The 288,358-nt window shown below is 39.0% G+C and overlaps 5 protein-coding genes across 11 annotated transcripts; 4 read left to right on the top strand and 1 right to left on the bottom strand.

The window, feature by feature from the left end:
* Positions 1-20,177: 20,177 nt before the first annotated feature.
* Positions 20,178-21,288, bottom strand: TMSB15A (thymosin beta 15A). The gene is made up of 2 exons (XM_059050266.2): positions 21,189-21,288; positions 20,178-20,215 (listed from the first exon to the last, which is right to left on the bottom strand). The coding sequence occupies exons 1-2, from the start codon at positions 21,286-21,288 to the stop codon at positions 20,178-20,180; spliced, it is 138 nt and encodes a 45-aa protein (XP_058906249.1).
* Positions 21,289-71,505: 50,217 nt separating this feature from the next.
* Positions 71,506-195,332, top strand: ARMCX5 (armadillo repeat containing X-linked 5). Of its 2 annotated transcripts, XM_067024004.1 has the most exons (8): positions 71,506-71,756; positions 71,860-71,918; positions 73,485-73,561; positions 73,899-75,837; positions 122,980-123,047; positions 123,401-123,476; positions 195,145-195,212; positions 195,318-195,332. In XM_067024004.1, the coding sequence occupies exons 4-6, from the start codon at positions 74,401-74,403 to the stop codon at positions 123,417-123,419; spliced, it is 1,524 nt and encodes a 507-aa protein (XP_066880105.1). In that variant the 5' UTR covers positions 71,506-71,756; positions 71,860-71,918; positions 73,485-73,561; positions 73,899-74,400; the 3' UTR covers positions 123,420-123,476; positions 195,145-195,212; positions 195,318-195,332. The 2 variants fall into 2 exon arrangements, with proteins under 2 accessions (XP_066880105.1, XP_066880106.1); XM_067024005.1 differs by lacking the exons at positions 195,145-195,212; positions 195,318-195,332 and adding an exon at positions 127,917-127,987.
* GPRASP1 (G protein-coupled receptor associated sorting protein 1) lies at positions 124,126-129,259 on the top strand. The gene is given in 2 exon segments (XM_059050257.2): positions 124,126-127,656; positions 127,658-129,259. Coding segments are annotated over 2 exon segments (4,134 nt in total). The 3' UTR covers positions 128,261-129,259.
* A 258-nt stretch (positions 195,333-195,590) lies between the features above and the next one.
* Positions 195,591-199,189, top strand: GPRASP2 (G protein-coupled receptor associated sorting protein 2). Its single transcript, XM_059050258.2, has 2 exons — positions 195,591-195,635; positions 195,959-199,189. The coding sequence occupies exon 2, from the start codon at positions 196,283-196,285 to the stop codon at positions 198,851-198,853; it is 2,571 nt and encodes an 856-aa protein (XP_058906241.1). The 5' UTR covers positions 195,591-195,635; positions 195,959-196,282; the 3' UTR covers positions 198,854-199,189.
* A 2,297-nt stretch (positions 199,190-201,486) lies between these two features.
* Positions 201,487-216,110, top strand: GPRASP3 (G protein-coupled receptor associated sorting protein family member 3). Of its 6 annotated transcripts, XM_067024001.1 has the most exons (6): positions 201,489-201,581; positions 203,854-204,014; positions 208,556-208,674; positions 212,139-212,235; positions 212,583-212,658; positions 212,989-216,110. In XM_067024001.1, exon 6 carries the CDS (start codon positions 213,139-213,141, stop codon positions 214,822-214,824), a length of 1,686 nt encoding a protein of 561 aa, XP_066880102.1. In that variant the 5' UTR covers positions 201,489-201,581; positions 203,854-204,014; positions 208,556-208,674; positions 212,139-212,235; positions 212,583-212,658; positions 212,989-213,138; the 3' UTR covers positions 214,825-216,110. The 6 variants fall into 6 exon arrangements, with proteins under 6 accessions (XP_058906243.1, XP_066880102.1, XP_058906244.1 ...); XM_059050260.2 differs by lacking the exon at positions 208,556-208,674 and having other exon boundaries at positions 201,487-201,594; XM_059050261.2 differs by lacking the exon at positions 208,556-208,674.
* Positions 216,111-288,358: the final 72,248 nt, after the last annotated feature.

The following is a 288,358-nucleotide window of genomic DNA, read 5'->3' as shown; positions in this document are numbered from 1 at the left end:
AAAAAACCTTCCAACAAACAAAAGCCCAGGATCAGATGGCTTCACAAGGGAATTCTATCAAACATTTCAAGATGAGCTAACACCTATCCTTCTCAAACTCTTCCAAAATATAGCAGAGGGAGGAACACTCTCAAACTCATTCTACAAGGCCACCATCACCCTGATACCAAAACCAGACAAAGATGCCACAAAGAAAAGAAACTACAGGCCACTATCACTGATGAACATAGATGCAAAAATCCTCAACAAAATACTAGCAAACAGAATCCAACAACACATTAAAAGGATCATACACTACAATCAAGTGGGGTTTATCACACGAATGCAAGGATTTTTCAATATACGCAAATCAATCGACGTGATACACCATATTAACAATTTGAAGGAGAAAAACCATATGATCATCTCAGTAGATGCAGAGAAAGCTTTGGACAAAATTCAACACCCATTTATGATAAAAACCCTGCAGAAAGTAGGCATAGAGGAAACTTTATTCAACATAACAAAGGCCATACATGACAAACACACAGCCAACATCATCCTCAATGGTGAAAAACTGAAACCATTTCCAATAATATCAGGAACAAGACAAGGTTGCCCACTCTCACCACTCTTATTCAACATAGTTTTGGAAGTTTTAGCCACAGCAATCAGAGAAGAAAAAGAAATAAAAGGAATCCAAATTGGAAAAGAAGAATTAAAGTGGTCACTGTTTGCAGATGACATGTTACTATACATAGAGAATCCAAAAGATGCTACCAGAAAACTATTAGAGCTAATCAATGAATTTGGTAAAGTATCAGGATACAAAAGTAATGGTCAGAAATCTCTTGCATTTCTATACACTAATGATGAAAAATCTGAAAGTTAAATTAAGGAAACACTCCCATTTACCAAGGCAACAAATAGAATAAAATATCTAGGAATAAACCTACCTAAGGAAACAAAAGACCTGTATGTGGAAAATTATAAGAAGTGATGAAAGAAATTGAAGATGATATAAATAGATGTTGAGATATACCATGTCCTTGGATTGGAAGAATCAACATTGTGAAAATGACTCTACTACCCAAAGCAATCTACAAATTCAATGCAATCCCTATCAAACTACTACTGGCATTTTCCACAGAACTAGAACAAAAAAATTTCACAATTTCTATGGAAACACAAAAGACCCCGAATAGCCAAAGCAATCTTCAGAAAGAAAAACGGAGCTGGAGGAATCAGGCTCCCTGACTTCAGACTATACTACAAAGCTACAGTAATCAAGACAGTATGGTACTGACACAAACACAGAAATATATATGAACAGAACAGGATAGAAACCCCAGAGATAAACCAACGCACATATGGTCACCTTATCCATGATAAAGGAGGCACAAATATACAGTGGAGAAAAGAGAACCTCTGCAATAAGTTGTGCTGTGAGAACTGGACAGCTACATATAAAAGAATGAAATTAGAACACTCCCAAACAGCATACAGAAAAATAAACTCAAAATGGATTAAAGGTCTAAATATAAGGCCAGACACCATCAAACTCTTAGAGGAAAATGGAGGAAGAACAATCTATGACATAAATCACAGAAAGATCCTTTCAGAACCACCTCCTACAGAAATTGAAATAAAAACAAAAATAAACAAATGGGACCTAATGAAACTTAAAAGCTTTTCCACAGCAAAGGAAACCATAAACAACACAAAAAGAGAACCCTCAACATGGGGCAAAATATTTGCAAATGAAGCAACTGACAAAGGATTAATCTCCAAAGCATACAAGCAGTTCATGCAGCACAATATCAAAAAAACAAACAATCTAATGCAAAAATGGGCAGAAGACCTAAATAGACATTTCTGCAAAGAAGATATACAGATTGCCAACAAACACATGGAAGACTGCTCAACATCATTAATCATTAGAGAAATGCAAATCAAAATTACAATGAGATGTCAACTCACAGCAGTCAGAATGGCCATCATCAAAATATCTAGAAACAATAAATGCTGGAGGGGGTATGGAGAAAAGGGAACACTCTTGCACTGTTCGTGGGAATGTAAATTGATACAGCCACTGTGTAGAACAGTATGGAGTTTCCTTAAATAGCTAAAAATAGAATTACCATACGACCCAGCAATCCCACTACCTGGCATATACCCTGAGAAAACCATAATTCAAAAAGAGTCATGTACCACAATGTTCATTGCAGCTCTATTTACAATAACCAGGACATGGAAGCAACCTAAGTGTCCATCAATAGATGAATGGATAGAGAAGTTGTGGCACATATATAGAATGGGATATTACTCAGCCATAAAAAGGAACGAAACTGAGTTATTTGTAGTGAGATGGATGGACCTAGAGTCTATCATACAGAGTGAAATAAGTCAGAAAGAGAAAAACAAATATCATATACTAACACATGTATATGGAATGTAAGAAAGAAAAAAAAGCTAATGAGGAACCTAGGGGTAAAATTGGAATAAAGACACAGACCTACTAGAAAATGGATTTGTGGATATGGAGAGGGGGAATGGTAAGCTGTGACAACGTGAGAGAGTGGTATGGACATATACACACTACCAAACGTAAAATAGATAGCTAGCGGGATGCAGCCCCGGAGATCAGCTCGGTGGTTTGTGACCACCTAGACGGGTGGGATAGAGACGGTTGGAGGCAGGCAGATGCAAGAGGGAAGAGACATGGGAACATAGGTATATGTATAACTGATTCACTTTGTTATAAAGCAGAAACTAACACACCATTGTAAAGCAATTATACTCCAATAAAGATGTTGAAAAAAAAAAAAGAAAAAGGGAGGAACCCAAAACAACACTTTGCCTAAATAACTAGAATATGATAATACCTTTTACAGGAAACAAAAGAGATAAACACAAAACGAGAAAAAGGTGTGTGGGGGGGTACAAAGAAACAAGCCAAAACAAAGAATTCAGACTGAAAGTTCACATGGTCAGGAAGAAAAAAAATAGAAGAAGATGTGGCACATATATACAGTGGAATATTACTCAGCCATATAAAGGAATGAAACTGAGTTATTTGTAGTGAGGTGGATGGACCTAGAGACCGTCATACAGAGTGAAGTGAGTCAGAAAGAAAAACAAATACCATATGCTAACACATGTATATGGAATCTAAAACAAAAAAGAAAATGGTCAGAAGAACCTAGGGGCAAGACAGGAATAAAGATGCAGACCTACTAGAGAATGGACTTGAGGATATGGGAAGGGGGAAGGGCAAGCTGTGACAAAATGAGAGACTGGCATGGACATATATACACTGCCAAACGTAAAATAGATCACTAGTGGGAAGCAGCTGCATAGCACAGGGAGAACACCTGGGTGGTTTGTGACCACCTAGAGTGGTGGGATAGGGAGGGGGGGAAGGAGGGAGATTCAAGAGGGAAGAGATATGGGGACATGTGTATATGTACAACTGATTCACTTTGTTATAAAGCAGAAACTGACACAGCATTGTAAAGCAATTATACTCCAATAAAGAATTTTTTTAAAAACACATATTAATCAAACTATCAAAAATTAAATACAAAGAAAAAATATTAAAAGCAGCAAGGGAAAAGCAACAAATAACACAGAAGGAAATCCCAATAAGGATAACAGCTGACTTTTCTGCAGGAACTCCACAAGCCAGAAGGGAGTGGTAGGACATATTTAAAGTGATGAAAGAGAAAAAACTACAACGAAGGTTACTCTACCCAGCAAGCATCTCATTCAGATTTGACAGAGAAATTAAAACCTTTACAAACTAGCTAAAGCTGAGAGAATTCAGCACCACCAAACCAGCTTTACAAGTGTTAAAGGAACTTCTCTAGGCAGGAAACACAGAGTAGGAAAAGACCTACAATAACAAACCCAAAACAATTAAGAAAATGATAATAAGTACATACATATAGAAAATTACCTTAAATGTAAATGGATTAAGTGTTCCAATCAAAAGACATAGACTGCCTGATTGGTTACAAAAACAAGACCCATATATATGCTGTCAACAAGAGTCCACTTCAGACCTAAGGACACATACAGACTGAAAGTGAGGGGATGGAGAAAGGTAGTCCATGCAAATGGAAATCAAAAGAAACCTAGAGTAGCAATACTCTTATCAGAGAGAAAAGATAGTTTAGTTTGATAGGGATTGCATTGAATCTGTAGATTGCTTTGGGTAGTATAGTCATTTTCACTATGTTGATTCCTCCAATCCAAGAACATGGTATATCTCTCCAACTGTTTGTATCATCTTTAATTTTTTTATCAGTGTCTTATAGCTTTCTGCATACAGGTATTTTGCCTCCTTAGGTAGGTTTATTCCTAGGTATTTTATTCTTTTTGTTGCAATGGTAAATGGGAGTGTTTCCTTAATTTTTTCTTAATTTCTTTTTCAGATTTTTCAACACTAGTGTATAGGAATACAAGAGGTTTCTGTGCATTAATTTTTTATCCTGCTACTTTAGCAAATTCATTGAATAGCTCTAGTAGTTTTCTCGTAGCATCTTTAGGATTCTCCATTAATAGTATCATGTCATCTGCAAACTGTCACTACAGTTTTACTTCTTTTTTCAATTTGGATTCCCTTTCCTTTCCTTTCCTTCCCTGATTGCTGTGGGTATAACTTTCAAAATATGTTGAATAATAGTGGTGCGAGTGGGCAACCTTATCTTGTTCCTGATCTTAGGAAAAATGGTTTCCGTTTTTCACCATTAAGAATGTTGTTGGCTGTGGGTTTGTCATATATGGCCTTTATTGTGTCTAGGTAGGTTCCCTCTATGCCTACTTTCTGGAGAGTTTTTCTCATAAATGTGTGTTGAATTTTGTCACAAGCTTTTTTGGCATCTATTGAAATGATCATACAGTTTTTGTTCTTCAGTTTGTTAATATGGTGTATCACATTGTTTGATTTGCATATATTGAAGAATCCTTGCATTCCTGGGATAAATCCCACTTGATCATGTTTATGATCCCTTTAATGTGTCGCTGGATTTTGTTTGCTAGTATTTTCTTGACGATTTTTGCGTGTATGTTCATCAGTTCATCAGTTCATTTAATATCATCAGATATTTGCCTGTAGCTTTCTTTTTTGTGTGACATCTTTGTCTGGTTTTGGTATCAGGGTGATGGTGGCCATGTAGAATGAGTTTGGGAGTGTTCTTCCCTCTGCTAGGTTTTGGAAGAGTTTGAGAAGGAGAGGTGTTAGCTCTTCTCTAAATGTTTGAGAGAATTCGCCTGTGAAGCCATCTGGTCCTGGGCTTTTGTTTGTTGGAAGATTTTTAATCATAGTTTGAAATTAAATGTTTGTGATTGGTCTGTTTATATTTTCTATTTCTCCCTGGTTCAGTCTCGGAAGGTTGTGCTTTTCTAAGAATATGTCCATTTCTTCCAGGTTGTCCATTTTATTGGCATAGAGTTGCTTGTAGTATCCTCTCATTATCCTTTGTACTTCTGCAGTGTCAGTTTTTACTTCTCCTTTTGCATTTCTAATTCTATTGATTTGAGTCTTCTCCCTTTTTTTCTTGATGAATCTCGCTAATGGTTTATGAATTTTGTTTATCTTCTCAGAGAACCAGCTTTTAGTTTTATTGATCTTTGCTATCATTTCCTTCATTTATTTTTCATTTCTTTCTGATCTGATCTTTATGATTTATTTCTTTCTGCTAAATTTGGGGTTTTTTTGTTCTTCTTTCTCTAATTGCTTTATGTGTAAGTTTTGGTTGATTATTTGAGACGTTTCTTGTTTCTTGAGGTAGGATTGTATACCTATAAGCTTCCCTCCTAGAACTGCTTTTGCTTCATCCCATAGGTTTTGGGTCATCGTGTTTTCATTGTCATTTATTTCTAGTTATATTTTGATTTCCTCTTTGATTTCTTCAGTGATCTCTTGGTTATTTAGAAGTGTACTGTTTAGCCTCCATGTGTTTGTAGTTTTTACAGTTTTTTTTTTTTACTTTAGCTGATATGTAGTCTCATGGCACTGTGGTTGGAAAAGACACTTGATATGATTTCGATTTTCTTAAATTTACCAAGGCTTGGTTTTTGACCCAAGATGTGATCTCTCCTGGAGAATGTTCCATGAGCACTTGAGAAGAAAGTGAAGTCTTTTGTTTTTGGATGGAATGTCCTTTAAATATCAGTTAAGTCCATCTTGCTTAATGTATCATATAAAGCTTTTGTTTCCTTATTTATTTTCATTTTGGATGATCTGTCCATTAGTGAAAGTGGGCTGTTCAAGTCCCCTACTATGATTGTGTTACTGTCGATTTCCCCCTTTATGACTGTTTGCATTTGCCTTATGTCCTGAGGTGCTCCTATGTTGGATGCATAAATATTTACAATTGTTATATATCCTTCTTGGATTGATTCCTTGATCATTATGTAGTGTGCTTCTTTGCCTCTTGCAATAGTCTTTATTTTAAAGTCTACTTTATCTGTTATGAGTATTGCTACTCCAGCTTTCTTATGATTTCCATTTATATGGAATATCTTTTTCCATCCCATCACTTTTAGTCTGTATGTTTCCCTAGGTGGGTGAAGTGGGTCTCTGTACAAAAAATATATATGGGTCTTGTTTTTGTATCCATTCAGCTAGTCTACATCTTTCGGTTGGAGCATTTAATGCATTTACATTTAAGGTAATTTTTGATATGTATATTCCTATTCCCATTTTCTTAATTGTTTTGGGTGTCTTATTGTAGGTCTTTTCCTTCTCTTGTGTTTCCTGCCTAGAGAAGTTCCTTTAGCATTTGTTGTAAAGCTGGTTTTGTGGTGCTGAATTTTCTTACCTTTTGCTTATGTCACAAGGTTTTAAATTCTCTGTTGAATCTGAATGAGATCCTTGCTGGGATTTTGTTTGTAGATTTTTCCCTTTCATCACTTTATATATGTCCTGCCACTCCCTTCTGGCTTGAAGAGTTTTTGCTGAAAGTTCAGCTGTTAATCTTATAAGATTTCCCTTGTATGTTATTTGTTGCTTTTCCCTTGCTGCTTTTAATACTTTTTCTTTGTATTTGATTTTTGATAGTTTGATTAATATGTGTCTTGGCATGTTTCTCCTTGGATTTATCCTGTATGGGACTCTGTGCTTCCTGGACTTGACAGAATATTTCCTTTCCCATATTAGGGAGGTTCTCAACTGTAATCTCTTCAAATATTTTCTGCGTCCTTTTCTTTATCTCTTCTTCTTCTTGGACACTTATAATTAGAATGTTGGTGTGTTTGTCATTTTCCCAGAGGTCTCTGAGAGTGTCCTCAATTATTTTCATTCTTTTTTCTTTATTCTGCTCTGTGGTAGTTATTTCCACAATTTATCTTCCAGGTCACTTATCCGTCCTTCTGACTCAGTTATTCTGCTATTGATTCCTTCTAGAAATTTTTAATTTCATTTATTGTGTTGTTCATCATTGTTTGTTTGCTCTTTAGTTCTACCGGGTCTTTGTTAAACTTTTCTTGTATTTTCTCATTCTATATCCAAGATTTTGGATCATCTTTACTACCCTTACTCTGAATCTTTTACAGGGTGACTGCTTATTTCATCTTCATTTGTTTGGTCTGGTGGGTTTTTATCTTGCTCCTTCATCTGCTGTGTATTTCTCTGTCCTCTCATTTTGTTTAACCTACTGTGTTTGGGGTTTCCTTTGAGAAGGCTGCAGATTTGTAGTTTCCATTGTTTTTAGTGTTTTCCCCAAGTGGGTAAGGTTGGTTCAGTGGGTTTTGTAGGCTTCCTGGTGGAGGGGACTGGTGCCTGTGTTCTGGTGGATGAAGTTGGATCTCGTATTTCTGGTAGGCAGGGCCATGTCTGGTGGTTTGTTTTGGGGTGTGTTTGAACTTACTATGATTTTAGGCAGCCTCTCTGCTAATGGGTGTGGTTGTGTTCCTGTCTTGCTCTTTGTTTGGTATGGTGTGTCCAGCATTGGAGCTTTCTGGTCGTTGAGTGGAGCTCGGTCTTAGTTTTTAGACAGAGATCTCTGGGAGAGGTCTCGCCAATTGATATTACCTGAGGCCAGGAGTTCTCTGGTGGGCTAATGTCCTGAACTCAGCTCTCCGACCTCAGTGGCTCAGGCCTGACACCCAGCAGAGCACCAAGACCCTGTCAGCCACATGGCTCAGATGATAAGAGAGAAAAAAAAGAAATAAAATTTTTAAAATAAAATATTTTAAAAGCAATTTTTAAAAAAATGAAAGAAGAGAGCAAACAAACCAATAAGCAAATCTACCAATGATAACAAGTGCTAAAAAGCATACTAAAAAAAAGAGACAGACAGACTCCTAGGACAAATGGTAAAAGCAAACCTATGAAGACAAAATCACACAAATAAGCATACACATACACACACACAAAGAGAGAAAAAGGAAAAAAATTATATATATATATATATATATATATATATATATATATATATATATATATAAGGAAGAGAGCAACCAAATGAATAAACAAATCTACCAATGATAATATGCTCTAAACACTAAACTAAGATACACATAAAACGAGGAACAAATCAGATGCAGAAAGCAAACCCCAAGTCTACAGTTGTTCCCAAAGTCCACCGTCTCAGTTTTGGGGTGATTCTTTTTCTTTTCAGGTATTTCACACATGCAGTGTACATCAAGTTGATGGTGGAGATTTAAGCCACTGCTCCTGAGGCTGCATGAAGAAATTTCCCTTTCCCTTCTTTGTTCCCACAGGTCCTGAGATTCAGTTTTGGACTTGGCCCCACCTCTGATGTAGGTTGCCCTCTGGCGCCTGTTGTTCACCCAGAGAGGAGGGGGTTAAGGAGCGACTGATTAGGGAGCTCTGGCTCAGTCAGGCAGGGGGGAGGGAGAGGTACAGAATGTGGGGCAAGCCTGCGGTGGCAGAGGCTGGCATGACGTTGCAACAGCCTAAGAAGCACCGTGTATTCTCCTGGGGAAGTTGTCCCTGGATCACTGTACCCTGGCAGTGGTGGGCTGCACAGGTTCCTGGGAGAGGAGGTGTGTATAGTGACCTGTGCTTGCACACAGGATTCTTGGTGGCTGCAGCAGCAGCTTTAGCATTTCATACCCACCTCTGGTGTGCACGCTGATAGCCGTGGCTTGCACCCATCTCTTGAGATCGTTTAGGTGGTGCTCTGAATCCCCTTTCCTCCTGCACCCTGAAACAATGGTCTCTTGCCTCTTAGGCAGTTCCAGACATTTTCATGGACTCCCTCCCTGCTAGCTGTGACACACTAGCCCCCTTCAGGCTGTGTTCACACAGCCAACCCCAGTCCTCTCCCTGCGATCTGACCTCTGACACCTGAGCCTCATCTCCCAGCCCCCACCTGCCTTGGCAGGTGAGCAAACAAGCCTCTCAGGCTGTTGAGTGCTACTTGGTACTGATACTCTGTGTGGGAATCTCTCTGCTTTGCCATCTGCACCCCTGTTGTTGCAATCTCCTCCATGGCTCTGAAGCTTACACACACACACACACACACACACACACACACACACACTTTTTCCACCAGTGAAGGGGCTTCCTAGTATGAGGAAACTTTTCCTCCTTCACAGCTCCCTCCCAGAGGTGTGGGTCCCATCCCTATTCTTTTGTTTCTGTTTTTTCTTTTATATTTTGCCCTACCCATGTATGTGGGGATTTTCTTGCTTTGGGGGAAGTCTGAGGTCTCTGCCAGTGTTCAGTAGGTGTTCTGTAGGAGTTGTTCCACATGTAGATGTATTTTTGATGTATTTGTGGGGAGGAAGGTGATCTCCACGTCTTACTGCTCCGCCATCTTGAATGTACCCCCACACCATTTTATATAAGGGACTTGAACACCATGGATTTTGGCATCGTAAGGGGTGGGGGGAGGGAGACTCCTGGAACCAATCCCTTGTGAATACAGAGGAATAGCTGTACAGACTAAATTACAGCAGAGACATAGTAAGCACATATAGTAGTTTTAATTATTACTTGGTATATAAAATAAACCATGCAATAAAACTATTTTCTCTCTCACTTTCAATACTGTTCTATAATTTGTTCAAGAAGCACTATTTATAACCAAAATATAAAAAGACTCACATATAAGAATCCTAAAACTTCACCAAGAAGATGGTTTACTTATGTACGTTTACCTCTGATTTAAAAAGTCTTTCACCAAAAGTTAGTATCATCAATCCCCATCTCCTTTCTACCCTAACTAAAAAAGCTACATATGCTAAAATATAGCATCAAATCAATTCAATAAGCCATTTATTTGAGAGACACTGTGACCTAATAATTGTTCCATTCCATTTACTAGCAGTGACCCTAAATGGCCACCAGACAAACATACATGATTCAAGTTGATAATATTGTGGCTTCCAACTATTTTCCCATTTCTGTCTTCAAGAGTTTAGATCAAGTCACTACATTTGGACAGATATTCAGATTTATGCTTGGTTAAATTTACTGGAGATTTTCATAAGAGAATTGCAATTTGAGTTCCTATGTGGTTGGACTAGCCAAACAAAAACCTCAAATAAATGCCTACCATAAGATGTGGAAGAGGCCTCATGCCTCTATGTACCTGTTATTATAGATCTAAAAAATTTACCCTAGAGCAATGATAATTCTTATGTCAACAAAGTACTCCTGGAAAGAACAGAACACAATTCCAGCACTAGGTAATTAAAATTCTTTCAAATCCATCCTAGATCTATCATTTACAATCTACAATATCAAAATATAAGAATGGAACCAATTTCCCATGTTTTGAACTAACTCAGACACTCTCAGGTCTTGTCGAGCACAAGTCATTATGCTTTGTTGGCCTCTTTCTCTAGAGTTAAAATGTCTTAATTTCACTTGACAATCAGGGACCTAGGTCCAATATGTTAAGATTAGAGGGGAAAAAAGACAAGGCAAAGAATAATCTGAAAGAGCAATAGCAGAAGGATGAGGGAAAAACGTAAGGTTTGCAAGAGCCTTCTGTGCTCTTTAAAGGAACTTAAGCCATCTATTAATTTAACCTAACTGCTATCAAGCACTACCCAAGGAAGTGACAATAGAATTCTAGACCTACCAGAAGAGTGGTTATCTAAACAGAAGCTCTTGTTTTTCTGTCTCTTCCCTGGTGTTTTAGGTTTATGGGCTCCACTCTCTACTGGGATCATTCTGGAGCACAGGTTTTTCAATCTTGGATATCTTGATGTTATCTGGAATTTGGGCAAAAAGAAGAGGCAAGCTGTTGATGGTGTAAGATTTGGCTCTGACCCAGGGATGAGGGGAGGAGGGCTCTTCAACTGCCATTTTGTGCTTTGACTGAACCTGCTGGTCCAAGTTGAGGAGGTTGGAGACAAGGACTTCATGGGGCTCTTATTTGAACAGCTAGGTTCCTCAAACAGACTTGGGGGAAGGAGAACATGGGTCTAGCAGGTTGCCTTTCCTGAAATCAAAGAAGTTTAGCATTGGGCAAGCAAAAGAGAAAAATCAAGGCCCAGAGATGGACAATGACTTGCCAGAGGGCACACTGCATGGGACTGGCCGAACTGGGAGAGTAAACTTCCTCAATTCCAGCTGTTTTTAATTAGTCTGGGAATAACCCCCTTCCTCCTTAACTTGCGCCCAGACTTTCCTTTGGTTATGAAGAGGGCTGGCAGCTGGACTCAGGCAGCAAGAGACACCCCACGGCCCATGGGAACCTGGCTCCTCACGTCCTACCAGTCCTTGAACAGGTGCCCCACAGTTGTCTGTTAGTGAGGCCCCTCTGCCTCTCCAATCTGGTCCTGGGACATACCATGGAGGACAGGACAGGAGGGGAGATCAACAGGAAGGGGTTGGACACAACTGTGGAGATGATTAAACCAACCCAGAATGCACCCCTGCTAATGACTCTAGGTAGAAGAGTCCAAAACCTGAAAACAAAGAGTGGCCAGTCTCCCACGTATCAGGATGGGTCATGTGCCCAGGGTACCATGGGAACCAAGAGAGCAGGAAAGGCAAGTGGGGATGCACCATTTGGTGATAAAGGCGGGAGGGTGAGATTCTCCAGGCTACATGTTCATACCCTTCTTCAAATGCTCAAAGCCCTTCAGGAGCTTGCAATTAATCTTCTCAAGTCCTGTTCCTCCCCCACAGGCAGGGAACTCTCCAAAGCTACTATCCTCTCTCGCCTAGTGGAAAAAAAACACATTTAAATAACCATTTAGAAAGGAAAAGGAGCATTCGTTTTTGTTTGTTTCACCTCAAGCTCATGTAGCCTTTGAAATGAAGAATCTACAGGGTTACAGAAATCCAGAGTTATGTTTTTTCTTTTGTTTAAGTGAATCCTTCACACAATGTGAAGAAGACAAATAGGCTGTTAAACTTCCATTTTACAAATATGGAAACCAAGCATCATTTTAAAGGGCTGGTCATAAAAGCTTTGTGGTGAAGGGACAAGACCATAAGTCTCAGAGGGAGCCTATGTTTTAGTTTGGTTCTTCCAACTGTATTCCTGGCTTGGTCTTCATTACAATCCAATTGTGAGCCTTGGAGATCATCTAGAATGTGTGGGTGCTGGAATAGATGACCCTAAGAGCCCTCGTATTGCTCACTCATTACTCCTAGTTTACTTTTTCATTTCACTTTACTGGCCAATTACCACAGTGATTTGAGGACCCCTGGATTGGTCCATTTCCAAATTTGGGGAAAAAATTTTTTTAAAGGTATCTCTACCCTGCACTATTCCATCCTGCTCTTTTATTCTGACAATTTTTTAACCCACTAACTTCTTTTCATAAAACAAAACTATAATTTGATCAAATTCTCATCCCAATCCTGCCTTGTTAGGGTCAATAATGAAGTGTGGATATCTTACACAACAGTTATAGAGGAACGGTCCAAGAACTTTCCAGTCTAAGGAAACTCCACCAACCCTCTAGGTCCAAAAGGCTGTGAGGGCCAGTAAAGTTTCTGCTTACCTGGATAGTGTATAATACTAATAAATGCTAAATCTAAATGCCTTCCTCATCCTCTCTTGATATTTGCCTCAGTAATCTCAACTTTGAAACAAAATGCTGTCATACAAAACACAGAAGAAATGGTTAAATATATTTTTCTTGATTTGAACATCAAATTTTACATTCATAAAGCATAGGTTTCTCTAGATCAGAAATCAATTTCTCTTTTACAAAACAGGATTTCTAGTTGGTTTCTAAGAAAAATTGTCCAGAATGACACAGATTTTTTTCTCACAAAAAGTGCATTGTTTAAAAGACTCTCCTCCGTGATGCTTGAAATTCTATTAGTACTAAATTTATTTAAGTTAAACTGTCTTTTTTAAAATAGAGTATATTTTATAGAGCACTTTTAGGTTCACAGCAAAATTGAGCAGACGTTACAATAATTTCTCATATGCCCCCAGACCCTATTCATGCATAGCCTCCCCCATCATCAACATCCCCCACCAGAGTGGTACATTTGTTACAATTGATGAGATACATCATTATCACACAGACTCCAGAGTTTACATTAGGATTCACTCTTGGTGTTGTACATTCTATGGTTTTGGACAAATGTATAACAACATGTACCCACCAATATAATATCATACAAAGTAGTTACACCCTAAATATCCTCTATGCTCCGCCTATTCATCCCTCCCTTCCTCCTAACCCCTGGCAGCCATTGATCTTTTATTGTCTCCATAGTTTTACCTTTTCCAGAGTGTTATATAGTTGGATTTATCCAGTAAGTAGTCTTTTCAGATTGACTTCTTTCACTTAGTAATATGGATATAAGTTCCCTCCACTTCTTTTCATGGCTTGATAGCTCATTACTTTTTAGCTTTGAATAATATTCCATTGTCGAGATATACCACAGTTTATTTATCCTTTCACCTACTGAAGGACATCATGGTTGTTTCCAAGTTTTGGCAGTTATGAATAAATCTGCTTTAAACATCTGTGTGCAGGGTTTTGTGTGGATATTAGTTTTCAGCTCCTTTGGGTAAATATCAAGGTGTATGATTACTGGATCATATGGTATGAGTATGTTTAGTTTTGAGAGAAACTGCCAAACTGTCTTCCAAAGTGGCTGTGTTATTTTGCATTCCCACTAGCAATGATAGAGGGTTCCTGTTGCTCCATAACCTCATCTTCATTTGATGTTGTCATTGTTCTGAATTTGCCATTCTGATAGATGTGTCGTGGTATCTCATATTTTTAGTTTACATATCCCTCATGACATATGAAGTGGACGTTTTCATATGCTTATTTGCCATTTGTATATCTTCATTGGCAAGGTCTGTTAAGGTCTTTTGCCCATTTAAAAATCAGGTTGTTTGTGTTTTGATTGTTGAGTTTTAAGAGTTATTTGTATATTTTAGATAACAGTCTTTTATCTGATAACTATTGCAAATATTTTCTCCCAGTCTGTGCCTTGTTATTTCATTCTCTAAACAGTGTCTTTCACAAAGTGGAAGTTTTTAACTTAGATGAAGTCCAGTTTCTCAGTTCTTTCTTTCATGGACTGTGCCTATGGTTTTGCAACTAAAACGTCATTGCCAAACCCAAGGTCATCTAGGTTTTGTCTTATGTTATCTCACAGGAGTTTTATAGTTTTGCATATTACACTTAGGGTCTGTGATCCATTTTGACTTAATTTTTATGAACTCTGTAGGTCGGTATCTGTGTTCATTTTTTTTTTTTGCTTGTAGATGTCCAGTTATTCCAGTACCATTCATTGTGGAGACTATCTTTTCTCCACTCTATAGCCTTTGCACCTTTGTCAAAGATAAGTTGACTATATTTATGTAGGTCTATTTCTGAGATCTCTGTTCTATTCCATTGGCCCTTTATTTTGTAAATACCACACTGTTTAGATTATTGTAGCTTTATAGTATGTCTTGAAGTTGGGTAGTGTCAGTCCTCCAACTTTGTTCTTCTCCTTCAATATTGTGTTGGCTATTCTAGGACTTTAGCCTCTCCATATAAATATTAGAAACATTTTGTAAATATCTGCAAACTAAGTTGCTGGTATTTTGATTTGGATTGCACTGAATCTATACATCAATTGGGGCAGAACTGACATCCTGACAATACTGAGTCTTCCTATCCATGAATATGGAATACCTCTTTATTAACTTAGTTTTTCTTTGATTTCATTCATCAGAGTTTTGTAGTTTTACTCAAATACATATTGCACATAATTTGCTATATTTATACCTAATTATTATATTTGGGGTACTAATATAGATTTTTTTCTCCATTTCAAATTTGACTTGTTCATGGGATATATAGAAAAGCAGTTGACTCATATGTATTTATATCCAGCAATCTTGCTATTATCACTTGTTTAGGAGTTTGTTGATTCTTTCAGATTTTGTACATATATTATCATGTCATCTGTGCACAAAAGACAGTTTTATATCTTCTTCCCAATCTCTGTACCTTTTATCTTTTTTCTTGTCTTGTGCATTCACTAAAACCTTCAGTACAATGATGAGAGTGTGCAGCTTTGTCTTGTTTCTTATCTTATAAGAAAAACTTTCAGCTTTTCACTGTTGAGTATGATGTTAGCAGTGGGCTTGTCAAATATGGCCTTTATTATGTTGAGGTACATTTCTTCTATACCTAATTTGTTGAGTTTTATCTTGAAAAGATTTGAATTTTTCAAATGCTTTTTCTGTATTTGTTGAGATGATAATGTGATTTTTATCCTTCATTTTGTTAATGTGGTGTATCACATATTGATTTTTGTGTGTTGACCCATACTCGACTCCCTGTTCAAGCAGGGCTGTAAGATGGGCTCCATTGCTGGCTGGGTTCTCGGGTCAGGCTTCCTGGTCAGGTGAGACTAGAGGCTATACTCAGCAGTTGTGTAGGGCTGTGAACTTGCTTCCCTGCCCATACAAGGGACTCCACAGCCTAATGGTTCATTGGCTGAGGACTCAAATCTGGCAGAACTGTCAAGCAAGTTCCCTGGCTAGACATGGCCACCACCTCATTTCTGCAGATGGGAAGAGTCACTGGCTAGGATGCCTGCTTCAGCACCAATGTAAGCAGGAATTCAGTCTGCCTAGGTCTGAGTGCTGGTTGTTGAAAGCCCTTCTTCCCTTCTCTATCTCTATCTGTCCCCCACAGTCAAGCCCTGCAGCTTTTCCCAATGATCCCTGTGAAGTGAGACCCAAGTGAGCTTCCTGGGAAATTTCCTGCAACACTGAGAAGCTAGATGTCCACCGTTTGCTCTTTTTCCCAGTGGAGAAACTGTAAGCCCAGGAAGTCCATCTTGGTGCAGTGCTTTACCAGCCTGAGGGAAGGGCAATGTGATCAGAGTGTAGCTGCTCCTCTTGCCCTTCTAATATGTAGTCCTTCTTGGTCTCTGTGGTCCAAGTGAGGCTTCAGCCTCATCTCTGTGTTCTGGAATTTTCACAGTGGTATCTTGTCTATTGATAATTGCTAGTGGGTCTTCTTGTGAGGGAGAAAGAAGTCAGGAATGATGTATGTTGCCATCTTGATGACACCATTCCTCCAATTTTGCAATTAATAAATTGATTCAGGCCCTAAATCTCAATGCTTATAGTGCACTTACTGGGAAAAAAATATCCCCCTTGGATAGGCAAGTAAATCTAGTAACTGGAAGAGCATCCCCACATTATACATTTAAGAAAGGCAGGGTAAAACTACTCCAGGTGTGCAATCATTTTTCTCATCGTATATTTGTATGGGTATTCACTTAGCAGCTATAAGTCTTTCATCTCCTGCCACATACCTCTCATCTGCTCCCGCTCAGTTCAGCACTTACACTGCCCAGGGTGGAATCAGTACATTAATGAAAAGAATGGTTACCAGATGCAACTGAACAATGGCAGTTACTGTCCAACCCCAGCTCATCTGACGATGTTCATGCTTTCCTTTAGGCCCTTTGAAATGGACCTAATCTGGTGATTAATGCACAAACGCAGAGTTTGCTGAATTTATCATGGAATACAGCATCTTTCTCAAATTTGCAACTGGCAACACTAGAAGGAGAGTAAATGTGTTGTGTGAAAGGATCAGGATCCAAAGAGGTCTGACAATGAGCAAATTTGAGCGCGTCAGCAACCAGGGTTGTTCCTCATGCATGTAACTTGGGTCCAAAGGATCTGAGAAGTGTCATAAGGAGAAGACTTGGAGGTATGGGAGCAGGCACCCAACAGCTGTCTTTGAACACTGGAGCAGGGATTACCTATGTTGTGTGAGTCTCCAGCATACAGTCCTAGGTCTATTTGATCAAAGCTACAGGGAGGCAGGTTTAGGTACAGTATAAGTAGCAGGTCACCACAAGGGACTGAACAACTCTATTGGACAATTATTTCAAGCAAGAGGTTAGTTCTTGGTGGCCAACATGTCTGGCCAAGTCTCAAATCCTCTGACAACACTAAGACCTATGATTGTGTCACCTCATACCTACTGTTTTGCTTGTGGAAGTTTATGCTCTAGCAAAGAAAATAGCTTCCACTTCCCATAGAGGGTAAGCCATCAGAAAGGGGTGGTAAGATAATACTTGATGTTTCAAATAGGTCAAAACAGCATAATCCCTTTCTTGTAGGAAAAGATATGTATAGCTGTACCTCATTTTATTGTGCTTCACTTTATTGCACTTTGCAGATACTGTTTTTAGTTTTAGTTTTTGGGGTTTTTTTTACGCAAATTGAAGGTTTGCGGCAACCCTGTGTTGAGCCAGTCTATCAGCTCCATATTTTCCCAACAGCATTTGCTCACTTCGTGTCTCTGTGTCACATTTTGGTAATTTGCTCACTTCATATTCCTGTGTCACATTTTGGTAATTCTTGCAATATTTCAAACCCTCCACCAGCAAAAAGATTATGACTCACTGAAAGCTCAGATGATGATTAGCATTTTTTAGCAATAAAGTGCTTTTTAAAACATCTTTATTGGAGTATAATTGCTTCACAATGGTGTGTTAGTTTCGGCTTTACAACAAAGTGAATCAGTTATACATATACATATGTTCCCATATCTCTTCCCTCTTGCGTCTCCCTCCCTCCCACCCTCCCTATCCCACCCCTCTAGGTGGTCACAAACCACCTAGCTGATCTTCCTGTGCCATGCGACTGCTTCCCACTAGCTATCCACCCAACGTTTGGTAGTGTATATATGTCCATGCCACTCTCTCACTTCATCACAGCTTACCCTTCCCCCTCCTCATATCCTCAAGTCCATGCTCTAGTAGATCTGTGTTTTATTCCCATCCTACCCCTAGGCTCTTCATGACATTTTGTTAACACATATATATGGAATCTAAGAAAAATAAAGTGCTTTTTACTTAAGGTATGTACGTTGTTTTTTTAGACATAATTCTATTGCATGCTTAATAGACTACAGTACAGTTGTCCCTTGAAAAATGCACATATTAGGGGCGCTGACCCTGGAACTGTCAAAAACCCATGTATAACTTTTGATTCGCCCAAAACTTAACCACTAATAGCCTACTCTTGACTGGAAACCTTGCTGATAACAGTCGATTAAGACATATTTTCTATGTTATATGTATATCTACATATATTTTATGCATTCATGATATATCTAACTTTTTCTTAATCTTTTGATATTTCTAAGCTACATGGTTTGTCTGTGAGTTTCTTCAAAATGTGGCAAATCTCAAAACATTTTTCCACATATTTATTGAAAAACATCTGTGTATAAGTGGACTCACAATTCAAACCCATGTTGTTCAGGGGTCAACTGTATAGTGTAAACATAACTTATATGCACTGGGAAACCAAAAACTTTGTGTGACCCACTTTATTGCAATATTTGCTTTATTGCAGTGGTCTGGAACCACAATATCCCTGAGGTATGCCTATATATTAATAGACCAGAGTATGGATGGTTATACACCCAAATGCTAATGCTTGTAACTGTGGGATTATAAATGACTGGTTTTTTTTAACATCTTTATTGGAGTATAACTGTTTTACAATAGTGTGTTAGTTTCTCCTTTACAACAAAGTGAATCAGTTATACATATACATATGTTCCCATATCTCTTCCTTCTTGCGTCACCCTCCCTCCCACTCTCCCTATCCCACCCCTCTAGGTGGTCACAAAGCACAGAGGTGATCTCCCTGTGCTATGCGGCAGCTTCCCACTAGCTATCTAATTTACATTTGGTAGTGTATATATGAAATGAGTGGTTTTTATAAATTGAAAGTGATAAAATATTGCATATGGGCAGGGATTGGGACACACCCATTTATATGTCCTTGTGCTTACCATGAACACCAAAAATGATTGGTTCATAAGACAGTGGATTCTGTTCAGGACAAGAACCAGACCAGAGGTTCAGTGCTGCAGGTCATTAGCAGATATTAGATATCCGAGTTTATGCTCGATAGAAGATATGATGTGCTTAGCAAAGTGGGTATTATCAAGTGTTTCTTGCCCCCTTCCCTATCCAACCCCAGCCTTGGGGGTCTCCTCTCATCAAGTTGAAAAACACTTTCAGAAAACAAGATAACTCAGTTTAAATCCCAATCCTCATTCACCTTAAAAGATCAATTCACACCCCATGTTTTCATTTCCTCATCTCTAAGATAAGGATATGTGATAGTCCACATTACCTCCTCTCCCAAGGTTTTCAAATTCTATGATTCCAACTATGGACAAAAGCAAGTCAGAACCCACTGCACCTGGACAGAGAAGAGCCTTTTCCACATGACTATTCTGCTAAAGTGGGCTTCCTTCAGCCATTTTGTTTGGCTGAAGAGTACCCTTATTTACTTTCAGTCCTTAGAAGACCACCAACAATGGACCACCACAGGATTCTCAACATAATTATAATTATTATTTTATCACTACATTAGAAGTGAAATAAACTGTGAGAAGCTGCAAATGCATGCCACTTCATGAAGATTATGGAACAATGGAGACATCCAGTGTAGAAAGTTAAAAGTTGCTTATCCTTTAGGGATGCAAAGACTAGACACACAAATATCATCAATGGTGTGATTATTGACAGCATCAGCCAGCTGGAATTTATGCACCAATGGGAAGTTTAAGAATGAAAGTAAGGGAGCATTGGCTACCCCTGACCTCTTAGCCAGGGATTATGGATGAGAAGACATCAGAAAATGGCTAAAATCTCTACAAACACATAGGTTTACAAAAAAACATGCCTAAAACCAAGACACTCAGGCAATGTTGAAATTTGTTCTTGGGAGGAGATCCCCATTTTACGATGTTTGAACACACTCTTTCTCCCACTGGATAGCTAGGAAAAAGACAAACACAAACAATCATTAAAGGATATTTTCCTAAGATGAAGTTCAGTTTTTTCCAAGAGAGTTCTTTGCCACTCTTTGCCAGGTCATTGAAGGCTACCATACCTGCTTTAAATTTAGAATGCCAAGGCACTAACTGCAAATCCTCAGTTGTGTGTGTGTGTGTGTGTGTGTGTGTGTGTGTGTGTGTGTGTTAACCACCTGAGCATTAGAATCTGCATCAACTGTGGTTTTTTTTTCCATTTAAGAGTTAGATTTATGCTGTTGCCATTTTTTCCATAGAATATTCTGAGACTGAGGAGCAAGTGAAGTATTTTCCTCAGATTTATTTATCACTATATAATTAGGAAGTTACACCCTTTCAGACAATTTTGACTAACTTAGAAACTCTCAGATAATAGCAACATGACAAAAAGTGCCCCTTAGTTTTGTGAATATGCTTGGAGTTTCTCCATCAGGCTGTAATTCCCAAAGACAAAACTGATCCCTTCAGTCTGCAAGGCCCAAGTACACCCAAGATCTAAACTTGTTCTCTGCCTTATCTTGTTGTCAGGTACAGAAAACCAAAACTGCAGAGTTTGTATAGTTCTTTAGGAATAAGATCATGGACCTAAATTGCTAGATGCAGAAAATTCCAAATAACCATAAAATTGAAAAAATTAAGATTTTTCTAGTGCTAAGTATAATATTCCAAAATTGGTTGTAATGTGATTTTTAGTGATTTTCCAAGAAGAAAATAGTTTTTTATTCCCCCATTATTTTTTGGCTTTATCATTAAGAACCACTTATATAACCCAAGTAATTAGACAATTATTTGATATTTTTAACCATTGCATTAAATTCAGTGGCTATGTAATTATTGCTTACTTTGTGGCAAAATTTACTAGAATAGTTTACTTACTGAACCTATGAATGTTCACCATTGCTTTTCTTCACTAGAAACTCCCCTGCCCCATGACTTACTTTCTTTCGAGGGGAGAGTACTTTTTTCTTCAGTATTAGCTTTCTTCAGTTTTGACCTGTCAAACTTCTCCACTTCAGACAAGTCTGGCTTACCACTCATCTTGACTAAAAGAAAGACTGAAAAAAATGTTTTAACTTAAGTGGAAAAACTATTGTCATACTAATGGATCACAACCCAAAATTTTCACATTTAATATCAATATGTATTTTATCTTCTGATTTTCAACAAGAAAACAGCACACATCTTGGGAAAGCCATGTTTTTATCAAAATGCTTTGAATTCCCCATCATTACCCCACTTCTGATAGACAGTAAAAGCCACTGAATCAGGATGCACTAGAAACCAAGATGCTCTAAAACCCAGAGTCAATATTTTTGACTTAAAAATCACAGGGAAGGTCAAATGGAGGTGATAGAAACACAAGAGCAGATACAGATAGAAGAATAAATAAGGACTGGGCTTAACCAGGAATGAATTTGTAACAGGAGATAGCACTATTTGAGCACCTTCACTTTGTATTCAATTACTTTTGGGGGAGATTTTTCTTGGGAGTTAGGGAGCAGCACACAATAAATGGTGGCATAAGTTGTACTAGTTTCTTTCCATTTCATCTGCCTTTTCAAAGACAGTAGATTAAGGAGCTGCAATAAGGGAAAAAGGGGATTTAATCCCGTCATAACTAATGACACGTCTCATGATGGCTCTTTATGGCACTAGTTTGTAAACACTGTAAGACAGCACAGCTAATTATGATCAGACTCAGGACTTCAGCAGAATGGAATAAACCAGACACAGTTGATTTTTATTTCACCATATTTCCTCCTCAAGGGGAGAGGGGAGGAGATGAGGCTAGGAGATGCCCTGTGATCCTTCCGGCTTTGTCCAGAAGAGACAATAGGAGACCCCTGAGCCCGTGAAGTAGAGCTCTCCTACCCATGCCTGGCCCCACCCTGGCGGGGTAAGACACGTCTAGTGCCCAGACCAGGATGGAGAGGCCCTCAAGCAGCCAGACGTCCCGAATATGCTTCCCTTCCGTTTTGGTCACCCTAAGACCCTCCTTTGATGAGCGATCGGATGCCAATCTCCAGAGGTGGGGAAACAGGGACTTAAAATAATAACAGGGTTGGGCACATAAACCACTTTGTTAGCAGCAATTTGCTTAATATTTTAAAATAAATATCATCTGGGGCTTCCCCAGTGGCGCAGTGGTTGAGAGTTCCCCTGCTGATGCAGGGGACGCGGGTTCGTGCCCCAGTCCGGGAAGATCCCACATACGGCAGAGCGGCTGGGCCTGTGAGCCATGGCCACTGAGCCTGCACGTCCGGAGCCTGTGCCCCACAACGGGAGAGGCCACAAACAGTGAGAGGCCCACGTACTGAAAAAAAAAAAAAAATATATATATATATATATATATATATATATATATATATATATAAAATTGTCAGGAGCCCAGTCCAACCTAACAGCCATGGGAGGGGAGAGAGCGAAGGGCCAGCCCCAGAAGGCCCATTCCGAGCCCCACACTCCTCATCCCCTCAGCCTCGGACTTGCAGCCACAGAGGACTGGCCGCTCTGGGGGCTCCCCCCTCGGACTTTTCAGGGACAGCCCCAGGGAGGATTTCGCATTGCACTCAGAAGACAGCGCTGCTAAGACAAAGGCACGGACTCGCCAGGAGGCGCAGATACGAATTGCCAGTCCCAATTCCTGCCCCTCCAATTTCAGCAGGCCCGATACTCCAGCCCCGTGACCGCCGCGCCCTCCTGTCCCCATAGTCCTCTGGCTCTGGCGGGGCCTCACATCCTCACCTGAAGGCTCGAAGACCAGGGAAAGGCAAACCGCTGCACCGCTACCACTTCACACACAGGACGAGGTTAGCCTTCTCGTGTGGAACCCAACAGTTATAAGCTGCTTGACAGGCTCCGCCCCCAGACGCCGCTCCAGTCCTCTCAGATTGGCCAAGGGATACTAGACCCACCTCCTCGCCCCTCCCACCTCTGTAGACATGCTGACCTGAGTCCACTGTCTCCCCTCTACTCAGGACCTCACCCTTGCACCTGGGTGTTGATAGCGTCATACCAGATCTACCTATACAGATCCCATCCAAGCCCACTGATTCCCCCAGGGATTGGTGGCTGGCCTACTTCCCCTGCTTCTCCCACTACTTTCATCCTGAGGGTTCACTTCCCTTCTTCCCAAGTATGCTCACTCCTCCACGATAATAGGGGCCTACTCTACAATAAGCAGACACATTTTACCCAGTTAGCTTTGAACATCTGAAACTCGGAGATCCAAGCTGAAGGAGCCGTAATCAGGTACCCCTGGCTTTTTATAGCCATAGGAGCCTAAGTACGCTGTGACAACCAAACAGTGATTTGGAAGCGATGCTCAGTGTTCTTTGTTCTAATCCTCTGCCAGGTCATGGAGGAGGGATGTTCATGGAGAGGGTGGCCGGTTCTGGGTCATTCACCCCCACAGCTGGGCATTTCTGTGACACTGGTGTGCTCCTATGTAAAAGTCCTATTTTCAAATTTTTTCAGCCACTGACCATGGTAGCAGTCAGTTTAGGGTAATCAGAGAATCTACTGAGGCTATTCATCCTTTTTTTTAAACTTTTATTGGAGTATAGTTGCTTTAGAATATTGTGTTAGTTTCTACTGTATAGCAAAGTGAATCAGCTATTTGTATAGCTATACGTATACATATATCCCCTCTTTTTTGGATTTCCTTCCCACTTAGGTCACGACAGAGCATTGAATAGAGTTCCCTGTGCTATACAATAGTTTTGCATTAGTTTCCTATTTTATATGTAACATCAATAGTGTATATATGTCGGGCTTCCCTGGTGGCACAGTGGTTAAGAATCCGCCTGCCAATGCAGGGGCCACATGTTCCAGCCCTGGTCCGGGAAGATTTCACATGCCACAGTTCAGCTAAGCCCATGCACCCCAACTACTGAGACTGCACTCTAGAGCCCGCAAGCCACAACTACTGAAGCCTGTGCGCCTAGAGCCGGTGCTCCGCAACAAGAGAGGCCACTGCAATGAGAGGCCATGCAGTGCAACGAAGAGTAGCCACCGCTTGCCGCAACTAGAGGAAAGCCCGTGTGCAGCAAAGAAGACCCAACACAACCAAAAATAAATAAATACTTAAATAAATTTATTTTTTAAATAGTGTATATATGTCAATCCCAATCTCCCAATTCAACCCACTGCCCCCTTTCCTCCTTGGTATCCATACTTTTGTTCTCTATGTCTCTATTTCTGCTTTGTAAATAAGATCGTCTATACCAATTTTTTCACACTCCACATATATGCATTAATATGCGATATTTGTTTTTCTCTTTCTGACTTACTTCACTCTGTATGACAGTCTCTAGGTCCATCCATGTCACTACATATGACCCAATGTCATTCCTTTTTATGGCTAATATTCCATTGTATATATGTACCACATCTTCTTTATCCATTCCTCTGTTGATGGACATTTAGGTTGCTTCCATGTCCTGGCTATCGTAAATAGTGCTGCAGTGAACATTGGGGTGCACGTATCTTTTTGAATTATGGTTTTTTCTGGGTATATGCCTAGTAGTAGGATTGCTGGGTCATATAGTAGTTCTATTTTTAGTTTTTTAAGGAAACTCCATACTGTTCTCCATAGTGGCTGTATCAATTTACATTCCCACCAACAGTGCATGAGGGTTCCCTTTTCTTCATGCCCTCTGCAGAATTTACTGTTTGTAGATTTTTTGATGATGGCCATTCTGACTGGTGTGAGGTGACACCTCATTGTAGTTTTCATTTGCATTTCTCTAATAATTAGTGATGTTGAGCATCTTATCATGTGTTTGTTGGCCATCTGTATGTCTTCTTCAGAGAAATGTCTGTTTAGGTCTTCTGCCCATTTTTCGATTGGGTTGTTTCTTTTTTTGATATTGAGCAGCTTGAGTTGTTTGTATATTTGGAGATTAATCCTTTATCAGTTGCTCCGTTTGCAAATATTTTCTCCCAAAATGAGGATTGTCTTTTCCTCTTGTTTATGGTTTCCTTTCCTGTGCAAAAGCTTTTAAGTTTAATTAGGTCCCATTTGTTTATTTTTGTTTTTATTCTCATTGCTCCAGGAGGTGGGTCAAAAAAGATCTTGCTGCAATTTATGTTAAAGTGTGTTCTGCCTATGTTTTCCTCTAAGAGTTTGATAGTATCTGGCCTTACATTTAGGTCTTTATTCCATTTTGAGTTTATTTTTGTGTATGGTGTTAGGGAGTGTTCTAATCTCATTCCTTTACATGTAGCTGGCCAGTTTTCCCAGCACCACTTATTATGTCACTGTCTTTTCTCCATTGTATATCATTGCCTCCATTGGCATAGATTAGTTGACCATATGTGCATGGGTTTATCTCTGGGTTTTCTATCCTGTCCCATTGATGTATATTTCTGTTATTGTGCCAGTACCATACTATCTTGATTACTGTAGCTTTATAGTATAGTATGAATTCAGGGAGTCTGATTCCTCCAGCTCCATTTTTTATTCTCAAGATTGCTTTGGCTATTTGGGGTCTTTTGTGTCTCCATACAAATTTTAATATTTTTTTGTTCTGGTCCTGTGAAAAATGCCATTGGTAATTTGATAGGGATTGCATTGAATCTGTAGATTGCTTTGGGTAGTATAGTCATTTTCACAATAGTGATTCTTCCAATCCAAGACCATGGTATATCTTTCCATCTGTTAGTGTCATCTTTGATTTATTTCATCAGTATCTTATAGTTTTCTTCAAAAAGTTATTTTGCCTCCTTAGGTAGCTTTATTCCTAGTTATTTTATTCTTTTTGTTGCAATGTTAAATGGGATTGTTTCCTTAATTTCTCTTTCTGATTCTTTGTTGTTAGTGTACAGGAATGAAAGAGATATCTGTTTATTAATTTTGTATCCTGTGACATAACTAAATTAATTGATTAGCACTAATAGTTTTCTGGTGGCATCTTTAGGATTTTTGATGTATAGCATCATGTCATCTGCAAACAGTGACGGTTTTACTTCTTTGCCAATTTGGATTACTTTTGTTTCTTTTCTTCTCTGATTGCCATAGTTAGGACTTCCCAAACTATGTTGAATAATAGTGGTGAGAGTGGGCACCCTTGTTTTATTCCTGATTTTAGAGGAAGTGCTTTTAGTTTTTCACCATTGAGAATAATGTTTGCTGTGGGTTTGCCATATATGACCTTTATTATGCTGAGGTAGGTTCCCTCTGTGCCCACTTTCTGGAGAGTTTTTATCATAAATGGGTGTTGAATTTTGTTGAAACCTTTTTCTGCATCTATTTAGATGATCATATGGGTTTTATTCTTCATTTGTTAATGTGGTATATCACATTGATTTGCACATATTGAAGAATCCTTGCATCCCTGAGATAAATCCCACTTGATCATAGAGTATGATCCTTTTAATATGTTTTTGGATTCTGTTTGCTAGTATTTTGTTGAGGATTTTTGTGTCTGTGTTCATCAGTGATATTGGCCTGTTGTTTTCTTTTTGTGTGATATCTTTGTCTGGTTTCGTATCAGGGTGATGGTGGCCTCATAGAATGAGTTTTGGAGTGTCCCTCCCTCTGCATTTTTTTGGAAAAGTTTGAGAAGGATAGGTGTTAGCTCTTTTCTAAATGTTTGACAGAATTCACCTGTGAAGCCATCTGGTCCTGGATTTTTATTTGTTGCAAGATTTTTAATCACAGTTTCCATTTCAGTACTTGTGATTGGTCTGTTCTTATTTTCTATTTCTTCCTGGTGCAGTCTTGTGAGATTGTACCTTTCTAAGAATTTGTCCATTTCTTCCAGGTTGTCCATTTTATTGGCATATAGTTGCTTGTAGTAGTCTCTTATGATCCTTTGTATTCCTGTGTTGTCTCTTGTAACTTCTCCTTTTTCATTTCTAATTTTATTTATTTGAGTCCTGTCCCTATTTTTCTTGATGATTCTGACTAAAGTTTCATCAATTTTGTTTATCTTCTCAAAGAACAAGCTTTTAGTTTTATTGATCTTTGCTATTGTTTTGTTCATTTCTATTTCATTTATTTCTGATCTGATCTTTATGATTTCCTTGCTTCTACTAACTTTAGGTTTTGTTTGTTCTTCTTTCTCTAGTTGCTTTAGGTGTAATGTTAGGTTGTTTATTTGAGATTTTTTTCTTGTTTCTTGAGGTAGGATTATGTTAGTATAAACTTCCCTCTTAAAACTGCTTTTGCTGCATTCCATAGGTTTTGGGTCTTGTGTTTACATTGTCATTTGTTTCTAGGTATTTTTAAATTTCCTCTTTGATTTCTTCAGTGATCTCTTGGTTATTTAGTAGTATATTGTTTGGCCTCCATGTGTTTATGTTTTTTAGGTTTTTTTTGCCTGTAATTGATTTCTAATCTCATAGAACTGTGGTCAGAAAAGATGCTTAATATGATTTCAATTTTCTTAAATTTACTGAGGCTTGATTTGTGACCCAAGATGTGATCTATCCTTGAGAATGTTCCATGTGCACATGAGAAGAATGCGTATTCTGCTGCTTTTGGATGGAATGTCTTATAAATATCAATTAAGTCTATCTGGTCTAATGTTTCATTTAAGTCTTGTATTTCCTTATTAAATTTCTGTCTGGATGATCTATCCCTGGTTGTAAGTGGAGTGTTAACATCCCCCCAATTAATGTGTTACTGTCAATTTCCCCTTTTATGGCTGTTAGCATTTGGCTTATGCATTGAGGTACGCCTATGTTGGGTGCATATATATTTACAAATGTTATATCTTCTTGGATTGTTCCCTTGGTTCTTATGTAGTGTCCTTCCTTATCTCTTGTGACAGTCATTATTCTAAAGTCTATTTCGTCTGATATGAGTATTGGTACTCCAGCTTCCTTTAGATTTCCATTTGCATGGAATATATTTTTCCATCCCCTCACTTTCAGTCTGTATGTGTCCCTAGGTCTGAAATCAGTCCCTTGTAGAAAACGTATATATATGCCTTGTTTTTGTATCCATTCAGCCATTCTGTGTCTTTTGGTTGGAGCAATTAATCCATTTACATTTAAGATAATTATCAATATGTATGTTCCTATTTCCATTTTCTTAATTGTTTTAGGTTTGTTTTGTAGGTCTTTTTCTTCTCTTGTGTTTCCTGCCTAGAGAAGTTCTTTTAGAATTTGTTGCAAAGCTGGTCTGGTGGTGCTGAATTCTCTTTTTTTTTTCTTGTCTGTAAAGCTGTTGATTTCTCTGTCGAATCTGAATCAGATCCTTGCTGGGTAGAGTAATCTTGGTTGTAGTTTTTTCTCTTTCATCACTTTAAATATATCCTGCCACTCCCTTCTATCTTACAGAGTCTCTCCTGAAAGATCAGCTGATAACCTTATGGGGATTCCCTTGTATACTATTTGTTGTTTTTCCCTTGCTGCTTTTAATATTGTTTCTTTGTATTTAATTTTTGTTAGTTTGATTAGTATGTGTCTTGGTGTGTTTCTCCTTGGGTTTGTCCTGTAGGGGGCTTTCTGTGCTTCCTGGACTTGATTGACTATTCCTTTACCATATTAGGGAAGTTTTTGATTATAATTTCTTCAGATATTTTCTCAGACCCTTTTTCTTTCTCTTCTTCTTCTGGGATGACTATAATTCTAATGTTGGGGCATTAATGTTGTCCCAGAGGTCTCTGAGACTGTCCTAATTTCTTTTCATTCTTTTTTCTTTATTCTGTTCTGCCACAGTTATTTACACCATTCTATCTTCCAGCTCACTTTTCTGTTCTTCTGCCTCAGTTATTCTGCTATTGATTCCTTCTAGTGTATTTTTAATATCAGTTATTGTGTTGTTCATTACTGTTTTTTTCTTTAGTTCTTCTAGGTCCTTGTTAAACGTTTCTTGTATTTTCTCCATTCTATTTCCGAAATTTTGGATCATCTTTACTATCATTACTCTGAATTCTTTTTCAGGTAGATTGCCTCTTCATTTATTTGGTCTTGCAGGTTTTTACCTTGCTCCTTTCTGCAGCATATTTCTATGTCTTCTCATTTTGTCTGATTTACTGTGTTGTGGTCTTCTCTCTGCAGGCTGCAGGGTCATAGTTCCTCTTACTTCTGGTGTGTGCCCCCAGTGGGCAAGGTTGGTCGAGTGGCTTGTGTAGGCTTTCTGGTGGGAGGGACAGGTGTCTGCATTCTGATGGGTGGTGCTGGATCTTGTCCTTCTGATGGGAAGGGTCATGTCAGATGGTGTAGTTTGGGATGTCTGTGGGCTTAGTATGACTTTAGGCTGCCTGTCTGCTAATGGGTGGGTTTGGGTTCCTGTCTTTCTTGTTGATTGGTGTGGGGCATTCAGCACTGGAGCCTGCAGGCCATTGGGCGGAGCCAGGTGTTAGAGTTGAGATGGAAACCTCTGGGAGAGTTCTAATCATTTAATATTCCCTGGGGCCAGGAATTCTCTGGTGTTCCAGTGTCCTGGACTCGGTGCTCCTACCCCAGAGTCTCAGGCCCACCCTCTGACCTGGGAAGCAAGACCCTGCAAGCCACATGACTCAGCAAAAAAAGGGGAAAAAAGAAATGTTGGGAAGAATACAAATGAAAATAAACAGACAAACAAGACCCAAGACAAATAGCAAAGAAAAACAAGCAAACAGCAACAACAATTAAAAGCAAACAAACAAATAAATGAACAGAAAACAAAACATCAGACAAACGGTAAAAGCAAAACCAACCAAACAAAAACAAACAAAACACACACACACACACACACACACACACACACACACACACACACACACACACAAAGAAACTTAAAAAAATAGAGAAAACAAAAAACAAGAGACCAACCAGACAAACAAGAGAACCCCCAAACCAAATCAAACAATTAAAAACAAAACTAACAAAAAGAAAAAATAAAAAACAAACAAAAGCAGAATCCAAAGTGAAGGAAAAAGCAAAGAAAACAAAACAAATACACAAAAATGATTAAAAGATAAGAACAAATAGAACAAAAGAAAAAATGATAAAAATAAAACAGAACAAAGGGAAAAAACAGAACAAAAAAGTAATGTTAAAATAGAAATATGAAAAATAGAAAATGTATAAAAAATTTTAAGAAACAAATAATATAAAAAACAACAACATAACAAAACATTAAAAAATAGTAATAATTATATTTTCCTGGGGTCTCAGCTGTCAGTGTCCTTGCCCCCACCCATGAGTCACAGCCAACCTCCACCTCCCCAGAAGGCCCTCCAGAGCTCTAGGTTGGTCTCTGGTTCTTCTGTGGGCACTGTGGGGGCAGCTCAGACTCTGACCTGGCCCAACTCCTGCATGTACTAGTCTCCAAAGTCCACAGCTGCTAGAGCTTGACTGGTTTCCTTTGTGGGAACACTCTTTGTCCATTCAGATCTTCTATAGGTACAAGGCTTACCAAGCTGATCACAGGGATTTAATCTGTGGCTTGTACAGCTGTACAGACAGCTCTTTTTCCTCTTTCTTAGTCACCCCACCCCTTGGGCTCATCTGTGGTTTTAGCCCCACCTCTGTGTATGGGACACCAAAAGGAGTCTGCTCATGTGGCTGCCCTGGAGCACTTGGGTCTGCCTTGGTGAGGACATGGTGTGGAGTTGGCATGACTCTCTGGGTCACAGAGGCCCCAGTGGCAACATGTGTGTGGGAAAGCTGGTGGCCACAGGCACAAGAGATCTGACCCTAGTGGCAGCCTTTCCTAGTTCCTCCAGCTAACATAAGAGGTCAGCCTTGGTGGGGGCTTTTCTTAGTACCTGGCAGGGCACGGAGCCGGCACGTGGACAGAAAGACTGCAATGGCAGCTCCACCCCCTGCATGTCACTCAACAGTGGTGCCTTGCTTCTATGGCAGTCTGGGTTTCTTCCACAAGCATTCCCAGTTGTGGATTTCTTCCCTCTCGTCCCCTCAGGCTCTCTCCTTGCATCCAAAATCAGTCCTCTCCCTGGGTTTGCTCTCCAATCCCAAGGTTCCAGCTCTCAGCCCCCATGTGCAGCAGTGGAGACACATCCCAGTTTGGGGTACACAGGGCTATGGCACAGACCATCTGTGTAGGTATCACTCTGTCCAGTCTGCCACAGACTGGCCGTTTCACCCTCCTCTGACAGCCTCAGATGCTCCCCTTCTGTCCCAACTGATTTCCCCATTGGTGAGGGGGCTTCCCGGGATGCAGGAAACTCTCCTCTGCTTTAGCACCCAGCCCAGGGGTGCAGATCCTGTCCCACTTCTTCTCCTCTTCTTCCTCCCTTCTTTCTTTTGTCCTACCCAGTTATGCACGGATCTTTCTTGTCCTTTCCAGTGTCCAAGGTCTTCTGCTAGTGTTCAGCTGGTGTTCTGTGAGAACTGTTCCATCTGTAGATGTATTATTGATGCATTTGTGTACAGAGATGAATTCCACGTCATCCTGCTCCTTCACCATCTTGGTAGCTCCCTCCGAGGGTATTCATCTTGATTATCTCCAATCCTGATCACTTTTCTTGACCCACAGTAGATGCTTAGATAAATACCTGTCTGTAGATTGAAGTAATAAATTCAGGATAGAGCAGAATTTTTGGACAGCAGCACCACTCAGTGTCTATGCTGGGAGACAAAAAGGAGAATCCAGTAGTTACTTGAAAGATCTAAATATTCAAGGTCATTTTCTGGATACTCACCCAGAACCTTAGAGCATGAAGGTAAAATGGAGATAGGACTATGTCTTTAGCTTGCCCCCCATATTTTCCATAAGGCTCATGTATGGTGGTAGAGATCTATATAGATCAGCAATCACTCTCTCTGCAAGCATTTCTCAGGCCTTCCCCAGCTCTCTCCATTTTCTTTTCTATGTTCTTGTAGCACAATGTGCTAACTTGAGAGTTTTGTATCTTTGTTGGAGGAACTGTTAATATAGAAAGGCATACTCGTTCAACAAATAACATTCATTGAGTACCTACAATGTCCCAGGCATTAAATATAACAAACACCAGTGTTTCCACCACTCGGATTTGGATGTTGTTATAACATTACAGAAAAATTAAGGTTTCCTTGACCTTCACCCCGTTTCCATTCTCCTCCCACTTCCTTAGGGGTACTCCTATCCTGAATGTGATATATAGTTTCTAGCCCATTGTTCTTTCACTACAGATTTATGTGATCTATTTCCAGGAGCAACATGGAACATCCTGTGGACCAGTGCTCCAGGGGTAATACTGAATTTCCACATCTCTTGGAGTTGACAGGAAGCCTCAGACACTCACCTCCCCACCCTAGCCGAAACCTCAAAGTCTATCTTGAATCTATCTGCCTCAAATCCATCAGATCTCATCTCATCACAATGTCTACCCCATTTGTGCCAGCCACCACAAGATCCCCCGAATCCCCACAATACCCCTTAACTGCCACATTCTAACTTCCATAAAGCTGTCACCACATTCTCTCTTCAGTTCACTTCTCACACCCCTTCCCTACTCCTAAAACACAATGCAACCTTAATAATTCCTCCATATCCTCACCCTCTTCTCTGAATGTGCCCTTCATTGTCTTGCCCTAACAGAAACCAGGCTCTTCCCAGAGGACTCTGTGTCCCTGGAAGCCCACTCAAGAGAAGCAGATGATTTTTCTCTCCCATCAACATTGTACCACAGAGCTTGAAGCTCTGGTAAATGTCTTCTGTGTTTCTCATTGCTGCATTTAGAGCATTCCTCTCCCACATCCCTGAAAACCTCCAGCTTTTGACAGCTTATGTCACCAACTAGCCTTCATTGTCATAATCTACCAAACTCCTTTTGAGTTTTCTTCTGCCAGGAATGGGGGAGGGGGAGAAGGGACACAATCTAAGAAATGATACATGTGCTCTTCTAAGCATTGCTGTCTTGTTTCTTGGAATAAACGGGTAAGGGTGAGCAGATTTGCTTGGCACCATCCTCTGCTGTTCACAAGGATATGGAATGTGCAAGGGAAACGTGGGGCTGATATCAGGATGGCCTGGGCCAGGCTGCATCACCCAATCTTACTGTTGTGCTGTGTTCTCACATCCTGCCACTTTCCCCTTGCAATGTTAATGAAAAAAGCTTTTGATCATAAAGGTATTGTTATAAACAAATGTGATGACAGTTACTCTTAGGAGCTGTGGATTGAAGTCAGAGAGGTCAGCTCTGGACTAAACCACCCTCCTCCAATTTTCACAATGTATTGTTACTCAGTGATATATTCATTACTGTTCAAGTGTTCAATGTTAAAGGTTGTGTTTAATTTCTAAAGATTAAAAAAAAAACAAAAAAATTTGTGCTAAACTTTCACTCCTGAGCATGTTCAGTGAGACTGGTCATGCAAGCATTAACAGTGCCATGCTCTTCAAGCCTGTTTTTTTTTTTTTTTTCTTATACAAATGTTGCCCTATTTTTATTCCTCAGTGTATAGTACTTTTTTTTATTCCATTGAGGGTAGGGTAGTATACCTGCCATTTAACAAAATGAAGAAAAAATTGAAAAAAAAACAGGAAAAATACTAGTGCACAAGAGTCAGGCTAGTTAAGCCCAGCACCACAGTGAAGTGGACTCAGTGGTTTTTGGAGTGAAGAAAACGTACTCCCTGCATATTCTCTCATGCTCCCATATAAGTCCAGCAATGAATATTCTCAAGTTCCTCTTGCCTTGTCATGGGGACTCAGGAGTTGATCAAAGAAAACTATTTGGCCCCATGATGAATGGCACTGTCAGTGTCTGTCCTGAATGGAGCCTAGTCAGGAAGCAGTCTGAAAGTATACAGTTCTGGTCACCTCATGAAGGTGTGTGGCCGGTGGCTCTCAGGAAAAATACTAAGTCTGGATCATCCACATGGCAGCTTTGCATGGGGAGATGGTGGCTCTGAACTGGAACTGAGCTGCCTTCCATGCACTTGTGGCCAGTACATGTGGTGTGAATGGTACGTTTAAAGGGAAGGAAATGTTTTCTGCTTTCTTTCTTCCTTGGGCTACTCAAACTGAACAGTAGGTAACCACTATTTTAAAGGAGCAAGCTCCACTTGGCTGGATGGATCAGAGTTCATTTCATCCCTAGCCTTGAGTGCCTTTTGGTCTGGAAAGGTGGCTTTTCTCATAATATCCACAGCTAGGACATTCTTTGTAATTATGAATTGTTTTACACTAACTAAAAGAGAATGTCTTTGATCACTAGAGTTTGTCAGTGTTAGATTGTTTCCCCTGTGACATTCTTAAACTTTTTCACTTCAAAATATTAAAGCAACTCATGTTAGAGACCTTTTCAACATGAAAGGGTTTATAGTTAAGGCATTACATATATTTTATTGTTTATAATAAAAGTCATCTATACAAAAGTCCTGGGCATTAATTTTAATTTTCACATAAGATCTGTTTTCCATTATATGTTAACACCTATAATTTCACTACTTGTTGAGGTTATTTTCTATTGAGACCCTGGAGCCTAGGGGGCTATGAGGGGTTTTTTTGTTTGTTTTTTGGGGTTTTGTTTTGTTTTGTTTTGTTTTGCGGTACACGGGCCTTTCACTGTTGTGGCCTCTCCCGTTGAGAAGCACAGGCTCCAGACATGCAGGCTCAGTGGCCATGGCTCACGGGCTTAGCTGCTCCGTGGCATGTGGGATCTTCCCGGACCAGGGCACGAACCCGTGTCCCCTGCATCAACAGGCAGACTCTCAACCACTGTGCCACCAGGGAAGCCCGAGACTATGAGTTTTTATTTATTTTCACTCTTATTTCCCTGAAGCAATATACTTTGTATGGCCTTCAGTGCAAAGACTTCAGAACAATTCTTTCTGTTACAGATGACTGCCTCTTGTCTATATAACTTCTGATTGTAAATCATTTAACTCGTTAATAAAGTATGGCAAAGAATAAATCATAATGGGTAAAAAAAAAAAGGTGACTCAAGGAGGCAGGCAGAAACTCTCTGGTAGATGGAAGTCTATGGGACCTGGAGTCAGAGGACTCTTAAGGGGGAGTATGATTTCCAAACAGAGTGGTGGATTCTATTCATTGTAAGCCATTTCCTTTGAAGTTGGCTTCCTATAACTAATGAAGGTTTAGGGAACTGAACATCCATTTATCTTCATTGCTGTCAGTGCTCCTGGTTCTTCTCTGCTCCTGTAGACAAGTGATGGATGTGTGAGCACTTTCCTTCTTACCAACATTTGTGTCATTTCAGTGTATAAAGGGGCTATGTAGCAAACCCTGGAAGCAAATGGTCCTAAATCTGGACAAGCTCACACCCCTGGAGTGTTCAATCAGTTATCTCTGAGTCCTGTCTGCTCACCTAGGAGCTCCTACTCTTTACTCAGTCATGTTGGACTCCTCAACCCCTCCCTCCCACTCAGGCCTCAAAAGTCCTACCCAATGTGCCAGGTCTAGCTCCTCTTTAAGGAGTCTCTGACAACTCCAGTGAGGTTTCCTTTCTCTTTATATATTAATGTAGTTTTACAGAGGTCACCATAACTTCCACAAGGACCTAGACTTTGTTCAATGATTATCTTGATGTTTCACAGCTGGTAGGCCACAGGAGTGTTAAGAGTGACTGCACAGATGCTTATTCATTCTGGTGATGATGAAGAACTCTCTGAGAGAGAGATTATGTAATGCAGTGTTCAAGAGTCCTGACTCTACAGTCATGCCTACTGAGTTCAAATCCAAGATGTGGCCCTTACTAAGTCAACAATCCTATTGATGATGAGGATGAAAATGGTGGAAATGAAATCCTGTCCCCTTGATCAAGAGGCATGGGTGTGCTTTATATTCTGTAAGATCACTGTCTTCTTAGATCTGTTATATTCAGGCTATACAAATTCAAATTGTAATTATGATAGGTAACATTCTTTTGAGTGTTTACAAGAGCCTACTATTGTTCAAAACTTTAGATGGATTGTGTCTCATTTAATCCTCACAAAAACAATATGGTAGAGGACGTACACTTGTTTTCCCCATTTACACAAGTGGAAACTGAGGCACACAGAGGTTAGGTAATTTTCCCAAAGCACTGAGCACCATTCCTCTCTTCTCAGCTGAAGAAGTTTAAAAATAAAGTGATGCCAGATAGTTTATTTTTTAAAGTCTCAAAGGGCACTGTACTTTTTTTGTTATTGTTGTTTGCTTTATTATTTGTTTCTTCCAAATTTTACACAAAAAGAAACCGAGTTTCTGAGTCAAAGTAAATGACTCAAAGACACCCAACTAGTGATTGGCAGTAATGGAATTCAAACCCAGGAAGTCTGTTAACAATTTTTTGATCAGAGACGTATCGATACATTTTTAGAGAGTGATACAATTAACATCACTGGCCAAAGTTATTAGACCTTAAAATTGATCAAGGGTTCATTATACAACTTATGATTGTTGTTATCATTCACTTTTTGTTCCATTAGGTTTTTGTTCCAATGCTGTGCATATTATAAATGAAAGTTTATTACCATAAGATTTTCAAAAGTGACGCATCATGAAATTTTGAGTGAATAAGAATTTTTCAGTGAATTTTATGCAGATACTTTCTCTGATTGTCCGAATGACATATATACTAATGTCTCAGAAGATGACAGTTCTTCAGAATATAGTTCTCATTCAGACAATGTGAATATTAGATCAACAAAAAGACAAACAAACCTTAATGATTGATTCTGATGTGGAAAGTGAAAATGAAACTCATGGTGTGGAGAATGCTCCTTTGCTTCTACAGAAGAGTGGATTCAAGACAAGATTTCACGTAAATTAGAAGACTTTACAGGTGTGTCAGGTGTAACTATTGAATGTAATAACCTGCAGAGTGTTAGTGAAATAACAGAATTAATTTTTGGTAACAACTTTTTTGAGTTGGTCACTTCTCAAATAAACTTGTATCACCAACAGAATGAAAAATCATATAAAAAGTATGATAAGGCTTTAAAATGGACTGATGTAACCAACAGTGACATGAAGAAGTTTCTTGGATGAATAATTTTGATGGGACAAATAAGAAAGTCACGGTGGAAAGAATATTGGTCGACTGATCCCTTTCTAGAAACACCTGTCTTTCCAAAGATTATGATGAGAAGATTCGAACAAAAAATATTTCTTCACTTTAAGAGTAACTCAGAACTCCACTTCCTACAGACAGAATTTCAAACGTTAAACCTCTTTTGGATTATTTTCTACCAAAATTTCAATCGATCTATATGCCCAAACAAGAGCTATCACTTGAGGAGGCAATGATAAAGTGGAGAGGACAACTCAGATTCAAAACCTATAATCCCAGAAAACTTACAAAATATGGAATTTTGCTCAGGATGGTTAGCGAAAATGAAACTGGATATATATGCAACCTTGAGATTTACACGGGTGAAGGAAAGAAACTGCAAGAAACAATATTATCGGTCCTACAACCTTATCTTGGTTCATGGCACCATATTTACCAAGACAATTATTACAACAGTGTGTCCACATCTGAAATGTTGTTGAAAAATAAAACCAGTTTGTTAGACTCTAAGAGAGAATCATGGCCTACCAAACCAATTAAATGAGAAATCTAAAAATCTACAGAGGGGAAAAACAACATTCTCATGGAAGGGAAAAGTGATTATTCTTATATGGAAAGACAAGAGGCTAGTCCACATAGTGGCAACTATTCATGACGCCTCCATAGTATCTACAGGAAAGGAAGACAGGAGGACTGGCCTTCAGATAACGAAGTCCACTTGTATATTAGAGTATAATAAATGTATGAAAGGTGTTGATTGATCCACTCAATAACTGGCACACATCAATATCCTCCAGAAAACAGGAAAATGGTGTAAGAAAGTGGGTTTCTATTTGAGTAATTGTGGTCTATTCAATGCGTTTAAATTTTGTTGTAGCCTTAATGCACAGAATAAAATGACTTACAAGCAATTTTTGTTAGCAGTAGCTAGAGAATGGATAATTGACCATTCTGGTGAATGTAGTGGTAGTCTTGCACCTGGTCCTTCTTGTGGCGTTTCTAAAAGAGCCTCCTGCAAAGATCCACCTTGTCGACTATCAGGTAAAATAAAAAGAAACATATTCTACAGGAAATAATACCCACAGGGCTAAAAAAATGCCTCCAGAAAGTGTAGAGTCTGTTCTTCCAGGGGAAAGCACAGTGAAACACAGTATATTTGTAATAGTTCTTTCCCCTGCACAGAGGTGACTACTATACTGCATATCACACTCTAACGAAATGTTAGAATGCTTCAGTAAGACATGTACAAAGTTTCAAATAAATACATTAAGTGCAAAAAAAGTTGTTGATATTTACTCAAACACGGGTGTTTCAATATTCACTTACATAACAAACTGCCAGCCACAGCTGTTAGTTTCTGCAAAAATCCCCTGGGTCTATAATATGTTAAGAAGAAGAAAATGTCGTTTTTTGAACCGTATCAGCCCAGGAGGGCTAGAGTTAAGTAAAGCCTCTCATGCTTTGTATCAGTGGACATTTTAATTTTAAAATGAAATCATAATCTCAATGTACTATTTATAAGACAATTGGGCTGTTAAAAATGCCTTGGACTACTGATATGCCATTCTGCAAAAGGAAACTCGATAGGAACAGAAACAGATCAGAGACTGCCTGCAGGAGGTGGAGAGAAGGGTTTACTTCCAAGAGAAAAAAGGGAATTTTGCAAGGGGATGAGTAATGGAAATGTTCTGTGTCTTGATTGTGGTGGTGGTTACATTAAGGCATGTATTTGTCAAAACCCAGGGAAATGTACACTAAAAGGATGAATGCTACTCTATGTAAATTATAGCTCAATAAAACTGACACTAAAAAAAGCCTTCTGCTTACCATGAAACATTCTTCCCTCCTAAGACTCAGAGATTTCCCTGTGGAATTTCTTTACGCAGTCTTTTGTGGGATTAAGCTTATAAATTGGAAATATAGAACATTTAACACAATTTACACTGGGCAAATTCTTTGTCAATATCACATAAAATTATATTATTCTGATATTTCAATGTATTTCTGCTCCCCAGAATTTTTAAATGATATTTTGAGACACTGTTTGTAAAGACAGAAGTGTTACTGGATTTAAAAGCAGGGAACAAAGGCACCTCCTTCATTTTCTAACTTTTGGTTGTCTTGGCTTTCAGCGTGGCAATTCTGGATTTGATCAGCCTGAGACATCTGTCTCCATTTTTCCTTATCTCTTCTTTTTTTAATTAAAAAAACATAACTTTTGCAAAGATAAATCATATTTTTAAAATCAGTTTATGAAAGAGCATGTATAGTTTGATATAAATTATGTTTGGCAAATGTCTATGTATATTAAAAAACTGTAGGTGAATATACTCTGTTCCATAAACTGTTGACCTCAAGTCTGTATTTCATTTATTGATTCTCTCTCTCTCTCACCCTTTCACTCTTTCCTCATCAGTGTCTGCTAAGCATATCTACAATGTATAAAGGACCCCTCAGAGAAAGAAGTAAGTTCAAACCCCCAGGACCTCACCACTCGAAAGCCTTCCCAAAACTTTTCCTAACCCCTTGCCTGCCATCTCCTCTTCAGGCAACTGTTGTACATGTCAATACAGCTTCCCAGATAATGTTCTCTGAATCCATATATATTTACACAAAAATCTGTACACAAATGTTTATAACAGCTTTATTCACAATGAGCAAAAGACCTGGAAGCAAACCAGATACCATTCAACAGGTGAATAGGTACATTCATACCATAGAATACTACTCAGAAATAAAAAGGAATGCATTATTGATATAAGCAACAAATTAAATGGATCTCTGGGGAATTATGCTGAGTGAAAAACGACAATAACAAAAGATTACATAGTGTATGATTTCAGCCATATAGCTTTCTCACAATGAAAAATTATAGACATGAAGGATGGATTAATGGTTGCATGTGGTTAGTGATAGGGGTGGCAGGAGGGCAGTAGGTATAGTTATAAAGGGGCAATGTGAGGGGTCTTTGTGATGATGGAACTGTTAAATATCTGAACTGTTGTGTAGATATATGAACCTATGTATGTGACAAAATTGCACTACACAAAATGTGCACACACACACACAAAGGAATACAAGTAAACCTGGGTAAATCTGAATAAACTAGTGGAAATTATCAAAGATTTTATCAATTTTATCCTGGTTATAAAATTGCAATATGGTTTTGTGGTTTTTTAACATCTTTATTGGAGTATAATGGCTTTAAAATGGTGTGTTAGTTTCCGCTTTATAACAAAGGGAAACAGTTATACATATACATATATCCCCATATCTCTTCCCTCTTGCATCTCCCTCCCTCCCACCCTCACTATACCACCCATCTAGGTGGTCAAAAAGCACCGAGCTGATCTCCCTGTGCTATGTGGTTGCTTCCCACTAGCTATCTATTTTACATTTGGTAGTGTAGTTATGTCCATGCCACTCTCTCACTTTGTCCCAGATTACCCTTCCCCCTCCCCATATCCACAAGTCCATTCTCTAGTAGGTCTGCATCTTTATTCCCGTCTAGCCCGTAGGTTTTTCATGACTAATTTTTTTTAGATTCCATATATATGTGTTAGCATATGGTATTTCTTTTTCTCTTTCTGACTTACTTCATCCTGTATGACAGATTCTACATCTATCCACCTCATTACAAAAAACTCAATTTCGTTTCTTTTTATGGCTGAGTAATATGCCATTGTATATATGTGTCACATCTTCTTTATCCATTCAACTATTGACAGACACTTAAGTTGCTTCCATGTCCTGGCTATTGTAAATAGAGCTGCAATGAACACTGTAGTATATGACTCTTTTTTTTTTTTTTTTTGAATTATGGTTTTCTTAGGGTATATGCCCAGTAGTGGGATTGCTGGGTCGTATGGTAGTTCTATTTGTAGTTTTTTAAGGAACCTACACATTGTTCTCCATAGTGGCAGTATCAATTTACATTTCCACCAACAGTGCAAGAGGGTTCACTTTTCTCCACACCCTCACCAGTATTTATTTTTTTGATGATGGCCATTTTGACCGGTGGGAGATGACATCTCATTGTAGTTTTGATTTGCATTTCTCTAAGGATTAATGATGTTGAGCATTCTTTCAAGTGTTTGTTGGCAATCTGTATATCTTCTTTGGAGTAATGTCTATTTAGGTCTTCTGCTCACTTTTGGATTGGGTTGTTTGGGTATTTTTATATTGAGCTGCATGAGCTGCTTGTAAATTTTGGAGATTAATCCTTTGTCAGTTGCTTCATTTGCAAATACTTTCTCCCATTCTGAGGGTTGTGTTTTCGTCTTGTTTATGGTTTCCTTTGCTGTGCAAAAGCTTTTAAGTTTCATTTGGTCACATTTATTTATTTTTATTTTTATTTCCATTTCTCTAGGAGGTGGGTCAAAAAGGATCTTGCTGTGATTTATGTCACAGAGTCTTCTGCCTATATTTTCCTCTAAGAGTTTGATAGTGTCTGGCCTTACATTTAGGTCTGTAATCCATTTTGAGTTTATTTTTGTGTATGGTGTTGGGAAGTTTTCTAATTTCATTCCTTTACATGCAGCTGTTCAGTTTTCCTAGCACCACATATTGAAGAGGCTGCCTTTTCTCCACTGTATATTCTTGCCTCCTTTATCAAAGATACGGTAACCATATGTGCTTGGATTTATCTCTGGGCTTCCTACCCTGTTCCACTGATCTATATTTCTCTTTTTGTGCCATACCATAATGTCTTAATTACTGTAGCTTTGTAGTACAGTCTGAAGTCAGGTAGCCTGATTCCTCCAGCTCAGTTTTTCTTTCTCAAGATTGCTTTGGCTATTTGGGGTCTTTTGTGTTTCCATGCAAATTGTGAAATTTTCTTTTCTAGTTCTGTGAAAAATGCCAGTGGTACTTTGACAGGGATTGCATTGAATCTGTAGATTGCTTTGGGTAGTAGAGTCATTTTCACAGTGTTGATTCTTCCAATTCAAGTACATGATATAACTCTCCATATGTTTGTATCATCTTTCATTTCCTTCATCAGTGGCTTATAGTTTTCTGCATACAGGTCTTTTGTCTCCTTAGGTAGGTCTATGCCTAGGTATTTTATTCTTTTTGTTTCAATGGTAAATGGGAGTGTTTTCTTAATTTCACTCTCAGATTTTTCATCACTAGTGTACAGGAATGCAAGAGATTTCTGTGCATTAATTTTGTATCCTGCTACTTTACCAAATTCATTGATTAGCTCTAGTAGTTTTCTGGTAGCATATTTAGGAGTCTCTATGTATAGTATCATGTCATCTAAAAACAGTGACAACTTTACTTCTTCTTTTCTGATTTGGATTCCTTTTATTTCTTTTCCTTCTCTGATTGCTGTGGCTAAAACTTCCAAAACTATGTTGAATCATAGTGGTGAGAGTGGGCAAACTTGTCTTGCCCCTGATCTTAGTGGAAATGGTTTCAGTTTTCACCACTGAGGACAATGTTGGCTGTGGGTTTTTCATATATGTCCTTTATCATGTTGAGGTAAGTTCCCTCTATGCCTACTTTCTGGAGTGTTTTTGTCATAAATCGGTGTTGAATTTTCTCGAAATCTTTCTCTGCATCTATTGAGATGATCATATGTTTTTTCTCCTTCAAGTTGTAAATATGGTGTCACATTGATTGATTTGCATATATGGAAGAATCCTTGCATTCTTGGTATAAACCCAACTTGATCATGGTGTATGAACTTTTTAATGTGCTGTTGGATTCTGTTTGCTAGTATTTTGTTGAGGATTTTTGCATATATGTTCACCAGTGATATTGGCCTGTACTTTTCTTTCTTTGTGACATCTTTGTCTGGTTTTGGTATCAGGGTGATGGTGGCCTTGTAGAATGTGTTTGGGAGTGTTCCTCCCTCTGCTATATTTTGGAAGAGTTTGAGAAGGAAAAGTGTTAGTTCTTCTCTAAATGTTTGATACAATTCGCCTGTAAAGCCATCTAGTCCTGGGCTTTTGTTTGTTGGAAGATTTTTAATCACAGTTTCAATTTCAGTGCTTGTGATTGGTCTATTCACGTTTTCTATTTCTTCCTGGTTCAGTCTCAGAAGGTTGTGCATTTATAAGAATTTGTCCATTTCATCCATGTTGTCCATTTTATTGGCATATAGTTGCCTGTAGTAATCTCTCATGATCCTTTGTATTTCTGCAGTGTCAGTCGTTACTTCTCCTTTTTCATTTCTAATTCTAATTTCTAATTGATTTGAGTCTTCTCCTTTTCTTCCTAAATGAGTCTGGCTAATGGTTTATCAATTTTGTTTATCTTCTCAAAGAACCAGCTTTTAGTTTTATTGATCTTTGTTATTGTTTCCTTCATTTCTTTATCATTTATTTCTGATCTGATCTTTATGATTTCTTTCCTTCTGCTAACTTTGGGGTTTTTTTGTTCTTCTTTCTCTAATTGCTTTAGGTGTAAGGTTATGTTGTTTATTTGAGATGTTTCTTGTTTCTTAAGGTATGATGGTATTGCTATAAACTTCCTTCTTAGAACTGCTTTGGCTGCATCCCATAGGTTTTGGGTCATCATGTTTTCATTGTCATTTGTTTCTAGGTATTTTTAAATTTCCTCTTTGAATTCTCCAGTGATCTCTTGTTTATTAAGTAGTGTATTGTTTACCCTCCATGTGTTTGTATTTTTTACAGATTTTTTCCTGTAATTGATTTCTAGTCTCATAGCATTGTGGTCGGAAAAGATACTTGACAGGATTTCAATTTTCTTATATTTATCAGGGCTTGATTTGTGACACAGGATATGATCTATCCTGTAGAATGTTCCATGAGCACTTGAGAAAAAAGTGTATCCTGTTATTTTTGAATGGAATGTCCTATAAATATCAATTAAGTCCATCTTGTTTAGTGTATCATTTAAAGCTTGTGTGTCCTTATTTATTTCCATTTTGGATGATGTGTCCATTGGTGAAAGTGGGGTGTTAAAGTCCCCTACTATGATTGTGTTATTGTCAATTTCCCCTTTTATGGCTATTAGTATTTGCCTTATTTATTGAGGTGCTTGTATGTTGGGTGTGTAAATATTTACAATTGTTATATCTTCTTCTTGGATTGATACCTTGATCATTATGTAGTGTCCTTCTTTGTCTCTTGTAATAGTCTTTGTTTTAAAGTCTATGTTGTCTGATATGATAATTGCTACTCCAGCTTTCTTTTGTTTTACTTTTGCATGGAATATCTTTTTCCATCCCTTCACTTTCAGTCTGTATGTGCCCCTAGGTCTGAAGTGGGTCTCTTGTATACAAAATATATACATGTCTTGTTTTTGTATCCATTCAACCAGTCTATGTCTTTTATTGGATAATTTAATCCATTTACATTTAAGATAATTATGGATATGTATGTTCCTGTTACCATTTTCTCAATTGTTTTCGGTTTGTTATTGTAGGTCTTTTCCTTCTTTTATGTTTCCTGCAAAGAGCAGTTCCTTTAGCATTTGTTGTAAAGCTGGTTTGGTGGTGCTGAATTCTCTAAGCTTTTGCTTGTCTCTAAATGTTTTAATTTCTCCATCAAATCTGAATGAGATCCTTGCTGCTTTGAGTACTCTTGGTTGTAGGATTTTCCCCTTTATCACTTTAAATATGTCCTGCCACTCCCTTCTGGGTTGCAGTGTTTCTGCTGAAAGATCAGCTGTTAGCCTTATGGGGATTCCCTTGTATGTTATTGGTTGTTTTTTCCCTTGCTGCTTTTAATATTTTTTCTGTGTATTTAATTTTTGATAGTTTGATTAGTATGTGTCTTGGCATGTTTCTCCTTGCATATATCCTTTATAGGAGTCTCTTTGCTTCCTGGACTTGACAGACTTTAGTTTTCCATATTAGGGAAGTTTTCAACTATAATCTCTTCAAATATTTTCTCAGTCCCTTTCTTTTTCTCTTCTTCTTCTGGGACCCCTATAATTCGAATGTTGGTGCGTTTAATGTTGTCCCAGAGGTCTCTGAGACTGTCCTCAATTCTTTTAGTTCATTTATCTTTATTCTGCTCTGCAGTAGTTTTTTCCACTATTTTATCTTCCAGGTCACTTATCCGTTCCTCTGCCTCAGTCATTCTGCTATTGATCCCTTCTAGATAATTTTTAATTTCATCTATGGTGTTGGTCATCACTGTTTCTTTGCTCTTTAGTTCTGTAGGTCCTTGTTAAACATTTTTTTTTTATTCTTTCCATTCTATTTCCAAGATTTTGGATCATCTTTACTATCATTATTCTGAATTCTTTTTCAGGGTGACTGCCTATTTCATCTTGATTTGTTTGGTCTGGTGGGTTTTTACCTTGCTCCTTCATCTGTTGTGTGTTTCTCTGTCTTCTCATTTTGCTTAACTTACTGTGTTTGGGGTCTCCTATTTGCAGGCTGTAGGTTCGTAGTTTCTGTTGTTTTTGGTTTCTGCCCCTAGTGCCTAAGGTTTGTTCAGTGGGTTGTGTGGGCATTCTTGTGCAGGGGACTAGTGCCTGTGTTCTGGTGGATGAGGCTGGATATTTTGTTGTTGGTGGGCGGGTCCATGTCTGGTGGTGTGTTTTCAGGTGTCTGTCTCCTTATGATTTTAGGCAGCCTCTCTGCTAATGGGTAGGGTTGTGTTCCTGTCTTGCTAACTGTTTTAAATCGGGTGTCCAGCACTGTAGCTTGCCGGTTGTTGAGTGGAACTGGGTCTTGGCGTTGAGATGGACATCTCTGGGAGATTTTCACCGTTTGACCTTACATGGAGCTGGGAGGTCTCTTGTGGACAAATGTCCTGAACTTGGCTCTTCCACCTCAAAGGCACAGCCCTGACGCCTGGCTGGAGCACCAAGAGCCTGTCATGCACACGGCTCAGAATAAAAGGGAGGAAAAAAAAAGAAGATAGCAAGAAAATTAAATAAAATTTAAAAGTTATTAAAATAAAAATATTTTTTTAAAAAAATTAATTAATAAATATATAAAGAAAGAAGGGAGCAACCAAACCAAATATCAAATCCACCAATGATAACAAGCGCTAAAAAAAAACAAAAACAAGAAATGTACAGACAGAACCCTAGGACAAGTGGTAAAAGCAAAGCTATACAGACAAAATCACACACAGAAGCACACACACACACACACACAAAAAGAGAAAAAGGCAAATATATATATATATATATATATATATATATATATATATATATATATATATATATATATATATCGTTGCTCCCAAAGTCCACCTCCTCAATTTGGGATGATTCATTGTCTATTCAGGTATTACACAGATGCATTGTAAATCAAGTTGATTGTGAAGATTTAATCTGCTGCTCCTGAGGCTGCAGGGGGAAATTTCCCTTTATTTTCTTTGTTCGGACAGCTCCTGGGGTTCAGCTTTGGATTTGGCCCTGTCTCTGCATGTAGGTCACCTGAGGGCATCTGTTCTTCGCTTAGACAGGACGGGGATAAGGGAACAGCTGATTTGGGGGCTTTGGCTCACTCAGGCTGGGAGGAGGAGGGCTACAGAGTGCGGGGTGAGCCTGCGCAGAGCTCAGCATGAAGTTGCAACAGCCTGAGGCATGCCATGTGTTCTCCCAGGGAAGTTGTCCCTGGATCACTGGACCCTGGAAGTGGTGGGCTGCACAGGCTCCCGGGAAGGGAGGTATGGATAGTGACCTGTGCTTGTACATAGGCTTCTTGGTGGCTGTGGCAGCAGCCTTAGCATCTCATGCCCATCTCTGGGGTCCGTGCTGATAGCCGCATCTTGTGACCATCTCTGGAGCTCCTTTAAGCAGTGCTTTTAATCCCCTCTCTTCATGCACCAGGAAACAAGGAGGCTAAGTCTCTTGTCTCTTCAGCAGCTCCAGACATTTTCCCAGATTCCCTCCCAGCTATCTGTGGTGCACTAGCCACCTTCAGGCTGTGTTCACGCAGCCAACTCCTGTCCTTTCCCTGGTATCTGACCTCTGAAGCCTGAGTCTCAGCTCCCAGCCCCCACCTGTCCAGGCGGGTGAGCAGACAAACCTCTCGGGCTGGTGAGTGCTGGTCAGCACCGATTCTCTGTGTGGGAATATCTCCACTTTGCCCTCTGCACCCCTGTTGCTGTGCTCTCTCTTCTGTGGCTCTGATGCTTCCCCCCTCCACTACATGCAGTCTTTGCGAAGGGGTTTCCTAGTGTGTGGAAACCTTTCCTCCTTCACAGCTCCCTCCCACTGGTGCACATCCCGTCCCTATTCTTTTGTCTCGTTTTTCTTTTTTCTTTTGCCCTACCCAGGTACGTGGGGAGTTCCTTGCCTTTGGGGAGGTCTCAGGTCTTCTGCCAGCATTCAGTAGGTGTTCTGTAGGAGTTGTTCCACATGTAGACGTATTTCTGATGTATCTGTGAGGAGGAAGGTGATCTCCACGTCTTACTCTTCCGCCTTCTTAAAGCTCCTATGCAATATAGTTTTGTAAGATATCACCCTGGGGAAAGAGGGTAAAGAGTACATGAGATCTCTATGTATTATTTCCAACAACTGTATGTGCATCCATAACTATTTCACAGTAAAGAGGTTAAAATAATTTTAAAATATGGGACTAAATTAAGAATATAGCATAGAAAAAATTAAAATCTCTGAAATTTTGCTATGCTAGGACAGTAAGCTCATGACAGATACCATTTTGTGTATTTCTAAAAGTCCCTTTAAAATATGTTATTTAAACAGAAAAAAGGTCATTTAGGTGGATATTATGGAGTTTTTCATATAAGACTAACCTCCGTCTCAGTGTTCACTAAAACTGAAAAATATGATAATTCAAGTTAGTATCTCATTAGGTTTAGCGGCAGTATAGACATAGCAGAAGAGAGTTAGTAAACTTAAAGCTAAATCAGAAAAATATCCAGGCAGAACCACAGAGAGGAAAAAAAAAGAAAAAACAGGTGAAAAATACAGACAAGGCATAAAGGCCAATGTAAAATGTTCTAATATATGGGTAATTGACATCATAAGACTTGGGGGAGGGTTTGAATGGAACAGAAGCAATATTTGAAAACATATTTGATGAGGAATTTTCAAATCTGCTAAAAAATATAAAGTCACATATTCAAGTATCACTATAAAATCTATGTAGGATAAACACACACACACACACACACACACACACACTCACACATACATACCTGGGATCCTCGTCTTTTTTTTTTTTTTTTTTTTGGTATGTGGGCCTCACACTGTTGTGGCCTCTCCCGCTGCAGAGCGCAGGCTCTGGAAGCACAGGCTCAGTGGCCATGGATCACGGGCCCAGCCGCTCCGTGGCATGTGGGATCTTCCCGGACCGGGGCACGAACCCGTGTCCCCTGCATTGGCAGGCGGATTCTCAACCACTGCACCACAAGGGAAGCCCGGATCCTCATCTTAATAAAACTGCTAAAAAATAAATTTAAAACATCTGAGAATCAGCCAAAGGAAAATAGTCCATTACCATGAAAGAAGAACCAATAAAAGTGATAGCTAAATTTCAACAAAAAACAATTGGAGGTGAAAAGATAATAGAATGACATTTTTTTAAGTGGAGAAAACAAATGAGTACCAACCTAGAATTCTGCACAGAGCAAAAATAATCTTTATATATTATGTTAAAAAAAGGATTTTCAGACAAACAAAACAAGAATTCATCTCCCACAGATCCACAGCAAAAGACAGGAGTTATTCAAGAAAAATAAAAATGACCTCAGGCAGAAGTAGAGAAATGAAGAAATGGATGAAGATCACTGCAACAAGTAAAAGTGTAGACAAATGTAAATTAATGTTGATTGTATAAAACAACAACAATAATAATGTCTTTAAATAATATTTGGAAATAAAACCTCATTGAAACAGTAGCAGAAAAGACTGGAGGCATATAGTGTTAAAATGTACTATGGTCTTAACATTGAAAGGGGAAGACTAAAAAACACTCATTTATCGTAAATTTGACTAGGTCAAACCTGCATGTTGTAAAGTCTAGGATAACCTAAAGGAATGATAAAAGAAGGCACACCTAACAACTTAATAGAGGGGAAAATTGAATAATATTTTTTTAAATAATTGATTTATCCAAAACAACAAAGCAAATGAGAGAAAAATGGATCATGCCACAAGTGGGACAAATAGAAAATAAATACTAAAATGGTGGAATTAAAACCGATTATATAAGTAATCACATTAAATGAAAGTGAACTAACAGGGATGATTGTGAGGCTGAATTAAAAAAAACTATTGAGCTGCAACAAGAGATATAACATAAAAATAAAAATGCAGGAAAATTTAAAGTTAAACGGGAAAAATGAATATATCATTACAAACACTAACCAAAGTGTAACTGATGTAGCTATAATATTAAAAATGTAGACATGAAGGGAACAAGCAGCATTATAAACAGATAGAATGCTTTCATGATTAAGGGTCAGTCGTCCATGATGATACTACAATCCTAAATTTGCATATTCCAAATAACATAGTTCCAAAACATACAAAGGACAAATTTTAGAACTAAAAGAACAAATACACTGGCATTTTTCACAGAACTAGAACAAAAATTTTCACAATTTGTATGGAAACACAAAAGACCCCAAATAGCCAAAGCAATCTTGAGAACGAAAAATGGAGCTGGAGGAATCAGGCTCCCTGACTTCAGACTATACTACAAAGCTACAGTAATCAAGACAGTATGGTACTGGCACAAAAACAGAAAATAGATCAATGGAACAGGATAGAAAGCCCAGAGATAAACCCACACACATATGGTCACCTTATATTTGATAAAGGAGGCAAGAATATACAGTGGAGAAAAGACAGCCTCTTCAATAAGTGGTACTTGGAAAACTGGACAGGTACATGTAAAAGAATGAGATTAGAACACTCCCTAATACCATACACAAAAATAAGCTCAAAATTGATTAAAGACCTAAATGTAAGGCCAGAAACTATTAAACTCTTAGAGGAAAACATAGGCAGAACACTCTGTGACATAAATCACAGCAAGATCCTTTTTCACCCACCTCCTAGAGAAATGGAAATAAAAACAAAAATAAACAAATGGGACCTAATGAAACTTAAAAGCTTTTGCACAACAAAGGAAACAATAAACAAGACCAAAAGACAACCCTCAGATTGGGAGAAAATATTTGCAAATGAAGCAATTGACAAAGGATTAATCTCCAGAATTTACAAGGAACTCATGCAGCTCAATATTTAAAAAAAAAAAAAACCCAATCCAAAAATGGGCCGAAGACCTAAATAGGCATTACTCCAAGGAAGATATACAGATTGCCAACAAACACATGAAAAAATGCTCAACATCATTAATCATTAGAGAAATGCAAATCAAAACTACAATGAGCTATCATCTCACACCGGTCAGAATGGTCATCATCAAAATATCTAGAAACAATAAATGCTGGAGAGGGTGTGGAGAAAAGAGAACACTCTTGCACTGTTGGTGGGAATGTAAATTGATACAACCACTATGGAGAACAGTATGGAGAGTCCTTTAAAACTACAAATAGAACTACCATACAACCCAGCAATCCCACTACTGGGCATATACCCTGAGAAAACCATAATTCAAAAAGAGTCATGTACCAAAATGTTCATTGCAGCTCTATTTACAACAGCCAGGAGATGGAAGCAACCTAAGTGTCCATCACTGGATGAATGGATAAAGAAGATTTGGCACATATATACAATGGAACATTACTCAGCCATAAAAAGAAACGAAATTGAGTTATCTGTAGTGAGGTGGATGGACCTAGAGTCTGTCATACAGAGTGAAGTAAGTCAGAAAGAGAAAAACAAATACCATATGCTAACACATGTATATGGAATCTAAGGAAAAAAAGGGTCATGAAGAACCTAGGGGTAAGACGGGAATGGAGACGCAGACCTACAAGAGAATGGACTTGAGGATGTGGGGAGGGGGAAGCGTAGACTATGACAAAGTAGGAGAGTGGCATGGACATACATACACTACCAAATGTAGAATAGATAGCTAGTGGGAAGCAGCCACATGCACAGGGAGATCAGCTCGGTGCTTTGTGACCACCTAGAAAGGTGGGATATGGAGGGTAGGAGGGAGGGAGATGCAAGAGGGAAGAGATATGGGAACATATGTATATGTGTAACTGATTAACTTTGTTATAAAGCAGAAACTAATACACCATTGTAAAGCAATTATACTCCAATAAAGATGTTAAAAATAAAGAACAAATACACAAAAACAGAGTGGGAGGCATTAACATATCTCTCTTTGTAACTGTTGGAACAAATAGAAAAATCCAGTTGAGATATGAAAAATTTGAACAAAAAGACTAAAAAACAACCTCATTGACATAGATAGGATATTAAAATGAACAATTAAAGAATATGCATTCTTCATTATATACATTTATATATCATATTAAATACATACTTCCCACGTGAACATGGAACATTTATGAAAACAATAAAAATTTTCTCAATATATTTCTAACAATTGAAATCAACAGGCCCAAAATGCCTGTTATAAAGAAGAAAACAGAACCAAAATAGTCACTTATGCCAAGATCCTTGTTACCAAACTGAGAGTTAACTTAATTACATTTTTGGTCTCTCCCAGAGGTGTAATATAGGACCAGTCAGTCAGGAGCTGCCTGATCAGCACTAGTGAGGTAGTCTTCTTGGTAAACCCCTGTCATCTCCTAAAGGAAAGTGACCTTGCCTTCATCTGGGATATATTCCTCTGCCATCTCATTTTGTCTAAATTTCTGTGATTATGGTTTCTGTTCCACAGGCTGCAGGATTTTAATTCTTGCTTCCACTGTCTGCCCTATGGTGGATGAGGCTTTCTAAGAGGATTGTGCAAGTTTCCTAATGGGAGGGGTTGGCTCCTACCCAGTGGTGGGTACAGATTGTGGTCTTGGACAAGGTGGTCTTGTCCCTCTGGTGGGCAGAGCCATGCTGAGGGAGACTTTAAGCCACTAGTCTGCTGATGGGGGCGGTCTGTGTTCCTGCTCTGTTAATTGTTTGGCCTGAGGTGTCCCAGCACTGGAGCCTATAGGCTGTTGGTGGGGCTAATGGTGGCCTCCAAGAGAGCTCATGATGCCAACGAGTATTTCCCAGAATTGCTGCTGCCAGTGTCTTTGTCCCTGCAGTGAGCCACAGCTGGCCCCCACCTCTGCAGGAGACCCTCCAATACTAGCAGGTAGGTCTGGCCCAATCCCTTATGGAGTCATTGCTTTTTTCCCCTGGGTCCTGGTGCACAAGAGACCTTGTGTATGCCCTCCGAGAGCAGAGATTTTGTTTCCCCCTATTCTGTGGAAGTCCTGTAATCAAACCCCACTGGCCTTCAAAGCCAGAATCTCTAGGGACTCCTCCCATTGCCAGACCCCCAGGCTGGGAAGCCTGATATGGGGCTCAGAACTTTCATTCCTGTGGGATACCATCTCTGATATAATTATTTTGCAGTTTGTGAGTCACCCACAGAGTGAGTATTGATGAAACCCCAGGTGAACAAGTAAGTGAAGTGGAGATAGCCAATCTACTGGGAAAAGAATTCAGAATAATGATAATGAAGATGATCCAAGACCTCAGAAAAAGAATGGAGGCAAGGATCAAGAAGATGCAAGAAATGTTTAACAAAGAACTAGAAGAACTAAAGAACAAACAGAGATGAACAATACAATAACCAAAATGAAAAATACACTAGAAGGAATCAATAGCAGAATAGGTGAGGCAGGGGGACGGATAAGTGACCTGGAAGACAGAATGGTGGAAATCACTGCCACAGAACAGAATAAAGAAAAAATAATGAAAAGAAATGAAGACAGTCTAAGAGACCTCTGGTACAACATTAAATGAACCAATATTCACATTATAGGGGCCCCAGCACCTGAGAAAATATTTGAAGAGAAAATAGCTGAAAACTTCCCTAACATGGGAAAGGAAACAGTCACCCAAGTCCAGGAAGCACAGAGAGTGCCAGGTAGGATAAACCCAAGGAGGAACATGCTGAGACACACAGTAATCAAATTGACAAATTAGAGACAAAGAAAAATATTAAAAGCAAGAAGGAGAAAGCAACAAATAACATACAAGGGAATTCCCATAAGGATATCAGCTGATTTCTCAGCAGAAACTCTGCAGGCCAGAGGGAGTGGCATGATATATTTAAAATGATGAAAATACTCTACCCAGCAAAGCTCTCATTTAGATTTCACAGAGAAATCAAAAGCTTTACAGACAAGCAAAAGCTAAGAGAATCCAGCACCATGAGACCAGCTATGCAACAAATGCTAAAGGAATTTCTCTAAGTGGAAAAGAAAAGACCACAACTAGACACAAAAAAATTATTAATGGAAAAGCCCACCAGTGAAGGCAAATATACAGTAAAGGTGGGAAATCATCCACACACAAATATGATATCAAAATCAGTAATTGTGAGGAGAGGAGAGCACAAATGCAGGATATTAGAAATGCTTTGAAATTAAAAGACCAGCAACTTAAAACAATCTTGTTTATATATAGACTGCTATATCAAAACTGCATGGTAACTGGAAACAAAAATCTACAATAGATACACACAAAAAAAGAAAAAGGAATCCAAACACAACACTAAACATAGTCATCAAATCACAAGAGGAGAAGAGAATGAAAAAGGAAGGGAAGAAAAAAGACCTACAAAAACAAATCCAAAACAAGTAACAAAATGGCAACAAGAACATACATATCAATAGTTACCTTAACTGTAAATGGATAAATGCTCTGACCAAAACATATAGACTGGCTGAATGGATACAAAAACAAGACCCATATATATACTGTCTATAAGAGACCCACTTCAGATCTAAGGACACATACAGACTGAAAGTAAAGGGATGGAAAAAGTATTCCATGCAAATGGAAATCAAAAGAAAGCTGGAATAGCAATACTCATATAAGACAAAATAGATTTAAAATACTATTACAAGAGATAAAGAAGGACACTACATAATGATCAAGGGATCAATCCAAGAAGAAGATATAACAATTGTAAATATATTTGCACCCAACATAGGGGCACCTCAATATATAAGGCAACCACTAACAGTCATAAAGGGAGAAATTGACAGCAATGCAATAATAGTGGGGGACTTTAACACCCCACTTTCATCAACGAACAGATCATCAAGAAAAAATCAATAAGGAAACACAGGCCTCAAATGACACATTAGACCAGATGGACTTAATTGATATTTATAGAGTATTCCATCCAAAAGGAGCAGAATACACATTTTTCTCATGTGCACATGGAACATTCTCCTGGACTGACCACATGCTGTGCCACAAAAGGAGCTTCAGTAAATTGAAACAACTGAAATCATATCAAGCATCTTTTCCGACCACAACACTAAGAGATTAGAAATAAACTACAAAGAAAACTGTAAAAAACAAACACGTGGAGGCTAAACAATATGCTACTAAAATCAATGGATCACTGAAGAAATCAAAGAGGAAATCAAAAAATACCTAGAGATAAATGAAAATGAAAGCACGATGATCCAAAAACCTATGGGATGCAGCAAAAACAGTTCTAAGTGGGAAGTTTATAGCAATACAACCTTACCTCAGGAAACAAGAAAAATCTCAAATAAAAACCTAACCTTACACCTAACGCAACTAGCAAAAGAAGAACAAACAAAACCTAAAGTTAGTAGAAGGAAAGAAATCATAAAGATCAGAGGAGAAATAAATGAAATAGAAACAAAGAAAACAATAACAAAGACCAATGAAACCAAAACTGGTTCTTTGAAAAGATAAACAAAATTGATAAACCTTTAGCCAGATGCATCAAGAAAAAAAGGGTGAGGACTCAAATCAAAAAAAAACTAGAAATGATAAAGGAGAAGTTACAACTGAAACTACAGAAATACAAAGAATCATAAGAGACTACTATAAGCAACTATATGCCAATAAAATGGACAACCTGGAAGAAATGCATAAATTCTTAGAAAGGTACAATCTCCCACAATATACCAAGAAGAAATAGAAAATACAAACAGATGAATCACAAGTACTGAAATTGAAACTGTGATTTAAAAATTCCCAACAAACAAAAGTCCTGGACCAGCTGGCTTCACAGGCAAATTCTATCAAACATTTATAGAAGAGTTAATACCTATCCTTCAGAAACTGTTGCAAAAAACTGAAGAGGAAGGAAAACTCCCAAACTCATTCTATGAATCCACCATTACGCTTATACAAAATCCAGACAAAGATTCCACAAAAAAGAAAAATTACAGGCCAATATCACTGATGAACACAGATGCAAAAATACTCAAAAAACTACTAGCAATCTGAATCCAGCAATAAATTAAAAGGATCATAGACCATGATTAAGTGGGATTTATCCCAGGGATGCAAGCATTTTTCAAAATCCACAAATCAATCAGTGTGATACACCACATCAACAAGTTGAAGAATAAAAACCATATGATCATCTCAATAGATGCAGAAAAAGCTTTTGACAAAATTCAACATGCATTTATGATAAAAGAAAAAAACCTCTCCAGAAAGTGGGCATAGAGGGAACCTACCTCAACACAATAAAGGCCATATACAACAAACCTACAGCTAACATCATACTCAATAGTGAAAAGCTGAAAGCATTTCACTAAGATCAGGGATAAGACAAGAATGTCCACTATCCCCACTTTTTTTCAACATAGCTTTGGAAGTCCTAGCTATGGCAATCAGAGAAGAAAAAGAAAGAAAAGGAATCCAAATTGGAAAAGAAGTTAAACTGTCACTGTTTGCAGATGACATGATACTATACATAGAAAATCCTAATGACACCACCAGAAAACTACTAGAGCTCATTAATAAATTTGGTAAAGTCACAGGTTACAAAATTAATACACAGAAATATGTTGCATTTCTATGCACATCGATGAAAGATCAGAAAGAGAAATTCAAGAAACAATCCCATTTACCATCACATCAAGAAGAATAAAATACCTAGGAATAAACCTACCTAAGGAGACAATACCTGTACTCCAAAAACTGTAAGATGCTGATGAAAGAAATTGAAGACGACACAAACAGATGGAAAGATATACCATGTTCTTGGATTGGAAGAATCAATATTGTCAAAATGACTATACTACCTAAGGCCATCTACAGATTCAGTGCAATCCCTATCAAATTACCAATGTTATTCTTCACAGAACTTGAATTTAAAAATCTTAAAATTTGTATGGAGACACAAAAGACCCAGAATAGCCAAAGCAATCTTGATAAAGAAAGACAGAGATGGAGGAATCAGGCTGCCTGACTTCAGACTATACTACAAAGCTACAGCCATCAAAACAGTATGGTACTGGCACACAAATAGAAATATAGATCAATGGAACAGGATAGAAAGCCCAGAAATAAACCCACACACTTATGGTCAATTAATCTATGACAAAGAGGCAATACTATACAATGGAGGAAAGATAGTCTGTTTAGTCAATGGTGCTGGGAAAACTGGACAGCTACATGTAAAAGAAAATGAAATAAGAACACTCTTTAACACCGTACACAAAAATAAACTCATAATGGATTAAAGACCTAAATGTAAGACCAGACATTATAAAACTCTTATAGGAAAACATAGCAGAACACTCTTTGACATAAATTGCAGCAATATCTTTTTCAATCTGCCTTCCAGAGTAATGGAAATAAAAACAAAAATAAACAAATGGGACCTAATTTAACTCAAAAGCTTTTGCACAGCAAAGGAAACCATAAACAAAATGAAAGGACGACCCACTGAATGGGAGAAATTATTCACAAAAGATGCGACCAACAAGGGATTAGCCTCCAAAATTTACAAACAGCTCATGAGGCTTACTATCATAATAACAAATAATCCAATCAAAAAAATGGGAATACCTAAATAGACATTTCTCCAAAGAAGACATACAGATGGCCAAGAGGCACATGAAAAGATGTTCAACATTGCTTATTATTAGAGAAATGCAAATCAAAATTACAATGAGATATCACCTCACACCAGTCAGAATGGCCATCATCAAAAAATCTATGAATGATAAATGCTGGAGAGGGTGTGGAGAGAAGGGAACCCTCTTATATTGTTGGTGGGAATGTAAACTGGTACAGCCACTGTGGAGAACAGTATGGAGATTCCTTAAAACACTTAGAGTTACTATATGATCCAGCAATCCCACGCCTGGACATATATCTGGAAAAGACAAAAACTATAATTCAAAAAGATGCATACGTCCAAATGCTCACTGCAGCACTGTTTACAATAGCCGACACATGGAAGCAACCTAAATGTTCATTGACAGATGAATGGATAAAGAAGATGTGGTACATATATATATATACAATGGAATGTTACTCAGCCATTAAAACGAATGAAATAATGCCATTTGCAACAACATGGATGGACCTAGAGATTGTCATACTTAGTGAAGTAAGTCAGACAGAGAAAGACAAACATTGTATGATATCACTTATAGAATCTAAAATAAATGATAAAATGAACTTATTTACAAAGCAGAAACAGACTCTAGGCTTAGAGAATGAACTTATGGTTACTAGGGGGTAGAGTGGGGGGGAAGGATAGTTAGGGAGTTTGGGATTGACATGTACACACTGCTATATTTAAAATGAATAACCAACAAGGACCTACTGTATAGCACAGAGAAGTGTGCTCAATATTATGTAATGACCTAAATGGGAAAAGAATTTGAAAAAGAATAGATACCTGTAAATGTATCACTGAATCAATTTGCTGTACACCTGAAACTAACACAACATTGTTAATCAACTATACTCCAATATAAAATAAAAAGTTAAAAAAAGATATAGCAAAAAACAATGAACTTGCCGTAAGCAATGTCCTTGTTGCTAGCATAACTTCTTTGCCCTGCTCCCTTCACCACCATCAAAATCAAGATAAAGAATATTTCCATTATCTGAAAAAGTTTCCTCATGCCTCTTTGTGTTCATACTTCCCCCATTGCACACTCAGAAATGCAATGATCCGTTTTCTATCATTGTAGAAGATTTTTGTTTTTTCTAGAATTTTATATAAATGTAATCATATCTTATGTAGTACTTTGTATCTGGCTTAGTTTTGGGGGTATAATCTTTTGAGACATTCCAATTCCATGTTGTGGCATGTATTCATTGTATCTTTTTTGCTACATAATATTCCATTGAATGTATACACAATGTTTACATTTCTGTTCACATATTGATAAACATTTGGGTAGTGCCTAGGTTTGGTGACTATGAATTAACTTTCATGTGCAGGTTTTCATGTGAACATAAACTTTTTTCTCTTGAGTAGATATCTGGGAGTGATATTGACATATTACTTGCCATATATTATAGCAAGTATATCTTTAACTTTATAAGAAACTGCCCAACTGTTGTCCAAAGTTGTTGCACCTTTTTTTTTTTTTTTTTCAGTACGTGGGCCTCTAACTGCTGTGGCCTCTCCCATCGCAGAGCACAGGCTCTGGACATGCAGGCTCAGGAGCCATGGCTCACAGGCCTAGCCTCTCCACAGCATGTGGGATCTTCCCAGACTGAGGCACGAAACCGTGTCCCCTGCATCAGCAGGCAGACTCTCAACCACTGCACCACCAGGGAAACCCTGTTGTACCATTTTTCATTTCCATCAGAAATGTATGGTAGTATTGTCAGCCTTTTTAAATTTAGAAGTTATAGGGAATTCATACAAGTTTTGCATTTTAGTTTTAATTTGCATTTTCAGGACAATTAACAATGTTGAACATTTCTTTACATGCTCATTGGTCACTTGTATCTCCACTTGTGATAAATTCATTTGAGTTGTTTGTTCATTTGATATTTTTATATTTTATTTTGAACTTAATATTAGATTGGATTTTTATAGGATTTTAAAATATTTTTTATTTGATTTTATATTGGGCCATCTGTCTTTATATTATTGAGTTGTAAGTTTTCTTTTTATATATTCCTTTTGCAAGTCCTTTGTTAGAATCTCCAGCAAGTCTTTTTATTATCTTGGTGGGTTTTTTTCCTAAGAACAAAGCTTTTTAAGATGTCTAATTTAATTTTTATTCTCTTATGGTTCATGACTTTTTGTCCTAAGAAATATTTTGTCTACCTCTCAAAGGTACAAAAAAATTTCTCCTATGTTGTTTAGTAGATGCTTTATAGTTTGAGTTGTTATGTTTAGGTCTGTGATAGATTCCAAGTTAATTTTTGTGCAGTATGTAAGAATCTAGTTTCATTTTTTTCCCAAAAATGGACATCTAGTAAGTATCAGCACCATTTGTTGGAAGGACTATCAATTCCCTTGATATCTCAAAGTATTTGAGTACTTTTTCAAAAATCAATTGACCACTTATATGTGGGTCTATTTTGACCCTCTATTCTGCTTCATTAATCTAAATGTAGGTCCTTTAACCAATGCCTCACTTGTAGCTTGAAATCAGTAGTTTAACTCCTCCAATTGTTTTTCCTTTTCAAAATTTTAATTGCTATTCCAGTCCTTTGAATTTCTAACTAAATTTGAGAATCTGGTTGTCTATTTCTATGAAAAATATATCTAATAAGAAACTTGGATTCAGAATATATAAAGAATTCTTAAACTCAACAACCAAAAGAAAAAAATCCAATTAAAAATGGACAAAGGACTTGAATAGGCACTTCTCCAAATAAGATATATAAATGAACAATAAGCATAACAAAAGATTATCAACACCAATAAAAATTAGAGAAATGCAAAATAGAAACAACAATAAGACACCACTCTATACCCCATAGGACAGCTATATTAAAAAACAAAACCCACAGAACATAAGTGTTGGAAGTGTTAGAGAAGATGTGGAGAAACCCTTCTGTGTTGCTGCTAGGAATGCAAGAATGGTTCAGCCACTGTGGAAAACAGCATGGTGGTTCCTCAAAAAAATTAAACATAGAATTGACATATGACACAGCAATTCTACTCCTAGGTATATGCTCAAAAGAATTGAAAGTAGGGACTCAGACAGATACCTGTACACCAATGTTCACAATAGCTAAAAGGTGGAGACAACCCAGATATCTATTGACAGATGAATGGATAAACAAAATATGGTACATATTGAATACATGCAGTGGAATATTATTTAGCCATAAAAGGAAATGAAATTCTGATACATGCTACAACATGGATGAACCTTGAAAACATTATACTAATTGAAGGAAGTAAGTAACAAAGGACCATGTACTGTATGATTCCATCTATATGAAACATCCAGAATATGGAAATCCATAGATATAGAAAGTAGATTAGTGTTTGGCAAGGGCTAAGGCAAAGGGGAAATGGGGCATGACTGCTTACTGGATATGGGGTCTCCTTTTGGGGTGATGAGAATGTTCTGCAACTAGATATTGGTGATGGCTGTACAAAATTTTATTGTAATAAATGTCACTGAGCTGTACACTTTAAACAGGTTAAAGGGGTGAATTGTATACTATGTGACTTTTTCCACAATAAAAATATAGCTAAAACATGGATAAATCTTGAAGACATTCTGCGAAGTAAAAAAAGACACTTATATGAAATAGGCAGAATAGGTAAGCAACGGGAAAAGAAAACAGATTAGTGGTTGCCAGGGGCTGCGTGGAGGCGGAATGAGAGTGAGGGCTTAATAGTACAGGATTTCTGAATAATTTGTGAAACTAGATAATGATGATGATTATACAACCTTGTGGATGTACTTAATGCAACTGGATTGTACACTTTAAAATGGTAAATTTTATGCTGTCTGTATTTTACCATAATTTTAAAAAATCCACAGTGGATTCCTTTAAAAGTAATGCTGGGGCTTCCCTGGTGGCACAGTGGTTGGGAATGTGCCTGCCGATGCAGGGGACACGGGTTCGTGCCCCGGTCTGGGAGGATCCCACGTGCCGCGGAGCAGGTGGGCCCGTGAGCCATGGCCGCTGAGCCTGCGCGTCCGGAGCCTGTGCTTCGCAACGGGAGAGGCCACAACAGTGAGAGGCCCGCATATCACAAAAAAAAAAAAAAAAAAAAAAAAAAAAGTAATGCTGACTTTATCGTGAATATAATATACTTACTGTACAAATATAGAAAATACAGAAGAGTATAAAACATAGGGAAAGAAACCTCACATAATCCAGATCATAAGCACAATCACTACTGCTGATTTTTGCTTTTCTATGTACATTGCTTTTAATTATATAATATGTTCTGGATAAAATCATTTTTTAAAATATATTCTTTTACTTGACATCATTTCATATGAATTTTTCCTATGTCATTAAAATATACCTAAACATTTTTTGAAAGTCAAATGGCAAAATATGAAAAATAAACAAATAGAGAAATCAATGAAGCAAGAAGTGGCAGGAGCAGAAGATTTTGGAGGAAGACGGGTCAAGAGACTGTGTTTTCAAAATAGGAAAAATAAGGACTCTGCACTGGGAGGCCAAGGAAAAGAGTTGCTGATTGTTGGAGGTTCTTTTGGTCATTGTGGGTTTTCACAAATCCATTATGATGCTGAGAAGATTAAACTGTGTGGCTGACAAGGTCTTGATGCTCCGGCCAGGTGACAGGCCTGATGCTCTGAGGTGGGAGAGCCGAGTTCAGGACATTGCTCCACCAGAAACCTCCCAGCCCCACATAATATCAGTTGGCAAGAGCTCTCCCAGACATCTCCATCTCAATGCTAAGACCCAGCTCCAATCAACAGCCAGAAAGCTACAGTGTTGGACACCCCCTGCCAAAAAACCAGCAAGACAGGAACACAACCCCACCCATTAGAAGAGAGGCAACCTAAATTCATAATAAGTTCATAGACACCTCAAAACACACCACCAGATGGGGTCCTGCACACCAGAAAGACATTATCCAGCCTCATCCACCAAAACACAGGCACCAGTCCCCTCCAGCAAGAAGCCTACAAACCCACTGAACAAACCCTAGCCACTGGGGGCAGACACAATAAACAATGGGAACTACGAACCTGCAGCCTGTGCAAAGAAGACGCCAAACACAGTAGGTTAAGGAAAATGAGAAGACAGAGAAACACACAGCAGATGAAGGAGCAAGGTAAAAACCCACCAGACCAAACAAATGAAGATGAAATAGGCAGTCACCCTGAAAAAGAATTCAGAGTAGTGATCGTAAACATGATACAAAATCTTGGAAATAGAATGGAGAAAATACAACAAAGAATTAACAAGGACCTAAAAGAACTAAAGAGCAAACAAACAATGAGGAACAACAAAATAACTGAAATTAATAATTCTCTAGAAGGAATCAATAGCAGAATAACTGAGGCAAAAGAAAGGATAAGACCTGGAAGATAAAATAATGGAAGTAAATACTGCAGAGCAAAATAAAAAAATATGGATGAAAAGAACTGAGGACAGTCTCAGAGAATTCTGGAACAACATTAAACGCACCAACATTCGAATTATAGGGGGCCTAGAAGAAGAAGAGAAAAAAAAGGGACTGAGAAAATATTTGAAGAGATTATAGTTGAAAATTTCCAAAATATGGGAAAGGAAATAGTCTGTCAAGTCCAGGTAGTGTAGAGAGTCCCATACAGGATAAATTCAAGGAGAAACATGACAAGATACATATTAATCAAACTATCAAAAATTAAATACAAATAAAAATATTAAAAGCAGCAAGGGAAAAGCAACAAATAACATACAAGGGAATCCCCATAAGGTTAACAGCTGAACTTTCATCAGAAACTCTGCAAGCCAGAAGGGAGTGGCAGGACATATTTAAAGTGATGAAGGGGAAAAACCTACAACCAAGATTACTCCACCCAGCAAGGATCTTATTCAGATTCAATGGAGAAACTAAACCCTTGACAGACAAGCAACAGCTAAGAGAATTCAGCACCACCAAACCAGCTTTACAACAAATGCTAAAGGAACTTATCCAGGCAGGAAACTCAAGAGAAGGAAAATACATACAATAAGAAACCAAAAACAATTAAGAAAATGGTAATAAGAACATACATAAGGAAAATTACCTTAAATGTAAATGGATTAAATTCTACAACCAAAAGACATAGACTGGCTGCATGGATATGAAAACAAGACCTGTATATATGCTGTCTACAAGAGACCCACTCCAGACCTAGGGAAACATACAGACTAAAAGTGAGGGGATGGAAAAAGATATTCCATGCAAATGGAAATCAAAAGAAAGCTGGAGGAGGAATACTAATATCAGACAAAATATATTTTAAAATATAGACTATTATAAGAGACAAAGAAGGACACTACACAATGATCAAGGGATCAATCTAAGAAGAAGATATAACAATTGTAAATATTCATGCACCCAACAAAGGAGCAGCTCAATACATAAGACAAATGCTAACAGCAATAAAAGGGGAAATCAACAGTAACACAATCATAGTAGAGGATTTTAACATCCCACTTTCATCAATGGACAGATCATCCAAAATGAAAATAAATAAGGAAACACAAGCTTTAAATGAAACAATAAACAATATGGACTTAATTGATATTTAAACCACATTCCATCCAAAAACAACAGAATACACTTTCTTCTCAAGTGCTCATGGAACATTCTCCAGGAAAGATCATATCTTGCATCACAAATCAAGCCTTGGTAAATTTAAGAAAATTGAATCCATATCAAGTATCTTTTACAACCACAGTGCTATGAGACTAGATATCAATTACAGAAAAAATACAAACAAATGGAGGCTAAACAATATACTACTAAATAACCAAGAGATCACTGAAGAAATCAAAGAGGAAAACAACAAATACCTAGAAACATTTGACAAGGAAAACACAATGACCCAAAACCTATGGGATGCAGCAAAAGCAGTTCTAAGAGGGAAATATATAGCAATACAACCCTACCTCAAGAAACAAGAATCACCACAAATAAACAACCTAACCTTACACCTAAAGCAAGTAGAAAATAAAGAACAGAAAAACTGCAAAGTTAGCAGAAGGAAAGAAATCATAAAGATCAGATCAGAAATAAATGAAAAAGAAATGAAAAAATGATAGCAAAGATCAATAAAACTAAAAGCAGGTTCTTTGAGAAGATAAACAAAATAGTTAAATCATTAGCCAGACTCATTGAGAAAAAAAGGGAGAAGTCTCAAACTAATAGAATTAGAAATGAAAAAGGAGAACTAACAACTGACACTGCAGAAATTCAATTGATCATGAGAAATTACTACAAGCAACTATATGTCAATAAAATGGACAACCTGGAAGAAATGGACACATTCTTAGAAATGCACTACATTCCGAGATTGAACCAGGAAGAAATAGAAAATATGAACAGACCAATCACAAGCACTGAAATTGAAACTGTGATTAAAAATCTTCCAACAGGGCTTCCCTGGTGGCGCAGTGGTTGAGAATCCGCCTGCCGATGCAGGGGATACGGGTTCGTGCCCCGGTCTGGGAAGATCCCACATGCCGCGGAGCGGCTGGGCCAGTGAGCCATGGCCGCTGAGCCTGTGCGTCCGGAGCCTGCGCTCCGCAACGGGAGAGGCCACAACAGTGAGAGGCCCGCGTGCCACAAAAAAAAAAAAAAAAAAAAAAATCTTCCAACAAACAAAAGTCCAGGACCAGATGGCTTCACAGGCCAATTCTACCAAACACTTAGAGAAGAGTTAACACCTATCTTTCTCAAACTCTTCCAAAATATAGCAGAGGGAGGAACACTCCCAAACTCATTCTAAGAGGCCACAATCACCCTGATACCAAAACCAGGCAAAGATGTCACACACACAAAAAAAACTACAGGCCAATACCACTGATGAACATAGATGCAAAAATCCATAACAAAATACTAGGAAACAGAATCCAACAGCACATTAAAAGGATCATACACCATGATTAAATGGGGTTTAACCCAGGAATGCAAGGATTCTTCAATATACCCAAATCGATCAATATGATACACCATATTAACAAACTGAAGGATAAAGTCCACATGATCATTTCAATAGATACAGAAAACGCTTTTGACAAAATTCTACACCCATTTATGATAAAAATTCTCCAGAAAGTAGGCATAGAGGGAACATACCTCAACATAATAAAGGCCATATATGACAAACCCACAGCCAACATTGTTTTCAATGGTGAAAAACTGAAAACATTTCCACTAACATCAGGAACAAGACAAGGTTACCCACTCTCACCACTATTATTCAACATAGTTTTGGAAGTTTTAGCCACAGCAATCAGAGAAGAAAAAGAAATAAAAGGAATCCAAATGGAAAAAAAGAAGTAAAAATGTCACTGTTTGCAGATGACATGATACTATACAGAGAATCCTAAACATAGTATTAGAAAACTACTAGGGGTAATCAATGAATTTGTTAAAGTAGCAGGATACAAAATTAATGCACAGAAATCTCTTGCATTCCTATACACTAATGATGAAAAATCTGAAAGAGAAATTAAGGAGACACTCCCATTTACCATTGCATTAAAAACAGTAAAATACCTAGGAATAAACCTACCTAAGGAGGCAAAAGACCTGTATGCAGAAAACTCTAAGATACTGATGAAAGAAATTAAAGGTCATACAAACAGATGGAGAGATATACCATGTTCTTGGACTGGAAGAATCAACACTGTGAAAATGACTACACTACCCAAAGCAATCTACAGATTCAATGCAATCCCGATCAAACTACCACTGGCATTTTTCACAGAAGTAGAACAAAAAAATTCACAATTTGTATGTGAACACAAAAGACCCCGAATAGCAAAAGCAATCTTGCACAAGAAAAACAGAGCTGGAGGAAGCAGGCTCCCTGACTTTAGACTATACTACAGAGCTACAGTAATCAAGGCAGTATGTTACTAGCACAAAAACAGAAATATAGATCAATGGAACAGGATAGAAAGCCCAGAGATAAACCCATGCACATATGGTCACCTTATCTTTGATAAAGGAGGAAAGAATTTACAGTGGAGAAAATACAGCCTCTTCAAAAAGTGGTGCTGGGAAAACTGGACAGCTACAGGTAAAAGAATGAAATTAGAACATTCCCTAACACCATACAGAAAAATAAACTCAATACAGATTAAAAACCTAAATGTAAGGCCAGACACTATCAAACGTTTAGTGGAAAACATAGGCAGAACACCCTATGACAGAAATCACAGCAAGATCCTTTTTGACCCAACTCCTAGAGAAATGGAGATTAAAACAAAAATAAACAAATGGGTCCTAATGACACTTAAAAGCTTTTACACAGCAAAGGTAACTATAATCAAGATGCAAAGACAACCCTCAGAATGGGAGAAAGTATTTGCAAACAAAGCAACTGACAAAGGATTAATCTCCAAAATTTACAAGCAGCTCATGCAGCTCAATATCAAAAAAAACAAACAACCCAATCCAAAAATGGGCAGAAGACCTATATAGACATTTCTCCAAAGAAGCTATACAGATTGCTAACAAACACATGAATGGATGCTCAACATCACTAATCATTGGATAAATGCAAATCAAAACTACAATGAGCTATGATCTGACACTGGTCAGAATGGGCATCATCAAAAAATCTACAAACAATAAATGCTGGAGAGGGTGTGGAGAAAAGGGAACTCTCTTGCACTTTTGCTGGGAATGTAAATTGATACAGCCACAATGGGGAACAGTATGGAGGTTCCTTAAAAAACTAAAAATACACCTACCATGTGACCCAGCAATCCCACTACTGGGCATATATCCTGAGAAATCCATAATTGAAAATGAGTCATGTAGTACAATGTTCATTGGAACACTATTTACAATAGGCAGGACATGGAAGCAACCTAAGTGTCCATCAACAGATGAATGAATAAAGAAGATGTGACACATATGTATAATGGAATATTACTCAGCCATAAAAAGAAATGAAACTGAGTTAGTTGTAGTGAGGTGGATGGATCTAGAGTCTGTCATAGAGAGTGAAGTAAGTCAGAAAGAGAAAAATAAATATCATATGCTAATACATATATATGGAATCTAAAAAAAATGGTTCTGAAGAACCCAGCAGCTGGACAGGAATAAAGACACAGACCTAGAGAATAGACTTAAGGACACAGGGAGGGGGAAGCATAATATGGGATGAATTGAGGGAGTAGCATGGACATATATACACTACCAAATGTAAAACAGGTAGCTAGTTGGAAGCAGCCGCATTGCACAGGGTGATCAGCTCAGTGCTTTGTGACCACCAAGAAGGGAGGGATTGGGAGGGTGGAATGGAGACGCAAGTGGGAGGGGATATGGGGTTATATGTATACGTATAGCTGATTCACTTTGTTATACAGCAGAAACTAACACACCATTTTAAAGCAATTATAGTTCAATAAAGATGTTAAAAATGATTTTAAAAAATAAATACTAAATAAAGAAAATATGAGAAATAATAGCGTGCTTTATGCTGCTGGAAAGATAACTGATTACAGTGAAATAAACATAATGAAATCATTTTTGGTGAAGATATATGTGTATATTTGTGTATGCATGTGTATGTGTGTGTCTGTATAGACACAGACTGCCACTGATATGTCTGGAAGGATATATACCAAAATGTTAGCAGTATTTATCAGTGTTAGGATATGCAATACCTTTCCTAAAAGTTTTTCTTATAATTACCAATTTTTCTACTGTGAGCATATATAACTTAGGTAATAAAAAATAAGTTAAAGGATAGGGAAAATAGACATTCCCAGAAACTTCAATTTAAAAATTGCAATAGGACTTCCCTGGTGGCACAGTGGTTAAGAATCTGCCTGCCAATACAGGCACATGGGTTCAAGCCCTGGTCTGGGAAGATCCCACATGCTGCGGAGCAACTAAGCCCGTGTGCCACAACTACTGATTCTGTGTGCCACAACTACTGAAGCCCACATGCCTAGAGCCTGTGCTCCACAACGAGAAGCCACCACAATGAGGATCCCACACACTGCAATGAAGAGTAGCCCCTACTCGCCGCAACTAGAGAAAGCCTGCACGCAGCAACGAAAACCCCATGCAGCCATAAATAAATAAACTAATTAATTTTTAAAAAAATTGCAATAGAAAAGAAGTTAAATGATTTTCAGAACAAAGAACATTTCTAAAGCAGCATATGAATTCAGTTAAGAGTATAATCATGAGAACTATCTCACCATTCTTTGTTTCCTCCAATGGAAGGACCAAAATCTGGGACCACCCTAAAACAAAATAGATGCCTAAAAAGTAGAAAGCTTATCTTCCATAATCATTATTTTCAATGGCTACCCTTTCTGCTCTTTGGATATTTTCTAAGTATCAAGAGTGCTGTTTCACATCACACTTCTATATGGATCCAGATACAGTCTCCTCAATGGAAAGCAAAATTATCTTTAATAGTAGTAATAGTGTCCGTACAGCATTTATTATGGACTTAGCCAGTAAAACAGATTGTGAATCTCATAGGAGAAATGTGTAGTTAAGGGCCTCTTGGAAGTTTGTCCTTCAAATCTGGAGGATAAACCATCTACCCTCGTTAATGCCATTTCAGAATTGGAAACATTTCTAAGACAACCAGTGGGCCTTTCTCACTGTCTTTTACTAACATGGTGGCCTGGTTTAGAATCTAAGTGTGTAAGACTGAGGATTTGGAGCATTTCTAAGACTATGTGGTGTGTTTTAAATATCCTCTGATTATAAGGCATATTTTATGTTAAGTTAAAATTTATTTTTGAATAGTTATTATAAATATGAGGTTAGAAATTCGAAAAGCACACACAAAAGTTCATACAAGTAAGCCTCCAAGTCTCTTTCACATCTTTGTCTATCAATAGGTTACCCTCCAAAAGAGGCAAGCCACTAACAATGTATAAGGATGCCAGTTTTCCCACCTTTTCTCCAATCCAATTTGTTTCCAAACTTCTTGTTCTTTGCCAATATGATTGATGAGAAACAATATATCATTGTAATTATAATTTGCACTTCTGTTATTATCAGTGAGATGAAACATTTTCTCATATATTTAAGAAATGTTTATTTGTCTTTTCTTTTTTTGTGTGGTACGCGGGCCTCTCACTGTTGTGGCCTCTCCCGTTGCGGAGCACAGGCTCTGGATGCGCAGGCTCAGCGGCCATGGCTCACAGGCCCAGCCGCTCCATGGCATGTGGGATCTTCCCGGACCAGGACACGAACCCATGTCCCCTGCATCGGCAGGCAGACTATCTACCACTGCGCCACCAGGGAAGTCCTGATTTGTCTTTTTTATGAACAATCTGTTCATATATTTGCTTATTTTTCTACTGGGTTTTTGGTCATTGGTCTTTTCTTTATGATTTCATAGGGGTTTGCTATATATTAAGGAGCTTAGTAAGGCATAGTTTCAAGCATGAAAAGAAGACAGAAAAGGAAAAAAAACCTATCAAATCTAAATTACGTGTATCCTCCCAAATGTTCATTGCAAAATGTGATATTAAGATTCTCCAGGTTTCTTTCCAAAATGTATTTTTAAAAAATCTTTGCTTCCTTCCTCCACTGAAAATTATACACAGAGCATCTCCCATGTAGCAGACTCGAGGCTAAGCCTTTGGGTTACAGACATCAAAGACAAACCTAGAGATAGGCCTTGATCTGCAAACAGTAGAAGGTGCCATGGAATTGTCATGACTAAATGGCCCCTCACTTTTTTCAACTTGGAATGGAAAATCAAAAAAAAATTTACATATTCAGGGAGAATGAGCATGTGCATTCATTAGGCAGGATGTAGTGGTGAGAGAATTCAGGAGGGCAGCTAGGATATCCCTTGAGAAGTGCATGGGTAGTGTCCTTTTTTCCTTAGAGAGGATAGTGAAGAGGAGCCAGGTGAGGCCCTACCTGGTGCCTGACACCTGGCTGTGGGGTGAGACAGGGAGGGTTGTCTGAGCCGGTGCGGGTTCTGACAGGGAAAGGCCCTCTTTCCTGGGCAACTGTGGGGATGGTAAAATGGCAAAGTGTGCTACCACTGTGACTGAGAAGATGGCAGTGTGGCAGAAAGAATGACGACACTGATGCAGACAGGTGGTTTGTTTCCTCAGGCCAGAGGTCTATCTAGGGCTGCCGTCCCTCAGAAGAGGGGCAGTGGCTCGGCCTCCACGGGTGCCGCCTCCCACCTTCCTCCCATCCGTGGTCCCAGGAACAGTGAAAGCAGAACTGGGGAGGGCTTCCCAGAACCTCCAGGGTGGTCTGGCCTTAAATCGCCTCTCCTCTCCCAGCCTCCTTTTCTGATATTTCCTCTACCTCATCTGACTTTTTGTGCAGGCAATATGGTGGGTCAGGCATAAAAAGGGCCCCACAACGAGACAGTTTGGCATTTAATCCCTTCTCACTTTAGTGCTGCTTTCTTAACTCTCTTATACTTCATCTTCCTCATCTGACTTTTTGTGCAGGCAATATGGTGGGTCAGGCATAAAAAGGGCCCCACAACGAGACAGTTTGGCATTTAATCCCTTCTCACTTTAGTGCTGCTTTCTTAACTCTCTTATACTTCATCTTCCATTTTAGGTGACAAATAAGGAAACCCTGTGGTGGGGGTGTGGGGTGGGAGGTGGCTCAAGAGTACAAAAATATTTAAGTTTCACCCTCTTCCATGAGTACAGAGTTGTTTTCCACATACCCATGCTCAGGCTCCTGCATGTTTAGGTGAAGAAAATATCGTGGGCGTCAGGAGGGGAGGCAGGGCATAAGAATGCCTTATGTACACACCGGGGTAGTTTGGTATTAATATGCTTCTCTCCGTCCATCTGTGCTTTCCCTATATTCTCATCCCACCTTACCTTCAACTATTTCTGTGCAAGAAATACGGTAGGCAATAAGGGCGAGAAACTTAGAGGAGAAGAACAAGAAAAGACTAAGGTGTTTGATATTGATCAGCAAGTTGGACCAGAGCAGCTTTCCAGACGCCCGGCCCCACCCCTGCCCTTTAGTTCAAAAGGCTGACTGCTGAGAAGGACGGTTTGAAGGGGCTTCTCTCATAAAGGGGACACAGTTTTTGGAATAGATCAGAATTTACCTTCTTCCTTTAGTCTTGAGCCTCCTTTCTGACCTTCTTAACTCGGCCCCTCCCGCAACCCACCCACTAAAAGCCACAGGCTTTGGAGAAGTGAATTTGTAACAACTATATTTTGGTATCCATCCGCCTTATCAGGCCGAAGTGGATTCACTGATGCCACCTCCCGAAACCTGTATACATTTCAGTTCAGGGGAAAAGATTGTAGGTTTGGGGTGGAGGAGCTCCCTAACAGAGGGGAACTAATACCGAGACCCTTTGGTTTAGTCGGCTTCTCTCCGTCCAGCGCTGCTTTCTAAAAATCCAGACCCCGCCCCTGCCCATTCCAGTAAGGAAACAGATAGGGTAGGCGGGACGGAGCTCGCAGACAGAGAAAGCGGCGCTATGCAAGGCCTGGTATCACTCCGCTTCGTGAGGCCGAATCGCCTTCAACTCCCCGCGAGCTGCTCCCGCTGTCGGTTTTGGTTCTGGGGACGTGGAGAGACAAAGTCTGCGGAGGAAAAGGTAGCTGTTAAAAGGGTCACTAGGAGCGGGTCCCTGAGGCGTCCTGGGTAAGGAGAAGGAAATTCCAGGAAGTTACAGTCGTTTGCCAGTTACGGCCCTCCATCTGATAAAGCAGGTATCTCGTCATGAATCCGCCGTGCCGGGCCAAACCCCAAACATAGTCGCCGCCATTGTCTCGTGTCCTTGTATCCGTCTGATTGTCCGTCCCTCTTTCTTAGGGCTCGGCACCCCTCGAGGCAAGGAAATGAGAAAACTGCCTCTCATCCAAGCAGAGCAGGTCAGTGAGAAGGCGTGCATTGCTTGGGAGTGCGGATATGGGTGTCAGAGATGAACGTGGGAGATGTGACTTGGTCATGGGGCACGGGTGGTGAGAGGGAGAGAGGGACAGGGGTCATTTGAGCGGCACGCAATGATAAAATTAAAATGATCTGCCTCTTGCTAGCTTGATTTCCAGACACTGCCCTCCTCACATCCACCATGTTTGGGGAGGGAAAGGAGTGTAGTAGCGGCTTCTAGCGGAGAAATGGTGGATTACATTAATAGGAGGAGGGGCTGCTGCTGTCTGTGAGAGCAGTGGTCTGGGGAGCCCTGGGAGGGAAAGAGTGTAAAAAGAGGTTGTGTTTGATAATCAAGGCCCTGGATTAGAAAAGGGTCTCCTGTCCTGGTTACTAGGCTAACTATTAATAACCAAGTCTCTCCCACTGTCTTTTCATTGGGTCGTTGAGTATGTATCATGCGTTTATATGTGTAGGTCTGTTTCTGCATTTGCGGTACTCTATGTTTCTGTAAAGACCGGTAAGGGGCAGGGAACCTCAAAGGGTATAAGAAAAAGAAAATTGGCTTAATTTCTGTAGAGAGGTCAGTGCTTGGATGTGGTAGATGGCTAAGACTAGAGCACTTAGGGATCTAGGGGAAATTCCAGATCTCCTTTCTGCCAGCTTTCCAAACAGCCCTCCCTTATTCCCGTTGTGGTGAAGAAAATGATAGGTTTTGGGGAGAAAAAGGAAACGCAAGAACTTAGATGAAATTTGGAAATCATACTTTTCATTGATTTTGAAGCCAGTTTCCATGGTTTGAGCATTCCATCCCTACTAACACCACCACTATCTTGCAGCGATTTTTGAGTTGTCTCTGCAGGGGAATTGTCAGACTTTGAGAATGGAGCAGAGGAGCTTGGAGATTTGGGGGAGGGGAGAAAGAAAGAGAGAAATTTTTGGCAATCAGTTACTTGTATCCAGAAAGAATCAGTGTCCTACGTGCTGATCTCTACCAAGGGCTCGGTCTCCATTGTCTCTCTTTATTTATTTATCTCTGCATTTGTGAATCTTTGCGTGTAGGTCTGTCCTTAGGTCTGTGGAACTCTCAGTTGTTGTGAAGGCTTGTAAGTGGTAACCCAACTTGAAGCTAGGAAATAATGAAGAAGAGAAATATGTCCTATATATGTTTAGATTGGTGTGAGGGTAGAATGATTGAGATAGAGAATTCTGTCTCTTCTGTTTTGCCAGTTTACAGTTTACCCGTTTGGTCCCCTGCTGATTTAGTTGGGAGCCTTCCTAAGCTTTGGGGGTATAGAAGGGTAATACTTGCTTTTATTACTTCCCACTTGGTTTTCCTATTCTTATGCTTCACCCCAGCCCATTTCTGAAACAGGGAAATGCCAGGGCAGTCACTGAAGAGGAAAATGGTGGGAAACAGGGAGGAGGAGCAGTCCTGAAGCAGGCAATGGGGGAAGGGACCAGAAGGAGGGAAACACTAGACAAACTACATATATAGGGACCAGGGACCAAGGTCAGTCTACCAAGAGATCAGTTTCTAATCTTCCTGTTTGTTTATTTGTCCATAGATCTGCCTTTAGGTCTGCTGTAGGGCTTGTCATCATTGGAAGCAAGGAAAGGAGGAGAAAATTACTCCAGATCAGAGGTTAGTGTATGTGGAGACTTCATCAGTAGACCTGTAGGATGAAGTAGTGGAGATCTGCTTGGGTGCAGTAGGGGTAGAGAGCCAGTCTAGGGATTCTTCAGTCTCTCTCACTCCCATTCAGCTTTTTCACTCTCCATACTCTTGTTTTGTGTCTGGAAAAAAGATCGGTTGCAACTACAGTAGTAGGGAGCATGAAATGAAGGGAGAAGGAGTTTGCTAATTATCTACCTTTTACACTTAGCACTGAATTTTCATACTTTCCTGTCTCTCTGTGCTAATCAATATGAGCAAAAAGTTGGAAAAGACTCAAAGCCCCATTTCCTTCCTCCACCCCTAGGTCCAACTTCACTGGCAGATCTGGTGGCCTTGGAGTGGCTGAAGACCACCACCCTCCACAGGGCTGCGCTCAGGCACACAGCCATCCTTCCCTTCCCTGAGTGAGCTTCCTCTGCACGTTGTTTATATCACTGGCAGAGCCTATAGTTGGAAAGGGGGCTGAGTGACAACTGGACTTTGTATGAAAACACCAACTTGGGAGAGACCTTCAGTCAAGGCTGAGACGGGGGTGGGGATACATAACTTGGCCTTGCCTTTAACTTGGATCATGACTCGCTTCGAGGCTAAGGCAAGGGCAGAGGATGGGCTGGGGCTGGCCTGAAAGCTGGAATCAGTGGCCCTGCCAACACTAGAGCCAAGGCTAAGATCCAAGCCAAGGCAGTGGCTGAGGCAGAATCGGAAACAGGACCAGTGACCCAGGCCAAGCCTGGGGATGGAGCAGTGGCCAGGACACAGGCAGTGACCTACGCTGAGGCCGTGCCTTGACAAGGGAAGTGAGCAAGATGGAAGCTAAAACTAAGACTAGAGTTGTGGCTGAGACTAAGGCAGATCCCCCTACAGAACCTGGTATAGTGTCCCAAACCAAGTCAAAGGCCATGCCTATGTCCAGGGTCAGTGCTGTGACCAAGTATGAAGTCAATGCTGGTGCTGGAAGTGAAGCCAATATCAGGTCCTTTGCCAAGGCTGATGATAAAGACAATATTGGGTCCAGGCCCCAGAGAAGGAGAGAGGCCAGCATCAAGTTCAGGGTGGGGGACAGAGCTGGTATTGTAATTGAGTCCAGTGATGAGGCTGAAGAAAATGTCTTCTCTTGGTTTTGGACTGGAGAAGAGCCTAGTGTAGGATCCTGGTTCTGGCCTGAAGAAGAGACCCCTTTTCAAGTGTATAAGCCTCCATGTAAGATCCAGGAAAAGCCCAAACCCACACCCAAACCCAAACCCGAACTTACTATAAAGCAAAAAGCGGCAGCATGGTCAAGGGCCAGGTTTTGTGTCCTAGTCCCAGTAGAGGGAGGGGAGAGATCCTTGCCTCCAGAAGGGAACTGGACTCTGGTTGAGACCTTGATTGAAACTCCTCTGGGGATTCGGCCTCTGACCAAGATCCCACCCTATAATGGGCCTTACTTCCAGACCTTAGCTGAGCTCAAAAAACAGGTTAAGTATAGGGAAAAGTATGGGCCCAATCCAAAAGCCTGCCGCTGCAAATCACGTGTTTTTAGTTTAGAGCCTAAAGAGTTTGATAAACTCGTTGCCCTACTTAAGTTAACTAGGGATCCTTTCATTCATGAAATAGCTACAATGATAATGGGTATCAGTCCTGCTTATCCATTTACCCAAGATATAATTCATGATGTAGGTATTACTGTTATGATTGAAAACTTGGTCAATAATCCCAATGTTAAAGAACACCCTAGAACTTTAAATATGGTGGATGACAACTCTGAGTCTTCTGGAGAACCAAAAACAGGAGAGTCATATGTAAACCAAGTTTGTAAGGACATAATCTCTTATCCTTTGAACTCCGCTGAGCAACTGGCTGGACTAAAATTATTAGTGCAGCTGAGTGTAAAATTTGAGGACCACCATATGATTGTCAATTATATTCCAGATTTCCTCACCTTGTTAAACAAGGGAAGTGGCAAAACCAAGTTTTATGTTTTAAAAGTGTTTTCGCGCTTGTCTAAAAATCAAGCCAATACAAGAGAACTGATCAGTGCCAAAGTACTGTCATCATTGGTTGCGCCCTTTAACAAAAATGAGTCAAAGGCCAATATTCTTAATATCATTGAAATATTTGAGAATATAAATTTCCAATTCAAAAAGAAGGTGAAGCTATTTACCAAGGAAGAGTTCACTAAATCTGAACTTATTTCCATATTCCAGGAAGCAAAAGAGTTTGGTCAGAAACTACAAGACTTAGCAGAGCACAGTGATCCTGAGGTGAGAGATAAAGTTATACGATTAATACTCAAACTCTGAATAGCTGTATGTTCTCACAAAGCCTTGAATAATTTTTGGTGTTGTAATATGAAATGAATGCATATTATAAGTTCAATATTTATGCCATCTGTGCTGATTGAAGGAGCTAGTTTTATGGATACCAAATGATCTTTTGAGAGCTTGAATGTTTGTTGATTTTTATTGTGCTATATAAATTGAGATATTTTTAGTATTTCTGCAATATGACCTAATAATGAACTTATTCATCCTGAGTAAGCTATACTTCTGTGCGTTATATTGACACAAGTGTATTCATTTAATACTTCATTTACATGTAAATAAAGTTGCATGCTAAAACTGGTGAAAACATTGTCCTAGTTCTTCAGTTGAAGTCTAGTCAGAGGGATAAAGCACAAGTAACAGAATAATAAAGAGCACTGTCTGCGTCTGTAGTGGGGTACAAACAAAACAAGTTTACATTGAAAGATCATTCAGTTTCAGCATGTTCAAAGAGTAGAATCACTCTGTACACAAGAAGACAGGACTGTGCTACTGGCTGACATCTGGGCAGACCTGGGGAAAGGGGTGAAGACATAGACTTAGGAGTAAAGGAACACAGATGCTTTCATTCCAGTCTGAGTCCCAGAACTTGTGCTCAGCCTTTCACATAAGATGTCTCAGCAGGATATCTTGAAGCTTTTTAACCTCCAAGAAAATTCCTGTTCTCATTCCCATTTAGCAACGCCATGGAAGTGTGGTTCTAAAATGACCTAGTCCCACTGTACCCTCAACATCCAGGTACCCCATCTTGGGGTACCAAGTTTACTGCTTCATCTGAGGCTCCCTCCCCCTGTATTCCTGGGTCTCAGAGGAGGGCCTTTCTAGGGTCTAATTACAAAAATTGCTTCATGGAAAATCTAATTTTCCCCATCTTTATGACTGTTTGCTCTCATACTTGCTTTTGTTTGCTGACCAATGCTTTGGACTTGGTGATTTGCACCTATGCTTGATGACAGTGCCTTGTTTGTGCTGATCCCTTTTGATTAGAGCTCAGATCTATGAGATAGCCACAGGAGACCAAAGTCCTTTAGGAGTGTGTGGTTAGGAAGAAATTAATTCCCCTAATCCCACTATCCTATTTATTTGTGCAGTTTACAGAGCTGAAGCCATGTTGTCTATACTATCTCAGCTCCTCCTGTTTATACCTAACAAAAGCTAAGTACTGGTTAAGAGTTTGTGGCATAGAATTCCAGAGTTTAGATTGGGATCTGGGGTCCCCTCTGCCTCTCCTACCCTCTGTCTCCTTTGCTGTTATCATTCCTCTTTCCTTAACTGCCCAGAATTGGGAAATTGGGTATTGAGAAATACAGTGTACAAATACTGGTCTTTCTATTGAGCTTCCTCTCTCTCCTAACTTTTTATGTGTTTGGGGGAAGTCCTAAACCTACAAATCTCAACAAGGTGTCATGTACCCCTAGTTTTAGCAGCTATCTTTAATTTCTGTTGAGGTCAAATCTGAATCTATCTTCTGTATATCTAGGAGTTGAAATGAAAGACAACCAGCCACATTTGTGCATTAAGGGTGAAAAAATGTAAGTAGGCTTTTTGCAACATACAGTTGCAACTTAGATGATTTTTGGAGTTCTTTATAACTTGTTTTTATTCCACAAAACTCCCATAGTCTAGAATTCCAGCTGTGGGTACTGCTTTCAGAATTGGGGATCTTCACAGTATAATTGGACCAGACCCTTTGGAAATATTCTGTGTCTCAAATGCCCTATGGAGCACACACTTAATCAGTTGATGGCTGTGGAATTTTCCATTAATTAACGAGGAGGGTGAGTTTGGGGTATGTAGGTGTTTGTATCAAAGCAAGAAGCTGATGGTCTGTCCTTGAGTAGGAATTATGGAAGACAGAGTCAGTTCCCAAATTGTTCCTGGGGTGTACTCAAAGTCAAAACCCCATTGCTCATCTCTTGTTTCGTGTCCTTTTCTGGAAAAACAATTCAGGCAAGCCCATGTAGTATCAGGGCTGATCCAGATGTTACTTGTCTCAATATGTTGCTGGCTGGGGGTAAAAAATCAGTGTAGATTTCTCATCTTTCCTGTCATCAAGTAAAGCAGGAAATCTTCCTGCAACACAACTGGGCGATTAGCACCTACCGACCCTTTGCTGGGCCCTCAATTATTTATTTATTTATTTATTTACCCTCAATTTTAAATGAGGAACTTTCAGGGGAATCCATCTATATAATATCACCAAATTCCCTAGTAAGTCTTTCAAGGCTCTGTATCCTTCAGCGTATTTTAATTGTCCCCATTATATCCCACCTGCATTCAAGCCATGTGGGACTTCAGGCTCTCTGAAGCACCTTAGGTGAGAAATCCTCATCCAGAACTAATGATTCATCCCTCATTGAGCCAGTGACCAAGTACAAAAAAGCTTTTAGAGGAGGGGCACACTATCATCCTTCAGTTTTCATAACAGATAATTTCTTCTGAGTCAAAACTAGTCTGGTATGAAAAACAAAAACTTCTGTGGCTGTCATCCCTTGGTGTATAAATATCAAGTGGATAAGAAACAAGAGGAAATGGCTTAAAGGTTGTGCCTTTTCCATTTGAGCCTCCTGTTAAAGTAATGTCATTTTTCCGGTATACCAAGAACAATGGTAGGAACTTTTATAATTTACATAAATCCATTAATGTCATTATATATATAGTAAAGTTTTGAAATATAATATTAAAATTACCAAAGATAGCCTAGATGAACAACTCTATTAAGTGAAAAACTTTACAATTAATTCCCTCTCCCTTTCTCTTCATTCTGCAAGAAACCCATGACTCCACTGTACAGAAAAATATATTTTCTTTTTGGGATTGTTGTGGCCACCCCTCAGAGACAGAATACACTATCACCCCAGATTTGGTTTCGATGCCGATACTGATGATGTCACACACATACACACACCAAGACAGAATGAAAAGTTACTACTCAATAATGAGTGTGTGTATCTTCTTTGTCCATTCATCTATTGATAGACATCTAGGTTGTTTCCACATCTTGGCTATTCCAAATAATGCCACAGTGAGTATAGGAGTGCATATATCTTTTCAAATTAGTGTTTTTGTTTTCTTCAGGTAAATACTCAGAAGTGGAGTTGCTGGATTGTATGCTAGTTCAATTTTAAATTTTTTGAGGAACTTCCATACTGTTTTCCATAGTGGCTGCACCAATTTACATTCCCACCAACAGTGCATGAGGGTTCCCTTTTCTCCACATCCTCGCCAACATGTTACTTCTTGTCTTTTGGATAATAGCCTTTCTAACAGGTATGGGGTGATATCTCATTGTGGTTTAGATCTGCATTTCCCTGATGATTAGTGATGTTGAGCATCTTTTCATGTCTCTATGGCCATCTGTCTGTCTTCTTTAGAGAAATGTCTATTCAGGTTCTCTGCGATCTTTTAATTTTATTGTTCATTTTTCTTGTTTTATATTGAGTTGTGTGGTTTCTTTATAATTTGCATACTAACCTCTTATTGGGTATATCATTTGCAATTATTTTCTGCCATTCAGTAGGTTGTCTTTTTGTTTTGTTGATGGTTTGCTAAGTGAAATAAATCAGAGAAAGACAAGTACCATATGAGCTCACTTATATGTGGAATCTAAAAAATGAAACAAACAAAAGAAAATGGAAACAGTGGGAGTTCCTTGATGGCCTAGTGGTTAGGATTCTTGGATTTCAGTGCTGTGGCCCAGGTTCAATTCCTGGTCAGGGAACTGAAATCCCATAAACTGCATGGCCAAAAAAGAAAAAGAAAACAAAAAGAAACCCTGGAAAAACATGAACAGACTTACAGATACAGGGAGCAAATTTGTAGTTGCCAGAGGGGAGGGGGTTGAGGGATTATGGGGCAGTAGATGAAGAGGATTAAGAGATACAAATTTTCAATCATAAAATAAATCATGGAGATGTAATATACAGCATAAGAAGTAGAGTCAATAATACTGTAATAATTTTGATGGTGACAGATGGTTACTGGACTTATAGTGATCATTTCATAATGTATTTAATTATTGGATCACTATGTTGTACACCTGACACTAACATAATATTGTCTCAACTATATTTTAATAAAAATAAATGAATAAATAAAATACACTGGAATAAAAACAAGGAATAACAAACCAAAAATGCAATAATACTGTCGTTTAAAAATTATTTGACTTTATGTTTTAGTGCAGTTTTAGGTTTACAGAAAAATTAAGCAGATAGTACAGAGAGCTCCCCTATACTACTACCTTTTTTTCTTTTTTTTAAGGGGACTCAGTATATAGTGTAGACATTGCCCTCCATTCTTTTTTTTAAATTAATAAATTTATTTATTTTTGGCTGTGTTGGGTCTTCGTTTCTGTGCAAGGGCTTTCTCTAGTTATGGCAAGTGGGGCCCATTCTTCATGGCGGTGCACGGGCCTCTCACTATCGTGGTCTCTCTTGTTGTGGAGCACAGGTTCCAGACACGCTGGCTCAATAGTTGTGGCTCACGGGCCTAGTTGCTCTGTGGAATGTGGGATCCTCCCAGACCAAGGCTCGAACCCGTGTCCCCTGCATTGGCAGGCAGATTCTCAGCCACTGTGCCACCAGGGAAGCCCTATACTACTACTTCTTCTCCACCACCTCCTTTCCCTACACAGTTTCCCATATTATTAGCCTCTTGCATTAGTGTTATATATTTGTTACAGTTGATGAATGAATATTGATACATTATTACTAACTAAAATCCCTAGTGTATATTAGGGTTCACCTTTTGTATTGTACATTTCTATGGTTTTTAAAAACTTATAGTAAAATAACATATAAGGTTTGCCATTTTAACCAATTTTATATGTATACTTCAGTGACATTAAGTACATTTACACTGTCATTTAACCATCATCAATATCAATCTCCAGAACTTATTTTTTATCATCCCAAACTGAAACTCTGTATCCATTAAACAATAACTTCCCACTACCCACTCTGATCAGGCCCTTGTGAGCACTATTCTATTTTCTATCTGTGCAAATTTGACAAATCTAGATACAATGTATCTAGAATGTATCTATAATATTTGTTACTTTGTGTCTGTCTGGCTGTTTCATATAGCATAATATTTTCAAAGTTCATCCTTATAGCATGTATCAAAATTTTATTTCTTTTTTTTTTGTGGTACGCGGGCCTCTCACTATTGTGGCCTCTCCTGTTGTGGAGCACAGGCTCTGGACGTGCAGGCTCAGCGGCCATGGCTCAAGGGCCCAGCCGCTCCGCGGCATGTGGGATCTTCCCGGACCAGGGCACGAACCCGCATCCCCTGCATCGGCAGGCGGACTCTAAACCACTGTGCCACCAGGGAAGCCCAAAATTTTATTTCTTTTTAAGACTGAATAATATTTCATTGTTTGTATATACCACATTTTGTTTATCTACATCTGTCAATGGACATTTTGGTTGTTTCCAATTTTTGGCTGTTGTGAATCATGCTGCTAAGAACATTGGTGGTACAAATACCTGTTCAAGCCCTTGCTTTCAATTATTTTGGGTAAATAACTAGAAGTGGAATTGTTATGGTAATTCTATGTTTAATTTTTTTGATGAACTGACATACTGTTTTCCACAGTGGCTGAATCATTTTTCATTCACATCAAAAATGCACATGGGTATCAATTTCTCCACATCGTTGCCAACATTTGTTATTTTCTGTGTTTTGATAATACTCATCTTAATGTGTGTGAGGTGGTATATCGTGGTTTTCCTTTGTATTTCCCTAATGACTAGTGATGTTGTGCATCTTTTCATGTACTTATTGGCCATTTACATATCTTCTTTGAAAAAAATGTCTATTTGAGGCCTTTGCCCTTAAAAATAAATCCTTAAAAATAGGGTTGTTTGGTCTTTTTTGTTATTGTTGTTAGGTTTTAAGAGTCCTTTAAATATTCTTGATATTAACCCGTTATCATATATTACGATTTGCAAGTATTTTCTCCCATTCTGTGGCTTGCCTTTTCACTGTCTTGAAAGGGTCTTTTGATGCACATAAGTTTTTAATTTTGACAAAGTCCAATTTACCTTTTTTATGTTTTGGTGTCCTATCTAAGAAATCATTGCCAAACTCAATGCCATAAAGTTCTTTCCTATGTTTTCTTCTAAGAGTTTCAAGATTTTAGCTCTTGAGTTTGTCATTGATCCATTTTGAGTTAATTTTAGTATGTGGTATAAGGTAAAGCTCCAGATCCATTCTTTTGCATGTGGATATTCAGTTTTCCCAACACCATTTCTTGAAAAGAATGTCCACTTACCGTTGAATGATCTTGGTACCCTTGTCAAAAATCATTTGGCCACATATGCAAGGGTTTATTTCATGGCTCTTTATTCTGTTTCACTGGTTTATATGTCTGTCTTTATGTCGGTACCATACTGTTTAGATTGCTGTAGTTATTGTAGTAAGCTTTGTGTGATGTTGTGATTTATAAGTAATATAATTGGTCATTCAGAGGACCAAAATATATTTCTCATATATATTTGGTCTCCATCCATGGTTCCTGGCTCACAGCTCCTGAAACCCTTGAAATTTCCTGAATGATACGAGCAATGGGAGCTGTTTTGTCATAATATTTGGTCTCTTGTCCTCAGTTTTTAAAATCCACTTCAGAGCCATTATGGTGAAACAGGTGTTTTATTACTCATAACAAACCTTTTTCCACCACAACTGGGTTTATGTTAATGAGGTGACTTTTGGAAAGCACTAAAGATGGTGTCCGTCGCCAGAGGAACCGACTCTGTGATTAGAAGGTCGTAATATTCAGTCAAAACCCCTCCTATTACTTCCTGGGAGGGGAGAGAGGGTAGAAGTTGAATCAGCCACCGATGGCCAATGATTTAATCAGTCATGCCAATGTAATGAAGCCTCCGTAAACACCCAAAATGATGGGGTTTGGAGAGCTTCTGAGTTGGAGAACATGGGGAGATTCTGGGACAGTGGAGCGCTGGGAGAGAGCATGGAAGCTCTGTACCCATTGTCCATACCTTGTCCTATGTATCCATCTGGCTGTTTCTGAATTACATCCTTTGGTAATAAACCAGTAATCTGGTAGGTAAAATGTTTCTCTGAATTCTGTAAGCCACTCTAGCAAATTAATTGAAATCAAGGAGGAAGCCATAGGAACCTCTAATTTATAGCCAGTTGGTAGCTGGCTAGCCATACAGGTAGCAACCTGGATTCGCAGTTGGCATCTGAAGTCCAAGGAGGGGGTCGTGGAAACCTCCAATCTGCAGTTGGTCGCTCAGAAGCACAAGTAACAACCTGGGCTTGAGATTGACATTTGAAGTGGAGAGCAGTCTTGTGGGACTGAGCCCCTGACCTGTGGACTCTGATGCTCTCTCTGGGTAGATAGTGTCATAATTAAGTTTAATCGTAGGACACCTTGCTGGCATTTGAGAATTGTTGTTTTTGTAGAAAACTATCTTCCCCCCAACACCCCAATACACACACATTGGAATTGGGTTCAGAACCACTTTAGTTGGTGTCAGAGAAGTGGGAATTGCTAGAAAGCCCTGGCTCACATAAACATGTAGTTTGGGAAAAGAAAGGATGAAAGGGTGGGGATTGAGGAACCTTTGATTCATAGTCATGCATGGTATGGAGCAACAGCTGTGCTACAATCCATTACTAAGGGTAAAAGTTACCAATGGAATTTAGGGATGGATCTGTTGATGAAAAATTGACAGTCATTCTAAGAAAGAAATAGAAAATTTTATTTGAGACAACCTGAGGATTATAACTAAGAAGGCAGACTTTCAGAAAGCTCTGAGGACTGTTCCACCTGTTAGAGGTCAAAGCACAGTTATATACATTTTTGAGACAAAGGATTATATATCAAGTGATGTATTGACAGTTTACACAATCCGGATCTGCATGTACAAAGTGAGTTGGGGGGCCATCATGACCTGTTACAAGATTAAGAAGGAAGGTTATCTCCTAGGGAGGTCTGGTTAGTGCAGATGCACAATACACACTAGAGGAGAGGGAGGAAGCCCAAAGGGGCAGAGAAAAATTTTACGTTTAAATTTTTCTTGTCTTGCCATAAAATATGAATTTTATTTAATCAAATCCAACTCCTGGGGAGTTGTCTCACTGGATGAATAAGGAAATGAAGACTAATAAGAAAGAGGTAAAATATACAATCCCTTGGTAATTGTTATCTGTTAATAGCTAAACTAAAAGTAAAAGAGAGTGCTGGATCAGACCCTGATGCTAGACCAAGCTCAGATTTCAGTGAGTCTGAGCTTCAGCCACTAGCCTCACAGCTGCCCCCACTCCAAGGTAAAAATTATGCAGGGGCTACAGAAAGTACCTCTAAGTCCTCTGGTCACCAAGAAGGTAGTCATTGTAGGGTGTGGGAAAAACCAAGAAACTATTGAAACGAGAGGACATAGTGTGAAGGAGTTGTTTTATTTGGTAGATTGATGTCAGTTTACTGAGGAACCTTTACTGAAATAAATTGTGACAGTGACTAATTTAGGAGCTGTGTGTTTGGTTTTGAGTGCTGCAGAATGAAAGAGCATGTTTGGGTTGGTACAGGTTCCCCAGATCACTATAGAACAATCACAGATGGATATGTGTGATCCAGACACACAGGAGGTTATTTCTGAAAGAACAACTAGCCTGGTGGATGGGATAAAGACCACTGTAAGGTCTGTTTACCCTGAGAAGGGGACTGTCCATCTTCCTTTATGAATGCCAAGCAGAACACCCCAGATGAAGCAGCTGATATGCTTTGTATGCAAGCCATGTGGGACTGGCTTTATGATGACCAGGATATTCACCCAATGAATATACTTGTTATCCAGGTCATGTTAGATGCTGTGGTTAAAGGGCTTCTTTTACATGGATACCCCATTGTAACCTTACTGCTGCAAAACCACGGGATAGTTCAAGAAGCCTTATGGAATTTGCTGTCTCAGCTTCCCCTCATGGTCTTATAGATGCTAATAAAGTATTAGGTTATTAACAAGAGAATGAGACAGCAGAGGAGGGAATCAAGAGAATAGTTTTAGCAGAGTAGGAAATTTTAAACAGTTGTTAAGGAATAAGGTGAATAAAGCAACTGTTGATAGGAGTGGAACAAAGAAGAAAGAAGGAGAGTCATGGAACTCATCCCAGCAGGTGGAAATCTTTAGATGATAATTAAGAAGCAGAGTGAATAAAACAGATATTGGTGGGCTTAAAACAGAGATTTTAATACAGCACTACCAAAGGACTTGCTGACCCCCCAACATTAAAGGGCCCCAAAGAAGTCAGCTCTGTTCACCACAATTTGGAGAAATTTTGAAAGCCAGAAAGCAGAAATTACAATGAGAAATCTGACCAATCACTTAGGGCAAGGGGTAAGACAATAAATATAAGATTGACAAATCTTATATTTATATAAGATTTAAGAAGACTTTATATAAGTCTTTATATAAGTCTTACACATAAGACTTTATATGACTTATAGAGTCCTTTGGCTCTAACCTTGCTAAGGATCCAAAACCTTTTGCACAAGCTTGGGTAAAATAGTCGGGGTGAAGAAAAGTTTCCAGGATAAACTGATATAGAAATCCTATGAACTGTGGTACCAAAATCCATTGGTGAAACCTTGACTTGGGCTACAGTTCAATTGAGAGAACATAAAAGTGTAACGGTTAATTTAATTATGAAAGTTGGAATGTTACCTGAATGTTTTCTGGGAATGGAAACCATGTCTGGCTGGGGAACACCTCCCTTACCTAGTATTGTAAAAACAAAACCTATTATTGATGAAGTCCTAGTGGAGGCTACCGTTAGGAATGTAAGGGTTGATGAAATTAAGGTAAAAGTTTGTAGAAGAATTGGTATATTTAAACAGGTTTTATGTGAAGTGGTTGCATCTTTTTTTGCTTTTTTTACCTGATTGTATTGTGGGGATGGACATTATAACTGACTGGTGAATGTTTCCCATACCTAGTATTGTAAATAGAAGGAATGTAAATCTACCCTTCAAGCAGTGTTAATTGGACATGCTAAATGGGAAGCAGTAAGATTGCCCGAGCCAAAACGTGGAGTAGAGGCTGAGGTGCTGGTAGGCTGTGTGATAGCTCTGTGTGAGGCATAGAATAGACTGGGACATATGGCAAGAGCTGTGAGCACCTCGACAACTACTGGCACTTTGGACTAGAGAATTTCCATTTGAGGGACATTTACTAGCTTGCAATCAGTGATTAATTGAAGCTACCCCTAAGACTGTGACTGAAGGACATAAAGTGATCTTGAAACTTGAAATAGCCATAATATCTAGAATTATGGGGATGGCAGTGCCCAGAAGAGTTCCATAATAAAATGGAAATGGTTTATAAAGGAACATGCTGCCTGGGAGATACAAGGAGGAGGTACTCCTGAGAGCAGGGAGCCTCTTTTCACCAAGGACTGACTCTGGAACTGTGTGAGGAGCTACTGGATTCTGTTGTAACTTGGACAGTGCCCTATAAAGAGCCCTTAACTGACCAACAAAGAGCTGCTTGGCTTGTGGATGGCAGTTCCATGGTGAACAGACAATATCTTGGAAACGTTTGGAAAGTCACCACTCTGATTGAAGAAGGTAAAAACAGATCAGCCTGGTGTGCTGAATTGCATGCTGTTTTCCTAGCAGTGGTGGAAGAATTGAGCAATGGCAAAAGCCCTTATGTTTGGGTTTTTACCTACACATGGACAGTAGCCCATGGCCTGGCCATATGGTCAGGTAGATAGGCAATGGAAAACTGGACTGTTAAAGGGATGGCCTTAATAGGGCACAGCCTCATGGAAATCACTGGGAATTTAAGGGGTACATTAAAGTAGGACATGTTCATGCCCATCCGAAGAACCCCCTTCCAAGGTTCAGAAGGTGATTGGAACCACTAAGTGGACATTTTGGTGTGCTTCCTTGATGTGGCCACCTGGGTACATGAAATGAGTGGACATGGGGGAGTTGCAGCAGTGCAAAGATGGACCAAATCTAGACATATTTCTCTTGCACCCTCTGAGGTAATGCCAATAAGAACTGTTCCGTATGCCAGCAAAAGAGACAGACTGCAGATGGCTATGTGGCAGATTCCTTGGGGGTTGCGGGGAGGTCCTGATTAGAGCTGACAAGTCAAACTAATGCTGGTAGCCCTGGGAGGCTACAAATGAGTTCTGACAGGAATATAGGAATAGACATTGACTCTGCACTGGGCTTTCCCTACCCAGTGGTAGATGCAAATGCTCAAAAGTACTATAACAGAAGATATTGCACAAATTTGGATGGTTGAGAACCATTTCTTTAGACCAAGGAACACACTTTATATCACATGATGTCCAGCAGTGGTCAGAAAAATAACCTCTTTAGAGTCATAGCTTGATAGAGAATTGGAATGGGCAGTTAAAATATTGGCTGTCTAAAATAGTGGGTGGGGGGGAATAAAGGCATGAAGGGCTGGCTTACATGCCTTCATGAGTATGTGCTCACACTCAAGCTGAACATGAGTGGGGCTAAAAGAGTGTTCCCACAGAATAAATTTCTGTTTTTCTGGTGGATCAGGGGAAGAGGGAGTGGGGAAAATGTTGGTAATCTGTCTTCTCCATATCACCTCAACTTTTTCTTTTCCCCACCACTTGATACAATGGTCACAGGACCAGGGCTGCAACTACAAGGACATGAAAAAGGGATGATTCCTAAGCAAGAAACTATTTACCTTTATGTCAGAATTCCTAAGGGCCTGTTGGGGCAGGATATGCCTTCACCCAGTCTGGGAAAATTAGGATTAACAGTGAATGCAGCTATATTGCCTGGTGATAAAGATAGCTCACCTGTGTAACTTCTGCACCTGTGTTACCTTACCTTATCTGACTAGAAGTGAGCTGAGGGGGTGGGACTTGCTAGACTAGTATTGCTGCCTGCCATCTAGACCAGTACAGTGACTGAACCTAATGTCCTTTCCAAAGATGGAAAAGTTTGGGTGTAAGTGGAGAGAATGAAAAATAGTAGCTGTGGGTTAGAAAATGAATAAATGGGTTATGTAATGAGAGAAATCCAGTATTACATGAACATCTCAAAAGAGGCCCAGAGCAAAAGATGATATTGCCTCTTGGCTCAATTATACGAGATCACTGAAAGGGTGAAGCCATATATTGCTGAGATCACTCCTGCTTTTGGAAACTGACAAGATTGAATAGAAGCCTGCAAACCTGAGTGGCCTTGCCCTGGGAGATATTTTCATAAGATTTCATAATGGACTCAATGGTTATTAGTGACTGAATGAGATTCTAGTAATGTGCCTATCTTTTGACATTTTTTATTGTTTTGCTGTAAGGGATCTGTGTTCAAAGACCAAGCGGTGGACTGCAATACTGTGATTTATAAGAAATATATTTTGTCAATAAGATGATCAAAATATATTTCTCGTATATATTTGGTCTCCATTCACGGTGCCTGGATCCCAACTCCCCAAACCCTTGGAATTTCCTGAGTGATAAGGCAATTAGAGCATCTTTTGTTATAATATTTGGTCTCTGTCCTCAGGTCCTAAAATCCACTTTAGAGCCATTAAGGTGAAAATGGGTGTCTAATCAGACTTTTTGCCCATTTTTTAAAATGGGTATTTGTTTTCCTGTTGTTTAGTTTTAAGAATTCCTTATATATTTTGGATATCAGTCCTTTATTATATATGTATTTTGCAGAGATTTATTCCCAGTCTCTGGCTTGGTTTTTCATTATCTTAATTTTTTTTTTCAGGGAGCAGAGGTTTTTAATTTTAATAAAGTCCTACTTAAGAGGTTTTTCTTTCATAGATCATGCTTTTGGTGTTTAAGGACTCATTGCCAGAAGTGATGTTAGCAACATGGCCAAATACGGCATTCCTCAAACATATGCCCTGTTCAACAATAACAATTTAGCATCCATCTACAGACAAAAGTGCCTTTGTGAAAGCTGTGGGATCCAACACCATATGCCACAGGACCCGGAAGGAGGCTCACCCACTCGTGCCTCAGGTAATACATGTACAGATCTCAGTCCTGGCTGCGGACCCTGCAGTGGCCCATGTGCTGGTCCCAGTCCCTCTCAGCCATGGTCTGGGAGCCCCTGAAGAACACTGTCAGTCACCTACAGATGAGGCAATCACCCATGGACAAGAAAGCCTTTATGGAATTCTAGGTTTCCAGCAGAGAAGGTCCAGCATGCTGTTGGAGGAAACAAACAAACAAATATATAATATATATATTTCAGTTTGGATGCATTGGAGAGGGAAGGAGTAACATTTTGACTTTACCTGCACCACCCCTCCCCCAAGCAATACCCGTCAATTCCAAGAGACACTTTCTTGGCCAGTGATTTCTCCTGCGGGGATGGGGGGAGGAGTGAAAGTGTGTTAAGGAGTGCCTGGCTTTCCCAGCTGTGTGGGACACGGCCAAGAGGCCCATTTCTCTCTCATCCCATTCAGAATACCGAGTCATCAGCTGCATGACTGGGAGTGGGAAGAGGCTGAGAGAGTGACATATAGGACTCTTGGAGGGCACTAATGGGACATAGATCCTACTAACTGCTTCACGGACTCTATCAAGAAGCCAGCCCACAAGCCACTTGGAACATCTCACATGTGAATCCGTACAGCTGTCCCACTGGCACCCCCAGAACCCTGCTTGCCTCACCCTCACAAACCTCCACCCTGTGGCCCACTCTGTTCTCAAAGGAAGCAAGAGCAAGCTCTGGCAGATGGCTTGTGAGCATGCACAGAAGGCTAACCTGAATCTGAGAGCCACGGAGAGGCTACAAATTTGCCCTCTTTAGCTTTAGCTCTGCCCTTGGGAAAGCGAAAGGGAGGCGTTCAGTACCCAGTCTGGTGCATTGCAGGATTGAGAGAAGTATACAAATTTATGAATTCTGCCACAAGCAGGAGCAAGAAGTGAGAAGCAGTCATAACGATAAAAGGTCTGTGAAAGCCTCAGAATCCCTAGCAGGACTGAAGGAATGTATTTCTCTCCTTAAGTTAGTAAAGACTGAAGGAGATGACTACTACTTTAAATGCAAAGAGTGCAATGCAAGACTTCAAGGAACAAGAAAAATCAAGGAAATTTGATAACACCAAAGGAAACATGACATCACCAAAGTAAGGAGGTTGAATAAGTAAACAAAAATCTCATAAAGAAAAGCCCAGGACCATGTAGTTTCCCAGGTGAATTCTACCAAACATTTAAAAAAGAATAAATGCAAGTCCTTCTCAAACTCTTCCCCAAAATGGAAGAGGATGAAACATTCTCAAACTCATTTTACAAGGCTTGCGTTACCCTTATACCAAAGTCAGACAAGGACACCACGAAAAGATGTTTTCAGTTTTTCACTATTGAGAACGATGTTGTCTGTGTTTTGTCATATATGGCCTTGATTATGTTGAGGTAAATTCCCTCTATGCCTACTTTCTGGAGGGTTTTTATAATGAATGGGTGTGGAATTTTGTTAAAAGCTTTTTCTGCATCTTTTATCATATGGATTTTATCCTTCAGTTTGTTAATATGGTGTATCACATTGATTGATTTGCATATATTGAAGAATCCTTGCATTCCTGGGATAAACCCTACTTGATCATGGTGTATGATCCTTTTAAAGTGCTGCTGGATTCTATTTGCTAGTATCTTATTGAGGATTTTTGCATCTATGTTCATCAGTGATATTGGTCTGTAGTTTTCTTTCTTTGTGACATCTTGTCTGGTTTTGGTATCAGGGTGATGATGGCCTCATAGAATGAGTTTGGGAGTGTTCCTCCCTCTGCTATATTTTGCAAGAGTTTGAGAAAGACAGATGTTAGCTCTTCTCTAAATATTTGATAGAACTTGCCTGTGAAGCCATCTGGTCCTGGGCTTACGTTTGTTGGAAGATTTTTAGTCACAGTTTCAGTGCTAGTGATTGATCAGTTTATATTTTCTATTCCTCCCTGGTTCAGTGTTGGAAGGATGTGCTTTTCTAAGAATGTGTCCATTTCTTCCAGGTTGTCCATTTTATTGGCATATAGTTGCTTGTAGTAATCTCTCATAATCCTTTGTATTTCTGCAGTGTCAGTTGTTACTTCTCCTTTTGCATTTCTAATTCTATTGATTTCAGTCGTCTCCCTATTTTCTTCATAAGTGTAGGTAATGGTTTATCAACTTTATCTTCTCAAAGAACCAGCTTTTAGTTTTACTGATCTTTGCTATTGTTTCCTTCATTTCTTTTTTTAACATCTTTATTGCAGTATAATTGCTTTACAATGGTGTGTTAGTTTCTGCTTTATAACAAAATGAATCAGTTATAAATATACATATGTCCCCAAATCTCTTCCCTCTTGTATCTCCTTCCCTCCCACCCTCCCTATCCCACTCCACTAGGTGGTCACAAAATACTGAGCTGATCTCCCTGTGCTATGCAGCTGCTTCTCACTAGCTATCTATTTTATGATGGGTAGTGTATAAATGTCCATGCCACTCTCTCACTTTGTCCTAGCTTACCCTTACCCCTCCCCGTATCCTCAAGTCCATTCTCTAGTAGGTCTGTGTCTTTATCCCCATCTTGCCCCTAGGTTCTTCATGACCATATTTTTAGATTCTATATATATGTGTTAGCATATGATATTTGTTTTTCTCTTTCTGACTTACTTCACTCTGTATGACAGACTCTAGGTCCATCCACCTCACTACAGATAACTCAATTTCATTTCTTTTTATGGCTGAGTAATATTCCATTGTATATATGTGCCACATCTTCTTTAACCATTCATCTGTTTATGGACACTTAGGTTGCTTCCACATCCTGGCTACTGTAAATAGAGCTGCAATGAACATTTTGGTACATGACTTTTTGAATTATCGTTTTCTCAGGGTATATACCCAGTAGTGGGATTGCTGGGTTGTATGGTAGTTCTATTTTTCGTTTCTTAAGGAACCTCCATACTGTTCTCCATAGTGGCTGTATCAATTTACATTCCCACCTACAGTGCAAGAGGGTTCCCTTTTCTCCACACCCTCTCCAGCGTTTATTGTTTGTAGATTTTTTGATGATGGCCATTTTGACTGGTGTGAGATGATATCACACTGTAGATTTGATTTGCATTTCTCTAATGATTAATGGTGTTGAGCATCCTTTCATGTGTTTGTTGGCAATCTGTATATCTTCTTTGGAGAAATGTCTATTAGGTCTTCTGCCCATTTTTGGATTGGGTTGTTTGTTTTTTTGATATTGAGCTGCATGAGCTGCTTGTCAATTCTGGAGATTAATCCTTTGTCAGTTCCTTCATTTGCAAATATTTTCTCCCATTCTGAGGGTTGTCTTTTGGTCTTGTTTATGGTTTCCTTTGCTGTGCAAAAGCTTTTAAGTTTCATTAGGTTCCATTTGCTTATTTTTGTTTTTATTTCCATTTGTCTAGGAGGTGAATCATAAAGGATCTTGCCATGATTTATGTCATAGAGTGTTCTGCCTATGTTTTCCTCTAACAGTTTGATAGTGTCTGGCCTTACATTTAGGTCTTTAATCCATTTTGAGTTTATTTTTGTGTATGGTGTTAGGGTGTGTTCTAATTTCATTCATTTACGTGTAGCTGTCCATTTTCCCAGCACCACTTATTGAAAAGGCGATCTTTTCTCCACTGTATATTCTTGCCTCCTTTATCAAAAATAAGGTAACCATATGTGCGTGAGTTTATATCTGGACTTTCTATCCTGTTCCATTTATCTATATTTCTGTTTTTGTTCCAGTACCATACTGTCTTGATTTTTGTAGCTTTGTAGTATAGTCTGAAGTCAGGGAGCCTGATTCCTCCACCTCCGTTTTTCTTTCTCAAGATTCCTTTGGCTATTAGGAGTCTTTTGTGTTTCCATATAAATTGTGAAATTTTCTGTTCTAGTTCTGTGAAAAATACCAGTGGTAGTTTGATAGGGCTGCATTGAATCTGTAGATTGCTCTGAATAGTATCCTCATATTCACAATGTTGGTTCTTCCAATCCAAGAACATGGTATATCTCTCCTTCTGTTTGTATCATCTTTAATTTCTTTCATCTGTGTCTTATAGTTTTCTCCATACAGGTCTTTTGTCTCCTTAGGTAGATTTATTCCTAGGTATTTCACTATTTTTGTTGAAGTGGTAAATGGGAGTGTCTCCTTAATCTCTCTTTCAGATTTTTCATGATTAGTGTATAGGATTGCAAGAGATTTCTGTGCATTAATTTTGTATCCTGCTACTTTACCAAATTCGTTGATTAGCTCTAGTAGTTTTCTTGTAGCATCTTTAGGATTCTCTATATAGTATCATGTCATCTGCAAACAGTGACAGCTTTACTTCTTCTTTTCCGATTTGGATTCCTTTTATTTCTTTTTCTTCTCTGATTGCTGTGGCTAAAACTTTCAAACATATGTTGAATAATAGTGGTGAGAATGGGCAACCTTGTCTTCTTCCTGATCTTAGTGGAAATGGTTTCAGTTTTTCACCATTGAAAACAATGTTGGCTGTGGGTTTGTCATATATGGCCTTTATTATGTTGAGGCTAGTTCCCTCTATGCCTACATTCTGTAGGGTTTTTATCATAGCTGGGTGTTGAATTTTGTTGAAAGCTTTCTCTGCATCTATTGAGATGATCATATGGTTTTACCACTTCAATTTGTTAATATGGTGTATCACGTTGATCAATTTGCATATATTGAAGAATCCTTGCATTCCTGAGATAAACCCCACTTGATCATGGTGTATGATCCTTTTAATGTGCTGTTGTATTTTGTTTGCTAGTATTTTGTTGAGGATTTTTATATCTATGTTCATCAGTGATATTCACCTGTAGTTTTCTTTCTTTGTTAAATCTTTGTCTGGTTTTGGTATCAGGGTGATGGCAGCCTCGTAGAATGAGTGTGGGAGTGTTCCTCCCTCTGCTATCTTTTGGAAGATTTTGAGAAGGATAGGTGTTAACTCTTCTCTAAACGTTTGATAGAATTTGCCTGTGAAGCTATCTGGTCCTGGGCTTTTGCTTGTTGGAAGATTTTTAAACACAGTCTCAATTTCAGTTCTTGTGATTGGTTTGTTCATATTTCCTGTTTCTTCGTGGTTCACTCTCAGAAGGTTGTGCATTTCTAAGTATTTGTCCATTTCTTCCATGTTGTCCATTTTATTGGCATAGAGTTGCTTGTAGTAATCTCTCATGATTCTTTATATTTCTGCAGTGTCAGTTGTTACTTCTTTTTCATTTCTAATTGTATTGATTTGATTCTTCTCCCTTTTTTTCTTGATGAGTCTGGCTAATGGTTTATCAATTTTGTTTATCTTCTCAAAGAACCAGCTTTTAGTTTTATTGATGTTTGCTGTCATTTCCTTCATTTCCTTTTCCTTTATTTCTGATTTGATCTTTATGATTTCTTTCCTTCTGCTAAATTTGGGGCTTTTTTGTTCTTTTTTCTCTAATGGCTTTTGGTGTAAGGTTAGGTTGTTTATTTGAGATGTTTCTTGTTTCTTAAGGTAGGATTGTATTGCTATAAACTTCCCTCTTAGAACTGCTTTTGCAGCATCCCATAGTTTTTGGGTTGTCGTGTTTTCTTTTTTTATTTTTTAATTTTTTTTAATTTTTTTGTTTTTTTTTTTTGTTTTTGCAGTATGCGGGCCTCACTGTTGTGGCCTCTCCCGTTGTGGAGCACAGGCTCCAGACACGCAGGCTCAGCAGCCATGGCTCACAGGCCCAGCCGCTCCGCGTCATGTGGGATCTTCCCAGACCACGGCACGAACCCGTGTCCCCTGCATCAGCAGGCAGACTCTCAACCACTGCGCCACTAGGGAAGCCCGGTTGTCGTGTTTTCATTGTCATTTGTTTCTAGGTATATATTGATTTCCTCTTTGATTTCTTAAGTTGTCTCTTGGTTATCAAGTAGTATATTGTTTTGCCTCCATCTGTTTGTATTTTTTACAGATTGTTTTCCTGTAATTGATATCTAGTCTCATACGTTGTGGTCAGAAAAGATACTTGATGTGATTTCAATTTTCTTAAATTTTCCAAGTCTTGAGAATATTCCATGAGCACTTGAGAAGAATGTGTATTCTGCTGTTTTTGCATGGAATATCCTAGAAATATCAATTAAGTCCATCTGGTTTAATGTATCATTTAAAACTTGTGTTTCCTTATGTATTTCCTTTTTGGATGATCTGTCCCTTGGTGAAAGTGGGGTGTTAAAGTCCCCTACTATGATTGTATTACTGTCAATTTCCCCTTTTATGGGTGTTAGTATTTGCCTTATGAGCTGAGGTGCTCCTATGTTGGGTGCATAAATATTTACAATTGTTATATATTCTTCTTGGATTGATCCTTTGATCATTATGTAGTTTCCTTCTTTGTCTCTTTTAATAGGCTTTGTTTTAAAGTCTGTTATGTCAAATATGAGAATTCCTACTCCATCTTTCTTCTGATTTCCATTTTGCAGGGAATATCTTTTTCCATCCCCTCACTTTCAGTTTGTATATGTCCCTAGGTCTGTGGTTGGTCTCAGATAGACAGCATATATACGGGTGTTGTTTTTGTATCCATTCATCCAGTCTCTGTCTTTTCGTTGGAGCATTTAATCCATTTACATTTAAGGTAATTATCGATATGTATGTTCCTATTACCATTTTCTTAATTGTTTTGTTTTGTTTTCCTTCTCTTGTGATTTGTGCCTAGAGAAGTTCCTTTAGCATGTATTGTAAATCTGGTTTGGTGTTGCTGAATTCGCTTTTCTTTTGCTTGTCCATAAAGGTTTTAATTTCTCCATCAAATCTGAATGAGATCCTTGCTGGATAGAGTAATCTTGGTTGTAGGTTTTTCTCCTTTATCACTTTAAGTACGTCCCGCCACTCCCTTCTGGCTTGCAGAGTTTCTGCTGGAACATCAGCTGTTAACCTTATGAGGACTCCCTTGTGTGTTATTTGTTATTTTTCCATTGCTGCTTTTAATATTTTTTCTTTGTATTTAATTTTTTATAGTTTGATTAATATGTGTCTTGGCGTGTTTCTCCTTGGATTTATCCTGTACGGGACTCTCTGTGCTTCCTGGACTTGAGTAACTATTTCATTTCCCATATTAGGGAATTTATCAACTATAATCTCTTCAAATATTTTCTCAGTCCCTTTCTTTCTCTCTTCTTCTTCTGGGACCCCTGTAATTCGAATGTTGGTGTGTTTAATGTTGTCCCAGAGGTCTCTAAGTGTGTCCTCAATTCTCCTCATTCTTTTTTCTTTATTCTGCTCTGCAGTAGTTATTTTTACTATTTTATCTTCCAGGTCACTTATCCGTTCTTCTGCCTCTTCTGCTGTTGATTCCTTCTAGAGAATATTAGTTTCCTTTTTTTAAAATTTGTTTTCTTTATTTTTGTATTTTTTTTAGTTTCATTTTTTGTGTTGTTCATCATTGTTTGTTTGCTCTTTAGTTCTTCTAGGTCCTAGTTATAGATTTCTTGTATTTTCTCCATTATTTTTCCAAGATATAGGATCATGTTTACTATCATTACTCAATTCTTTTTCAGGTAGGCTGCATATTTCCTCTTCATTTGTTAGGCCTGTTGGGTTTTTACCTTGCTCCTTCATCTGCTGTGTGTTTCTCTGTCTTCTCATTTTTCTTAACTAACTGTTTCCTGTCACCTTTTTGCAGGCTGCAGTTTCATTGTTCCCCTTGTTTTTGGTGTCTGTCCCCAGTGGCTAAGGTTGGTTCATTGGGTTGTGTAGGCTTCCTGGTGGAGGGAACTAGTGCCTGTTTTCTGGTGGATGAGCCTGGATCTTGTCTTTCTGGTGTGCAGGTCCACGTCTGGTGGTGTGTTTTGGTGTGTCTGTGGCCTTATTATGATTTTAGGCAGCCTCTATGCTAATGAATGATGTTGTGTTCCTGTCTTGCTAGTTGTTTTGCATCGGGTATCCAGCACTGTATGTTGCTGGTTGTTGACTGGAACTGGGTCTTGGCGTTGAGATGGGCATCTCTGGGAGATTTTCGTCATTTGATATTACGTGGAGCTGGGAGGTTTCAGGTGGACCAGTGTCCTGAAGTTGGTTCTCCCACCTCAGAGGCACAGGCCTGACACTTGGCCGGAGCACCAAGAGCCTGTCATCCACATGGCTCAGAATAAAAGGGAGGAAAAAAAGAAGGAAAGAAAGAATAAAATAAAGTAAAATAAAATAAAATGAAGTTATTAAAATAAAGTATAATTATTAAACAATTTTAAGTAATAAAAAATGAAAGACAGAAAGAAGAGAATAACCAAACCAAAAAGCAAATCCACCAATGATAACAACTGCTAAAACTATACTAGAAAGAAAAAAAGGGACAGACAGAACCCTAGGACAAATGGTAAAAGCAAAGCTATACAGGCAAAATCACACACAGGAGCATACACATACACACTCACAGAAAGAGAAAAAGGGGAAAAAATATATATATATATCTCGTTGCTCCCAAAGTCCACCTACTCATTTTGGGATAATTCATTGTCTACTCAGGTATTACACAGATGCATTGTACATCAAGTTGATTGTAAAGATTTAATTCGCTGCTCCTGAGGCTGCTGGGGGTAATTTCCCTTTCTCTTCTTTTTACGCACAGCTCCTGGGTTTCAGCTTTGTATTTGGCTCTGCCTCTGCATGTAGCTCACCTGAGGTCCTCTGTTCTTTGCTCAGATAGAATGGGGTTAAACTAGCAGCTGATTCGGTGTCTCTGGCTCTCTCTGGCCCACTCAGGCTCGGGGAGGGAGGGGTACAGAATTCACGGTGAGCCTGCAGCGGCAGAGGCCAGTGAGACGTTGCCCCAGCCTGAGGCACACCCTGTGTTCTCCCAGGGATGCTGTTCATGGATCACGGAACCCTGCCAGTGGCAGGCTGCACAGGCTTCTGGGAGGGGAGGTGTGGATAGTGACCTATGCTTACACACAGGCTTCTTGGTGGCTGCAGCAGCAGTCTTAGCAACTCATACCCATCTCTGGGGTCCGCGCTGATAGCTGGGGCTTGCGCCCATCTCTGGAGCTCCCTTAAGTGGTGCTCTTAATCCCCTCTCCTTGCACACCAGGAAACAGAGGCAAGAAATTGTCTTTTGCCTCTTCTGCACTGCCAGACCTTTTCACAGACTCCCTCCCATTTAGCCGTGGTACACTAGCCCTCTTCAGGCTGTGTTCACGCAGCCAACCCCAGTCCTCTCCCTGGGATCCAACCGAAGCCCGAACTTCAGCTCCTAGCCCCCACCCATCCCAGCGGGTGAGCAGACAGGCCTCTCAGGCTGGTGAGTGCTGGTTGGAACTGAACCTCTGTGCAGGGATCTCTCCGCTTTGTCCTATGCACCCCTTTTGCTGTGCTCTCCTCCATGGCTCTGAAGCTTCCCCCCTCCGCCACCCGCAGTCTCCACACATGAAGGGGCTTCCTAGTGTGTGGAAACATTTCCTCCTTCACAGCTCCCTCCCAGAGGTGCAGGTCCTATCCCTATTCTTTTGTCTCTGTTTTTTTCTTTTTTCTTTTGCCCTACCCAGGTATGTGGTGAGTTTCTTTCCTTTTGGGAGGTCTGAGGTCTTCTGCCAGCATTCAGTAGGTGTTCTGTAAGAGTTGTTCCACTATAGATGTATTTCTGATTTATTTGTGGGAAGAAAGGTGATCTCCACATCTTACTCTTCTGCCATTTTGAAGCTCCACCCCTATATCTAGTTTTTTTTGATTTCCTCTTTGATATCTTCAGTGATCTCTTGGTTATTAAGTAGTGTATTGTTTAGCCCCCATGTGTTTATATTTTTTGAAGATTTTTCCTGTAATTGATACCTAGTCTCATAGAATTGTGGTTGGAAAATACATTTGATATGATTTCAATTTTCTTAAATTTCCCAAGGCCTGATTTGTGACCCAAGGTATAATCTATCCTAGAGAATGTTCCATGAGACCTTGAGAAGAAAGTGTATTCTGTTGTTCTGGGGTGGAATGTCCTATAAATATCAATTAATTCCACCTTGTTTAATGTATCATTTAAAGCTTGTGTTTCCTTATTTATTTTCATTTTGGATGATCTGTCCATTGCTGAAAGTGGGGTGTTAAAGTCCCCTACTCTGATTGTGTTACTGTTGATTTCCCCTTTTATGGCTATTAGCATTTGCCTTATGTCCTGAGGTGCTCCTATGTTGGGTGCATAAATATTTACAATTGTTATATTTTCTTCTGGGTGTGATCCCTTGATCATTATGTCGTGTCCTTCTTTGTCTCTTGTAATAGTCTTTATTTTAAAGTCTATTTTGTCTGATATGAGAATTGCTACTCCAGCTTTCTTTTCATTTCCTTTTGCATGGAATATCTTTTTCCATCCTCTCATTTTCAGTCTGTGTGTGTCCCTAGGTCTGAAGTGGGTCTCTTGTAAATAGCATATATACGGGTCTTGTTTTTGTGTCCATTCAGCCAGTCTATGTCTTTTGGTTGTAGAATTTAATCCATTTACATTTAAGGTAATTATCAATATGTATGTTCCTATTACCATTTTCTTAATTGTTTGGGGTTTGTTATTGTAGGTCCTTTCCTTCTCTGTGATTCCTGCCTAGAGAAGTTCCTTTAGCATTTGTTGTATAGCTGGTTTGGTGGTGCTGAATTCTCTTAGCTTTTTCTTGTCTGTAAAGGTTTTAATTTCTCCATCGAATCTGAATGAGATCCTTGCTGGGTAGAGTAATCCTGGTTGTAGGTTTTTCCTTTTCATCACTCTAAATATGTCCTGCAACTCCCATCTGGCTTGCAGAGTTTCTGCTGTAAGATCAACTGTTAACCTTATGGGGATTCCATTGTATGTTATTTGTTGGTTTTCCCTTGCTGCTTTTAATATTTGTTCTTTGTATTTAATTTTTGATAGTTTGATTAATATGTGTCTTGGTGTGTTTCTCCTTGGATTTATCCTGTATGAGACTCTCTGTGCTTCCTGGACTTAAGTATTTCATTTCCCATATTAGGGAAGTTTTCAACTATAATCTTTTCAAATATTTTTTCAGTCCCTTTCTTTTTCTTTTCTTCTTCTGGGACCCCTATAATTCAAATGTTGGTATGTTTAATGTTGTCCCAGAAGTCTCTAAGGCTGTCCTCAATTCTTTTCATTCTTTTTTTTCTTTTTCTGGTCTGCAGTAGTTATGTCCCCTATTTTATCTTCCAGATCACTTATCCATTCTTCTGCCTCAGTTATTCTGCTATTGATTCCTTCTATAGAATTGTTAATTTATTTATTGTGTTGTTCATCATTGTTTGTTTGCTCTTTACTTCTTCTAGTTCCATGTTAAAGGTTTCTTGTATTTTCTCCATTCTGTTTACAAGATTTTGGATCATCTTTACTATCATCGCTCTGAATTCTTTTTTAGGTAGCCTGCCTATTTCCTCTTCTTTTTTTTTGGTCTTGTCGGTTTTTACCTTGCTCTTTCATCTGCTGTGTTCCTCTGTCTTCTCATTTTGCTTAACTTACTCTGTTTGGGGTCTCATTTTCACGGGCTGCAGGTTTGTAGTTCCCGTTGTTTTTGGTGCCTGTCCCCAGTGGTTAAGGTTGGTTCAGTGAGTTGTATAGGCTTCCTGGTGGAGGGGACTGGTGCCTGTTTTCTGGTGGATGAGGCTGGATCTTGTCTTTCTCTTGGCAGAACCGCATCCAGTTGTGTGTTTTGGGGTGTCCGTGAGCTTATTATGGTTTTAGCCAGCCTCTCTGCTAATGTTTGGGATTGTGTTCCTGTCTTGCTAGTTGTTTTGCATCAGGTTTCCAGCACTGTAGCTTGCTGGTCATTGAGTGGAGCTGGGTCTTGGCTTTGAGATGGATATCTCTCAGAGAGCCTTCGCCATTTGATATTACGTGGGGCTGGGAGGTCTCTGGTGGACCAATGTCCTAAACTTGGCTCTCCCACCTCAGAGGCACAGGCCTGAAATCTGGCCAGAGCACCAAGACCTTGTCAGCCACATGGCTCTGAAGAAAAGGGAGGAAAAAAGAAAGTAAGAGAAAAATAAAATAAAAGTTATTTAAATAAAAAATAGAAAAGTTATTAAAAGTAAAAAAAAAATTAAGAAGTAATATTTTTAAAAAGGGAAAAAAAGGACAGAACCCTGGGACAAATGGTAAAAGCAAAGGTATACAGACAAAATCACAGAAAGAAGCAGACACATACACACTCAGAAAAACAGAAAAAGGAAAAAATATACATATCTACATATTTTTAAAAAGGAAGAGAGCAACCAAATCAGTAAACAAATTTACCAATGATAATAAACTCTAAATACTAAACTAAGATAAACATAAAACCAGAAACAAATTAGAAGAAGAAAGCAAACCCCAAGTCTACAGTTGCTCCCAGACTCCACCGCCTCAAGTTTGGGATGGTTCGTTGTCTATTCAGGTATTCCAGAGATGCAGGGTACATCAAGTTGATTGTGGAGCTTTAAGCCACCTCTCCTGAGGCTGCTGGGAGAGATTTCCCTTTTTCTTCTTTGTTCACACAGCTCCTGGGGTTCAGCTTTGGATTTAGCCCTGCTTCAGCATGTAGGTTGTCTGAGGGTGTCTGTTCTTCACTCAGACAGGACAGGGTTAAAATAGCAGCTGATTCAGGGGCTCTGGCTCACTCAGGCCGGTGGGAGGGAGGGGTACGGAGTTCAGGGTGAACCTGTGGCAGCAGAGGCCAGTGTGACATTGCAACAGCCTGAGGTGTGCTGTGTGTTCTCCCTGGGAAGCTGTCCCTGGATCACAGGACCCTGGCAGTGGCAGGCTGCACAGGCTCCCGGGTGGGGAGGTGTGGATAGTGACCTGTGCTTCCACACAGGCTTCTTAGTGGCTGCAGCAGCAGCCTTAGCATCTCATTCCATTCTCTGGTGTCTGTCCTGGTAGCCGTGCCTCGTGCCTGTCTCTGGAGCTCATTTAGGTGGTGCTCTGAATTCCCTCTCCTCATGCACCCCAAAACAATGTTCTCTTGCCTCTCAGGCAGGTCCAGCCTTTTTCCCAGTCTCCCTTCCGGCTAGCTGTGGCACATTAGCCCCCTTCAGGCTGTTTTCATGCAGCTAACCCCAGTCCTCTTCCTGGGATCTGATCTCCAAAGCCCGAGCCTCAGCTCCCATTGCCCACCCACCCTGGCAGGTGAGCAGACAAGCCTCTTGGGCTGGTGAGTGCTGGTCAGCACCAATCCTTTGCAGGAGTCTCTCCGCTTTACCCTCTGCACCCCTGTTGCTGAGCTGTCCTCCCTAGCTCTGAAGTTTACCCCCTGCCACTCCCCACCGTCTCTTCCAGTGAAGGGGCTTCCTAGTGTATAGAAACTTTTCCTCCTTCACAGCTCCCTCCCAGTGGTGCAGGTCCCATCCCTATTCTTTTGTCTCTGTTTTTTTCTTTTTTCTCTTGCCCTACCAGGGTACATGGGGAGTTTCTTGCCTTTGGGGAAGTCTGAGGTCTTCTGCCAGTGTTCAGTATGTGTTCTGTAGGAGTTGTTCCACATTTAGATGTATTTCTGGGGAGGAAGGTGATCTCCACGTCTTACTCTTCTGCCATCTTGAAGGTCTCCTGTCAGATCTCATTGTTTTTAATCCATCCTGACAGTGTCTTCCTTTTAATTGGTGTATTCATACCATTCATGTCAAAAGTGATTATATTGAATTAATATTTACCACATTTGTAACTATTTTCTGTTCATTGCCATGTTTTTGTTTCATCTTTTGTCTTGCACTCTTTTTCTGCCTTCTCTTGTTTTAATTGAGCATTTTTATTATTCTGTTTACTCTCTTCTCTTAGCATATTAATTATGTGTGTGTTTAAAAATTTTCTTAGTGGTTGCTCTAGAGTTTGTCATTTACATTGGTGACTAGTCTAAGTCCAGTTTCAAATAATACTATACTGCTTGCATAGTTCTCATACTTTATTACGATATACTCCCAATTCCTCTCTCCCAACCATTAAAATATTGTTGCCATTCATTTCAATTATATACAGTAATCACTGAATATATTGCTTCTATTGTTATTTTGAACAAACTGTTATTTGATCATCAGGAATAAGAAAAATGAAATATCTTTTAAGTTCATCTATTCATTCTCAAATTATCTTCCTTTATTCACATAGATAGATCTTGGTTTCACACCTATATAATTTTCATTCTTTATGAAGAATTTAACATTTTTTACAAGACAAGTCTACTGTGAATAAATTCTCTCAATTTTTATTTACCTGAGAAAATCTTTATCTCTTCTTCACTTTTGAAGGAGTATTTTACTCAATACAACATTCCAGGTCAGTGTGTTTTTTTCTTCAACACTCTAAATATTTTACTCTACTCTTTTCTTGCTTGTATAGTTTCTGAAGAGAAGTCCAATGTAATTTTTTCCTTATTCTCCTATAAGTAAGGCATTTTTTCCTTGGCCTTCTTTGAAGATTTTCTTTTGTCTGATTTTCTAAAGGTTGAATATGATATGCCTAAGTGTAGATTTTTTGATATTTATTCTGTAGGGTGTTCTCTGAGCTCCTTTCTGTAATTTGCATCTATCATTAATTTTACAAAATCTTCAGCCATTATTACTTCAAATAGGCATTCTGTTTATTTCTCTTTCATCTCCTTTTGTTAGCCCATTATTCATATGTTACAACTTTTTTTTAATGGTAACATTTATTTTCGATATATTTATTTTGCCTTACAGGCCTCTTCAGGAATTCAAAGCAGTTTCTGCCCCCCATCGAGGCCCAGAGATAGAAGAGCAACTGCTAAAAGCTTACAATTACACACAGAAAGCAAAACTTTTGTAATTGTCCCACAGTTCTTAAAATATTCTGTTCTTTGTTTTTCATTCTTATTTTTATCTGGTTTTTAGTTTGCGTAATTTCTATTGGCATATCTCCAAGCTCACTGATTCTTTCCTTGGCCATGTCTCATCTACTGATGAAGGTATTCTTCACATGTATTCTTCAATTCTGTTAGAGTGGGGGTTTTTTTGTTTTTTTTGTGGTATGCGGGCCTCTCCCATTGCAGAGCGCAGGCTCCAGACGCGCAGGCTCAGTGGCCATGGCTCACGGGCCTAGCCACTCCATGGCATGTGGGATCTTTCCAGACCAGGGCACAAACCCATATCCCCTGCATCAGCAGGCGGACTCTCAACCACTGCGCCACCAGGGAAGCCCCTAGAGTGTTTTTAATGTATAGCATTTCATTTTGATTCTCTCTTAGGGTTTTCATCTCTCTGCTTACATTACCCATCTGCTTTTGCATGTTGTCCACTTTTTCTGTTAGAGCCTTTAGCATACTGGTCTGATTGTTCCAAAATTTGTGCTATATCTAAGTCTGATTCTGATGCTTGTTTTCTCTCTTCAGACTGCTTTTTCCTTTTAGCATGCCTTTTAATTTTTTGTTGAAAGCCAGACAGGATATATTGGGCAAAAGAACTGAAATAGGCCTTTAGTGTAAGGTTTTATGTTTATCTGTCTAGGAGTTGATAGACTCTGTTTAATGTTTTCTGTAGTTGTAGGTGTCAGAGACTAAAATTTACTCTAGTGTCCTTGCTTTTCCCCGCTCTGTTGTCTTTGGCTTCCTTAAAGAATCCTTCCTCTATAGGGTCTGAGACTTATAGTTGTTTCAGCTGTAATACCTTTTTAGTATACAGGAGCCTAATTGCTGTGGTAATAAAGTGTGAGGACAAGGGGAATTTTTCTATAGTCTTATGATTAGGTCTTAGTCCTATAGTGAACCTGTACCCCTGTGCTGCTATCTTTATACGTGCTTCTCAGCTCTGTGCTCCCCATTAGGTGGTACAGGAAGGCTAGAGGGGGCTGGAGATAAGTATTTCCCTTCCCTCACATTGAATGCTAACAGACGCTGGAGTTTGGTGTTTCATTCCCCTAGGTCAGTTAGGCTGTGGTAAAACTCAATTCAGTTAGGCTCTGGTAAAATAATTTCCCTTGGGGGTAGCAGGCATTTGTTGAGGAGAACAGAATGCTCTGGGTGTATTTCAGATGGTTACTTTTTCCCTCCACCTACTAGAAGAACAAGGATATATTTCTCCACTCTTCACCTTGAGAACCTGGCAGAGCTCTTGATGGTAAAACTCATGAAAGTATGGAGACCCCTCTCAGGGGACCCCCTGGATTTTTTAATTCTAAAACTAGATCACACAGAGCCTCCAGCAATTCATCAATTACTGTATAAGTGTTCCAGTACTGACTGCAGTATTAATAGAAACATTTAAACTTCATGAGAGCCCACTGAGAGCAGTGGGTTTCTGCTCTCAGTACCCTATGGTTCTCAGTATCCACTTCCCTCTTTAGTTTTGGGGGCATTGGCTTGTCCTTTGACCTCAATTCTCTGATGGATCTAAAAGATATTGATTTTCAGTTTGTTCAGTTTTTTTTCTTACAGTGACAAAGGGAATGATGACTTCTAAGCTCTTTACATGTCAGACTGGAACCCATAAGTCTCAGTATTATGGCTTTTTGAGTGTTCTTTCATGCTACTGAACATTTCTTGGTAGATATTATCTTAGTCATAAGTCCCCTAGTCACAGGGCCATGTAGGTATCATAATGTCCTTCTTAAAAAAAACAAGTTTGAGAGCAACGTTTTTTCTTTGTCTTTTTTTTTTTTCTTTTTTCTTTTCCTTTTTTTTGGCTCATGCTACGTGGCTTTTGGTGGGATCTTAGTTCCCTAACCAGGGATTGAACCTAGGCCCTCAGCAGTGAAAGCTCAGAGTCCTAACCACTGCACAACCAAGGAATTCCCTAGAGTTATTTTTTATATATGGTATGAGGTAGGGGTCCAACATCATTCTTTTGCATGTGGCTTTCTAGTTGTCCCAGCAGCAATTATTGAAAAGACATTTATTTTCTTCTTGAATGGTCTTGGTACCATTGTCAAAAGTCAGTTGTTCATAGATGTAGGAGTTTATGCCTGGACTCTCAAATATATTCCACTTATCTACATATGTATTCTTATGCCAGTACCACTCTGTTTTGATTACTGTAGCTTTGTAGTATGTTTTGAAATTAAGAATTGTGAGTCTTCCAAAGTTGTTCTTTTTCAAGATTGTTTTGACTATTTGAGGCTTCTTACAATTCCATGTTAATTTGAGAATCTGTTTTTCCAATTCTGCTATAAAGGCCTTTGGAATTTTGATATTGATTGCATTTGTGGATTTTTAGCAAGAGCCACATGATCTCTGTTCGTTTTTTTAATTGAAGTATAGTTGATGTACAATATTATATGTTACACATGTACAATATAGTGATTCACAATTTTTAAAGATTATACTTCATTTATAGTTATTATAAAATATTGGCTATATTCTCTTGCTGTACAGTATATCCTTGTAGCTTATTTTATACGTAATAGTTTGTACCTCTTAATCCCTTACCCCTATATTGCCCCTCCCCTCTTTCCTCTCCCTGCTGGTAACCACTAGTTTGTTCTTTATATCTGTGAGTCTGCTTCTTTTTTGTTATATTCACTAGTTTATTTTTTAAATTCCACATATAAGAGAGATCACACAGTATTTGTCTTTCTCTGACTTATTTCACTTAGCATAGTACTCTCTGGGTCTGTCCATGTTGCTGCAAATGGCAAATTTTCATTCTTTTTTATGGCTGAGTAGTATTCCAGTGTGTGTGTGTGTGTGTGTGTGTGTGTGTGTGTGTGTGTGTATCACATCTTCTTTGTCCATTCATCTATTGATGGGCACTTGGGTTGTTTCCATGTCTTGGCTATTGTAAACAATGCTGCTGTGAACATTAGGGTACATGTATCTTTTTGAATTAGTGTTTTTGTTTTTTTCAGATATATACCCAGGTATGGAATTTCTGGGTCATATGGTAGTTCTATTTTTAGTTTTTTTTTTTTTTTTTTTTTTTTTTCGTGGTACGCGGGCCTCTCACTGTTGTGGCCTCTCCCGTTGCGGAGCACAGGGTCCGGACGCGCAGGCTCAGCGGCCATGGCTCACGGGCCCGCAGCTCCGCGGCATGTGGGATCTTCCCAGATCGGGGCACGAACCCGTGTCCTCTGCATCGGCAGGCGGATTCTCAACGACTGTGCCACCAGGGAAGCCTATTTTTAGTTTTTTGAGGAACCTCCATGCTGTTTTCCATAGTGGCTACGCCAATTAAAATACATTCCCACCAGCAGTGTACGAGGGCTCCCTCTTCTCCATATCCTCGCCAACATTTGTTATTTGTGTTCTTTTTCATGATAGCCATTCTGACAGGTGTGAGGTGATATCTCATTGTGGTTTTGATTTGCATTTCCCTGATGATTAGCAATGTTGAGCATCTTTACATGTGTCCATTGGCCATCTGCATTTCCTCTTTGGAAAAATGTCTATTTAGGTCTTCTGCCCATTTTTTAATCAGGTTGTTTGTTTTTAAATTTTTTTAATTTATAAAAAAGTTTTAAAGTTTAAAAAAGTTTTCTAATGTTTCAAAATTTTTTTAACATTTTTTTGCCACACCATGCAGCATGTGGAACTTCTCCAACCAGGGGGACCAGGGATCGAACCTGTGCCCCCTGCAGTGGAAGCATGGAGTCTTAACCACTGGACCACCAGGGAAGTCTGGGTTGTTTTTTTGATGTTGAGCTGTATGAGCTATTTATATAATATATGTTGGTTATTAACCCCTTATTGGTCATATTATTTAGATATTTTTCTCCCATTTAGTAGGTTGTCTTTTCATTTTGTGAATGGTTTCCTTTGCTGTGCAAAAGCTTTTAAGTTTAATTATGTCCCATTTGTTTATTTTTGCTTTTATTTCCTTTCCTTTAGGAGACTGATCCAAAAAGATACTGCTACGATTTATGACAAAGATTGTTCGGCCTGTGTTTTCCTCTAGGAGTTTTACGGTTTCTGGTCTAGTCTGTTCATTTTGATTATGAGGCTCTTTTATTTAACAATCTACATTGTCAAAGATGCAAATGAATCTTAGATTCTGGTAGTAAACACAATGTGGAGACTTTTTAACCTCATCACTTTCGTAAACTCTGTGTATCAGAGATCCAGAACCACCATATTTATATATTAGTTGGAAATAATTCATCATCATTAATCCTTGCAGAGAAAAATACCATAAATTGAATGTTTGGGAAATGCTATTATGGTTTGCTATTCAAAGGATGCTAGCAGTTATAGCATCTCTTTAAAAACTTTGATAATATCTTATATGCTTTTCTATACCTTTTTAAAAATTACAAATAGCTTTTTCCAGGAATAGAGAGGCTAGTCAGGACTTAGGAAAAGAAGGGCTGTTGCTACTCCTCAAAGGATTCAATAGACATTAGGGAACATACTAGTTAGTAATCATACACTTGTAGACCGTATGCTGAGTTTTTCCACCTACTTTATTTTTATCTGCCACTGTTATCACAAAATTATACTTATGAGTTCATCTTTCCTCACAGAGCAGTAAACAAGCTTGAGATCTTTAAGCTTGAAAATAGGCCTTGGTGCTATTTCCTAAATTCTAAGTAATCCCCTTAAACTCCAGCAAGGTCTTATCAGCTGTTGTTTTACAGCCTTATGATTTAGGGAATATAGCAGTAGGGTTAGGGCAGAGTGGATAGGGACTTTGCAATGTGCTTAATATCGATATTCTCAACAATTCACCTAGGTAATTCCCTAAAGAAGAGTTCTAGTATATCTCTCTACTGCTTAAAATCAGAGACCACTTTTCTTAGTTTCCTATTGGTCCTGTGACAAATTACTACAAATATGGTTGCTTAAGACAACATGAATTTATTATTTTAGTGTTCTGGAGGTCAAAAGTCCAAAATTAGTCTCACTGGGATATAGTGAAGATTTTGGCAAGGCTGATTCCTGCTGGAGGCTGTGAAGGGTGAATCCATTTCCTTGTCTTTTTTGAGCCTCTGGAGTCTGCCTACATTCCTTGGTTCATGGTCCTTTCCTTGCATCATTCCAAACTTTGATTCCATTGTCCCATCTCTTCCTTCTGTCTTTGACCTTCTTGCTTCCCTCTTTTAAGGATCCTGTACATATATTTGCCCATTTTCATAATCCAGAATAATCTTCCCATTTCAAAATCCTTAACTTATTTACATTAGCATGTAAGGTAACATACTGACAAGTTCCAGGGATCAAGATATTGACATCTCTGGAGGGGAGGGGCATTATTCAGTCTACCATACAACTTACAGTAAAGGCAGTGGTCACAGAATCAGTAAAGCAAGTTCCAGATGGGTAGATACTGTGGTAAAACAGGCTATTCATATATTTTGAGTTTTTAGTATTATATGGACATATTTGACGGACATCCATCGAGTCATCACCCATGAGTTCACACAAGGGTGTATTATAATAAGGTGAAAACAGATGGACGTCAAACTCCACAGGTTTCCTTTCCAAAGTGGAGTTGTGAAATTTTACCATTCTGTTCATTTCACTTCACAATGAACTAAACAACTTGGAAACCTGTTCTGTGGTGGACTTCCTGCACATATGATAGGGGTTCATTTTAACCTTATCTTTATCATGATAACCCTCTGTTATGGGCTAAATTGTTCCCCTTTCCCCAAACTCATATGTTAATATCCTAACCTCTTATACCTCAGAATGTGATTATATTTGGAGATAGGGCATTTAAAGAGGTGATCAAGTTAAAATGAGGCCATTAGACTGGTGTCCTTATAAGAAGTGGAAATTTGAACACACAGGGAGACATCAGACATGCATACACACAGAGGAAAGACCACATGAGGACACAGCAAGAAGGTGACCATCTAAAATCCAAGGGGAAAGGCCTCCAGAGAAACCAAACCTGCTGACACCTTGATCTTGGACCTCTAGCCTACATACCCGTGAGAAAATAAATTTCTGTTTAAGCCACCCAGTCTGTGATATTTTGTTATGGCAGCCCCATCAAACTAATACATTCTCAAACTTTTATTTATTGGCTTGGCATCTTACATCAGTTTGGGAAAACAGAAGACCCATGTTTATGGTTAACATATAGAATTTTGTGGACGTTTCTTTAAAATTCCAAATTTTATAAATTCTAGCAAGCCAATAGCCCTTTTTCAGTATTATATCCAGTTCCAGTGTGGTAGTGTGTATACATTAACTTTATATCTGCTTTAGATGGCAGAATAAAAAACACTGGGTGGGGTACTTTCACCTTTACCAACAAAAAATATTATCTCCAACAAACGAATTAGTCTAAAGATTTTTAATGGGGTGCTTCTTAGTTTGGTCAGTGATAGAAGCACATAAAAGTGTAATAACTCTCAGATTTAAAATCATAGTGTAAACTGATATGATTTATATAATCAACAGAAAAGACACCCCAGTGTTCTGGAGGCATTTGTATATTCAGTATACAAATGCAAGTATTTATTAAGCAATCTATTATGTGCCAGGAACTGTTCCTAGGTCCTGGGAATATAGCATAGAAAAAAATAAAGTGTCATCCTCATAGAGCTTACATTTAGGGATAAAGGGAAACAGATAATAAGAAAGTAAATATATAAAATACGTAATGTAATATTAAGTAGTGATAAATGCTATGGACAAAAGTAGAACAGGGTATGAGGATAGAGGATATTGGAAGGGAGGATACTATTTTGGATGAGATAGAGAAGTTCTCTGTGAGTAAATAACATGAAAGAACTGAGGGGATGGAGCATGAAGCTATCTGTGGAAGAAGTATTCTAGGCAGTGGGAACAACAAATGTAGAGCTCCTTGGGTAGAGATGTGATTAGCTTATTCAAGAAACAGCAAGGAGGCCAGTGTGGCTCAAATGTAAGCAAAGAGAGAGTGGTTGGAGAGAAGTGTAAAGTGGTAGCCAGGGGCCAGATCTTGTGAGATACTGTAGGCCATGGAAAGAAGTTTAGATATAATTCTAAGTGTTATGGGAAGCCATTAGAGGATTTTGACGAGAGGAGCAGTGTGATACAACTTATGTTTTTAAGGGATAATCCTGTCTGCTGTGTAAGGAATGGACCCTAGGGAAACACGAATGGAAACAGGGAGACCAATCGGAAGCTAGGAAGTAATTGCAATGGTCTAGGTCAGAGATGATAGTGGCTTGGACTAAGGTGTTAGCTGTGGAAATAGTAATAAGTGTCCAGCTTTGGCATATATTTTAGAGGTAAATCCAATGGATATTATGAATGGATTGAATGCAAAATAAGAGAGGAATCAATGATGATTCTGATGCTGAGCAACTGAGTGAATAAAGCTGTCATTTACTGAGATGAATGAAGTCTGGGAAGAGCAGGTTTTAGGGGGAAGGTCATGAGCTCAGGTTAGGACATGTTGAGTTTGAGATGCCTTTTATATGTGTACTTGGAAATGAAAAGTAGGCAGTTGGATATATGTGTCTCGGAATGTTGAAAGAGTTCCAGATTAGAGATAGAAATTTGAGAGTCATCAAGGTACAGATGGTATTTAAAGCCATGAAACTGGATGAGATCACTAAGGAATATAGATAATGTAAGTAGTAATGGGAGAAGTCCAAAGATTGAGCTCTGGGGCCTTTCAATATTGAGATATAGGAGATGATAATGAACTAGTAAAAGCAAAATCAAAAAAAGAAAGCTAAGAATGTGCAGTCAGGAGTAGCCAGTAAGGTAGGAGAAAAACCAGGAGAGTATGGTATCCTGAAAGTTAAGTCAAGATGTTTCAAGAAGGAAGTTTTCAACCCTGCCTAACACTGCTGATAGGTAAGGTGACAAAATATCCCTATTTTCCCAGGAAAGTCCCAGTTTATGCCTGTTGTACAGAAATAATTGTTAACAAAATCCTTTTTCAGTCTCAGAAATGTTCCAATTTGAATAATAAATTGTATGGTCACTAGGATGGTAGGTCAAGATGAGGATTGAGAACTGATTATTGGATTTACCAACATGGACATCATCAGCAATTTTGACAAGAGCAATTTCAATGGATCAGTTAAACTTCATTGGATGTTGGAGATGAAAGATTAGCATGGTTTCAAGAGAAAAGGAGGAGACAGCATTGATATGGTAACTGAAGACCACAGTTTTAAGGAATTGTGTAGCAAAAGGAATCTGAGAAATGTGATAATAGCTATTGAATGATATGGGGTAAATAGAGAATTTTGTTTTTAAGATAGGAGATAGTACAGTATGTTTGAATATTGATGGGAATATTCCATGAGAGAGGGAAATTTTTAGGATAAAAGAGAGAAGAAAATTTTGGAACAATGACCTTGAGTAGGAGAGTTGGGATATCATCCAATGGACAAATGGAGAGCCAAGGTTTAGATAGCAGCATGGACAGTTCATTCAGAGAACATCAGAAAAGGCATAATTTATGGGCACACATGCAAGTAGATATGGTAGTAGGAGTTTGTGGAAGTTCTCTTCAAACTGCTTTTATTTTTTCAATGAAATAAGAAGCAAGGTTATCACCTGAGACTGAGGAATAGATAGGAGGTAATTGGGGTTTGAGGAGAGAAGAGAATGTATGATGTCTTTTAAAATAATATATATGACATAAAATTTGCCATTTTAACTATATTTAAATTTTTAAAAAATTATTGGAGCATAGTTGATTTACAGTGTTGTGTTAGTTTCAGATGTATAGCAAAGTGAATCAGTTATACATATACATATATGCACTCTTTTTTTAGATTATTTTCCCATATAGGCCGTTACAGAGTATTGAGTAGAGTTCCCTTTGCTGTACAGCAGGTTCTTATTGGTTATTTATTTATATATAGTAGTATGTATATGTCAATCCCAGTCTCCCAATTTATCCTTCCCCCTTATCCCCTGGAAACCATGTTTGTTTTCTACATTTGTGACTTTACTTCTATTTTGTAAGTAAGTTCATTTATACCCTATTTTTTAGATTTCACATATAAGTGGTAGCATAAGATATATGTCTTTGTGTCTGACTTAACTCAGTATGATAATCTCTAGGTCCATCCATGTTGCTGCAAATGGCATTATTTTGTTCTTTTTTATGGCTGAGTAATATTGCATTTTGTATATATGTACCCATTTTAACTATTTTAAGTGGATAATTAAGTGGCATCAGTTGCATTCATAGTGTTGTATATCCATCACCACTATTTCCAAAAACTTTAATCATTTGTTATGAGTTGAACTGTGTTCCCCCAAAAGATATGTTAGAGTCCTAACATCTACAAAAATCAACTCAAAATGGATTATAGTCTTAAACATGTGACCTGAAACTGTAAAACTGTTAGATAAAAGCATAGAGGATGACAAAACTAAACAACAACCTACTGAATGGGAATAAATATTTGCAAATGATATGACCAATAAAGGGGTTAATATACAAAGTATATAGATAGCTCATACAACGCAGTATCAAAAAGACAAACAACCCAATCAAAAAATGGGCAGAAGACCTGAATAGACATTTTTCCAAAGAAGTCATATAGATGGCCAACAAGCACTAATCAACATTGCTCATCATCATCAAAGATGCTCAATGTCTCTAATCATCAGAGAAATGCAAATCAAAACCACAATGAGATATCACCTCATACCTCATCAGAAAGACCACAGATAACAAATGGTGGCAAAGAGTGGAGAAAAGGGAACCATAATACACTGTTGGTGAGAATATAAATTGGTGCAGTCACTATGGAAAACAGTGTGGAGGTTTCTCAAAAAACTAAAAGTAGAACTATCATAGACCCAGCAATTCCACTCTTGAGTATATATCCGGAAAAAACAAAAACTCTAATTTGAAAGATACATGCACCCCAGTGTTCACCACAGCACTGTTTACAGTAGCCAAGACATAGAAGCAACCCAAGTGCCCATCAACAGATGAAGGGATAACGAAGATGTTGTACAAATGGACTTACCTACGAAACAGAAACAGATGCACAGACATAGAGAACAGACTTGTGGTTGCCAAGGGGGAGGCGGGGTGGGGGAGGGATGGATTGGCGGTTTGGGATTAGCAGATGCAAACTATTATATACAGAATGGATAAACAACAAGGTCCTACTGCAGAGCACAGGGAACTATATTCAATATCCTATGATAAATCATAATGGAAAACAATATGAAAAAGAATGTATATATATGTATAAGTTATACATATATAAATTTTATACATAATAACTTTACTGTACAGCAGAAATTAACACAACACTGTAAATCAACTATACTTCAATAAAATAAAATTTTTAAAAAGATGTGGTATATAATATATATAATGGAATACTATTCAGCCATAAAAAAGAATGAAATTTTGCCATTTGCAACAACATGATTGGACTCGGAGGATATTATGCTTAGTGTAATAAGTCAGACAGAGAAAGGCAAATACTGTATGTTATTACATGTGGAATCTAAAACATAAAACAAACAAGTGAATATAACAAAAAAGAAACAGACTCACAGATATAGAGAACAAACTAGTGGTTGCCAGTGGGGAGAGGGATGTGGGGAGGGACAAGATAGGGGTAAGAGATTAAGAGCTACCAACTACTATGTGTAAAATAAATAAGCTTCAAGGATATATTGTACACCACAGGGAATATAGCCAATATTTTATTATAGCTATAAATGGAGTATAATCTTTAAAAATTTTGAAACACTGTGTTGTACACCTGAAACATACAGTATTGTAAATCAACTATACCTCAGTAAAAAAAAAAAAAAAAAAAAAAAAAACAGCATAGGTGAAATCCTTGATGTTGGTCTTGGAAGTGATTTCTTGGATATAGCACCAAAGTCACTGGCAACAAAAGCAAAAATAGACAAGTGAGACCATATCAAACTAAAATGTTGTGCACAACAAAGGAAATAATTAACAGAATGAAAAGGCAGACTACAGAATGGGGGAACATATTTGCAAACCATATAGCTAAGGGACTAATACCTAAAATATGTAATGAACTCCTACAACTTCATAGCCAGAAAAAGAAAAAAAAAGGCAAAGGCCTTGAATAGACTATTCTCTAAAGAAGACATAAAAATGGCCACCAGGTATATGAGAAGGTGCTCAACATCACTAATCATCAGGGAAATGCAAATCAAAACCAAAATGAGATATCCCGTCACACATGTTAGGATGGCTATTATCAGAAAAAACAAAAGATCACAAGTGTTAGCAAGGATTTGGAGAAATTGGAACCCTTAGACACTGCTCTAGGAATGTAAAATTGTGCGGCCACTATAGGGTACAGTATGGAAGACCCTCAGAAAAACAAAAATAGAATTGCCATGTGATCCAGCAATTCCATTTCTGAGTATATATTCAAAATAATGGAAATTAGAATCTCAAGGGGATTTCTACTCTCCCTTGTTCATTGCAGCATTATTCACAACAGCTAAGATATGGAAACAACCCAAATGTTCATTGATAAATGAATGGATAAAGAAAATGTGGTATATACACAGAAGTGAATATTATTCAGCCTTAAAAAAGAAGGAAATCCTGCCATTTGTGACAACATGAATGAACCTATAGAACATTATGCTAAGTGAACTAAGGCAGTCATAGAAGGACAAACACTACGTGATTCCACATATGCATGGTATTTAAAATAGTCAAACTCATAGTGAAGAGAAAATGGTGGTTACCAGGGGTTGGGGGAGAGGAAATAGGGTGTTGTTGAATGAGTATAAAGTTTCATTTATGCAAGATGAATAAGTTTTAGAGATCCGCTGTACAACATAGTGCCTATAGTTCACAATACTGTGTTGTGCACTTAAAGTTTTGTTAAGAAGGTGGATCTCATGTGTTCTTACAACAACAACAAATGGGCACAAAGAAAATTAGAGGTGATAGATATGTCTATTATCTTGATGGTGATGATGGTTTCATGAGTGTATACCTATGTCCAAACTAACCAAATTGTATACATTAAATATATTGTTTTAATATATCAATTATATCTCAATAAAGCTGTTTTAAAAAGACATCATCATACTGAACATCAAGGATTTCTCCTATGTTATCTTCTAGGAGTTTTATAGTTTCACATTTCATATTTAGGTCCATCATCCATTTTCTGTTGATTTTTGTGAAGGATGTAAGGTCTGTGTCTAGATTCAGTTTTTTGCATGTGGATGTTCATTTACTCCAGCACCATTTGTTGAAAAGACTGTCTTTGCTCCATTGTGTTGTCTTTGACCCTTTGTTAAAGATCAGTTGATTGTGTTTATGTTGGTATATTTCTGGACTCTGTTCTGTTCTGATGATGTTCCATTGATCTGTTTGTCCATTTTTTCACCAATATCACATAATCTTGATTACTATAACTTTTTAGTAAGTCTTGAAGTCAAATGATATCAATCCTCTGACTCTGTTCTTCTCCTTCAATACTGAGTTGTCTATTCTGGGTCTTTTGCCTCTTCATATAAACTTTGGTATCTGTCAATATCCACAAAGTAACTTGCTATGCTTTGGTTTAGGAAGAGCTGGTTAGGAAGAACTAGTCTTGAAAATATTGAATCTTCCTTCCACGAACATGGACTATCTCTCCATTTATTTAGTTCTTGTATGATTTCATTAATCAGAGTTTTCTAATTTTCCTCATATAGATCTTATACATATTTGTTAGATTTATACCTATGTACTTCATTTTTGAGGGTGCTAATATAAAAGGTACTGTGTTATTAATTTCAAACTTCACTTGTTCATTGCTGGTATATAGAAAAGCAATTGCCTTTTTTAATATTAACCTTATCCTCTAACCTTACTGGAGTTGCTTATTAGTTCCAATCTTTTTGGATATTCTTTCAGATTTTCTACATAGACAAACAAATCATCTGCAAACAAAGGCAGTTTTATTTCTTCTTCCCAATCTGTATTCCATTTATATCCTTTTCTGGTCTTAATGCATTAGCTAGGAATCCCAATACAGTTTTGAAAAGGAGTGGTGAGAGGGGGCATCCTTGACTTTTCTTGATCTTAATGGTAAAGCTAGTTCCTAACCATTATGTATGGTGTTAGTTGTGGTGTTTCTGTATATTTTCTTTATCATGTCAAGGAAGTTCTACTCTATTCCTAGTTTGCTGAGACAATTTTATTCTTTTTTGTGTGTGTGTGGTATGCGGGCCTCTCACTGTTGTGGCCTCTCCCGTTGCGGAACACAGGCTCCGGACGCGCAGGCTCAGTGGCCAGGGCTCACGGGCCCAGCCGCTCCGCGGCATGTGGGATCTTCCCGGACCGGGGCACGAACCCGTGTCCCCGGCAACGGCCGGCGGATTCTCAACCACTGCGCCACCAGGGAAACCCGACAATTTTATTCTTTTGCATATGGATATCTAGTTGTCCCAGCACAGCTTGTGAATGGACGGGATTTTCAATAAATGGTGATTGAATTCCAATCAGTGAAATGTAAGTGTAAATGATGTAGGCATTTCTTTACCATGGATTTTAAGAAGCAGGTGGACTACGTCTACTCTTTTTTTCCCATTTTGTTGTTAGACGCAGACTACGGTGATGCCCCATCGCATATTTTTCTGTTTTGAAAAGTTACTTTAACACTCAATTAACTACCAATATTCACTGGCATTGTGGAAATTCAGGATATCTTCTCCCTGCAAAGTTAATAACCATGAACTCACCTCACCAGCCCCTTTAGTTCTAGAAATCCTCAATGGGTATTTCCATGTCCTGGATTTTGATGGTTTTCACACGATTTTTCCATGTGTGGTTGCCACAGTAAGCTTTACTGTGAAGCACGTAAGTCCCTCCAATTTCTCCGTCTAATTTGTCCAACCACTACCCATACCCAGAGTCCTCATCATGTTAGAGTTGAGTACTACTCTAAACTTTAAAGCCATGTTGGAGAGGAGGACGTTTTCCTCCCTTTAGTTTATACTTTATAAGTGGGATATGCACACCAGAATATTATAATTTCTTTGCAAACTGTGCTTTTCAGGATAACTTATGAACCTGCCTTTCTTGTAACAGACATACAGTTGAAGGCATATGTTAGAAGAGGCAAAAATAGGAGTCCTAATCCCAGTGCTGCCATTAGAATAGCTATACTCCCCTAATGAAAAGGCATTGTTCCTGGGCTGAGGTCATAGTGCCTGGCTCTGTTTTCCTTCAGCATAAATTCTCTTAAAGAAGAACTCACTCCAAATATAACCTGAAAATATTCTTGGGTCAGGCCTCCCCACGAGTTCTTTAGATGTGCTTTGTCTCAAGTAGTAGACACAGTTTAGATCTTTCCTAGAGGTTCTTCAGTCTCTACTGAAAGTAGACATCTATTGATCCAGTTTCATAGTTTGCAAGAATGCAACCAGCCTGGTTGGTCCCAACTGCAAGGGACTTGAGTTCCTATGTAAAGCTCCTGAAACTCAGGAATATGAGAATGGATATATTCTAAGAATACATAGGGTTTGGATCAACCTTGAACAAAAGGGAGATCCCAGAGGGAAAGTTTGCCTTAGGCACATGAAGGACAGAAGAAAGGTAAATTAAGCTAAATGGGCAAAACTAGGTCCATGACCACGATGACTGAGAGAGACAAGAGTAGATCACTAAAGCTGCATAGGCAAGGGATATGGTAGTGTGAAAGTTCATGTGCATGTATGTGGGAGGTAGGGTGGGTATAGTGCAGCAGCACAGCTGCTTCTGTATCCCAGGCTTACTGGTGGGGGAATTATTTGGGGGGAGAGAGAGACAGGGAGACAGAGAGAACACAAAGCTGGGGCTCAGCTTTTATTAGGGTCCCAGTGTAGGGAGCCTAGGGTTTGTCAGGTTGTCTTTATTGGCTAATTTAAAGCACAAGAGCAGATAGTAGTCTCAGGAAGGAAAAGGCAGGATCTCTCAAGGACTCAGTTGTCTAGGCTAACCAAGGCTTTCTGAAAGAGGGAACTAAATGAGTGGGAGTGGCCTAGTTCCTTCTCAGGTCCTTTTGCTGGTAGCTATGTCTTACAGCCTATAATATGATTATTCAAAATGGTTTTCTTTTGAAATGGATGCCTTGGCAATCAAAAGCTTAATGTCAGGCACTTAAACTGAAATCAAAAAGCATAATGCCCAGCACTTACACTACAGAAATTTATATTTCAGAGGCTAGTCAGGGTTACACAGGTGCTAGTGGAGACACTGGAGAGTGAAACTGTGGCTGTTGCAATCACACGAGAATCCATTTTACAAGGAAGTAAATATATTACTTAACAGACAGACATAGGTCAGCGTCTTGTTTAAATCTTTTCTTTGCTCTCTGATTTTAAAGATGACACTTAATCTATCTGATATATACACATAAAGAGCTAACACATAAAAAGCTTAAAATAGGACTTTTCTCAGTTCAATAAATGTTAACAGCAATAGTGTCTTCTGTAAATGAATTTAGAACAAATTGTCCAAAAGATATTTCAAAGTCTCACAGTAAAATCAGTCAGTTTTGGTAGATCCACTCCCCTGCCAGTAAATATTTTGGGATCAATATCCCAGCACCTGGAAATTACCAGAGAAGCTTGCATTGGTATGACCATAAACTTTTAGGATAGAAAGCTAAATAAAATAGAAAACACAAGTAAATGTAAACGCAAGAAAACAGAGATTTCTTTCTGGTGTTTTTTTTATTACTGCATCTCCAGTGCCTAGGACAAAGCAGATACTCATATATATTTACTGAATGAATAAAAGGCACCAGACACTTTCAGAAGGAGAAGGAACAGTTCAGAGAGGCAAAGAGATTCATGCACAGGCACAAATCCCAGAAGAGCTCAGACTCCCTACTTCCACCCTGGCATTCACCCAAGAGAGTATACTTTGGAACAAAGAAAATCCACAATTCAGCTAAGGCCATTGAAAGAGCACAGTGAAAGACTTTCCTCTGAAAACTGACATCTGTTGTCTCTAGATATAGTATACAATCATCTCTAGATTTTTTCTCTATCACCTAAATATTGTACAGTTATAATAAATAATAACAAGTAAAAGTTGATATGAAAATTCATGGTAAGAATAAGGTTCCCTTTTCATTCTGGTAAGCACCCATGATATTCAGTAAATAGGGACTTTCTCCAGGACGAACCTCAAAGATGATTGCAAAATCTTTCTTCTTTAGAAAAGAGAGAAGGCGCTTAAGAGGGTTGTTATAGTGGTGAGAGATGAGCACCCAAATTGATCCTCCCAGGGGCTGAAGCCCAATTCAAGAAAGTGAAGGGGAATGGACTTTATCAGGATGGTGAGTGAATTCAGTTCCCACTGCTGCTGTAACAAATTACCACAATCTTGCTGGCTTAAAAAAACAAAAACAATGAAATATTATCTTACAGTCCTGAAGGTTGGAAATAGGAAAAGGGTCTCTCTGGTCTGAAATAAAAGTGATACAAGGTCTTCATTCTTCCGAGGGGAAGAATCTGTCTCCTTGTCTTTTCCAACTTCTGGGTCTGCCTGCAGTCCTTGGCCTCTGGCTTTCTTCCATCTTCAAAACTAGTGATATCCCGTCCACTTGTGGCGTCTTTCTCATGCAACTTCACTGTGACACTGATTCTTCTGCCTGCCTCTTCCACGTTTAAAATAGCCTTGCCATGGCATTGGCCAAGATACAGCAGTGTAATCTTACTTTACATTCAGCTGATTAGCAATCTTAATTCCATCTGCAAACTTAATTCTCCTTTGTCATGTAACATCATATATTTACAGGTTCTGGAGAACAGGATGTGAACATCTTTGGGGGACCTTATTCAGCTTACCACAGCGAGGGTACCATTTAGGTGGGTTTTAAAACGGGCAACAGTGCCAGCAGGTTTGTGCTCAACCACAGGCGTGCTTAACCAGGGTTGCTCTTTGCCCCATGGAGCACAGAAAGGAGGGACTGGAGACTACAGGAAGGATAAAGGAGTGCAGGAATCAGAGGATTCAAGGGCCAGCAGGTTTCTGTCTTGGGGAAGTGGGTGCCTGGTGGGGCCTTCTCCAAAGAATGGCTGGGGAAAGTAGACTGGTGTGTATGGCAAGTGTGTGTGATCCCAGTTGGTTCTATTCCCTGCCACCTTCCCACCCTGCCAAAGATGCTGAGCGCTTGGAGGCAACTGCAAGGGAAGACCTGACAGAACCCAGGGAGAGAAGCCAGGACCGGCCCTACCTAGTGCCTGACACCTAGCTATGGGATGAGAGACAGAGAGGACTCTCTGGGCCGGTGCGGGTGCTGAGAGGAAAAAGCCCTCTTTCCTGGGCAACTGCGGAGCGGCGAAATGGCAAAGTGTGCTACCGAGCTACCACTGCGACTGAGAAAATGGCAGTGTGGCAGAGAGAATGACGACACTGGCGCAGACAGGTGGTTTGTTTCCTTAGGCCAGAGGTCTATCTAGGGCTGCATTCCCTTAGAAGAGGAGCAGTGTCTCGGCCTCCACGGGCGCCGCCTCCCACCTTCCTCCCTCCCGGGGGCCCAGAAGGTGGAAAGCAGACCCGGGAAGGGCCGTCCTCACAGCTCCTCTGCCACTGGCGCCCAGGGAGGATGGTGGGCGCGATGGTGGATGGTAGGGGGGCGGACTCCGAGCAGTCCGGTACACACACACACGCACACGCACACGCACACGCACACACACACACACACACACACACACCGGTACGATCTCTATCCATCCGCTGCTCCCTCCAGCGCAGCCCCTCCCTACCCTCCCAACCCCAGCCCCCACTGCCCACCGCCCGCCGACCCCACACGCTGCGGTGCCAGAAGTGTGCAGGGCGGGGAGGGTGGTCGCCCGACGGGGGGCGGCGGAGGGCCGGCGTGGCCCCGCCCCTGAGGCTGGGACTCCTCCCGGCCCCGCCCCTTTCTGGGTCAGAACTATGGTGGGCGTGGGAGGGGGCGTCGAGCCCATTCGTGCCGTATCCCTCCGCCCCCTTCCCGACACCCTCGCCGCGAGAGGTTGGTGCCGCATCCTTCGCAGCCCCTGCCCGGTTGGGCGCAGCCGCGCGGGGGGCGGGACGCCTCTTTGCCATTCTGCCCGCACGGCGAGCGGTGGGAATCCGAGTGAGGACCTGCGACAGGAGGGGGAGGCCGACAATCAGGACCCTGCACCTGTGAAGGCAAGTGGGGGTGTCTCGGGGGCGATGTGCGGCTCACACCCTGCCCCGCGGACCCTGGCAGCCTGATGAGGGGGAGGCAGCCGGGTCGGAGCGGGTCCCTGAGAGAGGTGCGCAGCGCCGGGGGACCCCTGGCGCTGAGGAGGCGGCGACCGGCGCGGACCGGGCCCGGGGCGTGAGGTCTTGGCCTCAGGGCTTCCCTCGGATCCTGGGGAGGTGAACGTCGCTGCCGCTCCCCGGCGGGCTTTCTGGGTGCCCGCGCCCCACCGTCGACGGTGCCTGTGCCAGGAGAGGGCTGTGGGGGAGGCTGCTGCGGGCCAAATGGCGGAGGGGAGCCGGGGTGGGGGCGTCGGGGAGGCCACCTGGGGTGGCGGTCGGAGCCGGGTGCCGAGCGGGCGGGCGCGGGGGTCCGCCCTCCCAGGCCCTGATTCTGGAAAGGGGTCTGTTGGACCCCGCGTGCCGGGTGCTGTCCCTTCCCAAAGGCGCCTCTTTGATGCCAGAGTGTCCTGTGTGCGCGGTAGGTCTGGCGATTTCAGGCGACGGGATGCATCTGTAGAGGAGAGGCTTGAGAAAAACTAGCGAGGGTAAAATGGCCTGTATTTCTGAAGTTGTGTGGGGATGAGGGGTGAGGGTGGGCAGCAGCCATTGACTGGACACCCGAATCGGGATGGGGTGACTGCAGCCACAGCAGGTCAGGCATCCAGGAATACCTCCTAAAATTCTCCTCTCTACCCGGTTTCTCCACACTTCCTGGCCTTCCTCCCTCACCTCCATCCAAGATGGGAGGTGGAAAAGATGGACTGGGAGGTTAGGTTGGGACAGAATTTGTAAATACAAGTACCACTGCACAACCTGCTTTCTAGAATATGCGAGTGCCCTTCCCCCAATCTATGTTGTATAGCACAAGGGATGTGAATACCAAGTAGTGAATCTTCAGAATTGGAGAAGAGAGTAAGAGGAAGAGTGTGATGTGAAGATGAGTTATCCAGAAGCCTGATCTATAGGGCTTAAATTAAAAGAAAATATTCTAAGCAACGGGACTGTAAATGTTAAAAGATAGATAACTTGGGTACTCCTATGTTTGTTGTTTGTCTGTCCTCCAAGCACTCAGCTGCTACCATTATTTCTTGACCATCTTACCTTTTGATCTGTTTTTCCATAGGCCTGCTTTAAGGCTGGTCACTTCTCCAAAGAAAGAAAGGAGGAGGAGTCTGGTTCAAATCTCTGGAGGTTTGTGCAAAGAGGGGCGATGCAGGAGACAGCTACACAGCATTATCATGGCAGGTTCTTTGATCCAAGTGGTTTCAGGGCCTCATCCACCTCTCCTACTCTCTGTCAAATTTGCACATTGCCGCAGATCACCTTGCCCATTTCCTGCAGGAAATATTAGGAGTAGTGGGGTAAGTGTGGATTGAGTCATGAATGGGAGGAAATGACCTAAGTGTAGGAACCAGGAGACAGAAAACATTAGACATATTAGACCCTTAAACAGAAAGAGAGATGTTTGTATCAGGGGTCAGGGTTCTTGCTTGTCTATCTAGCAGTCAGGCTCCATTCTCTGCTATATGTTTACTTGTGCCCAGGATATGCAGGCTGCTGTAGAGTTTGACGCCACTGGAATCAAGGAAAGGAGCAAGGAATTGTGCCACATCAGTGCAGGTTGGTATGGGAATGGGTACAACTTTTGGGTGGGGTAGAGGAGATCAACATAGGTCCAAGAGTGATTAGGGTCTGGCCTAGGGCCTCCTCAGCCTCTCCCATTGCCCAGATACTTTCCCACCATCTTCATACCTGTTTAATAACAGGCAAAGTAATATGGCAGCTTTGGGGATAAAAATTGTAGAAAAAATGAAGGTGATAGAGAGACTTCTAATAGCCTAACCCTCCCATCAAGCATTCGAGGTCCAGTCTCTCTATGTGAGTCTTCATGGAGTGACACAGTTGGAATAGACTTAAAGCCCCACATCATTCTCGCTTCCTAGATTGACTTCCAGTGGCAGCTTTGGTGGTGTCAGAACTGCTGCTGACCACCACCCTCAACAGGTCTACACCCACCCAAGAATCATCCATCCTATTCCAGCTTGGTTGTGCTTTTTCTTCACTCTCACTGTAGTATTGGCTGAGGCTGGGATTGGGAAGGAGGCTGTTTGACTGCTGGACTGGTGATTGACTCTAACTTTTATTTCCAACTGTATCACCTGAATCATCAAAAGATTAGAGTGTGAAGATACAAAACTGTGACAGATCTGTGGTAGAGGCTGAGACTGGGATAGCAGTATTTAATCAGGTCTCCTCTGTAACTTGTACTATGACTGGGGCTGAGATTGAGCCTGGCATCCAGGCCAAGCCTGAAAAGAAGCCTGGAGAAGAAGTTGGGGGTAGGGCTGAGAGAGAGAATGAAGTCCCAATGGTGGTCAGACCCAAGGTTAGGACCCAGGCCCAGGTAATGCCTGGAGCAAGGCCCAAAACTGAGACCATGGCAGTAGTTGGGACACATCCTAAGAGTGAGGCCAAGGCAATCACTGGAGCAAGGTCCATGGATGAAACCTATTCATGGGCCAAGACTGAGTTTGATGCTGAGGCGCTACTGAAGACAGAGGGAGTGTCCCAAACCAATGCTATATCCTGGCCACTGATCAGTACTGAGTCTGGGTCAATTGCTAAAACTAAGATCTGGTCTATGGATAGGGAACTGGTCAGTATGGATGCTGAGTCCTTTCCTTGCACCAAGGTCAAGTCCCAATCAGGTAACCAGCCTTTGTTTGAGTCAGAGGAGACCAATATGGGGTCCTGGTGCCATCCCAGGCCTACATCCAAAACAGAGACTTCTCACAATTGTGATTTCAAATGGGTGGATAGATCCTCTCTGAGCTCCTTGTTCTGGAGTAGAGAAGAGGTCAGTACAAGGCTTCATCCTAGAGACACGGTAAAGGCCAGTACTAGGTCCAGGCACATGGCCAAAGAAGAAGCCATGTCTAGGCCCAAAACCAGTCGGAAGCTTTATGTTGCATCCAGTTCTGGTTCTGAGGATGAATCTATTAAGACATCCTGGTTCTGGGCCAGAGAAAAGACCAGTGTCTGGTCTAAGCCCAGGGAAGAGACCAACAGTAGGTCTTGGTTTAGGCCTAATAAAGAAGTCTCTGAATCTAATTCTGGGTCTGAATGTGAGGACAATGTAAAATCCTGGTTCTGGGCTGGAGAGGAGGCCAGGTACAAACCCAGAGCCGATGTCAGGGCCAGGCACAGGGCCAAGCAAGAAACTTCCATTGATTTCATGTCTGGCTCTATGGATATAGTCAAAAAAGAGTCCTGGTTCTGGCCTGGAGAAGAGGCTAATAACTTGTCTAGGCCCAAGTCCAAGAAAGAGGTCAGGGCCAGAGCAATGGCAAAGCAAGAGGCCAAAATCAAAGCCAGAGCCAGGACAAAGCGAGAAGCCAGGTCAGAGGAAGAGTTCCTCACTGGGGCCTGGTTCTGGGCTGCAGAAGAGTCCAGCATAGTGAGTGGGGCCACTGTCAAGTCCTGTTCTCAAGTGGAGGATGAGTCCATTGTTGGCAGTTGGTTCTGGACTGAAGAAGAGGCCAGTATGGGGACTGAGGCCAGTGGTAAATTCAGACCAAAGACTGAGCAGGAGCCTATTAGCAATTCTATGCTTGGAACTGGGGAAAAGACCAGTGTGGAAATTGAGGCTGATGCCACTTCCAAATCTGTGCCAGCAGATGATGCAGAAAAGGTCATTGCCAGTTTCTGCTTCTGGGCTAATGAAGAAATCAACCCAGAGGCTAAAGAAGAGACCATTTGGGGGTCTTGGTTTTGGGTCAGTGATGAGGCCAGTGTGGAAGCTGATATTGGGGCCAGCTGTGGGTCCAGGCCAAGGTCTGAGGAAGAAGAGGTCATTGGTCCCTGGTTCTGGGCTGGAGAAGAAATCAATACAGAGCCTGAGTTTAGAGAAGAGGCCAGGCCAGGAGCTGAAGAAGAGACATTATTTGGGTCCTGGTTTTGGGATGGAAACCAGGCCCAGATGGATTCTGGGGCTGAAGTCAATTGTGACACTATGCCAGAGACTGAAGAGGAGGAGCCCATTATTGGGTCATGGTTCTGGGCTGGAGTAGAAGCTTGCGGGAGGGCTGAAGTCAGCAACAAGTCTAGCCTGGAAGACAAGGAAAAGGGTATTATATCATCTTGGTTTGGGACCACTGAAGAGATCAGTATGAAGTATGCCACTGGTGCCAAATGTAAATTTATGACAACTGCTGAAGAGATCAATACTGAGTCTGACTTCTGGTCAGGAGAAGATCCCTGTATATTTGCTGCCAATGGAGGCAGCTGGAAGTCTAGGCCAGAGGAGGAACAGGACACTGTTGATTCATGGTTCTGGTCCAGAAAATATACAAGGCCAGAGACCACTGTAGGGCCCTGGTTATGGGCTGTGAAAGAGGGCAGTATAGATGATAGGACTGAAGAAGCCAAGGCACCAACCAAGGAGGAGACCATGATCACATCCTGGTTCTGGAAAGGGGATAAAGCCATTATAGGGGCTACAGATAGAGAAGAATCCAGGCCAGATCCTGAAGAGGAAGATATTATTGGTTCTTGTTTGTGAGCTGGGGAGGAAGACAGGCTTGAAACAGAAGCATAGGCTAGGGAAGAGGACAGGCTGGCAGCTGAAGAGGAACATTTTTTTGGGTCTTGGTTCTGGGCCAGGGAAGAGGCCATTATGAACAAGGCTAACATTTGCAGCAAATACAGTCCAGAAGCTGAAGAGGAGGAAGTCATTGTTGAGTCCTGGTTCTGGGCTGAAGAAGAAGCCAGTCTGGAGGCAGGGGATAGTTTTGAGTCCAAGCATGGCACTGAAAAGGAGGAAATCATTGTTGGGTCCTGGTTCTGGGCTGAAGAATGTAATATAGACGTTGGACCTCAGGCAATAGAAAAGACCACATCAAGGTCTGGAGAGAAAACCACTTTTGGATCCTGGTTCTGGGATGCAAAAGAAATCAATTTAGAAGCAGAAACATGCTGTGCATATAAGCCAGAGGATGATGAAGAGATGATTGTTAAGTCCTGGTTCTGGTCTGGAGAGAAGGCCATTAATGAGACTGAAACTGTGGCCACCTCTGAATCCAGGCCAGAAAATGAGGAAGGGGCAGTTGTTGGGTCCTGGTTTGGAGCTAAAAATGAGGCCAATAACAGGACTGGTAATGGAACCAACTATGAGTCAAGGACAGTAGCTGAGGAGGATGAGGCCATAGTGAGGTCCTGGTTCTGGGCAGGAGATGAGGCACATTTTGAATCAAATCCTAGCCCTGTGTACAGGGCCATTTGCAGGTCCAGATGTTCAGTTGAGCTAGAGCCTGATGCTTTACGCAGGCCCCAGAGCTGGGAGGAGGTTACTGTTCAGTTCAAGCCTGGCCCATGGGGTAGGGTTGGCTTCCCATCCCCAAGCCCCTTTAGATTTTCAAAAGAAGCAGCATTTCTGTTCTCTGAAATGTTTGGAGGAAAGCCCAAGCACATGAAACTGAGCCTAGAAGGGGAAGAGCAGGAATCTTTGCTTCAGCCTGATCAGCCTGACCCTGAGTTCCCATTTCAATATGATCCGTCCTACTGGTCAGTCAGGGAAATTTGAGAACATCTTAAGACGAGGGAGAGTGCAGAGCCTGAGAGTTGGTTCTGCAGCTGCATACAGTGTGAGCTTAAAATTGGTCCTGAAGAGTTTGAAGAACTCCTTCTATTAACAGACAAAATTCAAGATCCTTTTATTCATGAAATATCTAAAATTGCAATGGGTATGAGGAGTGCTTCTCAATTTACTCATTATTTCACTCGCGATTCAGGTGTTGTCTCAACTTATTGAAACCTTGATCAATTATGCCTCCTCCCAAGTTAAGACAAGGTTTTTGGAAAATATGATTCACATGGCTCCACCTTATCCAAATCTAAACATGATTCAGACATACGTATGTCAAGTGTGTGAGGAAAGTCTTGCTTATAGGTTGGATTCCCCTGAGCAGTTATCTGGAATAAAGATGGTTAGACACCTCACTACAACTACTGACTATCACACACTGGTTGCCAAGTATATATATGGCTTTCTCTCCTTATTAGCCACGGGCAATACCAAAACAAGATTTCATGTTCTGAAGATGCTACTGAATTTGTCTGAAAATCCTGTCATGACAGAAGAACAACTCAGTGCTGAAGCAGTGTCAGAATTTATGGGCCTTTTTAACAGGAAAGAGACAAATGACAATATTCAGGTTGTTCTAGCAATGCTTGAGAATATTGGTAACAATATTAAAAAAGAGTCATTGTGGTTCACTGATGATGATTTCAGTCTTGAGCCATTTATTTCTGCATTCCATGAAGTTGAGAAATTTGCTCAGGAACTGCAAGGCAAAGCAGATGATCAGAATGACCCTGAGGCAGAACAAAAAAATGAGTATGATTAATCACTTGCCTCTGATTGTCCTTATATTCCTAAGTTATGGTCCTTGAATAATGCTTTAGTTTTCAAAGTTGTTTCTATGTTGTAATGTACACTTTAATGCTGATACTGACTTTGCCAAACTCTGTGTATGAGCTGGATCAATCTTCTGATGCGAAACGAATATTAAAACTGAAAGCACATTTGTTGATTCTTGTTTTTGTCTAGATTGTGAATTTACCATTTAAGCTTATAGTGAATTGAGCTATCATAAGTAAGCTACCCTTCTGATTGTTGTTCTAGTGTTATTGGTGTCTATTTGAATCATGTTGTGTTTTCAATAAAGTTCTGTGTTACAGTTGGCAGAAATCACCCTTCTCCATGAACTTAAAATATAGATGCAAAAATAACATATGATAACACAGAGGTAATTAACGTATGAATAATAATGCTCCTTGAAAAAGCTATTCTTATATCTTTAAATGAAAATCTTACCATGGGCTGCTACTCAGGGTATGCTTCAGAGAAGAACGACCCAATTAATTTGGGCTCTGAAATGTAAGGAAGAGGTTGAATGTTGTGAAGAAAAGCTTGGAGTTGGAAAAAGTGTTCCTATGGGAGTGAGGTATCCAGTCTGCCTGGAGTGGCTGGGAGGAGTGTATTAAGGGATATAGAGGATAAGGTAAGTTTTGAAGAGCTGAGAAGTTGCATTTTGCAGTTCAAAGTATGGGTGTTTCTTTGATCCTGCTTAAAGGTTCAAAGAATAAGGCCAGAAAGCACACAAATTTAACTGTTAGGAAGACCATTTCTTCGTCGTGGTGCCATGGAAAGTGTTAAGGTAATAGCATACAGCCACTAAAAGTGATGATATATAGGTTTTAAAATTGGCTAAGAAAAGCTCTGATACCTTCTGTATTTGGTGAAATAGAAAAGACTGCTATCATACATGGAAGATGATCCCTCCCCCCAAAAATGTGTGAAATGTTCTGAATTTATGCAAATGTATATTATTTGATTATGGAAAATCCTGCAACCATGTAAAACATGTCAAAGGAATAAAGAAATGTGAGAGACTACAACTTCAGAAGCACTGGCTTGCTAAATAAAAAATGCATAATTTAAAGGGAGTAAGCTGTAAACTTTCCAAAGTTTCTGAGTTTATGGTACACATTTTTTGGATTCACAAAAGTAATAACGTATCCTCAGACAAGAGCAAAAGTCAGGGATAAAGTTGGTTTGGGGTGGGGGTAGTCCAGGCTAAAGGGTTATATACAAAGTTTTATTCACTTTTCGCTTGTCTCAGGGTCCAAAGTGCTTTTTTCCTACCGAATTCTAGGCTGCAAGATTTATGGAAGTAGGGCAAAGTGGCAGTTTTGCCTCCATTCACAAACCACAAGTGCTAACAGAGATCGTCCTGGTAGTGGAAATTGGAGATTGAATGTTTGTTTTGGCTATCAATATTTTTCAAGACAGATCCTGTGTGTGTTTTAATATGTCACCCGAGTTTTGCACAGAATACTGAAAGTCAGTTGGTCTCCAAACTCCTCATGGGGTGTTCCTCGCCAGCCTTGTGCTCCTACAGAGCAAGGCCCATGCTTAGAGCTGGAAGCTTTGGCTCTGAATCCAGCCTTCCTTTCAGCTATCTTCACCCCATCGGGAGCTTCAGATTGTTCTAGCAAGCAGCTCAACCCCAGAGGCAGAAGACTGCCTTGCGTGCTGCAGGGCTGCGGCAGACTTGCCGAGTGCGCGGTCACGTGGGGCTGTGGGTCACGTGACCGCACTCTCACTTGGACCGGCATAGAGGTGTGTCGCGCTCAAAAGGGACAGGAAAGACTTTCACCTGACGCTTGACAGACGGCCGTGAGAGGAGTGGTAGGACGTGATGGTGGGTGCGTGGGTGGGTGTCTCTCCATGCTGCACTAGCCTGAAAGCTAATCCCTCAGGCGCCCAGAATTATGGCCTTTGTTGGCGGAGGACACAATCCCTCAGCCAACCGCGAGCGTCTTAGCCGGGATCTGTTTTTGCCCAGGAGCTCAAGAGGCAGGAAGTGAGCCTGTGGGAGGCATACGTGGAGGGAAGCATCGGCCGCTGCTAGAGGAGGTGGGCTCGAGGCCGGGTATTGGCATCCGTGGGAGGTGGTGGTGTAGACTAGATCTGGGTAGAGGAAGTGTCTCGGAGCCTCGTGCTCCCTCCTGCCTTTTGAAAGTCCCTACCCCACCCCGGTCTCCTCGTCCAGCGCTGCGTGACTCTGTTTCTCTGTGTGGGTGGGAGAGGTGGACACGTGGAAGCAGTTGGTTTCAGGGGAGCCCAGAGAGAGGAAACGGTGAAGTGACAATTTGTGAACACCGGTGGCCCTGGGTCAGGAAACACAGGTGTGAGGATAGGAACTGTGAGCTACACTCCCTTCCTCCCACTTAATTGGCACTCACTCTTCTGTCTGTCTGTCAGACAGCGGAGATGGCTGGGCTCAATATTGTGGGCAAGTTAGTGGCGGGAGTGGGGTGGGGGTAATGAGAGGGCAACAGGACTGACCTTTAAGGTTCCAGCTGCCTGGAGATGCAAGAGAGGTATGAACATCAATCCGGGCAGCTCTAGGGAAGGGGAGAGACAACACACTCACAAGGAGGGAACCTAGATGCTTTGGGCCCTTCATATAGGATTTTTCATTGGGTTATAAGCAAGCTTCTCAACCCTCAAGAGGATCCCTGGATCTCAACCCAGGCAGCAGCATCCTGGGGGTCTGCCCTGGATGTGAGATTCTGAAAGATCTTAGTCCCATTGTGCCCTCAACAGTTCCCATCTAGAGACACAAGGGTCATTGTTCCACCTGCTCCATCTGAGGCTCCCTCCCTTTTCAGTCTTGGGCCTCAGAGGAGGGTCTTTCTGGGAACCACCTACAAACTGCTTTATGATTATTCTCACAAGTTCACCTCTGCTGACCCTTTGCTCTTTTCCTTGTATTTTTTTTTCTGGCCAGTGCTTTAGACTTGGCAATTTGCATCTATCCTTAGTGGCACTCCCTTATTTGTGCTAATCCATTTTGGTCAGAGCTTAGCTTTAGGAGGTATCCACAAGATACCAAAATCCTTTTAGGAGAGTATAGTTAGAAAAAAATAAATTTTACTAATCCCATTAACCTCAGTATCTGTACATTTTACAGATTTGAAGCCAATTATTACATAGCAATCTCTTTCATTTCTTTTTTACAGATTCATATTCCTCAATTATGTGTCACTACTATAATTGGTTCAATTACTCTCCTATATATGGGCATTTTTTTTCAGTATTTTCCTGTTGCAAACACTGCTGGAATAATAACCTTGTGCAATTGTAATTTTTGTATGGTTAGAGGTATATCTTCAGGGTAGATTCCTAGAAGTGGGGATGGTTGATCAAATGATAATTTAATATGTACTTTTATTAGATACTCTGAAATATCCCTCCAAAGGGGTATTACAGATTTTCATCATCAGCAATTTATGGGTTGTCTGTTTACCTTCAGCCTTGCCAATAAATTTATTATTATCCTTTTGATATTTGTAAAATATCTAGTGATGTCATCTCTCATTCCTAATGTTAGTAATTGTGTCTTTTGTTTTCCTTTATCATTCTGGCTAGAGGCTTATCAATTTTATTGACCTCAACAAACTAGTGTTTAGTTTTATTGGTTTTCTTTATTGTTTTTCTTATTTCTATTTCATTGGGTTTTGCTCTTATTTTTTTTCTTTAGTTTACTTTACTATTTTATTTCTAGCTACTTGAAATAGAAGCTGAGGTCATTAATTTTAGACCATTGTTTTTCTAATATAGCCTTTTTAGTACTGTAAAATTCCCTCTAATACTACTTAAGCTGTATCCCACAAATTTTAATATGTGGTGTTTTCATTTTTCTTCGATGGAAATTACATACTAATTTTTTTAAGTTTCTTCTTTGATCTAGTTATTTAGAAGTAGGCTATGTAGTTCCTAAGTATTTAAGGCTTTTCCAGATATGTTTCAGTTATGTATTTCTACAGTGCTGACCACAGTATCATTGTGGTCAGAGAACTTACTTTGTGTGGCCTGAATCCTTTTAATTTATTGAGTCTTCCTTTTATGGCCCAGAATATGGTCTATCTTGGTAAATATTCCAATTGCACTTGAAAAGAATGTGCATTTTTCTGTTGTCCTGTGAACTGTTCTATAAATGACAGTTAGGTCTAGTTGGTTCATAAACTTGTTTAGGTCTTCTATTGTATATCTTTACTTATTTTGTCTGTATTTGTTATTGAGAGAGAGGTGCTGAAATCTGCTGTAATTGTGGATATGCCTGTCTCCTTGACATTCTATCACAGTATTTTTTGTTGTTACTGTCTTTTAATATACTGCTAGATTCAACTTGCCAGTTTTTTCATTATTCTTCATGAGTGATATTGGTCTATGATTTTAATTTTTTATGCTGTAGTTTCCTCACCATAGTTTCAAAGTTATATTACTCTTATTAAATGAGTTAGGATAGTTTTTGTTCTTTTTCTAGTCTCAGGAAGAGTTTGTATAACATAAAGAATGTCTTAAAAAAGACATTCATTTATGACAGAACATACATTATATAGTAGTTTACGTGTAACACAAAATAGGCTTTCACAGACATTATCTTCCCTACAGCTTATTCACACAGTTCCTTGCACCTGGAGGGGTCAACTTTCTCACTCACTTGTCCCTTCCTACCAGTCATCTCCAGCCCCCTGTAATGTCTATCAAAGGCCTATCTATTCTTCAGAGACTTTCTAGAAGGCCATCTACCCCCTTCATAGTGACACTCGTGATCTCTTTCATCAGCTCCATGAACTCTCACCTTCAGGTGTCCAATGCTGGTCGAGTGGTATTGCCTTACTCAAGAGTCAAGCAAGGACTTCTTCCTTTGGGATGGGGCTGTAGGCTGGATAATTTGTCTTAGAATTGTATAGTGAGCTTAGTAGATACAGTTTTTAATAGGTCTATAACCCTAGTAGCAAATTTTTTAAGTCTTGTACTAATAGAATTGGGGAACATGGTATTGCATTGTTGTTTTGATATTATTAATGAGATTAAACCTACTTTCAGATATTTATTAGCCAGTTTGGTTTTCTTTTTGTGAGCAGAGTATGTGTAGGCTTTTCCCATTTGCCTTTTAGAGGTTCTTGGTTTAGAGGTTCTTAAAGGTTCAAGAACTCCTTATTGATTTGTGTACACACACAAGCCTGTGAATAGTCCAGGGAATTTTGAAAGAAAAATAATATGGAAGTTGGAAAGTATTTGTCCCACAAAGAATTTTTTAAGTTCTGTCAAATCTTGGCAAAACAGGGTAGAACTACCCAGGAAAAGTTAAATGGAATACAGATAGAGAGCCCTTATATTGCCACATATATGTGGGCATTTATAGTAGGGTGACAGTTCAGATTCATGGAAAAAAGTGAAAGATTCAGTGTGTCAGGGGTCCTCAAGACCATTCACAGGTTCAGTGATTCGCTAGCAGGACTTGCAAGGTTCAGTATACAGTTGTACTCACAGCTATGATTTATTACAAAAGAATGCAAAACCAAATCAGTGAAGGAAAAAAGTGCATGGAGCAAAGTTCAAAAAAAAAACAGGTGCAAGCTTCCAGGAGCCTTCTCCCAGTAGAGTCCCACAGAATACACTTAATTGCTCCAACAACAATTGATGACAACATGTGTGAAATGTTATTTATCAAGGAAGCTTATTAGATACTCAGTGCCCAAGATTTGGGGGAGGTTGGGGTACCCTTTGCCTAGCATGTACCAAAATTCCAGACTCCCAGGAGGAAAGAAGTTATTCAGCATAAACCATATTGTTTGCACAAAGAGCTTAGGTACAGTGAGCCAATCTTATCTGTTCTGGGAATGGCGGGAACCTTCTTTAAATCCAGGTTAACAGAATCCAGCTAAAGGCCAACCTTGTAAGCACTTTATAAGGCTAGCAATCTCAAGTCTGCTGTGCTCTTTTCTACACATTTGGTGAGTGGTGTTAGAATAATTAGCTAGTCATTTGGGAAAACAAGTAATGTTATATCACAGTACATGTGAAGAAATTCCACTAAGATTACATACCTTAAATATATCAAAAGGGGTGGGAGGATAAAGAAAAAGAAACACTCAATTACCTAGAATGAATTTTGGCTTCTGATATGTAGACGGTAATGGATTCTTTCCACATAATACCAGAATCATTTATTAAATAATATGCCCGTACTCCAACAATTTCTCATGTGTCTTTTGTAATATATGGAGTTATCTTCAAATATGTTTCTGAGGTAAATTCTCTCTGGTGTTAGAAACACACAGGTTTGCTTATTGCAGTTTATAACAAACTAACAAACATTGTGGTTTATCTGAAATGTAATATCCATAATTCATACATGATTATTCTCCAATTAATTTTACCATTTTATCTTATCTTTAATATCATATTATATTGATTGAGGTGGAAGGGTACTAATATTCTCATATAACTTCTTTGAAATTCTCTTGGAGTTTCAAAATGGAAAAGTGTGTTGGCCAGGCCAAAGAATATGTCTCTGTGTTGCCATGCCAAATGGCATAATTTCCTTTTATTCTCATGGCTGAATTTTATTTATATATGTAAATAAATGTTATACACATTTATATATATATAACATTTTCTTTATCCATTCATCTGTCAGTGCATATTTAGGTAGTTTCCATGTCTTGTCTATTGTGAATAATGCTGCGATGAACATGGTAGAATAGATATCTCTTAGAGATGGTGATTTCATTTCCTTTGAATATATACCCAAAAGTGGGATTACTGGATCATGTGGTAATTTATTTTTATTTTTTTAAAAGCCTCCATGCTGTTTTCCATAGTGGCTGCACTAACCTACATTCCTACTAACAGTATAAGAGTTTGCTTTTCTTTATATTCTCATCAACACGTGTTATCTCTTGTCTTTTTGATAATAGTCATTCTAACAGCTTGAAGTAATATCTCACTGTGGTTTTGATTTGCATTTCCCTGATGACTAGTGATGTCATATTTTCATGGAACTGTTGGCCATTTGTATCTCTTTTGTAGAAAACTGTCTATTCAGGTCCTTTACCTATTTTAAAATCAGGTTATTATTATTATTTTTACTATACAGCTATATGATTTCCTTATATTTTTTAGATATTAAACTGTTTTCAGATACAGGTTTTGCAAATATTTTTCCCCATTCTGTAGGTTGTCTTTTCATTTTGTTGATCATTTTTTTTGCTCCGCAGAAGCTTTTTAGTTTGATGTTGTCCACTTGTTTACCTTTGCTTTTGTTCCTTGTGATTTTGGTGTCATATAAATAATTTATTTTGCCAAGACCAATGTCCAGGAGCATTTTCCCTACGTTTTCTTTTAGGAGTTTTACAGTTTCGAGTGTGACATTTAATCCATTTCAAGTGAATTTTTATGAGTGGTGTAAGGTAGGGGTTCAGTTTCATTCTTTTGCATGTGAATATCCACTTTGCCCAGGACAATGTATTGGAGAGACTATATTTTCCCATTGATTTTTCTTGGCTTTCTTGTCAAATATTAGTTTACTGTATATGTGTGGATTTATTTCTGGGCTCTTGATTCTGTTCCATTGGTCTACATGTCTGTCTTTATGCCAGTACCATAATGTTATGATTCTATAGTTTTGTAATAAAGTTTGCAATTACAAAGTGTAATTCCTTTACTTTTGTTCTTTTTTTTCAAGATGGCATTGGTTGCTTGTGGTTCCATACGAATTTTAGGATTTTTTTTGTTTAAAATTCTATAGGAATTTTGATAGGGATTTCATTAAGTCTGTAGATCACTTTGGGTAGTATGGACAGTTTAACAAAATTAATTATTCTGATTAATGAACACAGGATATATTTCCATTTTTTCGTTTATTCTTCACTTTCTTTTTATCAAAGTCTTATAGCTTTCAATGTACAGATCTTTCACTTATTTAAATTTATTCCTAAGAATTTTACTGCTATTGATGCTATTGTAATTGCAATTGTTTTCTTTATTTATTTTTCAGATAGTTTGTTGTTTGTGTATAGAAACACAACTGATTTTTCTGTGTTGATTGTGTAACCCGCAACTTTACCAAATTCATTCCAGCAGTATTTTGGTTGAGTCATTAGGCTTTTCTAAATATAAGTTTATTTCATGTGCAAACACAGACAGTTGTACTTATTCCTTTTCAATTGGGTTGCTTTTTATTCCCTAATTCCTCTGGCTAGGACTTCCAGTACTATATTGAATAGGAGTAGTCAGAGTGGGCACACTTGTCTTGTTCCAGATCTTAAAGGAAATGCTTTCACCATTGACTATAATATTAGTTATGAGCTTCTCATGTATGGCCTTTATTTTGTTGAAGTACATCCTTGTATACCCTATTTTTGAGAGTTTATCATGAAAGGGTGTTGAATTTTTTCAAATACATTTTTTACATCTATTAAGATCATATGATTTTTATCCTTCATTCTGTTAATGTAGTGGATCTCATTTATTGATTTGCATATGGTGAAGCACACTTTCATCTCAGAGATAAATCTCACTTGATCGTGGAATATGATCCTTTCAATGTACTGTTGAATTCAGTTTGCTAGCATTTTGTTCAGAATATTTGCATTTGCATGTATTTTCATCATGGATATTGGCTTGTAATTTTCTTTTCTTTTTTTAATTAAAAATTTTTGTGGCATAGTTTTATCATTTTTTTGATATTTTAATTAAAGTCTAGTTGATTTATAATGTCATGTTAGTTTCAGGTGTACAGCACAGTAATTCAATTATACATATATATTCTTTTTCAACTCATCTAATTTTCTTATAGTGTCCTTCTTTGGCTTTGGTATGACAGTGATGGTGGCCTCATCAAATGAGTTTGGGAGTGTTCCCTCTTTTCAATTTTTGAGAAATATTGGCATTAATTCTTCTTTAAATATTTGGTAGAACTCATCACAGAAGCCATCTGGTACTGGGCTTTTATCTGTTGAAAGGTGTTTGATTACTGATTTGATCTCTCTACTCATTATTAGTCTGTTCAGATTTTCTATTTCTTCATGATTCAGTCTTGGTAAGTTGCATGTTTTTAGGGATTATGCAGTTCCTCTAGTTTATCCAATTTGTTGGTGTATAATTGTTCATAGTAATCTCTTATGATCCTTTGTATTTCTGTGGTATCATTTGTAATGTCTCCTCTTTCATTTATAATTTTATTTATTGAGTCCTCTTTCTTTTTTCTTGGTTAGTCTAGCTAAAAGTTTGTCAATTTTGTTTATCTTTCATAACACAATTCTTAGTTTCGTTGATTTTTTTATTGTTTTCTTTATTGCAGATATTTCTGTCTGCTCTAATCTTTATTATTTACTTATTTCAGCTAATTTTAGGCTTAGTTCTTATTCTAGTTTTATGAAGTGTAATGTTAGGTTGTTTATTTGAGATCTTTCTTTTTTTCTTAAAATGAAAATTTATAACTATAAACATTCAGAAATAATTTTGCTGCTTCCCATAAGTTTTGGTATATTATGTTCCTATTTTCATTGGTGTCTAGATTTTTTAAATTTCTTTTTAGATTTCTTCTTTGATTCATTGGTTGTTCAGGAGTAGGAATGTGTTATTTAATTTCCACAAATTTGTGAATTTTCCAATTATCCTCCTGTTATTGAGTTCTAGTTTCATACCATTGTGGTAGAAAAAGATTCTTGGTATGATTTCAATAATTTTGCATTTGTTAAGACTTGTTTTGTGGCCTAACATATGATCTTTCCTGGAGGTTGTTCCATGTACACTTGAGAAGAATGTGTATTCTGCGGCTGTTGGATAGAATGTTCTGTATATGTGTGGTAGGTACATTTTGCCTGGATGATGTATCCATTGTTAAGAGTGGAGTAGTAATGTCACCTACTATTATTGTATTGCTGTTTATTTCTCCTTTCAATTCTGTTAACATTTGCTTTAAATACTAAGTGCTCTGATGTTAGGTGCATAAATATTTGCAACTGTTACATCTTTATTAATTGACCCCTTTTTCATTATATAATGATCTTATTTGTCTCTTGTAAGCACTTTTAAAGTCTGTTTTGCTTGATATATGTGTAGCCACCTCTGTTCTTTTTGTTCCCATTTGCTTGGAATATCTTTTCTATCCATTCACTTTCAGCATATGTCTGTCCTTAGAGCTAATGTGAATCTCTCATAGGTAGCATATCATTGTATCTTGTTATTTTTTTAAATCTATTCAGCCATTCTGTCTTTTTAATAATTCTTTTTTAAACTGAAATATAGTTGATTTGCAATATTGTGTTTTATGTGTACAGAATAGTGATACAGTTATTTATATATATTCTTTTTCAGATTCTTTTCCATTATAGTTATTACAAGGTATTGAATATAGTTCCCTGAGCTATACAGTAGGACCTTGTTGTTTATCTATTTTATATATAGTAGTGTGTATCTGTTAACCCCAAACTCCTAATTTATCCCTACCCCCCTTCCCCTTCAGCAACCATAAGTTTGTTTCCTGTGTCTATGAGTCTGTTTCTGTTTTGTAAATACGTTCATTTGTATCATTTTTAGATATCACATATAAATGATATTATATGATATATGTCTGTCTGACTTACTTCACTTAGTATGATAATCTCTAGGTCCATCCATGTTGCTGCAAATGGCAGTATTTCATTCTTTTTTATGACTGACTAATATTCCATTGTATATATATGCCACATCTTCTTTATCCATTCATCTGTCAGTGGACACTTAGGTTGCTTCCAAGTCTTGGCTATTGTAAATAGTGCTACTTTGAACATTGGGATGCATGTATCTTTTCAAATTAGAATGTTTGCCTTTTCCGGATATATGCCTAGGAGTGGGATTGCTGGAATATATGGTAGCTCTATTTTTAGTTTTTTAAGGAACCTCCATACTGCTCTCCATAGTGGCTATACCAACTTACATTCCCACCAACAGTGTACAAGGGTTCCCTTTTCTCCACATCTTCTGCAGCATTTATTATTTGTAGACTTTTTGATAATGGTCATTCTGACTGGTGTGGGGTGATACCTCATTATAGTTTTGATTTGCATTTTGCTAATAATTAGCAATGTTGAGTATTCCTTTTCACATGCCTTTCGACCATCTGTGTGTCTTCTTTGGAGAAATGTCTATTTAGGTCTTCTGCGGAATTTTTTATTGGGTTGTTTGTTTTTTATATTGAGCTGTGTGAGCTGTTTGTATATTTTGGAGATTAATCCCCTGTTGGTTGCATTGTTTGCAAATATTTTCTCCCAGTCTGTAGGTTGTCTTTTCTTTTTGTTTATGGTTTCCTTTGCTGTGCAAAAGCTTTTAAGTTTGATTAGGGCCCATTTGTTACTTTGGCTTTTATTTCTCTTGCTTTGGGAGACTGATCTAAGAAAGTATTGCCATGATTTATGTCAGAAAATGTTTTGCCTATGTTCTCTGTATCTTTTGATTAGAGAATTCAATGCATTTCTCCTTAAAATAATATTGATAGGTTAGGACTTACCAGTGCTGTTCTGTTGTTTTCTGGCTTTTGTAGTCTCTCCCTTTCTTCTCTTGCTGTCATATATATATAAGGTTTTTAAAAAACTTTTAGAGTTGAAAGTGTTTTATACATCACCATTACAATATTAGATAATCTGAATATGTACCTTCAACAATGAGTTTTACTCATTCATATGTTTTACACTGTTAAATGGTATCATTTATTTTCAGCTTGAAGAACTCCTTTTAGCATTCCTTGGAAGCCAAGTCTGGTGCTGATGAACTCCCTCATCAGTTGTTTGTTTGGTAACATCTTTATCTCTCCTTTATATCTGAGGACAGCTTTGCTGGATATAGTACTCTTGGTTGACTTTTTTCTCTCAATATTTTAAATGTATCTTCCTGTATTCCCTGGTTTGCAAGGTTTCTGCTGCAAAATTCACTGATAATCTTATGGGGCTCCCTTGTATGTAACGAGTTTCTTTTTGCTTTCAAAACTCTTTGTCTTTAACTTTTTACAATTTAATTATATTGTATCTTGGTGTAGCCCTTTTCATGTTCATCCTATGTAAGGAATTTTGGGCCTTGTGAATCGCAATGTCCTTTTCTCTCCCCAAGTTTGGACATTTTCAGCCATTATTTCTTTAAATAAACATTTGTCCCTTTCTTGCTTGCTTCTTCTGGGATTCCCACAATCCCAGATATATTGTTTCACTTTAAGGTGTTCTTTAAGTCCTGTATGCTTTCTTCTCTCTTTTTCATTCTTTTTTCTTTTTGCTCCTCTGACCTGATAATTTCAAATGACACGTCTTCAAGTTCACTAATTTTTTATTTTGCTTCATCAAGTCTGTTGCTGAAGCTCTGTGTTTAATTCTTCAGTTCAGTCATTGTATTTTTCAGCTCTGGGATTTCTGTTGTTTTTGTTTTTAATGGTTTGTATTTCTTTTTGGAATTTCTAATTATTTTCATGTATTGTTTTCCTAGTTTTGTTCAGTTTTCCAGTAGTTCACTGAACTTCTTTAAGAGGATTATTCTGAATTATTTGTCATCAGTCATTTCTTAGATCTCCATTTTTTTAGGGTCAGTTATTGGAGCTTTATTAGTTTTCTTTGGTAGTGTCATGTTTACATGATCCTTCATGATCCTTGTGTTTGTATGTTGGTATCTGTGTAACTGAGGAAGTGGTCTCTTCTTCTAACCTTTACAGATTCAATTTAGCAGGGAAAGTTGTTTATCAGTCAGTCCAGTTTGAGGTTCTGGATGTACCAGTTATAGTGTCCATGGGCAGAGAGGGCTTGCTATCAGGGTCTCTAGTTTGGCAGGACCACTTCCCATACTCTGAGATCAGGGGAGTGTTGGCCAATGGCTTTGCTCCATGGTCAGTTAAGCCTGCTGGCTGGCCTCCATGTTAGGGCAGGGCTGCTGTCAGGGCACCCTAGTTGGACATACCTGCTAGCTGGGCTCCAGAGTCAGGTGGGCAAGTGGTCTGGGTTTCATGATTAGACCAGACCTCAGGCTGTCTATAATCAGGAAAAGCCACAAGCTTTGCCTTACAGTTGGCCAGGGCCATAGGGTAGGCTCTCCAATTGGGTACCTGCCCAGGCTCCCTAGTTTGGCATGGCCACCAGCTATACTCTGCAGTTCTGTGAGGTTGTAGGATGTGCTGTGCAGTTGGGTGGGATGGCTTTCTGTTCTCCCTAGACAAGTGAGGCAATGGTAGATGCTCCATGATTAGGCAGAGCTGGTGGTTAGGCTCCTTACCCATATGAGGCAGTAGGCTGTGTTCACCAATTGGGCAGTGCCATAGGCTGGACATTATGGCTGAGCAGGGTTGCTACCCAGGCACCCTTGTTGGGTGAAGCTGCAAGCCCTGTTCCACAGTTAGGTGGGGCTGCCGGTTTGACCACCCATTCAAGTATAGCCCTGTAGAATGGGCTCTGTGGCTGTCCAAGGTTATTATTCAGGTTCCCCACTTAGAGGAGGGTGGGGTGAGGCAGAGGCTATGCTCCACAGTTGGGCAGGGTTAGTTGCTTGGCTTCCTGCCCAAGTGGGGCTGAAGAATGTGGTCCACAGTCCAGGACCTCTGGCCAGGCTTCCTGATTGGGCAGGGCTGGAGGCTATGCCCAACAATTTGGCAGGGAATTCAGCTTGGCTGTCTGCCTGTGTGGAGCTATAGACTGTGTGCCATGGCTACATGGTGTCACAGCTTATATTCCCTGGTCAAGCAGGACCAGATGCTATATTCTGTAGTTTGATGGGGCTGTTGGTTTGGCTGTCTGCCTGGATGGGGGTCATGGGCTGTAATCTGAGGTGGCTGTTTGGGCTGCCAGCTCAGGAGAGGCTGGAAGCCATGCTCCAAAGTTGGGCAGGACTGCTGGCTTGACTCACTGCCTCAATGGGCCATAGGATGGGCTCTGTAGTTGCTTGGGGTCTGTAGCCAGGCTTACTGGTTGGGTGGGACTGGAGACTATGCTTAGAAGTTGGGCAGGGCTACTGGCTTGCCACTCTGTCCAAGTGAGGTCATATGATGGACTCCATGGGACAGCCTGTTGGCTGAGGACCTAAACCAGGCAGAACTGCCAGCCAAGCTCCCTGCCAACTTGAGTCCACTGGCACGGTTCTGCAGATGGCTGAGCTTTCTGCACAGGAGCTGCTGCCAGTTGGAATACAGTCTGCCAAGATCTGCTTGCTGGTTGCCATGAGCCTCACCCCCTTTTCATCTCTAGCAGATCCCCTGTAGTCTAGGTCCACTGGCTCCCCTAGTGATACCCATGAAGTAAGACTGAAGTGGGACTCCCAGGAATCGTCTAACACTGCTGGGGAAGCTGGATGTCCACCTTGAGCTCTCTTTTTCATGTTGGAGTAGCCATAAACCCAGAGGGACCCTCAGTGTGGCATTCTGCTGGGCTGGAGTCAGGGCAATGCAATGAAAGTGAAATTGCTCGTCTATCTTTTCTAATGTAGTTTTTCTGGCCTTTTTTTTTTTCATCCAAGAGAACGCTTCAGCCTCACCCCCAGGTTCTGGGATATTCACAGAAGTGTCTTGTCTCTGATAAATGCTAGTTGTCTTTCTGAGAGGGTGACTGAATCCAGGGACCACTTGTTTCACCATCTTGCTGATGTTACTCTCATATGATCATTCTTGAGTGATGCTACCCAAAGTGCCAGTCTAAAATGAAAAAAAAAAAGGAATTTGTGCCAAAATTTGAATGGACTACATCAAAGCACACATTATTTTTGTAGCAAAATTTTCTTGATGAAAGTAGCTATGGGTACATTTACATTTTGATGAAAGCTAGTTATGTCTTTGCAAACTGGTAACAAACAGTTTGCCACCTATTGAAAAACTAGTCCATATATTCACTTTAGCAAGGGTATTGACATGGAATATTTCATTATAGTATATGTGGACAAAAATCTGATCCCTTCAGAGGGAAGCAAAATCTCCATTTAGAAGTCCACCAGCTCTGGTATTTTTAATTTGTTTACTAGAAAGATTGTTACTAATATATGAAATAAGGTAAAGAATTTAAATGCAGAAGTCATGAAAATACAGGCTCATTGCAGAAACAGTAGATAAAGTGACATTCTGAATGAGAGGAGAATGGAATGAAATATCTAGACATATTGTGACCACAGATTAACTATTGATAGGAAATAAGCCCAGGTTCCCACCCAAAACATACACCTAAAACAATCAGATGGGTTAATTTTTTTAAAAAACCCTTTCTCCTTTGTTACAAAAGTAAATCAAGATCTTTGTACAAAAAGTTATATACCATGACTAAGTGGGATTTTTCGATGTATGAAAGCCTGGTTCAGTTTTCAAAAATCAATTAATGTAATCCATCACGTCAACAAGCTAAAAAAGAAACATCACATGATCATATCAGTAGATACAGAAAAAAGCATTTGATAGAAGTCTAACACCCATTTATGATACAAAACTTTCAAACTAAGAAAAGAGGGGAACTTCCTTAGACTGATAAAAAGTATCTACAAAAAGCCTACAGCTAGTATCATATATAATGGTGAGAAACTAGAACCTTTCCCAAAGAGATCAGGAACAGGGTAAAGATGTTTCCTTTCATCACCGCTTTTAACATCATATTGGAAGTCCTTGCTAATGCAATAAAACAAGAAAAGGAAATAAAAGGGATACAGATTTAGAGCAAAAAAGAATAATAATAAAACTGGGGAGTTCCCTGATGACCTAGTGGTTAGGACTCCAGGCTTTCACTGCCATGGCCTGGGTTCAATCCCTGGTCAGAGAACTGAGATCCCACAAGTCACATGGCATGGCCAAAAAGGAAAAAAAAATTCTTTGTTCACAAATGATATCATTGTCTACGTAGAAAATCTGAATCAACAAAAAGCTTCTGAAACTAATAAGTGATTATAGCAAAGTTGCAGGATACAAGATTAATATTACAATGTCCATTGTTTTCCTAAACACCAGCAATGAAAAAGTGGAACTTGAAATTACAGATTTACGTTAGCACCTAAAAGATGAAATACTTGTGTATAAATCTAACATAATATGTGTAAGATCTATATGAGGAAAACTACAAAACTCCTATGAAAGAATTCAAAGAGCTAAATAAATGGAGAAACACTGAACGTTTATGGGTAGGACGACACAATACTGTCAAGATCTCGGTTCGTCCCAACCTGATTTATAGGTTCAATGCAGTCCCAATCAAAATCCTAGCAAGTTTATATGATACTAAAGTTTACATGAAGAAGCAAAAGACCCAGCATAGCCAACTCAATACTGAAGGAGAACAGAGTCAGAGGACTGATATTACCTGAGTTCAAGACTTAGTAATCAAGATGGTGTGATACTGGCAAAAGAATAGACAAATAGCTAAATGGAACAGGATAGAGAGTCCAGAAATGTACTGACATAAATATAGTCAACTGATCTTCGACAAAGGGCTAAATGCAATAGGATGGAGAAAAGTTAGTCTCCTCAATAAATGGTGCTGTAATATCTGGACATCCACATGCAAAAAACTTAATCTATTAGGTACAGACCTTATATATCCTTCACAAAAGTTAACTCAGAATGGATCACAGAGCTAAATTTTAAATGAAAAACTATAAAACTCCTGTAAGCTGACATAAGAGAAAATCTAGATGACCTTGGGTTTAGTGATGACTTTTTAGATACAACACTAAAAGCACAGCCCATGAAAGAAATAATTGATAATCTGGACTTTGTTGAAATTTTAAAATTCTGCTCTGCAAAAGACATTGTCAAGAGAATGAGAAGACAAGTCACAAAGTGGTTGAAAATATTTGTAAAAAACATATCTGATAGAGGACTATTACCCAAAATATACAAATAACTCTAAAAACTCAACAATAAGCAGCAAACAACCTAATTAAATGGGTCAAGGACATTAACAGACACCTCACCAGAAACGATATACATGGAAAATAAACGTGAAAAGATGCTCAACATGGTTTATTATCAGGGGAATGCAATTTAAAACAATTATGAGATTCTACTACACACCTATTAGAATGACCAAAATCCAGAACACTGACAAAACCAAATTCTGTTGAGGATGTGGAGGAACAGGAATTCTTGCTCAATGTTAGAGGGATTGCAGAATGGTACAGACACTCTTGAAGGCTGTTTGGCAGTTTCTTACAAAACTAAACATACTCCTGCCATATCATCCAGCAATCATATTTCTTAGAATTTACCCAGAGCAGGTGAAAACTTGTGTCCACCCAAAAACCTGCACAAGATTGTTTATAGCAGCTTTATTCATACTTGCTAAATCTTGGAAGCAACCAAGTGTCCAGGTAAATGGATAAATAAACTTTGGTAAATCCAGACAATGGAAAATTATCATTACTAAAAGAAATAATCTATCAAGACATGAAAAGACATGGAGGAAACTTAAATGCATATTACTAAGTGAAAGAAGTAAATCTGAAAAGGGTACGTAATATATAATTACTACTATTTGACATTCTGGAAAATGCAAAACTGTGGAAACAGTAAAAATTTCAGTGATTGCCATGGGTTAAGGGGGAGAGAGTTATTAATAGGTGGAGCACAGAGGACTTTTAGGTCAGTGAAACTTTTTGTATTATAATGGTGGATACATGTCAATATACATTTATCCAAACCTATATAATATACATGAATAGTTAACCTTAATGTAAATTATAGACTTTAGGTGATAATGATATGTCAATGTAGGTTCATCAGTTGTAACAAATGTACCATTCTTGTGGGGGGATGTTGATAATGGGGTAGGCTAATGTGTGGGGGCAAGGGGTATATGGGAAGTCTCTGTACCTTCTGTTCAGTTTTGCTGTGAACCTAAATCTGCTCCCAAAAATGAAGTCTATTTAAAAAGTTACATAATATTGGCATGGTAAAGGACTCCCTACATATGACAGTAAAAGGGGAAAATACAAAAGAGATTAAGAGATTTGGCTTCATAAAATAGTGTCCATATAACAATATGTATGTCAAACTGTTAATACATCTAATATATTATGTACAAGCTCTTGTAAATCAATAAACACTACTACCTCCAAAAATTTATAAGGAATTTAAAAAACCATATCACCCAATCACAAATATAATAATGGCCAATAAATACTTGAAATTGTGAGATGTCACTGTTCGCCACTCACTGGTCTAATTGAAAAAAAGCCATTTTGAAATTATAATACCTTGTATTTCTTACTCTTCTAAGGAGGCTTTTTAGACAATATTTTCCCCATTACCCATACCCACCCCTGGAAATTTTAACACCTCAAATATATTGAAGTCATATGTTGGGTCATATGGTAATTCTATGTTTAATTTATTAAGGTATGGCCTAACTCTTTTCCACAGTGACTGTAACATTTTACATTCCCACCAGCAATGTACAAGGGTTCCACTTTCTCCACGTTCTCAACAATACTTATTAAATGCCATTTAAAAAATTATTAATATAGGCATCCTAGTTAGTGTGAAGTTGTTTCTTATTGTGGTTTTCATTTGGATTTTCCTAATAGCTACTGATGTTGATCAGCTTTTTGTACACTTGTTGGCCATTTGTATATTTATTTGAAGAAATGTCTATTCAAGTACTTTGCCTATTATTAATTGGCTTTGTTTGGGGGTTGTAGACTTTCTTTATATGTACTGGTCAGTGGTTCTTTATCAAATACATGAGTTGCAAATATTTTCTCCCAACAGTGAGTTGTTTCATTTTTTGATAATATCCTTTGATGCACAAAAGTTTTTAATTTTGATAAAGTCCAATTTATTTTTTCCTTTTGAAGCTTGTACTTTTCATGTCATATTTAAGAAACCATTGATAGATACAAAGTCATGAAGAATTATCCCTATGTCTTTTGCCCAAGAATTTTATAGTTTTAGCTCTTATGTTCAGGTCACTGATCCATTTTGAGTTAACTTTTGTGTATTGTATGAGGCAAGGATCCAAATTCATCATTTTACATGTGGATATTCAATTGTCCTGGCATAATTTTTGAAGAGACTGTTCTTTCCCATTGAGTGCTCTTGATATTATTCCTGAAATTGTTTTAGCCACAAATGTGTAGGTTTATTTCTGGACACTCAATTCTATTTTGTTGGTCTATATGTATATTCTTATGCAAGTATCATACTGTTTTAAGTACTGTAGCTTTGTAGTAAGTTTTGAAATTGGGAAATGTAAGGCTTTCAATTTTATTATTTTTCAGGATTGTTTTAGCTATTTGGGGACCCTTGCTGTTTTATAGGATTTTGAGGTTTAGTTTTTCCATATATTAAAAAAAGGTCATTGGCATTTTCATAGAGAGAGCATTGAATCCATATATCAATATGGAAAGTATTGCCATCTTAACAATATTAAGTCTTCGAATCATAAACATGGGGAGTCTCACAAATACTTAGGTCTCATTTAATTTCTTTCTGTAGTGTTTTTTACTTTCCAGAGTGTGAAACTTGCATCTCCTTCCTTCATTTAATTTCTAAAGATTTTATTTAGTTGCTATTTTAAATGAAATTTAAATTATTTTCATTTCCTTTTCAGATTATTCATTGCAGGCGTGCAGAAACAAAACTATTCTTTGTGTGTTGATGTTATGCCCTATAATTTGGATGAATTGGTTTATTAGCTCTCATAGCTTTCTTGTAGATTCTTTGGATTTCTTAATGTACAGGATCATTCATCAGCAAATAGAGTTTTACTTCTTGCTTTCCAATTTATATGACTTTTATTCCTTTTTCTTGCCTAATTGGTTTGGATAGAACTTCCATTTCAATTTTGAATTGATGTGGTAAAGATAGATATTCTCTTGTTTCTGATCTTAGGCATTTCCTTATAAGTTTTTCATCCGTAAGTATGATGTTAGCTGAGGTTGTTTCATAAATGCTTTTGTCATGTGGAGGAAGTTCCCTTCTCTTGCTAGTTTATTCAGTGTATTTATCATGGCAATGCATTGGATGTTTTTTAACAATGATACTTTTATTAGGGAGTATTGCATTAGATGTGGTATTTGTATTAGATGTGATACTGGCATGTGTTTTAATTAAAAAAATTTGTTGGAGTACAGTTCATTTACAATGTTGTGTTTAAGTTTCTGGTGTACAGCAAAATGAATCAGTTATACATATACATATATCCACTCTATTTTAGATTCTTTTCCCATATAGGCCATTACAGAGTACTGAGTAGAGTTCCCTGTGCTATACAACAAGTCCTTATTAGTTATCTATTTTATATATAGTAGTGTGTATATGTCAATCCCAATCTCCCAATTTATCCCTCCCCTTACCACATGTCAGCCATAAGTTTGTTTTCTACATCTGTAACACTATTTCTGTTTTGTAGATAAGTTCATTTGTACCCTTTTTTTTAGATTCCACATATAAGTGATTTCATAAATTTGTCTTTATGTGTATGACTTACTTCACTCAGTATGAGTGAAGTATAATCTCTTGGTCCATGCATGTTGTTACAAATGGTATTATTTCATTCTTTTCTATGGCTGAGTAATATTCCATTGTATATATGTACCACGTCTTCTTTATGCATTCCTCTGTTGGACATTTAGATTGCTTCCATATCTTGGCTATTGTAAATAGTGCTGCAGTGAACATAGGGGTGCGTGTATCTTTTTGAATTATCATTTTCTCTGGATATATGCCCAGGGCTGGGATTTCTGGATCATATGGTAGCTCTATATTTAGTTTTTTACAGAACTCCACACTGTTCAGCATAGTGGCTTTACCAATTTACCTTCCTGCCAACAGTGTAGGAGGGTTCCCTTTTCTCCACACCCTCTCCAGCATTTACTGTTTGTAGATATTTTGATGATGGCCATTCTGACTGGTGTAAGGTAATACCTCATTGTAGTTTTGATTTGCATTTCTCTAATAATTAGTGATGTTGAACACCTTTTCATCTGCCTCTTAGCTATCTGAATGTCTTCTTTGGAGAAATGTCTACTTAAATCTTCCTCCCATTTTTTGATTGGGTGTTTTTTGTTTTACTGAGCTCCATGAGCTGTTTGTATATTTTAGAGAATAAATCCTTGTCAGTTGCTTCATTTGCAAATGTTTTCTCCCATTCTCAGGGTTGTCTTTGCGTTTTGTTTATGGTTTGCTTTGCTGTGCATAAGCTTTGAAGTTTCAGTAGGTCCACTTGTTTATTTTTGTTTTTGTTTCCATTATTCTAGGAGGTGGATCAAAAAGGATGTTGCTATGATTTATGTCAAAGAGTGTTCTTCCGATATTTTCCTCTAAGAGTTTTATAGTATCCGGCCTAATATTTAGGTCTTTAATCCATTTTGAGTTTATTTTTATGTATGGTGTTAGGGAGTGTTGTGATTTCATTCGTTTACATGTAGCTGCCCAGTTTTTCCAGCACCACTTATTGAAGACGCTGTCTTTTCTCCATTGTATATTCTTGCCTCCTTTGTCATAGATTAGGTGACCATAGGTGAGTAGGTTTATCACTGGCCTTTCTATCCTGTTCCATTGATCTATATTTCTGGTTTTGTGCCAGTAACATACTGTTTTGATTACTGTAGCTTTGTAGTATATATTGAAGTCAGGGAGCCTGATTCCTCCAGCTCTGTTTTCCTTTCTCGAAATTGCTTTGACTGTTCATGGTCTTTTGTGTTTCCATACAAATTATAATTTTTTTGCTCTAATTCTATAAAACTGCCATTGGTAATTTGATAGGGATTGCATTGAATATTAGGTTACTTTGGGTAGTTTAGGCATTTTGGCAATATCGATTTTTTCAATCAAAGAACACGGTATATCTCTCCATCTGTTTTTGTAATCTTTGATTTCTTTCGTCAGTATCTTATAGTTTTCTGAGTACAGTTCTTTTGCTTCGTGAGGTAGGTTTATTCCTAGGTATTTTATTTTTTTGATGTGATGGTAAATGGGGTAAATGATTTCTCTTTCTGATCTTTCATTGTTAGTGTTTAGGAATGCAAGAGATTTCTGTGTATTAATTTTGTATCCTGCAACCTTACCAAATTCACTGATAAGCTCTAGTACTTTTCTGGTAGTATCTTTAGGATTTTCTATGTATAGTATCATGTCATCTGCAAACAGTGACAGTTTTACATCATCTTTTCCAATTTGGATTCCCTTTATTTTTTTTCTTCTCTGATTGCCTTGGCTAGGACTTCCAAAACTATGTTGGGTAATAGTGGCGAGAGTGGGCATCCTGGTCTTTTTCCTGATCTTAGAGGAAATGCTTTCAGTTTTTCACCATTGAGAATGATGTTTGCTGTGGATTTGTCATATATGGCCTTTATTATATTCAGGTAGGTTCCCTCCATGCCCAATTACTGGAGAGTTTTTATCATAAATTGGTGTTAAATTTTTTCAAAAGCTTTCTGCATCTACTGAGATGATGATTTTTATTCTTCAATTTAGTAATGTGGTATTTCACACTGATTGATTTGCAGATATTGAAAAATCCTTGCATCACGGGGATAAATCCCACTTGATCGTGGTGTATGATCCTTTTAATGTGTTGTTGGATTCCCTTTGCTAGTATTTTGTTGAGGACTTTTGCATCTATGTTCATCAGTGATATTGGCCTGTAATTTTCTTTTTTTGTGATGTCTTTGTCGGGTTTTGGTATCAGGGTGATGGCGGCCTCGTAGAATGAGCTTGGGAGTGTTTCTTCCTCTGCAATTTTTCAGAAGAGTTTTAGAACTGTAGGTGTTAACTCTTCTCTAAATGTTTGATAGAGTTCACCTGTGAAGCCATCTGGTCTTATACTTTTGTTTGTTGGAAGATTTTTAATCACAGTTTCAATTTCATTACTTGTGATTGGTCTGTTCATATTTTCTATTTCTTCCTGGTTCAGTCTTGAAGGTTGTACCTTTCTAAGAATTTGTCCATTTCTTCTAGGTTGTCCGTTTTACTTGCGTATAGTTGCTTATAGTAGTCTCTTATGATTCTTTGTATTTCTGCAGTGTCTGTTGTAATGTCTCCTTTTTCACTTTGTATTTTATTGATTTGAGTCCTCTCCCTATTTTTTAATTTTTGTTTTTGCAGTACGTGGGCCTCTCACTGTTGCGGCTTCTCCCGTTGTGGAGCACAGGCTCCGGACGCGCAGGCTCAGCGGCCATGGCTCACGGGCCCAGCCACCTTGTGGCACGCGGGATCCTCCCAGACCGGGGCATGAACCCACGTCCCCTGCATCAGCAGGCAGGCTCCCAACCACTGCGCTACCAGGGAAGCCCCCTCTCCCTTTTTTTCTTGATGTTTCTGGCTAAAGGTTTATCAATTTTGTTTAACTTCTCAAAGAATCAGCTTTTCGTTTCATTGATTGTTGTTATTGTTTTCTTTGTCTCTATTTCATTTATTTCTTATCTGATCTTTATGATTTCTTTCCTTCTACTAACTTTGGGGTTTTTTTTGTTTTTCTTTCTCTAGTTACTTTAGGTGTAAGGTTAGGTTGTTTACTTGAGATTTTTCTTGTTTCTTGAGGTAAGATTTATTGCTGTAAACTTCCCGCTTAGAAGTGCTTTTGCTGTATCCCATAGGTGTTGGATCGTCGTGTTTTCATTGTCATTTGTCTCTAGGTGTTTTTTGTTTTCTCTTTGATTTCTTTGTGATTCATTGGTTATTTAGTAACATATTGTGTAGCCTCTGTGTGTTTGTTTTGTTTACAGTTTTTTTCCTGTACTTGATTTCTAATTTCATAGCATTGTGTTTGGAAAAGATGCTTGATATTATTTCAATTTTAAATTTACTAAGGCTTGATTTGTGACCCAAGATGTTATCTATCCTGGAGAATGTTCTTGTGCACTTGACAAGAAAGTGTATTCTGCTTCTTTCAGATGGAATGTCCTGTAAATATAAATTAAGTCTATCTGGTGTAATCTGTCACTTAAGGCTTGTGTTTCCTTATTAATTTTCTGTCTGGATGATCTGTCCTTTGGTGTAAGTGGGGCATTGAAGTCCCCCACTGTTTTTGTGTTACTGTCAGTTTCTCCTTTTATAGCTGTTAGCATTTGCCTTATATATTGAGGGGCTCCTATGCTGGGTGCATATATATTTATAATTTTTATATCTTCTTCTTGGATTGATCCCTTGATCATTATGTAGTGTCCTTCCTTGTCTCTTGTAACAGTCTTTATTTTAAAGTCTATTTTGTCTGATACAAGTATTGCTACTCCAGCTTTCTTTTGATTTCCATTTGCATGGAATATCTTTTTCTATCCCCTCACTTTCAGCCTGTATGTGTCCCTATGTCTGAAGTGGGATTCTTGTAGACAGCATATATACAGGTCTTGTTTTTGTATCCCATCAGCCAGTCTGTGTCTTTAGGTTGGAGGATTTCATACATTTGCATTTGAGGTAGTTAATTGATATGTATGTTCCTATTTCCATTTTCTTAGTTTTTTGGGGTTTGTTTTTCTAGATTTTTTTCTTCCCTTCCCCTTTTGTTCTCTTCTTTTGTGGTATGATGACCATCTTTAGTGTGTTTGGGTTGGTTTTTCTTTTTTTGTGTGTGTATGTGCTGTAGCTTTTTGATTTGCATATCCTTATCCTATGAGGTTTTGATAAAACAGTCTATATATATTCAGGGTCATTTTTAGTTGCTGGTTGCTTACTTTCAAATGCAATTCCCATTTCCTGCATTCATACTCTACTCATGGTTGCTGGTTTTGATATTATATTTGTATATGGATGATTTCCTGCTTTTATTGTATGTCTGCATTTTCCTGTGAGTTTTCCCATTTGTGGTTTTCTTATTTCTATTTTTGCCCCCCCCCTTATTTTCCCCCTGCCTAGAGAAGTTTCTTTATCATTTGTTGTAATGCTGGATTGGTGGTGCTGAATTCTCTTAGCTTTTGCTTGTCTGTAAAGCTTTTGATTTCTCTGTCAAATCTGAATGAGAGCCTTGCAGTGTAGAGTATTCTTGGTTGTGTGTTTTTCCCTTTCATCACCTTAAGTATATCCTGCAACTCCCTTCTGGCCTGCAGAGTATCAGCTGAAAAATCAGCTGATAACCGTATGGGTATTTCCTTGTGTGTTATTTGTTGCGTTTTCCTTGTTGCTTGTAAGATTTTTTCTTTGTGTTTAATTTTTGTTAGTTTGATTAATATGTGTCTTGGCATGTTCCTCCTTGGGTTTATCCTGTATGGGACTCTCTGCACTTCCTGGACTTGAGTGACTATTTCCTTTCCTATGTTAGGGAAGTTTTTTACTATAATCTGTTGAACTATTTTCTCAGGACCTTTCTCGTTTTCTTCTTCTTCTTGTGGGACCTCTATAATTCGAATGTAGGTATGTTTAATATTGTCCCAGAGGTCTCTGATACTGTCCTCATTTCTTTTTATTGTTTTTTCTTTATTCTGTTCTGTGGCAGTGATTTCCACCATTCTGTCTTCCAGCTCACTTATCCATTCTTCTGCCTCAGTTATTCTTCTATTGATTCCTTCTAGTGTATTTTTCATTTCAGTTTTTGTATCATTCATCTCTGTTTGCTTCTTCTTTAGTTCTTCTAGGTCTTTGTTAAACACTTCTTCTGTGGTCTCTATCTGTGCCTCCAGTCTTTTTCTGAGATCTTGGATCATCTTTACTATCATTATTCTGAATTCTTTTTCAGGTAGATTGCCTATCTCGTTTTCATTTAGTTGTTCTTGTAGGTTTTTATCTTGCTCCTTCATCTGCAATCTATTTCTTTGTCATCTCATTTTGTCTAACTTACTGTGTTTGTGGTCTCCTTTCCACAGGCTGCAGGATTGTACTTCCTTTTGCTTCTGGTGTCTGTTCCCTAGTGGGTGAGGTTGGTGCAGAGGCTTGTGCCATTATCCCCTTGATAGGAGGTCTGACTGCTCTTGTGGTGACCAGAGCCTTCCATGGATATTGAGCAGGCCCTCCCCTTTGCTCTGTGGTTATCACTGCCCTGTCAGGGATGGTGTCTTCTCCCTAGTTGTTGGAGTAGAGGCCCCCAGATCTGTTTCTTAGCTGTGATCCTGATCTGTGGTGAAAGGTAGGTGGGATTGGAGCACTCCCACTGGGAGAGAAGCCACTGAGTATTCCTTCTCTGGAGCTGTTCACCCGTGAATGTGCACTCTTCTATCCCCTTTCACCCGTTGTTCAGGCTCACAAAGTCCACTTTGTGAGCCACCTTACTTTTGGGTATGATGGTAATTGGCCCTGGTGACTCTCAGGCTTTGTTTTCACCAGGCCACCAGCGCAGATCCACTGAGGTCAGGTCCCAGGACTGCAGTAGTCATGCACCTGGACCCACTGTGGGAGTTATGGAGGCAGCTCAGACTCTGGCCTGGCCCAACTACCACATATACGTTTTCACAAAGCCCACAGCTGCTAAAGCCAGACCCATCCCAACTGCAGGAACACTTTTTATCCGTTCAGATATTTTGCAGGTGCTGAATTTAGGAAGCCGTCATAGGAGATGTAACTTCTTGGTGTGCACAGCCACGAGGAGAGATTTCAGCTCTTCTTCCTTAGTCACATGGTCCCTGGGGTTCAGCTGTGGTTTCTGCCCCACCTCTGCATGCGTTCCTCCCACCAGAGTCTGCTCCAGAGATTGTCAGAACACACAAGCCTGTCAGGCAGGAAGTAGCCTGTCAGGCGGCGATTGGGGCGAGCAGGTTGCCCAGGCTGGGGGTGGGGGGGAAGAGGCGATAGCAGGGGCATGTGAGCCAGCTCTGGTGGGAGTCCTCCCTAGTACCTGTGGAGGCAGGGTTTGGCACATGAGGAGAGAGGCTGCAATACAGCCCCGCCTTTTCTGTGTCACTCAACAGTGGTGTTTCACTTCTTTGGTGGTCCAGGCTTCCTCTACAAGCATTCTCAGTTACGTAGCTCCTCATTTCCATCCCCTCAGGCTGTCTCCTCACAGCAATCAGCAGTCCCCTCCCTGGGTCTGCTCTCCAAACCCCATGTTCCGGCACCCAGCCCCTGTGTGCACTGGTGGGCACCCATCTCAGACTGGGGTGCACAGGGCTGTGACACAGACCATCTGTGTAGATCTCACTCTGTCCTGCCTGCTACAGACCAGTTGCTGGGCTCTCCTCCAAGCCCCCAAAGCTCCCCTCTGTCCCGTCTGATCTCCCTGCCAGCAACAGGTCTTCCCCAGATGCAGGAACCTCTCCTCACCTTCAGCTCCCCACCAGCGGTGCAGGTCCTGTCCTGCTTCCTCTCCTCTTCCCTCTCACTTCTTCTTTCTTTTGTCCTATTTGGTTACATGGGGAATCTTTCTTGTCCTTTTAGGTGTCTGAGGTCCTCTGCTAGTGTTCAGCAGGTGCTCTGTGAGAATTGTTCCATTTGTAGATGTATTCTTGGTACATTTGTGGGGAGAGAGGAACTCCATGTCCTCCTACTCCTCCACCATCTTGGAAAGTCAGCTCTTTCTTTTCCTTCATGCTGAGTCTAGCTTCACTGGCTCACAGCGAGCTGTGTGCAGAGGCCTCACGCCCAGCGCTTCAGACCAGAGTTCCTGGTGTCCAATACATTGGATTTTATCAAATGATTTTTTCTGTTAATTCCTAAGATCCTGTGATGTTTTTCCCTCATTCTCTTAATGTGGTGTATTAAGATGATTTATTTTTTTAATCTTTTTTGAGGTATGATTGACATATAAAAAGTTGTGCATACTTCATATGTACAACTTGATAAGTTTGAAGATAATTATATAGCCATTAAACCATCACCACAATCTATGCCATAAACATATCCATCAACTCCAAAAGTTTCTTCCAGCCCTCTTTATTATTTTTGTGTGTGATAAGAGCACTTAAAATAAGATCTACCCTCTTAGAAAAATTTTAAGTATATAATACAGTATTGTTCATTATAGGCACTTTGCTGTTCAGTAGGTCTCTAGAATTTATTCATTTTGTATAACAAACTTTGTATCCTGTGACTAATACCTCTCCATTTCCCCCTCCCTGCAGCCTCTGGAAACCACCATTCTAGTCTCTGTTTCTATGAGATTCACTATTTTATATTCCTCATATAAGTGGTATCATATAGTATTTGTCCTTCTGTGCCTGGCTAATTTTACTTAGCATAATATCCTCCAGGTCCATCCATGTTGTTGCAAATGGCAGGATTTCTTTCTTTTTGAAGGCTGAAAAATATTCTGTGGTATGTATATATAACATTTTCTTTATCCATTCATTCATCAGTGGACATTTAGGTTGCTTCCATGTCTTGGCTACTATGAATAATGCTGTGATGAACTTGGGAGTGCAGATATCTCTTTGAGACCCTGATTTAATTTCCTTTGGATGTGTACACAGAAGTGAGATTGTTGGATTCTATGGCAGTTCTATTTTTAATTTTTTGAAGAAACTCCATACTATGTCCATAGTGGCTGCACTAATTCACATTTCCATCAACAGTGTACAAGAGTTCCCTTTTCTCCATATCCTCACCAATGTTATCTTTTTTTAATTATAGCCCTCTTAACAGGTGTGAGGTGGTATTTCTTTGTGACTTTGATTTGCATTTCCCTCATGATTAGTGATGTTGAGCACCTTTTCATATACCTGTTGGCCATTTCTTTTTTTAAAATTATTGAAATATAGTTGATTTATAATATTTTGTTTGTTTCAGGTATACAGAAAATGGATTCACATATGTATACATTTTTCAGATTATTTTTCATAATATGTTATTATAAGATAATGAATATAATTCCCTGTGCTATACAGTAAATCCTTGTTGCTTGTCTATTTTATGTATGATACTTTGTACCTGTTAATTCCATACTCCAAATTTGTCTCTCCTTCCCTCCCTCTCCCACTCGGTTAGCATAAGTTTGTGTTCTATCTCTGTGAGTCTGTTTCTGTTTTGTATATCGATTCATTCCTATTATTTTTTTGGATTCCATATATAAGTGATATATTTGTCTTTCTCTGTCTTGCTTCACTAAATATAATATTCTCTAGGTCCATCCATGTTGCGGCAAATGGCAATATTTCTTTTTTTTGGCTGAGTAATATTCTATTGTGTATACATACACATACCCCACGTCTTCTTAAGGCAGTTGTCTGTTGATGGGCACTTGGGTTGTTTCTATGTCTTAGCTATTGTAAATAGTGATGCTATGAACATTAGGGTGCGTGTGTCTTTTCTAATTAGAGTTTTCATTTTTTCCCAGATATATATCCAGGAGTGGGATTGCTGGATCATCGGTAGCTCTATTTTTAGTTTTTTAAGGAACCTTCATACTGTTTTCCATAGTGGCTGCACCAATTTACCTTCCCACCAGCAGTGTACAAGGGCTACCTTTTCTCCACACCCTCTCCAGCATTTATTATTTGCAGACTTTTGATGATAGCCATTCTGACTGGTGTGAGGTGATACTTCATTGTAGTTTTGATTTGCATTTCTCTAATAATCAGCAACGTTGAGCATATTTTCATGTGCCTGTTGGCCATCTGTATGTCTTCTTTGGTGAAATGTCTATTTAGGTCTTTAGCCCATTTTTTTGATTGGGTTGTTTGATCATCTCAATAGACACAGAAAAATCATTTGATGAAATTCAACATCTATTCATGATAAAAGCTCTCACCAAAGTGGGTATAGAAGGAACATATCTCAACATAATAAAAGCCATTTATGACAAACCCACAGCCAACATCAAACTCAACAGTGAAAAGATGAAAGACTTCCTGCTAAATTTAGGAACAAAACAAGGACACCTACAATCACTACTTCTATTCAGCATAGTATTGGAAGTCCTAGCCACAGCAGTCAGACAAGAAAATGAAATAAATTTATCAAAATTGGAAGGGAAGAAGTAAAATTGTCACTACTGCAGATGGCATAATACTCTATATAAAGAACCTTATATTCTCCACACAAAAGCTATTTGAATTAATAAATGAATTCTGCAAGGTAGCAGGATATAAGAATAATATACAGAAATCTGTTGACCATTTCTATATTTTCTTTGGAGAAATGTCTATTCAAGTCCTTAGCCCAATCTTTAATTGGGTTATTTGGGTTTTTTGCTATTGAGTTGTAGAATTTCCTTATATATTTTAGAGATTAACCTAGTGTCAGATATATCATTTGCAAATATTTTCTCCCATTCCATAAGTTACCTTTTCATTTTGGTAATTGGTTCTTTGCTGTTCAGTAGCTTTTTGGTTTGATGTAATTCCACTTGTGTGTTTTGCTTTTAGTTCCTGTATTCTTTGTTTCATATCCAAAAAAATCATTGCCAAGGCCAGTGTCAAGAAGCTCTCCCCCTGTTTCCTCCTATGAGTTTTACAGTTTCAGGTCTTATGTTTAAGTCTTTAACCCAATTTGGGTTGATTTTTATGTATGGTGTGAGATAAGGGTCCAATTTCATTCTTTTGCATATCGATACCCAGTTTTCTCAACATTATTTATTAAAGAGACTGTCCTTTCCCCACTGTATGATTCATGGTACCCATGTCAAGGATCAATTGGCCATATATGTTTATGTTTACTCTTGGCTGTTTTTTTCTTTTTCATTAGTCTTTTTGAATTTATGCCAATATCATAACGTTTTGATTACTGTAGTTTTGTAATATATTTTGAAATCAAGAAGTGTGATGCCTTCATCTTTTTTCTGCTTGCACAAAATTACTTTGGCTATATTGGAGTCCTTCGTGGTTCCATTTGAATTTTAAGATTGTTTTATCTATTTTTGTGGGGAAATAATGCCATTGGTATTTTGATGGGAATGGAATTAAATCTGTAGATCACTTTGGATAGCATGGACATTTTAACAGTATTAATTCTTCCAATCCATGAACTTAGGATGTCTTTACATTTTTGTGTTTGCTTTCATTTCTTTCTTCAGTGTTTTATAGTTTACAGTGTGCAAGTGTTTCACCTCCTTGGGTAAGTTTATTCTGAAATAATTCTTTTTGATGCTGTCATAAATGGAATTGGTTTCTTAATTACCTTTTTAGATAGTTCATTGTTAGTATAAAGAAATGTAACTGATTTTTTGAGAAATGTATATTGATTTTGTATCCAGCAACTTTGCTGAATTTATTTATTAGTTTTAACAGATTGTTTGGGAAGGCAATAGGGTTTTCCACATATAAGATCATGTCATCTGCAAACAGAGACAATTCATATCTTCCTTTCCAAATTGGATTATTTATACTTCTTTTTCTCACCAAATTGCTCTGGCAAGGATGTTCAGTACTGTGCTGAATAGGAATGGTGAGAGTGGGCACTCCTGTCTTGTTTCTGATCATAGAGGCAAAACTTTCAACCATTCACAACTGAGTGTGATGTCAGCTGTGGACTTGTCATATATATACTTTATTGTGGTGAGGTAAGTTTCTTCTATACCTAATTAATTGTTTTACCATGAGAAGATGTTGAATTTTGTCATATGCTTTTTCTGCATGTATTGAGATAATCATGTGGTTTTTATCCTTCATTCCATTAATTTGGTATATCATATTAATTCATTTGTATATAAAACATCCTTGCATCCCAGGGAAAAATCCCACTTGGTCAGGGTCAGGGTGTATGGTCCTTTTAATGTGCTGTTGAACTTGGTTTGTTAATGTTTTGTTGAGATCAGGAATATTGGCCTGTGGTTTTTTTCTCTTTTGATGTCTTTGTCCAGTTTTGCTATTATCATGATTCTGACCTCATACAATAAGTCAAGAAGTGTTGTTCTTCTTTGTCAAGATTATTTTGGCTATTCAGGGTCTTTTGTGAATCCATACAAATTTTAAAATTATTTGTTCTAGTTCTATGAAAAATGCCATTGGTATTTTTTTAGGGATTGCATTGAATTTGTAGATTGCCTGGGGTAATATGGTCATTTTAAGAATATTAATTTTTCCAATCCATGAACATAGTATATCTTTCTTTCTGTTTGTGTTGTTTTCAATTTCTTTCATCAGTGTCTTATAGTTTTCCGAGTACAGATGTTTTACCTCCTTAGGTAAGTTTATTCCTAGGTATTTTCTTCTTTTTCATGCAATTGTAAATGGTATTTTTCCTTAATTTCTTTCTTTTTTTTTTGCGGTAGTCGGGCCCCTCACTGCTGTGGCCCCTCCTGTCGCGGAGCACAGGCTTCGGGAGTACAGGCTCAGTGACCATGGCTCATGGGCCCAGCCGCTCCGCGGCATGTGGGATCCTCCCGGATCGAGACACAAACCCGTGTCCCCTGCATTGGCAGGCGGACTCTCAACCACTGCACCACCAGGGAAGCCCAATTTCTCTTTCTGATAGTTCATTGTTAGTGTATAGAAATACAACAGAATTTCTGTATATTAATCTTGTATCCTGCAACTTAACTAAATTTGTCAATGAGCTTTAATAGTTTCTTGATGGCATCTTTAGGGTTTTCTATATATAGTATCATGTCATCTGCAATCAGTGACAGTTATACTTCTTTTCCAATCTGGATTCCTTTATTTCTTTTTCTTGTCTGATTGCTGTGGTTAGGACTTGCAAAACTATGTTGAATAAAAGTGGCAACAGTGGGGCATCCTTGTCTTATTACTGATCTTAGAGGAAATGCTTTCAGCTTTTTATCATTGAGTATGATGTTAGTTGTGCATTTGTCATATATGGCCTTTATTATGTTGAAGTATATTCCCTCTATGCCCACTTTCTGGAGAGTTTTTATTGTACATTTATGTTGCATTTTATCAAAAGCTTTTTCTGCATCTATTGAGATGATCATATGGCTTTTATTCCTCAATTTGTTAACATGATGTATCACTTTGATTGATTTGCAGATATTGAACCATCCTTGTATCCCAGGGATAAATCTCACTTGATCATGGTGTATCATTCTTTTAATGTATTGTTGGATTTGGTTTGCTAATATTTTGTTGAGGATTTTTGCATCTATGTTCATCAGTAATATTGAGCTGTAGTTTTTTAAATTATTATTTTATTTACTTATTTTTGGCTTAGTCGGGTCTGTTGCAGCACATGAGATCTTTCATTGTGGCACATGGGCTCTTCATTTTAGTATGCAGGCTTCTCTGCAGTGGCGCATGGGCTTCTCTCTAGTTGTGGTGCATGGGCTTCTCTCTAGTTGTGGCACATGGGCTCCAGAGCACATGGGCTCTGTAGTTGTGGGCATGGGCTTAGTTGCCCCACGACATGTGAGATCTTAGTTCACAGACCAGGGATCAAACCTGCATCCCCTGCATTGGAAGCCAGATTCTTAACCATTGGGCCACCAAGGAAGTCCCTGACCTGTAATTTTTTTGGTGATATCTTTTCCTGGTTTTTGTATTGGGGTGATGCTGGCCTTATATCAGTAGAATGAGTTTGGAGGCTTTCCTTCCTCTGCATTTTTTTGGGAATAGTTTGAGAAGGATAGGTTTTAACTTTTCTCTAAATGTTTGGTAGAACTCACCTGTGAAGCCATCTGGTCCTGGATTTATGGGAATTTTTTTTTTATTACTGATTCAATTTCATTACTGGTAATCAGTCTGTTCATATTTTCTATTTCTTCCTGGTTCAGTCTTGGAAGATTGTATGCTTCTAGGAATTTGTCTATTTCTCTTATGTTGTCCATATTATTGGCATATAGTTGTTCATAGTAGTCTCTGTAACTTATTGCAGGGCTGTCTATGTCTACCTTCAATTTGGTCAATTTTTGCTTCATATATTCTGGAGTTCTGTTTTTAGGTGTATATGTGTTTATAGTTTTTACATCTTTTGATGGATTAAAACTTTTACCAATATATAATGTCTCATTGTCTCTGGTAACAATTTTTGTCTTAAAACCTATATTGTCTGATATTAGCATAGCCACCTCAGGTCTCTTTTAATAACTTTGCATGAAATAACTTTTTTCTGTTCTCTCACTTTCAACCTATTTATGTCTTTGGATCTAAGGAAGTCTCTTGTAGACAACATATAGTTGGATCATGTTTCCTGTTTTTAAAATCCATTTTGCCATGTCTGCCTTTTGATTGGAGAGTTTAATCTATTTGTATTGAATGCAATTACAAATGAAGGACTTAACTTCTACTACTCTGCTCTTTGTTTTCAGTATGTCATATGTTTCTGGTTCTTCACTTCCACCATTACTGCCTTTATATTTGAACTTTTTCTTGTCTACCATTTTGATTCCTCTCTTATTTACTTTTCTATATATATTTTAGTTATTGTCTTATTGGTTAACTTGGGGATTACAATTAATGTTCTAAATTTATAACAGTCTAGTTTTAATTAATGCTCAGTTTCAATAATATACAAAGTTTCTATTCCTATACAGCTGCAACCCCCCTTAAGTTGTCAAATTATATCTGTATACCTTATGAGTCCACTAACATATTTTATGATTATTTTTCTTATGTATTTTAAATCAAAAAAGGAGTTACAAACCAAAAATATTGTAATATTGCCTTTCATGTTTACCTATATACTTACTTTCTAGTGTTATTTCATTTCAGCATGAAGTGTTCTCTTTAGCATTTCCTGTAGGGCAGATCTACTAAAAACAAAAGCTTTTAGTTTTTGTTTATCTGAAAATACCTTAATATCTCCTTCTCTTTGAAGTATAGTTTGACACCTTTATAACTTTTGACAGTATTTTCTTTCAGCACTTTAAATATGACCGCCTTCTGGCCTCCATATTTCTTATGAGAAATTGAGTGTTTTTCTCATTGAGAATCCCTTCTACTTTGCTGCTACTTTTAAGATTTTCTTTGTATTTGCCTTTTGGCATTTTAATTATAATATGTCTAGGTGAGGATATCTTTAGTTTTTCCTACTTGGAGTTCATTGAGCTTCTTAAATGTGTAGATTGATGTCAAGTGTCGAAATGTGGGAAATTTTCAGCCATTTTTTTCAAATATTATTTCTGTTCCTTTTTCTCTTTTGTTACCTGTGACTACCATTCTGTGGATGTTGGTATGCTTCATGGTCTCCTACAGGTATCTTAGGTTGTGTTCATTTTTTAAAATTCTATTGACTTTCTTCTCAGACTGAATAATCTCAGTTGAACTGTCTTCAAGTTTGCTGATTTTTTTTCTTCTGCAGTTCAAATTTGCTCTTAAAACCTTCTTATGAACTTTTAATTCTGAGTTATGTTCTTTTTTCCAGAATTTTTATGTTTCCTTCTTATAATTTCTACCTCTTTAATGATATTCTCTATTTGTTGAGACATTGTTCTCTCAATTTCCTTTAGTTCTTTTCTCATAGTTTCCTTTAGCTCTTTGAGCATATTTAAAATAGTTGCTTTAAAGTCTTTGTCTAGTGTGCTGAATTGGGCAATTGGCATTGACATGTATACACTGATGTGTATAAAATTGATGAGTGATAAGGACCTGCAGTATAAAAAAACAAACAAACAAACAAAAAACAACTAATACTAAACTTTCTTTGGGTTGTTTGTATGGAAATATGTTAATATAAATGTTTCAGACATTTAAAAAAACGTCTTTGTTTAGTAAGTCCAATGTCTTGGCTTACTCAGAGACTGTTTATATTATTTTTTTTTCCTGTAAATGAGCCATACTTTTTTATTTCTTTGTATTCCTCGTTTTCTGTTGAAAACTAGATATTTGGAATATCATTATGTGGTAACCCTATAAATCAGGTTCATTCCCCTCTCCAGAGTTTGTTGGTGCACTTTGTTGTGTGTTGTATGTTTTGTTTGTTGAGTGACTCTTCAAAACTATTTTTAGAGACTGTAGTTTTTAAAAATTTTTGGTCACTAACATCTCTGTTCTGTAATCTTAGTGGCCAACTAGTGATTTTCCAGTCTTTAAAGATTGGCTGTATTGGGGCACTCTTTCAGTGCTTAGATCTGCAATTTACATTTTTGCTTCATCCTTCACTTCCTGCTTGCATGAACCAAAAGATCAGCTGGAGATGAAATCTTAGAATCTTCAGTATTTTCTGATCATGCATCTCTCCCTGAACATGTGTGTGGCTTTATAGATTCTCTATTATATGTGGGTGCTTTTAAAAGTACTTATTCTCCCATGTGTCTCCTTTCCAGGCTTTTTGGTCTGTCTGTTGCTTACCCCTTCTGTTATCTCTTGTCCCAGGAGACTGCAGCAGTAGGTCTACCTATAAATGATTTCAACAAGTGTTACCTGATAGGCCACTTCTTCCTTGAGAAAGTTTCACATCAGGCAAAAAAAGGCAACTCCTTAGACAGCCCCTCTGTAAACCTCCAGATGGGTCAAATCACAAAAATACATTTCTTTGAGAATAAGTTCTGTATTGCCCTCTGGCTCCAGAAACTTTCATCAGAAACACAGGCAGCCATCCATATGGCTGCCTCTGAGCTACTTAGTGTAGGATGGTAGGTGTTAAGTTAAAATGCCACAACAGTTTCTTCCTGAAAGTTAGCAATTTTTTTCCTCATTAAATGTTCCCTTGGTTATTGTAAGATTTTTATTAGATTACAGTGTTCTAAAACATTTGATTCTGATAATTTTTGCCATCTTAATTCTTCCTTTGATGTAGGGATAAAGTTTTAAAGTTTCCTGCTCCACCATTTTCAGTGACATCACTACCATGAGAATTTTTACTCTTAAGCCAACTCACACAGAGATTTGAAGTTCTATGTCACAGTATTTGGGTGGTCTAATAAATATCATGTAGACAATTCTGAGGTCCCCAAAACAGAGTGAACCCAGGTACATTGCTCAAACAAATCCCTGGGGAAACCTACATTTTCCTTAGGTCTTAAAGAATTTCCACAGATTAAGCTTCAGAGAAAATATGAACCTCACAGTGAAAAATCATCAAACACACATGAGGAAATTATGTTCAAGGACCAAGTGTTCTAACTTGTCAAAACTCCCAGGAACTTCAAATTTTGGAATTTTAGGATCGTTTTGACAATCAATATGGATAAATTTCAAAAATAGTGTATGTATATATATATATATATACATATAAATTAAAAGTAATGCTATATATTTATAAATACATATGTATGTAGTAATGTATAAACATGCAAATGAGTAATATACACACACACGGTATAGTGGTTACCTCTGAGGAAGGAGGAAGTAAGAAAGGGGGAAGGATGGGGGTGAGTTTCTGATTGTATCCATAAATGTTATTACCTTAAAAAAAGAGATATGAAAGAATTATTACATATGCGGCATAGCAAATATATGGTACACATGGTATTTGATATATAATTTTATAACTTTTCTCTACTTTTTTGTAAATTTAAATTTTTCACAATTTGTTTTAAGATAATTTTCAGGTGAATTTTCTGAGTGATCTTGTTTTAATATCACTATTTTAAAAATTTAAAATAAATGTATACCCCTTTTCCCCATTTCTCCCACTCCCCACCCTCAGCCTTTGGCAACCACCAAACTGATCTGCATATCAATGAGCTTGGGTTTTTTTCCCCTTTTAGATTCCACATATAAGAGAGATCATACAGTATTTGTCTTTATCTTTCTGACTTATTTCACTTAGCATAATGCCCAAGGTCCATCCATTTTATTGTAAATGGCAATATTTCATTATTTTTATGGCTGAATAATAGTCCATTGTGTGTATATATTTACCATAATTTTTATTCATTCATCCACTAATGGACACTTAGGTTGTTTCCATATCTTGGCTATTATAAATAATGCTTCACTGAACATGGGTGGGCATATATCTTTTTGAGTTAGCATTTTTGTTTTCTTCAGATAAATACCCAGATGTGGAATTGCTAGATCATATGGTAGTGCTATTTGTAGTAATTTGAGGAATGTCCATACTGGCTCCACCAACTTACAATTCTACCAACAGTGCACAAGTCTTCCTTTTTCTCCACATCCTCGTCAGCATTTCTTATCTCTTGTCTTTTTGAGAAAAGCCATTCTAACAGGTGTGAGGTGATGTCTATTGTGGTTTTCATTTACATTTCCCTGGTGATTAACAATGTTGAACATCTTTTCATGTACCTTTTGGCCATCTGTATGTTTGCTTTGGAAAAAATGTCTACTCAGATCTTTAAATCAAATTGTTTCATTATTTGGTATTGAATTATATGTGTTCTTTATGTATCTTGTGTATTAACTCCTTATTGGATATATGATTTGCAAATATTTTCTCTCATTCTGTAGGCTGCCTTTTAATTTTGTTGATGGTTTAATTTGCTGTCTAGAAGCTTTTTAGTTTTATGCAGTCCTATTTGCTTATTTTTACTTTTGTCTCCCTTGCCTGAGGAGACATATCCAGAAAAATATTGCTAGGATTGATGTCAAAGACCATACTGCCTATGGCTTTTTCTAGGAGTTTTATGGTTTCAGGTCTTAAATTTGTCTTTAATCCATTTTGAGTTCCTTTTTGTTTATGGTGTAAAATAGTTGTTGTGTTTTATTCTTTTGCATGTGGCTGTCCAGTTTTCCCAACACCTTTCACCATTGAATATTCTTGGCTTGTTTGTCATAAATTAATTGACCATATATGTGTGGGTTTATTTTGGGGCTCTCTATTCTGTTCCATTGATCTATGTGTCTTATTTTTATGTCAATACCATACTGTTTAAACTACTATAACTTTGTAATATAGTTTGAAGTCAGGGAGTGTGATGCCTCCAGCTTTGCCCTTCTTTCTCAAGATTCCTTTGGCTATTTGGTTTTTGTGGTTCCATACAAATTTTAGCATTATTTGTTTTATTTCTCTGAAAAATGCCATGGGAATTTTGACAGGGCTTTGATTGAATTTGTAGGTTGCTTTGGGTAGTATAGACATTTTAACTATATTGATTCTTCCAATTCATGAGTATGGAATGTCTTTCCATTTGTTTGTATCTTCTTCAGTTTCTTTCATTAATGTCTTATAGTTTCCAATATACAGGTCTTTCATCTACTGGATTAAATTTATTCCTAGGTATTTTGTTCTTTTTGATGCAGTTGTAACTGGGATTGTTTTTTTTTTTAATTTCTCTTTCTGATAGTTCATTATTAGTGTGTAGAAATGCAATAGATTTTTGTGTGTTGATTTTTTATCCTGCCACTTTACTGAATTTATTAGTTCTAACAGTTTTTTGATTGAGTCTTTAGGGTTTTCTATATATAATATTATGTTAAATTGAAATAGTGATAATTTTACTTCTTCCTTTCCAATTGGGATGCCTTTTATTTCTTTTTCTTGCCTAATTGCTCTGGCTTCCAATACCGTGTTGAATAGAAGTGGTGAGAGTGCGCATCCTTGTCTTGTTCCTCATCTTAGAGGAAAGGTTTTCAGCTTTTTACCATTATGATGTTAGCTGTGGGCTTGTCATATATGGCATTTATTATGTTGCTGTACATTCCCTCCATACTGACTTTGTTGAGAGTTTTTACAATAAACGGATGTTGAATTTTGTCAAGTGCTCTCTCTGTGTCTATTAAGGTGATGATATAATTTTTATCCTTCATTTTGTTAATGTGGTGTATCACAGTGACTGATTTGCAGATGTTGAACCACTTTCTCATTCCTGGAATAAATCCTTCTTGATCATGGTGTATGATCCTTTTAATGTATTGTTGAATCTGGTTTGCTAATATTTTGTTGAGGATTTTTGCATCTGTGGTCATCAGGGATATTGGCCTCTAACTTTCTTTTCTTGTGGTGCGCTGTCAGGTTTTGTTATCAGGAGAATACTGGCCTCAGAACATTAGCTTCGAAGAGTCCCTCCTCTTGTATTTTTTGGAAATGTTTGAGAAGGACTAGTATTAATTCTTATTTGAATGTTTGGTAGAATTCACCAGCGAAGCTGTCTGGTCCTAGACTTTTATTCGTTGGGAGGTTTTTGAATAAATTTTTCTACAGTTAGCATTAAGAGACAGAACATGCCATATTGAAGGGAAAGAAGGAATGAAACAAGCAAAATTTGAAGAGACAGTGACTCAGAATTTTTCAGAATTGATGAAAAATAGACACCACATCTTCAGAAACCCCAGTAAATTTAAAGCAACTTAAGAGAAAGATATACATACCTAAAAACATCATAGTAAAGTTGTATACGTTAAACTCATAGAGAAAATATTAATAGGAGCTACATAAAAATAAATTGCCCTCAAAGAAATACCAATTATACACGCAGCTAATTCTCAATAGCAATAATGAAAGAAAGAAAGCTGTCAATCTAGAGTGCTACCCCTAGAGAATTAGAGGAAAAAGTTACATGATGTTTAGGCATTGGAGCTAACTCATAGGTAACAGGAAATATAGGGCATAGAAAACAAGTGAAACAATGTCATAAATATTCAGTGAGACAAATTCTGAATGTAGGACATTATTTAAAACAATCAGCCCAGTCTCTTCAAAAGGTCAGTGTCATGAAAAATGTTTGACAGGACAAACTGTTGTAGATAAATGAGATTTAAGAAATATAACAGCAACTAATAGAGTATGTGATCCTTGATTGGAACCTGGTTTGTAAAACTGCTGTATACCACATATTGGAACAACTGGGAAAATTTAAATATGGAGGGGATCAGATATGGGGAATTATAGTTAATCTTATTATAGCAATGATGGTATTTTGATTATGTAGGAGAATGTTCTTATAGTATGAAGATGCATGGTAAATTATTTAGGCTGACATGGTATAATTTACTTTGAAAGGTTTAGACAAAACTATGTAAAAGAAAATGTTTATTTATTGAACCCAGGTCTGTATATAGGTGTTTATTTTCTTATTCTATCTTTATGTATGTTCTAAATGTTCATTAAAAATTTAATGAAAAGAATGAGGTTGAAATAAAGGCATTTCAGATAAATAGTAATAGAGATATTTTCCAAAAGTAAGTTCACAAAAAGAAATTTTAAAATTCTATTTTGGGCAGAAAGGATGATGTTTTGAGATGCAGTAAGAATGAAAAGCAGCCGAATTGGTAAATATATGTAAATCTAAAGAAACATTGGCTTTAAAAGAATATCTTGCAAGATGAGAACATAGTAAAGAATTAAGTAAATGACAATACAAGATTGTGAGTTGGGAGGAGGTGATTAGAGTTTAAAATGTTTTGAGTTTGGGAGGAACGTTAAGAGTTCTTCATTTTATTTTTTTATAAAAATGTGTGGGGTAACTGCTAACATAATAGAAATGGAGTAGGTAACTTTTGAAGTAGCAGATTCTTAAAACATGGAAAGAGGAAAAATACTCAAGTCAATTCATAAGACAGAGAGGAGAGAAAAGTAGATGAGGTTAGAAAGGTAGAAAGCACAAAATAAAATGGAAGATACATTTAAATAGGTCATTTATTACAAAAAATGTAACAAGATTAACACTCAAAGGACAAAGATTTTCAGACTGGATACAAAAAGAATCTAATCATATCCTGTTTGCAAAAAACATATCTAAAACTAGGATACAGAATGATTGAAACTAAGAGTATAAAAATGATATGTCGTGCTAGCTAATCAAAAATTTCTGGTGTAGCTTTATTAAACTCTGAAAAATAGAACTCGATCAAAATGGTAACTTCATAATTATAAAATATCTAATTCATCAGGAATGCATAACAATTACATTCTGTAATCACTTAATAACAATTTCAAAATATATAAATAAATATTCAATGAATTACATGGAGAGATAGATATGTCCATCACCATGGTGGAAGATTTAAAGATTATAAGTGTTAGATTATGGAACAAAAAAACAAACAAGTGACACAGAAATTTCCACAATACAATAAGCTTAATTTAAAGCATGTATATAAAACACTGCACCTAACAATTGCCAGAATATACACTCTTTAGAACAAAACTAGAACAATTACTGAAACTGACCATATAAAAGTTTATAAATCAAATTTCAACAAATTTCAAAGAGTTGTTCTATAGATTATGTTCTTTGGCCATAATACAAAGAAGTTAGAAATCAATAGCAAAATGACAACTATAAACAACAACAAAAAGTGTTTTGAAATTTAGACACACTTCAAAATAATCTATGGATTAAAGAGGTCAATGTGGAGGTTATAAAATATTTACAACCGAACAGTAATAAACATATTTTACCACAACTTCATTAACATCTTGGGATCAAATTTGCATTGGGTTGACCCTAACAAACACATTATGTCATTACATCTTCAGGAAAATGTTATGAGATTTTCCATTTTGTAGACAAGGAAACTGTCTTCAGGAGGGTGAGAACTAGCCTTGTCAATATACATCACAATATCACCCATATTTTCATGTTTTTAACTCAGTCACTTCTTTCTGGCTACAAAAGTGTTAAACATTTGTTGTAAATTAATTCCAGCAACACAGATTCATATATCTCCTGTGTCTTCTCTCCTTCTACCTCCATATACAAAATATCTTGGGCTAATTTTTGGATTAACAATACATCTAGTCTATCTTTCCATGCTTTTTCACTTAATATATCATGCTGGTCTATTGCAGTTACAAATCTAATCTCTTCTTTTTAAAGATTGCTTAGTTTTCCATTTGTTCCTGGGTGAGGGACATTGTGCTTCTTTCTCATTTTTACAAACTAGCTACAATAATCAACCTTCCCCATACAATTTGCACTTGAGGAGGGAGTATATCTACATGATGTCCTAGACCTAAAACTTTTACCAAAAAGCCTGAACATTGTATATTTTATTATGTATTTAAAATAAATCTTCCAAACATTGTAAATATATTCCTGCCAAAAATGTATTCGTGTCTAGTTCCCCACACCTTTGCAAGCATGGGCTGTTCTTTGTATTTTTAATTTTTGTGTAGTTTGATAGAAAACATTTTCAGTTAGCAATATAACTTATTTTATATTTTACATTTTAATAATATAATTAATTTTAATGCTCACATAGCATTCTGTCCTATGACTGTGACATGATTGAACCAATTCATATTGTTGACCATCTAAGATGGTTATCATTTTCCCTATAATAAAATATACAACAATGAACATTGTGTTAGGCTAAAAGTTGCCCCCTGAAAGTTATCCATGTCTTAATTCCTGGAACATGTGAATGTCATCTTATATGGCAAAAAAAAGGTTATTTTGGGATTTGAATAAGGAAATTGAGATGGGGAGATTATCCTGGATTAGTAGAGATGGCCCTAAGTGCAATCAGAATGTCTTTTTAAGAGAGATGCAGAGGGATATTTCACACAGAAGAGAAGACAGGCACAGAAGAGAAGGCAATGTGACTACAGAGGCAGAGACTGGGGCATGCCAAGGAATGCTGGCAGCCACCAGATGCTTGAAGAGGCAAGAAAGGGATTGTTCCTGAGAGCCTCTGGCACAGTTCTGCCAACACCTTGATTTTAGCTTGGTTATACTGATTTTGGATTTCTGCCCTTCAGAATTGTGAGAGAATAAATATCTGTTGTTCTCAGCCACCCAGTCTGTGGCAATTTGTTACATAAGCAATAGAAAACTAATACTAACATCCTTTTAGTTATTTTTATTTCTTAAAGTATATTTTTCATATATATCATTTGACTCAACTTACCAAAGAATTAACAAATTTGCCCTCTTTCTTCTGTCCCCAAATTTATGATTTTGACAACAGAACCTACAGAACTGTGTATATATGTGTGTGTATGCATGATTGTGTGTGTGTGTGTATGCACATTGCGTATCTCGTGATGTCTAAAGAATTTCTCTTTCCCCTTGCAACTTTATTGCTGCCCTACCCCTGCCATTTCTAAATTCTGGGTTATAACAGATGAATTAAGCTGGTGATTTTCAAAGATGACAATTTTAATTAATTTTGAATGTCTTTACTGTTTCATTAGGATAAATTTTTATAACTGGAAATGCTGACTTAAATAGAATGCCCTAATTTAATTCAATTTCATAAGTGGCACCACAAAAACTACACCAATTTACAAGACATAAATTGCAATTGAATAATAAGGCATGGGGGAATGAGGAATGTAGCCATCCTGACATTATTTCACAAAGGATGGGCACTAGTTTCTGTCAAGGACCATCTTTCAGGCTTCAGCCACAGTTAGTTGACTTACTAGTGATTAGTAATTGACAAGAGCTTATGCACAAGTGCCTCCTGAAGCAGCTTTGCAGTAACTCATGAGACCACAATGCTTGGATTTAACCAACCTAGGTATCCATCTTAGCACCAGGAGGGGGAAGCACAAATCTTAAGGAACATATGAGGATATTTAAAGCAAAATTGAGGCAGGAGGTAGATGGGTCCCCCCAGGGTAAGCAACTGGACATTCATTCCCTGTGGACCGATACTCCAAGATGAGAATAGCAGTACAATCGAGAGGAGGCTGGGACCTGCCCAGATAGAAGATAAGAGTCCACATATTTCTCATTCTCGAAGTCAATGAGACCTTCCTAACTAGAAAGCTCCTTGGAGGTCAAAAGGTAAGTGATGCTAAGCTACCCATAGGCCTCTTTGGTGGAATCCATCTTGGCTGAGAGATGCATGCACACACATGGAAGGATCCTGAGATATACCAAATATGTACTCTGAACCGGGCAAATTAAAATGATTGGCCAAAGGAAACCTGGAAGAAATGCCCCATATAAGTGATTTAAACTACCACAAGGGCATGATTCTCTCTGTCTGCCCATGTGTCTATCTACACATACTATATGCTTTTTCCTCCTAATAAATGCTTTACTTATGTCACTACTTTCCGTCTTTGTGGTAATACTTTTCTGCAAAGCTGAAGGGCCAGGGCCTTGTCACTGACCAGTGGTCTAGTGGTTAGGGTTTGGCACTTTCACATCTGTGGCCTGGGTTTGATTCCCAGTGTGGGAACCGAAACCCTGCTTCAAGCCACTGAAGGCCGAGGCCACCCGAGATCATATTTGGTGCCACAACCCGGGATTTCAAGGTAAACCACAGGCTTCGCCCAGCTGCGGCTTGAGGCCCCTGACTTTTGCTCTTGCTTTCTTTCTTTCACTCTCTGCTTTGCTTTCTTTTCAAGACCCACAGGGAATAACCACTAGTCGGTTGTTCCCTAAGAGGGCATAATTTCCCTGATCCTGGGTGATAGGAAGTTCCACTGCCAGTTACCCCAGAGGGACTAGTCTCTCTTTCTTTGGGTAACACAGGGTATGGAGGGATATAGGGAGGTGGATTTGGGGATCAGTCAGAGGGACTGAGAGAAGTAGGTGGCTCCGGAGAAGTAGGGATACCGTCAGGCTTAGGAGGAGCTAGGTTTCCCCCCTGAGAGATCGGGAGAGCTTAGAAGGGAATCGTCTAAAAATGTCAGGAGAGTTTTCTGGTTCCCCAGGTTTTGAATGACAAGAGCTGTATAGGGTGAGATTTTGGTAAAGGACCGTGAAAGCCTGAATATAGGGAACCTCATTCCACTTTCCCATCCTGTGGCAATAAAGACCTAATTGTAGAACAGTATTATAATTCAGAGACCCATTTTCAGGCCATTTCTCTCCATTCCCCAACTTATACAAAGGCCAGGCACTGTTACAGTAGAACTTAAGTTTTTCCTTTCTTAGCCCTCCATTTTGAAAAATTTCCATTTCTAGAACTTCCCTGGTAGTGAAGTAGCTAGGAGTCTGCCTGCCAATGCAGGGGACATGGGTTCAATATCTGGTCCGTGAAGATCCCACATGCCATGGAGCAACTAAGCCCGTGCGCCGTGCGCCACTGAGCCTGAGCTCTAGAGCCCATGAGCCACAACTAATGAGATTGCATGCCACAACTACTGAAGCCTGCATGCCCTAGAACCCACTCACCACAACTAGTGAGCCCATGTGCCACAGCTACCGAAGGCTGCACATTCTAGGGCCCATGTGCCACAGCTACTGAGCCGACATGCTACAACTGCTGAAGCCCGCACACCTAGAGCCCGTGCTCCACAAGGGAAGCCACTGCAATGAGAAGCCCACACAGCACAACAAAGAGCAGCCTATGTGCATCAACAAAGACCCAATGCAGCCCCCACCCCACCAAAATTCCAATTCTTAAGGATACACTCCAGAGGTGTTTCTTCTGGCTTGGAGGGGGATCCTGCCCTGTTGAGTAACCTGCAACTGAGAACAAGAGAGCACTCCTAGAAATGGAATCCGGCGTCCCAGAAACATTTACCAGGAGGCTTTAACCTGAAGGGGTTCAGGGCATCCCCCAAATTCCCTTTGAACTTGATGGGGTTTCAAGCATCCTCTACTCCCTCATCGATTTCTGACTAGACATCTCTGGTCTTCTGTGGTACCTTGCCCAAGGTGTCTCCCCACGTAACCAGGGGTGGACATTTGAACTAGTGCAGACCGGTTGCCAGGACTTTCCTTAGGAGGGATCCCATGGCTATAGAGCTTATGTCCTATGATGTCTTCCTATGCTGGGGTGTATTCCTCATGACTGAGCATATACAAAATTTATAATTTGGGCTTCTGGGTAGCAGCCAGCCCAATAGGCTGTCCGTAGTAGCGTGTATGCTGCCAAGGCCTGGACTAAAGGGAGTCTGATAGATGCGAAGAAGAACCCTTGGAGAAATTGGAGTTGAGTGCTATGGAAGGTGGCATGGGGTTCAAGGCTCGAAGGGCAGGAGATGGAAAAATTCTCATAGTAAATTTCCAGGTATTGAGTGAGGTGAGAGACTAGACAGCAGAAGAACCCAAAATCCTTTGTCCTGTCTGACAGCTAAGATAGAATTGGGAATTGTCTGACAATTTTGTCTGACACAAGCAGCACTGGGTTTGGCAGTGGTAGGGCCCAGGAATCATTTAAGAATGATATCCAAGAAATCCTTCTCTAAAAGGGCACGGAGATATGAAGTGAGAAAGAGACCTTCTTGTGTGAGTAAGGTGGGAAAGAAAAGCGTAGTGCAGTGTTCCATACGGGGCAGTGAGAGAGGGAAAGCGAGAGAAAGAGAGAGAGACACCTGGGGCTCCTGCACGGTCGGAAATCACATTTCCACCAGGTCCCAAAGGATAGCCTTAGCTGTCACCCAAGCGTTATTTTAATCTGCATGGCCTGGGGAATCCCCCTGCCACACCCAATGTTGGAGGGAGCCATAACACTGTAGGCAGACACAGGTTATGCCCTGCAGGTCTTGAAAAGAATGCAAAGCGGAGAGTGAAAGAAAGAAATCAAGAGCAAAAGTTAGAGGCGTGAAGCCACAGCTGGGCGAAGCCCACAGTTTGCCTTGAAGTCCCAGGTGTCGGCACCAAATATGATCTCGGGTGGCCTCGGCCTTCAGTGGCTTGAAGCAGGGTTTCGGTTCCCACACTGGGAATCAAACCCAGGCCACAGATGTGAAAGTGCCAAACCCTAACCACTAGACCACTGGTCAGTGACAAGGCCCTGGCCCTTCAGCTTTGCAGAAAAGAATTCCCACAGAGATGGAAAGCAGTGACACAGGTAAAGTGTTTATTAGGAGGAAAAATTGTACAGTATGTGTAGATAGACACATGGGCAGACTCAGAGAGTCATGCCCTCATGGTAGTTTAAATCACTTATATAGGGCTTTTCTTCCAGGTTTCCTTTGGTCAGTCATTTTGATTTGCCTGGTTCAGAGTACGTATTTGGTATATCTCAGGATCCTCCCATGTGTGTGCATGCATCTCTCAGCCAAGATGGATTCCACCAAAGAGGCCTATGGGTAGCTTAGCATCACTTACCTTTTGACGTCCAAGGAGCTTTCTAGTCGGGAAGGTCTCCTTGACTTCAAGGATGAGAAATATGTGGTCTCTTATCTTCTAGCCTCCTCTCTCGATTGTCCTGCTATACTCATCTTGGAGTATTGGTCCACAGGGAACGAATCTCCAATTCCTTACCCTGGGGGGACCCATCTACCTCCTGTCTCAAAATGAGTAAAGACCATGAAGAGATTTGTCACAAAACAAGAAATAAAGATTGCCAACTAAAGTATTAAAAGTATCTTTAAATTCACATGTAATGAAAGAAACATACTGATTTTCATCTATTGGTGAGGTTCACAGTGGTGAGGTTTTTCGTTTAAATTATTGAGTACATAAAATTAGAGGAATTTTAATTTTACAGGCATGCCAATACCTCACTGTAAGGACTGGAATATGGTATGAATTTTAAGCAGGAGTAATTTGTGGTAAGTATTAATGAACAGAAGAGGCCCAAACTTTTGGTTTCAGCACTTTCACTTTTAGAAATACCTCATCAGGAAATTAGGTAGACAAATATGACAAGATAAAATATATCTACGGGGATGGTTATCACAGCTTAATACATTAGCCTCTGTTTATTATTTCATATTAATATTTTAAAAGTGAGTGACAGTTTAGTTTTCTGGTAGCACTAATAAGTGCTATAGGCAGCATCTAAACCACCAATAATGGGGAGCTCTGGGAGCTTTTAAATGGAAATGCAGATGCTGATGAGAAGTGACAGTGTGTCCACCTAATAAGGCTCATATCCAAATGTTAGATATCAATTGCTTTCCTCCTTTCTGGATAATTTTATAAATGTCACAAGAATTGCCTCACATTCTCTAAATCTGGACTGCATCATACCAAGAAGGCAAAGGGTTAGGTTCTCCTATCAGCTGCTGTCATTAGACTCTAAAAGGGAAGGCAAAAACTGTTAACATGAGAGTGTACTCAGAGTGTGTACCCTTCTCGCCAACTGAGGACATTACTTCCATGCGTGCAGAACTGCTATCTGAGAGATTCTGCCCAGGAATTCTCATCTTCTGTCCAGTAGTGACACTGTGATTAGCCCCATGCAAGGCACTAGGTTAAAGTGACAAAATGTACAGACATAACTTGGTAGTGATCATGAAAACTAGAGTGTACCATGAATTTCACTAGTATCTTTTATTATTTCATTCCTCTTCTAGTGTAACACTATCTTAAACAGACCTTAAATTCAAAATGTGAAATTGAATTTAAAATAGGTAAGTGTTTATCATGAAACTGCAATAATTAGATGATTTCATGATAAGTTAAAAATAGAACTATAAAGCAAACCACATGATCATATCAATCGATGCAGAAAAAGAATTTTAAAATATTCAACTCCTTTCCATGACAAAAACACTCGATAAGCTAAAAATAGAAGGAAACTTCCTCAACATAATAAAGGTCATATGTGAAAAGCCTACAACTATTATTACACTCAGTGGTGAAAGCCTGACAGCTTTTCCTCTAAAATCAGCAACAGGGCAAAGATGCCCACTCTCACCACTTCTATTCAACATAGTATTGGAAGTCCTAGCCAGAGGAATTAGGCAAGAAAAAGAAATAAAAGGCATTCAATTTGGAAAGCAAGAAGTAAAATTCTCTCTGTAGATGGCTTGATCTTATATGTAGAAAATGCTAAAAATTACATACACACAAACACTGATAGAACTAATGAATGAATTCAGTGCCATTCACTATAACCAAGAGGTGAAAACAACCAAAATGTCCATTGAAGGATGAGTGGATAAACAAAATATGTATATGCATATAATGGAATTTTATTCAGCACTAAAAAGGAAGGAAATCCTGTCACATGCTTCAGTATGGAAATAGCCTTAATGACATTATGCTAAGTGAAATTATCCAGTCACATAAAGACAAATACTGTATGATTCCACTTATATGAGGTCTCTAAAGTAGTCAAATCATAGCTGCAGAAAATAGAATAATGGTTTCCATGGGCTAGGGGAAGGGGAAAAGAGGAATTGTTTAATGAGTAGGGTTTCAGGTTTGAAAGATGAAAAAGTTCTGGAGATCTTTTGTACAATAATGTGAATATACTTAACCCTATTCAACTGTACACTGAAAAATTGTTACGATGTTAAATTTTATGTTATGTGGTTTTTACCATAATAAAAAAACCTCAATATACCTAAAACAAATAAAGAGATTGAATCAGTAGTCAAAAACCTCCCCCAAATAAAAGTCCTGGACCAGATACTTTCACCGGTGAATTCTGTTACATATTTAATGAAGAATTAACACCAGTCCTTCGCAAATTCTTCCAAAATAACTGAAGAGAAGGGAACACTTCCTAAAACTCTTTCTGTGAGACCAGCATTACTCTGATACCACAGCCAGATAAAGATGCCACAAGAAAATAAAATTACAAACTAATATCCTTTATAACTATAATACCAGTATTCTCCACAAAATATTAGCAAAGCAAATCCAACAGCATATTAAAAGGATTATTCAGCATAACCAAATGGGATATATTCCAGGAATTCAAGGGTGTTTCAACATAAGAAAATCAACCAATGTAATACATCACACTAATATAAATGAAAGAAGAAAAAATGATCATCTCAGTTGATACAGAAAAAGCATTTGACAAAATCCAATACTCTTTCATAATAAAGACACTCAGAAAACTAGGAATAGAGGGAAATTTTCTCAACATGATAAGTATTTATGAAAATTCCACAGCTAACATCATACTCAATGGTGAAAGTCTAAAGGATTTTTCCTTAAAATCAAGAATAAGACATGGTTGCCTACTTTCATTGCTGCAAGTCAACATTGTACTAGAAATTCTAGCCAGAGCTATTAGACAAGAAAAAGAAAAGACATACAAATTGGAAAGGAAGAGGTAAAACTATCACTATTCACTACTGATATGATCTTTTATACAGAAAATCCCAAATAATCCACGAGAAAGCTATTAGAGCTAACAATCCCAGCTCAGCAAAGTTGCAGGGTACAAAACACACTCAAAAAAATCACTTGTGTTTCTATACAGAAGCAATGAACTATCCAAAAAGGAAATTAAGAAAGCAATTCCTTTTACAATAGCATCTAAAATAATTAAATACTTTGTAATAATTTAACCAAGGAGCTGAAAGACTTGCTTGCTGAAAGCTACAAAACATTCCTGAAAGAATTAAAGAAGACCTAAATAAATGGATAGACATTGTGTTCATGATAGGAAGACATAATATTGTTAAGATGTCAGTTCTTTCCAAAGTGATCTACAGATTCAATGCAATAAAAATTCAAATAGCCTTTTTTTGCAGAAATGTGAAAGCTGATCTTCAGATTCATATGGAATTGGAAGGGGACTTGAATAGCCATGACTGTCTTGAAAAATAAAAATAAATTGAGGACTAATACTTCCCAACTTCAAAACTTACTACAAAGCTATGGTAATTAAAACAGTATGGAAAGCCCGTGTGCAGCAATGAAGACCCAATGCAACCAAAAATAAATAAATAAACAAAACAAAAAACAGTATGATAGTTGCATAAGGACACACACATAGACCAATGGAATAGAATAGAGACCCCAGATATAAACAGAAAATCAGTAGTCAATCGGTTTTCCACAAGGGATGCCAAGACCCTTCCATTGAGAAGGGACAGTCTTTTGAATAAATGGTGCAGGGAAACTGGACATCCACATGCAGAATAATTAAGTTGGACCTTTATCTTACACCATATACAAAAACTAACAAAATGAATCCATGACCTAAACTTAAGAGCTAAACCTGTAAAACTCTCAGAAGAATACATTCGAGAAAATTTCATGATACTAGATTTGACAACAGCTTCATAGATATGACACCAAACAGCACAGGCAACAGCAACAACAAAAATACATAAATTGGACTTCATCAAAATTAAGAACTTTTGTACATCAAAAGATAATATCAAGAAAGTGGATAGACAATCTACTGAATGGGAGAAAATATTTGGAAATGACATATCTTAAAAGTGATTAATATCCATAATATATAAAGAACTCCTAAAACTAAACAACAAAAAAGCAAACAACCCAATTTAAAAATGGGCAAAGGACTTAAAACACGTCTCCAGAGAACATAACAAATGGCCAATAAGCATGTGAAAAAATGTTCAGCATCATTAGTCATGAGTGAAATGCAAATCAAAACCACGAGATACCAGTTTACACCTACTAGGATACCTATATTTTTTTTTAAAATTAAAGTAGCAAGCATTGGCAAGGATGTGGAGAAACTAGAACTCTTGTGCATTGCTGGTGGAATGTAAAATAGCGTGGCTGCAGTGGAAAACAGTTTGTCAGCTTCTCACAAGGTTAAACATAGAACTATCATATGACCCAGCACTCCCACACATGGCTATATACCCAAAATAATTGAAAGCAGTAACTTGAAATATGTATACACCAGTGTTCTAGCATTATTATTCACAATAGCCAAAAGGTGGAAACAACCTAAGAGCCCACTGGTGGATGAATGGGTACACAAAATATGGTATATACATAAAATGGAATTTTATTTAACCATAGGAAGGAATGAAATTTTGGTAAGTACTAAACCATGGATTGGCCTTGAAGACATTATACTTAGTGAAATATGGCAGACACAGAAGCACAAATATTATAGTATTCCACTTGTATAAGGTACCTAGAATAGGCATATTTATGGAGACATAAAGTAGAATAGTGTTTACCAGGAGCTTAGGGGAGAAGAAAAAGAGGAGTTATTTTTTATTGGGTATAGTGTTTCTGTTCGGATTGATGAAAATGTTTTGGTATAAATAGTAGTGATGATTATACAACATTGTGAATGTATTTAATGCCATTGAATTATACACTTACAAATGACTAAAGTAATAAAATTATGTCATGTATATTTTACCACAATTTGGTAGAGTGGCAACCTATTTGGAGATCAATAACATAAAATACATTACACCACAATAAACTGCAATGAGTTCAAAGATTTAAATGCAAATATTGAAACATAAAAGTACCAAGAGAATTTTTTTTTACTTATATTCTTGGTGAGAGAAAATGCCATGGCTGGTTAGATAGAAATCAATAGGGGCATTAAAAAAAGATTGATAAAGTTAACTGATAATGTTGACATGATTCATAATACCAAAACATTTGCAGGTGGATTAACCTTATATTTAGAAAATCCTAGGAAATCCACTAAGAAACTATTAAAACCAATAAGTTGAGCAAATTCACATGATAAAATATCAATATACAAAACACAGTTGTATTTTTATACAGTAGTAATGAGCAAACCAATATAATTTTTTAAAAAACTGCAATACCATTAAAAAGAATAAAAAACTTAGAAGTAAATTTAACCAAAAAAGTTTAAGATTTGTACACTGAAAACCTACAAACCATTGTTGAAAGAAATTAAAGAACTAAACAAATGGAAGGACATCCTGTGTTCATGGATTGGAAAACTTAGTATTGTTAAGGTACCAATACTGGCCAAATTGATCTATGGATTAAATGCAATCCTTACCACATTATAGCTCCGCTTTTTTTCAGGCATTCATAAGCTGTTCCTAAAACTTATGTGTAAGTGCAAGGGATCCAGAATAGCCAAACTAATATTTTAAAAGAACAAAGTTGGATGATTTACACTGTGAGATTTCAATACTTATTACAAAGCTACAATAATCAGGATTGTGTGCAGTACTGGCATAGGGTAGACATACACACACACACACACACACACACACACACACACACACATATAAGTGGAATAGAATTGAGAGTCCAGAAATAAATCTTTATTGAGTTTTGACAAGGATGTGAGGACCATACAATGGGGTAAGAATTGTCTTTTCAACAAATGGTGCTGGCACAACTGGATAGGCACATGCAAAAGAATGAATTTGGATCCCTACCTCACACCATATTTTAAAACTCAAAATTGATCAATGTCCTAAATGTAAGACCTAAAACTATAAAACATAGGTATAAATTTTTGTGACCTTGGATTAAGTAGTAGTTTCAAACATATGACATGAAAAGCACAAGCAACCAAAGGAAAAATAGACAACCTGGACATCATCAAAATTAAAAACTTTTGTGCTTCAAAAGGCACAATCAAGTGAATGAAACGCCAACCCACAAAATTGGAGAGAATTTTGCAAATCATACATTTGGTAAGGGACTTGGATCTAAAATGTATAAAAAATGGTTCCAACTCAATAATAAAGGTACAAATCGATAATAAAAAGATAAATAATCCAATTTTTAAATGGTCAAAGGACCTGGATAGACGTTTATCTAAAGAAGATATAAAAGTGGCCAATAAGCACATGAAAAGATGCTCAACATCATCAGCCATTAGGAAAATCGAAACCACAATTAGGTACCATTTCACACCCACTAGGATGACTATAATACTAAAGACAGATAATAAAAGCTGCTATAAAGTATAGGGAGATATTGGAATCCTCATACACTGCCTGTGGGAATGTAAAGTGGTGTGGTTGTTTCGGGAAACAGTAACTTCAAAACGTGACCATATGTTCCATCAATTCTACTCCTGGGTATACATCTAAGAGAAATGAAAATATATGTCCAAACAAAATGTTGAACACAAGTGTTCATAACAGTATTATTCATAATAGTCAATAAGTGGAAACAACCCAAATATCCATCGCTGATAAATGGATAAATAAAATGTGGCCTGTTTATATCATGGGATAATTTTCAGCAATAAAACAATGACATACTGATACATGTTACAAGTGATAAGTGAAAGAAGCTAGTACGGACCACATATCACATGATTCCATTTATATGAAATGTCCAGAAAAGGCCAATTTACAGAGACAGAAAGCAGATTCGTTGTTGTTTCTGGTTTAGGAAGAGGGGCAAGGAGTCTGATAGCTAAGGACTACAGGGTATATTCTTGGGCTAATGAAAATGTTCCAAAATTGATTTTGATGATGCATTCACAATTCTGAATATAATAAATGCCATTGAATTGTACACTTTAAATTGGTGAATTGTATGGTAAATAGACTGTATCTCAATAAAGCTGTAGTAAATTACCATAAACAAGTGAAAAGATAGCATATACTAGAAACACTAGTTAGAACATATATGGCAATCTAACCAAGATTTCCTTCTGTGTAATTTTCACTTAGTCTTGCACTTCCCCATTCCTTTTGAACACAGCTATGGCCGTATAACTTAGTTTAATTAGTGGAACATAACAGAAACATTTTTGTCAGTTCTGGTGGTAAAATTTTAATAGCCACTGTGTGATTTGTCATGATCTGTCTTTTCCTATTCCATGGTAACCAGCAATGTTCCATATAGTGACTTTTCCATCACTTTAATCTTAATAAGTGTAGCCCCAACCAACCTGTGTTGGGTATGTAGTATGAACAAGAAATACATTTTTTTGTTGCTTTAAGTTACTGAGATTTGAGGGTCATTTGTTACTGCTACTTTAATGTAGTATGCCCTGATATGCTTCTGCACAATTGTAGAGATACAAATCAAAATAATAGTATTCCATTTTTTACCCAGCATATTGACAAAAATAAAAGTTGGATAAAGCCCAATGCTGACAAGGTGTTTCTGAAACAGACACTTCCATTAATTGTTGGCATAGAATCCCATCTACTGAGCTTGCCATAATTAACAAATTTCCTATACTCATATATTTAGGTTATCTATTTTTTCCTATTAAAAACAATTCTGTGATGAACATTCCTGTAGTAAATTTCTGTCAGTAAATGGTACATTTCACCTGTGTGTTTTTATTTATTTCAGTCAAGTTATTGTTTTTACCCTTTTCTACCCCAAATGATCACCTGGGTGAATTCCAGAATACTGAGAACAGACCTTGAAAGACAGATATGTGGATCATGTAGGTGTTTGTGTTTGCTGCTGTCTAGACTACTTAACTCAGTTTTTCTCTTTCCATCTATGCCTTCAGTGCACTCCCTCTGTGATATTTTTCTTCTCTACAGTCATCCCATAGTTGAAGGGATAGCAGAGGACTGATACACTTGTAGCTAAACTGGCTTGCACATCCTTAACTATTTCCTTAGGGCATAGTCCTAGAAGTAGAATTCCTGGTTTAAATAATTTCTCTTAAATAACTCTTAGTTGTAAAAAAAAAATAAATTACAATCACCTTCTGTGATTTCCTTTATGATGGCACAGTAGCACTCTTTCAGTGGTCAATTTGAGTAAGTACTTGAATAAGGAAGAGGAATGAGTTAAAGGGTATATACAGAGACTTGAGGGGAAATATCTGTCAACACATCTTCAAACAGCATAAATTAAGTCTTCCATCCAAAATTTTGGTTTCAGTTGCAATATGTAAAGAGCCTGGAATTCGTGACTCCCAAAGTCACAACAAGAAAAATCTGAAAAAACTGAAAATACCTGGCTTTTCTTGGACCCATCAGATAATTCAGATCATAGGCCAAACCACCACTACAAAATCTGGAGAAACAGACAAATTTAGAGTCACAGTTGAGATCTTCTTACCTGGAGTAGAATCCACTGGAGCCAAAACTGGTAAGAACACTTGAATGGTAATTTTGATAAATTGCTGGAGGCTGAGTGTGGACCATCAAGGGAGTGAGAAATTCTGTGTGTCACAGTCTTACAGGAGCTTTTGTGGATTTGACCTCCAGGAAAAATTCAGTTCTCATGGTGAAGAGCCAAGAATTATACCCTCATGGATACAGCAGAGGGATGGGAAGAGCAAACATTTTGAAATACACTCAGAGCATTCTCCATGACAACTGCCTGCTCTGAATGGGAAAAAAAACTACTAGAGCCTTATCCCACCAGGGGAAAGGCTTTTTTTTTCCAATTCCAGCCCCATCTAGCATTTCTTATCTTGCCTTGGGAGGAAAAAAATGTAAGGAACATTTGTGAGTTCACAGACTAGAGGAAAATACACAACTCTAGCCCCCTGTAGACCTCCTGTCTCACCTAAAAAAGAAAAAAAAAACTGAGAAGCACTTGTGAATGTCAAAAAACAGGGACAACGGCTCACTGAAACACTGAGACCAAATAATACAACCATAGAATGTTTCCCATTCCCCCCACACCTTCCAACCACATCAATAAGGCTCATGTATAATAAGAGCAGATTAAAACTGAAGGGAGTATACATCTCAGACCTTCTTTAAGAAAAGGTCTCTACCCCTCATCCTGGGATCTACAGGACTAGGGTCATGGAATTCTGGAGTGAGAAAGAAATTCAGAGTTACTTTCCTGGCAGCTTCAGGCAGCAAGACACATAAATCATCCTTAAATGGTTTTTTGCCTTTCCTATCATTTTTCCAGAGTTGAAGATGATATGCTCTCTTACAATAATAAGTTAATATTTTTCTCTCACACCCTCACTATGTAGTCCATTTCTAACCCATCTCTCTCGCTGCAGTATGTCAACTTCTGACTTTATGGAGATAAGGCAGCTGTGGTATATCTAGCTTATAATAACCCTCCAACTACTTACATCTCTCCTCAGCTTTATTTTACTCCTAAAAAATCTCTTCTCTTTTAAACTCTACTCATAGGTCTTTCACATCATTTTAATCAAAATATTCAGGGTCTTCTATAACATTTCCCAGTTTCATTAGACCACGTTAATAAATGGAATGCCACTTAACATCCTGATGGCCTCATGTTCAATGGAATAATATTTGGGAAACATGGTTCTGTGATGTTTGCACATTCCTTTCTAAATATTAAGATAAAAGCTAGATGTGATATCCTTGTAAGGGCATCATTTGTATCACATACAGTACCAAGATGCCTTCCCAGCCTCGGCCAGGTCATATTTCTGTTTTTAAAAGTCTCTAGGGAAACCGAAAGACAACAGGAGAAACTAAAACAAGGACAACAGAATATTTAGCCTCTGACACATAGAGCTCTAGCAAACAGTATACACAGCCTAACTCCTAGCCAGATAAACATAAAACCTCACGCTAACAGCCTATTTACCTCAGTTTCCTTAACCCATATTGTCTACCTTTTAACAAAAATTTATAAGGCATACTAAAAGCCAAAAAAAAAAAAAAAAACTCACAAAAACAAAACCAACCAACAAACAAAAAACCCCAGCACACCAGTATCAAGAGACAGAGCAAGCATCAGAAACAGATCCAGATATGGCAGAAATTTTGGAATTAGACCAGGAATTTAGTTAATATGCTAAGTGCTCTAATGGAAAAAGTAGACAACATGTAAAAACAGATGGTAATATAAACACAGGGCTGTAAACCCTAAGAAACAATCAAAAAGTGAATGCTAGAAATCAAAACCAGTGTAAAAGAAATGAAGAATGTTTTTGATGGGCTCCTCAGTAGACTGAACATGGCTGAGAATAAATCAATGAGCTTGAAGAAATGTCAGTAGAAACTTCCAAAAGAGAATACAAAGAGATAAAAGAGTGAAAAAGACTGAACAAAATATCCACAAACTGTGGGACAGTTACAAAAAGTGTAACATACATGTAATAGAAATACCACAAAGACAGAAAAGAGAGAAACCAATGAAATATTTGAGTAATGTTGGCTGAGAAGTTTCCAAAATCAATGACATACTTCAAACTGTAGATCTAGGAAGCTCAGAGAACATGAAGCAGGATAAAACCCAGAATATCTATACTTAGGCTATTATATTCAGATGGGAGAATATCAAAGACAATGAGAAAATATTGAAAAAAGCCAGAGAAACCTACCACACTACCTATAGAGGAGCAGGAGTAAGAATTACATCAGGTTTCTCTTCAGGGACCATACAAGCAAGAAGAGAGTGGAGAGAAATGTTTAAAGTGTTGAAGGAAAAAAATTACCAATCTAGAATTCTGTATTCAGTAAAATTATTCTTTGAAAGTGAAGGAGAAATAAAGACATTCTCAGACAAACAAAAATTGAGCAAACTTGTCCCCAGTAGACTTGTCCTGCAGGGGATATTAAACAAAATTCTTCAGAGAGAAGGAAAATTATATAGATCAAAAATTCATATACATTGAAAAAAAGAAGTGTTAGAGAAGGAATAAATGAAGGTGAAATGAAGTATTTTTATTCTTAGTTGATTTAACAGATTACAGTTTGTTCAAAATAAGCATATCAACAGTGTATGTGGTGATTACAGCTTATAGATAAGTGAAATGAATGACAGCAATGTTATAAGGGATAAGAGGGAGGAATTGGAAATACTCTGTTGTAAAGTACTTGCACTACCTGTAAAACAGTATGGTGTTATTTGAAAGTGGCCTTGAATATTGCAAACTCTAGGGCAACCACTAGAAAAGTAAAATTAGAAGTATCATTTATATGCTAAGAGAAGAGAGAAATGATATCATATAAAATGTACAATTTTTTTTTTTTTTTTTTTTTTTTTTTTTTTTGCGGTACGTGGGCCTCTCACTGTTGTGTCTCACTGTTGTGGCCTCTTCCGTTGTGGAGCACAGGCTCTGGACGCGCAGGTTCAGCGGCCATGGCTCACGGGCCCAGCCGCTCCGCGGCATGTGGGATCCTCCCAGACCGCGGCACAAACCCGTATCCCCTGCATCAGCAGGCGGACTCTCAACCACTGCGCCACCAGGGAAGCCCCTAAAATGTACAATTTAAAACAGAGAAGGCAGAAAAAAGTTAAGACAAAAAAAGAAAAAGGGCAACATATGGAAAACAGTAACAAATATGGTAGGTATTTATCCAGCTGTATCAATGATCATAGATGTCAATGGTCTAAAACCAATCAAAAAAGATAAACTGTCAGGGTGGATTAAATATGGTCCAGCTACATGTATTCTAAAAGAAACCTAATTTAAATATAAAGACACCAATAGATTAAAAATAAAGGAATGGAGTAAGAAATACCATCATTAAACAAATTTACATTAAACAAGTGAAAGCCAGGCTAGCTCTATTAATTTCAGATAAAGCAGGATGCAGATCATGGAACATTACCAGGAGAAAGGGGGAATTACATACTGATAAGTGGCCCAGTTCTCAAAGAAGACATAACAATCCTTAATGTGTATGCACCTGACAAAAAAGTAAAGAAATACATAGGGCAAAAAGTAACAGAATTGAAGGAAGAAAGACAAATCCAGTATTACAGTGGGAGACTTCAACACCACTCTATCAGTAATTGACAGATTCAGAAGGTAGAAAAATCAGCAAAACCAAACTTGAATTGAACAGCACCATCAATCAACAGTACCTAGTTAATATTTATAAATTTTTGTGTATTCTGTTTTGTTCATCCAAAATGGCAGAATACAGATTCTTCTCAAGCTCACATGGAACATTCAGCAAGATAGACCACATCCTGGGATATGAAACATACCTTAAATTTTTTTAAAGAATAGACATCATTCAAACCATGCTCTCAGATCACAATAAAATTAAACTAAGCATTAATTACAGAAAAATAACTGGAAACCTTAAAACACTTGGAGATTAACCAACAAACTTCTAAATAGCACGTGGGTCAAAGAACTCACAAGATAATTTTTTTAATATTCTTTAAAAATTGTGAAAATTTATCAAAGTTGTGGGATGTTTAGAGGAAATTTATAGCATTGAATGAATGTATTAGAAAGGAAAAACAATCTAAAATTAATAACTGAAGTTTCCACCTTAGCCACTAGAGAAAGAAGAGCAAATTAAATCCAAAGTAAAGAGAAGAAAAGAGATTTTAAAAATTAGAGCAGAAATCAGTGCTGTTTAAAACAGGAAATCAATAGAGAAATTCAATAAAACCAAAAGTTGGTTCTTTGAAAGATTAATAAAATTTCTATGCCTCTAGCCAAGTTAACTAAGAAAGGGGAGAAAAGACACAAATTGCTAACACCAGAAATGTTCCCATGGACCTTAAAAGGATAATAAAGGAATATTATGAACAACTTTGTCCCAAAACATTGACAACCTAGAAGAATTACAATTTGTTGAAAGACACAATCTACCAAAATTGACACAAGGATAAATAGGTACTCTGCATATACCTATAACTATTAAAGAAATTGAATCAATGATTAACCTTACAAAAGAGAAAACACCAGACTCAGGTTCACTGGTGAATTATATCAAACATTTAATGAAGAAATTATACCAATTTTACACAATCACTTCAAGAAAATAGAAGTTGAGGGAATAATTCCCACCCCCAAAATTCTATGAGAACAGCATTAACCTAGTACCCAAACCAAGCACATACATTACAAAAAAGAAAAATTACAGGCCAGTATCTTTCATGCACATAGGTATAAAAATCCTCACAAAATGTTAGCCAATAAAACCCAACAATGTATAAAAAGAATTATACACCCCAACCTAGTGGAATTTATTCCAAGTATACAATACTGGTTCAACGTTTGAAAATCAATTAATGTAATCCATCACATCAAAGGCTAAAGAAGAAAAATATGATCATTTAGAGCAGAAAAGGCATTTGGCAAAATTGAACACCCTTTCATGATAAAAAGTGAGAAAACTAGGAATAGAGGAAAATCTTTAAACTTAATGAAGAACATCTACAAAAAAACCTACAGCTAACATCACAAGGCTGAGCAACTAGATGCTTTTCTGCTAAGATTAGGAGCAAGGAGAGGATGTCCCCACTCATCATTCCTGTTTAATATCACACAGGACATCCTAGCTATTGCAATAAGAGAAGAAAAAGAAATAAAAATATACATATGGGGAAGGAAGAATTAAAACTTACCTGTTCACAGATGACATGATCATATCTGTAGGAATCTCAAAGAATCAACAAAAAAACCCTAGAACTAATAAGCAATTATAGCACTGTTGCCAGATACGAGCTTAATATACAAAATTCAAATTTCCTTTTATACCAGCATTGAAAAAATTGAATTTGACATTAAGAACAATACCATTCATATTAGCACCAAAAATGAAATATTTAGGCATAATCTAACAAAATATGTACAATACTTATATGAGGAAAACTATAAAACACTGATGAACGAAATCAAAGATCTAAATAAATGTGGAGCTATTTCATGTGCAAGGACAGGAAAACTCAATATTGTCAAGATGTCAGTTCTTCCCAACTTATAGGTTCATGCAATCCCAATCAAATTCCCTGCAAGTTATCTTATGGGTATCAGCAAACAGATTATAAAGTTTATATTAAAAGGCAAAAGACCAAGAGTAGCAAATATTGAAGGAGAACAACATCAGAGGACTGACATTACCCAAATTCAATATTTTCCATAAAGCCACAGTAATCCAGACAGTGTGGTATTGGCAAAAGGAAAGACAAATAGATCAATGCAACAGAGGAGAGAAACCAGAAGTAGACCCACACAAATATATTCAACCAGTTGTTGATAGAAGAGCAAAGGTAATTCAATGGAGAAAGGATAATCATTTCAACAGATGATGCTAGAACGACTGGTCATCTACATGCAAAGAAAATCTAGACTCATACATTACATCTTTCAGTAATATTAACTTAAAATGAATCATAGACATACATGTAAAAGGCAAAACTATAAAACTCCTAGAAGACAACATAGTAAAAGATCTAGGTAATTTTGTGTTTGGCAAGGACTTTGTAGATACAACATCAAAAGTGTAATCCGTGAAAGAAAATATTGGTAAGTTGGACGTCATTAAAAATAAACCTTCTCTGCAAAATACTCTATTAACAGAATGAAAAGACAAGTGGAGATTGAGAAGAAAACTTTGCAAGACAACTGATAGAAGATTGGTATCCAAAATATACAAAGAACCCTTAAAATTTAACAATAAGAAAACAGTCAATCTCGTTTAAAAAAAGGTCAATGATCTGAACAGATAATTGATCAAAAAAGATATACAAATGGCAAATAAGGATATGAAAAGATACTCAACATCCTATGTCATTATGGAATTGCAAATTAAAACAACAGAATATAGCCAAGTTAAGCTTAATAGACAAAAATAGGTCTGTGTCCATGGTGATTAAGAGGGAAGAGGAGTAGATCGTGTGTGTTGCATAGGCAAGGAATATGCTAGTGTGAAAGTTCACATGCATAAGTATGTAGGAGGTGGGGTGGGGTCAGGGGCAGAGCTGTAGGTATGATATAGCACAGCTGCATCTGTATCCTGGGCTTAATGCTTGGGGGTTATTTGGTTCTGAGATTTAGATTTCAGGGGTAAGTCAGGGTTACACAGGTCTGGTGGAGGCACAGGGGAATGGAACCTTGGCCATCAGAATCGATTAGACTGGAATCTATTTTAGGAGGAAATAAATAGTGCCTACCAGTCAGACAGACATAGGTCAGCATCCTTTTAATATTTTAATCTTTTATTTTTCCCTCTGACTTTAAAGATGAGACAACTCATCCGAGCTGGTTTCCTTCTCTGTTACATGAAGGTAATAGATTATTTTGATAGTAGTCCATAATGTCCAATAGTTTTGTGAGCTAATACACATAAAGAGCTTAAAATAGGACTTTTCTCAGTTCAATAAATGTTAATGAGTTGTAGTGTCGGTTCTCTAAATGAATTAACAATAAATTGTCCAACAGGTATTTCAAAATCTCACAGTATAATCTGTCAGCTAGTGGTAGATTCACTCCTCTGTCAGAGAGTATCTTGGAATCAAGATTTCACAATATCCAGAATTATCAGATGAGATTTCTGGTATGACTTTGGATAAATCTGTACATTTTTAGACAAGAAATTAATAAGAATGAAATTACAAATAAATGTCACCTCCACGAGAACAGAGATTTTATTTTTTGTTTGTGCCTATGACAAGGTAGATACTCATATATATTTGTTGAATGAATAAAAGGCACCAGACACTTTCAGATGGGGAAAGAACAGTTCAGAGAGGCAAAGAGATTCATGCACACGCACAGATCCCAGAAGAGCTCAGACTCCCTTCTTCCACCCTGGCATTCACCCAAGAGAGTATACTTTGGAACAAAGAAAATCCACAATTAAGCTAAGGCCATTGAAAGAGCACAGTGAAAGACTTTCCTCTGAAAACTGACATCTGTTGTCTCTAGATATAGTATACAATCATCTCTAGATTTTTTCTCTATCACCTAAATATTGTACAGTTATAATAAATAATAACAAGTAAAAGTTGATATGAAAATTCATGGTAAGAATAAGGTTCCCTTTTCATCCTGGTAAGCATCCATGATATTCAGTAAATAGGGACTTTCTCCAGGACGAACCTCAAAGATGATTGCAAAATCTTTCTTCTTTAGAAAAGAGAGAAGGCGCTTAAGAGGGTTGTTATAGTGGTGAGAGATGAGCACCCAAATTGATCCTCCCAGGGGCTGAAGCCCAATTCAAGAAAGTGAAGGGGAATGGACTTTATCAGGATGCTGAGTGAATTCAGTTCCCACTGCTGCTGTAACAAATTACCACAATCTTGCTGGCTTAAAAAAACAAAAACAATGAAATATTATCTTACAGTCCTGAAGGTTGGAAATAGGAAAAGGGTCTCTCTGGTCTGAAATAAAAGTGATACAAGGTCTTCATTCTTCCGAGGGGTTCTAGGAAGAATCTGTCTCCTTGTCTTTTCCAACTTCTGGGTCTGCCTGCAATCCTTGGCCTCTGGCTTTCTTCCATCTTCAAAACTAGTGATATCCCGTCCACTTGTGGCATCTTTCTCATGCAACTTCACTGTGACACTGATTCTTCTGCCTGCCTCTTCCACGTTTAAAATAGCCTTGCCATGGCATTGGCCAAGATACAGCAGTGTAATCTTACTTTACATTCAGCTGATTAGCAATCTTAATTCCATCTGCAAACTTAATTCTCCTTTGCCATGTAACATCACATATTTACAGGTTCTGGAGAACAGGACGTGAACATCTTTGGGGGACCTTTATTCAGCTTACCACAGCGAGGGTACCATTTAGGTGGGTTTTAAAACGGGCAACAGTGCCAGCAGGTTTGTGCTCAACCACAGGCGTGCTTAACCAGGGTTGCTCTTTGCCCCATGGAGCACAGAAAGGAGGGACTGGAGACTACAGGAAGGATAAAGGAGTGCAGGAATCAGAGGATTCAAGGGCCAGCAGGTTTCTGTCTTGGGGAAGTGGGTGCCTGGTGGGGCCTTCTCCAAAGAATGGCTGGGGAAAGTAGACTGGTGTGTATGGCAAGTGTGTGTGATCCCAGTTGGTTCTACTCCCTGCCACCTTCCCACCCTGCCAAAGATGATGAGCACTTGGAGGCAACTGCAAGAGAAGACCTGACAGAACCCAGGGAGAGAAGCCAGGACCGGCCCTACCTGGTGCCTGACACCTGGCTATGGGATCAGAAACAGGGAGGACTGTCTGAGCCGGTGCGGGTCCTTAGAGGGAAACGCCCTCTTTTCTGGGCAACTGCGGGGGCGGCGAAATGGCAAAGTGTGCTACCGAGCTACCACTGCGACTGAGAAAATGGCAGTGTGGCAGAGAGGATGACGACACTGGCGCAGACAGGTGGTTTGTTTCCTCAGGCCAGAGGTCTATCTAGGGCTGCCTTCCCTTAGAAGAGGGGCAGTGTCTCGGCCTCCACGGGCGCTGCATCCCACCTTCCTCCCGCCCGCGGCCCCAGAAGGTGGAAAGCAGACCCGGGGAGGGGCGTCCTCACAGCTCCTCTGCCACTGGCGCCCTGGGAGGATGGCGGGCGCGATAGGGGAGGGGAGGGGGGCGGACTCCGAGCAGTCCGGTACACACACACACACACACACACACACACACACACACACACACACAGAGGAACGATCTGTATCCATCCGCTGCTCCCTCCAGCGCGGCCCCTCCCTACCCTCCCAACCCCAGCCCCCACTGCCCACCACCCGCCGACCCCACACGCTGCGGTGCCAGAAGTGTGCAGGGCGGGGAGGGTGGTCGCCCGACGGGGGGCGGCGGAGGGCCGGCGTGGCCCCGCCCCTGAGGCTGGGACTCCTCCCGGCCCCTCCCCTTTCTGGGTCGGAACTATGGTGGGCGTGGGAGGGGGCGTCGAGCCCATTCGTGCCGTATCCCTCCGCCCCCTTCCCGACACCCTCGCCGCGAGAGGTTGGTGCCGCATCCTTCGCAGCCCCTGCCCGGTTGGGCGCAGCCGCGTGGGGGGCGGGACGCCTCTTTGCCATTCTGCCCGCACGGCGAGCGGTGGGAATCCGAGTGAGGAGCTGCGACAGGAGGGGGAGGCCGACCATCGGGACCCTGCTCCTGCGAAGGCAAGTGGGGGTGTCTCGGGGGCGGCGAGCGGCTCACACCCTGCCCCGCGGACCCTGGCAACCTGACGAGGGGGAGGCAGCCGGGTCGGAGCGGGTCCCTGAGAGAGGTGCGCAGCGCCGGGGGACCCCTGGCGCTGAGGAGGCGGCGACCGGCGCGAACCGCGCCTGGGGCATGAGGTCTTGGCCGCAGGGCTTCCCTTGGATCCTGGGGAGGCGAACGTCGCGGCCGCTCCCCGGCGGGCTTTCTGGGCGCCCGCGCCCCGCCGTCGACGGTGCCTGTGCCAGGAGAGGGCTGTGGGGGAGGCTGCTGCGGGTGAAATGGCGGAGGGGAGCCGGGGTGGGGGCTTTGGGGAGGCCGCTGGGGTGGCGGTCGGAGCTTGGTGCCGAGCGGGCGGGCGCGGGGGACCGCCCTCCCAGGCAGTGATTCTGGAAAGGGGTCTGTCGGACCCCGCGTGCCGGGTGCTGTCCCTTCCCACAGGCGCCTCTTTGATGCCAGAGTGTCCTGTCTGTGCGGTAGGTCTGGCGATTTCAGGCCACGGGGTGCATCTGTAGAGGAGAGGCTTGAGAAAAACTAGCGAGGGGAAAACGGCCTGTATTTCTGAAGTTGTGCGGGGATGGGGGGTGAGGGTGGGCAGCAGCCATTGACTGGACACCCGAATCGGGATGGGGTGACTGCGACCAGAGCAGGTCAGGCATCCAGGAATACCTCCTAAAATTCTCCTCTCTACCCGGGTCTCCACACTTCCTGGCCTTCCTCCCTCACCTCCATCCAGGATGGGGGGTGGAAAAGATGGAATGGGAGGTGAGGGTGGAACAAATTATAAATACAAGTACCACTGCACAACCTGTTTTCTAGAATATGCGGGCGCCCTTCCCCCAATTTATGCTGCGCAAGGCAAAGGGATGTGGTGCACCTAGTGGTGAATCCTCAGAATTGGCGAAGGGAGCAATGCGAAAAATATGACGTCAAGAGAAGATGTTTGTTATCTGGAATGCTGAAATAGAGGCCCAAGATAAAATGAGAATATTCTACTAAGAGGACTCTGAATATTGAAAGACAGTATATGGATTCCTATCCTTGATATTGGTCTGTCCATCAGGTGCTTAGTTGCTACCATGGTCTTCTGATTGTCTTAACCTTTTTATCTTTGGTCCATAGGTCTGCTTTAAGGCTGGTTACTTCTGCAAAGAAGGAAAGAAGGAAAAGACTGCCTTAAATCTCTGGAGGTTTGTGCAAAGAGGGGCAATGCAATGCGCAGCTACAGAGGAAGATTGACAGGTGTATTTGATCCAGTTGGGTGTCTTTGATTTACATGTCTTACTCTCTTTCAGATTTGCACACTGCTGCAGAACCCGTTGCTCATTTCCTGCAGGAGTATTAGGACTATTGGGGTAGGTGTGGATTGCACTGTGAATGGGTGGAAAAGACCTGAGAGCAGGAATCAAGCGACAGGAAGCATCAGAAATAATTAGATACTTAAACAGAAAGAGATATTTGCATCAGGGATCAGGGTGTCTGCCTGTCAACCAAGCACTCAGACTTCATTTCTCCTGTATGTTTACTTATCCATAGGATGGCCTGCTGTTTGCTTAAGGCTTAATACCACTGGAACAAAGCAAGGAGAGGAAAATTGCACCACAACAGTGCAGGTATGAGAATGGGTACAACTTTTGGGTAGGATAGAGAAGACCAGCACAGGTCCAAGGGTGATTAGGGTCTGATCTGAGGGCTCCTCAGCTTCTCCCATTGCCAAGATACTTTCCCACCATTTTTGCACCTGTGTTGGAGCAAGCAAAGCAATGTGACAGCTCTGGGGCTAAAGGGTGTGGGGTGAAATGAGGATAACAGAGAGACTTTCTGATAGCCTAACTCTCCCACGAAGCATTCAAGGTCCAGTCTCTGTGTGTGGGTCTTTGCATGGAGTGACACAGTTGGAAGAGACTCAAAGCCGCATGTCATTCTCGATTCCTAGATTGATCTCTACTGGCATCTCTGGTGGTGGTGGAATTGCTGCTAACCACCACCCTCAACAGGTGTGCACCCACCCGGGAACCATCCATCCTCTCCCAGCTTGGTTGTGCTTTTTCTTCACTCTGACTAGTTTTGGCTGAGACTGGGATTGGAAAGGAGGCTGATTGACTGCTGGACTGGTGATTGACTATAACTTTTGTTTCCAACTGTATCACCTGAATCATCGAAAGATTAGAGTGTGAAGATAGAAAACTGTGACAGATCTGTGGTAGAGGCTGAGACTGGGATAGTGGTATTTAATCAGGACTCCTCTGTAACTGTTACTATGACTGGGGCTGAGATTGAGCCTGGTGTCCAGACGAAGCCTGAAAAGAAGCCTGGAGAAGAAGTTGGGGGTGGGGCTGAGAGAGAGAATGAAGTCCCAATGGTGGTCAGACCCAAGGTTAGGACCCAGGCCACACCTGGGGCAAGGCCCAAAACTGAGTCCAAGGCTATGGCTGGGGCAAGGCCCAAAACCGAGTCCAAGGCAATGGCTGGGGCAAGGCCTAAAACTGAGTCCCAGGCAATGGCTGGGGCAAGACCCAAAGCTGAGTCCCAGACAATGGCTGGGGCAAGGCCCAAAACTGAATCCCAGGCAATGGCAGGGGCAAGACCCAAAACTGAAGCCAGGGCAGTAGGTGGGGCACGTCCTAAGACTGAAGTCAAGGCAATCCCTGGGGCAAGGCCCAAGGATGAAGCCCAGGCTTGGGCCCAGACTGAGTTTGGGGCTGAGGCAATGTCGCAAGCAGAGGGAGTGTCTCAGACCAATGCAGTGACCTGGCCACTGGTCAATACTGAGTCTGGGTCAGCTGCTAAACCTATGGCCCTATCTGTGGATAGGGAACTGGTCAGTGTAGACACTGAGACCTTTCCTGGTTCCCAGGTTCAGACAGGAATCCAACCCTGGTTTGGATCAGGGGAGGAAACTAATATGGGGTCTTGGTGCTATCCCAGGTCCAGGGCCAGAGAGGAGGCCTCTAATGAGTCTGGATTCTGGTCAGCAGATGAGACATCTACAATGTCCTCTTTCTGGGCTGGAGAAGAGGCCAGTATCAGATCATGGCCTAGGGAAGAGGCCAATACCAGGTCCAGGCACAGGGCCAAACATCAGCCTAATCCCAGATCCAGGCCCAGATCCAAGCAAGAACCCTATATTGATTCCTGGTCTGGGTCTGAGGAAGAGTCTGGCAACCCATTCTGCTTGTGGGCTGGAGAAAATACCAATAATTTGTTCAGGCCCAGAGTCAGGGATGAGGCAAATATGAGGTCCAAGCTGAGGACAAAGAGAGAGGACTTTTTTGAATCTGAGTCTGAAGACGAGTACTATAAAGAGTCTTGGTTTTTGCCTGGAGAAGAGGCCAATAGTAGATTCCGGCCCAGAGACAATGAAGAGTCTAATACTGTCTTGAAGCCCAGGGCCCAGAAAGATGTTAATAACAGTGACAGGGTCAAACAAGAGCCCAGGTTTGAGGAGGAAGTCATTATTGGGTCCTGGTTCTGGGCAGAGAAAGAGGTCAGTATGGAGGCTGGGGCTTCAGCCATTTGTGAATCTGAGCCAGGGGCTGAGGAGGGGGCCATTGGTGGATCCTTGTTCTGGGCGAAGGAGAAGTCCAGTTTGGGTGCTGTGGCCAGAGAAGAGACCAGGCCAGAGTCTGAAGAAGAGGCCATATTTGGGTCCTGGTTCTGGGACAGGGATGAGGCCTGCTTTGACTTAAATCCCCATCCTGTGTACAAGGCTAGCCCCAGGTTCAGAGATACAGCTGAGGAGGAAGTTAATGTATCATCCAGGCCCCAAACCTGGGAAGAGGTCACTGTTGAATTCAAACCTGGTCCTTGTCATGGGATTGGCTTCCCATCCCCAAGCCCCTTTAGAATTCCTGAAGAAGCAGCATCTGTATACTCTGAAATGTTTGAGGGAAAGCCCAAGAATGTGGAAGTTACCCCAGAAGGGGAAGAGCAGGAATCTTTGCTTCAGCCTGATCAGCCTGACCCTGAGTTCCCATTTCAATATGATCCGTCCTACCGGTCAGTCAGGGAAATTCGAGAGCATCTTAGAACTAGGGAGAGTGCAGAGCCAGAGAGTTGGTCCTGCAGCTGTATACAATGTGAGCTTAAAATTGGTCCTGAAGAGTTTGAAGAACTCCTTCTATTAATGGACAAAATTCGAGATCCTTTCATTCATGAAATATCTAAGATTGCAATGGGTATGAGGACTGCTTCTCAGTTTACCCGTGATTTCATTCGCGATTCAGGAGTTGTCTCACTTATTGAAACTTTGCTCAATTATCCCTCCTCCCGAGTTAGGACAAGTTTTTTGGAAAATATGATTCATATGGCTCCACCTTACCCAAATCTAAACATGATTGAGACATTCATATGTCAAGTGTGTGAGGAAACCCTTGCTCATAGCGTGGGTTCTCCTGAGCAGCTGCTTGGATTAAGGATGCTTAGACACCTCACTACAACTACAGACTATCACACACTGGTTGCCAATTATATGTCTGGGTTTCTCTCCTTATTAACCACAGGCAATGCAAGAACAAAGTTTCACGTTCTGAAAATGTTATTGAATTTGTCTGAAAATCCTGTAGTGGCAAAAAAACTATTCAGTGCCAAGGCTCTATCGATATTTGTGGGTCTCTTTAACATAGAGGAGACAAATGATAACATTCAAATTGTTATTAAAATGTTTCAGAATATCAGTAGTATTATAAAAAATGGAACAATGTCCTTAATTGATGATGATTTCAGTCTTGAGCCGCTTATTTCTGCATTCCATGAATTTGAGAAGTTAGCTGAGGAACTGCAAGTCCAAATAGACAATCAGAATGATCCTGAGGTGGGACAGCAAAGCTAATATGATTAACCACCTGCCTCTGATCAGCCTTATGTTCCCAAAGAACCCTGAGTAGTGCTTTGGTTTTCAGTCTGGTTTTATTTTATAACTTATATTTTAATGCTGATGTTAACTTTGTCCAATTCTTGGTTTGAGCTGGATCATTTTGTGGATGCCAAATGACTATTAGTGCTGAAAAAATTTGTTGATATTTGTCTTGCTGTCCGTTGCTGTATTTTTCAGTATTGAGCTTCCAATGAACTGAGCCGCCTGTGTAACCTACCCTGCTATTCATTGTTTAAACATATGGTTCTCTATTCAAGTCTGTGTTTTCAATAAAGTTCTGTGTGAAAAGTGGCAGAAGTGACCCTTCTTCAGTTTAAAATCCAGGTGTAGATACATTGTGCACAGTTACAAATATAGACAATGAGTAGTATGACATACATACCCTCATTGGAAAATCCCATTCCTGGAGCTTAAGAAGGAAGAGATTACTGTGGGCTGTGGTTCTTGAGGAATGCTTCAGAGAAGAGGCACGCACTTAAATTTGGTCACTGAAAAGTAGGATAAGACAACCCATTAGGTCATTCTTGGAAGTGAGCAGTGGCGGTGTAAAGAAAAGTGTATAATTGGAAAATTTGTTCCAGTAGTATGGATATAACCTGTCTGCCTGGAATAGGTGAGACAAGTTTAGTGAGGGATGCAGTTGGAATGAGGCCACTTTGGAGAACTAAGTCGGCCAAATCTGCACATTTTGCAACACAAAGTACAGGTGTTGCTCAGTGCCACTTGAAGAGTGAAAGAGTAGAACAGCACACCAATTAAATGGAGTCAGAAATAAGCTTTCCTTTGTGATCCTAATCCAAGGAAAGTATTAAGGAAATACCACACAGCTATCAAAAATGATCTATTTATTGGCATGAAATGACACTGATGCTTTTATACCTGGTGTAATAGAGAAGACATCTTCTCTATATGATGTCACACAGATGTGACATCATCTGTGGAAAATTAGATCCCATTTTAAAAACCTGTGTGTAAATAGACACAATTTCTGTGCAATTTCAATATGACTTTCTAAGAAACTTCATATATTCCATAATCTGGAAGAAAATACACTATGCTAAAAAAAGTTTTCAGTGACAGACATTGGGGAGATACAAAAATTAATTAGACAAGGATTTTTTTCTTTTAATATGCTTACATCTAGTGCCTCAAGTTGTAGGTGGACATGTTGGAAAGGATACAGTTATGCAAATGAATATATGTTAAAAAGAATTTTTTAGAGATAAACTCATTTAGAAAAGTTGAAAAGGAATGAGACTTCAGAAAGATTAGCTTATGAAATGTTTTAAAGAAAAGTAAAATTACCAAGGTTGCTAAGTTTATACTAGTCTCTTGTACAAAGATGGCAGCCTTTTTACATGACTGTTGCATTTGAAAGATCATGACGTTTCCTTTTGGAGTAACAACAAAGTTCCAGAAGTAGATAGTGGTAATGATTGCACAGCATTGTGCATGTACTTAATGCCACTGAATTGTACACTTTAAAATGGTTAAAATGGTAAGCTTTGTGTTATGTTTTCCACAGTAATAAGTAAAAACATCGTACCATACCTTAAGACAAGAATTGCGGAAGTCAGGGATAGAGTTGATTTGGAGAGGGAATACAGGTTTATGGGAAATATATGTTTTATTATTTTTAGACATGGTGAAATGTTATTTCTGTTTTGTCTGAGGATGCTGTTAATTTTTGAAAAGGTAAAATTATGATTTGTAAATTAGAAATGAACACATGGAAGTGTTTTTTCAACACAACAACTAAGATTATGAGAATGGTTGAAGGAGATGTGTATATACAATATACACAATATAATAATAGAAATGTATATTAAATTTCATACACACGTAGAAATTTAATAAATGTTAGTATAACATTGTTGGATCAAGTACAAAACTGATTGATATCTTAAGGGTGATAACTTGAAACCACTTATGTTATCTGTTCCACTGGACATAACTCATTTCCATATCTATTGGACAAAGTACCAACAAGTTAACATAAGTCTCTTAGGGTTGGAAACTTGCTCTGTCAACAGAAAGTGAAACCCAGCACTGCACTGAACTAGTATCCAGTAACCTATGTTGTCTTTACCCAATTTTTGTATAATTTTTCTGACAGTGCAACCTGCTTTCCCCCGCAATGTGACTCTAGGCTGCAAGGTTTATGGAAGTAGGGCAAAGTGGCAGTTGTGCTTCCATTCACAAACCACAAGTGCTAACAGATCATCCTGGTGGTGGAAATTGGAGATTGAATGTTTGTTTTGGCTATCAATATTTTTCAAGACAGATCCTATGTGTGTTTTAATATGTCACCCGAGTTTTGCACAGAATACTGAAAGTCAGTTGGTCTCCAAACTCCTTATGGGGTGTTCCTCGCCAGCCTTGTGCTCCTACAGAGCAAGGCCCAGGCTTAGGGCTGGAAGCTTTGGCTCTGTATCCAGCCTTCCTTTCAGCTATCTTCACCCCATCGGGAGCTTCAGATTGTTCTAGCAAGCAGCTCAACCCCAGAGGCAGAAGACTGCCTTGCGTGCTGCAGGGCTGCGGCAGACTTGCCGAGTGCGCGGTCACGTGGGGCTGTGGGTCACGTGACCGCACTCTCACTTGGACCGGCATAGAGGTGTGTCGCGCTCAAAAGGGACAGGAAAGACTTTCACCTGACGCTTGACAGACGGCCGTGAGAGGAGTGGTAGGACGTGATGGTGGGTGCGTGGGTGGGTGTCTCTCCATGCTGCACTAGCCTGAAAGCTAATCCCTCAGGCGCCCAGAATTATGGCCTTTGTTGGCGGAGGACACAATCCCTCAGCCAACCGCGAGCGTCTTAGCCGGGATCTGTTTTTGCCCAGGAGCTCAAGAGGCAGGAAGTGAGCCTGTGGGAGGCATACGTGGAGGGAAGCATCGGCCGCTGCTAGAGGAGGTGGGCTCGAGGCCGGGTATTGGCATCCGTGGGAGGTGGTGGTGTAGACTAGATCTGGGTAGAGGAAGTGTCTCGGAGCCTCGTGCTCCCTCCTGCCTTTTGAAAGTCCCTACCCCACCCCGGTCTCCTCGTCCAGCGCTGCGTGACTCTGTTTCTCTGTGTGGGTGGGAGAGGTGGACACGTGGAAGCAGTTGGTTTCAGGGGAGCCCAGAGAGAGGAAACGGTGAAGTGACAATTTGTGAACACCGGTGGCCCTGGGTCAGGAAACACAGGTGTGAGGATAGGAACTGTGAGCTACACTCCCTTCCTCCCACCTAGTTGGCCCTCACACTCTACTGTTTGTCTTTTCCAGACTGTGAGACCAGCTCATAATTGGGAGAGTGGGGAGATCAAGGCTCCAGCTGCCTGGAGATGCAAGAGAGGAATGAACCCCAGTCTGGGCAGCTCTGGGGAAGGGGAGCTAACAGACTCAGGAGGAGGGAATCTGGATGCTTTGGGCCCTTCACATAGGATTTCTCTTTGGGATACTGCCAAGCTTCTCAACTCCCAAGATGATTCTTGGACCTGAGCTCCAGGCAGCAGCTCCCTCCCATCTAGGAACTCAAAAGCTGATACTCCATCGAGGCTCCCTCCTGCTACTGTGCTGGGCCTCATAATAGGGTTTTTCAGGGAACCACCTATGAAAACTCTTTTATGGATGCTCTCATGTGTCCGCTCTGAAGACACTTCGTTCTCTTCCTTGTGTTTTGCTCTCTGTCCACTTCTTAGGGCTTGTTCCTTTGGTCTTATCCTAGGTTGCAGCCTTTGGTAAGCCCTTGTCCTCTTTCTAACTGAATTATCCCCACTCCCCCTACCCACATCTCTCCCCCGACCCTGGCATCCACTGTATACCAAGGCAGTTTAAGAAAGTGCCACTAAGAAGTAATGAATTTTCCTAAGCCCACTCATATCCTTATTTTTATACTCACTATGTTGAAACTATGCAGTAATACTACTTCAGGCCCTCCTGTTTATATTTAAACGCTGGAAGTGAGCCGTGGGCATGTGGGTAAAATTAGAGATTGAGGCCTTAGGACTACCTCCTCCTCTCTTACCCCCTGCCTCCTTTGTATTATCCTCCTCCCTCCACTCTCCAGAATTCTGGTAATATAAGTATCGGGACCAATGTTTAGGTTGTGGCCTTTCCCCTCAAACTTTGTTGTCTTGTCTGTGTTGTTTTAGAGTTTGACAAACACCTCAAACATCATGTGGTATAAGAAAAAATATATCTGACCTTTGTCCCTGGGTCCTGGCACAGGGCCTGAAAAAACCTTGGAATTTCTTGAGCCCTGGGAGTATATTTGTTATGCTAATGAACGGACTGTGGTGGGTCCCTAGTTAGCTTCTGTTTGTGGGATGTGGGCTGGTCACTAGAAGGACCAACCACGTGATTAGAGTTGGAGCTTTAGGCCAGCAGGAACTCCAGAGAAGGAAGGAGGGCTGGATTTGGGGTTCGATCACATGAACAGTCGTGCCTATGTCATGAAACCCCAGTGAAAACTCTTCCGGGTTGGCAGACCCTTTGAGACCTTATCCTATGTATATCCTTTCTAAGAAAACTATAATTCTACATATAGCACTTTTAGTGTGTTCTAGTAAATTATCAAACCTTAGGGGGTTGTGGGAACCCCTGAATTTATAACTGGTCAGTCAGAAGTATAGGTGGTCCCCCAAGTCTTGTAACTGACATCTGATCTCAAGTGGGGTCAGTATTATTGGGGACTGCACCCTTAAACCTGTGGAGTCTGATGCTAACTCCAGGTAGTTGGTGTCAAAGAACTGATGTCAGAATAATAGTGTCACACATCCTTATTTTTAGCAGCCACCCCTAGATTAATATCTGTAAACTGACCTTTGATCCTATGCATCATGCATAAGGAAGTTAAAATAAAGGAGGCAGAGCCTATCAGTGTATTATGGGTGAAAAAAGCAGCATATGTTTTTGTGGCATGTGTCTACAATTTAGATGATTTTTAAAGTTCTCTCTATATTTTTTCCTTATCAGAGCTCCCTCAGCCTGTATTTCCTGTTGGGGGTACTGCATTTATATTTGGGGAACTTCACACTGCGGTCTGGAGAGATACCTCTAAGTCCCACATGCATCCCAGGGCAGATGCTTAACTAACTCACGCCTGTGGGTTTTTTCAGTCTCAGCCAAAGGACTGGGTAAGTGTGGGGTGTGTGTGTCCATGCATGAAGATGATTATCTCTGTTCTGATCACTCCTTGAGTAGCACTTGTAAAGGCCAAGATCATCCCTCAGTTTTTTCCTGGGAGTGTAGTTGAAGTAAATACCTCAACACTCATATGGCCCTTTTGTTTCTGCCCCCTTTCTGGATAAATATTATGGGCTATCTCATGTAATAAATATCAGGGCCCATTCAGATGTCATTTGACCTACAGTGTTGCTGCCTGGGGATAAAATTAGAGTGAATTTGTCATCTATCCAATCATGAATGAAAGAAAGGTATCTTACAGCACAGTTGACCCTCTACTCTGCCCCCAATTTCAAAAAAGCAGCCTTCAGTGGGATCTCATCTATAAAATACTACCAGGTCCCCAATGGAGGGTTTCAAGGCCCTGTACTTTTCCATACAATTCTACCTTTCCATCTCCATTTCCAACACATTCTTCCAAGTCAGGGCCAGGACTAGAATGAGATAAAGATACAATTTAAGGAGGCACTCACTCGTGCCTCACCCAGTCCAAGCCCTGCTCCACTTTGCCTGCACTCAAGCCACATGGGACTATCTGCTATTTCCCAACCCAACTATACTCTGTGCTTTACTACTTTTGTGCATTACCCCAGGCTGTTCCCTCAATCTTCAATGCCCTCATGCCCTTTCTCTGCCTGTAGGAAACACAGTCATCCGTTTAGGCTCAGCTCAAATGCTAGCCTGTTTGAAGTCTTTCTGATACTCTCACCCTTACTCGTTGCCCCTTGGTAGGAAGTAATGCCTCCATACTATGTACTTACACAGTATTTTATTCACCACTATTTTAGCATTTGTTTCTTTATATCATGCACTGGAGCCTTTTTTATGAATAAGACAGAACTAGTGTTGAGGGCCAAGTAGCATAGAGGAAGAAACTTGGACTCTGAAAGTGAATCAGACCCCAGTCAGTCTGACCTCAATGCCTGAGCCTTTTACTACTTTTCATAGTACAGCCGTCCTTCTGTATCCAGGGGGAATTGGATCCAGGACCATCCAGAGATACAAAAATCCACAGATGTTCAAGTCCCTTATACAAAATGGCATATTATTTGCACATAACCTGTGTACATCTCCCCATATACTTTATTATTATTTTTTAAACATCTTTATTTTTTTTGGCTGCACTGAGTCTTCCTTGCAGCACACAGGCTCTTCGTTGCAGCACATGGGCTTCTCTCTGGTTGTGATGCGTGGGCTTAGTTGCCTGGTAACATGTGGGATCTTAGTTCCCCGACCAGGGATCGAACCCGCATCCCCTGCATTGGAAGTTGGACCCTTAACCACTGGACCACCAGGGAAGTCCCTTCCTCATATATTTTAAGTCATCTCTAGATTACTTACAATACCTAATACAATGTAAATTCTGTGTACATGTTGTAAATACAATGCCAATGCTACATAAATAGTTGCCAGTGTGTGTCAAATTAAAGTTTTGATTTCTCGAACTTTCTGGAGTTCTTTGATTCAAATATTTTTTATCCCTGGTTGGTTGAATCTGTGGATGCGGAACCCAGGATATGGAAGGGTGACTGTACTTATTGTTAATGTCAAGATTTAATGAGTGCTTTATAACTGCCAGACACTCTTCTAAGGGTTCTAAATATATTAACTTATTTAATCCTCAAAACAACTGTATAGAGTAGATGCTGTTATTGTCTCTGTTCTAATGAGGAAGCTGAGGCACAGACTGGTAACTTGGCAAGCTCAGTTAGCAGAGCTTGATTTGATTAGCAGAGGAGCTGTGATTCAAACCTTTGTAGTTTGAATCTGGAGCTGGCATGTGTTGCCACTACACTACATCTGTTGGTTTGGCCAAAAAGTTTGGTCAAACTTTTTTGCCAGCCCAATATATCGCTCTAGTGCTAATTATCACTAAAAGCTGCCATCATCACCATGACTGTCTTCATCATCAGATTTTCTCCTCCTAACAGCTTGTAGCAAAGTACTTTATTCATCATAAAGAAACTTGAACCTGAGTGTTGCTAGACTCCCTGTCCGTTATCCCCTTCTACCTGTGAATCAGCATACTCCAGATTTTCCTTCCTTCCCAACTTAATGGTTCATCATGGGCCATCATTTTTACTACTCGCCTACCTCATCCTCTAGCGCCTGGCTCCACTGTCCTGGCAAAATCTCAGCTCTTGATAAATCCCAAATATCCACCTCTTTCTATACCTGTGTTGCTTAGTACAGTGCACCTGGGGAAAGTTAACCAAAACTTTCTGGCTGTTGACACTATGAATTTATCTTTCTCAACCTCAGTACAGTCCTCTGGATAGAAAGCAGATAACCTTTGATATCTTTACACTATGGATATTTCACATGGGTGCACTTCCACACAATGACTCTCTGAATTGAAACTAGGCTTATCTATAAGCTCACATATTTAATGTACCTCTGAACCCCCTAGATAAGTAAGGTTTAGGTTTTCTGCCTGAAGCCTTCCTTTTCAATCTAAAACGGAAGCCAATCACAGTTGTCAGACCTCTAGCAATGATTAGGCATGATGTTCAGAATCTACAGTTTTCCTTTCACATGGAAACATGAGTTCTGCCACTGGTTTTAAGAGGTAGGGCTTACTAACAGACAAAAGTGAGGAACTGTTACTCACTGAAGCATTGTTTTGTGCCTGAGCATACATAACATTTAGGATTGTTCCATATAACAAGGAATTCAACTAAAACTAACTTAATAAGGAAATTTATTATCCACAGATCAAAAGTACTGAGGCAGAGAAATCTTAGTGATTGTTTGATTCAGCTAAGGACTCAGCTTTTATCCATCTCTTTCTTCTGCCATTCATAATATCAACTTCCATCCTAAGGCTGGAAACTTGATGGCTGCAAGGAGTCAAGCAACTTTCCAAGGAAGAAAAGGAGATACCTTTACTAATGGCCTTGTCTTATGAGTGAGGACACTTTCCTCAGAAATCCTTCTGCAATCTTCTCTACATGTCTCATTAAGCAGAGTTACATCACCAGCCATTCCTGAACCAGAGTACCAAGGGGATGAATTATCCTTAGACCAAGCAGACTCACCTCTGGAATTTGAATCAGCCTCCCTGTGGCACATCACTATAAGGAGAAGGGAGGCATACTTATGTAAAAGTGATGCTCTTTTGGTAAAGGGTTATGTTAAGCAACACAGTATATACAAAGCACCAAGGTTACAGTAAGAAAGAGCACAGTGGCGATGTCTTAGCAATCATGACCTCTAAAAGCCACCGTGGAGATTGCATCTACTCTTTTTTTTAAACATCTTTATTAGAGTATAATTGCTTTACAATGGTGTGTTAGTTTCTGCTTTATAACAAAGTGAATCAATTATACATATACATATGTTCCCATATATCTTCCCTCTTGCGTTTCCTTCCCTCCCACCCCCCTAGGTGGTCACAAAGCACCGAGCTGATCTCCCTGTGCTATGCGGCTGCTTCCCACTAGCTATCTATTTTACGTTTGGTAGTGTACATATGTCCATGCCACTCTCTCAGTTTGTCCCAGCTTACCCTTCCCCCTCCCCATATCCTCAAGTCCATTCTCTAGTAGGTCTGCATCTTTATTCCCATCTTGCCCCTAGGTTCTTCATGACCTTTTTTGTTTTTAGATTCCATATATATGTGTTAGCATACGGTATTTGTTTTTCTCTTTCTGACTTACTTCATCTACTCTTACTGCTTTCCCCAGCCCACCCCATAATATGACTAGATCACAATTTTAAAAGGACCTAGAAAGACCTGATATTTGCAGATATTTCAGAATATCAGATAGTTTCTCAGTTAGTGTGTACAAGAATCCTGTGAAGTAGTTATTAACAATCCCCTTTGAGGGATGACTTAACTGAGTTATAAAAACATTAAGTACCTTTTCCAAAGTGACACAAATAGTTAGTGGTAAAATCTCTATTTAAACTTTGGACTGCCTGGCTCAAGTCTGGCTAAGTCCCAGAGTAGAGCCCAGGGGAGAGAGCCTGTACTCTACCATGCAGCCTCCTTTTAGAAAGTGCTTCCAGGGATCAGAAACTGGTAATTCTAGTCTAAGCAAGTACCTAGTAGTATAGTGCACTGCCTCTTCATGGTCGTGGTGGTGGTAACAGAGATGACTTTTCTACTGGGGTTAAGTCAACAGTTGCTCAGCCGTCACCACCAGGAACTCTGATTCAGGAAGTCTGAATTCTAATCTGCACTCCACGTTAAGAATTTGGGGGCTGAGATGCCAGTTTCAGGGAGTCACGTAAATTTTCTATACCTGGGAGGGAAAAGAGCAGATATTTATGGAGCAGCTAGGTTTTCAAGGGCAACTTTATTCTCAGATCTGAAGTTCAGCTGAAAAGAAGAGGATGAAAGCTGTGTTCATTGGTCTTTAGTTATCCTGTTAAAATCCATAGGACACACTTCCAGTTTCAGTTCTAAAATGTAAAGAGCTTGGAAGTCATTGTTCCTGTACTTACAAGAAAAAAGCTGAACAAACTGAGAATCAATGACTTATCTTAGACTCATCAGAGAACTGAGGTCACAAGGCAAATGACCACCCCAAATTCTGGAGAAAAGACATCCAGAGAGTCACAGCCTATATATCTTTACATGGAGCAGAAACTGCTAGAGACAAACAGGTAAGAACACTTAAGTGGGAATTTTGACAAATTGATGGGAGACTGAGGGTGGAATAGTAGGAGAGTGAGAAACCCCTAAGGACCTGCAGTCTTAGCAGTGTTGTGGGCTTTACCTCCAGGAACTCCAGCAGGTTCTCATAGTGAAGATCCCAGAAAGATCTCCTCAAGGCTGTGGCAGTGGGAGGGGAAGTGTACACTCAAGAAATACACCCCCAAGTCTTCTCCATAACAAAGGCCTACTTTCCAGCAGAAAAGACTTTCCCAGAGCCTTATCCCAGCTGAGGGAAAGGCATTCCTCCTATCCAGCCCACTCTAGCCTTCCATTCTCCTGTAAGGGGGAGAAAGATGCTAAAGAAACACTTGTGAAGGTCACAGTCTAGAGACAGGACCACAAAAGACTGGAATTTAACCAGAACATTATATAACACTTCCTCTCCTCCACATGCTAACAGGCCTCCAGTGTAGTAACAGTGGAGTGCAGCTGAAAGAGTTGCAAGATGCAGACTCTCTCTGCAAGATGCAATTAGGGAAACACAGTTAAGAGGAGAGACAAAAAGACAGTAGAGGAACTTGAAGACTGACACCTGCAGCTACAGCAAACATTACACACAGCCCAACAGCTAACCAGCTTAACATAAAGCTTCTCACTAAAGGTCTACTTACCTCAGTTCCTATTACCCAACACATCATATCCAGCTTTCAACACAAAATTATAACATAATAAAGGCAAGAAAAAGCATTGGTTAAGGACACAAAGCATCAGAACCAGGTTCAGATATAATGCAGATTTTGGAATTTAAGATAAGTATGATTTATTTGTTAACAGCCCTAATAGATAAACTAGACTGGTGTGTATGGCAAGTGTGTGAGATCCCAGTTGGTTGTAATCCCTGCCACATTTCCACCCTGCCAAAGGTAAGCGCTTGGAGGCAACTGCAAGAGAAAACCTGACAGAACCTGGGGAGAGAAGCCAGGACCGGCCCTACCTGGTGCCTGACACCTGGCTATGGGATTAGAGACAGGGAGGACTGTCCGAGCCGGTGCGGGTCCTGAGAGGGAAAGGCCCTCTTTGCTGGGCAACTGCGGGGGCGGCGAAATGGCAAAGTGTGCTACCGAGCTACCACTGCGACTGAGAAAATGGCAGTATGGCAGAGAGGGTGACGACACTGGCGCAGACAGGTGGTTTGTTTCCTCAGGCCAGAGGTCTATCTAGGGCTGCCTTCCCTTAGAAGAAGGGCAGTGGCTCGGCCTCCACGAGCGCCACCTCCCACCTTCCTCCCGCCCACGGCCCCAGAAGGTGGAAAGCAGACCCGGGGAGGGGCGTCCTCACAGCTCCTCTGCCACTGGCGCCCTGGGAGGATGGCGGGCGCGATGGGGGAGGGTAGCGGGGCGGACTCCGGGCAGTCCGGTACAAACACACACACACACACACACCGGGACGATCTGTATCCATCCGCTGCTCCCTCCGGCGCGGCCCCCCCCTACCCTCCCAACCCCAGCCCCCACTGCCCACCGCCCGCCGACCCCACACGCTGCGGTGCCAGAAGTGTGCGGGGCGGGAAGGGTGGTCGCCCGACGAGGGGCGGTGGAGGGCCGGCGTGGCCCCGCCCCTTTCTGGGTCGGAACTATGGTGGGCGTGGGAGGGGGCGTCGAGCCCATTCGTGCCGTATCCCTCCGCCCCCTTCCCGACACCCTCGCCGCGAGAGGTTGGTGCCGCATCCTTCGCAGCCCCTTCCCGGTTTGGCGCAGCTGCGCGGGGGCCAGGACGCCTCTTTGCCATTCTGCCCGCACGGCGAGCGGTGGGAATCTGAGTGAGGAGCCACGATAGGAGGGGGAGGCCAACCATCGGGACCCTGCGCCTGCGAAGGCAAGTGGGGGTGTCTCGGGGGCGACGAGCGGCTCACACCCTGCCCCGCGGACCCTGGCAGCCTGACGAGGGGATGGCAGCAGGGTCGGAGCGGGTCCCTGAGAGAGGTGCGCAGTGCCGGGGGACCCCTGGCGCTGAGGAGGCGGCGACTGGCGCGGACCGGGCCCGGGGCGTGAGGTCTTGGCCGCAGGGCTTCCCTCGGATCCTGGGGAGGCGAACGTCGCGGCCGCTCCCCGGCGGGCTTTCTGGGCGCCCGCGCCCCGCCGTCGACGGTGCCTGTGCCAGGAGAGGGCTGTGGGGAAGGCTGCTGCGGGCGAAATGGCGGAGGGGAGCCAGGGTGGGGGCGTTGGGGAGGCCGCCGGGGTGGCGTTCAGAGCCGGGTGCCGAGCGGGCGGGCGCGGGGGGCCGCTCTCCCGGGCCCTGATTCTGGAAAGGGGTCTGTTGGACCCCGCGTGCCGGGTGCTGTCCCTTCCCACAGGCCCCTCTTTGATGCCAGAGTGTCCTGTGTGCGCGGTAGGTTTGGCACTTTCAGTGAAAGGGGAATTCAGCGAGTAGATTATGAAGTCACCAAAATGAAAAGTTTATGTGCCTCTTAATACAGCAGTTTTGTTGCCTTCCATATTTAGGTCTTGGACCCAATTAAATGCAAGCAAATGACAGGTTGAGGAGTCAATAGGCTTTCACAGGAAGGATCCGTGTAAATAAATAATGTATTAATCCATCCTTCACATTTGGGATCTGTTTTCTCAACATCCTAGCCCACTTTAATATGTTGAGCTATGGGCATGGCTCTTCAGAATAGAGAGGAAATTTTTCTGAAGGGTCAATTTAGAACGCGTGAAGTCAGTTTGCTTCTTCATTTTCTAGTTTTGGAAACTAGAACGCCATCTACCGTTCACAGCCACCTCTTATTTTGGTGCAGGAGCAGTCCCACATAAGATTTTGTGGAGTTCCTGGGAAATTCTGAGACATGACACACATTTATTTACTTATTCCTTGATTCTTCAAAAGGAGGTTTTAGGACCTGAATTCTGGGAATCTGTTCATTAACCTGGTACTTTTCTACCATTGTCAACATACTCTCTTGGTGTTTTGCTGAATGCCCCTTGTTTTTCTATAGGGCGTGACTCTTCTCTAGCTAGTGGACTGTTCTGTAGTGGTAAGGGTATCATCTGAGGGCACCTGCTATGTGGGCTGGCTGGCATAGGTGGTGAATGAGATAGGAACTATGTATGTGTGGGGAAGGGGAAAAGGCAGGGGCATGCAAGATAGTATTGAAATAGTAGTCCCCATTATGTTCACTGCCTGTCTTCTAAATACAGTTGCCTGTGTTCCACTACCCATTCTTGCACCTCATCTTTTTGTTCAAGGAAGGAGGTGTGGCCTCTGCTAGGAAAATGACTTTAGTGTTGGGAGGTGTGATTAGACAAGCTGCAGGTCTTTGGGGAGTGGATGGGGGATCATTTGGGAGGAGCAGACAGGTGGGAGATATTTAACATGGCCTTGAATGTACAGAAGCATATGTTGTAACACTTGGCATGGGTGTTGGGCCATCTCAGTCTCTTTTGTTTTCTTTCCTCTTTTTGTCTCTCCATAGGTTTGTTCCTTTATAGAGTACTGTAGAAATCTGCAGGTAGCTGTTCACTTTGAATTTGATTAAGAAAGAGGACAAAAGCTATTCATTTGGATCCAAGGTGAGTGTGAGCATGAGCACCCCTATTGCTTGCAGATGGGAATTGGCTGTTGACAAGTAAGACCAGATCATATCTTGGAGCCATTGTCTTTCAACTTCCCACACACCTCTGCCCTCACATTTATGTATAGGAAATGAGGCTAGGGTGAGCCAGGATTGTGCCTATAGGGTAATTGATAGATACCTAGGAAGTGAGGAAGGAAGCCATGAGGAGGACCAAGGAGGCCAGAAACATTATATTCACAATACCTTAGATTTGGAAAGGCAGGTATTGGGTTTAGAAGCCAGAATGCATGTCTGTCTACCAAATACTTAAAATTCCAATCCCTCCTGTGTTTTTGTCCATAGGTCTGCCTGTGAGTCTACTATAGGGCTTATCAACACTGGAAGCAAGAAAGGAGAAAATTGCACCAGATCAGTGCAGGTTGGTGTGAGGCCTACCAGATAGACCTATAGAGTATAGTGGTATATACCAAAGGGGCTGGACACTTCTTAGCCTCTCTCACTTTCACCAAGCTTTCCCATCGTCTCCGCTCCTATTTGATGCAGAGAAAAGAGTATGGAAGTGCCTGGGCAGGGCATTGTTGGGCATTAGTAGGACTGTGGAAGGGTTAAAATGAGGTAACAGAGTTTTCTACTATTCTACTTCTCCTACCACACAATCTGTCTCTACTTTCTCATGTCCTGTGTGGCTGTCTGCATAGAGAAGCACAGTTGGAAGAGACTCAAAGCCCATTTTCTTCTTCTACCCCAGGCCTATCTCCAGTGGTGTCTGTGGTGGCCTTGAAGTGACAGAAGATCATCACCTTCAATCCAGTAAAAGAATATTAAGACACTGACCTGGGACATATTGAGAACCAAAGCCAAGACTGTATAGAGCTATCTATATAACTGGGCTTCAACCATGGCTGGGGTTAAGAATGCAAGTAGAAAGAATAGGAGTAGAAAGAATGAGAGTAAAAAGAAGGCCAAAACTGAAAAAAGGGCTGGTGTAGAAGCTGAAGCCAAGAGGGAGGCTACTGGCATAGTCAGATCTGTAGCCAAGACCCAGGCCAAAGCAATAGCCAAGGCAGGGACTCAGGAAGATGCAGTGGCAGAGGTGAAGGCAGCATCTAAGAACAAGATTGTTACTGAGATGAAGGAAGGAGGTCTGGCAGATTTCAGTCCCAAAGCTGAAGATGAGGCCACTAGAGCATCTCGGTTTTGTTCTGTGGCTGAAGCTAGTGCTGAGTCCAGGTCTACATGTAAAGATAAGACTGGTATTGATACCTGGTTTTGGGCTGGGGAAGAAGCCAGTGTTGGTTCCTGGTTCTGGAATGGAGAAGAGGTTGGTAATCATTTCAGTGCTAAGGATGAAGGTAAAGTTGATATTTGTCCCCCATCCTATGCTAAGAAGTTGGAGCCTGTGGCTGGGGCCAACTGCAAGGCTAGACCAGGGGCTGAGGAGGAGGAGGAGGAGAACGTTATTGGGAGCTGGTTTTGGGATGGAGATGAAACTAGTTTTGACCCTAACCCTAGACCTGTGAGCAGGATAATTAAGCCCCAGCCTGTGGATGAAATTAATGAAAAAGATAGGCCCAAGGACTGGTCTGAGGTAACTATCTGGCCCAAAGCTCCTGCTGTAACTCCAGCAGTGTTAGGCTTTAGATCCCAAGTCCCATTTGAGAAAAAGCCTCCTTCATATGTTGTCCTGGCCTCCGCTGAGGAAAATACCCGTTCTTTGCCTGTGGCAACAGCGGCATGCCCTTCTAGGAGCACTCCCTCAAGCTCACAGCCTGTCTCTGAGTACCCATTTGGTTCTGACCCTTGTATCCAGACCATAGAGGAGATTAGACGCCAAATCAGGATCAGGGAGGTGAATGGGATTAAGCCATTTGCTTGCCCTTGCAAAATGGAATGCTACATGGATTCTGAGGAGTTTGAAAAACTTGTTACCTTACTTAAATCAACTACTGATCCTCTCATTCATAAAATAGCTCAAATTGCAATGGGGATCATTAATGTTCATCCATTTGCCCAAGAGTTCATTAATGAGGTGGGTGTAGTGACGCTTATTGAAAGCTTGCTTAGTTTTCCTTCCTCTGAAATGAGAAAAAAGGCTGTAATTACTCTGAATCCCCCCTCTGGGGATGAAAGACAACGCAAGGTTGAATTACATGTTAAACATATGTGTAAGGAAACCATGTCTTTTCCCTTTAACTCACCTGGACAGCAATCAGGATTAAAGATACTAGGACAACTGACTACTGATTCTAACCATCACCACATTGTTGCCAATTACTTTTCAGAGCTTTTTCATTTGCTCTCCCTGGGAAATCGTAAAACCAGAAATCTTGTTTTGAAAGTACTTTTGAATATGTCTGAAAATCCAACTGCAGCCAGAGACATGATCAATACAAAAGCATTAGCAGCATTAAAGCTCATCTTTAACCAAAAAGAGGCAAAAGCCAATCTCGTTAGTGCTGTGGCCATATTTATTAACATAAAGGAGCATATCAGAAAGGGCTCAATTGTAGTTGTTGATCATTTGAGTTATAATACTCTCATGGCCATTTTCCGTGAAGTTAAAGTGATCATCGAAACAATGTAAAATGAGCTAGAAATAGAAGAGAACCCTTTGAACAATCTCCAAACTCTAACAGGCTGTGTGTTCCCAAAGAGCCATGCATAATGTTTTGGTTATTACAGTGTGCATGTTATAAGTTACATCTTTAACACAATATTACCTGTGACAGTCTAGGTCTGAGCTAGACAATTTTGGGGTATCAAATTAATATTTCATTGTGAGTTGAAAACATCTGTTGATTATTCTCTTGTGTAGATGGGGAGCTTTTTAACATTTAAGATAGCAAATTGGTGCATCATAAGTAAGCTAACTTTTCATTAGTATCTGCTTAGATCCATTTGCAGCTTCAAATGATTTTAAAAGATAATATACTTGAATTTATAATCTAGTTGTAGAAACAAGGCATATACACACAAAAAGATATCTAACAGTACACACACACACACACACACATATATGTATACACACACACTCATTGCCAAATGTGCACTCTCAATACGTAAAGAAAGCAGGGTTGCTACCGGCTGTTTAATGTAAAAAGGAATTACTATTTTTCCCCTATTCTACCTGCATCAGCTAACTCATTCTACAACACACAAATGGCCCTGAATCTCAGATAAAATGTAACATTCATGTATTATTTTGCTACTGCATTTATAACTCTTATATTGTTAGGCTATTTCATTTATGTCAAGTCATCTTGCAGAAGAGAGAGGATGTAGATGTAGGGAGGAAACATTTCCTGAGTACCTACTCATGTCAGATACTGTGTTGGCATTATATTTTACAGGTTTCTTCTTCTCAACAATGGTTCTCTGAGCTATGTACTGGTATTTTTTTTTTTTTTTGATTATAACTTGTTATTCTGGATTGCCTCCAATGGCAGTTAAGGAGGTTGAATAATTATTCCTAGATTCCCACAGCAGGCAACTGTGACATAACTGTTTTGTCTGATACCAAAACCCACTCTCATTGCACTACCTTATAGTCCTCTTGCACTTTTTTGTGTGGCAGCCTTCAAGGCTCACAGACTGGTTTTAATGATTCATTTTTGCTGTAGATACTGTCCCTGCCAGTCTTGCAATTCTTAACTTCCTCTAAATGCACATGTCCATTAGGTATTTGGTTAAACCTTGCTGGAGTCAGAAGAAAAGTCTGGGATGAGTGTATGGATTTGAACTGTCAGTGTCTGGGAAACAGTAGGTGCCCCAAACTGTTGAATGAATGAGATGTAGATTTGGAGTCAAACAACTGAAATTTGCTATGTGTCTTTCCTGTCTTCTTCAATAAAGAACTGGAATCATTCTGTACATTGTTTCATACCTTACAGTTTAAAAGATAATTGTTTTTTTCCTCCTTGCAAAATTATACCTTAATTTGTTTACCATTTATAATTTATTCTCCTGTGAGTCATATGAAAAGATAAACAGTTCTCTTTTACTACTAGGCAAGCCTACTCTCTGCATTTGTACCAGCTAAAACTATACAGGATAAACTTAATTGGATAAATTTAGGCCCAGGCCCAGAACTGCAGCTTCATCAACACAAAACAGGAAAGCTAGGAAAGGAGCTGCTGCCTCAATCTACATGACAGTGATTTCTGGAAGTCTATGGTCCAGAAAGCATTCCCAGGACTTGGGCTATAGCTGTGTTTCTAAGACTCAGGGTAGGAATTACAACCCGTGGTCTGAGCTGAAGAGAATGTTTCAGTGTGTAAAAAGATTGGGTTATATGATTTGAGATTTTTAAACAGTTAAGAAATTAAAACAAGATCATACTATAAGTACTGTTTGTAACTTACCTTTCCTCCCACTAACTGTATATTGTGACCATCTTTCCATATCAATAAATAGGCTTCTACAAATCTTTTTGAATCTCTTAATGTTTTTCCTGTGTTAACATTTGGTGCATAGTGCACTAATCTTTCATTGCATATCATCTTAATAAAGAATATGCATAAATTTATTATCTTGCAGAAATAAATGACAGTATTCTGCAACTTGCCTTTTTGTCTTTTCAGTTATCTTTCCAATTTAGTATTATACAGATCTACCATATGCTTTTATTTAATAGCTTTATTGAGATATAATTGACATACCTCAAACCATACATATTTAAAGTATGCAGTTTGGTAAGTTTTAACATGTATACAGACATGAAACCATCACCATAATCAACATAGCAAACGTACCCATCACCCCGAAAAGTTTCTTCATGCCCCTTTGTAATGCCTCCTTCCCACCTCTCTCTGTTTTGTCCCCAAACAACCACTGATCTGCTTTCTGACAATATAGAATCATTTTCATTTTCTGTAGTTTTACATAAAAGGAATCATACAGCATATATTCTTTTGGAGGGAAGGGGATCTCACTTCTTTCACTCAGCATAATTATTTGAGATCCATCTATGTTGTTTTGTGTATCAATAGCTCATTGCTTTTTATTGCCAAGTAGTATTCTACTATATGTCTATACCACAGTTTGCACAGTTTATCCATTCATCTGTTAATGGGCATTTGCGTTTTTTCCAGATTTGAACTACTGCAAATAAAGCTGCTACAACTGTTTCTTGTAGAACTGTTTGTATGGACATTTGCTTTTCTCTTTGATAACTACCTAGGAGTGGGATGGCTGGGTCATATGGGAAGTATACATTTATATTTTCCAAAATGGTTGTACCATATTACATTCCCACAGCAGTGCATGAGAGTTTGATTCCTCCACATCCTTGCTAACGCTTGGTATGGTTGGTCTTTTAATTTTAGCCATATTTCATTGCGGTTCTCGTTTGCACTTCGCTAATCACTAATGATGTTGAACATCTTTTCATATGCATATTTACCATCCATATATATTGGGTGAAGTAGGTATAAATGTTTTGCCCCATTTTTTAAAATTGAGTGGTTCCTTTTTATTGTCGATTTTTAAGAGTTCTTTATATATACTGGATATAAGTATTATTAGATATATGTTTTACAAATATTTTCTCCCAGTCTGTGGATTGTCTTTTTATTCTCTTAAAAATGTCTTTTGGAAAACAGAACTTTTTAATTTTAATGAAGAACAATTATTTTACCAATTGTGTTTTTGTGTTAAATATAAGAAATTGTTGCCTAACCAAGGTCATAAAGATTGTATCCTATATTCTAAAAGTTTTACAGTTTTAGGTTTCATATTTAGGTCTATGATCCATTTTGAGTTTTTTATATATGGTACACCTTATATATAGGTTGAAGTTCAATTTGGGCATAGTGATATCCAGTTGGTACAGTATCACTTGCTTAAAAGACTCTTCTTTCTCCACTGAGTTGCCTTTGCATCTTTGTCAAAAATCAGTTGTCTCTGTATGTAATGGGTCTGTTTCTGTACTCTATTCTGTTCCATTGATCTACTTGTGTATCTTCATTACAGTGTTACATTGTCTTGATTACTGTAGCTTTATAATGTCTTGAAATCAGGCAGCGTGATAATAGAGGTATAATAATAATAATAATAATAATAATAGAGGTATTATTTTTCAGTTATTTGGGTTATTCTTACTCTTGCTTTTCCATATGAATTTTAGAGTCAGCTTGTCCATTTCTACAAAAACTCCAGCCAGGATTTTGATTGGGATAGCTTTGAATCAGTAGATAAATTTGGGGAGAACTGACATCTTAATAATATTGAATCTTCTGTTTATTTATGTCTCCTTTAATTTCTTTCAGCAGCGTTTTATAGTTTTTATGCAACATACTTATTAGTTTATTCTTTCATATTTAATTCTTTAGCATATTCTTATATTCTTCTGTGAAAAGTGATGCATCAATGTTTATGCCTTCATGCCTGTTTGAATATTTCTGTATGACAAATTCCTTGAAATAGAACCACTTTATCAAAGTTCATGAGTGGCAATGCCCTCCAGCCAAAACCACCAATATTTGAACAAGTTAGGTTGTAGAAAGGAAGAACACACACCATGGGGAATGATGGGGTGCTTCAATAAGGGGGTTTTAGAAACAACTTATTTTAGGATTAGGACTTGTGTTAGGTGATTTGGAGGAGGGTTTAAGGAAGTGAGGCTTTGCTGTAGATTGAAAGCTGTCAGGAAATATGAGTACAATAGACCCTTAAAGAACATGGGTTTGAACTGAGTGGATATTTTTCAATAAATAGTGCTACAGTACTACATGATTATGGTTGGTTGAATCTGTGGATATAGAATCACATATAGGGAGGGCCGACTGTAAAGTTATACACAGATTTTCAACTGCGTGGAGGGTCAGCACCGCTAACCCCCATGTTTTTCAGGGGTCAACTGTAATTCTATGATTTGGTATCTAAATAAATCTTGTTCTACAAATGGGGAAGACTAGGTCAAGGCTAGAGTTGTGATAGGTAAAGAAGCAGCAGCCACTTATATTAGCCAGAATAGGAGGATATTTGGCCATTTTTGTGATTGGGACAATGTTTCTCTGTGTTCACACATGATTACAGAGTAAGCTTGTTTTTGTCTTGATATATCACAGTCGCAGAGTGGCCTTATCAGATATTAATGTTCTGTGAAATTGTTTATATTCGACAAGAGAACACCAAGGCTTAGCTGTGAATGCTGGGCCAGCTCATGGATGTCAAGGGCTCCTTTTCTTCTTATGGATATTTTCAAATTTTTTCATATATTTGCTTACTGACCTTCAAAATATATCCCCTCAACCCATGGTGCATGAATGTCTATTTCTTCATATTCTTGTCAGCACTCAGTATCAATATTTTCAATTGTTGCTATCCTCAGAGGCAGAAAAATCATCTCTGTTGTTTTTATAACATTTTAAATGTTACATAATATTCTGTATATGAATGTGACAGTTGAATCACACCTCTGTATTCCATTCGGTTAATTCTAAGGATGTAAGGATGGAGCCTATCACCTAGTGGGAGAAAGAGTGGAGTATATACATGCATGCATCACGTTGCCTCTTTTACTCATGCCCCCTCATTGCTGCACCTCCCATATGATCTCCAGATTCAAGCCCTGACAAGTACCACCAACTGACAACCAGAAATGTACCACTTTACACTTTGTGAACTAAATTTAAAACAGAAGAGTGAAGAGTTTAGCTTGCTGACATTGTGTTACAGAGTTTAGGTCCTGAACTCTCTTACGGACCCACCCTTAGGCAACAACCACAGTCAGTAGACTGGCAACTGATATGTACATGCAAGTACAAAAGACAGAATGGGGGTTATTATTGAGACAAGCGCAAGCTTTGCAGTGAGCAAAACTGTTTTCCAGTTATAGCCTTATAAAGATTATATAAATATTTCAAGTTCTTCAGATTAAAGAGATTGGTCATTATTTTATAAAATAAGCTTCAAAACACCATCATAATTAATTGTGAGTTGATAAAAAGTCTTTAGTAAACCAACAGGCAGATTTTGCCTTAAGAGTTCATAGGACCCTCTTAGCTTATCTCTGGACACCTACTCTCAGCTGTTATGTACCCTGTAAGTAAATCTGAATCTCTGGCTACCTCTTTCCTAGAGGTGCCACATCCCTCTCAATAGCCATTGCCAAGGTTTCCCTGAAAGAGAGGAGAACTCCAGAAACTTGCAAAATGTTCGTTGTGCATGTTGAACATTTAGCAAACTAAACTTGGCTGTTCTCAGGTTGTGGTATTCAAAATAAAGCACAGTATAAAAGCATGGGGTAGAAATTTTTTCTCCAGAAGTTGTTAATCCTCCATCTGGGCAGGGGAGACTTGCTATTCTACTCCCCACAGCCCAGTTAGGTACTTTGCGAAAACTCTAAAATATGTCAAGAATAGACAAAATGCCTAGTATGTTAGCAGTGGTTGGGAGGAATAGTAATGCAGAATGAAATGTGTTTCCAGGTGCATTCTTTGAATCAAGAAAGTGCTAATCCCTCTCCTCCTTGATGATGGAATGTCATTTTAACATGACAATGGAAAATGAATGTTGTATTGGAGAGAATACAGTACACTCCTCTAGGCCCATGAAATATTATGTAACTTTCATGTATAGCTATGCTATTGTGGTTTAAGAATATGAAGCATTAATCTTTTATCAGAACTATCTTGATTCTATACAATATGACAATGATATGAGATTGATTGTACTCCTTAACAAACATCAAAATGTAAGCGCCCATGAATATTATTCTTTACAGTGGCCCCCATGGAAAGCCCTACACTTATGCTGTAATTGTTTGAAACATTGAAACTACTTTCAGAACCAGTTTCTGAGTCACACAAGAACACCATATAGCCATGGCTATATACTGAATAGTTCTGTTCTCCAGATCAGTGCCCCTAATCTCTATCATGTAATGGCACACATAGAAAATGATCATATTTGTACATTTGCTCTCCATTAAAGGAATCAGCCACAGTGATTCTAGGTGGAGTCACTGTTGCATTCCCTGCTGCAACTGCTCTGAGCATTGAGAGAAGCAGTATCTCTGACACACATATAACCCATTTCTAGTATACCAGTGGGATGCTCTGCCTCAGGACAGGGGTTTTCAATCTGTGTTTCCTTGACTTCTAGGATTATCTGAAAATGCTTCAGAAGGCACTGCAGAGGATCAGGGGAGGGTGCATGGGTTGGTTCTGTGTGTTCCACAGCACCTTCAATCAAAGCAGCTTCACTTTGCAGTTATGCCATATATATATATATATATATATATATATATATATATATATATATATATATATTTTTTTTTTTTTTTTTTCCCCAAGCTGTGCGACTTGTGGAATCTTAGTTCCCCAACCAGGGATCAAACCCGCACCCTCAGCAGTGACAGCGCAGAGTCCTAACCACTGGACCACCAGGGAATTTGACTTTGCGGTTATGAGTAAGAGTGTGTTTGGGAAAAGGTTTCCCCAGTTAGAAATTTTTGTGACCACTTCTATAGATATCCATCCGTCTTTTAAAAGAATCTGCATCTAATGGTTGAATTGCCTTTCTGCGTATTTGTAAGACTGACATTATTAGTGTCTACTAAGTTTTTTCAGTTGAAGGAAATGATTTATGTTTCCCAAAATATTACCCTGTGTTCAGGCTTTACATTGTTTATTGAAGGCTCTATACAATACTTTCAAATATATAGTCTGAGAACTTACACAAATTCCATTTTTGAAGGAAGATTTCACACACATGGCAGACCAGAGTAAGTAGTAGTTTTGAATACAAGCCCCAAATTCATTATTTTCTGCTATTTTAATACCAGGGTCCTCAACTCCCTTGCCTTATTTTCTTTCTGCCAAAAGTAGAGCCCTGGACTGTACACACACTCATTTGCCCAAGTGTTCTTCTACAAAAATTTCGAGAAATAGAATTTCTAGGTCAGAGTAAAACAGTTTTCACTGTTGGTGAAAGCGTAGCAGTGATTCTCAATCCTGGTTGTATTATAATCCCCTGGAGAACATTTAGAAAATATGGACGCCCAGGATTCTTCTTCCAGAGATGTTGATTTAATTGGTCTGGAGAGGAACTTGGGTGCTGATAATTTTTTTTAACTCCCTAGGTGATTCTAATGTGCAGTCAAATTTGAAAACCACTGTTGCAAAGAATCAGGCAAGTTCATATACTATTGGAGGTAGAGGTGGATAATTTGATATAGCCATTTTAATGGTCATTTCCCAATATCTATTAACATAAATGTTCATACTTTTGAATGATAAATTAGTAGTATATGTCCTACAGAAAAATTCATAAAAACAAGCAAAATTTATGTATAAAATATGTTAATTGCAGCATTGTTTGTAATTTAACAACTAGAAATATTCCAGGTATCCATGAATAGGAGATGAGGTAAATACAATATTTCCATAACATGAGATATTATGCATCAGTTAAAAATAATCAAAGACATCTATATGTACTAAAGCATGATCTTTGTGAAAAATAATAGTTATATGCAAAAAGAGAAACTGGAATGACATACCAAAGATCCAACTGATTATAGCTGGAGAGATATGAGTGTTTTATTATTATTTTATTTAGCTTATTTTTAATTTTTCTTAGGTAAACAAATACTACTTCTGTAATAAAGTTATAACATAAGGAGAAGATCTGATAAGGAAGGATTTGTTATACAAACTGATGAGCATATAACCATAAAGAAAATATCAGTTAAATAGTACTTCTTTAGGGGTGAATTATTGGAACAAGATACAAAGTCAGGTTTCAAGTACCCATATTAGTCTAGGAATTACAAAAATATCATAAAAAGGAAGGCATAAATATGAACTAAAACCTATAGTAATCCCCCAAGTAAGTCAGCTGTTTAATTAAGCAAGCCAGAATCTTCCTTCATCAAGATGATTAAGGGGGATTATCTCCCAAGATGCTGGGAGACTTACAGGAATTCGTAAGTTTTGTAAACAGCTAGAACTCAAGAAACCTGATTAACATAAACACTGAAAGTGTATAATGGGAAGAGAAAAGCTGCTTTGTTCCCTGGAGGAATTGATCAAGGGAAGTGGAAATTCACAGATAGGCATTGCATACATTATTGGCAATGCAAAGAGTTATTTTATATTCAGATATCAGACTTTCTTTTTCTTTTAAATGACTGTATCAAGCCTTGTCAAAAGCAAAGAATAATAAAATTATTATGTTTTTATCTTTCACCAGCCACACAGAAATTGTTAAATGGTTGTGGCTTTATGTTGAGTCGTACCCCCACCCAGACAGTTAGGATTATTCTGTGATTGGAACAAAAAGCAACTAATGAAGATGTTTCTTCTTCTCCCTTGAAACTGACATTCTGTACACTCTCATCCTTTGGTTAAGGTAATATGATTCCAGTATCAGGGAACACAATTGATTAATAATTGCCATAAGACCCTCACTACCATCTAAAATCCTACAATGTAAAAAACTGAGCACTTAGTCACTACTGAGGGTTCCTTTTTTTACGTGAATAAAGGAATGAATGAATGAGGTACAAGGCCCTAGATATTGAAAAAAACAATTCCTCATCTGTAAAATGTAAGTTGAGAAATAAATATTAGTTCCTTGGATAGACTTTGCCACCAGGAATTTTATTCACACAAAAATCTCTTGAATGGAATGGACATCTTCGAGATATTTCAAACTGTGATAGAAACAATGCACTGAATTTGAGTAGGTCCCTTCTTCAGTCATCAATCACACACCCCATCATTAGGTAAACTCCATGATTCAAATGAACCAATTCAAACTGCATATGTGAACTTTTTCCCAAATGTTTTGTATGTATAGGCATAATTGAGGGATTTTTTATTATTAAATATTGGTATATTAATGAACATATGTTTTTTTGTTGTTTGTTTTTTGTTTTTTGCTGTACGTGGGCCACTCACTGTTGTGGCCTCTCCCGTTGCGGAGCACAGGCTCCGGACACACAGGCTCAGTGGCCATGGCTCACGGGCCCAGCCGCTCTGCGGCATGTGGGATCCTCCCAGACCGGGACACGAACCCGTGTCCCCTGCATCAGCAGGCAGACTCTCAACCACTGCGCCACCAGGGAAGCCCAACATATGATTTTAAATAATATTTTCATCATTTGACGTTATATCCTATATAATATGCTGTGATGAAGGAAATCTAACTTTATTTTCTTTTGAATATTTAATAAAAGTATTTTTAAAGTTGTTTTCTTTACCCAGCGACTTGAAAATGCCATTTTATAATATACATTTATAAATACTTTGGTCTCTTTCTGGGCTTCTATTCTATTTCATTAAATTATATATACTTTCATTGGTTTTAATTATTCTAGACTTGTAATTATTTTAGTATAAAACTGAGGAAGTTTCACTTCATTATGCTTCTTCTGGATGGCCATCAGGTCTAAGTGGTATTATTACTGTTTTGATGGAAGTAAGGAAGGGTGGAATGACTTACTCAATGTCATAATGTGAGAATGTGGTGAATATAGCCCTGGGACCCAGATTTCCTGTCTCTCATTATAGTGTCCTGTTTGGCAGGATCATTAAGTTGCTTTGTTCTTTTGTGGGATCCTGTTTCTCTGTAACTTGAAGGATACAACCAACAGAAAAGAAAACAGGAAGCAGGAATGTACATACACCATTTACATGGAAATGGGTGATATTTTCATCCCTATCCCAATTATATCACCCTAATCATTCTACAACACAAAAATGGTGCTGAAGGTCATATATAATGTAAATGTGTTCTTATTTCCCTTCCTGACTCTACAAAATCTCCAATGTCTTTACCATTGTCCTTATTTGATAGATGGAGAAACTAAGGTTGAACAAAGTTAAGAAACCTTTCAAAGGTTATTGCTAAGTAGTGGCAGAGCCAGAATTCCCATATAGTTTTGTTTAATTTCAGTGACTGTGCTCTTAACGCTCAATGAATCCTCCCTTATACATAGAAGTTTTTATGTGGTCCAGGGACTGGCTGGTTTAAACCTTAACTGGTATGCTGCCTATGCTCTGTCATTAACATATAGATACTCACGCAACACCCCAGAGGTAATGTGCTTTTCCTGGGGTGTTGTGTAACTATGTGTTAATGACAATACTGTAATGTGTTTATTCTTTTCACAATAAAACTCAATCTAGGAGACGTATTTTATGTTCCTCAAGTACCAAGAGGTGTAGCAATTAGAGCAAAAAAGCAGGGTTGAGGGAAGGGCAGGATTTTTAAATTATCTTCCATGTGCCAGGCACCGTACTAAGCACTTTATGGCATCTCATTTCACCATTTTCAATCATATTCCCTAAAGGAAACTATTTCAGAGATAAAGTCATTTGCTCAAGGTTGCACAGCTGTACAGTGGCAGCCTACCTGGTACATTATTTTCATCACTCTGAAACACTTTGTGTTACACTTATCATGTTATATTTTACTGCCTTTTTGTCACTGGTGGGTGCTCAGTCAATATCTACTAGTTAATGAGTGGACAAATATGAGGAAATTCATTTGTTGAGTGCAAAGAATGGGCTAGAAATTAGATGCTGCCATTAAAAAACAAAATAGGATCAGATTCTTTTGATTTTCCTGCAGTTCTCCAAAATATGCACAAAAATCCAAATGAGGGTATATTTTCCAGTTATATCCATATTAACTCTTCCTAATAACTTCAAAACAACTCCTAAATGGGCAGTGACTAAAAATAGCCTCAGGCAAAGGAAAGGATTAAAAACCCAAATTACTTCCAAAAGAATGAGAACAGTCAGAACATAATTTACCTCTCAAAACCTAGTGATAATAAAGTAGAAAACTCATAGAAAGCACACAGAAGACACTGGATGCTAGTGATTTTCCCTAGTTCCCTAGAAGACAGGAGACTTGTTATTTTAGGTGACTTTAGTATTCTACCTGCATCAATGGACTTCAATAAATAACATTAATAATAAGAGCTAATGATGACCTTACACTCAACAGAGCTCCTTCTTTTCTTTCTATCAAGGAATCAGGCTCCCTGACTTCAAACTATACTACAAAGCTACAGTAATCAAGACAGTATGGTACTGGCACAAAAACAAATATAGATCAATGGAACAGGACAGAAAGCCCAGAGATAAACCCACACACATATGGTCACCTTAACTTTGATAAAGGAGGCAAGAATATACAGTGGAGAAAAGACAGCCTCTTCAATAAGTGGTGCTGGGAAAACTGGACAACTACCTGTAAAAGTATGAAATTAGAACACTCCCTAACACCATACATAAAAATAAACTCAAAATGGAATAAAGACCTAAATGTAAGGCCAGACACTATCAGACTCTGAGAGGAAAACATAGGCAGAACACTCTATTACATAAATCACAGCAAGATCCTTTTTGACCCACCTCCTAGAGAAATGGAAATAAAAACAAAAATAAACAAATGGGACCTAATGAAACTTAAAATCTTTTGCACAGCAAAAGATACCATAAACAAGACCAAAAGACAACCCTCAGAATGGAAGGAAATAGTTGCAAATGAAGCAACTGACAAAGGATTAATATCCAAAATTTATAAGCAACTCATGCAGCTCAATAACAAAAAACAAACAATCCAATCCAAAAATGGGCAGAAGAACTAAATAGACATTTCTCCAAAGAAGATATACAGATTGCCAACAAACACATGAAAGAATGCTCAACATCATTAATCATTAGAGAAATGCAAATCAAAACTACAATGAGATATCATCTCACACTGGTCAGAATGGCCATCATCAAAAAATCTAGAAACAATAAATGCTTGAGAGGGTGTGGAGAAAAGGGAACCCTCTTGCACTGTTGGTGGGAATGTAAATTGATACAGCCACTATGGAGAACAGAAAGGAGTTTCCTTAGAACGCTAAAAATAGAACTGCCATACATCCCAGCAATCCCACTCCTGGGCATATACCCTGAGAAAACCATAATTCTAAAAGAGTCATGTACGAAAATGTTCATTGCAGCTCTATTTACAATAGCCAGGACATGGAAGCAACCTAAGTGTCCATCAACAGATGAAAGGATAAAGAAGATGTGGCACATATATACAATGGAATATTACTCAGCCATAAAAAGAAATGAAACTGAGTTATTTGTAGTGAGGTGGATGGACCTGGAGTGTGTCATACAGAGTGAAGTAAGTCAGAAGGAGAAAAACAAATACTGTATGCTAACACATATATATGGAATCTAAGAAAAAAATATCATGAAGAGATTAGTGGTAGGATGAGAATAAAACACAGACCTACTAGAACATGGACTTGAGGATATGGGGAGGGGGAAGGGTGGTCTGTGACAAAGTGAGAGAGTGGCAGGGACATATGTACACTACCAAACGTAGGGTGGATAGCTAGTGGGTAGCAGCTGCATAGCACAGGGAGATCAGCTAGGTGGTTTGTAACCACCTAGAGGGGTGGGATAGGGAGGGTGGGAGGGAGGAAGATGCAAGAGGGAAGAGATATGGGAACATATGTATATGTATAACTGATTCACTGTTGTAAAGCAGAAACTAACACACCATTGTAAAGCAATTATACTCCAATAAAGATGTTAAAAAATACTTCAGAGTAAGCAACAGAATGCAACTTTCTTTTTGTCTTGTTAAACTTTTCCATCCATACTTAAAATAATTCCTTGGCTTTAACAGAGTTCCTTCCTGCCTACCTACCCTGCTGAGAACCCAGAGTGTTTTCCCAGCTGGGATCTTGTGGGTCTCCACAATACTCCAGAACAACTGGGCAGCTTCCCCAATTTCAACCTGGTGATCAGTTTGGGCCTGTAGAAGGGAATTGACTCACCCAATATCCTATCATTGGTGATGCCTCTGGCCATGGGACCCAGGAAACTCTCCTGACCCTTACCCCAGCATCTTGGCCAGCAGATCTGTCATTGTGCTTCTTCTAATATATTGTCTTTCTGGATTTCCAAGAATATCACAGACACCTAGCTTATGTGCACACTATAATCAGCAGTAGCTCAGACACCGGGACCCAGTTAGATCTCCTAATCTTCACTCTAGTTGCCCTCTGTGCAAACCCATGTCATAGATTTTGTCTAGTAGGGCTTAAAGGACATCACAGATACCCAGTTCATATATATGCTTGAGATTCACCTAGAGCAGCAGTTCTTAAACTTTTGGTCTCAGAAGACTTTTGCACGTTTAAAATTATTGAGGACCCCAAGGAGCTTTAGTTTATATGTGGGTTATATTGATTGATATTTACCATATTATTAAGTAAAACTGATAAAAAATTAAATATTTTAAAATAACTTTGGGAATCATCAGCAAATATAAATATTACTATTTATCCTAACAGTCTTGTCCTATGCATATGTATTATATTCTTCAAAAATAATCAGATTACCCTGCCTTACAAGAAATGCCAAAGGGAGCTCTTTAGGCAGGAATAAAAGGATGCTAATTAATAACATAAAAACATATGAATGTAGGTGTAAAACTCACTACTAAGGGTTAATATATAATCAAAGTCAAATTCTCTAATATTGTAATGGTGTTGTGTAATTCACTTACAATTGTAGTATAGAAGCAAATGTGTTAAAAATAATCATGACTACCATAATTCATTATTGGATACATAATATAAAATATAAGTAAATTGTTACATCAATAACCTAAAATGTGAAGAGAGATCAGTAAAAGTGTAAAGTTTAGGAATGCTATCAAAGTTGAGTTGTTATGAGCTTAAAATAGGGTGTTGTTATAAGATATTTTAAGGAAGCATCATGGTAATCACACTCAAAAAAACTGTAGTATTTTCACAAAAGATAATGATAAAGGAGTCAAAGCACAAAGCTAAAAAAAGTCATTAGATCACAAAGGAAGATAGCAAGATAAGAAGCAAGGAATAATGGACCTACAAAATGGTCATAAAACAACAAAATGGTAATAGTAAGTTCTTAAACTAACAATCATTATGTAAAAGGAAAATAATTTAAATTATCCAATCAAAAAAATAGAATGGCTGAATACCAGATAATAAAACAGAATGCAACAACATGCTACCTACAAGAGACTCACTTTAGCTTTAAAGACACACATAGACTGAGAGTAAAGGGATGGAAAAAGATTCAGTCAAATAGTAATCAAAAGAATGAAGGGGTAACTTTACTTTTATCAGGCAAAATAGACTTTAAGCTAAAAATGGTGAAAAGAGACAGAGAAGGTAATTATATAATGATAAGGAGTTATTCAAGAAGATATAACAATTGTAAATATTTATGCACCCAATATCACAGCACCTGAATAAATAAAGCAAATACTAACAAAACAGAAAAGAGAAATAAACTTTAATGCAATGATAGTTAGGGACTTTAATACCCCACTCTCAACAATGGATAGATCATCCAGACAGAGAATCAATAAGGAAACAGCTGATTTGAACCACACTCTAGACCAATTCTACCTTACAGACATATATAGAACATTTCGTCCAACAACTGTAGAATACACAGACTTATCAAGCACACATGGAACATTTGCTAGGTCATATGTTATCCCACAAAGTAAGTCTTAGCAAATTTAAAAAGATTGAAATCATACCAAGAATATTTTCTGACCATAGTGGTATGAAACTAGAAATCAATAAAAGGAGGAGAACTGAGAAATTCACAAATACATGGAAATTGAACAACACACTCCTGAACAACCAATGGATTAACCAATTTAAAAAGAGCACCTAAATAATAAGCAAAATTATAAATGAAAACTCAGACATTACAACTGATACTACTAAAATACAAATGGTCATAAGAGACTACTATGAAAAACTATACACCAACAAAGTGGACAACCTAGAAGAAATGTATAAATTCCTAGAAGCATACAACCTACCAAGACTGAATCAGGAAGAAAGAGAAAAACTGAACTCACCAATAATGAGTAAGAAGATTGAATCAGTAATCAAAAACTTCCAAAGCAAAGCCCTGGACCAGATATCTTCACTGGTGAATTCTACCAAACATTTAAAGAGGAATGAATGCCCATTAATCTCAAACTCTTCCAAAACACTGAAGAGTAGAGAAGAGTTCAAAACTCATGAGGCCAGCATTGCCCTGATACCAAAGCCAGAGAAAGACATTATAAGAAAAGAACACTGCATGCTGATATCCCTAAAGAATATAGATGCAAAAATTCTCAACAAAATACTAGCAAGCCAAATTCAGCAACACATTAAATGGATCATACACCATGAAGTAGGATTCATCCCTGGGATGCAAGGAGGAGTCAACATATGTAAATCAGTAAATGTGTTACATGACATTGGTAGAATGAAAGATAAAGGCCATATGATCATAATAGATACAGAAAAAGCACTTGGCAAAATTCAACATTCTTTCATGATAACAGGTCTCAATAATTTAGGTATAGAACCATATCTCAACATAAAAAGGGCATATATGACAGACAAGCCCACAGTTAACATCATACTTAACAGTGAAGGGTTGAAAGCTTTTCCTCTAAGATCAGGAACAAGACAAGGGTGCTCACTCTCACCACTCCTATTCAGCATAGTACTGGAAGTCCTAGCCAGAGCAATCAGGCAAGAAAAAGAAATAAAAGGTATCATAAATGTACAGGAAGAAATACAATTTCTCTATTTTCATAGGACATGATTTTTATATAGAAATTCCTAAAGATTCCACCAAAAATTGTTAGATCTAATCAATGAATATCATATAGTTGCAGGATACAAAATCAACATACAAAAATAAGTAGCATTTCTATATACTAACAACAAATTATCTGAAAAGAAAATAAAACAATCCCATTTACAATAGGATCAGAAACAATAAAATACTTAGAAATAATTTTAACTAAGAAGATGAAAGATCACTAAAGTGAAAGCTATGACATTGATGAAAGAAATTGAAGAAGACACAAATAAGTGGAAAAACATCCCATGTTCAGGGATTGGAAGAATTAATATTGTGAAAATGTTCATACTACCCAAAGCCATCTATAGATTCAGTGTAATCCTTATCAAGATTCCAATGACTTTTTTACAGAAATAGAAAAAAACAATCCTAAAATTTTTATGGAATGTCAAAAGACCCCAAATAGCCAAAACAATATTGAAAAAGAATAAGAAAGCTGGAGGCATCATGCTTTCTGATTTCAAACTATATTAAAAAGCTATAGTTTATAGCTATAGACTATAGTTAATAATAGTGAATTGGATATTTGAAAGTTTTTCAGAGAGTAGATCTTAAACATTGTTATCACAAGAAAAAAAAGTTTTTTGCAACCATATGATGAATGTTAACTAGATTTATTGTGGTCATAATTTCACAATGTATACAAATATCAAATCATTATGTTGTACATCTAAACGTTATATGTAAATTTATGCAATTTTAAAATATGTATATGCATTTATACAAAACCAAAAACTATAGTAATTAAAACAGTATACTACTGAAATAAAAACAAACAGATGGACCAATGGAACAGAATCGAGGGCCCATGCATACACAGTCAACTAATATTTGACAAGGGAGCCAAGCATACTCAATAGAGAAAAGACAGTCTCTTCAATAAATGGTGCTAGGAAAACTGGATATTCACATGCAAAAGAATGAAACTAAACCCCTATTTTACACCACTCTCAACAATTAACTCAAAATGGATTAAAGACGTAAATGTAAGACTGGAAACCATAAAATTCCTGGAAGAAATCATAGGGGGAAAATCTTCTTAACAGGAGTTCTTGGCAATGATGATTTTTTGGATATGTTACCTAAAGCATAAGCAAGAAAATAAAAAATAAACAAATGAGACTACATCAAACTAAAACACTTCTGCACAGCAAAAGAAATGATCAACAAAATGAAAAGGCAATCTAAGAAATGGGAGAAAATCTTTGCAAATCATATATCTGATAAGAAGCTAATATCCAAAGTATATAAGGAACTCATACAACTTAATAGCAAGCAAACAAAAAACAATAATCCAATTAAAAATGGGCAAAGGACCTGAATAGACATTTTTCCAAAGAAGATATTCATATGGCCAACAGGTACATGAAATGTGGTCAATATCACTAAAATACAAATCAAAACCAAAATAAGATGTCACCTCACTGTTAAAATGGCTATCATCAAAAAGACAAGAGATAGAAAATGCTGGCAAGAATGTGGAGAAATGTGAACCCTTGTGCACTGTTGGTAGGAGTGTGAATTGTTATATCCACTATGGAGAACAGTATGGAGATTCCTCAAAAAATTAAAAACTAGAACTACCACGGACTTCCCTAGTGGCACAGTAGATAAGACTCCATGCTCCCAATGCAGTGGGCCTGGGTTCAATCCCTGGTCAGGGAACTAGATCCCACATGTATGCCACAACTAAGATTTCACATGCCACAACTATGGAGCCCATGAGCCGCAACTAAGACCCGGCACAACAAAATAAATAAATAAAGAAAGAAAAATATAAAAGAAGTACCATATGATACAGTAATTCCACTTCTGGACATATACACTAAGGAAATGAAATCACTATTCCAAATAGATATATCTGCACCCCTATGTTCATTGCAGCATTATTTACAATAGTCAAGACATGGAAACAACCTAAGTGTTCATTGATGGATGAATGTATAAAGGAAGTTATATATATGTGGTTGTGTATATATATATATATATATATATATATATATATGTATATATATATATGTATGTATATATATATATATATATATATATATACACCATTAAAATAGAATACTATTCAGCCATAAAAAGGTAATTCTGCCATTTGCAACAACATGGATGGACTTTGAGGGCATTATGGTAAATAAGTCATACAAAGACAAATACTATATGATCTCACTTATATGTGGAATCTAAAAAAACACTCATAGGAACAGAGAACAGGTTTGTGCTTGCCAGAGGCAAGTGGTCAGGGTGAGGGAATTGGAATTGGTGATCAAAAGGTACAAACTTCTAGTTACAAAATAAATAAGTTCTGGGGATATAATGTACAACTTGATGACTTTAGTTAATAATACTATATTGCATATTTGAAATTACTAAGAGAGTAGATCTTAAAAATTCTCATCACAAGGAAAAGATGTGTACGTGAGGTGATGGAATTAATATCTTTAACTTATTGTCATAAACATTTGGTAGTATATACATATATCAAATCATGTTGTACACCTTAAATATATACAATGCTATATGTCAATTATATCAATTATATCTCAAACTGGGGAAAAAAGAATCATATTATACTACAGTTTCATAATCCACTTTCCAAAATTAACAATTATTTCTTGTATTCTTCTCTGCAAAAATAATACATATTCATTAAAGCAGATTTCTGAAAACTTATTTTACATACAAATCATCTGGGGATCTTATTAAAATGCAGATTCTGATTCAATAGATTAGCCTGTGACTCTGCTGTATTTATAACAAGCTCCCAGATGATTACAATCCATGGAACACACATTTTAAAAACAGCTTTAGTTATTTAATGGGTATAAAGTTTCAGTTACACAAGGTAAATAAGTTCTAGAAATCTTTTGTGCAACATTGTGTCTTTAGTTAACAATACTGTATTGTACACTTAAAATATGTTAAGAGGGTAGATTTCATGTTATGTGTCTAACCACAAGTTAAAAAACAACTTTATTGAGGTATAATTTACTTATGATAAACTGTGCATATTTAAAGTATACAGTTTCATAAGCTTTGACATATGTAGATACACATGAAATTATCACCACAATAAAGATAATGAACATATCCATCACCTCCAAGTTTCTTTCTGCTCCTTAGTAACCTCACCTTTCATCTCTCCATGTACCAACTTCCCCTCATCCAGGAAACCACTGATCTGCTTTCTGTCACTATGAATTAGTTTTCATTTTCTATAATTTTATGTAAGTGGAATCATACAATATATACTCTTTTTGTCTGGCTTCTTTCATTCAGCATAATATTTTGTTGTGTGTGTTAATAGTTCATTCCTTTTTCATTGTGGTAAAATACACATAACATAAAATTTACCATTTTGTCCATTTTTAAGTGTATAGTTCAATGACATTAAATACGTTCACACTGTGGTGCAACCATCATCACCATCTATCTCCAGAACATTTTTTGTCTTCCCAAACTGAAACTCCATACCTATTAAACAATAACTTCCCATTCCCCACTCCACACAACTCCTGCAACCCCATTCTACTTAATGTCTATAAATATTTTACTACTCTAGGTACTTCATATAAGTAGAATCATAAAATAATTTTCCTTTTATGTCTGGCTTATTTCACTTAGGACAATGTCTTCATGGTTCACCCATGTTGTAGGATGTGTTAGAATTTCATTCATTTTTAAAGCTGAATAATATTCCAGTGTGTATGTGTGTGTAAAATATATATACATATACATACATACATATATATGTAATTTATCAGTTCATCTGTCAGTGGACACTTGGATTGCTTCTACATCTTGGCTCTGTGAATAATACTGCTATAAATATAGTATCCAGAATGGAATCACTGGGTTTTATGTTTAACTTTTTGATGAACTGCCGTACTGTTTTCCACAGCCAGTGCACAATTTTAAATTCCCACCAGCAAAGCACAAGTTTTTCAATTTCTCTACATCCTCTCCAAAACTTATTTCCTGTTTTTCATTTCCTTAACAATAGCCATCCTAATGAGTGTGAAGTGATATCTCACTGTGGTTTCAATTTGCATTTTCCTAAAGATTAGTGATATTGAGCATCTTTTCAGGTGCTTATTGGCCATTGATGTATCCCTTTTGGAGAAATATGTATTCAAGTCCTTTACCAAGTTTTAAATCAAGTTGTTTATTTTTTGTTGTTGAGTTGTAAGAGTTCTTTATATATTCTTGATGTTAATCTCTTATCAGATATATGATTTGTAAATATTTTCTCCCATTCCATAGGTTGCTTTTTAACTCTGTTTATAGTGTTCTTTCATGCACAAAAGTTTTAATTTTGATGAAGTCCAATTTATCAATTTTTTTCTTGTGCTTTTGGTGTCATACTCAAGAAATCAGTGCCAAGTCCAATGTCATAAAACTTTTCCCTTTTGTTTTCTTCTGACAGTTTTATAGTTTTAACTCTTACATTTAAGTCTGATGCACTGTGAGTTAATTTTTGTGTATGGTGTAAAGTAAAGGTGGAACTTCATTCTTTTGCATATGAATATCCAGTTTTTCCAAAACCATTTGCAGAAAAGACTATCTGTTCTTCACTGAATGGTACTGGCACTACTGTTGAAACTCAATTGACCATATATGTAAGGGTTTATATCTGGATTCTGTGCTCGATTCCATTGGTTTATATGTCTGTCTTTATGCCAGTATGACACTATTTTGATTACTGTAGATTTGCAGTAATTTTGAAATCACTAAGTCTGAGTTCCCCAACTTTCTTCCTCTCTTTCAAGATTATTTTGGCCATTTGGTGTCCTTTGAGATTCCGTATGAATTTTAGGGTGGATTTTTCTATTTCTGCAAAAATGTTGTTCGGATTTTTATAAGGATTCATTGACTCTGTAGATTGCTTTGTGTAGTATTGACATCTTAACAATATTAAGTCTTCCAATCCAGGAACGTGGGCTGCTTTCCAATTATTTATATCTTCTTAAAAAAAATTTTAGCAATGATTTGCAGTTTTCAGTGTACAAATCTTTTGCCTCCTTGGTTAAGTTTATTCTCAAGTATTTTATTATTTTTCATGCTATTGTGTGTGAAATTATTTTTTTAATTTCCTTTTCAAATTGTCAATTGTTAATGTATAGAAATGAAACTGATTTTTGCATGGTTTATTTGTATCCTGTAACTTTGGTGAATTCATTTATTAGTTTTAACAGTTTGTGGAATCTTTAGGGTTTTCTACATACAAGATCATGTCATCTATAAACAATGATGATTTTATCTTTTCCTTTCCAATTTGGATGCCCTTTATTTCTTTTCTTTGCTTAATTGCCCTGGCTAGAATTTCCAGCACTATGTTGAATAGAAGTGGCAAAAGTGGGCATCATTATCTTGCTTCAGATATTAGCAGAAAACCTTATTGTTTTAGCCATGGAGTATGCTTTTAACTGTGGGTTTTTCATACATGGCCATTATTATGTTAGGTAGATTCTGTCTCTTCCTAGTTTTTTGAAGTTTTTATCATGCAAAAATGTTGAATTTTCTCAAAGAATTTTTCTACATCGAGATGATTGTGTTTTTTCCCCTTCATTCTGTTAATGTAGTGTACTACATTGATTGACTTTCATATATTAAACCAGCCTTGCATTATAGGAATAAATCTTATTGGTTATGGTATACAATCTATTTAATATGCCGATGAATTCGGTTTGCTAGTATCTAGTTGAAGATTTTTGCACCAATATTCTTAGAGATACTTCCCTGTAGTTTTCATTTCATGTAGTGTCTTTGTCTGGCTTTGGTATAAGGGTAATGCTGGCCTCACAGAGTAAATTAGGAAGTGTTCCCTACACTTCAATTTTTTTGGAAGAGTTTGAGAAGGATTGGTGTTAAGTCTTCTTTAAATGTTTGGTACAATTCACCTGTAAAAACAATTGGGTCTTGGGCTTTTCTTTATTGATAAGTTTTAAAAATTATTTTTACTGATTCAATCTGCTAAATATTTTGATCTCTTCAGACATTTTATATCTTCATATTCAGTTTTGGTAGGTTATGTGTTTCTAGGAATTGTTCATTTCATTTACATCATACAATTCATTGACATATAATTTTCATAGTACTGTATTATCTTTTTTATTCTGTGAAACTGGTTGTAAATATCCACACTTTCATTTATGATTTTAGTTGTTAGAGTCTTCTATCTCTTTTTTATTAGTCAGTTACCTAAAAGTTTGTCCATTTTTGTTTATCTTTTTGAAGAAATTAGCTCTTGGTATCATTGTCATTTTTCTATTATTGTTATTTTTCCGTTAAATTTTATATTCTCTATTTTATTTATCTCAGCTTTAATTTTTATTATTTTCTTTTTCCTACTAGCTTTGAGTTTAGTTGTTCTTTTTTTCTAGTTCTTTAAGGTGTAAAGTTCGGTTGTTCATTTGATATCTTTCTTCCTTTTTAAATATAATAGCCATACATATCCCTCTTAGCACTGGTTTTATTGCATCCTATAAGTTTTGGTGTGTTGTGTTTTCATTTCATTTGTCTCAAGACATTTTCTATTTTCCTTTGTGACTTTTTATTTGACCCATTGGTTTTTCAGACTGTGTTGTTTAATTTCTATATATTTGTAAATTTCCATATTCTCCTTCTGTTACCGATTCATTCCATTGTGGTTGGAGAACATACTTTGTACAACAGCTATCTTTTCAAGTCTAGTGAGACATGTTTTGTGACATAATATATTGTCTATCCTGGAGAATACTCCACTTGCAATTAAAAAATTGTATTCTGCTCTTCCTTGGCAGATGTTCTGTATATGTCTGTTAGATCCAATTGGTCTGTAGTGTTGTTCAGGTCCTCTATTTCTTTATTACTCTTCTCTCTGGTTGTTCTATCCATTTTTTTAACATCTTTATTTGAGTATAACTGTTTTACAATAGTGTGTTAGTTTCTCCTTTACAACAACGTGAATCAGTTATACATGTACATATGTTTCCATATCTCTTCCCTCTTGCATCACCCTCCCTCCCACCCTCCCTATCCCACCCCTCTAGGTGGTCACAAAGCACAGAGGTGATCTCCCTGTGCTATGCGGCAGCTTCCCACTAGCTATCTAATTTACATTTGGTAGTGTGTATATGTCCCTGCCACTCTCTCACTTCGTCACAGCCCACCCTTCCCCCTCCCCATATTCTCAAGTCCATGCTCTAGTAGGTCTGTGTTTTATTCCCGTCCTACCACTAATCTCTTCATGACATTTTTTTTGTTCTATCCATTAATAAACGTGAGATACTGAAGTTTCCTACTGTTATTGTAAAGCTGCCTATTTGTCTCTTCAATTATATCAATGTTTGCTTTATATAGTTTGGGGCTCTGATGTTTGATGCATCTATGTTTAAAACTGTAATATCTTCTTTCTGAATTGACCCTTTTATCATTATATAATATTCTTCTTTGCTTCTTCCCACTTTTTGTATTAAAATCCATTTTGTCTGTTATTAGAGTAGCCACCCCTGCTCTCCTTTGGTTACTATTTGCATGGAATATCTTTCTCCATCCATTCACTTTCAATCTATGCATGTCCTTAATTCTAAAATGGTCTCTTGGATACAATGTAGAGTTGGATACTGCTTTTTAAAAAATCCATTCTATCTATGTCTTTTGATTGGGACATTTAATCCATTTATATTTAGACTCATTACTGATAGGGAAGGACTTACTTTGCTATTTTATTGTTTCTGTACAGCTTATAGCTTTTTTGTCCTTCATTTCCTTCATTGCTGCCTTCATTTGTATTTACCTGATATTTTTGTCACTATACATTTTTATTCCCTTCTCTTTGCTTTTTGTGTATATTCTATAAATATTTTCTTTGGGGTTATGATGGGCATTGCATATACTATCCTGAAGTTATAATGATGTAATACAAATTGCAACCAACTTCACTTCAATCACACACAAAAACTCTACTCTTTACCATTCTATACCTCACCCCCCAACTTTATGTTACTGATGTCACTAATTTCATTGTTATATATTGAGTACCCATTAAAGTAGACTTGTAATTAATTTTTGTGCATTTGTCTTTGTTTAAACATCTTTATTGGAGTATAATTGCTTTACAATGGTGTGTTAGTTTCTGCTGTATAATAAAGTGAATCAGCTATACATATACATATATCCTCATATCCCTTCCCTCTTGCATCTCCCTCCCACCCTCCCTATCCCACCCCTCTAGGTGGACACAAAGCACCGAGCTGATCTCCCTGTACTATGTGCATTCATCTTTTAATTCCTGTATAAAATAAATAATTGAGTTACAAACCAAAATTATAATCATACTTGTTTTTATATTTGTCCATCTATTTACTTTTGCTGGAGATCTTTATATTTTCATATGACCTCAAGAAACTGTATGTCATCTTTTCTTTCCAATTTGAAGGATTCTCTTTAGCATTTCTCATGAGCAGGTCCAGTGGTAATAAACTCCCTCAGCTTTTGTTTATCTGTGAATATCTTAATTTCATCCTCATTTTTTTCAATCTTCAAAATATTTTATTACAAAATACAGTACAGTGTTGGAAGAATGTTTCCCAATGTTCTCTGATATATACATTGTTGAATGAAGCACTTTAATACCTGACAGTGGCACACATGAATTTAAGAATTTCTATAATAATTTCAATCCCCTTAGAGTTACAGACAAAATCTGTAACCAGCAATGGAATGGGGAGAAAATTTCACTCGAATTTTTGAAGGACAGTTTTACCAGATTTAGAATTATCAGTTGACTTCTTTTTTTTCCTATTTTATTTTATTTTATTTTGGTAAGAACACTTAACATGAGATTTACCCTCTTAAAATATTTAAGTGTGCAATACAGTATTGATAACTATTCATATAACATTGTACAGCAGACCCCTAGAACTTATTCATATTGCTTAACTGAAACCTTATGATCATTGATTAATAACTATTCACTTCCCCATCCCCCAGCCCCTGGAAAACACCATTTTACTCTTTAATTCTATTAATTTGACTATTTTAGATATCTCAAATAAGTAGAATCATACAATGTTTGTCTTCCAGTGCCTGGCTTGTTTCACTTAGCATAATGTATTCAAGGTTTATCCATGTTGTTGTATATTACAGAAATTCTTTTTTTTAAGGCTGAGTAATAATCTATTATATGTATATGTCACATTTTCTTTATTTACTTATCTGTTGTTTCTATATCTTGGGTATTGTGAATAGCTTTAAAATAAACATGACAGTGCAAATATCTCTTTGAGATCCTGATTTTCAGTTCTTTTGGATAAATAACCAGAATTGGGATTGCTTGGTCATATAGTATTTCTATTTTCAAGTTTTAAAAGAACCTCTATAGTTTTTCTGTTGAGCAGATTACTGTGCACTGGTTATCAATACCAAGGCTGTAGGGTACACTGCACTGGTTATAAATCCCAGGAGAGGACTATAAACATTCCTACCACTGCATTTTGGTATCAGAGTTACCAAGAAGAACACAAAATCTCATACACTCTGGGATTACCAAAGGGAGCGGGAAGAGGGAGGGACAAGTTAGGGGTATGGGATTAGATACAAACTGCTATATATGAAACAGATAAGCAACAAGGATATACTGTATAGCACAAGGAATTATACCTATTATCTTGTAATAACCTATAATGGAATGTAATCTGCAAAAATACTGAATCACTATGCTATACACCTGAAACTAACATAATATTGTAAATCAACTATATTTCAATAAAAATTTAAAAAATAAGATACAAGAATGTGTTGTACAACACAGGGAATATAGCCAATGTTTTATAATAACTTTAAATAGAGTATAATCTATAAAAATATTGAATCATACACACAAAAAAGAATATATCTGCCCCTCGATAAAGCAAATGTCATTTCCCCCTTATGTTTTAAAAGCCATTTGAAGACATACCTTATGGCAGCTTCTCTTAACAAGGAATGTGGTCGCACATACTTTAACAATTTTATATTATTGTGCAGAACAACATTTAGTCCCAAACAAATTTGTGCAACGGAAAATACATATAAATTTGACATGTTTACTTCTTCTGCTTCCCTAAAGTTGTCTGATTTTTAAAAAAAGAAACATGCAAATCAGGAGGCATTCAGAGCCCTGGGAATGTGGGGACCCATAAGACCACTGTCTTGGGACCTTGGCCCCTTTTCCTTCTAGCCTTAATGGGCCTGTGAAGACAGAAGCTGAGCAGTACATTTGGAGGGAAAAGGAAGAGGGACTCACACCCCCACTAGTAGTCGGGGTGGGCAAGAGAGTGTGAACCACAGATGTGACTGTATTTGAAGGGCAGCATGATCTGGAGAGCACATGGAGAGAAGAAGGAAAATACACATTTCTATCTTGACTGTAATAGAATCAATGCCATTTCTATGTAGTGGAATGATGGGGCTGGGGAAGGGAAGAAGGTGATTATTACCATTTCCACTCAGTTGAGTCATGTAACCCATGAATAGAGTTTGGGGTCGGGAATGAAGTCACCCCAAGTCACCACTTGCCCCATTCCTTGTGTTTTCCTGTTCTACAAGGACCAAAAGCTATTTCTGTGCATTTTGTACAAGATCCTACAGTACCATCCAGGAGATCTCCCTGGGTCCCAGGTGCAGACCTCACCTCAAAACTCTAGGATGATCTTGGGTAAGTCACCGCCCAAAGAGGAGGTGGTCTCACCTGTCAAAGAAGATCACACCAGCCTCTTTTCCCAGCCAGCTAGGTCTGGGCCAGAGAATAAAGTCATTTCCATTCAGAAAAACACTTTGAGTTTCTAGAAGGGAGATATTTTTTCCATGTAAGTCCAAGAAATTATTTTAAGAGTCATGCTGCAGGTTCACCAGAATTCTACATTCAGTCACTATATCTAAGTTCAATTCAGTTCAAAATTCACTGAGTTCCAGATGCTGGGTGAAGCTCTAGAGATATTTGTTGATGCATGGTAGGGTACCTTCATGGTTAGTATCAATGGGCTTTAATACCATATAGTCCTGGGAAGGGCCTTTCCTCTGTCTCCTACTAACCATGTGACCTAGACCAGTTCCTTAACCTCTCCATGCCTTGAACTTCTGATCCATAAATGGTGATAAAATCTTAAAGGGATGTTTGAAGATCAAATATGTTAGTATCATTAAAGTATTTAACATTGATCTGGCATAGAAATGCAGGCTACACTGGACCTTCACTCTTTTGTTCTGTCATCTTAATGTTGCGGTGTGGCTCTGGCTTTACCTGGTGGTAATATAACCCATTTCAACATGTTCTACCATTTCAAATACATTTACTTTACACAGGGAAACAAAAGCTAAGCAATAAATGTTGGGTTGAAAATGCAGATTTTGATAAAGTTTATAAGAATGATCCTACTTCAGTTTGTAGAACTGGTATAAGGATAGAAAAAGACTTGATGACTATCAATTTTATAAGCCATTTGCATTTATTTAACAAATATTTATGGGGTATCTATTACATGCCAGGCCCCATAAGCCTACAAATCATGTCTTCATTTCAGAACGTTTTTCCAGGCTCCAGACCCATGTATCCAACTACCTGTCAGAAATGTATATCTAGAGCAGTAGTTCTCAAATGGTGGTGATTTTGTTCCCCAGCTCCAGGAGACATGTGGAAATGTCTGAAAACATTTTTGGTAGTCATAGCTGGGGGTGCTACTGAAATCTTGTGGGTGGAGGCTAAATATCCCACAATACATAGAACAGCCTTCACAACAAGGAGTTCTCTGACCCAAAGTGTCAACAGTGCTAAGGTTGAGAAAACCTGCTCTAGAGCAAGGTAAACGTTACTACCCATCCTATGTGCACAGATTCAGACCCCCTATCATCAATACTCATCTGTCTACACTGCTCAGGGCTGAGCTGACCTTTTCCCTAGCTGGCTCTGTGCCTTCATGCCCCAACCTCGCATGACTCATCCCTTCATCCAAATAGGATAATCTGTCTCATGGCTGGATGTGCAGCTTTTATGAGCCATCCAAGGAGCAACCCCAAGTGTTGATATGGACCTGTGCTCAGGTCCCTCCTCCTCCAGGAATGGCCTATAGAACTCTTACCTTACCCCTGTCTGGGAGAAATTTCCCTTCCAGGCCTCCTCTGTGTCATCAGATGTCCTCCCCTCCATACCAGGTACAGGCAGCACATCCCATGGTGTAAAGTCAAGCTTTCACAAAGGACAGAAGAAACAATGGCTTCCAACAGCTTCTGCTTCCAGCCCCATCATAAACCTCCCATGTGGCAGGGGGAGTGAGTACTAACCTGGCTTCCTGCTGCAGGGAGGGTAAATACAGAGAGAACAGAGATTAACCACCTCAGCAATACATGTCCTGATACCTTTGCTAAAGCACTGCCACCAGCAACTAAAGGTACCCAGTTTGCCAGGTCCCACCCCTGGCTCTAGCAGTTGGCATGGGGAGCAACCTCTTTGCCATTTGTCTCTGTGCTTAGAAGCATGTGCTTTGGAGTCACACACATCCATGAAGAGACGATAGCACTACCTCACCACCAGAGTAGTTATAAGGATTAAATCCAGCCACTAACTTGAAGAATGTAGTGCTGGGCCCCTCTAAATTATCTGCTTCATAAATAGTAGCTGTTTTTCCTCCCCAGATCAGGCTACTCCTATTGCATTTTGACCTGTCTCCTCAGCCAGGGAGTCTTAACCAGGTGGCACATTAGAATCACCACAATGATGCCTTTCTAAACTTCTACCTGAAACTCCCTTATTGGTGGAAATATCAATAGTACCTCTGTATCAAAGGCCATTAAGCCATTATAAAATGCCTGAACACCATCTGCTGCAGAATCCTTCTGCTTGTTAGAGGTCAATCTTTTGTTCTATTCAGACCTTCATCTGCTTTACTCAATGTCCCCCTATTTAAATGTTGATATCATCCAAACATCACAGAAACAGCAGGAATAATGTTTGACCAGATATCTGGGCACTTTGGCCCAGTCTTGTTGACACATGAAATTAACCATCACACTTACACTAAAAATCATTTCTTGGTTGTCTGGAATCCAGATTTAACTAAGTGTCCTCTATTTTATCTGGCATCCCTACATGTGGAGAGCTCTGTGGAGAAGACCCAAAGCACTCCAGTCAACAGCCCCAGTGAGCTCCCAACATATGCCAATGTTAACCCTCATGCATGTGAATGGGCTTTCTAGGATGTTCCAGATGAGAGGTGCCTCCAGATGACAGCAGCTTCAGATAACAGACACCAAACTGAGCAGAAAAACACCCAGTCAACCCACAGAATCCTGAGAAATAATACATGGTTATTATTTTGTTTATTGCTAAGCAGAAATGGATATTCAAAACATTGTGATCTTGGTGAATGTTACTTCTTCTTTTCCTGTAGTCTGTTATCATTGGATAATATAGAGATTCTCTTATCCTTGAAGGCTTGGTAGCACTTCGTTATCATTTTGACTACAATTTGTGTGTTGTTTCTGAGGGGGAGAACATTTCTGAGCATTCCATCAATTCCTTCTTGAGGGGATTTCCTAGGGAAATTTTCATGATATATGATACCTTAGACTTGGAAATTGGAAAATAATTCCATAATAATTATGGAATCACACTATAATCACAAAATTAATGTACTAAGAAAGTGTTGCCGCAATGGCTCCATGGGAGGAGCCTCAGAAGGTGGCTTGGTGAGTATTCATTCAGAAAAAGGGGTATTTCTTCACTTTCAGAAGTGTTTCTCAAAGAAGGTGTCCTGAAACACTTTTTCTTGTTACAGAGACTGCCTATGGCAAGAAAGTCACTTTCTTTGAGTACACATAGACGAGACTCTTCTACTAGACAGCAGATAGATATACATTGCAGTCTTTGGCCTTAGAGACTGTCCCATTGCAGCACTACTGAGTGGACAAGTCTGTCTAATTCTGGACATCATTAATAGGAAGCCCATTTGCCAGCAAATCTAAGCCGCTTTCTCCAATTTCACCTTTATAAGGAATCAAGTTGATGTATTGTTCTCTGTATTCTTTTTTTCATTTCGTTGTTTGTCTACATAAATCAGACATAGAGCAGAGGTGTATTTGAGGGGACAGTAATGACACAAGCATTTTAAAGCAATAACATAAGAACAGCTGGTGAGCTAGAGAGACACAAAAAAGGGAGAAGAATTGTAAGCTAATCGTAAAACTCACCCCTAAGGGCAGGAGAACACATGCTCCCTATGGGAAGCTTGCTATAAGAGTTTTGAAGACAGAGGGTCTGGGCTGTGAAACCCCTGTTTCTCCTTCCAACCTCATGAATCAGGTAAGTCATTCCTGCTTAGCATGGCCTGTAATTTTATATGCTCACCCTCTCATCTCCAAGAACCCTAGGTCTTGGAGGGTCTCTGTATACTGACAATATTCTCCTACTGCCTCTTTAAAGCAAAAAATTTCTGACTGTAGGAACGTGATTTGTAGGAACAACATGTTGTTGTTCCAACAACATGTGTAGAGTTCTGCCAACTACCCGGTCCCAGTCTAGTGCCTTTAATTATTATGCTTTCTCAGGTGGTAGCCTGAAGAGCAAAGGTGATTTTCTTTCAAGGAAAGAGCATTTCTGTAACAGGGTGAGGAGACATTTCCGGTGTGGAGGCCAAGCCTAGCATTGCAGTTGCCATAGAAACCAGATGTCACTGTGGCAACCGTGACGACTTTTCTACTGAAGCAGACGTGGCCTGATGAGAAGAGTCGGTCATGCCTTCAGGTGTTTGGGACTCAGCTGAGGGTGTGGGTCCCCAGTGGGGGCTGGACCACGCTGGGGTGTGGGGAGACAAAGGGATCCACAACCAAGTCACCTCTTTCCCGCTTTGGAGCTCGGTGCCTCCGCTGTCTCGTAGGTAAAGCCATTGGGGTCCCTCCTGGACCCAGTGAGTGCGGTGTCCTGCTCCAAGGGTGTCCTGGATCCACTTTCCTTCTAAAAGCAGGGTTGTAGGAGGTGAGACAAGTAACGACTCTCTCTGAGCCTCAGCTTTCCCCTCTGTAAAATGGAGAAAAGAATGCCCTCCCTGGGCTTCCCTGGTGGCACAGTGGTTGAGAGTCCGCCTGCCGATGCAGAGGACACGGGTTCGTGCCCCGGTCCAGGAAGATCCCACATGCCGTGGAGCTGCTGGGCCCGTGAGCCATGGCCGCTGAGCCTGCGCGTCTGGAGCTTATGCTCCGCAACAGGAGAGGCCACAACAGTGAGAGGCCCACGTACCGAAAAAAAAGAATGCCCTCCCCACAGGGTCGCTGTGAACATTCAGTGATAACACATGAATTAGCCAGCGGCCCTGTGGTTGTTGCGGTATCATGAGTGCTGGTATGAATTCAGGCCACTTCTTATTCCTTTTCAACATTTTTTTGTTTTTTGTTTTTAAGTAGTAGATAGAGGAATAACTGAGAAAAAAAACCCGGATGAGAAGCCCATTGTAACATTGGGTTGTTACAATCACTACCCAATTGTTTCAGTGTCATTGTCACTAACCCAATGCCTACCACGGTGCAGGGCACATAGTTACACCAGTAAAGCATGGTGATTGCTGGATTTGTCTCTCCCTGTGCAGCTCCTCATGCTGGTGGCCTTTCACATATCAGGTGTCTGAAAGAGGTTCTGAGGATCTGTGTCCTGATGGCTGCTGAAGCTTCTACTCCAGGTTCAAGGGCAGCAGTCCTCAGGAGACTCCAACACTTCACACCTTTAGTTGGATATGACACCTGACTCAAGTGAGTTCATAGATGTGAACAAAAGCATGTTGTGGAATAGCTCCTGTGAGGTTCAGAAACTAGCCTAAAAGTAGGGAAGCTACTTTGATCTCATCCTGGAAGAAGAGGTTTAGGAGGTAGAATTTAATTCCATCAGCAGCTACGTGCTTTGCAGTAACCCTGATGCCCATCTTAGAGCTGCTTTCTTTGAAAGCAATGAAATGTCTAGCTTGAGGAAAGATCTTTATGTTTAACATGCATGTGCATAAATTTACATATATTTTTCTGACTGTATAAATAATAATCAGTGATTCCTATATATCTCTCAGATGAGTGTTGAAATATGCCATTGTTTCAAAGGCCTTCCTAGCAATTTAATATTGTAATATGGATTTTTCCATGGACATGATGTTTTTAACCATTGTATAATGAAATTTTTAAGATGGCAGGAATTTTTCAACTGTTAGTTAAAATGTCAGTTACAAGAATGTTTGTATTTTCAAAAATATTAATTACCCTATAGTTTGCCCTATTATAATGATACCAAACCATGTCCCCTAAAATAACCAGATAGGTTTAAATGTCATTAGTATTATTTTTTCCAAGACATAACATTTTTAGTTCTATAATACATGGCCTCCTTAGCCCTCCCACTGCCCTGTCCCTAGGCAAAAACAATTATCTGTCACTATGGATTAGTTTTCATGTCCCAGAAATGTATTTAAATAGAACCAAAGAGGTTTTATTATTATTTTTTGGTCTGGGTTTGTTCATTCATTGTAATTATTTTTAGATTTGTTCATTTTGTTGCATATATCATAGTTCATTCTTTTGTATTGCTTAGTAATATTCCAGTATATGAATATACCACAATTTATTTTATCCATTTACCTGTTAATGGATGTTTGGGTGGTTTCCAATTTAGGGGTCTTTTAAATAAAGCTGTTAGAAGCATTTGTGTATTAGTCATTGTGGAGACATAGACTTTCTTCTTCTAGAATAAATACTTAGGAGTGCAATGGCTGGATCATGTGATAGATGTGAGATTAACATTACAATAAAGTGACAAACTGTTTTCCAAAGTGGTCACACCATTTTTCATTTCCACTAGCAATTGTATGAGAGTTCCATTCCCTATAGTCTTGCCAAGATTTGGTGTGTTCAGTCTTTTTAATTTTCGTCATTCTCACAGGGATGTAGTAGTATTTCATTGAAGTTTTTGTTTGCATTTTCCTAATGATTAATGATGTTGAGCATTGTTCCATGTAGTACTTATTTGACATTTGAATTTTTGTGTGTGAGCAATGTCTATTCATAATTTTTGCCCATTTATTTGAGTGTCTTTTTCCTTCTTATTGGCTTTTGTGAGATTTTCTATATTCTGAATACAAGTCCTTTATCAGTTATATGATTTCCAAACACTTTCCCAGTCATTGGCTTGTCTTTTCATTCTCTCAATGGTGTCTTTGGAAGAGCAGAAATTTTTACCTTTCAGGAAGTACAATTTATCCATTTGTTCATTTATAGATTGTGGTATTGATTTATCATCTGTGAAATTTTTACCTAATCTAGTGTCACAAGGACTTTCTCTTGTATTTTCTGGTAAAATTTTACAGTTTTTGCTTTTATATTTAGGTTTATGATGTATTTTGAGTTGAGTTTTGTATATGGTACTATATATGGATCACAGTTTATGTTTGTGCATGTGGATATCCACTTCTTCAAGCACCATTTGTTGAAAAGACTAGTTCTTGTCCACTCAATTACCTTTGTAGATTTGTTGTAAATCAGTTGTTCACATAAGTGTGGGTCTATTTTTTGACTCTTCATTTTGTTCCTTTGATATACATTTTCATCTTCACCCCAAACCACACTGGTTTTATTCTTAAAGAATTAAAATGAGTCTTGAAATCAGGTAGTATTTATCTTCCCACCCTGTTATTGTCAGAGTGATTTTTCATGGTCTAGGTACTTTTTATTTCCATATGGAATTAGAAATCATCCTGTCAGTTTCTTTTAAAAAGTGTCTGCTGGGATTTTTATTGTGATTTCATTGAATCTGTAAATCAGTTTGAGAATAGACATCTTAACAATACTGTGTCTTTCAAACCACGAAGATGGCATGTCTCTCTATTTATTCAGGTTTTGTTTAATTTTTATGAGCAATGTTTTGTAGTGCTCAAAGTATAGGCATTGCACATCTGTGAACAAATTATTCCTAAGTATCTCATACATCTTGTTACTATTATAAATGGCAGTGTTTTTAATTAAAATGTTAAAATTCTCATGTATATTATTTTTGTTGAATTGTCAGCAGCCAAATAGTCAACAGAATGTGTTGGGGAATCTTTTTGAGTGAAAGCACAGGCTACTGTAGAATGGAAAAGGTATTTGATGCATAACTTGCATTTCCTGTATTTCCACATCAGCTTTTACCCATTATTGGCAATCTACTGAAATTTTGGAGAAAAATTTCCCAGAGACAATTCTACAAGTCATCTCCAGAAAAATCCATCGCTAAAATAGTCCAGTAGCTTTGAAATTTATGTGTGATCAGAAATGAATCTGTTGAATTGTGGAGATTTTCTTCTTTATACACCAGTGAATCCACCCAATGAATTCCTGGGATATTGGGTGGTGAGAGAGAATTGGGGGGTGGGGGAGGAGAGGGAGGGAAAGGGAAAGAGAGAGCATGTGTGTATGTATGTATGTATATACTTATGTGTATATTGCTAAAGCTTCCAGGACTCTTTATTGTGCAGAATACTTGAGGTTAATTACTGTATGTTATGTCAGTTCTATTTAATTCCTATCACATATTGGAATGTAATCAGGGAGGATATTGTTTATTTTTTCCCAGTTTTACTAGGCCAGCATAGTTACCATGGTGACTCTGTGACTGCAGTGAGATTTGACACAGTCTGAGCATCTATTTATGATTCTTACCTGAATCACTTGTTGCTATGGTTTCTGTTAAGTATTGCTTTTCCAATTTTGTCATTTCTCCTAGAATTATTACTTAGCATTTGAGTGTAGGGTCAAGCTTTCCCTTTTCCTCATCATTAATTAATTATTAAATAATTGTTTTCATTTGTATAAGTATGACCCTTAAAGTCCTATTTTTCTCAAAGGGTTTATTATCATTAAGTATTTTGATGGTCAAATTGGCCCAGAATTGGCCAGTGTTAGCCCTTCAAGTTGACCTCTGTGTCCATTTGACACCTATATCTAATTCTTTGCTCATGTATGTTCTCCTCTGTGCCTATCTCCCATCTGCAGAAAGTTAAGTAATGATGCCCACGGAACATTGCTTTGAGAATTTGAAGATAAAAATAACAACCTGTATGGGCTTCCCTGGTGGCGCAGTGGTTGAGAGTCGGCCTGCCGATGCAAGGGACACAGGTTCGTGTCCCAGTCTGGGAAGATCCCACGTGCCGCGGAGTGGCTGGGCCCGTGAGCCGTGGCCGTTGCACCTGTGCGTCCAGAGCCTGTGCTCCACAACGGGAGAGGCCACAGCAGTGAGAGGCCCGCGTATCGCAAAAAATAAAAATAAAAAAATAACAACCTATAGCATGTGGCATCTAGTAGGTCCTCAGCAATGTTAGTTCTCATTCCAAATTTTTAACCTTCACTCTGTTTAGTTTGATGCCTCTTACATTAACATAATAGCATGACTACCAGAAATAATACTTGGACATGTAACACAAGCAGGGATAAGTACGCATGTCCATGACGTGTGAGCCTCAGTGTCACTGCTGTGTTCAGAGGGGGCTGTGTGATGGAGCTGGGGAAGAGGAAAAGCACCACTGCATAGCTTCCAGTGAACTGAGAGGGGGCAGGCAGAACATCCTCACCTCTTCCCCTGTGTTTCATGTGCCTTCCCATCATCTCACTTTCCTCTCTATTCCATGTGCTGTCTTATCTCCTTGCTCTTCCTTACAGTGGAACATCAGAGAAGGGTGTGGACTCTGAGCCCCAGGAGCAGGAGCTGGTAGAGAAGAACCAAGTGTGTTGTCAAGTCAGCTAGACAGGTTCCTGGAGCAAGAGTGAGGAGATCGGACCCCATCATTGGGACACTTTAGGTAAGTCACTACCCTTTCACACGCCTCATTTGTACAACAGGCTAACAGTACCCAATGCACCTGACCACCCGGGAGTATTGTGCAGTTTAAGTGTGATGCCATGTGGAAAAGAATCTGTGCTTGTAGGTCGAGGGAAGGATCAGTGTGCACTTTGCAGTAATTACACTAACAGAGACACCCAGATATCCTAGAACTGTACAGAGTAGTCATTAAATTTGGGGGGGGGGGTTAATAAATTTATTTATTTTATTATTTTTTTAAAAGAAGATGTTGGGGGTAGGAGTTTATTAATTAATTTATTTATTTTTGCTGTGTTGGGTCTTCGTTTCTGTGCAAGGGCTTTCTCTAGTTGTGGCAAGCGGGGGCCACTCTTCATCATGGTGCACGGGCCTCTCGCTATCACGGCCTCCCTTGTTGTGGAGCACAGGTTCCAGATGCGCAGGCTCAGTAGTTCTGGCTCATGGGCCCAGTTACTCCGTGGCATGTGGGATCCTCCCAGACCAGGGCTCTAACCTGTGTCTCCTGGATTAGCAGGCAGATTCTCAACCACTGCGCCACCATGGAAGCCCCTATTTTATTATTTTAATTTAATTAATTTATTTATTATGGCTGCATTTGGTCTTCATTGCAGCGCACAGGCTTCTCATTGTGGTGGCTTCTCTTGTTGCGGAGCATGGGCTCTAGGCACATGGGCTTCAGTAGTTGTGGCACATGGGCTCACTAGTTATGGCTCGCAGGCTCTAGAGCGCAGGCTCAGTAGTTGTGGTGCACGGGCTTAGTTGCTCTGTGGCATGTGGGATCTTCCCGGACCAGGGGTCGAACCCATGTCCCCTGCATTGACAGATTCTTAACCACTCTACCACCAAGGAATCCCCTATTCCTAGGTATTTTATTCTTTTTGTTGCAATGGTGAATGGGATTGTTTCCTTAATTTCTCTTTCTGATCTTTCATTGTTAGTGTTTAGGAATGCAAGAGATTTCTGTGCATGAATTTTGTATCCTGCTACTTTACCAAATTCATTGATTAGCTCTAGTAGTTTTCTGGTGGCATATTTAGGATTCTCTATGTATAGTATCATGGCATCTGCAAACAGTGACAGTTTTACTTCTTCTTTTCCAATTTGTATTCATTTATTTCTTTTTCTTCTCTGATTGCTGTGGCTAGGACTTCCAAAACTATGTTGAATAATACTGGCAAGAGTGGACATCCTTGTCTTGTTCCGGATCTTAGTGGAAATGCTTTCAGATTTTCACCATTGAGAATGATGTTTGCTGTGGGTTTGTCATATATGGCCTTTATTATGTTGAGGTAGGTTCCTTCTATGCCCACTTCGTGGAGAGTTTTTATCATAAATGGGTGTTGAATTTTGTCAAAAGCTTTCTCTGCATCTATTGAGATGATCATATGGTTTTTATTCTTAAATTTGTTAATATGGTGTATCACACTGATTGATTTGCATATATTGAAGAATCGTTGCATCCCTGGGATAAATCCCACTTGATCATGGTGTATGATCCTTTTAATATGTTTTTGGATTCAGTTTGCTAGTATTTTGTTGAGGATTTTTGCATCTATGTTCATCAGTGATATTGGCCTGTAGTTTTCTTTCTTTGTGACATCTTTGCTGGTTTTAGTATCAGGGTAATGGTGGCCTCATAGATTGAGTTTGGGATTGTTCCTTCCTCTGCAATTTTTGGGAAGTGTTTGAGAAGGATGGATGTTAGCTCTTCTCTAAATGTTTGATATAATTCACCTTTTAAGCCATCTGTTCCTGGACTTTTGCTTTTTGGAAGATTTTTAATCACAGTTTCAATTTCATTACTTGTGATTGGTCTGTTCATATTTTCTATTTCTCCCTGCTTCAGTTGTGGAAGGTTAGACTTTCTAAGAATTTGCCCATTTTTTCCAGGTTGTCCATTTTATTGGCATAGGGTTGCTTATAGCAGTCTCTTATGATGCTTTGTATTTCTGCGGTGTCCATTTTAACTTCTCCTTTTTCATTTCTAATTTTATTGACTTGAGACCTCTCCCTCTTTTTCTTGATGAGTCTGGCTAATGGTTTATCAATTTTGTTTATCTTCTCAAAGAACTACCTTTTAGTTTTATTGATCTTTGCTATTGTTTTCTTTGTTACTATTTCATTTATTTCTGCTCTGATCATTATGATATCTTAACTTCTACTAATTTGGGTTTTGTTTGTTCTTCTTTCTCTAGTTCCTTTAGATGTAAGGTTAGGTTGTTTACTTGAGATTTATCTTGTTTCTTGAGATAGGCTTATATTGCTATAAACTTGCCTTGTAGAACAGCTTTTGCTGCATCCCGTAGGTTTTGGATCATCGTGTTTTTGTTGTATTTTGTCTCTAGGTATTTTTTTATTTCCTCTTAGATTTCTTCAGTGATCTCTTGGTTATTTAGTACTGTATTGTTTAGCCTCCATGTGTTTGTATTTTTTACGTTTTTTTCCCTGTAATTGATTTCTAATCTCATAGTGTCATGATTGGAAAAAATGCTTATATGGTTTCAATTTTCTTAAATTTATCGAGGCTTGATTTGTGACCCAAGATGTGATCTATCCTGGAGAATGTTCTGTGTGCACTTGAGAAGAAAGTGTAATCAGCTGTTTTGGGATGGAATATCCTATAAATATCAATTAAATCTGTCTGATCTGTTGTGTCATTTAAAGCTTGTGTTTCCTTATTAGTTTTCTCTCTGGATGATCTGTCCACTGCTGTAAGTGAGGTGTTAAAGTCCCCCACTATTATTGTGTTACTGTCAGTTTCCACTTTTATAGCTGTTAGCATTTGCCTTATGGATTGAGGTGCTCCTCTGTTGGGTACATATATATTTATAATTGTTATATCTTCTTCTTGGATTGATCCCTTGATCATTATGCAGTGTCCTTCCTTGTCTCTGGTAGCATTCTTTATTTTATAGTCTATCTTATCTGATATGAGTATTGCTACTCCAACTTTCTTTTGATTGCCATTTGCATGGAATATCTTTTTCCATCCCCTCACTTTCAGTCTGTATGTGTCCCTAGGTCTGAAGTGGGTCTCTTATAGACAGCATATATATGGGTCTTGTTTTTCTATCCATTCAGCGAGCCTGTGCCTTTTTGTTGGAGCATTTAATCCATTCACATTTAAGGTAATTATCAATATGTATGTTCTTATTACCATTTTCTTAATTGTTATACATTTGTTTTTGTAGGTCCTTTCCTTCTCTTTTGTTTCCCACTTAGAGAAGTTCCTTTAGCATTTGTTGTAGAACTGGTTTGGTGGTGCTGAATTTTAGCTTTTGCTTGTCTGTAAAGCTTTTGATTTCTCTGTCAAATCTGAATGAGATCCTTGCCGTGTAGAGCAATCTCGGTTGTAGGTTCTTCCCTTTCATCACTTTAAATGTATCATGCCACTCCCTTCTGGCATGTAGAGTTTCTGCTGAGAAATCAGCTGTTAACCTTGTTGGAGTTCCCTTGTTTGTTATTTGTCATTTTTCCCTTGTTGCTTTCAATAATTTTTCTTTGTCTTTAATTTTTGTCAGTTTGATTACTATGTGTCTTGGCATGTTTCTCCTTGGGTTTATCCTGCCTGGGACTCTCTGCACTTCCTGGACTTGGGTGGCTATTTCCTTTCCCATGTTAAGGAAGTGTTCAACTATAATCTCTTCAAATATTTTCTCGGGTCCTTTCTCTCTCTCTTCTCCTTCTGGTACTCCTATAATGCAAGTGTTGTTGTGTTTAATGTAGTTTCAGAGGTCTCTTAGGCTGTCTTCATTTCTTTTCATTGTTTTTTCTTTATTCTGTTCCATGGCAGTGAATTCCACCATTCTGTCTTCCAGGTCACTTATCCATTATTCTGCCTCAGTTATTCTGCTATTGATTCCTTCTAGTGTATTTTTCATTTCAGTTATTGTATTGTTGATCTGTTTGTTTGTTCTTTAATTCTTCCATGTCTTTGTTAAACATTTCTTGCATCTTCTTGATCTTTGCCTCCATTCTTTTTCCGAGGTCCTGGATTATCTTCACTATCATTATTCTGAATTCTTTTTCTGGATGGTTGCCTATCTCCACTTCATTTAGTTCTTTTTCTGGGATTTTATCTTTTTCCTTCATCTGGTACAAAGTCCTCTGCCTTTTCATTTTGTCTATCTTTCTGTGAATGTGGTTTTCCTTCCACGGGCTGCAGAATTGTAGTTATTCTTGCTTCTGATGTCTGTCTTCTGGTGGATGAGGCTATCTAAGAGGCATGTGCAAGTTTCCTGATGGGAGGGACTGGTGGTGGGTGGAGCTGGGTGTTGCTCTGGGTGGCAGAGCTCAGTAAAACTTTAATCCGCTTGTCTGCTGATGGGGGGGTTGCGTTCCCTCCCTGTTGGTTGTTTGGCCTGAGGCAACCCAGCACTAGAGCCTACCCGGCTCTTTGGTGGAGCTACGGGTGGACTCTGAGAGGGCTCAAGCCAAGGAGTACTTCTGAGAACTTCTGCTGCCAGTGTCCTTGTCCCCATGGTGAGCCACAGCTACCTCCCACCTCTGCAGGAGACCCTCCAACACTAGCAGGTAGGTCTGGTTCAGTCTCCTATGGGGTCACTGCTCCTTCCCCTGGGTCCCAATGAACACACTACTTTGTGTGTGCCCTCCAAGAGTGGAGTCTCTGTTTCCCCCAGTCCTGTCAAAGTCCTGCAATCAAATCCCACTAGCCTTCAAAGTCTGATTCTCTAGGAATTCCTCCTTGCATTGCCAGACCACCAGGTTGGGTGGCCTGATGTGGGGCTCAGAACCTTCACTCCAGTGGGTGGACTTCTGTGGTATAAGTGTTCTCCAGTTTGTGAGTCACCCACCCAGCCATTATGGGATTTGATTTTCTTGTGATTGCACCCCTCCTACCATCTCATTGCAGCTTCTCCTTTGTTTTTGGATGTGGGGTATCTTTTTTGGTGAGTTCCAGTGTCTTCCTGTGGATGATTGTTCAGCAGTTAGTTGTGATTCTGGTGCTCTTGCAAGAGGGAGTGAGTGCACATCTTTCTACTCCGCCATCTTGAACCAATCCCTGTACATGTTTTTTGGATGGACATTTATTTTCATTTCTGTTGGACATGTACATAAGAGTGGCATTTCTGAGTCATAGGGAACGTATATGTTCAGCTCCGTAGACACTGCCATGCAGTTTGTCAAAGTGGTTTTTCCAATCTTTATTCCACTGACAGTGCATGAGGTGTCTACTTGCTTCACATCCTTGCCAATACTTGGTAATTTCCATCTTTTTCCAACTTTTTGTTCTGGTGGGTGAGTAGTGGTATCTAAGTATGGTTTTAATTTTAATTTCTGTGAAGTGTTAAGTCTCTTGTAATCTAAAGATGGTTCATTCCTTTTTATTTTTAAACTTCTAGTTTATTTGCTTAAGAAAATAGATCTTTTGACTGATAAAGTTGAATTCCTGATTTTGCTGCTTGTAATCCTCTTTTGAGGTTTATTATGTTCCACTGGACCCTATATTTCTTTAAATCTTTGAATTATATTTAGAGACTTGTTCAGCTCCAAGTTTTTTGGCAAAAGTACCACATATGTGATGTTGTCTATTCATATAGCGTTACACCAAGAGGCTCACTGTGTCTGGTTGTCTGTCCTGTGACTTTAAAATGGATCACTGAGTTCAGGTGTTGTCAGCCTGATCCTTCCATTATAAAAATTTCCTATTTCTCTTCGCCTTAGGTCTTTTGCAACCTGTGAAGATCTTTGCCTAGACCTGCATTTCATTAAAGGGTGCAAAAGGGTAATATTTTAATTTTATAATTCCTTCTGCACCTATTTTCTGGAATTCTTTTCTAAAAGAAACTTTTCCTCCTAAATGCTTAGGTTCACTGAGATATGCTACATCAGGGAGGGAAGTATGAATGTTCAATTCTTGTGCAGTATTTCTACTTCAAAATGAGTTGTGTCCTTAGTATTTACCAAAGGTGAGTAGTGAGTTGGTTTTGTTTCTTTGTTTTTGTTTTGTTTTGTTTTACTGTGTCCCCTATGAGTGTCATCATGTGCTCATAGATGTTTCTATATTTGATGTGTTTTCAGTGCATGGAGCCTGTAAATCTGTATTATATTCTAAGAGGCTAGAGATCATCAGCTGGGCTGATCATCCTGGGCGGGTCCTCTGTCCCCTTATCAGTAAGACTTTTTTTCATCTTTGTTTTAACCTGCCAGTACAAAAAAAAGCAAATAAAAACGCAAATATAATATGTATGTTAGCTTTCGCCCCCATTCACAGTTAGCAGGGGCCATGTTCTACACCATCACTGTCCAGAGGAAATTTGTGCTGAAAAGGAAACGTGCACTGACCAACATGATAGCCACTAGCTACCTGTGTGTGTTGAGCACCTGAAACGTAGTGCATACCACTGAGGAATTTAACCTTAGTAGGCACATGTGGCTAGTGGCTTCTGTTTTCAACAGCAGCAGCTCTACACATTTTATGCACTTTGCTTTTTCCACTGAACAATATACCTTGGAGTTAACCCATAGCAGTACAGAGAGGAAGTCATCACTACTTTTATAGCTGCATAGTCCTCTAGGATGCAGATGTTCCATAGGTTATCATTTAGCCCCCTGTTAGGGGATATCTGTCTTGTTTCTTGTCTTCTTCTGTTATGAATTGGTCTGCCAGAAATGGCCTTGTACTTATACATTTTTTTGAATTGTTTCTTTAGAATGGGTTTTTAGAAGTGAGCTTGCTAGTTCCAAGAGTAAACCAATAACATTTTACTAATATTATCAAATCTCCTCTACAGAGTTGTATCATTTTACTTTACCCTCAGCAATGTATGAAAATGCCTGTTCTCAAAAAAAAAAAATAAAAACCAACAACAAAAAAAAGAAAATGCCTGTTCTCTTACAGACTATCTAAGAGGAATGCTGGGGGAGGTGAACATAATGTGAGAAATCCATGAGAACCATTCTACTAAATTAGGAGGATTTGGTGTTTGAACTGGGATCCTAGTCATGTGCTTGTCTTTGTGAACTTGATCTCTACTCCTCTCTGTCTACTCTGGATTTGAGTCCAGGCCCCCCATAGTGGGAGAGGAGGTCTTACATGAAACAGAAACTCCCTGTCACCTCAGATGTACCAGTAAGATGACTAAATGGGAGGGACCACACTCCTAGGGATAAGACAGACACAAAGCCAGTTCCAAAATCTAGCATTATGACCTTGCAAAGAGCTAAAGGAAAAGTAAAACCTCCAGTTCCTGCCCATGAGAACCCAGACTGAAACCATACAAAGGTTGCCCAGTCTTTCCCTCTTTGAGTGAAGTCCTGCTAGGAAGAGATAGTATATCATTACTGCTATGCAAGAGGACAGAGGTGGGTTATAAGGTCCACCAGATTCCCAAGGTAGCACCTCTCTCTGCTCATCCACATCATTTGCTCTTTAGATCCTGTGTTTCCAGGACTCAAAAGGAAGCTTGGATTAACATTTTTAGAATGGAGTCCATTTGAAGTCATACATCATGGGTGGGCACTAACATGCATGTTGCTACCTGTGAGCATTTCCAATTCATGCAGTTCTGGACATCAAGACGAGGAAGGTGTGGGATGCAGATATGGAATTGGTCTGACAGTGCCTGGCACACAGTAGACACCCAACACACATTAATAAATTAATGACATGTAGATGCAGGAGTAAGCCAAAAGGTTCTATATATATATGTCCTCTCAGTCTTTTTATTATAAACATGATTTTTTCAAAGAGAGTTGTGATCACTCAGTACTCATTGTTTCATAATTTGCTTTGAGAAAAATAAATTGTTTCTGTTTATAAAGAGTGCATTTTCAACTGGGAGAAAAATCTGTAGAAAGCAGAGAAAGATGCCACCTGGTGATCAGAGTCAGAATTGCAGATGTGAAAGTCTCACTTAGGGGGCTAGTTTTGGGATAGGTTTCATGGAAGTGAGGGAGGTGGATGAATTAACTGTATAGGCAAAAGCTTTCAGGAATTTTCCAGACACTGATAGAGATCTTTCCATATTGATGTCCGTCCTGGGGTCTTCGACTCCTACAGCTGGAAGTCAAGCCCCTGTGTGAACTGAATAGAATGCTGCATGAGTCAGTGTGAATAATTGGTGTGAAGAAGTTTGAGACATAGAAACACATGCATGCACACACACAGAAGTATTGTCAGGTAAATTGTCTTGGTCTGCTTCTTTTACCCACAAAACAGTATACTATTAACATGTTTCCAAAGTGATGAATATATGAGCATCATATTTGTAATCAGATTCAAGTATTTTAAGGTTTCAACATTTTATTCAATAAAGTTTCCACATTTAAAATAGTATACAAATGCAGATTTAGAAAAGGAAAGTGTCCACTCTCTCACCAATGGCTATAGACTGAATTATTATCAGAGAAATATCTTTAATGTGATATGTTTATGCAATAGTGTATGAACATGTTTCCAAGTAAATAAATGTATTTCTACTGTTTTTTGTGACATAGTTTACACATCTTCTGTTTTACAAAACTTTATCTCAATGACTATTTTATATTACCAATTAATTCTTTTATTTTCCAACAACTATCAAACCATATAGAAATGTATGTTTAGAAGATGAAATTATTCTGTCTTTCCCTTCTGCTCCCACCTTCTGACCACCATAATACAAAGCCCATCTCTGTTAATTTACTTGTGTTTCTTCTCCAGATTTTCCTCTGTATGTAACACACTAACTTGTAATCACACACATACATCATATACATGCATATTCATGTTGGTATACATACTTTTGCAGAAAAGCCATCATATCCTTCATTATATTTTATGACTTCCCTGTTTCACTAATATGGTTCATTTTCATTTTATTTGTTTGGTATGTTAATACTTGTACAAAATATCTGGACCTAGGGCAAAAAGGTAGCTCTTGACCTTGGTGGGAGCATGTTCATTGCAATCATGGGGAAAGAATCGATAGTGCAGTGGAATAAGGAGTTAGTGCGAAGTGAAGAATGTTGACAGAGAATGTAGAAAACTCTTTCTGAAACTTACATTTTGAAGGAGAAGACAGGAAGGGAGAGAGAGAGAGAGAGAGAGAGTGGCTCACAGCATGGGGATGAAGGTTCCAAGGAGGGAATTTTTTATCTTCAATGCCTTGAAAGTTGGAAAAATTTAAAAGTTAATGTGAAGGAGCCATTCCAGTTCATTTTAACCCCTGAATTTGTCCATACATTCATTTCCCTTCTTACCGTCTTATTTCCACCATAGAGTTAATGAGACCCCTTGAATGGAATAACGAATGAAAGGTCATTTTAAGTTATTAACGATGAAAGAATGGACAGTTGTACGTCAGTGAAATGCTAGTAATTTGGGAGGTTTTACTCCATAGGGAGATGGTAGATGGCTAATTCTGTTGTGAAGTGACTGGATGATGTATGATCTGAGGACCCCTGCACTGTCGAATAGGAGACAGGCCTATAATTTTCCTGTAAATGTATTAACATATGGAGCAGTCCAGGAGCAGCAGTTATGCAAACATCACAGCTTGTTGCCCTAGTGCCATCTCTCACTGAGCTCACCAGATGAGTCAAAGGCAAGCCTATCTTCCCAGAGTGGGGGACTGGATTAGGGTCTGCTCAGAGGCATGATGCTGGGCAGTTCTTAGGAGATTATGAATCATCCAAGAAACTAGAGATCCTTCTGTCTTTAAAAATTGAACTCCAGGCATTTTAGCAAGATATTTGCTTCCTTCATAAAGATATCTATATTCTCACTGGGGAAAGAATGAAAAGAAAACTCTCCACAATACCTGCCTTAGCCCCAAGGCTCAGGCAGCCCCTACTGCTGTACCCCAACATTGAAAGGGCAATGAAGTTCCACCATGTGCCATATACTCTGGGCAGGTTTCCTTATTCACCCCTCAGGACATCTCTGTGACACAGATATTGTGAGTCCCATTTCACAGATGACCAAGCAAGTTGTGAAGCCTATACGTATCACCTGTCCAAATAACTGGCATTTTGGAAATGAGGTTCCATCCCTCACCCTCTGTAATGGACAACAGAACAGCCTCCCTTTTAGTCAGTGGGCTTCCAGGTCTGGAGAAATGGTCATTTTGCTCTTCCCTGATATTCTGGGCCCATGGATACTCATTCAAAAACCCCTCTTGATGATGAAGATCATAGTGTGCATACATGTGCACATACATTCATTAACTTGGAAAAGCATCATTGTGTTCAGTTTTGTGATGAGATGAAGTAGGATCAAAATGGAATTGACAGCATATCTCAGTGTGTATGTGTTTCTCTTTCTCGGTCTCCTCTAGCCCAATCACCCCCGTCTCGCTAGTGTAACTTGTCTTCAGTTCAGACTCTTGCTGGATTCCAATCTCAGGATTCAATTACCCAGAAAATGATAGATACAGAAGGATTGCTGCCAGGTGGTGAAAAATTCCAGAAAACTTTGGTTGAAGCCATTATACCAAGATCCCCACCTCCATCCCTTCTTTCCCCTTGCTGAGCACCCTGGTCTGAAAGTCTCGGAGTTGACATTCTGATCTGGCCACCTGGTTGCAGCCATCTTCATTTTTCATTTTTAAGGAAAAGGAGTACATTCTGCAAAGAATAACAGATGTCTTGAAATGGTTTGTTTACTATGCATCCAGTTCTATTTGGAAAATTCATATGTATATAAAAGCAGTTCCATCTGCTGTTGACCCCAAATCTACATCACGTTCATTGATGTATCTCTTCCCTCATCAGTGTATGTTGACATCTCCGCACTGTAGAGGTTCCCTCCCAGGGATTAGGGTGTTTACCCTCCATCACCCACCCCTGTACAGGCTGCCCAGTTCTTCCCCCACACCCTGTCTGTCATCCCATGACCGGGACACTGGATACAGCCATCCAGACTCCAGTCTGTGCCCCATTCCTCTCAGTTACTTTCCCAGGGCCCTGTGCTTCCCTATGCTGCTGACTGTCGATGTACTACTGCTACCTGGTGATTCATTGTATGAAGGCCCTGGAGTATGTTTTTACAGCTTCCTTAACACCTATCAGTTTTTTTCAGAATTAGAATTAGGTTAATACACTGGCTTTTAAGGGAGAACATTTTATTTATTTATTTATTCGCTCTTTCAATAAAGTTCTTTGTAGAGAACTCTGATACTGGAGGTACATTGGTGCCACCTCATGACAGAAGCCAGAATGCAGCTTGAACAGGCAGAGCAGGCAGGTTAGAGGGAGGGCCTTTGTGTGGCCAAAATTCACCAGACAGAGCTTTCTGAAAATGTGTTTGTAAAGAGAGAAACCCAGTTACAGGTACACTGAGGTATCTGGACAGAAAACACAGCCTCTCTCCATGTGTTAGCACTCTCTCTACCCTTGGATTTACTTTCCCTGCATCCTCCCAGAAATTTTTCACAGAGGGCCTTCTCCTCATTGGTTGATGAACTTCTTTCATCAGCTCAGTTAATTGTATCAAAACACAACACTGTTCTGCCAAGTTTACCCCAAATTTAACATTCATGCTCTCTACCTTTTGTAAATTTTTATTTGTGGTTAAAAAAAAGCATAACATATAATTTCCTATCTTAGTCACTTAACCATTTTTAACTGTATAGCTCAGGATTATTAAGTATATTCACATTGCTGTGCAACGCATCTCCAGAATGTTTTCATCTTGCAAAACTGAAGCTCTGTGCCCACCAAACCCCAGATCCCTATTCCCATCTCCCTCGAGCCCCTGACAACCACCCCCATCTATCTGTCTCTATGAGTTTGATTGCTTTAGATACTTCATATAATTGGAATCATACATCATTTGTCATTTCGTGACTGGCTTAATTCACTTAACATTGTATCATCAAGTTTCATCCATGTTGTAGCATGTGACAAGATTTCCTTCTTTTTAAAATAATTAATTAATTAATTTTATTTTTAGCTGTGTTGGGTCTTCTTGCTGCGTGTCGGCTTTCTCTAGTTGCAGCGAGCAGGTGCTACTCTTCCTTGCAGTGTGCGGCCTTCTCATTGAGGTGGCTTCTCTTTGTTGCTGAGCACGGGCTCTAGGCACGTGGGCTTCAGTAGTTGTGGTATGCGGGGTTAGTTGCTCCGTGGCATGTGGGAATCTTCCTGGACCCCAGGGATCAAACCCGTGTCCCCTGCATTGGTAGGCGGATTCTTAACCACTGCGCCACCAGTGGAAGATTTCCTCCTTTTTAAATGTAGGTACCAGAGTGAATATATCTGTACTCTTTTTGTGTCACTACCAGCATATCTTTATATTTATATGTAGACATATATGTATACATATATCCTTTATATATACTTTGTATATATATATATATATAATATATATTTATATAAAATATATATATATACAGAGTTGTTTCTCATTGATTGTGGGGGGTTGGTTCCAGGTCCAAAATCTGTAGATACTCAAGTCCCTTTTATAAAATGGTGTAGTATTTTCATATAAACTATTTTAAATCATCTCTAGATTACTTATAATACCTAGTACAATGTAAATACTGTGAAAATAGATGCTGGCACACAGCAAATTCAAGTTTTGGTTTTGGAATGTTCTGGAATTAAAATAAATATTGAATCCACAGATGCAGAACCTGTGTATATGGAGGACAGACTGTATATATACACACACACACACACACACACACACATATATATATATATATACATATGCATGCCATATATATATATTTCTGGATGTGGGATTTCTGAGTCAGAGAGCAAGGGCATATATAATTTTGCTAGGTTTTATCAAATTACTCTCCATAGTGGTCGTATTAATTTCCTATGGCTACTGTAACAACTTGCCACAAATGTGGTATCTTATAAGACATTTGTGATTGCATTTAGGATTCACCTGGATAATCCAGGATAACCTCCCCATTTCAAGATCCTTAATTTAATCACATTTACAAAGACCCTTTTCCCATATATTGTAATATTCAGAGGTTCCAGGGATTGGGGCCTGATATTTTTGGAAGCCAATGTTAAGCCTACTACAATGATACCATTTTGCATCCCTGTGAGCAGTGTGGGAAAGGACATTGTTTTCACATCCTCGCCAACTGAGTGTGTTGACAGACCTTTGGATCTGCCAATCTAACAGCTTAGAAATGGTATCCTAGTGTGGTTGTATTTGCATCTCTCTTACTCAAATGAAGTTTGAGATTCTTTTCATGTGTTTAAGGACATCGTGCATATTTTTTGTAAATTGTTTATATTTGTTACACATCTTTGATAAGGTCGCTGCATTTGATGCCTCTTATTATTTTTACCTAGTCAAGTCTATCAATCTTTTTTTTTCCTTGATATGCTTGGATTTTGAGTCATAGTTAGGAAAGTTACCTCCACTTCTGGATTATAGAGAGGTTCACCCATAGTTTCTTCTAATACTTGTATGGATTCTTTTTTTCTTTTACATTTAAATCTCAACACCTTGTCATTTCTCCTGATGTAAAATGGAGAAATAGATCTCTTTTTACCTTTTAAAACATGTGGTTATCAAAATACTAGTTCTTAAATCACCCATCATATCTCTACTCTTTTAAAATGCTGCCTTAATCATATTTAAGATATCTGAATATAACTGGACCTGTATCAATATTTTCTATTGTGTTTCATTAGTCTTTCTGTTGATTCATGGGACAGTATCACACTCCTTTATTCTACATTCTTTATTATATATTTTAGCATCTGTTGGGACTAGCTGCCACCCTCTCTCATCATGCTTCTTTCTCAGGTTTTTTAGACTATTCTTGCTGTTTTTTTCTGTCAAGTAAATTTGATAATCAACTAATTATCAAATAAATTTTATAATCAACTATATTATATTGTCTAATATAATTGTCTAAATTCATACAAAAATGCTAATGATATTTAATTAGATGGACATTAAATTAATAATTAACTTGGGAAAATTGACATCTTTATGCTATTGACTCCCCTTACCTGAATATCATATCTTTTTCTATGTGTTCAAATCTAGTTTTGTGTTCTATGCAGGTTTTGAACATTGCTTCTTAAGTTTAATGTCCAGACATTTTCTTTTCTTTCATCATATTGTCTAATTTTTAAAGCAGTTGTATATGAGAACATATTGATTTTGGATGTTAATAGTGTAACCTACTGCTTTTCTAAATTCTCTTTTAGTTTATGGTAACTTTTCCCATTTTTTCTTTGGGTTTTCTAATATATAATCACATCAGCAGCAAAACTAGATATTACCACCTCCTTTTGCTTTTAATTTCTTGCTTTGTTCATTTTCATTGTAAAATAACTCCTGCAAAATGGCAAACATTAGAGGAGATGAGTTGGCATCTTGTCTTGTACTTGTCTTTAGCAGGAGCTGAAGGGTTCTCACTTTCTCCACTCATAGATATTGCCAAATGTCTCTGCAAAGAGATTGTACCAATTAGTCTTCCTCCAGCTGTGTATGAAAAACTCATGTCCCCCCCGTAACAGTTTTTATATAAAAAGGATGTAGCATAAACAGAAACACACTAAATAGATTTTGTTTCAAACTCTAGAATGATTCCAGGGCATATTCTGAGGCATAAAATGGAACAATTAGCAAGCATTTAGAAATGCACATATGAAACATGTCATTTTGGGGGAAATACAATATGGAAAAAATGAAAAGTGTCCTAATAATCTAACAACAGGACATCACTTTACCAAATATTAAAAGTGTTGTAAAACCATTATTTGACAGACATAGGAAAACAGATGCTCTCATCTTATAGTTGTTTGGGCATACATTAATCATGAAATTTTAAAGTTCACCTAGATTGTTGTATTAAAAATGTTAAATGCTCATGCTCTTTGACAAAGCAGTCCCACTTGTGGGCAATAGCCTCCTGATGCAGCAGGGGAGGCTCTGACCCCATCATCATTCAACTGTTCACACTGCTTAGCGCTGAGCTGACCATTGCCCTGGTGACAGCGTCTTTAAGCCCCCTGACCCTGTGCCTTCTATCCCTCAATCCAAAGTAGAAAATTGTCTTACAACTGGATTCCCAGACTTAATTGACCATCCATGGAGTCACCCTAAACATTGATATGGAGCACTGCCCAGGTCTCTACTCCCAGAAGTACCTATGGACCTCCCACCTCACCCCTATCTGGGAGAAATTTCCCTTCATTTCTTCATTCTGTTCCTAAGAGGCCATCCTTACCCTACCAGGTACAAGCAGCCCCAGACTTTCCATAAGTTTAAGTTTTCACAAAGGACAGAAGAAGCACTGGCTTCAGACAGCTTCTACTTCCAGCCTGGTCACAAACCTCCCATGCGGCAGGGGGAAGGAACCCCAGGCTTGGCTTCCTGCTGCAGGGAGGGTAAACACAGGGAGAACAGAGATTAACCACCTCAAGTAGTACATGTCCTGAAAGTTCTGTCACCAGCAACTAAAGGTGCCCAGGCTGCCAGGTCTCACCCCTGGCTCTGGCATTTGCCATCCATTTCTGTGTGCCAGAGCATGTGCTTTGGGCATCACATAATCCACCTCTAGGCTTGCATGTTCATGTAGAAATACCCTTCAACACGTTAATCTGGGAACACCTACAGAAGTAGACTGCTTGCATTTCATGTGGTAAAACTTACTGGGCATCTCCTAAGCAATAATAGAAATAAAAGAAAATCTAGTATGTCACTCTAAGCAGAGACCAAATTCACACAATCGATTCCAGAGATATGAAAATGATGTAAGATAAAAACCAACTCCCATTCCCAGTTTACAAAACAGAAAACATAGCTTAATAACTTCCATCTTTAATATGACTAGGAATATTTGTATTGTTTAGTAAGTGTCTCTTAAAGAAAGAAGCACACACTGGTACAATGAGGACCTTGACCATCAACTCTGGCTGAGTGAGATGCTGGCCTGAGGACTCTCAAACACTTTTACATGTTTCATTAACTTGAACTAGAAGGCAGGTCTGCTAAATCCCAGCTCTGTGCTCTCCTCATGAGTTACTGCAAAGCTGCCTTTCCTCTCAAAAAAAGGTGGGGGGAGTGACACCACTCCCTTACTGGATGGTCCTGAAGATATAACACCATCTTGTTGTGCAAAAAACAAGCCCCATGCAAATATAACATTTTCCATTAATGAGACACTGGGGTGATTGGGAATAGAGGGATCGGCCAATGGTGCAGTTTGCACAGAGAACAGAGGGCTTGGCACACAGGGCTAGAAATACAGGCTGGGTCCATAGGATGTGGGATCTTGGCAGGAAGAGGAAGTGGGCTGCCTTTGAGGGTGATCTGGAGGTATGATTGTCTTTATCCACTTTCCTAGTAGCTCTGGCATTACCTGGCACTGCTGTTTCTTCCAGGGACTGTATTTGGCTCTGAGTCTGCTGCTTTGGAACAGTCTGCCTCTGAGATTTGGAAGCACTCAGGGAAGATGCTGTGGGCGATCAGTGGTCGTGTCTATAGTGTCCTGGAGAGGGGATGATGGAAAGGGAGCATGAGAAGGTCTTTACAGAGGTGGGGCCCTGGGGTCTAGAACAGCCTGCTCTCTCGGAGCTGCCTCTCTGCAGTGTGGAAACGTCAATGGATACTGCTGAAGGAAGACAGTGAGTAAAAGACATGGATCAATGAACAATGGACAGATATGGGGTCAACACCAAAGGAAGCGTATGTTTAGTCTTTTAATATACATAGTGCTTTTCCAAACAGAATTGGCAATATACTCTCCATGCGGTTTCATGATTTATTCCAAAGAATAACATCTGTTTATTCATTTCAAATATTGGGGGTTTCATATTAAAGAAAAGAAAACAAAAGCAAAATAGAGACACATGCCCCTTTGCTGATCACATCCAGAATTGCAGCTCTAAAAATCTCCAAAGGGGATTCAGCCAGAGGGGTGGGAGGGAGGAATGGACCTGGGCTTGATTGGACCAGACAGAGCCTTGTGGAAGTTTCCACCCACTGGCAGAAGTCCCCTGTATCCATCACGTTTTGGCATCTGTAAGCCCCAAGAGAGGAAGCCTAGCCCCTGTCTGAGATGGAGAGAAAGCTTCACATTTGATTGTTTGTGTTTGGGAGGGGAAGTGATAGAGTTTCAGACATAAAAACACTAACATGCACACACGTAAACACAAGTACACACACGTCTACTATGTCTAGGCAATTATTGTAACTTGCTTTTTCCTCCAGGAACACTATATTTTGTACATATTTCAAAAGTAGTAAGTATATGTGTATGTCTTTGTCAATCTATTTATAAACATCTTCTCTCAAAATTATTTCCTTAATGTTTTTCCTAATACAACATTTCAAACAATAAGTGAATATGTATTTATAAAATAAAGTTTTCTGGTATCTTTCCCCTTCCAAACCTCATCAAAAGGTACAAAAGAGTGCCTGTCAATAGATTGGTAGATCTTCTACAGATGTATTTATCCATAGGTGAAGTATTGTACTTGCAGATAAACAAATATGTGTTCACATTCACACATTCTTCAAAATTATAATCACGTTATACATACTCGCCTTTAGCCTGCTTTCCCATTTATTCATCTTATTACATGCATTTCATTGGTTACTCTGGTTTTGGCATTTAAAAGTATTTTTGTGCATGTACATTTTTAAGCGAATTCTTCGTTGCTGTCCTATGTCCATCTCTCTGTTGGTTAATATGTGTGCTTCCTATTTCAAGGCAGTAACTTTCAGTTTTCCTAGGTATTTGCTAGGTGTCACTCTATTGCTCTCCAGAGTGTCTCTACACTCACCATGGCACCTGTTAGTTCTTCTTTCCCAAATCATGAATCCAAAGGGGAGGTTGTGTTCTTGGTTCCAAACATAATTCTTGGAGTCAGGCAAACAGGCCAGATGATAGTGGCTCTGTCTCTTAGTAGTCTTGTGAACCTCGAAACATTCTTAACCTCCTTGAGCTTCACCTTCCTGATGTGTAAAAGGAAGTCCTGACTCCTGCCTCAGGGGAGCATTGTGAGGAGTTCAAGGGGAACCGCCCTCAAGATCTCAGCACTGTATTTCATATAACCCACATCACCAATGTTTGCTGCCTTCCCATCCCATCTATTTTGATCTTTGACAGGGATGAGGTTACTTACCTCAATAATATTACCACATTTTAGTGAGTATTTGCAATGTAAGAAGAAGAAGAAGGGAACCACATACTCCTCTATATAATGTAGGAATTTCAGGGCCATCTCTGTGATATGCAGGGTAATGGAGCTGGGCTGGGGGGACAGTCCTCACCATTCCTATGGAGTAATTGTGCTTTTCCTGTCCTCTGTTGGTACCCTCTATGTTCACATCACGACTGCACTGACCTGAGGGTCTCGGACCTACGTGAAACTCCAGGAATAGGTGACTGTGGGTCTTCAGGGAGGGACAAGGTAGCAAGAGTCAAAGTTCCTGGGTCTCAGTGTCTGAGCCACCCAAAGGTGTGTTCCTTCCCCTGCTGTGACCTGCACTGTCACACTGGTGTTCACTGAGCATCTGTCTCCCTTCACACCTCACAGGACCCAGGGGCTGCACAGGTCATGGTAATCATTTCACATTCCCGGTCCTTGTGGCGTTATGGACTAAGGTGCGGGTAGCTTGTCCACTCACCTGGGCAAATCTTCATTGCCTCCCCTGGGGAGCCAACCAATTCAGGACCATTCTGCTGCCAGGGCTCTCTAGTCAAAAGACTGCCAGGAACACATCTGTAGCCGAAGTTGAGCATTTTACTCATTACACTTTGTCAGAATGCACCCTGTGGATTCTTTAAGAGGACATTAGAGACAATAAAGAGCTTCCCTGGTGGCGCAGTGGTTAAGAATCCGCCTGCCAATGCAGGGGACATGGGTTTGAGCCTTGGTCCAGGAAGATCCCACATGCCGCGGAGCAACTAACCCTGCGAGCCACAACTACTGAGCTCATATGCCACAACTACTGAAGCCCGCGCACCTAGAGCCCATGCTCTGCAACAAGAGAAGCCACCGTAATGAGAAGCCCGCACACCACAACAAAGAGCAGCCTACGCTCGCCGCAACTAGAGAAAGCCCATGCACAGCAATGAAGACCCGACACAGCCATAAATAAATAAATAAATAAATTGTTTAAAAAGAGGACATTAGGAATGAAGTATTATAAGATTTGGACTTGTGTTAGGTGATTTTGAAAAGGGTTCATGTTGCTCCATGTTGAGTGCTGTCAGGAAGTGGGAGTAATTCTATGAATGGGTATATTAATAAATTTTGTCTGAAATTAGAGAACAATAGAGCAATACTAAAGCTATAATTGGTAAAGAAGCATCAGTCACTCCCATTCACCATCAGAAGAGGGTGTTTGGTCATTTTTGTAGTTTGCTTGGTAATCTTTTCTTCCCCAGCATTATTGAGATACAATTGAGATAACATTGTGTAAGTTTAAGGTTCACAGCATGAAGATTTGATACATGAACATATTGTGAAATGATTTCCACAGTAAGGTTAGTTAACATTACATCAGTCTCACAGTTACCATTATTTGTGTGTAGCAAGAATATTTAAAACCTACTCTCTTAGCAACTTCCAAGTATAGAGCACAGTATTGTTAACTATAGTGACCATGCTGCACATTAGATCTCCAGAACTTATTAATCTTATAAATGAAGTTTGTAACCTTTGATCACCATCACCCATTTCCCCCACCTCCAGCCCTTGGCAACCACCGGTCTACTCTCTGTTTCTATAAATTTGTTTTTTTTAGATTTTACATATAAGTGAGATCATACAATATTTGTCTTTCTCTGAGTTATTTCACTTAGCATAATGACCTCAAAGTTCATCCATGTTGTTGCAAATAGCAGGAATTCCTTCTTTCTCTTGGCGGAATAATATTACACTATATATATGTATATATGGCATTTTCTTTATCCATTCATTTATTGATGGACACAGCTTCTCTGAACTACATGCTCTGATTGCTGTCTGTGGAAAAACTCTGCATTTCTATTGCTGAACTGACCTGTTTCCCCAGTATCGCCCTCAAAAGTGGAAGAGTGAATTTTATGTGAGTATTCGGATAAGATATTTGAAAACTTCAGCGTCTTAAGTCCACTGTGTGATGCTACAGCCTATGAAACATTGTGAGCTCACAGTCTTTGGTCCTCTTTCTCATGAAAAATGTGTCTGGGGATGGTAAAGGTGGTGCAGTTACTAGATGCCTAGTGGTAATCACACCAGTAGGGTATGTCTGAGACTTCTCACTTGAAATGAAGTTTAAGCTGAGACCTGAGCCTAAGGAGACTCTAGCCAGCAGAAGAGGAGAGGGTGGAGACTAGCCAGATATAACAGGAAGGAAATACCCTGTAACCTGGTTCATCCCTTTGGAAAATCCAGAGTGGCAATCCCTTACCCAGAAGTTTGTCATGCTGGGAAAAACTTTGTGAAACTTAACAGGACAGTTGTAGAAAGTACCTGAACCCCTTCTGCCCTCCTTGCTCCCACCTCAGGCCTTTACTGACCACCAGCCCTCTAAGAGGAGTCCTATATTATTACTATGATTTCTATCTGTGAAACCATAGAGAAGAATAAAGTCGTTAGGTAAAGTAAATTGAGCATGATTTTATTTTACATGTTCTTCCACCACTCGCAATGCAAGGTAACTTTTAATAAATTTTTCTTTCTTTCTTTCTTTTTTTAACTGATAGTAAGATCAAGGTTTCATTTCTTTTTTAAACATTTTTATTGGAGTATAAGTGCTTTACAATGGTGTGTTAGTTTCTGCTTTATAACAAAGTGAATCAGTTATACATATACATATATTCTCATATCTCTTCCCTCTTGCATCTCCCTCCCTCCCACCCTCCCTATCCCACCCTTCTAGGTGGTCACAAAGCACTGAGAGAGATTTTTCTTTCCCTTTCCCAAATAACATTTTTCACTGGAGATAATTCAGAAATTGGAGGTCTGTGCCACCTGGTGAGCATATCTGGAATGGCAGCTTGGATGTCACATAGCCTTGGAAGGAGGAAGGGAGCAAGGTGCCCATTGGACGGAAATATCTGGAAGATATTGTGGCAAATGAAGCATTAAGGGTGAGTCGGAGCCCAGGTACATTAAAGCTATTGGCAAGAATTTTTCTTCAGCCCCTTCCTCCCAATCATGACAGGAAACATATATATGTGTGATTGAGAGACAAGGGTAATGTAAAAAAATATATAGATTTCAATATATAAAGTTAAGCCACATATATACATATTGTTTCTGCAATGAAATTCCCAACTGGGTATATATCATAATGTTATAAAATTGTACATCAGCTATTTTTCTGATTTCAAATTAATATTTTTATTTCAAAAGCTAATGAAGTGCAGGAATGTGCATTTACTAGAAAAATATTTTTCTATATTTTTTCATCTTGTTACATAGCAAGATGTACATCCTTGCTAATTTAGATTATATTCCCCAAATATATTTCTCTGTGAATAGTATTATATAAGTATGTTTACATGAACATATATATTCTTTGAAATTTTGCTCAATAAACACACACACACATATATATACACTGTTCTTCATATGTTACATATAAGTTTATGTATTTATATAAGTATATGTAAATATATGTACACACATACATACATGCATATATAGTTGTTTAATCTTTATATGTTTGTAATGCATATTTCTTATTTAAATTATTTCAATAGACTTTGAAAGACACACTTTTACTAATCACATTTATTTATATAATAGAATATTAAACATTTGCTTTTAAAATATTTTTCCTATAATTCACATGCCTTTATATGTGAGATTTTTATTAGGGATAGACAAGAATTTTTTTCTAACTTCACCTAAATTTCTCTAATAAGTTTGTAACAGAGTTAAAAGCTTTTTTTGTGTCACATATGAAGTTTTTTTTAACATCTTTATTGTGGTATAATTGCTTTACAATGCTGTGTTAGTTTCTGCTGTGTAAAAAAGTGAATCAGCTATACGTATACATATATCCCCATATCCACACCCTCTTGTGTCTCCCTCCCATCCTCCCTATCCCACCCTTCTATGTGGTCACAAAGCACCTAGCTGATCTTCCTGTGCTATATGTCTACTACCCACTACCTATCTATTTTGAGTTTGGTAGTGTATAAATGTCCCTGCCACTCTCTCACTTCGTCCCAGCTTACCCTTCCCCTTCCCGTGTCCTCATGTCCATTCTCTATGTCTGTGTCTTTACTCCTGTCCTGCCCGTAGGTTCTTCAGAACCTTTTTTCTTTTTTTTAGATTCCACATATATGTGTTAGCATATGTTTTTTGTTGTTCTCTTTCTGACTTACTTCACTCTGTATGACACTCTAGGTCCATCCACCTAATTACAAATAACTCAATTTCGTTTCTTATTATGGCTGAGTAATATTCCATTGTATATATGTGCCACACCTTTTTTTTTTAACATCTTTATTGGAGTATAATTGCTTTACAATGATGTGTTAGTTTCTGCTTTACAACAAAGTGAATCTGTTATACATATACGTATGTTCCCATATCTCTTCCCTTTTGCGTCTCCCTCCCTCCCTCCCTCCCCATCCCACCCCTCTAGATGGTCACAAACCACCAAGCTGATCTCCCTGTGCTATGCGGCTGCTTCCCACTAGCTATCTCTTTTACGTTTGTAGTGTATATATGTCCATGCCACTCTCTCACTTCGTCCCAGCTTACCATTCCCCCTCTCCATATCCTCAAGTCCATTCTCTAGTAGGTCTGTGTCTTTATTCCTGTCTTACCCCTAGGTTCTTCATGACCTTTTCTTTTTTTTCTTAGATTCCATATATATATGTGTTAGCATACGGTATTTGTTTTTCTCCTTCTGACTTACTTCACTCTGTATGACAGACTCTAGGTCCATCCACCTCACTACAAATAACTCAATTTCATTTCTTTTTATGGCTGAGTAATATTCCATCATATATATGTGCCACATCTTCTTTATCCATTCATTTGTCAGTGGCCACTTAGGTTGCTTCCATGTGCTGGCTATTGTAAATAGAGCTGCAATGAACATTTTCGTTCATGACTTGTTTTGAATTTTGGTTTTTTCAGGATGTATGCCCAGTAGTGGGATTGCTGGGTCATAACCCTCTTGCACTGATGGTGGGAATGTAAGTTCTGCAGGGCAACTTTTGAGGACTGAGGAAGGTAGAGTGCCTTTTGTATGAGGAAAGCCCTTCAAGGGTCAAGTGTGGAAGTTTCCACGAAGTACCTTTTCCAATACCCAGAAGCAAAGAGCAGGGAGATGGCAAGGGGGAGGCAGCTCTTGTGGTCTTCAATGGGGAGGGAGCTAATAAGGGTATAGTCCTTCATCTGAGTACCTCCCTGGCAGCCCCCAGGTCACCACTGTCTGCAGCTGAGAACCAAGAATGCTGTTGGGTAAGAACCTTCCCTGGGTCATGAAAGGGTGGGCACAGGGCCTGGCACCCAGAGAGAGCCCAGGGCTTGTCTGCTTACTTCACCTCCATTCTCTGTCTTCACTTCCTATATTCTCCACCCTCAGCTGGATTCCTCCCTAACTTTGTGCTAATCACCACTCCTACCATTCACACTTGGCTGCGTGGTAAGAAAAATAATAATATTCATAAAACTGAAAGAATAAACCCACAATAGTAATAACAGATAGCAACAATTATAGCACACATATTAGATAAATTACTTGCTCAAGATAAGTCAACCAGCCAGTAATGGTTCCCAGTATCAAATCCTGGTCTTCTGACCAAAAAGGCCCCACCTGAAACCCCTGTTTCTATATTGAGTGTACTTCTATGTTAGGACTCAGGCTGACACAGGGGAAGAGACTCAACCCAGGTCCTGTGGTCAGTTGATGGCTCTGGAACTGGACATATGTTTGATGACTTCTGTCTAACTGACCTGTTCCTATTCTTTGCTCTTCTGTGCTAATTCTTCTTCCTGGGGCTCAATAAGAAATTGCTTCTGGTCAAACTAGAATGAAAAAAAAAAAAAAAGGAGACAAGAAAGCAAGAGGAAAATGATGAGATGGCACCAAAGTTCACTTCTTGCTGCTACATTTCCAGATGCTGTTTCAAATCTATTTTATAGGACAGAGGAGGCAAGGTGGGCCAGGAGTAATATATCTCAAAGTCCTATTGCATGCCAGACATTCTTTGACGTTTTCTCCTTTTCTTGTTACAAGTCTAGAAGTAGGCGCCCTTAGTCCCATTTTACAGAGGGCCAACCTCAGACTCACGGAGTATGTAAATTTTCCAGGGTCAAATGTCTACACTTTGCCCTCTACACAGATCAAGCAGCAGCCTCCTGTTTAGATGATAGAATCCCAGGGCTTAAAAGGCTGATAGTGGGGGCTTCCCTGGTGGCGCAGTGGTTGAGAATCTGCCTGCCGATGCAGGGGACACAGGTTCATGCCCCGGTCTGGGAAGATCCCACATGCCGCGGAGCGGCTGGGCCAGTGAGCCATGGCCGTTGCGCCTGCGCGTCCGGAGCCTGTGCTCCGCAACGGGACAGGCCACAACAGTGAGAGGCCCGTGTACCACCAAAAAAAAAAAAAAAAAAAAAAAAAAAAAAAGATATTGAAAACAATTCCCCGTACTTTACCGTAAATCCTTGTTACTTATCTATTTTATGCATAGTAGCTTGCATCTGTCAGTCTCATACTCCTAATTTGTCCCTCCCCCCTCCTTCTCTCTTTTGGTAACCATAAGTGTGTTTTCTATGCCTGTGTGACGGTTTCTGTTTTGTATATAGATTCATTTGTATTACTTTTTAGATTCCACATAAGTGATATCATATAATATTTGTCTTTCTCTGTCTGACTTACTTCACTAAGTATAATATTCTCTAATTCCAACTATGTTGCTGCAAATGGCTAATAGTCCATTGTGTGTGTGTGTGTGTGTGTGTGTGTGTGTGTGTGTGTGTGTGTGTGTGTGTGAGAGAGAGAGAGAGAGAGAGAGAGTTTTCATTTCTTTCTGGATATATATCCAGGAGTGGGATTGCTGGATCCTATGGCAGCTCTGTTTTTAACTATTTAAGGAACCTCCATACTGTTCTCCAAGTGGTTGCACCAATTTACATTTGCACCAACAGTGTAGGAGGGTCCCTTTTCTTTGCACCCTCTCCAGCATTTATTATTTGCAGACTTTTCGATGATAACCTTCCTGACTCATGTGAGGTTTTGATTTGCATTTCTCTAGTAATTAGAGATGTTGAGAATCTTTTCATGTGCCTGTTGGCCATCTTTATGTCTCCTTTGGAAAAATATCTATTTAGATCTTCTGCCCATTTTTTGATTGGGTTATTTATATTTTGATATGGAGTTGTATATTTTTGGATATTAAACCCTTGTCAGTCACATCACTTGCAAATATTTTTCTCCCATTCCATAAGTTGTCTTTTTTCATTTTGTTGATGGCTTCCTTGGCTGTGCAAAAGATTTTAAGGTCCCATTTGTTTATTTTTGCTTTAATTTATTTTGCCTTGGGACACTGATCTAAGAAAATATTGCTACGATTTATGTCAGAGTGTTTCACCTATGTTCTCTTCTAGGAGTTTTATGGTGTCAAGTCTTATATCTAGGTCTTTAAATCATTTCAAGTTTATTTTTGTATATGGTGTGAGGGAGTGTTCTGATTTCATTGATTTACATGTAGCTGTCCAGCTTTCCCAACATCACTTGTTGGAGAGAGTCTTTTCTCCATTATATATTCTTGCCTCCTTTATTGAAGATTAATTGACCATAGGTGGGTGGGTTTATTCCTAGGCTATGTATTCTATCCATTGATCTATATATCTGTTTTTGTGCCAGTAACATGCTGTTTTGATTACTGTCATTTTGTAGTATAACCTGAAGTCTGGGAGGGTTATGCCTCCAGCTCTGTTCTTTTCCTCAGGATTGCTCTGGCAATTCTGGGTCTTTGTGGTTCCATATAAATTTTTGGATTATTAGCTCTAGTTCTGTGAAAAATGTAACAGGTATTTTGATAGGGATTACATTAAATCTGTTGATTGCTTTGGGTAGTATGGCCCTTTTAACAATATTAAGTCTTCCAGTCTAAGAGCATGGGACATCTTTCCATATCTTTGAATCACCTTCCATTTCTTTTATCAATGTTCTATAGTTTTCATCGTATAGGTCTTTCACCTCTTGGTTAAGTTGATTCTTAGCTATTTCATTTTGTGATGGCATTTTAAATGGGATTATTTGTTTACTTTTCTTTCTGATATTTCATTATTAGTGTAATGAAATGCAACAGATTTCTGTATATTAATCTTGTACCCTGCTACCTTGCTGAATTCATTTCAGGGAACAGAACTTAAAAGTTAAGTAACATGACCTAGCAACAACCTTACCAATTGCTGCTCCAGGATTCGTAATCTGGAGTTACACAAAGTAATCTGGAGTTACATTTTATCCTCTGAACTGACATTCGACATCCCAGAAGGCATTATTATTCAGTTCTTTTTAAAACAAGGTGAAGTGAAATAAAAACACTAAAACTCATTAAAAATGATTATATATCCTCTGCATTACAAACATTAAAAGGTGTGTGAAAATCTGGGGGATATTGTATTCAGACGTAAGTTTATCTCTTCAATGTACAAAATATTCTTAAACAGTAGGGTTAGGTCAATGATATCAAGAGCGGATGCATAGAAAAACCACTTGAAAACAAACCAAACTAAATAATAAGAAATAAATCATGTTAAGCAAACAGGGTTGTCATGATGTACAAAGTAAAATATGATGACCCTTTTTCTGCAAAAGAATATATATCAACATGGGTGTATGAGGGTGATTAAATATGTTAGTGCATTACATACAGAGAAAAATCTGGAAAGTAGGCACCAATAAGTTAAGAGAAACTCTCCTTGTATTATGGTGGGCAAGAGGTAAGGACAGATGGGTGTGGCAATGTAATTTTGGTCTCTAAAAATGCATGTCTATATTTTTCCATATGTGTTAAACAAAGAAAAGTATTCATTGGTACCCTAACAAAGTACTGAGATAAAGTTTTGTAAAACAGGTATATCAGCAGCCAAGTCACAAAATAATAGTGTCGAAATACATTTATTGACTTAGACACTAAACAGATTTCTTTGATAATAAATCACTGAGTGTGGATTGTTGAAGATGTTTTTATTTTATAACTTTGCATTTCTATGCTGTTTCCAGAATGGAAACATTGAATAAAATGTTGAAAATACAAAAGATTGCAAACTGATTACCAATACGCTAGTCATATATTCATGGCTTCGGAAGCAGATCAAAACGATTGATTTGACAGTTTTTTGTATGTGTGTGTATTTGTATATATCTCTTTGTCTCAAATTTCTTTACACCACTTTCTCATACACTAACTCATGTAGCTTTCTACTCAGTTCACTTAGGGGCTAGATTTCCAGTCCCAGGGCTTGAAGATCCCAGCATGAGCATGAATACAGAAGGATCGCTGCCAGTGTGAAGTCTAGAAATATTGCCTTTAGGATGAAATTCATTCCCCACCCCACCAAACACCACAGTCCTTTGCATCCCCCATCCTTTGCCAAGCCCCCATTTCAGACTTTTACACCTGCAGTTCTGACTCTGGTCACCAGGTGGCAGCGCTCTCCATTTTGTACACATTTATCTTTTTCCCCCTAAATGGAAAATAGATATTTCTAAAACAGAAGTGAGACGTTTCCTCAATGTCTATTGGAAAGAAACAAGTACAGTGTGATCTTAACTTACTTTGAAAAATTCAGATGTGTATAGAAAGACTAAAAGGGCTTATGTGTAGTTTCTACCCTGCTTCTCATCCATTTATTAATGTGTACTGTGAGTGTATTATGCGGCAGGAACTGTCAGTCCAATTCCTTATCTGCGTCCCAACCTCCCTCTCTTCATCTCCAGACCTGCATAACTGGAAAAGCCCTCAGGGAACAAGATGGATGTTAGTGCCCACCCCATGGAGCCCCAGGACCTCAGGCTCCCTTCTAAGCAAGATTAGTCTAAGCTTGACCCTGAGTCCTGGAAACCAGCCTGGAAACAGGAAATGATGTAGCTTAGTGGGAGAGGCTATAACTTTGGAAACTGTGGCACCTTCTAACTCAAAGCCCCGTCTTTTTGCATAGGACGAATAGGCTATTACCTTCTCCTGACGGGACATCACTCAGAGAGTCAAGGATGAGGTGAACAGTGTTGGTTTCAGTTTTGCTTCTCCTCACAGGCTCCAGCTGGAGGTTTTACTTTGTCTTAGACCTTTGCTCTGTCAGAGTGGTACATTTCTGAGCTGGATTTGTATGTTTTAACCCTAAGAGGGTGGTTCTATCCATTTAGTCATCTGACAGGTCCATTTGAGGTGACATGGAGTTCCTGCTTCATGAAGACCTTCTCTGCCAGTCAGGGGGAGCCTGGATCCATACCCACAAGAGACAGAAAAGAGTAGAGACCGAGCTATCAAGGCAAACACAGGACCAAGACTCTGGTCCAAACGCCTAATTCTCTTGACTTAGTGAAATGGTTTTCACATATTTCTCACATGACGGTCACTTCTTTTCTGGGTTCCTCTTACAGCTGACGCTCAAATATGATCCCTTTCTCTCTCTCCTGTCCACAAACATATACCCACAATAAATTCCTCTAAAAGCTAGTAGTGAAGAAAGGTTTTCTAAATATGGCTTCAAATCCAGAAGCACTAAGGGAAAACCATAATACACCTGATTTCATTAAAAACTGTAAGGCAGAAAGCATCCCATAAGCAAATTAAACTGAAAAATTACAAATTGGGAAACATACAACTTACATCAATGACAAAGGTTATCTACCTTGTAGTAGAAAGATTATGAAGAAGCAAAGGCAAGTTAGAACATTCTGAAGGAGAAAGGGCACTAGATACAAAAAGGATTTCCCCGAAAAATGTTCCTTAAACTCTGGATTAAGAGATGCAACGAAAAAAACAAACAAACCAAAAAGCCGAGATGCCTCTTCTCATCATTTACATAGTCTGTGAAGAAATAGGCAATCACGTACATTGCTGGTGGTAATGTAACATGGTATATAACTCCTAGCCAGGGGATTTGATACGATGTTATGAAATTACCAGGGTACTTACCCTTGGAACCAGCAATGTCTCTCCTAACAATCTATCCCAAAGTAACAATGTAAAAAGACAAAAAGACATAAACACAAAGCCATTCCTGCCAGAACAATTCATACAGCAGAAGGCAAGAAACAAGACATATCCACCAATAAAGGGCTGGTTGAATAAACTGTGGTCCATCTACATCTGAGAGGACTGTGCAGCTATAAAAAACAATGAAGACTCCTTCTCTGTACTGCTGTGGAGTCATCTCCAGGATATATTGTTCAGTGATAAAAGCCCGGTGCAGAAAAGTGTGTGGAGCTGCTGCTGTCCAATATGACGGCCACTAGCCTCAAGTAGCTATTTACAGTAAATTAAATTAAAATTACATGAAATTTAAAAATCAGTTACTCAGTCAGAGTTGCCACGTTTTAGGTGCCAAATGTTCAATTCCTGAAGAAAATTCAGGTAGTTAATGACTGCTGTGTTGAACAGCACAGATACAGAACATTCCCATCTCCACAGAAGTTTCTGTTGGATAGCAATGGTGTAGAATATGACAGCTTTTACGTATGAAAGGGGGAGAAAACAAATGTATGTTATATTTTCTTATATTTTAAGAACTGTACAGTTAATACAAAAGATGATAAAAATGCCTACCTATAAGGGGACAGAAGAGCAGCCCAGGATGCAAGCCAATGATGTAGATTCTCTTAAATATGAAACCTATGTTTACTGGCTCTATGCACTGAAAGGGCAAGAAACAATGACCAACACAGTAGTAATCTGCAGCTGTAGTCCCTAGACTGAATTTCCCACGAAAGGGAACCAGGCTTCCTTGGAGAAATGCCTGAGTTTTGGTCTAGGTAAGGATTGTACCAGGTGAGTCTGGACTGAACTCTCATACGAGAAATTATATCAAAAAGACTCATAACCTCAGGGCCTCCCATTGGCCAAAGAGAGAACAATTTGAACATCAAAAACATTAATGACTATCATGCACTAAAACACGTCAAATATAGAAACATCGACGACACTCTAAAAAACAAAGCCAACAAAACCAACTCACTGCTCATCTTTGACAGTCCTAGGGAAACACTTGATTTTTGAAAGTGGAAATATTGCCAATGAATTGTATATACACCTTGCCTTACCTGTGCATGTTATACCTACGCATAGTTGTTGAGGGAAGATTTTTTTTTTTTTTTTTTTTTTTTTTTTTTGCGCTACGCGGGCCTCTCACTGTTGTGGCCTCTCCGGTTGCGGAGCACAGGCTCCGGACGCGCAGTCTCAGCAGCCATGGCTCACGGGCCCAGCCGCTCCGCGGCATGTGGGATCTTCCCGGACCGGGCAGGAACCTGTGTCCCCTGCATCGGCAGGCGGACTCTCAACCACTGCGCCACCAGGGAAGCCTCCGCCAGTACATGCAGAAGCAATTAAAGAATTTGTACATCATGCTCTTGCAACCTTTTATGAAATGTAGCTCTAGGCAATGATCATTAGAGGCTGCAAAAAAGGGATGTGAAAAGCAGATGGGAAATTTTATAATACCTGCGTCACAGTATCTCTGAATTTGCCTTTCCTCACTTGTAAAATGGAAACAATTCTATCCATATTAGACAATTACTGTGAGGAGCAAAAAGTCAATTGGGCAGATGATACATATAGTACTGAATAGGTATGAATAGTCTTATTTCATACCTGACCTTCCTTTAAAGGAGATTCCCTTGATACTATCCAAACAGCATGATTATAAGACAATAGTGTGGAAATATTCAATGGAAGGGAAACGTATAAGTTTTCATTACGTATTCACTTCAGTGTCATTTCTCTGTGCTGGAGTCATTTCTCAGATGTTTTAGGAAAAAGGAAAACGGACTCCAGCATTTCCATTGAGTGTGTGAAAGAAAACCATTGGTCCATTTCACATTATTTCATATCCTTTCCCATTCCACTTTTAATAATTATGTTAATTTCTTAAGAATAACATGTGTACTCAAATGAACTTATCTATGAGACAGAAGCAGACTCACAGACAGAGAACACACGTGTGGTTGCCAAGGGGGAGGGGGGTGGGGAAGGGACGAATTGGGAGTTTGGAATTATCCGATGCAAACTATTACACATAGAATGGATAAACGACAAGGTCCTACTGTACAGCACAGGAAACTATATTCAATATCCTGTAATAAACCATAATGGAAAAGAATGTAAAAACGAATATATATGTATAACTGAATCACTTTGCTGTACAGCAGAAATTGACACAACATTGTAAATCAACTATACTTCAATAATAATTTAAAAAAAGAATAACATGCACTGTAACCCAGCAAGAATGGGCTTTGCAGAAGAATACTACAGTAAATCACTGGGGGCCAGGCACATCATAGGTTCTTGGGTAAATCGTTTCCCCCATGCTTTCCACTTTTTTGGATAAAACCTCTCAGATGTAGAGGCTAATGAGATGCCATCTGGGAAAGCACTTTTGAGACCTTAGATGGGATGGAAGAAGCTATTACTTCTACATAATTACTTTCCAATCTACACTTCAGATATTATCATACTCTGTGTTGAATGAATTCAATAGGCATAAGTCCTTGCATTACTTTGTACTTGAACGGCCATTTGTGAATAGTCTTAGGGTGGTTGGAACTGAAAAGTTATATATTAGGGCAGGACCTCTGACCCACAAAATCACAGGGACTTATCTATTGTGAATGCATGCATTTTTCCTATCTCATGCATTTTCCACAACATTCCTGGAAGGTAGAGAATAACATATCTCTACATCATGCTGTAGCTGGAGAAACAGTAATGTACAGAGGTTAAGCAACTTGGCTGGGGGTCATCCTTCTCTTAAGAGGAAAAGCAGAGACTGACACCCTGTATGTCCAAGTGCAGACTGCATGATGCTCAGCTGCACATGACACCGTATTCAAATAAGTCTTGCTTTCCTGCTGATCTGTGTCACTTCTGAAATCTATCTTCACTTCTGATACCAGGCTGAGAGTCCTGCTTGTATTTATGCAAGTCGGTGAACATCACTGTACTTCAGTTTCCTAATCTGTAGACACAAGGGAGTGTGATTAGGTCATTAGTGTTTGAAAGTGAATTCCCAGACAACATAAGGAATACGCACAGTATAATAGAGGGACCGGTGTTATGCTGAGGATGAATAATTGAAGGAACAGGCTCCAAATGCGTGAAGGTCAAAAGCTCCTGGATTCATTAATGCATATTGATAAATCAACCTGTGAAAAAGTTGTACTAAGTGAAATCCCCACCAGCAATATCAGACTTTGTAGCATTCCCCATATGCACCCCCACACTGGAAATTCTCAGTAGTTTATTGTTACCCTTGAAAAACATGAACATAGAAATTCTCTTACTGTCATCAGATTTAATTGGATAGTAAGGTTATTTAAAAGTATCCCTAGTATGCAGACTATTGTGCTAATCATCATTTGCATTATTTATTAATGCAAAAAGGTCCAGTGACATCTGCAACCTAACAAACAATGAGTGACGGCCTTATAAGCCAGCAAGTTCTCCTAGGGCTACTGCCTGCATGGAAGCTCCAGGTTGTGTGTGTGTGTGTGTGTGTGTGTGTGTGTGTGTGTGTGTGTGTGTCCTCTGGGGGCTCCTAAGGACAATGTGTATCCCTAGCAAGAGACTGAGAATATCTCTTTGTGACATATGTTGAGTTCAAGTTTAGAGAGGAGCTGGATCTGCTCGTTCTTGAGTCTTTCGAAATGGCACAAGAGTTGGACCACAGGAAGCTTCTGAGCAGACAGTAGTCTCGTTCCCCCAGATGGAAGGCAAGCCTGTCTGTGAGCTCACCTGCTCAGGTCAGGGATGGATCCCCCTCCAGGACATAAGGTGTGGCAGTCTGCCTAAATGTGCTTCTGAACACTGCCATTGAGGGCTCCCATCTTGCAGCCGTCAGTTGCAGAGACCTGAGAAGCTGCATCCTCTCAGCCACCCACCAACATGGGTTCAGTCATCTGCATGAGGAGCTCTGCACTCAGGGATAAAAATCCTTAAACTCTTAGCACATCTTTGACACGTCGTGCATCCACCTATTCGTCTGTTCATACGTTTAACAGACATTAAGAAGAAACTCTACACTATCCCTTCAGTAAGTTTTAGGCTTCTCCAGAATGGAAACAAGGAAATAAAGCGTGGGAAGTCTGGTGTGGTAAATTCAGATGTTAAATCTAAGAAGAGATAGATCCTTCTCATTAAGCTTTCAAGCTGCTCAAGTATCTTATAAATGGTGATTACAGAACACCATTTAATGCTGTGGACCTCTGTCCACATCTCTGGTTACTGACCTCTTTACATATATATTCTGCACTCTGCAACCAAAGATCTACACTGAATTCTTGATACTCAGTTCACATCCCCCGACCTCCCCTCCAACTCAGTCTTCATCTCTCATCTAATGGGGAAGTCCCTCCACTCCTCCACTGAAATTTGTCTTGCTAAAGTCAACAACCACCTTTTTCTCACGTTTATACATCATGAGTGTTGAAATGCATGGTCAAATGGAGACAGAGGTTTCCCTACCCAAGATACAATTAAGTTGCTTGTCTACAGACAAGGATTACATTGCAAAGTGATACGATCAGTTACCTGAAATTTAGAATTGTAAAACACCTTCCATGGAGACCAAGTCAGATACCGGGGAAGTGTGTGCTATAGACAGTAGGCTTTCAAATGAAGTTGAAAATGTCCCCCACATGTCTCATACTTTTGCATCATTGAAAGGGATTTTACAAATAGGTCTACAGCAGGATAACAATGTTTATTAGGGTCACCTCACTAGACTCTGTCTCACCTGTCTCTCTTTTTTTTTTTCTCAAGGTATTTCCAAGTATGGAATGAAATCATCTGAAATTGTAATGTCACATGTTGAGGCGCCATATGGCCCAGCAGTTCCACTTCTAGTTACATATTCAAGATAAATAAAAACACGTCTACATAAAAACTCAGAGAAAACTATTCATAGTATAATTACTCATAACAGCCAAAAAGTGGAAACAACTCAAATGCCTATCAATTGATAAATGCACAAGTAACATTTGGCATAGCCATACAACAAACTATTATTTAGCCATGAAATGAATGAAGCACTGATACGTGTACAACATACATGATCCTTGATACCATTATGCTAAGTGAACAAAGTCAAATATAAAAGACCAAATACTATATGATTCAATTTATGGGAGTATTCAAAAGAGGCAAATCCATAGAGATAGACAGCAAATCAGTGTTTGCCTGGTACTAAGTATGGGTACGGGGCTTCAGTGTTTTCAAGCATTATGGAAGTGTTGGGAACTACAGAAATGCCTAAAATTCAATTATGGTTATGGTTGCATGCATTTACTAAAAATCATCACACTGTACCCTTAAATTTTGTGTGAACTTTATTGCCTGTAATTTTACCCAAAGAAAGCTGTTTAAAATATAAAAAATTGAAAATAAAAATAAAATATGATGTTGGCCTGGTCTTCTTTTGTACCACCGTAACAAGCAAATTACATTCAGGACGGACGTAGTTAAGGATGGTGATAGGAGTTGGTCATAAGGATTGCCATCCTGATAATTCCCTACCTTCATTCCTGGGTCTGGATTTAGGAAGGGAGAACGAATGAGAAGCAAGACCATGAAGGGGTTGAAAGAAACAGAAGGAAATGTGGTTGTCAGTGCGCACACACACACATGCACCCATACACTGACACACTCACACCATATATATATTCATACGTCGACCAGGCTGCGTTTTGAATCCTAGTACTCTCAAAGAGAGTGCAATGTGTGCTCAAAGAGGACACATTCAGCTCATGTGCAAATAGCCACATGAATCCTGAACTGTGCCCTTCAGCACAGTTAAATGACATCCACACAGCCTTGACAATGGGGAATATAAGAAACACTGAATTCCAAATGACACGAGGTTGTGAGACTCCATTATGTCACATCCATAGGACGGAATTCTAGTCAAGCAGCAAAAATGAGTTATAGTGACAAGGAGAGAGGATTTGTTGCCTATCAGATTAGCAGCGATTCACATTATTTCTAAAGTGTGCAGAAACAGGAATTTTCATATAGTTTTGCTAGAAATGTAAAATAGTAATGGTTCAAGTAAAATAGTTTTTTCATTGTTTTGAAAGAACACTTCAGGAACTTATAAAAATGCTTACTAAGCTATCTGCATGTATATGAACAAGAATGTTAAGCACACTATAGTTTGTAATAGAAAACGTGGTAAAGAAACTATATTTACATCACTAGTACTGGAAAAGTGAATTCTGGAGCATCCATATGATGCAACAACAGGTCAATATAAAAAAAATAAGTGAAATTTTATTTTCAAGTAACTTAAAATGTTATCACAAATTCATTTACATGGAAATATTGTCACAATAAGTGCCAAGGTGGGTTACAGTGATCATAAATGACAGGGATCCAGTTTTGCTTATATAGGTGTATACCTCTTTATCCAGAGGTCTTTAAAAAAAAATCTTTCTGTTAAAACATAAAAATAAAAATGGTCTTTCTGTTGAAATCACATAAGGCTTTCCACTCAGCATAGAAAGAGGCTGCACTTTCTGCCTAGATACCTCAGTATCCCTGTACCTGGAGTGTGTCCCTTTTCCACCCAGACTTCCAGAAAGTTCTCTGGATTTAGGCCTTTCCCTCCTACCTTCTGGCTCAGCGATGCTCATGCTGCAGTTCATCCCACTGTCACGAGGTGGCACCATCGTACCTCGATGGTCAAACTTCTCTTCAAAGACGTTCAAAGAGCAAAAACATACCATCCTCTTCCTCAAAACCCAGCCCATGAACCTATGTATAGAACGATTCTAATTGTGTCTGAAAAACCTGTTAGGTGTAAAAGAAGAGTGTAAAAACATATACTCCGGGTCTTGAATATGAAGACGAAATACCAGGTGACAGTAGCGTGTTGGCAATGGTCGGCTGTTGAAGGGCCTTGCAGGACTGGTGGGAGGTGGAAGAGAGAATGGGGCTCCATAGCGGGGTCTTGGCGGCTGTGTCCAGTGTCATGGGCAGGGTATGACAGACAGGGAGTGGGAAAAGTTCTGGACAGTCTCTACGGGGTGGGTGGGGTTGGAGGGTGAACACACTACTCTCTGGGAGGGACCCCCCCTTTGCAGTGTGGACACTTCAACCTACACTTAGGAGGGAAGGAGATACCTCAATGAACTCGATGTTCTTTTCGGGTCAACAGCAGATGGGACTGCTCTAGAAATACATATGTTTTACAAACATAAATAGTGTCTTAGTAAACAAAGCATTCCAAGATCTTCTTATTCTTGGCATGATGTGCTCATTTTCTTTGTAAAAGAAAAATGGAGGTGGACTCCACCCGCTGCAATCCTGACCCAGGATTGCAGCTCTGAGGCTCCGACCAGGGAGCTTGGCAAAGGAGAGTGAGGACGAAGTTTGGGCTCGGGGTTAATGGTCTTAGCCAGTGTTTTCCGGAATTATTCACTTACTGGTGGCAATTCCTCTGCATCTACCATTTTTCTGGCATATCTACATCTGAGATAGGAATCAAGCTCTGGTCTGATATGAAGATAAAGATTGTGAAGTGGAGTGTACAAGCCATAGGACATATAGAAACACACACACACACACATACACACACTGTCAATTCAATTTTAAAATCTACTTTGTTCTTCTATAAAATTGAATATAATGAGTGTTTATAACGTGAAGTGTGTATGTGCACACATATGTGCACTATCATCTTCATTGTCAAGAGGGATTTTGGGATGAGTACCCATGGGGCCACGATATCAGGGGAGTGTAAGATGCTCATTTCTCAAGCCTTGGAAGTCCATTTTCTCAAAGGGAGGCTGCTCTGTGTCCTCTCCTTAGGGCAAGGGATGTAACTTCATTTGAATCCTGCCACTTATCTGGAGACGTGTTGTCGGTTCTATGAGCCTGAGATTTGTTGTCTATGAAATGGGACTCAGGATCCTTTTGTCACACAGACATCCCAAGGAGAAAATGAGAAAACCTGCCCAAAGTATATGGTATATTGTGGGACTTCAAGGGCTCTTTAAAAGTCAAGACTCAGTAGCAGCGGCTGGCTGAGCCTTACGGCTAAGGCAGGCAATGTAGAAATGTATTTTTTCATTCTTTCTCCTTTCTCTTTCACTCTTTCTCTTTTTCATTCTTCAGAAAGAATGAAGGAAGCAAATTTCTCTCTGGTATGCCTTTGAGTTCAAAGTTTTAAAGACAGAAGGGTCTCTAGTTTCTTGGGAGACTCAGAAGCTCCTAAGTGCTGCCCAACATCGTGCCTCTGAGCAGACCCTAATCCAGTTCCCCATGCTGGGAAGACAGGCTTGCCTTTGACTCACCTGGTGAGCTCAGTGAGAGATGGCACCAGGGCAACGAGTTGCGGTGTCTGTCTAACTGCTGCTCCTGGACTGCTCTGTATGTTAATACGTTTATAGGATAATTCTAGACTTGTTTCCCATTCAACTGTGCAGGGGTCCTCAGATCATGTCACACCAGGATTTCAGCCATGTGCTGCCTCCC

Source organism: Kogia breviceps, chromosome X (genome assembly GCF_026419965.1).
Source record: "Kogia breviceps isolate mKogBre1 chromosome X, mKogBre1 haplotype 1, whole genome shotgun sequence".
Lineage (NCBI taxonomy): Eukaryota > Metazoa > Chordata > Mammalia > Artiodactyla > Physeteridae > Kogia > Kogia breviceps.
The sequence above is the reverse complement of the archived record's forward strand: the minus strand, read 5'-3'. Positions and strand labels throughout refer to the sequence as shown.

Coding starts and splice junctions, on each gene's coding strand:
- TMSB15A (XM_059050266.2), bottom strand. CDS start 21,288: ATGAGTGGTAAGCCAGACTTGTCTGAAGTGGAGAAGTTTGACAGGTCA. Junction 20,216..21,188: donor TACTCTCCCCTCGAAAGAAA/GTAAGTCATGGG, acceptor TCTTTTTCCTAG/CTATCCAGTGGGAGAAAGAG.
- ARMCX5 (XM_067024004.1), top strand. CDS start 74,401: ATGGAAGCTAAAACTAAGACTAGAGTTGTGGCTGAGACTAAGGCAGAT. Junction 75,838..122,979: donor CAGAGCACAGTGATCCTGAG/GTGAGAGATAAA, acceptor GTTTTTCCATAG/GCCTGCTTTAAGGCTGGTCA.
- GPRASP2 (XM_059050258.2), top strand. CDS start 196,283: ATGACTGGGGCTGAGATTGAGCCTGGTGTCCAGACGAAGCCTGAAAAG.
- GPRASP3 (XM_059050260.2), top strand. CDS start 213,139: ATGGCTGGGGTTAAGAATGCAAGTAGAAAGAATAGGAGTAGAAAGAAT.